The sequence below is a fragment of the Ruditapes philippinarum genome, unplaced genomic scaffold (genome assembly GCF_026571515.1).
Source record: "Ruditapes philippinarum isolate M1 unplaced genomic scaffold, ASM2657151v2 ctg679_1_1_1_1, whole genome shotgun sequence".
Lineage (NCBI taxonomy): Eukaryota > Metazoa > Mollusca > Bivalvia > Venerida > Veneridae > Ruditapes > Ruditapes philippinarum.
In genome coordinates, this window is record NW_026857639.1 from 98257 (window position 1) to 301617 (window position 203361).

General features: G+C 31.5%; 5 protein-coding genes and 2 long non-coding RNA genes across 7 annotated transcripts; all 7 read left to right on the top strand.

Annotated features, from left to right (window-relative positions):
* Positions 1–18051: 18051 nt before the first annotated feature.
* Positions 18052–19193, top strand: LOC132750455 (uncharacterized). Its single transcript, XR_009628549.1, has 3 exons — positions 18052–18183; positions 18632–18695; positions 19092–19193. It is a non-coding gene; the product is annotated as an uncharacterized LOC132750455 (long non-coding RNA).
* A 3443-nt stretch (positions 19194–22636) lies between these two features.
* Positions 22637–38208, top strand: LOC132750444 (uncharacterized). Its single transcript, XM_060740433.1, has 26 exons — positions 22637–22723; positions 22816–22909; positions 23267–23369; positions 23482–23647; positions 24126–24315; positions 26199–26407; positions 26617–26720; positions 26999–27129; positions 27439–27584; positions 27825–27995; positions 28349–28507; positions 30043–30185; positions 30471–30541; positions 30843–31003; positions 31248–31414; positions 31743–31929; positions 32553–32705; positions 32902–33084; positions 33747–33894; positions 35925–35993; positions 36144–36298; positions 36419–36560; positions 36730–36948; positions 37379–37445; positions 37690–37853; positions 38054–38208. The coding sequence occupies exons 1-26, from the start codon at positions 22637–22639 to the stop codon at positions 38206–38208; spliced, it is 3744 nt and encodes a 1247-aa protein (XP_060596416.1).
* Positions 38209–38553: 345 nt separating this feature from the next.
* LOC132750456 (uncharacterized) lies at positions 38554–39232 on the top strand. The gene is made up of 2 exons (XR_009628550.1): positions 38554–38682; positions 39002–39232. It is a non-coding gene; the product is annotated as an uncharacterized LOC132750456 (long non-coding RNA).
* Positions 39233–39521: 289 nt separating this feature from the next.
* LOC132750445 (uncharacterized) lies at positions 39522–69641 on the top strand. Its single transcript, XM_060740435.1, has 37 exons — positions 39522–39541; positions 39994–40136; positions 40354–40485; positions 40692–40940; positions 41113–41167; positions 41823–41986; positions 42452–42625; positions 42733–42948; positions 43316–43358; positions 43676–43833; positions 44123–44305; positions 44777–44989; positions 46688–46730; positions 46845–47002; positions 47455–47628; positions 57045–57254; positions 57648–57690; positions 58287–58447; positions 58883–59059; positions 59209–59461; positions 59924–60078; positions 60444–60614; positions 60867–61119; positions 61296–61456; positions 61960–62115; positions 62331–62540; positions 63326–63368; positions 63690–63853; positions 64259–64429; positions 65414–65623; positions 65887–65929; positions 66182–66342; positions 66620–66790; positions 67300–67509; positions 68331–68373; positions 68947–69107; positions 69463–69641. Exons 1-37 carry the CDS (start codon positions 39522–39524, stop codon positions 69639–69641), a joined length of 5631 nt encoding a protein of 1876 aa, XP_060596418.1.
* Positions 69642–69836: 195 nt separating this feature from the next.
* Positions 69837–82906, top strand: LOC132750447 (uncharacterized). The gene is made up of 18 exons (XM_060740436.1): positions 69837–70082; positions 70369–70532; positions 70963–71118; positions 71398–71650; positions 72185–72339; positions 72505–72672; positions 72826–73078; positions 73829–73989; positions 74988–75146; positions 75896–76151; positions 76434–76594; positions 78062–78226; positions 78538–78790; positions 79492–79658; positions 80296–80436; positions 80981–81239; positions 81585–81748; positions 82848–82906. Exons 1-18 carry the CDS (start codon positions 69904–69906, stop codon positions 82904–82906), a joined length of 3273 nt encoding a protein of 1090 aa, XP_060596419.1. The 5' UTR covers positions 69837–69903.
* Positions 82907–85868: 2962 nt separating this feature from the next.
* LOC132750448 (uncharacterized) lies at positions 85869–173422 on the top strand. Its single transcript, XM_060740437.1, has 125 exons — positions 85869–86026; positions 86342–86594; positions 86759–86922; positions 87398–87556; positions 87742–87991; positions 88280–88449; positions 88921–89085; positions 89883–90089; positions 90324–90366; positions 91190–91353; positions 91894–92052; positions 92570–92828; positions 93060–93223; positions 93333–93503; positions 93686–93938; positions 94148–94311; positions 94591–94746; positions 94930–95139; positions 95403–95445; positions 95774–95937; positions 96387–96560; positions 96737–96946; positions 97190–97232; positions 97593–97756; positions 98963–99136; positions 99405–99614; positions 101271–101313; positions 101633–101793; positions 102346–102516; positions 102725–102934; positions 103490–103532; positions 103804–103967; positions 104334–104498; positions 105103–105312; positions 105533–105575; positions 105867–106030; positions 106264–106404; positions 106582–106800; positions 107171–107213; positions 107939–108102; positions 108393–108563; positions 110522–110774; positions 111656–111816; positions 111973–112116; positions 112919–113113; positions 113592–113634; positions 113912–114078; positions 114595–114744; positions 115199–115417; positions 115682–115724; positions 116161–116321; positions 116591–116740; positions 117208–117408; positions 118650–118692; positions 118988–119157; positions 119364–119426; positions 119985–120179; positions 120916–121138; positions 121853–121952; positions 122085–122241; positions 122651–122877; positions 124316–124478; positions 128456–128681; positions 128922–129141; positions 129347–129556; positions 129713–130019; positions 132253–132464; positions 132722–132905; positions 133303–133426; positions 135511–135605; positions 135966–136154; positions 136572–136752; positions 137532–137698; positions 138524–138651; positions 138931–139177; positions 139416–139587; positions 139766–140006; positions 140495–140612; positions 140802–140977; positions 141208–141364; positions 141896–142096; positions 142802–143020; positions 143279–143438; positions 144604–144854; positions 145142–145272; positions 145729–145882; positions 145980–146195; positions 146469–146562; positions 146885–147002; positions 147300–147448; positions 147806–147939; positions 148109–148381; positions 148652–148848; positions 149806–149947; positions 150196–150299; positions 151069–151269; positions 151741–151915; positions 152095–152366; positions 152694–152843; positions 153890–154046; positions 154388–154533; positions 154971–155276; positions 155730–155877; positions 156307–156509; positions 156776–156962; positions 157678–157848; positions 158445–158864; positions 159645–159795; positions 160105–160247; positions 160494–160585; positions 161429–161582; positions 161774–161891; positions 162825–163035; positions 163318–163500; positions 163846–164047; positions 164427–164736; positions 165076–165106; positions 165407–165454; positions 165706–165756; positions 167867–167950; positions 169430–169660; positions 170572–170676; positions 170837–170926; positions 171649–171748; positions 172192–173422. Exons 1-125 carry the CDS (start codon positions 85876–85878, stop codon positions 172233–172235), a joined length of 20565 nt encoding a protein of 6854 aa, XP_060596420.1. The 5' UTR covers positions 85869–85875; the 3' UTR covers positions 172236–173422.
* Positions 173423–178784: 5362 nt separating this feature from the next.
* LOC132750449 (vacuolar protein sorting-associated protein 54-like) lies at positions 178785–202132 on the top strand (the record flags this gene model as incomplete). Its single annotated transcript, XM_060740438.1, has 13 exons — positions 178785–179189; positions 182567–182850; positions 185425–185512; positions 185735–185769; positions 188646–188777; positions 189746–189888; positions 190895–190994; positions 191479–191621; positions 194196–194322; positions 195126–195233; positions 200434–200547; positions 201283–201413; positions 202000–202132. Coding segments are annotated over exons 1-13 (1788 nt in total), but the record flags the coding sequence as incomplete, so codon positions are not given.
* Between the last annotated feature and the right edge of the window lie 1229 nt (positions 202133–203361).

A 203361-nucleotide genomic window follows, 5' to 3' on the forward strand; every position in this document is an offset into this window, starting at 1 on the left:
GCAGAATACAACATTATGCCAAACATCGAACTGTAAATGGACATTCAAGCAGGTATTTGCCATTTCCGACTGGCCCCTGTCAGATCAAGGCTCAACTCAACAGAACAAGATATGGTCGGATAGTAAGGCATTTTGACCGTGTGTCCGCTGAAATAGGTGTGTCCGTCTAAATACTCTGGTATTTTGCAGACATTAAGCCGAAAATCAGACTGTAAAAGGTCATATGAGCTCACATCTCGCCATTTCTGCTCTCTGTAAGGGCCGTTTCAAAGCCAAAGACCCCATATAGTATAGGCGTGTCCGATGGAAAACACTTGTATTTTGCCGACGTGTGGCCGAATATCAAACAATAAATTGTAATATCAGTTCATATCTCATCCTTTTCCGGCTGACCCCTATGAGCCCTATGCTCAATTCCCTAGGACCCACTGTGGTGGGATTGTTAGGGAGTCTGAGGGTATGTTTGCTGGTAAACGCGTATCCATATAAAATAATTTGATATTTGGCCATCATTTCGTCGAACTATAAATGGCTATTTCAGCTCATATCTCGCCTTTTCCGGCTAGACCCTATGAACCCATTTTAGAAAAGATGTTAAGTCGAATATAAATTGTTATAGGGAACGTGTTACAGTATCGCGTTTTTCGGTTACAGTATAGAATTTTCAAGATGGAGGATTATTTATGGGAAGAGAGGTAGGTGATTTTTATTCAGGTCCATACTACTAGTAGTTTAGTTTCTAAAACTTGTTTTTGTGCTTTGCTTGTAAGGAACAAAATCCGGTATCTAGTCATATATTTCTTCAGACCCTGCACCGCAGATTTATCTCTATATTGTCTCATAAATGTGCAGATTTGACGGGTTAAAAATTTGAATCGAGAGACCAATGCATTTTTCTCCAATTCCGATATTATTAAAGCATGCCTAGATAAAGTTAATCTACAAAACGTTAGTCATTTGTGTTGAGAAACGTTTATAAAAGTAAATGACCTGTTGAACCTATTTTCCTGTTGGTAAAATGTGTTTGAAAAAATAAACAATGTTACAGTATAGAGCGAGGTTAATTTTGAAGGGTTACAGCATAGACCTAGCGACTTTGATTCAATTTTGTTACAGTTTATACCCAGATTTCGGTTACAGTTTAGATACTTGCCAAATTCCAAACCCATTATTTTTATGAAATAACTCATACCTTTCTATTTAATACATTCTTGAAAGGTTGTATTACTTTTTTTCTTTAGCAGAAAAGTTATAGTTTGCTATTTTTCTTACTTTAAGTTTAAGATTGAGACTTTTTGCAAAATAAGTAATGTCCTAAGTAAGGACTGTTTTCACGACAACAACAGTAACTTTTATCGAATTGTATTGAGAAAAGAAAGATTATTGCTTGATTTCATTACACATTATAATAATGCCTATTAGTAATAAAATAGAGAAAAAAGAATCCTTAACAGAAGTCCAACACGGAAAACATGAAAATGTTGCAGGCTCAGTTTGATTAAACCTGTTCATGGACGATAGTGGTAACTGCAAGCTACCGTCCACGCCTCCTAGCACCGGCTTCAGCAGAATTCACATTAAACATGAACTGGTACACTTTAGATTTTTTAACATCTGTGGATGTGTTCATATGGCGGTTATCATGGAACCTTCAATGTGACACGTTATTGCCATTCTATGAAAAGCGGCATATTACCCCCAGGTTAAAATTTGCGTGTGCCCTAAACGAGAATACAATGAGTGAAACTAAATAAAATGAAATTTTGAGAGGGGATCGGAGGTTATGAAGCCTGCATATCATAGATAAGCTGTCAAAAGACACAATTAACAAGCAGGCAATACCCTAGCTAGGAATGATTAAACAGTATTTAAGTGAGCAATACTGCAATCTTAAATTTATTTTAAGTTTGAATTTCCATCTACCATTATGTATTTTGTAAGTATTTAAAAGGGTTTGTTACGTTTGGCTTTCTTGGATTTTAAGTTTCAACGACACTGAGGTCATGCAAAAACATTCCTGCTTTAGTGTAAAGAAAGACCCCAGATTTGTGAAACATTTCAAACACGAGCGGGCACCTGACTAGAACCACCGACCTTTCGAAAATGAGCTTGATTGATTCCTCACATACAAAGAATCAAAAGTCATGATTGAATTTCAACTAAAGCAGTAAATGAAAGATGACTTGAAGTCAGCGGCCTTATCCCGACTCTGCCACTATACTATTATGTACCTCCATCAGGCTCACTAGAGAAGATATTGTAATTGTCTGACCTTAATTTATACTCTATAACTTTCAATATTATTTTCTTTTTCAGAAACATGAAAACTGCTATACAGGATGTCTGAAATAAAAAAAAACGACTTTTAATTTAATAATGACAAAATAATCGTAACTTCAACAAAGAAGCATTCGAAATGACGCCATGATCATGATTTGATTTGAATGCTTTTAGTTCGAGATGAGAAGGGTCTTTAAACATTGCCTTTTTTCAAAATATATGTTTTCGGTTTTCGTATCACCGATTGCAACCGAAACCATTTGAATAACTTAATTGGTAGAAAGTCATGTAAATTTCATCACATTTAGTCAAGTAGTTACTGAGCGGATGAGATTGCACACACATGTGTAGGACAGACGGACGAATAGTCATCGGGCCAATAAGCTCAAAGAGATTTAAATGTCTATGTAACATTCATACATTTTACCTAGTATATATAGAAAATATCGAAGTCTAAACTGTAACCGGAACCTGGGTATAAACTGTAACAAAATCGGATCAAAGTCGCTAGGTCTATGCTGTAACCCTGCACAAATCACCTCGCTCTATACTGTAACATTGTTTATTTTTTCAAACGCATTTAACAAACAGGAAAATAGGTTCAACTGGTCATTTACTTTTATAAACGTTTCCTAACATAAAGGACTAACGTTCTGCAGATTTACTTTTTCTAGGCATGCATAAATAATGTCGAAATTGGAGAAAAATGCATTGGTCTCTCGATTCAAATTTTCAAACTGTCAAATCTGCACATTTATGAGACAATATAGAGATAAATCTGCGGTGCAGGGTCTGAAGAAATATATGACTAGATACCGGATTCTGTTCCTTACAAGCAAAGCACAAAATAAGTTTTAGAAACTAAACTACTAGTAGTATGGACCTGAATAAAAATCACTTACCTCTCTTCCCATAAATAATCCTCCATCTTGGAAATTCTATACTGTAACCGAAAAACGCGGTACTGTAACACGTTCCCTACGGTGTCTGATCCTGTGTCTGCTGATAAAATTTTTGGTTTAGAATAAATGTACTTATATTTTGAAAGTCAACTGCAATTGTAATTTATTTTTTCTTGTGAGCCTTTGGCTTCATTTCGCATTAATTGGTGTTAAAGTTATGACCTTTTTTGCTGCATGTACAAGTTAGACCGTTTGAAACTAGTCTGATATTTTTGTCGACCTTAAGATAAACTAAGAGTTCAGATGTCACTGTGTTGAATATTATCGAAATCTCACTCTTTTAATAAAATAATCTTTTTATTTATGTCAAAAGACATTTGCAAGACATTTGCCCAAATATTAACCAGCACAGTTAATTCCCCTATATATAGCTTGTTCAACTAACCTATTGTCTTTCATTATTTTGTCCATGTTTTTACTTTAAAAGACATTCAGCTGGAATTTCATATGGGCAATGTTTGAAAACAAATGAACCCCAACAAGAAGGTCCATAACCTTCTGAAAACCAGTTTATTTGTTATAAAGCATTCAATTTGATAAAAGTCGAACAGCATTTTTTACTTTAACGTTCATATACATGTTTTATTAAATTCAATTCAATTCTTTTATTCATTAAAGCACATTGTCATATGAATATATCAGCTTACAAAACTATCAGAACTTTGACACCAAACATATGTAATAAACAATTAGCATTTGGATGACAATACTAGTATTTCTTCAACATTTTTGTTTTAATCTCTTTAAAGCTTTCACATTCAAGCAAATAATGTAATCTTCACCAATTAAGTTTTTATTAAATGAGTACATGTTCAGTCACTTGTATAACATCGGACTTGAACCCATTATTTTAACCTATTTCACGATACACACGCCTTTTAACGCCTTTTTCATCCCTGTTTTTGTTGTCTCAAATGGTGAAAAAATGCCTTATTTAGGCCCCTTCTATTTTGGGCGTTTGAAGGGGAGCGACAGCCCCCCCCCTCATCGCCAAGAAAAGTTTAGCTTTGTGAGAGGCTAAAATTGACCCCAGATCGATCATAAGGTAACGTGTAACCAACGCTGAAAAGCCTTTGACTCTATCTCAATCCATAGATATGTTGTAGCACTTTGAAATCAAATTTGATGGTAAAAACCAACGCAAAATAGTGATTTTATGGCAATTTTGAGATGTCCCCTGGTTGCCATGATAACATGTTACAAAGTCATTGGTTCAGTCAACATTTGTGCCAAGTTTGATAAGTATTAAAGCAGTTTTTATAGTTTTATAGCAATTTGAACTTGCAACGGGAGACTTTTCAATAAAAACAGCATTTTTTCACAAAATTCTCCTGAAGTAACGGGTTAATGAAAAAAACAAATTCTACAAAACAACAATTTTTTTCTTCAAATCTATATGTTAGGCCATGTTTAAACATGGAGAAACGCGATTTGGGGTAATTTCTGGTATATTCATCATTTTCTGTTAATGAAAAAATAAAAAATTCTACAAAACAACACTTTTTCTTCAAATTTATATTTGGCACAAATGTTGATACATCAGGGGGTTGCCAGAAGGGGAATGTGCCCCCTTTTGTTTGGGAGGTTTGAATGGGGCGGTAGTCCCCCTCATCTCCAAGAAAATTTTGGACTTGTGAGAGGCTTAAAATGACCCCAGATCGATCATAAGGTAACGTGTAACCAACGATGAAAATCCTTTGACTCTATCTCAATCCATTAGAAGTTGCAGCACTTTGAGATCAAGTTTGATGGAAAAAATCAACGCAAAATAGCGATTTTTGGCAATTTCGAGATGTCCTCTTGTTGCCATGAAAATAGGAAATTTAAGATTGAGCACTTTGTTACAAAGTCATTGGTCCAGTCAACATCTGTGCCTTGTTTGATTAGTATTAAAGCAGTTTTTATAGTTTTATAGTAATTTGAACTTGTAACGGGAGACTTTTCAATGAAAACAGCCATTTTTCACAAAATGCTCATGAAGTAATGGGTTAAATCAAGCACATAGCACCTTCCACACAGCTGCTTCAATGTTGTTTATCAGGAAAAAAATCTTTATACTACAGTTAAACATAGTTTTTACGAATAAGAAATAAGTTTCAGTGGTTTGTATCGTCGTTCAAATAATTTGGAAAATATGGTGTTTATTCATATATTTTGAGAAAGACCTTGTCATCAATAAATTTGAACATGTCATATAACCATCAAACCTTGTAAAGTTCTGCGGAATTTAGACGAGGGCTCACAGGGACCAGTCTGAAATGGTGAGATATTAGCTGAGCTGAAACGACCATCTAAAGGAATAGCCGAAGGTGGAAATGATAAGTAATTTGAAACTAAATTATGGAATTAACAAATGGTCCTTTGCACAGGTTTAACTGTATCATCTCTGGCTAGTCGGAGCCGGATTCCGGCTAGCCGCGTTTGCCACATCAGCCTGACAAAAAGTGTCCCGGTTGCTGCGGCTGTTGTCCGACATGAAAACTGTGATTTTCTAAAGTAGTTTCGTAAGTTGCAACTGGATATCAGACTTTCAATCTCTACAATTTATCTCCCCTATACTAAGTTTGGGTTAAATCTGAGCAATACATTAAATTGAATAAATGCTAGAAATAAATATTCATTTTAAAAAGTAACTGCAAATTACGTTGTTCTGCAGCGACGAAAAAACCAACCACTGCATCGTCTTCTTCTCCATCGTTGAGAATAGTAACAATAACCAGATTCTGATCTGAAAATGAAATATTCCGTATCATTCAACAAGCAATACACAATGTAGTGGAAATTATATTAGACATACACATATCTAATTAATAGCACCCAAAAATATGATCAGTCCTAGGCTTAAACTAATAAAATTAGGTGTTGATTATTTTCTCTGATAATTGACAAAACATGTGCATAGAGATTAAAATATGAGTTTTTATCAAACTTAAATGTTTGTATAGCACTTATTTCGAATTGAATGTTACATGTAATTATACTTCTCAACTTTTGCTAAGCACCATAAATTAAGTTTTATATCATCTAAAGTATTTCTTTCTATTTTTTTAAAATTCTGATTCAGCAATGTTTGAGATAGTCCCCTGACATGAAACCGTGTTGACTAATCCGTCAAACTTGTCCAGGTAGCATAGCAAAATGCACCCCAATATTTTCATGTTACTGATGGGGGTGTACAATGACATGTACAATGACATGTATTGTGGCGACATTACTGGCTTATTGCTATTCAGTTGCTTACATTTCTTACATCTGTCACTTCGATATGGCGAATGCTAACATTAGGCAACATTTAAGAGAAGTAGAGTTATGGAGGACTAAAGGGATGGTGCAGCGGGGGGGGGCACCTTCCACTAGGTTGTTTCGGCGCTTGGTGTACACCACACTGTCATCACCAGAGCCTGGGAGAGATACCGGCTACATAGTAAACAAACCAGGAGGCATGCTGGATGTCAGCAAAGGGTCACAACACCAGCTCAGGATCAGTTTTTGGTCGTTCAGGCATGTGGTTCAAGCTTTTGACAGCAACTTCTCTTTGAAATGACCTTGCTAATGCTGCGGGGGTCCGGGTTTTGACGCAGACGGTACGTAGAAAGCTGCATTAAGGTACTATGAGTTCGAGAAGACCTAGGATACGTATCCCCTTAACGCGTCGACATCGCCACGCACGCCAGCATCCACGGTAGACAATCCAACACTGGAGTCACGTTCTGTTCATTGATGAGTCCAGGTTCTGCCTAGACTTCACAGATAGGCATGAAGACGAGGTTAACAAATACTGCTAAGCATGACCGTTACGGAGGTGGGTCAGTCATTATGTGGGGAGGCATCAGCTGGAATGGACGAACAGACCTGGTTGTGCTAAATAGAGTCACATTGACAGGTCAGCGATACATAGATGACATCTTAGGCAACCAGATTAGGATGCATTGAATGCTGGAGCAGTCGGCGATCAGTCCATTCTAATGGGCGATAATGCTTGCCCCCATAGGACCAGGGTGTTCCATGACTATCTAAGGAGGATGTCTTTTGAGCGCATGGACTGGCCAGCTCGCTCACCTGACTAATATCCAATAGGACACATGTGGAATGTGCTGCAGGTTAGAAATTCAGCTCGTTAGCTGCAACCCAGAAGCCTGGAGCCATGTTGGTCCACAAATGGGCGTCCATACCCGTTAGAACGATCAGAAACCTTAAATGGAGTATGAGAAGGCGCTGCCAAGCTCAAGCTGTTATTGATAGTCACGGTCATACACACGGAATTAAGTCTAAAACTGTAAACAAAAATCTAATTAAACAAATATGAAAAATACGCTGTCTATTATGAAATCTGCAAAGAGGGTGTTATCCTCGTCTCTAGCACAAAATCAGTGTTATAGGGTTTGATTCGTTTTTCAGTTGAATTGATAAAACTGTAAATCAACATTTAAAACCTTCCGCACGGCGTTAATAAATTAATCCAAAAAAATGTTCACACTGAAACATATGGTGCTTAGCAAAAAATGAGTAGTATTTTACGTTAGTTTTATGGTAACGCATACTGACAACATGGCGTCTAAATGTGTATATTTGGAGACTAATTTATTATCATATGACATTGAGGAGGGTATAAAATTATCATGTTGGCAAAACATTAAGTACTTATGTATGAATAAAGTGCTAGATCTGTTTATAAAGCTCATAGTATTTGACAGTTTTTGACAAATAAATATTAGACATAAAAACAGTGGTTTGTGCACACACTCAAAGACTATTTAACGATGATCGGTCCAACTTACGTTTGTGTCTTAAGTTTAGAGTTTTATCTAGCCTTAGGGATAGACACCCAAAAATAGAGAAAGAGAGGTATGATTACTACGATGTCGACCATATTAATTTGGTAGTTCTTCTCAACTTTATGGCCATTAGTATGTTTATAACGGCAGAACAAGTTAAGACATATATCTTCAAACAGTGTTTATCGTTATCGGTGCCACGTGGATTTGTATTTAGCCGAGCAAACTTTTATTTGAAAACATTAGACAAGTCGCATAACTCATACTAATTCTAGATAATCAAACTTGTCATTATCTATCGAACGTGTTCACTCCATTTTAAACATTGACTCATATTTCCCTTTCAAACCATGGTTTGTTAATTAATCTATTACATCAATTTGAATGCCAATGAGTCAAATCGTCTAACCTTTACTTGAGTACTATTCATGCGCTGAAAATGATAGGAGCTTTTGATCAGTACGTTGAATAACTACATCGTGCAATTAAGATATTTTAAGTAGTTATGTGATTCAACCTGTACATTCAACCTCTAAGTGTGACTATGGCCTTTAAGGAATTGACATGGACCTTAGAAGCGACAAGTCGTCTTGATGTGTTAGACATTTGTGTGATTTTAAAATTCTTCAATGCATGACAAATTAATAGTTCGAACACGAATGTGTAAACCTTTAAACACTAATTGTTAAGTGTAACTGTGACCTTGACCTTTGAGGTAGGAACATGGGTCCTAGACGCGACACATCATCATTATGTAGTAGACATTTGTGCCTAGTTTTTTTTAATTTTAAAAATCATCTAATGCATGATAAAGTTACAGTCCGGACACGAATGTTGTCGTGCGCACGAGATGATGAAGTCGTATGTTGTATGCACGAGATACTATGTCGTGAGCACGAGTTACTATGTCGTAAACACATTATGATTAAGTCGTAAGCACGAGTTACTATGTCGAAGCACGAGTTACTATGTCGTGAGCACGAATTACTATGTCGTAAGCACGAGTTACTTTGTCCTGAGCACGAGTTACTATGTCGTAAGCACGAGATACTATGTCATGAGTACGAGTTACTATGTTGTCGTAAGAACGAGTTACTATGTCCTGAGCACGAGTTACTATGTCGTAAGCACATGATGATTAAGTCGTGAGCACGAGTTAATATGTTGTAAGCACAAGTTACTATGTCGTGCACACGAGTTACTTTGTCGTGAGCACGAGTAATTATGTCGTGAGCACGAGTTACTATGTCGTGTACAAAAGTTAATAAATAGTGCGCACGATATAATTTTGTCATGGGCTCGAGTTAGTTTTTGGTGCAAACAAGATAATTAAGCCGTGCGCACAACATAATTGCACTTTACACTATACATAAATATTTAAAATTCCTGGTTAAAGGTTTACATGCAACATTAATTTTTGAATTTACTTAAAGTATTCTCTTGAAAAACATTGATACTTGTTTTGATGATCATATAAGGAAGTCACTATCCAATGTAAATATTAGTAAATCATACATTAATATTGACTAAGTTATGTTCCCTTTTAATGCCCACCAAATACAAAAGTGGGAAGCACCCTGTGATAGTGGTGATCAGTGCGTACGTACTAACGTTCTTTTATCCTTGTTCATATGATAACTTGCGAAGGAATAAGCCCTGCTTTATTTTATTTGGTAGGGGCATTCCCCATGGCCAGTAGATGACCTTTATTGATGTTTGGGGTCATATGATGAAAAGTCAAGGTAAAATCGTCTGATAAGTAACTTGAGAAGGAATAAGCCATGGTCAGTAGATGACACCTAAAGATTTTGAGGTCCTTTGGTCAAACATCAATGTCGTAATGACGCTTAATGTAAATTCCTTATACTAGTTGAAGTTTAGAGGTAAACAGAGTAACTAGTAGCAGACGATAGAAAACAAAACATTTGTAATAATTGAATGAACGAAGCGAAGTTTAGTATCAAGATGGAAATATGTTATCCCCCATCATTTATTTATCTTAACTATTAAATAAACGTCAGTCTTAATTATTTCTTCGTTTCCTGAATTAATATAATATAGTGCTCCCTAGTCCAATCGGACGAATCCATATGATTTATTGTATATACAATGTAAAGCATCGTTTAGTATACTTCAAGGATATAATTGTCCGATGAGTTAAAGCCTGTCATCCAACCTGCTGTTGGTAGTATTTCGAGTGTTAGTGAGCGAACATTTTTTTTCATTGTTCATGAAGCTTCACACCATTCATTTTTCGGTTACGACAAATAATCTCTCGCATCGCAAGTCATGTCTTTTAAGTAAAGACTCTAAATAAGAGTTTAAAACTCTTAGTAGGACTTAATAACTTCAATGTACGACTTTGAAAACTTCTACTTAGGAAATACAAAAGACAAAAATAATTACTAGAAGTTCCCATGTAGAAGTTTTCAAAGTGCAACATAAGTCCTACGAAGGATTTGAGAAAAAATGTTTTTGGAATAGATACTACAAGGAACTAACTTCCAGTTGACTGAAATTGTCAGTTAAACCGTCATTTTCTCAAATTCTGTAACATGCCTGGTGTACGCAATATCCAGAATCCAAATTGAATTCAACGCGAAATACTGAGGAGAGGAAATTCAAAGTTTTTTTAAGGCATTTGTTATAATTTAAACTAGATGTAAGGACATCATCTTTGCAAAAGAATTAAGTTGAATATTTTCCTCATTTCTTACGTAACCCGTCTTTCTTTAAAATACAGGTTAATAAAGTGTAAAAGCTATCGGAACTTTGTAGATGCGCGCATGGTATCACCTTTTGTATCACTCGTCATATTATACTGTGGCTTGGCTGATCTCAGTTGTTTCCAAATAGAAATGACACCAGGGCTGTTCACTAAATTATGTCTATTTTATGTTAATATTCGAATTTTCTTTTTTTAATTCAAATTTCATATTTTAAATTCATTACGACTAGTTTTAAATAATATGAAATCATTTTGCTATTTTTGTGACGAAAATGACGTTATAATTGATAAATCTAAAACATTCATCATCCCACCTAGCAGGTTGATTAGAACTAAATTTGAACTTCATTCTGATACTTTCGCAAGCTTCATGATAAATCTGAGTCAATAAATTTATATGCATTTTAATAACCTCATTAATCATTCGTGTTAAATACCATTTTTCTCATGTAAAAGGTTCCGTAAATTATTCACGAAAACTTCATTAAAGTTATTTTTCCAGCGAAAGTTTGTCGTATTAGTATACTTTTTGTTTGATAAAGTGAATCTTGAATAGTTGTTCTTATCTAAAATTCTAATTTACAGCAAATAGAGAAATTATCTGATTCATTTTTATCAAAGACTTTAAAATATTTAACATACTTAAAAATCTTTGTTGAAGCAATCATATAATCTAAAATACCGTCGTTAGAATAACACGTATATCACGTTAGCATCACGATGGCACCTGTCATTTAATAAATGTACATCAAATATGCAACACAAATATGCAACAAAAATTTACTAATTCTTTACTAAAATTATTCCCTCCGATACTATCTTTATTTTGACGTGCAATTTAAAAATTACTTCCTTTATAATCACCATTACCAAAAATATACCGAAGATCATCGTAAAGAAAGAAATCTAAACAATCGCGATTCCTGGAATTAAAATCACTGCCCAAATTTACTTCAACCTCCGGATAAGCAAGCTTATTTTTCTCCATATTATCATACATTTATAAAACGTCATTTTTCTCAACCATTCTGTCATAAAACACTGAATTCTCAGGTGATATGTATGCAAAATGCATATTGATATCGTTACAATGATAACATTTTGAAAAGTTAATCAACAACAAAATTCTCAAATTCTGAATAGATATGATGACCTATGTATTGCTTATGAGAAATCACACTCTGCTGTTATGCTTTGCATTCGGTAACACGTTTCTTACATGATCAAAATTTGTATGTGAGCTTAAGAACTTATCGTATTCCCCTTAAATATATATATACTCCAATTGCACATCAGCAAAAATGTTAAATGAACTGTGAAAACACTTAAAATCAATATTGTTAGTGTCTATTTAATCTGCCGGTATTGCACGATAATATTTTTGTTTTTATTCAATCCAATTAAAATACGCTTTTCATTTTCAATGCGGTACGCTACCCCGCGGAAGGGAATATGTGATTTACATGAGAATGTTTATTTGTTTTTCTACAAAAGAACACCTAACGAAATGAGCGCGTTCTTTGCGTCTAAGGTATTAATAATCTTCTCCAGACCTTACTAACCGTCAATACGTCAACAAAGATTACAGTATACCGATGAAAAACAATAATGTTGAAGCTATGATATGCTATGTTGAGGCATTCCCCATGGCCAGTAGATGACCTTTATTGATGTTTGGGGTCATATGATGAAAAGTCAAGGTAAAATCGTCTGATAAGTAACTTGAGAAGGAATAAGCCATGGTCAGTAGATGACACCTAAAGATTTTGAGGTCCTTTGGTCAAACATCAATGTCGTAATGACGCTTAATGTAAATTCCTTATACTAGTTGAAGTTTAGAGGTAAACAGAGTAACTAGTAGCAGACGATAGAAAACAAAACATTTGTAATAATTGAATGAACGAAGCGAAGTTTAGTATCAAGATGGAAATATGTTATCCCCCATCATTTATTTATCTTAACTATTAAATAAACGTCAGTCTTAATTATTTCTTCGTTTCCTGAATTAATATAATATAGTGCTCCCTAGTCCAATCGGACGAATCCATATGATTTATTGTATATACAATGTAAAGCATCGTTTAGTATACTTCAAGGATATAATTGTCCGATGAGTTAAAGCCTGTCATCCAACCTGCTGTTGGTAGTATTTCGAGTGTTAGTGAGCGAACATTTTTTTTCATTGTTCATGAAGCTTCACACCATTCATTTTTCGGTTACGACAAATAATCTCTCGCATCGCAAGTCATGTCTTTTAAGTAAAGACTCTAAATAAGAGTTTTAAAACTCTTAGTAGGACTTAATAACTTCAATGTACGACTTTGAAAACTTCTACTTAGGAAATACAAAAGACAAAAATAATTACTAGAAGTTCCCATGTAGAAGTTTTCAAAGTGCAACATAAGTCCTACGAAGGATTTGAGAAAAAATGTTTTTGGAATAGATACTACAAGGAACTAACTTCCAGTTGACTGAAATTGTCAGTTAAACCGTCATTTTCTCAAATTCTGTAACATGCCTGGTGTACGCAGTATCCAGAATCCAAATTGAATTCAACGCGAAATACTGAGGAGAGGAAATTCAAAGTTTTTTAAGGCATTTGTTATAATTTAAACTAGATGTAAGGACATCATCTTTGCAAAAGAATTAAGTTGAATATTTTCCTCATTTCTTACGTAACCCGTCTTTCTTTAAAATACAGGTTAATAAAGTGTAAAAGCTATCGGAACTTTGTAGATGCGCGCATGGTATCACCTTTTGTATCACTCGTCATATTATACTGTGGCTTGGCTGATTTCAGTTGTTTCCAAATAGAAATGGCACCAGGGCTGTTCACTAAATTATGTCTATTTTTATGTTAATATTCGAATTTTCTTTTTTTAATTCAAATTTCATATTTCAAATTCATTACGACTAGTTTTAAATAATACGAAATCATTTTGCTATTTTTGTGACAAAAATGACGTTATAATTGATAAATCTAAAACATTCATCATCCAACCTAGAAGGTTGATTAGAACTAAATTTGAACTTCATTCTGATACTTTCGCAAGCTTCATGATAAATCTGAGTCAATAAATTTATATGCTTATTAATAACCTCATTAATCATTGGTGTTAAATACCATTTTTCTCATGTAAAAGGTTCCGTAAATTATTCACGAAAACTTCATTATAGTTATTTTTCCAGCGAAAGTTTGTCGTATTAGTACTCTTTTTGTTTGATAAAGTGAATCTTGAATAGTTGTTCTTATCTAAAATTCTAATTTACAGCAAATAGATAAATTATCTGATTCATTTTTATCAAAGACTTTAAAATATTTAACATACTTAAAAATCTTTGTTGAAGCAATCATATAATCTAAACTACCGTCGTTAGAATAACACGTATATCACATTAGCATCACCATGGCACCTGTCATTTAATAAATGTACATCAAATATGCAACACAAATATGCAACAAAAATTTACTAATTCTTTACCAAAATTATTCCTTCCGATACTATATTTATTTTGACGTGGAATTTAAAAATTACTTCCTTCATAATCAACATAACCAAAAATATACTGAAGATCATCGTAAAGAAAGAAATCTAAACAATCGCGATTCCTGGAATTAAAATCACCGCCCAAATTTACTTCAACCTCAGGATAATCAAGCTTATTTTTCTCCATATTATCATACATTTGTAAAACGTCATTTTACTCAAGCATTCTGTCATAAAACACTGAATTCTCAGGTGATATGTATGCAAAATACATAAATATATCGTTACTACGATAAAATTTTGAAAAGTTAATCAACAACAAAGTTCTTAAATTCTGAAAAGATATGATGACCTATGCCCTTTTTATTAAGTATATTGCTTATGAGACACTCATACTCCGCTGTTATGCTTGGCATTCGCTAACACGTTTCTTACATGATCAAAATTTGTATGTGAGCTTAAGAACTCAACACTTTAAATCAATATTGCTAGTGTCTATTTAATCCGCCAGTACTGCACGATAATATTTTTGTTTTTATTCAATCCCATAAAATACGCTTTTCATTTTCAATGCGGTTACGCTACCCCGCGGCAGGGAATGTAGCGAAATATAGAAATATGTGATTTACATGAGAATTTTTGTTTGTTTTTCTACAAAAGAACACATAACGAAATGAGCGTGATTTTTGCGTCTAAGGTATTTATAATCTTCTCCAGACCTTACTAACCGTCAACACGTCAACAAAGTTTACAGTAAACCGATGAAAAACAATAATGTTGAAGCTATGATAACAACTTGCTATACGAATATGCTATGAAAATGCTACAAAGTAATTTCTCCAGAAAATTTTTTACAGGCTTGTTCAGAAAAGTACATAATTTTAACCAGTCAAACAGTAGGCAAGCCATTTTCAGGAAATAAATTATATTAAATCAACGTGAGTTAACACAAAAAAACGTGACGTTGAATAATCTTACCTCAAAGGTAAAAAGCTCAGAATGATAAGCAATTGTAGAAATGTGCTGGTCATCTTTTGATAATCGCCATTAACATCCGTGCTTAAACGCTCAAATCCATTATTTTTTTTAAGTATTTCAAGTTACAGTTTATTCACACTGAATGTCATTCAATTGCATAACAATGGCTTACCGATCTCAATTATTGACCATTTTGATTGGTTTAGTTTTTTTATCCAATAAAATGCAAGTATTCGACTTCCTTCATAAAGATATTTGATCGATGCATTTAGAAGGAAATGACGATGTTTTGGTAAGTCAAACTTTTATTTGATTATTTACATTTAATAACAAAACAAATAAAAATTACTTTACATAGCTTAAAAACATGATGAATAAGTATAGTTACTTTTATACAATTACGGTTGTCCATTAAGTATAAATAAATGATATATATATTAAAGTTTGTCAAGTTTATCTTGTTCATTTATTTCATTGGCTTGCCTTTTTGTGTATGAAAATGCACATATATTATGGACAATATCATAATTTTTATTATGCTATATAACCTTTACATCACACACATTAAAATCAGAGTATATAACTTAATTGTTTATCTATAAGGGTGTTAAGCTGTTAAATGGTGAAATATACTATAACATTTTCAAAAGCTGTGCAATCATTTTGGGTTTATACACTAATATGCATATACGAGAGCCTATCAAGATACGCGGACACATCCATATTTTATTTAAACATTGAAATAGTTTATATGTTGACATTAATTTTGGTTTATATAATACTGTGAATATACATGTATTGCAGACTCAATATTTGATTTAACTGAGTTAAACAACCCCATGTATGACTTCGGCAGCTTTTTATTTCTATAATCGTAATATAACGAATTTACATAAAATTGGGCTAAAATGTCACTATATGTTGAATAACGTTTCCGTATTGTCCATGCATATCTTTAATGTCTTATTATTACAGTTGATTAAAATATTTGTTTAAACCTTTGCAAAAATAGAAGACAAAAAACGGCAGCAAATAACGACCTACAATTTAACGGTTCTTAAAGTCGTTGTCAGATGACAATTTCTGCGCTTAGCGACGCGGTCAATCTTAACCAGGAAAACTTTAAATATATACAATTGTTGTATATATGTTTTCAAATTGAACATGACAAAATATTGTTGTTCGAGTAATATTTGATTGGCTCTTGTATGAAAATTATTTTTACAATAAGTATTTATTTCTTATCATTAAGGTACATAACTTTTTGTAAAACAAGATATTAAAATATTATTTCATTTGTTTATTAAAATATATTGTAGATCACAAAAAAACATGACATTGTTAGACAAAAGACCCGGCCGACTCTGGTTGTGTCTATTTGTCATCGCAGTCAGCCCTATAATTGTGACGTCATTCGTGAACTATGAACCTGGCTATGAATATGTTTATAACATTGACTCAGCTATAGAACTTTCAGGAGTACAATCATTTGTTTGTAAAGGAAAGGTAAATGTATTAAAACTACAAATTTCGTGAAAATAAATAGAGGGTAAGAATGTTTTAGTTAACAATAAACATAACTGAATGTTGAAATTTGCGTAAGTTTGCATAATTTGGCCGTTCTAAAATATTTGTTTTTACACTATTTTACTACTAAGAACACAATATATTTTACATAAATATAGTGTTTTCATGCGTTTTGTTTAAATAATGATCCTGCATCATTAATGAATATAATTATATATTTAAGTGATTTGAAATAAACAATGGCACGAAATTCATTTACGCATGCACTTTATTCATATATTTACATTTATAATATTTGTATTAATATTTGCCGATGTTGTCATTTACCTAGATTGGATTCACAAAAATAGCAGAAAATGAGGGATATCAAGAATTGTTACTGTCCGTGTACTTGCTGAAGTTTAGTCCAGACAGTCAACCAGGTTAAGTTTCATGTTTCAATAAAAAAAACTTTTACTGACCAATTTATCTCCTTATTTCAAAATGCTTGCTTGTACATATTGATTACTACTATCGAGCTGAACTGAAAGTAAGATTCTTTTAATTCACAGTATGTCTAAATGAATGATATTATTTGTTTTTAAAGCATATCCTGCATTTGATTTTTATAAATATACTTTCTTTTTTACAGAAAGTGACAGCCATCATCAAGATTTTTCCAAATGGTAATATGTTCATGTTTATAAACTAATTCGACTAAAATGTCCACATTTCATATAAGACAAGGATTATTTAGAGATATATCTTGAAGTTCATTTTTCAAAAAAAAAAACAACAAAAAACAAAAAAAACATAATAAAGTAAAAAAGAAAGAAAATTAATATCGCCATTGTCAAAAGAGTTAAAATGATTTTATCTGACTATATATCACTCTCATTATCAAACGTGATGTAAAACTACAACTTAAAGGTGTGATAGTCTTTTGAATAAAATAATAAAATTTAAACCAAAGTTCTGCATATTAATTTAAAAGAATAAAATTGTTACTACTCGACCGGAATTTCCTTGAATACATTTCTTCCATGTCAAGTGTTCAAAAAGAGGGAAAACGATTTGCTTGCTCATCGCAAAATTTGACTTGATTGAGCTTATTTACCGTTGAACTGTGCTATTTTATGAAATATTTGCATTATGGCAGGGTTCGGGCGCTGGTGGTCGAAGCTCTGCGCAAAGCCAGGTTCGTCGATCGTAAAAGCTTTAAGAATCATAGTAAATTCGTGACGTCACTATAGCTTTACCATTTTACGTTTTAGCGTTGTCTTGTTGAACTGCTGTGACCATAGTTAGTTGATCGTATCATTTCTAAATTCAGGTTTTCATTTGAAATAAACCAGAATGGGGAAATTCGGACAGTATATCATCCATCTAATGAAGATAGCCAAGTTCTGATGATGAAAAAAGGATATGCTAGCATGATTTCCGCAAAACTACACCATCGCCATGAGGTAAAATCATTCAAGTTTATAAATATATGCAGTTGGAAACGTAGGTTTTTCTTCTATGTGTGACTAGGCATGATAATACAATCTGAATATGTAATATCTTACAGGATGTACTGTTAGTAAAGATAATATGAATACAACAATGTATGTTGTTTGTTCGTCATGTGGGCTTCAAAAACATCCCATGGCAGAGGACATTTACCTTATCTTACTCATTCAAATGGTGTCTGTGCATGTCTACTAACTGTATCTGTTTTTATTTCTGTACAGGGATCTGGTGTTCCAGAATTTTGATAGAGCATTAGATATTGAAAACATTATTATCACACATTGTATAAAGTGTTTACAGTTTTGCTTTGTTTTCAATTTGTTTAGTTCATTTTGCCAAATAATTTTTATATTTGAAAAAGAACAGTCATGATATAAAACTATCCTTGAATGTCACTTGCAGGTTGAGCATCATCTTAACAAGGATGGCCATTGGGTATACGCAACTAATGAATTAGGCAGGGAAGGTAAATCCATTATTTATCATACAAATACCTACACTGCTTAAGTAAAATATATAACGTTAGATAAATTCATACTTTTTTATTGAAAAAAAAATCTATTTACATTAATTCATGTCTGCATAACACAACTTATTATTAAGATTTGCTACACGCAGGTCCTTTAAATCTTAAATTGAATGTTTGGCTGTTTTTTACTAACGAAAGAGTTATTATACAAAAAAGTATCTATTTCACAAAGTTTATCAACCTCCAATGTTTCGAGTTGTTACCCTTGGAAACGTTGCAGTTTGATAGACAAACTTTGTGAATAGTTTTTTATTAATTGTTACCAGAATAGTTTCTAAAGTAATTATACATTCAGTGACTTGCTTATACCTAAAATAATATGTTATTATTTAGGCAAACACAATGCTTCTTACACAGTGAAAGCAACACCAACAGGAATAATGTACATAAAAACCAGAAATTCCACAATAAAAGATGCATTAAATGGAAATGGAACGCATGTTAAGGTATGATAATTTCACCCTTCGATCATTTTCACTGATAACGGAAGGATGAATTATCTTTATATTCATTAGACTTCCATCTATGTAGTCATTTATCATTTCTACGTACAACTTATAACCGGTTGATTTGAGGTATTCATTTTGTTTGATTTTTTATCATATCAGATGACATTTTGTATGTTTTTCGTACAAATCTACCACTGGATAATTTTGCGACTTTCCATAGGATACATTGGTGGCTTTTTTTAAAATAAATTGAAATTTGAAGAAACAGTAAATGATGGAATGAATGGTTCGAATAGATAAGTGCTTGATAAAAACAAATATCATATTTGTAACATTTTGTGAAAATATTTTATTCATTCTTGTTTTTATCATTTATCAGTGACTTTGGACTGATGTGCATTTGTTTTACAGCTGTAAAATACTTTTTGGCATGCTTTCAGGAGTTACATTACAATGAAGATTTGCGTACCATCCATAGTGTAATGATAAAAGAAGAATTTCATTTAGACTTCTCTGCAAGGCCGGGGTAAGCATTTATTTTTTTTGATTGGGGTAGAGGGGGTCACTACTTTACTCTCACCATTGACGAAAACATATTTATAGCTATTCATAACATAGTTTTGTCTTTGTTCCAAGATTACGAATGTTCAATATAAAAGAGGTGAAGATCATTAAATAATTATGGATAGAAAGAACATCTTTAAAAAAAGAACACGAATACGTTATTATGATAATTACTTTTAACTTTTTATCGTTAACGTATAAGAAAAATCTGTAGTTTGTTATATTTTTCTTATTTCGTTGGCTTTTCAATTCACCGCATTATAAATGTATAGTAGTTTATGGCAAAAAAGTGTGTTTAATTCATACGGTACAGTAAAATATGTATAGAACTAAACACAAAACCCAACAAAATCATATTGCATATGTGATGCCAGTTTGATTTTTCTAGATACAAAAGTTAATTAAATGTGTGTGAATGTATTTAATTTAATGAACATAAACAGAATACGCAGAACGCCTTAAGTACAAAATTTACACTAATTTAATATTCTGTTGATCACATATCTAAACTAAATCGTATACCAAGATATTTTTCCACTAGGGAGCTCTTACTTTCTAGAGTTTTAATCAAAAGCATAATCAAATTATCATCACTATCACTATCGATATTTACCACTATTTTTTTCTTTCTTAACTTATTCTTTACAATATTAACTTGAATCACAGTTACATTCGTATCAGTTAACCCGAATAATAGCGTAGGTTAAACAGCGTGATTTTTTTTATTTAAATTATTTTAAAGCAAACAGTTTTTAAGGTAACCCTACTATTCTTTTTACTTTATTATAATCGGCAGTCAGGTTATGAAGTATAGCTTTATTTTATTATGTTGCAATTAACAAACACGTTTTCGTAATTATTTTAAAATCTTATTTATATTTCCTTTAGGTTTAACCCTCTCTACGGCATGAGACCGGTAAAAGCTGTTTCAGGTTTTTCTGAAATCGGTACGTATCTGTTATTCATAATATTTGTTAAATATCTTTTACTATATCTATTTAACAAATGTGCCAGTTAAACATAATCTTGTCCGCTTCAAAAGTCGCTTACTCACCAAATCGTATGGTCCGTTTTAATCCACATATTGCGCATTTGTTACAATGCCAACCAGGGTCTTTCATATAGATTATTTTTTTCTTTTTAAAGACCCTGTGCTAACATAAGATGGACAGGCTTGCGGAAATGACTGACTTTATCAATCAAATTTGACCTTATTATTTAAAATGGAACATGTTGTCACGCGATGTCTTTGTTGATTTGTTAGTAGTTATACAGGTAATTTTAAACTGTCTGTGGCGGCATGACACTTTCAATTTTTAGGTGAATTAGCCTGGTTTTTTTGGGACAAAATTGCCTGTGATTAACTGTTTAGTTATAATTACATGTTGAAACTTTTGTGTTAATTGTTCGGTGATTTGACGATACCATTTTAATTGTGTTCGCAAGTAAATAATGATCCTAATATGTAATACAAAGGTCATTAAGATAATTGAAGCAATCTTAAACCTTTTGGATCATCACAGAAAGAAAAACACTCAACAGTTATTCTAAATAGGATACAAATATTATTGTTGCAAATATGAAAAGAAAATTATCATAATATGTCTCGTACCATAACAAAATAAAACTTTATTTCTATATCTATATCGAGATTTATTGAATGTATTTATCTTAAATGTAGAAATATTTAGTTTAGCAAATGTTGAAGGAAAATGTACTTTTCATTGTAGAGAAAATATAGATAATAAAATATACGCAATTATCGGTAACCTTTACTACTTGTAAACCGGCAAACAATTGACCCTAAATGCAATATACCAGCGTTACATTTACAAAAATCATATACAGTAAAATTATACCAGTCAAATATACTTTTTTCATGATTGGCATGGGCGTGTTTTTATTTTACTTTCATCTTTTTTTGTACGATAAGTATGAAAGGTGTAATATATATTTTGAAACAATTTGCAATGATTATAGATCTAAAACCGATATTGTTTTCTATATTTTAAAGACTACATTATGAAACAATTACCTAATGATATCTTTTCTTTCCATAAACTAAGCATATATCCATATCACATTACAACCGTCAATTAAATATATCATGTTCCATTGAAGATAAAACCATTTTACTTAATCTTTCTCACATAATCAATAACAATTGATTATTATTGTGTATAAATCATCGGATTACCTTGTACGATATCTATGTTCTTTTTCTATCGACCATCAACTTTGCATCGCTTTTCGATGGATTAAATAAGGCTTCTGATACAGGAGTAATAAAAACATAAAACAGGTAATTTTAAGGATAAGATGTAACCAAATATCATAACTACAATGTAAGGGACGCCTGTGGCCGAGTGGTTAAGGTCACTCACCCCTCAACGCTGTGGGTTCGAATTCCGACAGAAACTTTGTATTTTTTATGTGAGGAAGCTATTCTTCTCAGGGGCGCGTTCGTGTCTGAGGTCTTTCTCCCCCAGTAAAGCTTGAGCGTCGCCATATATGGCCTATACTGTGTCGATGTGACGTAAAACACAATAAAACAAACAAACTGTAAAATACAAGTATTGTTAGTTTATTGATCAATTTATATTATTGTTGGATGATTATTTGAGTAGAACGATTATACAAGATAATTATTATTTTATTCGTAAACGTTAAAAAAAATTGCAAAATTAAATGTCATTGGTAAAATGTATTGATCAAGCAACTTCTAAATTTACGGATAATTCGGGTAGTTAAACGACTGGAAACTGTATATTTTTCTTGAAAAATATTTTATGAAAGAAAATGAAAATGTCGTTATTTGATATTTTTACAGAAATTCCACAAATTACTGCAAAATCAAACGACAATATGACGTTTGTGGGGAAAACTACATCCACACGCCATTTTGGAAGACCGAAGGGAATAAGAAACAGCAGCATTCATGATGTGCACAAGGTTGGTTGATAGAAATTAATTCTTTTGGCATTAAACTAGCAGACAGAATGTGTTAAAATTTTGTTTATTTTTACACAAAATGTCTTCTTCAGATAAAGAAACGAGCTGTGTACGGAGCAAGAAGTAAAGATGCGAGGACCTATATTGCAGGGAACATGACATGCATTAAAAATCAACCAGAAAAAGGTAACTATATGTTTAGATAATCTTATTAACAATAAGTAAGTCTGTGTTGTTAAAAGATATGAATATTCTTTTAGATAATCTGACATTAAAGAATTAATGCTTATAATTTAGTCGACAAGAAAAAAAAACACGAATGCAAACTATACGAAATATACTGGAAAAAAAAACAATTTTCAGTTTTGAGAGATGTATACTCAGTTCAAAGGTAAACATGAGTACTAGCTCGTTCGGGGTTTTCTCTTAAATGATTATAATAAGTGCATTGATATCATTCCGCACCTATGTCACATAAACAATTACATGCATGCAGACTTTTAAAGGAATTTTAGCATCAATGTATCTGATTCTTTATTTCAGGTTCCCCTGAACTGAGCAAATGTTTTCACGATTTGGTGACTACTTTTGAACACATGCACGACACAGATGTTGAGGATATAGCCAATACATACTTTCTACGAATGTGAGTATGCAAGGTTATAAAAACATAAGATATAATAAAGATATCTTAAATGTGTAAATAATTGTTGTTAACGGTAAACATCATGAGTTTTTTTTTGTCTTCTTTTTTTTAGTTCGAGGAAGAACAGACAAGATACGAATATAATGGTAGATGTACTTGTGGCATTGAATAAGCAAAGAACAATCGTTAACAAGATCTTAAACAATCTTCAAAGTGATGAGCATCTGATAATGAGGGTTTTAACATTACTAACGGCCCTTGACTGTGAGCCAGAAGCGGTGCGTATAAATTTCAAATATATGTTATTAACTTACACGAAACAATTAAAAGTGATAAAATGCAAATACAGAATGCATCACCTGCGAAAAAGCGTTATTCAAAATTTAAGCTGAAACCAATGTGTATAGATTTGAAATGCAATTTACATATATAACATTCAAGTGTCGGAAAGCAAGTGTTATATATTGAATTAAGCACGATCATCAACTATTTATCGTAAATTTAAATGGCTATTCGGACACAACTCGTTGACTTCAAGACATGTGACCTTCCTCTGATATTAGGGTCAGTCTCATTAAGTATAACATTAAATCACAAGATGTTAGTAAAGTAGCGCATTCCTTCATTGCATACCACCAAGAATGAAACATACTGTATGAATAAATTTCAAAATTTAGAAATCATAATCTAGTAATCCATTGTTTTCTTTTATCTTTTAAAAAGCTCTTTTACTTTTTAACGATAGTATATTTTCAGGAACTTCTAACAACGATCGAGAAGTTTTGTTTTAAAGGCAGGAGAACAGAGAATGTACATCTAAGAAAAGAAACAAGGCAGGTTTCCTGTTTGACGTTTGGAGGTTTAATTGGGAGTGTCAAGAAATACGGGAAAGAGGGACACGCGGAAAAACTTGTCGAGTACCTTCATAATGAACTTGGATTACATGGTATAGAAACTTTTTGTTAAATATATGTCTCAGTGAAAGGGACATAACTATTGCATATTTTATAAAATAAACATTGTCAGTGTTAAAAAAGAATGAGCCATTTGCAGGATAAAACAAAGATTACATTGATTACGAAATAAACGTTTATCTTTTTATAATGAAATTGATGTGACTTGTCTTTTTAAACGGTTAATTTGTCTTTAAGTTTTTCACCATTTATCTCAAATCTTACACATTTTCGATATTATTACGATGCAAATACTAGATAATAAGGTGGTACATGTATATTTACAATACCTCAATATCCTAAAGCACTGTTTACTGTTTTGCCAAACCCGTCTGATGATATATTAAAGAAAATAACAAAAGACATGTATAATTTTATATGGAATAACAAACTAGAAAAAAATAAAAGAGATACATTAGAATTAGAATACAAGAATGGGGGGGGGCTAAAATTAAATGATAAATATAAGCCGTTTTTTAAATTCAATCAAAGCATGATGGGCCAAAAGATTCCTTTAAAATGACGAGAGTGTGCTTTGGAATGTAAACATTGGAAAAAGTAAGAGGAAGCTTAATATTTGAATGTGAAATAAATAATCAAGATATCAAAAATGTTTGTAAGCACAATACTTTTCTTAAAGACATTCTTATTGCATGGCATAGCATCAAAAACGACAAATTAAATGAAACAGCTGGAAAACATGTAATATGGTATAATTCTAAGATAAGGAATGGAAGTAACCTTTTTATATGAAAGATTGGTATGACAAAGGTATTAAATATATAGAACATATGACTTCTACTCTTTTCAGAATTTTAAAGAATTATATAATTTAGGGAATAATGCATTTCTAAAGTTCTACCAAATCACCGCAAGCATAAATCCTAATATAAAACAAAATCTTAAAGAATAAAATATATTGTATACTCCGTTAAAGACCTTAGTTAATGAGATCAGAGATAGTAAAGCACCAAATAAATTACTATATACTAAGCAAATGAGGGTTAAACCAAAAGCAAAAATTAAATCAGCAAAAATGGGAAAATGTTTTAGAAAATAATGATATAAAATGGAAATCAGTATATAGCCAAATTTTTAAAGCTACTATTGATACCAAAATAAGAACATTTCAGTATAAATATTTAATGCGAATAATTCAAATAAATATCTATTAAAAGTGGAATTATCAAGTACAAATTTGTGTGATTTTTGTAATATGCAGCCTGAAAGTATGGAACATCTATTGTGGGAATGTCGTCATGTTAAAGTTATGAGGAATGGACTAGGAAATGTTTTTTAAATATATCACACCTTCCCTCATTCTTTTTCGTTTTTTACTTCAAATTTTCTGCTCTGTTTTTATTTAGGAAAGACTTAAAAACCTCATACTTCCTCCATCTTTTTTTATTACTTGGACTTTTCTACTCTTTTCTTTTTATGAAAAATTTTAAAAAAGCTATGACATAAGTAAAAATAGCTAGTCTAAGATAACATTCACTAAAAGCAAATTATGATATGATTTGATATTATAATGTAACTTTGTGAAATGAATGTACATAAAATTTATGTACATATATGTCATAAAGGTATAATAAATAAAAAATTTTCTAAAGCACTTCATAAAGAAAGTATAAGCAGTATAAATAAAGTCATATTTATAATTTCATCAGCTGATTCCAGAGTTTAATAACTGCGGCATAAATATATTCATTTTAAAAAGAATATTCTAAACTTGACCATGCTATTTGTATATTGAAATGCAAACAATGACAAAAATAGATTATCATTGTTTAATTCTTTTAAATAACAATGATTTTCATGTATCAATTCATGATAATTTAAAGTGTCATTACCGGGTTATTTTTTATGAGAATAGATCCATGGCAATACAAGAGGAAAAGGTCAACAATGACAGAGGTGGAATGTGTTGAATATGACCACAATAAAGTTGTTTTACTTGATGCCATAGGAAACGCTGGGTTACCTGTATCATATGATTACATCATATCGCATATAAATTCATCAAATTCCCAATGGATTAAACGTACAGGAGTACATGCTCTCAGAACTTTTCACGATACAAAGGTTGTTGCTTTTTATTATACCTGTCACCATGTCAGCCTGAATATAGTATTATAATGTTTTGATTTTTTTGATGTATTTTTATTTATTTATTTTTAAACTTTTTATTAGATATACCATGTAGAAGTCAAGTCAATAATTGAAAACAAAATTACATGAAAATAGGAAATATTACAATTGCTATATTGAAATGCGTACATTTATTAAAACAGACACTGCATGAGCTAGAGAAAGTTGCTCTTTACGATGATGATGAGAACGTTCGTTATGAAGCTCTTCTGCAATACAAAGCTCACCCTTTAGCTTCACAAGAAAGGTATCTATTTAAATATTCAATAATTTTAACATAATTGTTGTTGTTTTATATCGCAAAGGACAAGTTGCAAATATATTATTACACAAGGCCGATTTTATTCTCCTTTGCCGTGATTCATGTGTTAAGACATTAAAACAAACAATAATAGAACTGTTATTGTTCTGATTAATTCAAGTCTCTAACTAGTGTTGTGATGAAAGAAAGTAATTATCCCTCAGTAAATGATAATATGACTAATACTTCTTTCTTATCACCTTGTAAACTATGTTTCATTTTAGCTATGCCGATGAAGGAGGTTTTTCACACCAAGGAATTTCTAAAAGATCATTCTTTAACAACGGTCTTGCCTTTAAACTTGAAGCACCAGGTGTAGACTGGCGAAAAGAAGTAGGTTCGAGCGCTATTGGAGGTACCTTCGGAGTCATTATGGAAAATCTTCTTGATTTGCAAATGTGTACGTTTAATGTTATATATGTTGCTTTCTTATAAAAATTTAATAAACGTTTTGAAAAAAAAGTAGTATATTACAATCATTGTATTATTATTATCAACCTCGAAAAGTAAAAGCTTTTTAAATATTATAGTGCAGTTTTAATGATACTGCAGTTTTCTTTCTAAACATTAGGTTGGTCATTGTCAATTGCTGACGTACTTCTATTTATTTTATCAAGCAAAAACATTAAGTATTCTCAAGGTCGATTTCTTTTTGTAATTTCAGCATTGGTCAAAGGTCATATTGATGTTCGAGTACATGACGAAGCCTATGTTACGGTACATGTTGGATTTCTTGGTATAAAAGTTGACTTCTTCAGGGCACGAATATGTTTTAAAGGTGGTGCAAAGTATGAGCTCAATATATTAAAGGTATATCTTATGATTCTTTTATGATATCATTCAAGAAGAAGGAAGAAAAGGTTTTTTATATTCACATAATACCGTTATCAAACCAGTAATGTCTCTCCTTTAATGTATTGATATAAATGTTGTAATGACAGGAAGGCGATTAGCTGAATACATGCAAAAATAGTCTGTTGCCAGTTTTGCTCCCTGATCAATTTATTTCTTATATTATGCACTTTATTTTTTTCTGATTGTCTCTAAAAGGAACTAGATCCTGAGCTTGGGTTTAATCTCATCGCCCAATTCAAAAACATTGTAAACAAAGTTGTCGGTGCTGTGAAAAATGGAGTTGAAGCATTAAAAAATATAGTTTCTCATGGGCTCACAAGTATTGCAGATGACCTAGTCGAATCTTTGATTGATTTACCAGCAAAGGTATGTTTAAGCTATATCAATACAAACTGCTTATGAAACATTTGATTGTTGCTGCAAATAACTTATTACTAGTCATACAAAGTATTAAATAAACCTTTAATAAAATTTAATTTCCAAGACGACAGAAACATGTTCATTAGTGGTCTAAGAAATCGTTGACATGTCAGAATAATGAAATTATAAATAATCTTGATGACATATCGTGATTTAAAAAATTCAATATCGAAAAATTATAGAATTTACACATAAACCGTTTGGGCGGGAAAAAAAGGAATAATATTTTACTATACACATACTGTATTATATTGATATGCTTCATTCCTACACTGTAACTTAACACTTTACATTTATAGGTGACATATCTCTCTGAAGATATACAGAGAATCATGGGAAAGCTTGCAAGCTTTAAATTAGACAGCATGCCTCCATTTACAAAAATGGTGACGGATTTGGTTAACAGTGTTGTTAGTCTTTATGATAAAGTAAAAGAAGATGTCATGAAGTTTTACAATGTATGTAAATGAACTATTTCACCGTATTATAATCTCCTTCTATCCTTTTAAACATGTATCATGACTGTTTATTTCATGCTTTCCAGTATTTTACTGTAATATATCAGATGATTTTATTCTGATAAACGACTAGTGAAATTTATAAAGTATAATTTTCACTTTAGCCGAACAATATCTGAATTCGGATGGAAAGAAAATTATAACTAAATTTTGCTTCTTTAGGAAAAGAAAGTCGATGTCATCATACATCATGATAAACATGTATCAAAATAAGAGAAATTTAACAGAACAATATTTCGAAATTGATGATGCGACGTCATGATGTCATGACTTATATAATAACGTCAATACAATAACATATAAAAAGGCGCGTCATGCTAACGTGACGCTAAAATTGACGCAATATCTAAGAAATGCATATTTATCACACACCCATGCCGATTTTACGACTCCGTAAAAATGGTTTTGCACGACCGTACATATATTTTGACGTGACGTCACTTGCGTTATATTAACATACCGTTAAGCTGTGCATATTGTTTTATTCATTCTAAGGGCGCGTCAATGAAAAATGTTATTTTTTTCAAGTCAAATGGTTTTTATTTTTGGTATGTGATAAATAGAATATTAAATTCATTACTAAATTTATTGAACTCGCTGAACAAAAAAATATTATGCTCGCCAAGGGCTTGCATAATATGATTTTATTTTATTTACCTCGTTCAATAAAATCAGTTTTAAACTTACACTCATTCAATATCCTCTATTTACGTATGTTCATCTATTTCTTTAAGCTGCCGACAAGTCAGCTTATTTTGTAGAATGAAGCAACTTTTAGTGATTATCCTGTCCGTGCTATGTCTTGTGCCCTGTCCTGTTTTTGTCCTGGGCTCCTTGCCACTGACTTTTGTTGCTGGGTCGGATGGGGGCTGTGTTCATTGAACGCCGCCTTTCCTTGATGATCTTGTTTATCATATTTTTTTATTTGAATGTCGAGAAAAATTGTTTTTCCTTTATTTTTCTACAGTGTGGTCCACTTAATGGATTATTGTATGGCTGTAATTAAGAAATAATAGATCCCAAACTGTGATTTCAGCGCTTAATAAAGGCACTGTTTGGAGCTCGGATGCGAGGAATTATATAATATAATATTGCGCTTCCGAACGACAAACAGTGATTTGGATATATTATTTCTATTCTAACACGACATCAACAAATAAATGCTGTCGTACCTGATTCTTAAGCTAAATTTCGCCTGTTTTGTTTCGGTACATATTTTCAGCGCGTTGTAGTTTTAGTGGTTATGTTACGTGTATAATGATTACGTCACATATCTAAATATAGAACGTCAACAGTGATTTTGTTGCACTTTCGGTTCTTCTATTTCAATAGGGAAAAGTAAGGGTTGTTTTAGAATTCACTATAATATACACGTACAGTGTATTATACAACATACGCATTCATAAGAATTGTTGGATAAGTTTTACCATCTTTCGATGATGCAAAATGATTTGCAAATTTCCATTTCTTTTCAGTCCGTTGTCCAAAGCGTTAAAGTTATCATACCAAATACTGCACAGGAAATTGTTGGTGCAGTGAAAGACATAAATGACGGATTTATAAACATCTTTCAAGACCCTAAGACCTCTCTTTTCAAAATTGGATCAGCAGTCATACGGTACAAATCATAATGATAATTAAGCAGGGCGTGTATATCAAATAAAATCAGTATATTATTTTTTAGAAAAGATGAGATATTTTAACATTTAACGCAATAATGAATTCACATTTCTTAAGTCAATGTCTTTTATTGTCTAGAAATGGTAGATTTTATACAGTAATTAAACAAACTGTGATTGAGTAATTAAAGTTCCGAAGAAAACAAAATTTACCTATATAACAGCTTAAATATTTCTTTGTTTTATTAGTTTTAATATATGTTATATGTAAAAATTCATTCCAGTATCTACACGAATATCAAACTTCTAAATAGTACAATACAACAAATAAAGAATAACACATTCGTTAATGGAGGTAATTTATAAAACAATAACTTTGATTATAATTTAATAATTATATGACCTTTATCCTGTAAGTATGTATACGGATAGGTGGTGTTTCTTAAATGTAATTATTTTATTGAATTGAACCAAATAAAACATGTCATTGCTGTAAAGTTTATATTTCATGAAACATTCTTTAGGACAAATAGATCAAAACCAACACAAATTCAGATATAAATACATATTTCGCTTTATTAGCTTCATCAGTTGATACATGAAGTAAATATCCTTCATAGAAATAAATTAATCGTTTTGAACATATCTTTTTTTAGGCATAGGTCCATACTGGAGTGACCTGACTAATGAAGTACTGGAGGTTTTTAACCTCTATCGGCACACCCTCTCTGAAATTAAAGGACAGGGTGGTAAATGGATAATGGAAACTGTTGAAAACGACATAGCTAAAAGGATCACAAATGGAAAAACTTCGATTGTAAGTTGGTACTGACGTTCCTTGTCCGAAGGATTATGATGTGGCAATTCATACTGTGTACATCTTTTTTTCAGCCCTAATCATCTATTTAAGTACTTAACATTTTCTTAAGTTTGTATTTAAAAACGTGCTTTAAGAAAATTATACCAACAAATTTAAAACAGTGTTGAAAGCTTACTTGATATAAAATGTCATATTGATAAACAATTTATAATGTAATTAAAATAATTTGATTGTTTTTCAGAAATCTATTAAAGAAAGGATTGTAGCTGATTTAGAAAATGAAGTACAAACATTGATATCGTCTTTGGAGTTACTGACTAATATAGGTGGGGTCTATCTAGAAAAGTTTGATGTACTTGAAATCTCCTATAACAATATAAAAGAGGCCTTCGAGACTTTGAAAACAGGGTAAGAGATAAACAGCCGATAATTATTCTTCCATATACATTTTGATTCATAATTTAAGTATAACATGGAAGCAATCGTTACACTATAAACTTAAAACAAATAGTTTATATTTAAAGCTTTCCTGTATATTTTATTATATTGCATTTTAAGTAATAATTATTATCATGATGTTATCCCAGATGATATTTGTTTTCATTGACAAGAGTTTGAAATTTTGCTTATGATCGATTTTTCGGAAAACCAGGTGCAAATAACTTCTTGATACAATATACGTTTTCTTAATCAAATAACAAAGCAAAGAGTACAATAAAAATATTCAATTATCTAGATATGAGAATGCAAGATCAATCATCGATCGAATATTTGGACCTAAATTTCACAACGATTTCCCTCGGGAGAGACGTGTAAGTGGCGGTAGTTGCACCGGGAACGGGTTTTATCCCGCAAGTCTAGGTAGCAGAAATGCTGAATATGATTATGATGGGATCGATCTAGTAATCAAAGCTGGTGATCCGGTAATTTATTCACTTTCATTTAGAAAATGCATTATATACATGTGTAACCGTCTACGGACGAAATGATAAAATAATGAAATATGCTTAATCGTTCCGGTATTTTACATTAGCAAGCACTTGTAAGAAGATTGCATTTTTTTAATGTTGTTCAACTTAGCATTGGATAAATAAACAAGGAATGGTTCTAAGCCAGCTGCTTACGGCATAAGCTTTACAAAATAGCTTGACGACATATTTGTTTAAAGCACACATAAAATTCTTTGCATGAACAGAATATAATAAAAAAACAAGCATTATTATTACTGCCCCGTGTCAGTAAAATACGCGTGCTTGACGTAGTCATGTTTCGTGTTCAACAGTACTTTAAGACCTTTGATTAGTTCTTACAATACACATACTATTTCGACGACGTTTCACTTATCTTCAGTTTTGAAGCTTTAAGATGGTTAATGAAGTCATAGATTGTATGTTTTTAAGAAGGAAACTCACGAATTTCTTCACAAATACTTAACTTTACATTCTTCATTAACACTTGTAAATCTGCAAGTTTGCGGCTGACATAGCATTAATCTCACATTTGATACAATGATATAGTTTCATTTTCTATTTCATTCTAAATTTAGCTCGTCGCACCCCTTTCTGGTTTAATTATCCGTTCAGAAAATACAAATGAAATCGTTATGTTTGAATGCGGTGAGCTGCCGATCGGTTCCGAATTGGTGATAACAAATGTGGAGCCAGAAGAAGATATAATGTATCCCGGCGATATAAACAGGGTGAGAAAATAGTGTGTAGATTTTACATAACGAGATAACGCCTTTTTATTTATTGTGTCAACTCCACGGCAAACGTATGTAACTTAAAATGAAAAATACAATCTCGCACAAAATACACATTATACCAAGAAAAAGGAAATTGTCATACTATTTTTTTTCAATATCATGGTACTTTTTCATTTTTTCAACTTTTCAGATATCTGCCGGGGTGGTTATTGGTAAAGTAACGCAATCTCCTTGTGGTGGCGATTATAATCACATACATATTTCAATCAGACGAGAAGGTGGAGTTGTCGATCCTAGCAACTACATACCAGACAGACTAATCACATTACCAAAATGGGAACAGAAATGTGATGATTATTCTCTCGTTTTCAAGGTGCGTTTTATTGTGTTCGATGTACATATAAATTTTTCAATTTCAAAAATAATGTTATCCATGTTTTATTTATAATAATTTTATTAACTTTAAGCTAAAATGGGATTGGGGTAGTGTCCATGACCGAGTGACTAGTCCGTTACTGTTTACGTTCGAAACCCTCTATGCAGTCTTTGAATTCTTTCCTATGAAAAAACAATCCAGCTAAGTAATGGAACGTCGTGGTTCTACTCATGTGCCGTTCGTGTCTGAAATTTTACAGGAAGCGGTACCTGAGATCTTTCTCTACCAGTAACATTTAGAAAGGCCCGATATGACATAACTGTGTTTGTGGGACTTAAAACCCAAGTAAAATCAAGCTTAAATTGGACTATTGTTTAAATTCTATATTCTCTATATATCACTCCATGCATAGTTTAATATGAATGACATTGTTAATATGGATAAATAACATAACTGTGTATTGTTAGTGATTTATATTTTATTAATATTTTAAACAAATAGCAAAAGCTTATGAATAACGAAGCATACGAATAGCATACGTATAGCAAATTTACGAATGAACGTTTGCATAGATATATATTGTTTATAGATTGTAAAGAAATGATTGTGTAAAGAAAAATAAGTTGATGTATAACATACTGCTATTAATGTGTCCATAGGGGAAAACAATAGCAAATGGCGTAATAGTTGGTCCTTGGGGACGCAACAAAGATGATACGTCACAGAATGTCGAAGTCGAGGAGTCACTAAGATCAGACCCAATGAGTAATGATGACACACTTGATCAACGAGTACAGGACATCAAAGGTTGTTAAAAGCAATATGCATGCTATTAAGGAAAGCTGTTGTGTATTTTCAGAAAGAAAAAAGACCTATAATTAATTAATTTCATTTGCACATAAGAGAGTTGTCTTGCTATAATATTCAATAATGATTTTTTTACTTGAAATAAAAGAGAATAAACTTTGTTCGAGTACATTTTCCGAACCTAAGTTATTCCTTTTCTCTTATAATTGACATCGAAGGCATTGACGTTGACCGTTCTATTTTACTACGTTGACCGTTCTATTTTACTAAACGATATGGTAATTAAGTTTTCAATTTTTTGGAAATATAGGAGAATAAGAAATGAAATGATGATTTAGTTTTGTTACTTTTTATATGCCCGAAAGGGCATATTATGTTATACCCCCTGGCGTCCGTCTGTCCGTCCGTCCGTACGTCCGTCCGTCCGTCCGTTGGCAATTTGGTTTCCGGAGCATAACTTAAGTTCCATTTGGCCCACAATCTTCAAACTTCATAGGATGATTGTCCATATTGGGTAGAAGACCTCTATTGATTTTGGGGTCAAAAGGTCAAAGGTCAAGGTCACTATGACCTAAAAACTGTAAACAGTTTCCGGAGCATAACTTAAGTTTCAATTGACCCACAATGTTCAAACTTCATAGGATGATTGTCCATAGTGGATAGAAGACCCCTATTGATTTTGGGGTAAAAAGGTCAAAGGTCAAGGCCACTATGACATTAAAACTGAAAACAGTTTCCAGAGCATAACTTAAGTTCCATTCGACCCACAATGTTCAAACTTCATAGGATGATTGTTAATATTGGGTAGAAGACCCCTATTGATTTTGGAGTCACAAGGTCAAAGGTCAAGGTCACTATTACCTTGATACTGAAAACAGTTTCCGGAGCATAACTTAAGTTCCAATTGACCCACAATGTTCAAACTTCATAGGATGATTGACAATCCATAGTGGGTAGAAGACCCCTATTGATTTTGGGGTCATAAGGTCAAGGGTCAAGGTCACTATATCCATAAAACTGAAAACAGTTTCTGGAGCATAACTTAAGTTCCATTTGACCAACAATATTCAAACTTCATAGGATGATTGTCCATATTGGGCAAAAGACCCCTATTGATTTTAGGGTCACTAGGTCAAAGGTCAAGGTCACAATTACCTTAAAACTGAAAACAGTTTACGGAGCATAACCTAAGTTCCTTTTGGCCCACAATATTCAAACTTCATAGGATAATTGTTCATATTGGGTAGAAGACCCCTATTGATTTCGGGTGTCACAAGGTCAAAGGTCAAAGTCACTTTTACCTTAATACTGAAAACAGTTTCTAGAGCATAATTAAAGTTCCAATTGGTCCACAATATTCAAACTTCTTAGGATGATTGTCCATATAAGGTAGAAGACCCTATTTATTTTGGGGACATAAGGTCAAAGGTTAAGGTCATTATTAATTACTTAAGTAATAATCAACCTACAGCTGTAAAATTTTATAGGATGAACAGCGAATTTCCATGTCTTACAAATGCTTCATCCTTACTAAAAAAAAAACACTTTCGGGGCACATAATGCTCCGCCTAGCGGTGCTCATGTTTTATTATGAAATTGAATACTTTTGAATGAAACAGGACAACAAAGCAATAGCAACTCGACATTTTATCATATCTATGTAAACATGAATGAGTTCAAACCGGAGAAGAGAATACCAGTAATGACAAACTGATAGTCTCCATGTCAACTTTAATATCGTTATAAAACTCGAGTATAAGAATGTATTTGTAACCCTATCAAATGTTTGACATTGTTATATGAAGTCAAGTAAAATGCCTCTGAATTATTGAATGATAAACCATAACATGTATGTTGGCATCATTCGAGTATTGAAACTCAAAATTATAAATTCTAATGTGTGCTTTGCTTTTACGATTTTTATTGCATTTGTGTGTGTAAACCATGTTGTAAAAATTATAATTTTTGTACATGTATATGGGAACGGTTTTTGATATTTTTGTTAACTAAAATAAAAGTTGTCTCTGCAGATGACCTGAATGGCGTGTTTGGTTTTTTAAATAATCGACGGAGGAAAAGGGAAATATATCAGGAACCTGGTGAGTTTCTTAGTTTCGTAAGATACTTTACAATTTAAAAACGATTCGTAATAATCATTTGATTGGATGATATAAAATGATTAAAGTTGAGTACTATTATAATGAAGTGATGTTAATAGATCATTTTGTTTATATCACTTTCATTTTCAGAGGCAAACCTAGAAACCTTCACTAATGACATAAAAGGTTTTCTCAACCGTTTTGATATACACCGTGTAAAATTGGGGGATTTTGTGACCATTTTAGATGAAAAAGGAGGTACTGAGATGAAAGAAAAACTAGCACAGCTGGTAAAAACTATAAAGGTAACTTTCTCAGAATAAATTTACATTTTAATACTTCTCTACATATTTTCAATACATTACAATAAGAACCCTGATATTATAAATTGTTACTTGATCAGTCATGACGTGTTTTCCTTACAGGCAGCTATAGATCAGGAAACTTGTAGAAGTCCTTATCACATGACCGATCAAGAACTAGGAAACGCTCTGTTAAACAGGGGGAAACAAGCAAAGACCAGTAGCAGGGCGGATATGATAAAAGAACTTCTTAAAACTGACCATAGTAAGAAAGACTTAAACATACTTGAAAATTGCAAATAATAATGATAATTATACGTACATGTTATATAATACATTGATGCCTTTACTTTAATATTTACATGTATGTTAGCAACTGAAATTGCTATGGTTCATTAGTTTTGATGTTTTCTTTTAAATTTCTGTTTTTATAGGCTGTCCATTTATTTCTTTTACAATACCTACAACTGATACCTTGTATTGCACATTTGATGAAAAATGTCTTGGATTTGAATGCTGCATAACTATTGAAGCATTTGACATGATTCAGAAGACTTACAGAATGTTTATTAGACTTGATCCAAATCCATTGGCACTGTCTTTTGGTTTCGATTCATGGAGCTTTATGTTAGATTCAAGTTACCTTGTAAATGGTAATGTATCAATTTCTATTTGAAATTTTGTAAAATCAAAATAGGAGATATTAAGTGGACATAAAATTATTTAAATACTAAATACTGGCTATGATAATTCAATTCTTTGTTAAATATAATGCTTGTTTATAGAGAAAACATGACGTTCAAAGTCTAAAAGTTTCGAAATTGCACAGTTATTCTATATGTTTAAAATTTTACTTCAATTTTGGATTAATATGGACTTTGTCCGAACACATTTTGTCGTATATGATAATAATAATGACTGCTAAAATTGTGGTGCATTGACAAATATGAACATGTACATCATTTTTACACAAGTTTTCATACCATGTCACTATTATAGCAAAACATTGCGTTGTTGACACATTAATATATTTCAGTATTATCTTATTGTGAACCGAAAGTTATTACATTTTTTTCATTACAGATTTTGAAAGTGTTTTTACTACAAATGTAAAGTTCGACTTTCTAGAAGACCATGAAATCGTTATAAAGTACGATATAAGTATTTTGTACTATACTGCGACAAACAGTTTTAAGTTTCTTTTATGCAACATCTTAAGTACAACACGTTGATTGTTTTGATCTACATGTATTATGTTGTTTAAACCCTTTGTATTTAATAAAATTAACAAATAATTGAACCATTTAGAATTAAATGTCATTTAATAATGTTGTTTTACTGTTATTCGACTTTATTAATATGTTTATATATTTTTGTCCGTGTCAACTTACCAGGTGCAATTCCATATCATCGACAGACGAGTTAAAGCTGACAGTCGGCGTTGGTCTTTGTAATTCTGGAAATGTCGACGACTGTTTCACATTCTTTAACTTGCTAAATGATGCCGTTTTCCCAATTCCTACATTAAATGCGGACGGATATATATCTTATAAAACACGTAGGTGTCATACCTTGAAAAAATATTTTTAATTAGTTGCAAGCATAGAAGAATCAATTCCACATTGAAAAAGTATACCCTGTAAAAGATATTCTACTTTGCAAGTCTGTTCTTTTGTAAACAACATACAAAGATTAAGTCTTTAAAAGACATGTTAACAATGGTTACGGCGCATTTTGAAATTTTCCTTTTTCTTTCAGCAAATTATACAGACTTTATAGAAGACTTAAAAGAAAATTTAATTGAAGCTGGTGAAATTGTAGAAGAGAATGCCATTGACAAAACTGTCAGTCGTTTTCTAAAACAACTTGGTATTTCTAGAGTAAGTTTGTTACGACAAACGTTTGCTATATGATATTATTGAAAGAACAATCTTGAGCCATATTCAAATTTAAATTAATGTATAAATTATATTGCTTCTTATTCTGGAGCCTATTAAAAATAACATTATACGTAGTAAAAATTATCATCTATGTTATGCACTTTTACTTTTCATGTAGATTTTACAAAAAAAATAAAGTAAATTAAATGATTGATATTAAGTATAGTGTTATAGTTTATAGGTTGTATCTTAAGAGGTTTATTCAATTTGATTACTTGTTTAAAAATGTGATGACTTCCATGTTCAAAACTGCAAGTAAAACCTTCTATGGTCTAAACATAGTAAATTTCTATTTTTATGAAAAGGATTTGCTTCTTGACGTACCATCGTATCGCCCAACAGACACATTAGAAATAAATGAGCTTATAGAATTCGTCAAGAGCAAGAATCTATCAATTGAAGGTTCTATTGATGACTTGAAAACCAGATACTTGAATAGTGAAAGAAGTAATAATTATTTATAGTTTTCACTTTATATAAAAAATTGAAGCACTTGATACAAAAGAACAAACTCGCCATATCTTAATAGAGAAATATACATTTATAATTTTGTTCAATTAAATAAACAGTTATATTGAATTTGCAACATTGTCAATTTTGAGTAAATTTATGAATAGACAGTCATGCATTTGCAAAATGACAGAAACAAAACTTTAAATTAGATGTGTTATTGCAGTATTTAGAAAGTCTTAGTTAAGAACTCAAATACTTTCTTACTAATTGCTTTAAATATCATCTTGAGTAATTTTGTTGCAATGTTTAATAGGTTGCATCATGGATGGAATCGATATCAGACTACCAGACACGCCATTTGATTTTGTACATTATAACATCTCGGACAATTGTATGCGTGTCAACGTTTTTGTAGACATATCAGGAATAGATATCTTAAGAACATTTACTGCATATGTTGAGCTTGATCCATGTCACTATGTCATACAAGCGGCCTTTGAGAAGTTACACAAAACTGTGATTCTTTTCGAATATGATTGGGGTATGAACACAATTGTTACCTGCCTTAAATATATATTTAAGGATATATTTTAAGTTAAGCATGTGTTAGTATTTATTACCAAAGGGACACATGACAAGCTGTATGCATGTTATTGCCGAAATAACATTTGGAAATTTCTGTAAATAGAAAATAGAAAGCAAGCTTACAACACTATATTGGTATATAAGTGGAATATTTTAAATCAAAATGACATTTTGATAGTCTACAAGTTACTTCTAGTATAATGCAGGACGCAAGCCACTTTGCAGCTCAAATATATTTTATTATGAAAATGAGAATCCTGAAAAAAAGGTATCATTAAAGGTGATACGTTGTATATATCCTATATAGTGTTACACAGGCATGACATGAAATAAAAGGAGCAGTTAAAGTAACTGCAAAATGCTTTACTATAATCAAATATGTTTTACTCTTTTAAGGTAAAGAAGAAAAATTGACACTAACAGATGATGTGTTCCTCACGTTAGTAACTTTTAATACATGTATATCTTCTCACAAAAAAAAAATTTTTAGTTATCCATTACATAAACTTAAAGGAAGGAATGCATTTCATATTTTCTTTAAAAATTACTTCTTTAAAAACGAATACGGGATATGGTAGAATTAGTAATGTATGTAGTTTGAACTCATTCTGATCAAATGTCTTTTATTTATTAACAAATATCAATTTTAAAGTACAGTTCATACCGAGATATAAAGAATTAATTCTGTTTTACTTTTTGAGTTATTCATACTGTTTGCAGATTCAACATAAATAAAGTGGATGATAAAAAAGTTTTCCTTATGGATATTGGAATGGTTTTTCGTCCATTTGGTATCAATGAGAAACTCCTTGATGAATTTGAAATACCGATACCAATTTGCAACGGCAACTTTTCATTGCAAGGTATTATCTGTTTTCATATCATCTTAAATGAAAATTGAACTTTTGTTGCAAATGTTCAGTCAAATATTTATGATATTTAATGTGCCTAATTTTTAATAATTTTTTGTCCATAGACAACACGTACGAAATTGTACTAACAAAAATCAAGACATACTGAAATGTAATCCTTAGTTTCTTTGTTTTTTTATCTAATAGACAATTTATTATTACTTTTCAGGAAACTTAGCAAACATAGCGGAAATGCTCGGAGGGCAGATAAACAGAGAGATATTTGATCTCGTGTTAAAACAATTAGAGATTGATGATATCATTAAGGAAGGGACATGCACTTTACCTCCGCCACCTACAAGTACATTTCTTATGTCTAGTTCCAGTGGTACCCTATGTGTACTCTAAAGCTTAAGGCTTGTGAAATATTGAATATAATTTTATTTTAATTTACGGTTAAAGATTTATTTCTAACGTTTTAAACCGTAATTTGTTTTCATTTATCTATAAACTTTTTAGAATAAATGGTTATTTGTTATCTTATAATCTTAAGTCATTTTATTTCAGATTGCCCATCGGTCATGGACATTTCACAAATGATACCACAAGCCATTGAAAATAATTTACAATGTAATTTGGCTGAAAACTGTTACGGAATATCATGCTGCGTCAATATAAACTTTTCAATTCCGATGTCGAGTATTGAAATGAACATATCATTTCCGGTTTGGTTTCAACTAGATCCCTGCGATTTTCGAATCAACACGGGCATTGGCCCCTCTCAATTCGAGGAGCAACTTTTAAAATATGAGTGGGGTAAAAACAATATATACAATTCATTACTATGACGAATGATTGATTGATATAGAAAAGACTATACATTGTGTATTAAGTTATTCAAAATGTTTTTATTCGAAAATAATATTATTACAGTTTTTCTTTTGTCAAATTGGGAGTAACTTAATTTTATTTTAACTTACCATTCTAGGAAAGGAATCAACAATAGAACTTCTGTCCGGAGACAATGCGCCAATAAAGATAATGTAAGTACTTATCATTTTTATTTATAACGTTTGCTGCATTCTTATATATTGTCAGGGCTTGTATGTTTAATTTTTTAAGTAAAATTTACCGTTGATATTTGATTTGTCTCCCTTTTGTCGTTAAGGCAAAATATTTATATATGTATTGCTTTCATACCTATCAAAATTGTTTTAAATGAATGAAAAAAAATTTAAAGTGTTGATTTTATGACGAGTATTGGTTTGTTTATCGTGAAACTCGTATTATTCTCTAGTTTTTTTCAAAAAGCAATACATTATGTACTTATTTATATGTAAAATTATGACCATTTAAAAAACGAACTTAAATTTAATATTGGCCATTATAAAATAAGTATATAAATGACCAAAATTGAAATTGCTAATATAATGGTTACTAAATTATTCAACCCCTGTCACATTGATTGTCTTGAAATGTCCTTTAAATATATATAATGACTAAAACGACGATATTCGGTGTTCGTGAAAATAATCCGATAAAGGTATTCCATTTTCAAGTAAACATTCAAGACATTTAGAATATTATTTAATATCAACAATTGCACATTTAAAGTACACGACGCGTGTTAGGTTTTTAGACAAACATCACTATGACAAACTGTAAAACATTTTGATGAGAATTTTTCTCAACTTTTAGATATGCAATAGACAACTTCGGCGATGGATTCATAACAAATCTTCGTTTAGAGATATGTTTACCTATAGATGACACGAAATATTGCATTCTTCCTGACGGTTTTGTGCTTTTAGAGGACGAGCAAATACCGGCATGTTCACTGACTGCTTGGACTAATCTAACAGGTTCACTCAAATCTAAAACATATCGATATTAAAAGGAAATTATGACATTAGAAGTTTAATTCATTCATGCCTTTTTTTAAATTATTTATAACTCTTTACAGTGTGCTGCAACATCATGTCAAATTTATTCAATGTCTATACACCTGTCCCAATTGGTAGGTTTTATTTAAAGTTGGAACATCGGAGAGGTCATAAAAAAAGAAGAAAAAAAACATATTTGTTTTGACCCAGAACAGTAAATAGACATTTGCGTGTAAAATTCTATAATACCAAACGGAAAGCAAAACGATCAGGGTTTGATAATAAAAGAAATATTACCACGATCTTATTCCCCAAAACTCTTCGAGAAATACTTTAAAAATACATGCCAAGTTACACCCTTCACTTTTTCATTTGTTTTATAAATATGTAAAAAAAAATAATTGTATCTTAATCTAAACAAAATTTAATATTATTTCATTGCAGACTTCTCATTTGAAGAATGGGTGATTTCGAAAGGAGAGAGTATCGAAGAGCAACTATCAAATGCAGGGAAAGACGCACTCTTAGATCTTCTTGGCTTGAATGAATTTCTGCTTTCGCCGCCATGTGACCGCAAAAGAGGTCCATACAGTCCGTCTATGAGTGGATGGAATAATTGTAAGATTCTTATATCTGTTGCTAAATATTTCTGTTTACATCGAAAACAAAAATAATGATAAAATTTCTAATCATATTGATAATGTGCTTTTGTTTTTTATTCTCAGTATGTCCGAATAGTTTTGTCAACCTTCCCTCCAAGCTGCCGAGTTATTTTTCATGTAGTGTACCAGACTATTGTACAGGAATCAACTGCTGTCTGGAGGTTAAACAAATTGGACTTTCAATTAACGCATTTATAGACATAGACATGTGTAACTACACTATTTCCGGAGGAATTGAAACTCTGACATTCAACTTTTCTCTTTTCAACTACGATTGGGGTAGGTGTTTTATTGTGTTATGCGTGTGATGTTTTAGTAACACATTAGTTAAGACAATGAAAAATATCAACAATGGTTAAAAAAGCTTGACTGGAATTATTTCTTTTATATATTTCCCTTAGAACAGCTATTTATTGCTATGGTAAATAAACGTAGTTATGTTTATGAGAATAATACCTCTCCGAGTATAAAGGAAGTATTGCTTTAATTTATTCTAAAGAAATTTTTGCCGTTCTTGTTGACTGATAAGGGAGATACATTAATATTTTGATCCTAGTAATATTAACACGAACTTTCGGCAATGGTGAGAAAATGTAAAGCAATGTTTACGAGAAGACAATAATGTCTTGTTATGTTTTCATTTTAGGTAAGACAGAAACGGTTTCAGTAAAGGACATCTTTCGATTAAGGTAAGTGAATGCGAATTCAAGAGGCAAATTTAATACGGTTTCACCTAAACTTCAATAACTTTTGAAATAGCAAAACTAATTTTCTTTTTTCATTGCATTTATCATTAAATATGCAAAGGTAAACATTAGCAACAATATTTTGTGTTTTAATAAAATTGTCCACATATTTGCTAATGTGATTTATGAATTTGATAAACCGACACTTTGTTGTTCTGTAATGATTTTTGTATTTGATTTCAAAAATGGACTGACATTTTATCTCAATGAAATAACTCAAAAGTTATTTTCCGATTCAAGAAAAACATTGTTCATTTAAGGTTTTCAATTAAAAAGCCTACCAACGAAAATGTGTTCATCATAACAATGCGATTAGCCGTGTGTCTTGAACGAGATGGAAGATGCATTATTGATGAAAAAGTACTAGATGGCACAAAGGTTCCTCAACCAGGATGTGACATGTCCATAGATATATCAAGTAAAGTGATATATAACATGACAATAATATATTATATGAACATTACTTTTACAATAGCATCTTGACAAGTTCTGGTTGTAATCATTAAACAGTGTAAATAATTTGTAATGAAAAGAAAAGCAATCACTTTATCATTATTTTGGAGTTTCGTCGAAAAAACTGTACTTACAGTTGCTAACTTTGTCGTTAAATATTAATTAGTCCTACAAATCTAATTTTCAAAACTACAGTGTTTCTCATACATATGTTTCAACTTTAAAAAGGTTTTATTCAGTCTTCAATTTTCCAGATTTTTCAGCTGCAGTTTGGTTTGAAAATAATGGTCTTGGAAATCTAAGTATTACTGACGAGCTATGGGGTGATGCTATTACTTTTTTATCAGAAGTTGTTGGTCTAGATAAACACTTCTTAGATGAGCAATGTGACATACAAACAGATCCTTACAAAAATGCCACAATGAGCTGGTATAATGGTAAGCGGCATCTGTAATTGCATCGGGGTTTGCATAAATTTCTTTAGATATTTTAAAATAAGTAATTCCATTGGTCAATGTGAATGGTTTTGTATAAAAGATTTATGCTTTCATTGATTGAACATTTAAAGAAGTCGCTATTATTATGAGTGATTTCTTTACACTGTCATTTTTTAAACATTTTTCTATAAATAAAGCTACAAAATAAAACATACAAATACATGATTATATTATTTATTTAAATTTATTGAAACCTTTTCTTATCTCTAAAAATCAAACATTAAATAATACAGTAATCAAAAAGATCATTTTATGCTTCATGCTGTTCAAAAGTTAAGCATGTGATTATTCTACAATTTTACACTGATTCACGGAAAGTACATTGTTTAAATATGTACAAATTTCATTAAGATTAACGAATATGTTCTTTGATAAAATTGGTAATGAAAAGACTTAAACTTAATATTGTAGAGTGTCAATTTTTGAAAGCGGACCTCCCTGACTTGCCGGATCATTCAGTCTGTCACATCGGTACTTCATGCACATCACTTGCATGTTGTATAAATGTTAACTTTCTTCGACGATCTTTACAAGCGTCTTTTGAGATTGACTTTTGCAATTACACAATTAAAGGGAATTTAGAGAAGTCGAATTTTAAATTTGATCTAATCGACTTTAAATGGGGTAAGTCTTACTTTTTCATATTGATGTACGGTTATGTTAAAATGAATATGTACAGCGAAATTTTCGAGAGACATTCATTATATGTTTCCGGACTGGGTCGATATTTTTGAAATTTTGTCACTGTAATTTATCAAAGTACACATATGTAAACATATTTTCGTCAAATATATTTCAATTTGAGACAACATAACGTTAAAAATATCTCATAACAAACGCTACGGCATACATTGACGTCTACTAAAATGAAACCATATGTCATTTTCTTCTTACCAGTTTTTTTTTCTTTAAATAATTGCCGGAAAAAATCATCATAATACTAAATCTGACATGACCTGTACGATAACTGTGCGACGTATTAAAATTTAAATTTTGAGGTCATACGATACTAAACAAGCTATATATAAAAGATGGATGAGTTCGCGCCTCTTGAAAATAGCGGAAGGATAACGTTGACGTCAAATCGTAAGGAGCATCGCGCCATCATCAAACAGTGCGTGTTTGTAGGATTGACACCAACATATACATACAAGTTCTATAAATGAGTAAAGTGCAATCAGTATGCTGCACATACGTGTTTGATTGGCACAAACGCTACAGGGAAGTAACGGTGGCACTTACGACCATGAACGAACAGGAAGACCATCATAAAATGGTCGTCAGGATAGTGAAATTAGACAAAGTCGCAAAGAAAAATAGAAGAATACTTGTTTTTGAAACTTCCCGAAGTTACAGAATTAAGTGATGGTTGTGTCCACAATGTGTTCACAAACACTCTGAAGATGAACAAAGTGTGTGCTAGAAGGGATCCGAGGTTATAAACACAGGAGCAGAAAGCCGGTCGTGTACGTTGTTCCGAAGCATTGTCCGCCAATATGAGATAGAGCGCAAGCGATTTCCGGGCCGAATCATTACTACAGATATATGAATTGTGCTTTTCACGCTTTCAATTTCTTTCCATAAATATTGATCTTGAATTTTGACCGCCTTATTTTGAGTTCTCATTTCAGGTTATTTGATGTTACTTGATAATGCTTTCCATAGGATATAGGTGCAGATGAAGTTTATCTTATTTTTCATGAGGGCAATGCACCGATCCATCGTGCCGTAGGCACACTGATGACTATTGATTTTTTGGGATTTGAAAAACTAGAACATCCTGTCTATAACTCGTACTTAGCTTTTATGGATTTTGCAGTTTTCTGTGGTAAAATTCGGATTTACGCGGACGATTGCTCGACTCTGTGCTTGAAATTCTAATGGCGGTAAGAACATTACCGAAACAATATGAAAATGACTGATGCTCCACTATATTTTCCAATTGGATGAACCAACAAAAGAAATGCATAAAACGTTTGTGAAATTAATGACGTCGTTTTGTCGTTGTACAATGGTCCCTGAGTTTTTTATCGTGTTACACAGACTGTTTATATTTATACTGCACATGTGTGTTTACTATTTTTTATATTAAGTTATGGCCCTAGCCCGGGAACTTTATGAACGCCCCTCGTATATACAATAAACGGATCACATATTCACCTATTCAAATATTGCATTCATATTAAGAAATTTGTGTTCTTTCATAGAACAAATGCTACCCCAATATTATGCATTTTTTACTAATGAAATGAAACTATTTTGATCAGCTTGAAAATAGAAACACATATTTGATCATTGTATTACAATATAATTTACTTTCAGGATATGAGGCAAAAGAAAAAGTCTTAGATCTTCTTCAAATTAGGTACGGTATGTTGTACATATACATGTATTATACATGCTATTAAAACAATGAAACAATACAACTATATAAAGGAACATTCTAGTTGATGGTTAATAAAATGAAATGGTATTTCAGGTATAAGCTCGACAAAACTGACAAACACTTCATTTTCGATCTCTCTGTTGAAGTATGCATGGATTCTAGGACATCTTGCCAGCCGTCCATAGATATCTACAAGAAAGCTATGATACCCATTCCTGTGTGTAACTTAGATGCAGGATTTACTATTGGAAGTATGGTTTTATCAAGACTAAATATTTCATTATTCCATAATTTTTATAAGAAGAATAATTTAAACGAATTTTATACTACATGTGTTTTGCACTTTTAAATAAAAATCAGAGTCGATCTAATAATAATTGGCTGACCTTAAGAATTCACTTTGATATGAAGGAACTAAACAAAGCAAATTTTTAACGCATGCAAGAAAAGAGTTTTCAATGTAACACAAGTTTATACATAATTATGCTTTCAAACTTGGTGTTTATCTTCAAGTAGCAAGTCATGTATCTAGGTTGCTTATAACACAAATAAATACAATGTTCTATACAAATGATGAGTTTGTTGAAATACACCATTTTCTGTTAACTGTTTTTGCGTTTGATATAAGTACCTTAGTAAGTACGTTTATATATTTATTGGCATCCATTTCCAAATGATGTTCGTTCTTTTTAATGTTTGACAGGCTTTTCACTCAATGAATGGTTAAACAATGTTGGCAGTTCGATTGATGATAATCTTCCTACAGCAGTTGTTGCTTTACTTCTAAGCCAATTAAATATTGACAAATTTCAACAAGAAACACCCTGCTCTTCATCTGATGTAATGTTCATGAATACATCAAATGGATGGAATTCAGGTACATAGGGCATTTCATATGTAACACATGGTGTTTAAACGCAGTGTAGTTGTGGTAATATTTTATTATTTCCAATCTATGTACAATCAATGACTCAATCCTCAGAATACAGATTTACATTAGTTACAATCTCTATTGAAGTCAAGACACTGGAATGATAATAATTACAATGTTTGCACATATATATAAACAATTAATCAATGTAGCATTAAATGAACATCTATAGACATATTGGTCATTGAATGATTAAAACATGTTGTACTCTTTACATCTGTCTTACGTGATGGTTAACTGTGAACAAGATTAATACATATTAAACAGGCTGGAAATAAAAATAAAGAATACAAAAAGAAAGTATATGACCGCCATTTTAATCCATTCAAAGCGCTGTAAATAAAAAATTGCAAATTGTCACAATATGGACTACGGTGGAACACAGGCTGATCACAACTATCATACAAAACAAAGCACAACTCAGTACAAACTATTTAATGATATATTTATAAAAAATAAATGAATATTTATAAATGATAAGCAATGAATGAAAAGAGAAAAATAAAAGTTCCGTGTCCTGTCGAATAGCACTTTGTCTCTTTGTCCCGGTGGCTTAACTCAAAAACAAATATTCACTGATGCTCGAGATGTGACCCATCCAAAGCAAAAGATTGATTCTGTACTGTCTACAGAGTGAAGATCCAAGACTGCGTCGCTACGTCACAATATCCACTATCGTCGCTATGTTGAACACATGCGTGATACAAAATTGAAGGTGAATCCTCCGAGTAGAAGCTACAAAATATAAAACATGGTTAATGTCCATGGTACACAAATATAAGGGTATAAGTATGTCCCTTTAGAATAGCCGGACCTTTGTTGGATTCCTATAAACAAAGCTTTCAAAAAATAATGTCCCTTATGGAACGCCATACACACTGGTATAAGAAATTCAACGTTGATTATATATCGTAGCACGTTGATATAAAACATAAAGCCAGACCGGTTGCCACCTAAATATCGACGAAATGCTTCCTTGAATCGAATCCATATTATTTTCATACAAAAAATGATGATGATGTGATATGAACATTACTTAAAGAAATAAGAATTATATAAAAAGAACATATGCTGCAGACTTAATTATAAACGACTTACTGTATTAAACAAGAACATGAAAACTTAGTTTAGTAAATACACATGAACATATGCATAAAATACGTGTACTCAAGGCGTTGACGGCCTTCCATACATAACAACAACTATCAATGATAATAAACATATTACCAATATTCAAGACTAGAGTCATAAATCTACAGCAGACGAAAAATTACAGAACGAAAAATAACTGTAAAAAATACAAAATAAAATTTCTATAAAACGAATTTGTAATAACTAATTAAACTGAATTACGATCTTCTGAAATAACAAAAAATCACTAAAATAAAACAACAAGAAAAGAAAAATTTACCTTGCGCAAGCTTAAAAATTTACACAACAAAAATAAATGTGTCTGTCATAATGACCTTGTGCGTCTTTACAAGTCTAAATGTGAGTCCCCAAAGAAGATTTAAGGTGATTCCGCTTTGTCAGCCATGTTTGTTTTCACAAAGTCTGTCCAAAGTGAAAGTAGGCAGAAATTCTTATAACAAAAAAGCTCACATTGTTATATGATGAGCCATTTGCAAGTACACATCCAGTTCTATGTTTTAAAGACTATTTTAAACAAAAATAAAAGTGATAACAATAAGAAAATTTACCTTGAATGGGCTAAATTTCTGAAGACCAAAAACATTCTGTTGCAAATTTTTATGCACATTTCATGAATGGCAAAATGCTTTTTAAAGTATGTTTTAGTGCCTACAAAAGCTATTTTTGCAGAAAATACAAAAAACTTTAAAAAACATAAATCTTAGGAAAGTAGTTTATCTGACCTTGAAAAAACATGGCCACCATGACATGTGTAAAAAAAGTAGTATCATGAAAATAAACATAATTTATCTATTTCTTGTGTACATGACAAACAGACACACTTCACTGCTACACATAAAAAAGGTTAGATTTTAAAGTTCGATTGTGTTTTCATTTTAATTGAAGTTCATAAGGCTATAAATGATGATTGTTTTCTTGCACTACTTTTTTACAAAAAATAATGGAGGCCATGTGCTTAGAAGCACATGAGATAAAGATTTATTTGGAGTTAAGTTTTGAAAGATTTTTGTATTTGCTGCAAAAAATAGCTTTTGTAGGCACTAAAACAGATTTTAAAAAGGATTTTGCCATTCATGAAATGTGCTTAAAACTTTGCAACAGAATGTTTTTGGTCTTCAGAAATGTAGCACATTCAAGGTAAATATTCTTATTGTTATCATTTTTATTTTTGTTTATAATTGTCCTTAAAATATAAACCTGGAAGTGTACTTTCAAATGGTTCATCATTTTACAATAAGAGCTTTGTTGTTATATGAATTTTGGCCTACTTTCACTTTGAACAGACTTGAGTGAAAACAAACATGGCTGACAAAGCGGAATCTCCTTAAAATCGTTCAATATATAAGCATAATAACCCTAAGTCGAAAGCGTGAAACATAACTTTCACGATTATCTTGCATTCCAGAACGCATGTATAACAAAATATACAGGCCCGTAATATCAAATTTATAGACCATAAATAATTTGCACTTTACCACACAAATCTAACTTTCTTATTACTGGACCGAATTTTATGAAAAATATATCAAAATGCTTGGAATGATACCAAGAAATTTAAGCAATAAATGAATATACTAAAATAAGTAATTTCACTCGATAACTCTGAATTTTACAGAAGATGATACAATAATTTACATTGTATTTAGTATAAAACTGATGTTTGGCATGAAAATAGAATTTAAAAAATCAAAGTACTGAAAGCACTTCTGAACATTTACGAAATGGTTTACTTTGTGACACAAATAAACTGAAAAAAATCAATTATCATTTCGGTCATCACAAAATTACCTCAAATACTTCTCATGAATGTTCAGATACAGTAGGGTGAACGTGTCAGTTTACACGCAAAACGCACGTTACACGCTTTACGAACGCACGTTACACGCTATACGAACGCACGTTATACGCACGCAAAACGAAACGAAATACGCAGACGCACGCAAAACGATATACGCTAAACGAAATACGCTAAACGATATACGCACGCTAAAACGCACGCAAAATGAAAACGTTTCTAAACCTTTATTAAAACATCGTAATCATTTTAAGTTTTTAACAACTTTAGCTACATGTAGAACGTTTAAGCGTTAAATTTTGATCATCATATACATGTAGATCTATACTGTAAGGTAGCTAGAAATGTATTTTAAACGAGTTTATGTAAGAACTGAAATGCACTCAACCTAGCACCGAAATAAATTTTTGTCACAACCTCAACAAATGATTTTTAGATATATTTATAAGCTATCATGCGCTAATATCGAAAGTAAAAAAGTTAATGTAAAGTGTGTCCTTTTTATACGCAATTGGATAAAGAACTATCCCTTGCATTCACTACGTAATCTCTACGTAATAGTCCAAAATGGCCGACATTGAAAAATTCATTGCAAATTTTTATAAATATACAGTGGTAACAATTAAATTCAGATGGATTTATGTGGCAAATCTATATATTAAGTGAGGCTGCATCATAAATGTTACAATCGAAATATATAATCTTGAGTGTAAAATAAAGGAATTAACTATTTTGACAGAAGTCACGAAAACAGATTAAAAACACAGGATTCCACCACGGATAACATTGAGGGAAATGGATAACATTAAAGGAAAAGCTTCCAGAATCAAGAATGATTAAATTGCTGGCACAATACGTAGATTTAAGTTGATGTCCTGTATGTTTCTTTAGGACACCGCAATTGATTTACTGTCTTGTCGCCAGTAAAAGCTTCTCAAAACGAAAGTGAAAGTAGAAATAATCAGCGAAATCTCTAAAAAAAGGTAAAATTTCTAGGACATTACAATAAATTAGTATAGATCTATATAAATATTAAGAACGCAATTTTATTTTAGGTCTGAAACTGTAATCAAGAGGAAAAAAATGAGGAAAATTATTGGATTTTCAAAGACAGCACAACAGAAAATATTTTTCATGTCACTTAAAATTGAAACTTATTGATCTGCGCTTAATATGTAATATGAAATTAGGCAGAGCCTATGAACGGGGAAGTCATTAAAAAATTCCTTTCTTTCTTTCCGTTTTAAAATTGTCATTCGGTATTACATGCACCGCTTCCCTTTTCACTCAGAACACTGGACGTTTATTATTTATCCGAAAAGTTGAGATTTATTCCGTTATCAGAATACCCCGCCTTTTATCATTGAGTTACATTGTAAATGGTGGCCCCCGACTAGAACTGACACTGAAAATTTCATTGATAGGTATAGAATTCTATATATTTTTTAATTGTTTTTTATTTGATTTTCTTTTAAATATAAACATGTAGTCTATAGCCGGGCAAGTCAAAGCCCGGACCCGCGATTTTTGACTTCCCCGTATAAATATGGTTGATCACACACCAGTGCCGATTTTGCCACTCGGTAAATATGGTATTGCACATCCATGCATATAATTTGACATGACCTCATTAGCGTTATAAAAACATTATGTAAAGATGGCTAAATGGTAGCGTTATACTATAGGCGTAGAAATGAAAAACTCCTCTTATTTCACTTTAAACGGTCTTTATTTTGTGTATGTGATACAGTAGGGTGAACGATTCAGTTTACACGCAAAAACGCACGTTGCAGAAAAAACGCATGCACGTTACATGCTATACGATAACACACGTTACACGCACCCTTTATGAAACGAAATACGCAAACGCGTGCAAAACGAAATACGCTACACGATATACGCACGCTAAAACGCACGCAAAATAGAAATCGTTTCTAAACGTTAATAAAATATCCTTATCATATAAATTTTTAACAACTTCTAAGCTAGATCATTTAGTGATTTGATTAACCCTTTCACTGCCATAGGGACGGCTTAAACCGTCCCTGTTATTTTCGGCGTATTTGCCATATGGACGGCTTTAGCCGTTTCTATAACAATAATAGTTATAATAATAAATTAATAATAGTAATAATAAAAATAATAATAAATCTAAAGAAAATTATACCATCAACAATAATTATTATTATACTAACAGATTTGGAAACATATATAATTATTATAATACTAATAACAAATAATAATAATTATATTAATTAATAATATAGTAATTTCTTAGAAAATCCTCTGGCAAATAGGTGAACAATAAAACAATATTATAACCCTCTGGCAGGGAAAGGGTTAAATGAAAGCTAGCCATTCATGTATTTTAAACGGGTTTATGTTAACTAACTTATCTTATGTCCCCTCATTAGTGAATAGTTCAGAGCTGTAAAAATGAAAAAATCAGTTTTACAGTATTTTTTTTGTGATTCCATATACCATGCCAGTAATGGTCCCCTGACAGGGAAGGGAACACTTCCTTACTGATAGTGGATCTGAACACCTCTGTCTGCATTATAGGACATTTGCCATACCTTTTTTTTTTATTTTTCAATGAAATTTGGTGGATTTTTTCAATATCAATCAAACAGATGTAATTGTTACTCAATATTATAGTGATATGTTGCCTTACTAACTTGGTTTCATTTCCTAGGAGGTTATAATAAGGGAAAATTACCCCCATTTTTAAATATGTAATGTATTTGCTTGAACAAATAGGCATCATAGAAAATTTACCTTATCTCTCGTCATTGTCAATATAATTCAATGGGGTTTTCTTATTTTAGTCAATTAGATGTAGTAGTTACTTGATAGTATAACATTATTTGGCTTTACTTACTTTGTTTCAGTGACCAAAAGGTTATTACAATGTAAACTTACCCAAATTTTCAATGATTTAGTCTGGTAAAGTTATTAATAAGGCATTATAGAAAATAAGCCATTATTTCTTAATTTGCAATGAAATTTGTTGGGATTTTCTTATATAAGTCAAGTTGATGTAGGTTTAACTTAATATAATAATACTATGTTGCTTATATAACTTTGATTCATTTACCATGAGGTTATAATCAGGTAATATTACTCCCATTTTTAATGAATTAGTGTGTTAGCTTGTATAGTTATACATCATAGGAAATAAGCCATAATTTTTTGAATATTCAATGTAATTTATTGAGATATTCTTATTTTAATCAATTAGATATGCTTGTTAATTAATATAATAGATTTATGTTGCACTTATAATTCAGTTTCATTTCCTAGGCTGATATAATAAGGTAAAAATCCCCATTTTGTAGTGAATTGGTGTTCTATCTTAAGACAGTAAGGTATCTTAGGAAATTTACAATAACTCTTATATTTTGTAATGAAATTTGGTTGGACTTCCTTACTTTAGTCAATTAGATACCTTTGTTAATTAATATGATAGATAAATGTTCCTCTTGTAGCTTTGTTTAATTTCCAAGGCTCTTTTAATTAGGTAAAATTTTCATATTTTGTAGTGATTTAGTGCACTATTATCTTGGACATTTAGGCATCTTAGATTTGCCATAATTCTCATATTTTGTAATGAAATTTGTTAGGACTACCTTATTTTAGTCAATTACATATGTTTGTTAATTAATATAATAGATTTATGTTATATAAAAAATTCTGTATCATTTCCTAATAGGTTAAGTTTAAGGTAAAATTACCCGGTGTATCAACATTTTATGTGGCACTGCTTTCTTTAATAGTTGGGGTCCAGATAAAATTTACTATAAATTTTATATTTTTCCTGGACAATTATTGAAATCTTCTTTTTTAAGTCATCTAATGAAAGCTTTTAATTAATAAAGTTGATTTGGATTAAGTTATCAATTACATTACTTTTCATAGGGATCTTGTATTATATGCCTTTTTTAATGAACTGACCTACCTATGAAGCATAAAATTGATATTGTAGGAAAATTAAAATTACAATCAATTGAAATTGTACAGGTCCCAAAAGATATATTAGTATGCAAAATGGGAAACCGTTTATGTAAATTAATATAAATACATAGGTGATATTTAAGTATATTATAGTTAGAATTTTATCAGTTATGTCTAGGTTTATAACTTACTTGAGGGAAGTTAAACAAGTGTCTCGGGACTACAGCATACCTATCTTACTCAGCTGAGAAAAATCTTTAAAGAATTATAATTATGGTTATAATTATATGGAAAGGTTATATACTTTTAAGTTAGCAAAGGGCGACACAGGCTCATCTCGGGTATCTCAAAGGGGTATTATGTTAAGTAATGATTACGGATTGATAAACCTTAAAAGTGATTTTAGATAATATACAGAATAAAAATCAAGAAAGCTATATATATGTTTATCAAAGTGGGTTATATTATTGACCTCATATAAGATTAAGATATATTTGAGCCCCGTCACGATAAAAGCAACATAATGGGTTTGCGACCAGCAAGGATCCAGACCAGCCTGGGCATCTGTTCGCTATCAGTGTTATACGGTTTGTAAGTGACCAGTAAAAGCCCAGGCCACATACAAAAATAGTAGTCTATGGCTTGATTATGAGCTGACAGGTAGGGGAATTTTGTAAAGGGTGGCTTAGCCTGTCTGTTGTGATTACATGTCTAAAAAGTTCAACATGCTATATTTTAGCCACCACAGAATTTTTTATCTAGAAAAATATCTAGTTATTTTTATTTGTACAAAAATATAGAAATAGTACAATGTACAATGTATAATTAGTAAAATGTTCACTATACATGTACAAATAATGAAACTATCAACAAATGTCGGTACAGCTGCGGTACAGTATTTAGACGGTCACGGGTTCGAGTACATGTCAGGATGCACTTTTTTCTCACCCTGTGACTGACAAACATTTGTATAGCCCAGCTAGAAATTAATTCATAATGCTAAGTAAGCATTGGAAATTCGAAGAAATATTTGCATACACAGTAGGTTTATAACTATTTAGTATTTAAACAAGTAAAACGTGTAAGCGGCCGAATAGCTCAGAGGAACTCAAGAGCCGCGGAATCGTATTCCGAGTGTCAGGGGTTCGAGTGCCTGCCAGGCTGTTACATATCAATATAAATCCGTCAAGAAAAATAGGAAGGAACTGTCTAAAATAATTATCACCCTAAATAGTACTCGGATAGGATTCGGACAGTCTTTGATGAAAAGTCAGAAGATGAACTTGTAAAGGGGGTGGGGTGCTAGTCTGATCACATCATTTGATGTCTGACGAACCTCGTATCTAATATATATTGGCACGCATATAAACATCTGTTTGCTGAATTGAATATCAAAAATGTTGCAATTAATTAGTAATTATATCTTATGCGTATGTAAAATAGGATTAAAACTAATTGATCTTCGGCTTTAAGCATGTAGAAATCTGACCAGTATTCACCGCGAGGTCACAAACTTTAAAACTTTAATGTAAATATCACAATAATACTTCTTAATATAATATTTCTATTCTTTGACAGGGACACAGAACATCTCTTACATGTTTAAGAAACAACAAATTTACATAATACATCTATCTAAGAAATTCTTTTACTTCTCAATAGTAACAGACGCAAAACACGGTACTTAAGCGCTTAGACGAACGCAGACGCACGCTAAACGTTTCTGGGAATAAGAAACGCACGCTTTCAGACGCACGATAAACGAAAAACGATACACGGAAAACGATAAACGTTAAACGCTTGTAAACGATGCACGCTTGAGAAAGCGTTTCAGCAAACGCACGTTGCACGCTATACGCACGCACGTTACACGAAAAACGGACGCACGAAAAACGCTATTTTTGACAACCGAAACGTTCACCCTACTGTAGTCCAACCAAATGCATATTCCTGACAAGTTATCAAAAATCTGAATAATCAGTTCATCCGCAAAACTCTCGCGAGATGACAAGGAACACAAGAAACAAAAAAAATCTAAAGAGATAAAAAAAACGGAAAGAGCTGACAAGTTTCATAATAATATTAAACAAAACTATGACCCTGCTACAATAAGATGTATTTACAAAAAATACATTGATGCAGCTGCACAGGATCATATTTGCGCAAAAAATCTGAAAACTTTACAGTGTCATGTACACGAAATATTGATATGTTTATATTTATAAAAGTAAAGAAGTTTAATTAACCATCTATGAATGCAAACATAGTAAAAACAACGCTATCATAGACATCTGGTGCGCCATCTTTTGTAATTAAACGGATATTTTGACATTTTTGATTTTCAGATATAATTTGAAAAAATTCCATAAAATGTGTTTTAATTTTTATACCGAAACAATAACCTATCACTATTGCTTTATGTAAACATAGATTATAAAAAAGTATCATTTACCAATTACAGAATGTAACGCTTCCTTTACACTACCGTCACTGCCAGATGAAATGGTGTGCTACATGGGTGACACATGTACAAGTATTGAATGTTGTGTATCTGTTGATATACTAAGAACATCTATCCATGTGAAATTTCTCCTCGATACCTGTAGATACAAACTTACAATGGGAATTGAGCGTTTGGAGACGGAAGTAATCTTACTGGACTATCAATGGGGTACGATCCAATTAAGTTATTTCAGTTAATATCAGCTTTTCTCTGAAATAAAAAGTTTTGATTCTTATTGATAAAGTCGGTTGTTTAATTCATTTTGCCGGTAACATTGATCAACGGAATAAAAGATAAAATAAATGATTCCCTGAAAAACATCATACGCGTCCATATTGGAAATAGTGCATATCCGATCTGATTGATCCCGTTAAACGGTTTACATTTTCTTTTATATCATATAAAATTGTTCCAATGATGTTAAGGGAACAAACAAAGGGATTTCTAAACCCATGTTGGTAAAATTGTTATGATTATTAGACAAATTCATCATATTACTTATATCATATATAATATAGTATATTCATCCCCCGTTTTATAGTCCATTCCTTTAATTTTCAGGCAAAACAGGACATTTTACTCTCGGAGGAGTTTTTCAAATAGAGTATGTTTTTTCTTAAATTTACTTTTTATTTACAGGAATTATACTTACTTATTACCATCTTTTCAGTAGACAGCGAAATTATATTTTGTAATTTCACATTAAATTATTAAAGTATAAATTTCACGGTAGATACATAATATTTTATCATTTGTAAATGAAAACAATGTCATAAATCAGTGGAAATATCGTCATAAATACACTCTGTCGCACGTAAAAGGTGTTTGAATACAGGTAGCACATGTCATTTTTTGTGTGAAACTTTACATAAATATTTTTCAACAAGAACAATGTGTCGTGTAATGTTTGAGAGTGCATGCTACTCGGCAAAAAATTGTAAAAGTGACTGACAACCACTAAAACCATGAAATTCAGAGCTATTGTTAAAGCAAATTGTATATCACTCGTGAACACCAGGTCTTATATTTTTATTCGAGGTCACTCGCAAAAATGTTACATACGGTGCAGAACAAACAAATATCATATATAGTATGTTACAGCTTTGCTACTATTTCTGTCGCTTAACATTTTCTCATCATTTTCAATTATTAAAGCTTTAATTGTGATGACTTTACTTAAATACAAATAAATTTTTGCAGGTACAGAATCGATGACCTGCAAAGTCAGAAGAAGTTTATTGTAAATGCGAAGTTGAAGATTTGTTTTGAACAAGAGTATTGTCTCTATGAAATCGACATTCTATCAGACGCTTATATTCCAAAACCTCTTTGTGACTGGAATGTTCGAATCACGGCACCGGGTAATTGTCAAATATTTCACAATTGCTTACAGTATGGTATAATATTTTTAGTCTGTATCATACTAACTCGAAATGTTTTTTATGTTTTATGTCAGGTTATTTTTTTGTCAAAATTCTTTATTAGACGAAAAATGTTAATAAATAAGAATATTTGTGTTACTGCGTCATGAAGATGTGTTATGAATATAATATCAATTTTGGACAGCTCACACACTTTTGTGGTTAATATACTTTAATATTCATAATTATTCTATTTTGAAATGAACTCGTAGTTATTAACAATGTTTATACATCGGAATTTCAATTTTCTTCCATTTAACATTTGGAAAATAATTAAAAAATAATTGCAAGTAGAAATTTCATTTTTAATAAAATATATAAAGTGCACATTACGTTCGCGTAGATTAATTCATTGTTATTTATTGATGTGCACAGGTTTTTCACTAGATGACTGGATAAGCCAAGAGGGTTATGACTTTGAAAGCGGATCATTAAAGGAATACATGATAGAGAAATTGTTTGATACGCTTGGACTGTCCAAATATTTAGACGAAAATGAATGTAATAGAGAAATGCATCCGTTTACAAATGGTTCGAATGGCTGGACAACAGGTACGTTACCCGATCAATCTGTATAGATCAGAATATGATTATGTTGGAATCTTAATCTTAAATGATTAATAAGCAACGGCTTGAGAGTGTTACCTTTTGTGGCTTATCATTAATAATGTCAGATTCAATAAGATACTCTTCTATTTCAGACTGTCCTAGAACATTAGATACCATTGGACTTCCAGATGTGATATCATGCCATATTCCGACGTACTGCACAGGATTTGATTGTTGTGTTTACATGGATATAGTGAAGCGCTCTTTCAAACTGTATTTACATATTGACACTTGTAATAACATGTTTTCAATTGGGATTGAAAAGTTCGGATTGAACGTTTCTCTTCTTGAGTACGAGTGGGGAAAAGCAGAACAGTTCTCGTTATTTGGTGCATTGCGGATAAGGTATTTCTGAAACATGAAGTTTAAAATATATAAAACACTTATATTAAAACACATATATTAAAATATTTAAACACATGTTTGCATAAAATATGCGATTCCACTTTAGTTTTGGAATCATAATAATTAACTATGAAGAATTTATGAACAAAATGATACTTTTTTCGAGAATATGCAAAAACTTTGTTTATTGCTTACTAAATAGTTTGAGGTGACTATCATTTTTTATGAATTTTGTGGAAAAATCGCTGTTTCCATCACATGCTCCTTGTTTAGCTTTGATAATGTTTAAAAGCTATTCCTCCAATGCAATTATCAATTTGAATTCATTTTACAATGAGTTATTCTTTGACGTACATAAATACAACATAACATAGTATTGAAAGATTTTTGTGTTTGTCATTTGTATTCAAAGTGTCATTCAAGGCTTTTACAATTACAAAAAATATATTACGCATTTTGCAGTTACTCTGTATTAAACTTGGCTACAGAACACCAATATGTGATTAATCTGGACATGTCTTTATGTATCAAAGAATCGACTTGTGAAACTACCTTTTCACTTTTAAAAGATGCAAGAATTCCAAAAATAGGATGCGAAAGGAAAGAGTCTTTATCAGGTATAGATTAAGGCAATGTATCTTTACTGCTTGTGTAAAATGCAATGTTTCAGGCTTTAAATGTTAACTGCCTAACAGTAATTTTATATTTTCATGGTCGTTTGGGATAATTTATTCCACGATACAAAAGAGCTTAAACCAATACTATATGCTTTAACCAATACTATATGCAACTACATGCTTCATTATTATGCATAGTACGGCTCTTAATTGCCATGAATCGACTCAATAAAATGAGTCTGTTATATTTCTTGATGAAACTGATTCTACTGGTTTCAAGAATAGTTATATCCTGAAGGTAATATGTGCACTCACTAGAGATTTCATTTTAATGCTTTAATGACTGAAGTTATTTTTTCTTTAAGATTTCAAAATGGATCAGTATCTAGACAGTATCGGAGTTCGGCTTGGTGATATAGAGAATACTTTGTCTGGCATCGTAGCTGACAAACTGCTAGAAACACTTGGTGTCTCTATGTATATTCTTGAGGAGCAATGTGAACATACAGTTAGCAATGAACAATATATTACAAATGGTATTAAAAGTAACAAATATATTATAATGTTATTTGCTGTTGTTATATTTGATATTCATATATTGATTCCTTTTCGCTATCTGAGACATAAGGTCTATTCATGTAAGACCAAAGATTTATCACTTATATCTTAAGAACAATTGAAGAACAACTTACTGGAATGCTTGAATAGTAGAAGTAATGGCACACATAGATGTATCATTTAATGAGCTACTATAACCTATTAGATAAAATCATAAATGATATTTTCAGAATGTGACGCATTAGATATTGACTTGAAGACTCCTGATATAATGACATGTATCATACCTACACATTGTACCGGAATCACGTGCTGTATCAATATTCCACTGATTGGTAGATCAATAAGTGTTACAGTTGACCTCGATGCCTGCACATACCAACTTTCAATTACTATCGAAAAACTCAAACTGGACATACGACTTTTCGAATACGAATGGGGGACATGGCAGCAGTTTGACATTAAAGATGTTTTTAGATTGAAGTAAGTTTTTCATAAACTGCGAATTGAACAGCATCCATAAATTGCGACATTATTTATTGCAACTATATTTAAAAATCTCAGCGTGTATTTAACTTATTTACATGTTTCATGTTGTATCTTATAAGTTTGAATTTTAAATTTGCAATAAACACATATTTGTATTCTATCGTTTGTAGGTATCGCATCGATGATCTTGAATCAAGTAAACAGTTTGTTATATCCGTACGCTTCCTAGCTTGTTTTGACAGTGAAACATGCAGCGTTGATGAATCTATTGTCGATAACCTATTACTTCCCAAACCCCTGTGTAACTTCGAAGGATCATTCAATATTCCTGGTATATATTATATATTGTTATTGAGTGATGCAATAACTGAATATAAGTAGACTAATCAGTCAAATGTATGTTGACGGATAAAATACAGCGATGTATATCATATAAAGTATAGATTTAAATGACATTAAGCTGATATTTTAGCTGTCAAGTTGAGTACATTTGTTATAATTATAGTGATGGACCAAAGATTAATGGTGAAAAATGCTTAATCCAATTTAAAAACAACGTAAATTATAAAAAGACTGTCACACCCTTTTGTTAATAATTGAGCGCTACAGATACATCCTGAATTATTTTTATAGAAATGTACGTTGGTCATGTGGATATTTGTTCATTTTTTGTAGTAACATGTACAATTAAACATAATTATGACAAAATGTCAAGTTTCTTTTATTTTTACCAGTTTAGTGATCATTAATTCTGGGATGGGCAAAATTTCACTATAATTATATAAAAGAAATATTTACATTGATGACACTTAACTTATATGTTTTCTGTTTAAGACTTTAGTCTTCAGAAATGGATCGATGATAACGGAAACAAACAAACAGACTCACTTTCAGATATACTAAGATCAATATTATTTGAACAACTTGGTTTGACACCTTACTTACTCCAAGACGAATGCGATGTCGGGGTAGACCCCGGATGGACAAAAGGTATAATTTAAGTCAATTTAAGGTAAATTCAATCCTTTTAAAAGACTTTGCTCATTTAGATGGGCAAAAAAGTACAAGTGATTTCTAATTGTGATACAAAATGTAAAATTGATTTTAACTTCACTTTATTGTGATTTTTATTTCGTTGCATGAATTTAATTTGTGTAACATTTTATAAAGGTAGTAACTGACTTGTTATTTGTTGGGTTTTTCAGATTGCCCGCTTAATGCGTCTTTGCCGTCACTTCCGTCAAATATAAAGTGTGCCATAGGGGAACGATGTTCTGGATTTACATGCTGTGTAAATGTTCCATTGCTACAACGGTCGTTTTCGTTTTACTTTGATCTAAATACCTGCAATTTCTTACTATCAGCTAGAATAGAGAAGTTGGTGTACAATCAATCACTTGTCAACTATGAATTTGGTATGATGTCTCCTTTTGTTACAGGAAATGTTACGCTTGTTTAACAATTTGAAAGTCCAAAAAATAGCTTAGACTATATCAAATTCTTTACAAGACCGATGAAATTTTTCCAAAAATATATTATGTTTTTGAACTCGTTGAATTTTTCTCCGGAACATTGGCAGAGTTTAGATCTTGTTTTTTTATATCATAGATACAATTTCAAAAAAAATATCAAATGCTTTGAAACCCATTGACTATTTAAGCCATAGAATATAAAGCTTTACATTTGTTAAACTCCTTGAATATCCCAAACATGATAATCCTGATTATAATGGTTTGTATGATTATATATTAGACATGTTGTTATTCGTTTATTTCAATGTAAAAGATAATGCAAGTTTTATCTAAAATCGACGAAGTCCTTGCAATTTTGTTTGAAAATATTTGATTCACTGAATGGCTATGAAATAAGCTTAATATTTGCAAAATATTGTTTCCCTTTTGTTGTTATTTAAAAGAACTAGCGGCGGCAAAAATATCAGATGTTTGCCGAATGCTGCCAAGGACGAAAGTATAAAGCCCCGCCAGTGAATCATTTTTTAATCATCATTTTCTAACCTTAAAGTTAATTTGAAGGGTTTTAATTAAGTCATTAAGTAATAATATACAAACACATTCGGTAATATATAATTCACATTGTACGTGTATTTATTAAAATGATTTATTCTGGCATTTGAATTACAGAAATAATAAGATTTATTATTTGGGAATATATATAATGCCATTTTTTGTTCTTTAAATAGGTCATAAGAAAACAGTCGATTTATTTGGCGTTGTCAAGCTATCGTAAGTAAACATTTGATTCCTTGTGTCTTCATAACAATTTGAATGTCATGTGATCAGTGCATTATAGCCAGTTATGCAATTCGAAAATGATCAGAACTTTTTAAATGATAGCTTAAAGTTTTGTGTATGCTTATTTAGCATGATGATAACAAGCAATTAGCATAAATTGATCATTTCCATTTAACATTTTGGCGGCAATCATTTTATTTGTAACATTGTTGATATTTAATACCATGTTTTAAATTTGCATTTCGATTTATTAAAACATTTTTTTCATTATAACGATGTTCTTTATAAATTGAATATTATTATTTATTTCAGCTATACCATTTTTGATGACAATACTCTGTCTGTATTCAAACTTTCTGCGGAAGTAAGCATATGTTTAGACTCAAACAGTCCATGCAGTCCTGTTATTGCATTGATGGATAAAATACAGTTTCCAAAACCACTTTGTAATTGGGACATGCCTTTTAAAGTTCCAGGTATTATGCGAATTTAATTGCTAGCTATTTTGTTTTATAATTATAAAATAATGAACAGTTTCATATTTCCATATCTAGATATCTATTTTCAATAAAACAGTGATAAGAATGGCGTCATTTGGCAATTGGCTAACTTAAAGGTCGTTGACTTCAAACCACTTGCAACAACTTATTCTTTGTTGTACTTTTTGCTTACGATATTCCATCTTATCATGAAGTTTCATGACAATTGTTAACTTTTAAATTGTTCTTGTAATGATATTTGAATTTGAAACATGCTAACATTTTCGTATTAGTTAAGCGATGTTTTCTACCTTGATCTATCGAAGACATTTTCGCCGTATGAATACATGTATGGCTTTTGTTGATCTAAAAAGGTTTAATGTACGAAAACATGTTTATAAGGTTTCGACATTGACAATTGGCTTCAAGAACATGGCATAACAGAACAAGCTTTAAGAGACACGTTCCTTGCGCAATTAATAGACACACTCGGCTTGTCACATTATTTCAAAGATAATGAGTGTAGCCAACAAGAAACTCCATACAAATATAGTGTGAATGGCTGGAATACAGGTATTATCAATCTATATTCTGCAAGTAACGATAGATAACTGACCAAGTTCAGAATGTTTGCAATGTGTAGAATAAGATTTAGTTTGTATAAAATTCTAATGTTACACACAAAAGGGATGTGTTCTTTATACACGTTATTACTGTAGCTTGGTTATTTGAATAAAATGGAGAGTTATTGTATTTACACAAGCGTCTACGTTGACGTCACACTTCGTTAAGATTTTGCGTGCAAGTTATTATCTCTAAAACTAATGATGGGAGTGATGCTGGGGGCGTGACGGATCTTGCACTCTTTCGTTTTCCCTCACGAACAGACTGAAACCGAGTCTGCAATGTTCATGTAATTTTGTTGTGATTAATTCTTCCGAGGCATCGCCCTTTTTTAATTGAGGGACACTGTTCTAGGCACTAAACTCTGGTCAGCGTTTCCGTCAATACTGCGTGCAAGTTGGTATCTGAAAAGGTACTGAAGGGAATAGGCTTATTTCACACATTTATTTGAGATCATAATAGAAGGTCACTGTCCAAGGCCCATAACTCTTACTTGGATTGAATAGTCGAGTTCGCTGTCTAATTGAAAGCTCTAGTCTACATTATCCAAATGTGTTTTACCACCAAATCTCTTGTTATATTGACTGAAGGCAACGAAGCTAAATTCAAACATAAGTCTTTAATGGAAATTATATAGTATTGAATTTCATCATCAAGAAATTTATTGAATTCAATATTTGAATTTATTCGAATGCAACATCTAATTTATACGGTTCCTTTTTCAGCAGTACACCCATAATTAAAACATCGAGGTACAAAAAAATGATTTATAATGTTCGCAAAAGTTGTAAAATTCTCACACGTGGTCATATTGTTTGAATGTTTTGTCAAACCATGTATTACATGTCTAGAGTTGTATTTTCTTAAGTATGTATAATGCTTACATAAATAGATTTAGCGAATACAGCTATTTGTGAATGTTCTAACTTTCAGATTGCCCTTTGGCTATGATGTTGCCCCAATTGCCCGACGAATTACGATGTTATGTACCAGATTATTGTACAGCCGTTGAATGTTGCCTTGATGTTGGGTTACTTAAAAGAGGATTTAGCGTAATTCTGTCGATTGACGCATGTTCTAACAGACTTGTTGTCGGTATAGAGGACCTCCAATTGAATGTGTCCCTTAACGATTATAACTGGGGTATGTTTAAGGCTTATTCAATTTCTGTCTATTATCACATTAATAATTGATTAAATGTTGTGCTTGCTTCATATAGTCTTAATAATGAGTAGTTTTACGTGATGTACACGATTAATATTTGGTTTGAGTAAATCAAATATTCGAAAACAAATTAAACTTTATTTCAATTGTATTTAAATTAAGTAATATATTAAATTTTGGAAAATACTTAAGTTTCCAGTGTTCGTTTACTTATCATTTATATCTACACTTTATCAAACTAGGTTCTACAGAAGTGATTACTTTATTGGGTATTATTCAAATTACGTAAGTTGTATAACGTTCTTTGCTTTATATTATAAGTTAAAAAATTGGTGTCATTTATATAGCCTTCGGTATTTGAAAAACGTGAAAACGGCGTGATGATTTCCTTTATAAGTTTCAGAAAGATATCTGTTGCAAAAGTAATTAAATAAACTGTTTTTAAAAGTATATATTTAGTAATTAAACATTTAGTTTCACCTCTTACATTGTCTTTCTTTGATTGCCCCCCGTTACTTACTTTTTCAACAAATACAGATACAAAATAGAAAATTATGAGAAAAGCAGACAATATGTCGTAGATGCTGGATTAAAGGTATGCCTTAGCCATGACAATTGTGAATTTCAAACAACATTACTGGAAAATACTACATTTGCAAAACCACTTTGTCGCTGGGATTCAGACTTCTTGATACCAGGTTAGATTTAAAATTCAAACAATAATTTAAAAAAAAGAAATAATAATAATCGAATGGCATAGTGTGATAGCATTGTAGTATAATAATTAGTCATATATACATATTCACAACACAAAAACCAGTACACGATAAGTATAATAATTAAACATATATTTTATGTGAACACTTTACACTTACATTCTTTTATTTCCTTATAAAAATATCGATTATGCAATCATGAATAAAATATATTAACTTGTCAAATAAGCTAAGATTAATTTACCGACCATCTGTTTAGATTTTTCCCTTGATGCGTGGCTGGATGAGAATAACGTAATTGATATTACACATCTTCAAACGAATGTGATAGATAAACTTTTGAAGGAGATCGGTCTTAATCAATATCTGCAATTAGAACAATGCGACAGAGCAACACAACCATTCTCAAAATTAGCTAGGTTTCAGTCAGGTATGTTTTTTGTGAAGTGCCCTTTCTTATATATACTCCAACTATTTGTTTGGTCTGAGTTTTTCTTTGACATGAATAATGTAAAGGTGATTTAAAGATACTGTAGGATATCTTTTTTTGAATAGTTTGTGTAAAACTATATGAAAATCTGGGAAAGTGTGATCCTCGGAAGCATCACAACAAAATTACATGAAAATTGCAGACATGGTTTGATTGAGTCTGTTCATGAGGGATAATGAAAAGGTGCAACATCCCTCATGCCCCCTAACACCGGCTTGAGCAGGACTCAATTTGGAACACTTTAAAGTGCCGAAGTAAATGATCCCGAAGAACCAGAGAAATACGAGTATAACAACAACACGAAAGCTTTTACGAATATATTTAAACGTATCTTTGTTTAAGGTTAAAGTTTGAAAAATTTTTAACCACCTTTATATGTATCGTACTTTCTGAATTGGATTGTTTTATTTCTACGTTTATTATAATTATGAGTGTTTAATTATCAACAGAATGTCGTGAAGAAATACAGTTGCCTGATTTGCCTGAGACTATATCATGCTATCTGTCGGAAAGGTGCACCAGTATTCGCTGCTGTGTTGATGTCGATGTCATACAAAGGAGTTTTGACATAACTCTAAATTTGGACACATGCAACTATATTCTCGAAGCACAAATTGAAAACATGAAACTAGATGTACCTCTTGTTGATTATAAATTTGGTAAATATTTTGAGACAAAAAATAAAGTGATAAAATAATTACAATTATGGGAACATGTTAAGTTATTTTGACTTTTACATGTGCTCTCATCTCACCATTTACACTTGGGTGAGCATATTTGCCATAAGTACAATGCTCGACTTGTTTAAAACTCAATTTTGTTCAAATTAACTGAAGACAGACATCGAATATAGAATTTTTTTTTAACCATACGTTTGTCTTTTTGGCTGGGGTAAGGCTTGTTCCGTGGCTCTAATAAAGCGATTTGTAAGCTTTACTGGTGGAGGAAGACCTAAGATATACCCCTCTTAGGCCCTGATGAGCACCTGATATGCCGTATGCTACTTCACATGAAAGAATTCCTTTAGCGTTTAGTTGTTCCATGTCAACGATTTTAATGACTCATTGACGCCTATATGTCAATACTACTTACAACGGAAGTATATCAACTGTAAAAAGATAGTAATGGTTGGACAAATATGTGTAGATATTTGATATTGTTGAAAATTGTTCTGTACATTACTCATAATTGTAAATTTGAATTCCAAAGAACATGCGAATAATATGTACTTCCAAAGCTCTTTGTTATGTCATTTAAACGCCAATCATTTCGGCGTCAGCAGAATATTGTCTAACACTAATCAAAGAAATGTCTATAAAATCAAAATTCCTTCAGCTAAACCTAATTTCCTTCACATCGACAAACTGTATAATGCTGCCTTAATAAACACTTTATAATAATACGCAAGAAAATAATAATTGGTGAATCGGGATAATTATGATTCTTTTTTTAACATTGCCAAATATTTAATTGGTTGCAGGTGAAGAGAGTAAAGTGTATCTATTTGGTGTCATTAGGCTTCTGTAAGTAGTGATTGTTGCAATAACTGTGTTAAATGTGTTATCGTGTCTTTGAGTATTATTTTAGGACTTATATTATGTACTTGTATTATGTTTGTTGACAATTCATTTATCGAAATTAATATTTTAAATTGTGTTTGTTTTTTAAAATGATTGATATACGTATCACCTGTGACTGAAAAAAGCAGATGAATCGATATTCATAAGATTGTGATAAACTGTTGCCGTATAAAAATATGTTGATTGTATCGGTTACATATTATTCCACGACATTAAACTATATTAGTTTAAATTATTAATAAGTATATTCAATGATAAATCGGATAGATTTGACACTGTATGTTATTTATGATTATAACGAACGTGAGTTGTGTATGCTTAATGAATAATATGATGCATATGGTTTTGTGTATACCTTTTGAATACAAGAATTTCAGTGTTCATCTATATTTGAGGGTTACCCTTGCATGAAGAATTACATGTCAGTTATAAATTATATAATCATCAAAAGTGTGTACTAGAATCTTTTTAGTTGTATTTATGTTTAAACGAGTTATAAAAATGTTTTACAATCAGATTTAAAATAGAAAAGGTCGACGAAACTGCATTTATCATCGATGCAACGATTGATGTTTGTTTTGAAGCAAGTGGAGCTTGCATTTTCTCCTCCAAAATTCTGAATAATGCAAGAATACCTAACGTCTTCTGTTCTCATGGATTTGGATTCCAGATTCCCGGTAAATATGAAAAGATAATGGTATAAATTTCACTAGAAATGTTTTAGAAATATAATGAATTGTGTAATATACTCGTCTACGTTCAATGTCACAAACTGTTTTGCTACTTATTTAAATATGAAGATATTCAAAATCCTAAATAGTTTACAAACAAACTAATTTGATCATGGAAGCATATTATTGATTGATTTCAGTACTTATGTTTGGAAAGGAAAGTCTCCTTAATGTAAAAGCTTTTTCGCTTAACAACAACAAAAATGTATGAAAAATAGGTTAAGTCTTAGTTGTAAGACAAAATAATTTTCTTTCCAATATGTAATCATTTCTTATAGACGCTTTACAATTTATTTGGCAGGATTTTCTCTAGATGTGTGGTTAAAGAATAATGGAATACGAGCCGGTGAAACTATCGGTGGAGCACTTCTTAGTAACTTATTCAGTGCCTATGGTATTGATAACTACCTACAGAGTGATCAATGTGTATTGCAAGATTCGAGATTCGATGACAAGCAAGGTCATTATGAAAATATTTGAGAGTTAAAAACTGTATATATTGATATATTAATGATTATGAAGAGGTAATTTCATGCAATTAGAACTTTATGATTGAACTTGGTGTATTGCCTAATCGATGCTTAAAACAATTCTTTTGTGTCTTTGTATGTAAAATTTTAGATGGTAAGGCTGAATCAAGTTTAATACATTTATGTTTGAATTTTCAGGAAATTGTGCTTCAATTCTAGACATAAGTGACATACCAGGCGTGGCGTGTGCCCTGTCGGATACATGCCTTAGTATGTCTTGCTGCATATTTTCAAATATACTCAAACGTTCCTTTGAACTTAGTTTCGAAATAGATGTTTGCCGATATGTTCTTGAACTGCAGATTGAATCTTATAAATCTACCCTGTTGCTTGATACCTCGGAACTTGGTGATTGGAAGTTCTTTACTCTTCAGGGACTGCTAAAGATAAGGTTTGTATTACATTTTTCAATGTATCATATCACTGTACATGAAAGCAAATGTTATATTCGTTTTAAACTGTCATTCGTAAAATTACTAGTCTAAGACTTACATTTGTGGTTTGATAAATATCTAACCACATTAAACTTTCAAAATGTTTTAGTCATTTCAACAGTTTGTTTCACTTCCGATACAGTTATCGCATGATAGACTTATTTGAAGATAATATCTTTATCATCAATGAAACTGTCAAAACGTTTTTAGTCATTTCAACAGTTTGTTTCACTTCCGTTACAGTTATCGCATGATAGACGTATTTGAAGATAATATTTTTATCATCGATGCAACTGTGAAACTATGTCTCTCTGATAGCGAATCATGTGTGGTCGATATTCCAATTTTACAAAGAAAAGTGGTTACAAAACCGTTTTGTCAATCTGAGATAGGATTTCAAATACCAGGTAATCGTATAACATTTACAATTTTCACAGACATGAAAAAAACGAATAAGTAGCATTTACAGCGTTCCAAAAGTGACTGAACATTTATTAATCATACCGTCATATTGTTTACCCAATATGACAAAATGTATTGTTTTATTTGTAGCATTCAAAACCTTTTTGCCGTTTTCTCCATGTTTATGCAAGAATTATTGGAAGAAAGGTGTTAGCTTTTTGTATTATAATATTGACTTATCCCTCATGTACAGACTCAATCAAACCGAGTCTGCAAATCTCGTGTAATTTTGTTGTGATTAATGCTTCCGAGGGATCACTTTGTTTCCAGATTTTTTTTGATTTTTTTTTTACATTGTATATCAAATATATATGTTTTACTTTATTACAAAGAAATCCGATAGTTTCAATACTTCAAATTGCCTCATACTTTTAGATTTTTCACTTGCAAAATGGCTTGAAGATCAAGGTTCAAACAGCGCAGTATCAGTCCTGCCTAAGGATATCGTTAGCAAATTACTGGATGACTTACACATTTCAAAATTCCTGAGTCTGGGTAGATGTACGGCATCTAATCCTGCATGGAAATCCGGTAAAATTTTGTTAATTAAGCATTTGTAAACATTACTCCTATCAGTAGAACACAAACTTGAAAGATTTCTATAAAGAATGTTCTTGAATATTTCTGAATCTAATGTGCATGAATTTACCTCTGATGCAAAAAACAAACAAACATTTTTTAAACTTTAATAAATGAAAGGAAAATATGTTAAAAGTACTTAACACAAGTTTTTGCAAGGAAGATATATAGAACATATTTCAAAAAAAGAGATGATGATGTTTTACATGTAAAAACGCGCGTTTCTTGTAGATTGTGAATTTGTCAAAAGCGAAGTTGTGTTGCCACCTGGATTATCCTGTAGTCTGGACAATTCATGTAAAAATATTGCTTGCTGCGTAGAATTTGCTCAACTACAGTTAATGTTGGCGTTCAGCTTCAACTTTGATGTGTGCAACTTGGAATTTACCACACGTATAGAAGATATAACAAAAACTGAATCAATCCTAAAGTTTTCATTTAACACCGAACATATTATGGACCTATATGGAATCTTGAAATTAAAGTAAGTTAGAAAATTAGATATTACATAGATCTTAAAAAAGTTTATTTTCAAAATACCAGTTTAATATGCGTGGAAATTATTATGATGTTTCATACTTTGGTGAAATAGCACTAAGTCTTAAAGCAGCATGCCTTCAATATAATGCTTATCTTTATAAAAACTGTGAACATGTATTTAAAAGTAAAATATTGTAAAGTGAACAAAGAATGCAACTTACACATTTCATACTCTACTTTCAACCCCAAGTTAATAACCAAACAGAGGTCAAAAAATGTAAAAAATAGCCCTTATTTCGTTAGTCACGCAGTAGTTTTTTGGAAAATACTGCAAAATCAGTCATTAATCGCACAAAACATATAATTACTAAATAATTACTTAAATCTTTCATCATTTTGCTTCTCTAAAATCTCAGTAAATATTTCTCAAGTTTTATTTCTTGAAATATTTTTGCTCATCCAGAGGCGTGTCATATTCAAAACAGTTATGTGTCGAAATGTCTTGTATACGTGTTTTATCATTAAAATTATGATGCAGGTATAAGATATTCGAGTTGAAAGGAGCTGGACTATTCTCAATTGACGTAAACTATAGAATGTGTTTAGACGCCTTAAACTGTACCACAGAAACATCAGTGTTTAACAACCTTCAGATACCCAAATCTGCTTGTGACTGGAATTCCAGCATGATATGTAAGTATCAAAAGTGACTTTTGTTTACTAAGAATAACACGGTGAAAATGTTCGTGTAATTGTTAATCTTTTAAACGTATGCGTTTTGCCGTTTGTTTACTAATGAAATTTTTTTTTGCTTTTTATTCTCTTTCAGCTTAATGTTTAAAATTTATGTAATTGCAGACGAATCAGTTGAGGACTTCTTTCAGGTTATTGATATATCGACGGCAGATGTTTTACAGGGAGAAATTATTGATATGTTTCTGCATAAAACTGGACTCAACATTTTCATGTCAGACGAGCCCTGTGTTTTGTCATCGTTGGCCATTACAACTTTCGAGCATGAACAAAGTAAGGCTTTAATGTTCTGGTTATTACTCTGTACACTAGGCTTTAAAAAGTTACAAGATGACAAAGTTTGCATTACATGTGATGAAATTAGTCGCCACATTTACTTTTGTATAATCTTATAAAACTTTATTAAGTGGTAAATATGAATTTCAGAATGTTCTACAATACAAGTTCCTGTGGGTATGGAAAACAAAATGACATGTGTATATGACGAAAGCTGCACCTCGATGACGTGTTGCTTGAACGCTGAATTCATACAACGGACAATTTCATTCGGATTCAAAATTAATACATGTGCTAAGAAGTTAAATATCTATATTGAAAGCCTGCAGTACGATTATGAGTTTACCGACGATATGTATGGAAGGGAACATACAATAAGCCTTAAAGGCATTATTGATCTTAAGTATGTATCTTTTTCAAACAAGACAGGGTCCATGGAAAATGTACATCCTTTCCATACAACTTTCAATATCAAAGTTGTTACTTATTTTAACAGAAAGGAACATACAGGGTTTTCCGTGTCATTATATTCTATATATTCAATTACAAGCATCTTATTTACAACAAAATTTAATGTCAAAAGTACGACGGGTCAGTCAGATTCAATCTGACAAGTAATAATTTAGTTTGTTTTGTTTTTTAAATTATCAAACTGTTATTTAATAACTGTACAACATATGAGAAATGCATAAATGTTTCTTAGAAAGACTTGTGTATATGTATATGTGATTAGTCGTTTACATATTGTACTATTTTATTTGTATGGTATGTAAATAACAAAAACAATGTAAATAAATGTTAAATCAATTATCATAATGATGATTATGTACACTTGTAAAACATTTCAAGTAAAAATCTACAAAAAGGCTAACAAAAATATAATTTTGCATTGGTTCAGATACTATGTGCAGCATCTTATAGATACGCTTCAAAATTAGTTAAAATTAATTTACAAAATGATCATATGTTAACATAACGTTCAAGGGAGACAACATGAATGGTATTTTAATGTAAAATGGCAGTATAACACACATGCCTTACCTTTAAAGAAAACTGTTGATTTCGGAATTACTCAGCACCATTATTGCTATGATCACATTTCATTTTGGCAAATTGAATATTTTGCTCATCAATCATTTTTTTTTCTTTTCAGGACAAAGTTTGACTTTATTTCTGTAACTAATGTATTAGTTATAAACGTTGGTGTAAAATTATGTTGGGACAAAAGCTCGTGTGTCATTGATGCAATGTTATTAGATGGAGTAAAGTTATACGTACCATTGTGTGATTGGGACAGCAACATTCTTATTAACGGTAACATAAACTCTATTACTTTAAGTAATATTAAAGAAACTTTGTCACATTAAAGAGTCTTTATGTTTCTATTGCAGCTTCTACTTCTTTACAATCTTTAAATATGCCTGTTACAATATTTAAAAAGAAAGCCTATAGTTTTATTTTCATTTAAGCATCAATTTTTTTAATTAAAAGTGTGGCTATTTTTATGTTCTTGACAGACTATGCATCGGTGTTGCCGTTGTTTTACCTGTCCATTTCACAAAACATATTAAATTAAAAGCTACTGAATTTAAAGGTGTTATACTTGTAAAAAATATCAATGTAATTATGTTATAATTTCAAACGGGTAGATTATCTTAAAATTTACTTCTTTGTAACAATCTTTGTCGGGTTACGCCGATTTCGTGAATGAAGCCAAAGGTTATGCTGGTTACCTCATATATATTATCTTCTTTCTCAGTATTACCTGACATTTGTACTTCCCCAAATGTATCAGTCAGGTTTGCTGAACATTAAAAACAATAAAGTTTCATTTGTTTTATGTTAGTACTTTATATCAAAGAAACACTATCGCTAGCAAGGTGATGTTGAACAAACAAAGACTGTCCTGAAAATATTTGTAAAGAGAGTAAAGAAAAAAAATTACATTGCAGCCGTATGTGCTAAACTTTCAGTTCATTCAGTATTTGATTGTTTCGATCATAGATGTGCACACATTTGTAATTTATGCACAATTCCTGAGGTTATTTCACCCCCTTGTCCTATGGGATCTACATGTGTTTTTTTTTATATCATCAAACACCGAGAAAAGACCGCTTTAAATCTAAAACCAATAGAATTAATACAAAATAATATTTAAACTTATTAACGCATTGTTTACGCGTTTTATCCTGCAGCTTACATTATGCGATCCATCATTCGAGAGTATAACAATTAGCATAAGTGCCATGATTCTGTTTTATCATAATTATCTAAAAAGGCTTTTTGATAAAAACATTTATTTAAATATACAGGATTTTCGCTTTTAAACTGGAAGGCTGATAATGGTTTAGGCAGTGCTGACAACATAGACGGCTTATTGTCTGATCAGTTATTTGAACACCTACAACTTGCACAATACCTAGGGGCGCAGTGCGATACCGATGATTTTGGTAGTTCAATCACACCAACAGGTACGTGTACAAAATTGAAATCTTAACCAAACCGAGTCTGTTATTATTCATACAAAATTCAAAATAAATAGAAATAGTCTTGCTTAAATCTATTCTTTTGTTGTGCTAAAATGTGATTAATCGTTAGAAATGTGTAAATGATTTGATTAATATACTGTATTCCTAGAAAAGATTTCGCGCATTTTAACTTAGCGCTTTTCGCGGTAGGCATGATTTCGCAAATCTTTATAGCCGCGAATATGTCACTTATAACAAATCCGCGAACATTTCTAGCTTCAACCAAATAAAAACATAAACGAGCATAACATTTATTATAATCTACTTACACAAGACACTTATTAACACAGGTGCTATAAGATTCAAAGTTTTCAAAGTTTATTTCAGAACTCGATTCATGTATTTCGCTTGTAAAACTGGAAGGCTGATAATGGTTTAGGGCAGTGCTGACAACATAGACGGCTTATTGTCTGATCAGTTATTTGAACACCTACAACTTGCACAATACCTTGGGGCGCAGTGCGATACCGATGATTTTGGTAGTTCAATCATACCAACAGGTACGTGTACAAATTGAAATTGAAATCTTAACCAAACCGAGTCTGTATTATTCATACAATATTCAAAATAATTAGAAATAATCTTGCTTAAATCTATTCTTTTAGAGGTTGTGCTAAAATGTGATTAATCGTTAAAAAATGTGTAAATGATTTGATTAATATATGTGAAACGAAATGATTTAATCTGAACAGATTGTGCCCTTGGTTTACCAAGCTGGTTTGACGATAACGCTGAATTGCAGTGCGGGTTTCAAAACTCTTGTTCAAATATTTCCTGTTGTCTTATGATGAAGCCGCTTGGCCGTTCATTTACAATAAACGTTGACATTCAACCCTGCGAGTTCCAGATCTCGATTTCAATTGAAAAGTTTAAGAAGGTCGTTTCACTGAATGACTATCAATGGGATGCTAGCGAAAGAGTCACTTTAATCGGCATGTTATCTGTGACGTAAGATTTTTCGTTTATGATCTTCATTTAAATTTCATGTATTTCTTGTTTCATTAAATGGCATGACTTTGTTAAATTCAGTTAAATTCATTAAAAACAGTTTATACCAAGAACTTTTACCTGTGAAAGAGCTGTAATTTTCAAAATGCATATTATGCTAGCTTATTATTTATTTAGACACATATCTGTTATCCATGTAACATAATTTAACCGTCTGCATTTTTACTGTTTTTATCCATGTATATCCAAGAAATCTCAAATTATATCGTATCTGTTTTACAGATATGCTATAGTTGATGTTACTGCAGAAAATGCCTATGTGGTTACTTTGAAATTATCATTATGTCTTGACGAATCTGATTGCCTTTTCGATGATACTGTGTTAGATAATCAAATGATCAAAAAGGAAACCTGCCACTGGGAAGATTATTCACTACCATCAGGTACAGTCATGTGTATACAAAAGAAAATTGAACATTATTAAACTATTGGAAAGTTTACTAAACCTGTCATATTGTGTTTAAACAGACACATTAAATGTAATTATACCCCGACCTGATAATGTGGAGGGTGCTATACTGGTATCACTTTGTCACGTCTGTCAAACGGTCAGTCGCCTGTCTACTTTATTAATCATATTGAAGGATTTTCTTTAAACTTGGCTCACATATGCGTGTTGCCGACTTAAGGTCAAGTTTGCCCTTGAAGGTCAAAAGTCAAATCAGACAATACCGGGTCCACTCTACCATTTTTAAGCCCAAGAAGTATTTTCTTCGAACTTGGCTCACACGTTCGTAATAACGAAGGAGATGTGCATAACCCAAGCCATCGCGGTGCCGCTCAATGTCACAATCGCCCTAGAAAGTCAAATGTTAAATATCACACGACTTAGAGGCCGTTGTAAAAGGGATGGCATAAATATCTCGAAAATAGTGATCCCTCGGAAGCATTCAAAACAGCAAAATTACATGAAAATTGTAGACTTTGTTTGATTGAGTCGATACATGAGGGAAAATGAAAAAGTGCAACATCCCTCACGACTTTTAGCATCGGCTTGAGCGGTACACAACTCTCAACAATTAAAAGTGCTGGACCCAATGATACCGAAAGACAAGAAAAATATAAAAACACGGAAGTGAAGTACAAGGCAACTTTTAACGCATGCCACACAGCACTTGGCACCTGCTGTTGTGATGTATCAATGTCTGGAACAAAGCGATCTCTCGGAAGCATTAAAAACTGCAAAATTACATGGATGTTGCCGAATCGGTTTAGTTGAGTCTGTACATGGGGGATATTAAAAAACAACATGCCACCTCTGTACCAGCTTATCCTATTCCAATCATATACCCAATGTTGCATTTTCTTCTCACCTAGCTAATGTATTCAATGTTTATTTCAACAAAGCAATGTGCATAAACATTTTGTCATTGATTATATCCAATTTCTTGAAGGACAAGATTCGAACATTTTTTGTCTGCATCATAAAGTGTAAAATTTTGAAATATATGTTTTCAAACTTAACCAAATTGTGTCTTTAGAGAACAATTGCAAATTGCACTAAACAACACGCTGTGCCATATAATAAAGGTCGGGGTTGGTCAAGTTCTTTTTGACATTCTAGTTTCAAAATGTAAATTTTTTAATGCTTAATTAACAAGGTTTTAGAGAATGCATAATTTAGTCTGTGAATGCTTGAGCACTTGTGTGTTAAATAAAAAATACAAAATATTGTAACAACAAGAACGCTTGATTTTAATAAATAAAATTATTATGTAACCGTAGATCGTACTTTAAAAGTCCGGTATGAGTACCAATACATTGATTTATAAGTATTATGTTATTAACTAAAATTATTGAAAGTAACAATGATGTTAGCAATAACGTATTCATTTTTGTATTCTTTTCAGAGTTCAGTCTTTCTGAATGGGCAGAAAACAGAGGTTTAGACCCAAGCCAATTGTTTCAAGACGGAACACAATATCTTATGGAAAAACTCGCTATAGACAGATTTCTCCTGCAACCATCATGCAGTTTACGGGATAATATCTATTTGAACGACGTAGTCAGTTCAGGTGAATCTTAGTATTTATAATATGTTTTTTTTCTCCCGGATAATTCAATTATAACTCATGTATTCTATATGAATAAAAAATGTAGGCCATCTTTTCCAAAGAAAGCGTAATAATATAACTTGCATTTATTTTATTTCATCAAATAATTTAGACTTGTGTTATTTTATATGACCATTCGAACAGTTTTATATTTGATTAGACGTATAATTTATCAGTTATGCTTTACACCCCTTTCAGCCTTTTAAGATTGTTTTGAGTTTTAAGTGATGTATTTTACATATCTATATTACACAACACAACTTTTCTTACAGGTTGCTCACATGTAGATACATTTACATCGCTATTGCCTATAGCTGCCTGCCGATTGTCAGATGAGTGTTTAAATCTAGAATGTTGTATAGATCCACCAAACATCAATCGCCGTTTTAAAGTTCAATTTAAATTTGATCCATGTAACTACAAGTATGAAGTAAACATCGAAAAACTTACTTTTGAAAATAGTCTGTTTGATGTTGATCTTTCCACCGAGAAAACATTTTCGTTACATGGAGTTGTAACCATTAGGTAAAATTTTATATTTAATTTTTATTTAAAAAATCCAAACAATTTACATTTATTAGATTTCAATCAAGCCTTCACATTAGTTATCTACTTTATCATCAGGTTGATATAGATCAATATTAATGATTTATTTCTTAACTCAAGATATGGAAGTCTACACATGCTTGCTGCTTATAATGTATATCCAAAAATCAAGTTTACAGATGCTCATACCACGTGACTTCTTGTGCACTTTGTGGGAAGGGAAACTGATACAATAATGGTTAAGGTTGTATTTTCTACATGGAGTAAATTGTAGACCTGACCCATTTTATTTATTTGAAGGATTTCTTTCATAGTTCTTTCATATAAAGCGAATTTCTGAATATTCAAACATGTTGTTTCACTTTCAGAAGAAAAACCGAGTTTTTCTTATAAAATATAAAAATTAATATGTATTTATTATTTACTCGAACGAGTTGACTTTACACTTTAGACCATATCAAATTTTAAATTATTTCAAGTTATAGTCTTAAATGCTACCTGGACCGTTTATTGTTTTGGTTTTTTTCCCACTCAGACCACAAAAACCCATGTGGTTTAGACACCTTAGATTCACTTTCATTATTTTTATATTATATTGATATGAATATATGTGGAGTCGTTAAATATCAATAAATTCACATGAATTTATTTTGTGCTGATTTGACTTATTTTCTTTTCAGATACCAAGTAGAAGATTTCGCAGTCGATAATATTTACAAGGTCAATCTTGGAATAAAAATATGCCTTGATGTCGTCACATGCCCAGTTGACGAGCAGGTTTTAGACAATGCTCTGATAACAAAACCAACATGTTTCACAAAACTAAAACAAGACTACAAAATAAAAGGTAATTTTAAAGTTTCCTATCGATTGCGATAATTTCCTTACATTCTTGGAATTAATTTGAATATTGACGGTGTACAATATGAGTTCATAATTATGACAGCAGTCATGATCATTATGTTAATGTTGATCAAACAAGAACATCGTCTTAGGCTATATCAAAATCACTTCACTTGACTTTACCAATGGATTTCTCTTTTTAAATATCTGGGCTTTAGTTAAAGGTCGATTTAGGACAAGAATGCTATGATTTTCAGTTCTCAAAATCATTTTATTGTTTACTTAGTTTCCTGCTATAGTTTCCGAAAAAAATAATCTTATTGGCAATACAAATAAACAATTCTTTTGATGATTCTCCTCTATAAGTACAGTCATAGTGCTAAAGTAGTTGTTATGATTGTCAAAATTCCAATGTGTTACCACTAAGATATATAACTTCACATTTTGAACTACTTACTTACTTTAAATTTTTGTAAGCGTCTATTATTAATCTATTATAATAACATTACAAAACATATGTTTGTCTCTTTTTTCGGGGTGCCTTAAATGGCAATTAATGATAGATTTTGAAAACGACTTATAGGTTATTATCTGTCACCAATATGTTATGCACATTGTATAAGGATCAGAAATCATTTCAGAATTTTCGCTGAATAAATGGATGGATAGATATAACACAAGTTTCTCAAAGAACGTTCAGCTTATGCTAATGAGTGACCTCGGTATCACAGATTATCTTAATAACGACGAATGTACAATTGGTCAGGTCGGCTGGAATAAAGGTAAAAGATAATACAAAATATCTCCTCCGAAATAATGTTAATAAACCATTTTAACAATTAATGTTAATACTTTCGTTTATAATTTTTATGGCACAAATTTATCTAATCAATGTCTTTTTATTCAGTGATAACTTTATTATGAAGTATCCGTATTCCTATGTTCTATACTTACATTATTAGCTTATCAAGGATGTTTGGGTAAATGTTTGTAGCTTTAATTGTGCAACTATACAGTTATCATTGTACATGTCTTTGTATTTATCATGAATATCATTAATTACAAAAAAGAAATACGATAGTTTTTGTGATATATAACATGTGTCTGTGAAATACAAATCTTGTTTTTTTATTAATAATAAATAACGAAAAGGCCCCAAAAATAAAATATCATTTTGAGTAGGTTTAAATATTATATACATAATAATACAACTTTAATTAAGATTGAACTACCGATTCTCAATTGGCAAGTGTAAATACAATTGATGTTGACGTAATTAACAGGTCTGATTTTTAACATCGATTAGGACTAAATTTTGAATTTTAGATAAGTGTGCACTGAGTTTGTCTTTACTTGAGCAGCAGCTCTTCGACATGTCATGTTCGTTATCAGCGAAGTGTACAGAGTTTTCTTGTTGCGTACCAGTACCGTTTATCAACAGAAATGTTGGAATTGATGTAAATGTTGATCCATGTGCATTGACGATGGATATAAGCGTCGAAAGGCTTAGATACTCTTTCAGTTTGATTGACTATAATTTTGGAAGGCCAGAATACGTTTGGCTTTCGGGAGTTTTACGACTTACGTAAGTAATTTAACAAGTGATATTCTATCATCAGAAAGTTTAAAAACATGTATTACTTTTACATGTTAAAATTTTAAAGTGTGACTTTTTTAAAAAAAAGCTAAATACTTAAAAAATGAGATATGTTTTTTTTACTTCTGTCTTAATTTGATATTCAAAGAAATGAAACGTTTATAAAATGCAATTTAGAAATTTTAATAAATTAAATTGGCTTCTAATGTATTAATCAAGTCATATCGATTCATGTGATACTCGATACAGCAAAGTTTACATTTTATCATCTACTAAATAAAAGTATGCAGAATGGATTTATTTCTTACGCCAGCAAGCTTAATTTTTCTCTAGGTTCACAATCCATGACATTGCTCAGAAAAATGAATATTTATTGTCCGTGAACTTCGAAGAATGTTGGGAATATAACGACGTTTGCTCAAAAGAATACAGTATATTAACAAACCAACGTTTACCAAAGCAAATTTGCAACAGTACAAGCGGCTTTAATATTCCAGGTAGAAACATTTTGACATTTTATTGCATTTGAGAATGACATTATTTGTTCAGTAAGTTAAAGAAATAGTCACACTTAATATACGAGGTATGTTCAAAAAGTTCGTGGACTATTGCTGTCAATTTTTATATGGTTATATAAAATCAACTTGGTTGATATGTATTGAAAGTGTGTTTTTCTTTCTATAAGTTAGTTATAAATTTATTTTAAAATTTTATTTCTTCCACAATCTATGTGCATTTTAATAACCATAGCAACGCAACATCGGCGCAAGCCGAAATTTTCATACAACGTTTAACTTTAAACCCATACTGAATTAAATTTAGCGGTTACTTTCAAGTGAAAAAACGGGAAAACGTCAAATAACATTTATATGACGTCATATCAAAATGTGACGTAATTTCAACGTTCTAAACGGTTAGAACCAAATGTTGTTCATTAGATGAGAAATCAGAATATCATCAAAATGACGTCAAACGAAAAGTCTGAAGTACGCGCCGTAATAAAGTTTTGCTCAGATCTTGGTAAAAAACTCCAACACAAACCTACAAAATGATACCAAACAGCTAGAGGAAATAACTCTGTGCCACGTTTCATTAGTTTTAAGTGGCACAAACGCTTTTTTTGATGGGAGAGAAAGCACAGAAGATGATAATAGGTCCGGAAGACGGACGTCTATCGGCGCGTCAAAGCGTCGAATGTTGGATGACGCACTGAAAAAAGATCGGCGCCTAACGGTGCGGGAGTTGTGTGACATAACTGGGACTTAGTACAGGAAGTGCACACAACATACTCACTAAGCAAATGAATATGAGAAAGTAAGTTGTTATTGTTGTTGTTATTTTTGTCTTTTTTGTTCCTTTCTTTATTTAATGTTGATATAATTTAAATTATTTTCCAATTGATAATAAAAATTCCCGATGCAAAATGAATACTTATTAAATGTTAAAAACACGGAAAATTTTATGCATAATGCACACATCGCATATAAATTGAATCTTTATAATCGGTGTTTAACATGCATATTGAACATTTTGCCTTCATAGAACAATTACTAAAAACACCTGGCTATTAATTTATGTTATTATGTTTATTTTCAGGTTCACGCAAGATGGGTACCACGCTTATTGAAAGATCACGAGATGGAAAAGAAGAGTAATAGAGTCAAGAAAGTTTCTGAATGAGTATCAGCGTTTGGGTGACAGCTTTCTAGACTCAATCATCCACCACTGACGAGACCTGGCTTTTTCTACACGACCCAAAACGAAAACGCAGTCCGCAGTATGGCGTCGTTCAGGCTCTCCTCCACCCATGAAAGCCCGTGCGATTACGGTCTGCAGGCAAGCAAATGTATGTGATGTTTGCTGACAGGAAAGGAATGATCCTCTGCCATGCTGTTCCGACACACACGCACATCAATGCAGATTATTATTCAAAGGTATATATTATATTTTTTATTTTAGTGCCTTTATTTAATGTAACATGCTCAAGTTTAATATCACATGATGACAGTTTATGTTTTTATAATAATGTCAGGAAATTAACGTACGTAGTGTAGGAAAATAGATAGATATAAATATTTATATATAATATTTAAATCATCACAATAAATAATGTTTTATTTATAAACACGTGTTGTATTATTTTTAAGAAGAAAAACAATTTTTTTCACATTGATATCTGTAGCTGAAAAGTTGTGTATGCTTCTTTATTTCAACAGGTGCTACGCCGCGACTTAGTGTACGCACTTCAAAAAAAAGAGGACCGGGTGTTCCGCTTGAAAGTTTCAGGTTTTCATCAGGATAATGCTCCACCGCATACGGCTGCCACCACAAGACTGGAGCTCGATGTTCTAGGTTTTCAACAATTAACCCATGCTCCCATATTCACCTGACTTGGCTCCTTTCGACTATGCTATAATTCCCTCACATAAAGAACATGCTTAAGGGCCATCGATTTGAGAATTTGAAAGAATTAAATAAACAGACTGTATCAATCATACGACAGATAACAAAAGAGTGGTTTGATAGTGTTTTTAAAATGTTGATTCATCGGCATCAACGATGTATAGAGTGTAATGGACGGTACTTTAAAAAATTGTGAAAGAATGAACATGTATCGGTCTATATTTGTCGACGACGTCAACGACGTTATTTGTTGACGTGATAATTACACCGTATTGTGCGCCGGTAATATTATATGTATGTTAGTTCTGTTATCCTTGTTGATGTAGTTTTATTTTTGTAGTTCATATTGGTATGTATCTGTTGGGATGATAATGGTCTATCCAACAATGTATGTTTTATGTAATTTCAATAAACGAGTTAAAAGTTATACGGTTTGTCCACGAACTTTTTGAACACCCCTCGTAGTACTATACGTTTTTTTGTACTTAGAAATAATTCCAATATATCGCACTAAAAAAAACAAGAATCAATGCAGCACACATGAACTTATTGATAAGTTTATTATGTTTTATGCATCATATTTATGTGAGTTAAATAACAATAACATTCTGTCGTAAAATTCTTTCGAGAATATACCAGAAAAATATTGTTACAACATAATTTTACCGTTTTTAAATATGATAAAATATTTCATGAACCTTTAAAATGAATATAAGCTCTAGTTCAAAATCATGTAAAAGCCAATTCGGGAATACCCTGGAGAACAACGATAGTGCAGTTTAAACGGCATACTTTGAATTATTTTGTTGTTCATTGGAATGGTAAACACATACTTTCTTTATATGATGCAAACACACTTATTTTCAGAAATTTTCAGATATAACGTGAAACAAACCTTTAAAAGTCATGATGAATAATTTATTAAACACCTATTTCTTTGTCTTGTTTTCTTTATAATTCTAGAATTTTCTCTTCAATCGTGGATGTCTAATCATGGACATAATACAGGTGATGCACTCAATGAACAACTACGAAATCGTCTTCTAGAGGAATTAGGACTTGTTGCTTTCTTGAATGAAAATGAGTGTCATCTTGAACAAACTACGTCAGCGCAAAATGGTTGGATCAACGGTAAGTTAGTCCTGTTAACACGTACGGTATATGTAATTGATATTTAATGTTTTAAAGTGTTTTTACATTCAAAATTTATTGTATTGTCTGTGAATAACATTTATATTTCTTTACATTACAGAATGTTCTCATACCATTCAGTTGCCAGAATTACCCGGCGGAATAAAGTGTAAAGTCGCAAGTTATTGTACAGCTATCATTTGCTGTGTATCCATGGATCAGATAGGCTACACATTTAGTGTAGGTCTAAATATAGATCCATGCAGTCAAGAGTTGACAGTTCAAATTGAACGACTTCAGAAGGAAATAGCTTTAATCAATATGGAAGATGGATTATTTGATGAGTTATGGCTTTTTGGAATAGCAAATCTGAGGTATATTTTATAAAAGCTGTTGATGCAAAGTATAGAACATGTTTTATAAAAGTGTTCTAGAGAAAAGTATTCATTTGCAGCTGACGAACCAATGGTTTTCATTTTATCGGAAGAAAATTGGAAATATTTACACTGATTTACCGGATCCGAGTTGTTAGATTTTATTTTGAAACACTTACACATAATTCGTGACTTACAGTTTTTTATAGAGTCTGGACGTTTGTCCGTATCAACAACTTAACCATTTTGATGTTTGGTTTTATGTTAGATATCAAGTTTATGACTTGCACGAAGAACGGAAATACCTTCTGACATTGACTATCGGCATATGTTCTGACTACAACTCCTCTTGCGCTGACTATATGGTGTTTAACAATACCAAGATTCGTAAAATCCAATGCGACTGGGGGTTAAACACTGCTACAGAAAATGGTAACAGGCTCTATTGTTTCAGAGTTACAATGCTATTACCCAGTATTTTGAAATATAATAGAAATCACTGAAATGCTAAACCATGCATAACTGTTGACAAGTTAAGAAATTTGTTATGAGAAAGAAATAAAAACGCATGTTTTCATCATGTTAAACTACGTATTACTTTAATACTAAATATAAGTTTGCCATACAATTCAACTCAATACTTTGTTTAACTACAACTTTATTTTATATTTAAATTAAATTATCTGTTTATTTCAGTGTTTTCAATTTCTAACTGGATGGAATATTTCAATGTTGATGACACTAGAAATCTACCAGCTTATGCAGTTGACATACTTTTCAACGAAATGGGTGTTGCTGATTTCCTCTCGCAAAGCCAGTGCATAGTCAATCAATATCCTTTCAGTATAGAGGGTGGAATCGAGAACGGTGAAATTTATTAATTCATTTAATTCATTTGAAATAATAAATACAAATGTTTGCCTTTTTCAGACACTTAATTGTCTAAAATAAATTCTTGCATTCTTTTTTCGTATTTTAATCAAATGAAAGAATGTTAACGAATAATTTATTACATTTTAGGAAGAAATTGAAACCTTAACTGTAAGTAGACTTTTTTAAATATTCTTAACAGCTGTATGCAAAATATAGTAATATTTAGTTCTTTCATCTTAGTGTTGAATATGAATAATAAATAAATCAATTGTGAGATGCATTATTATTTTCCGTTGTACATGTTCACAGAATGTAGCGAGTATTTGCTGGTTGAAAGTGATCTTGGCCCTGTGTCCTGTCATCTGAGCTCTTCATGCATGTCATTAGAATGTTGCATCAACACTACAGCTCTTCCCCGAAGCATACACGCATTCTTCCAGATAAATGCTTGTGATGAAAAGCTTACAGTCGGAATAGAAAAGTTTACATTTGAAACGAGTCTTGTTGATTATGACTTTGGAACAAAGGAACACTTTTGGTTAAATGCTTTATTCCGTATCGAGTAAGTTCTTTGTTTGCATAGAACATAGCTTATGATCTCTTTTCTTAAAAAATATATATACATCTATAGACATGTTGTAAACAAATATTTGATTCTATTGAAGTAGATTGTTAATTTATAATGAAAATATGCGTTACCTTAAACAATTTTACTTTTTATTTCAGTTTCCGAATATTCGACCTAAAAGAAAAAGAAGGTTATGTCGTTGATCTTGAAGTCAGTGTTTGCCTTGAAAGTGGGTCAGAATGTATCGTGAAACAATCCATATTGTCTGATGCTGTACTTCGAAAACCTCAATGTTCATTTAAAGAAGGATTTAATATAAACAGTAAATACATTTTAACGTTTACCAGCCGATTACATTTAACGATATGCAGATGATAAATTGCTATGTTTATATAAGTGACAGAAAAAATGCATACATGTTAGACAAAATAATCTGTGTTCTTTTCATTATTTTATCTAGATTTTGCTTTTAAAATTTTAAGGTTGTATCAGTAAATCAAAAGTATTTTTGATTACAATTATATTATTCAGTACACAATATTTCTGTTTTAAGATACAAAATATGGTCTGATCTCCCTATTTTTGTTAACTGTCTTAATTTGTCTGAAAAAAATATTTGCGGAAGGTAAATAGTATTGTGATAGTGTAGTATTGTCGATAATCCTGTGTTAGATCCGCAAAGTTCTCCGATAAATAATTCCTTGTTCTACATGAATTGGAATATTAGTAAACTATCAGGCTGTTCATTCATGCTTTTATACTTTTCTAAGAGTTTTAATAAGTTTATTCATTTTAAGATTTTTCTATAACCGAATGGATGCATGTAAAAGGCTATGAGCTGCAAGAAGAATTGTCGGAATTGGATTTGTCATTTTTGATGGCTGATCTTGGCCTACCACGGTTTCTACAGAGCATTGAGTGTGAACCGTCAGACTTTGTCACGAATAACAAGACATGTGAGTAAATAATTATAAGATATTGGTCACAATTGATTATAAGTTGCCATTATTTCTTTTACTTAACCTCAATGTTGTTACTAATGGCAGTTTTAATATAATGGTAATACTAATAATTACAATCAGATAAAACTTATGATATTATAAACAAATAAATTTGATGAAGGAAATGTTTTTGTTTTCAGCATGTTCCTTAAATCAACTCTTGGTGAATCTTCCACAAGATCTAACATGTTACCTTCCGACGTGTAATGACGTGAAATGCTGTCTGTATGTAAAACCACTTAGGAGAAATTTTATGATTCTATTAAGTATTGACCCTTGTCTGCAAGTTCTGTCAATTGAGATAGAAAATATGAAAGTGCAACTTGCCTTCAATGACTTAAAATGGAATGAAGAGCAGTCGATATTTTTGAAGGGTGTCGTACGAATAGTGTAAGTATTAATGATATTTATTATTTTGTCGATATTGAATCAAATGTTTTAATGTATTGTTATTATTGTCTTATTTTGTCATCCATTAAATGATCTTTTAGTAAAAGTAGTTTCTACAAACTGTGATTAATAGGACTTTTTTAATTTCTTTACTAAGGGCACGTAGCATGGAAAACATGCTTCTCAATGACATTTAAAGCCATTGTTTTCAACAATTGTATCTTGGTTATATTTTTATGGACATGTGTTTTTAATATTTTTTTTCTTTTGTAATCTTATTTTTTATAGATTCACATTAGAAAACCTAGATGGACAAAATGCATTTGTGTTGTCACTTGCTGTAAATGCATGTTTTGAATTTAACACGGAGTGCTATTTCAAAAGCACTATATTCGACAAGGCAATATTTCATAAAAGATTTTGCGAATTTTCAACGTCGGAAACTTTCCCAATTAAAGGTACATTAATTTTGTCTTAAAGCTATATTTTAGAAACACCTTATATTAAAGTAATCCATGTCAATATAAGGGCATACTTTTTTACTATCCGGCAAGTGGATTAAATAATTTTATTTACTGGTTGAAATTGTGTACACTAGATCGAACTATTTATAATTGCTTATAATGAATTAAAGTTCTGAAATACATATTTTGTTATTCAAGAACATAACGTAACATTGATGTTAGGTACATTGTCGTTTTCATTTTTGCTGCAAAACATGATTTGATATCATTTTCAATAAGTCATTTGCAGTTAAATCTGCATTAAATATGTTATAGTATCACAGCTTTGTGTGTACAGTTTAGTTTTGGTCAGACACTCCGTTTATCGTACACAATTTTAGTTCGGAGGACCAATGCTATTGTTGTGCTGTTTTTTTGTGGATGTCCAAAGTACATTAAACTCGTGATTTATTTTTTGTTTTACAGACTTTTCTCTTTTGGAATGGAAGATGGATAATGATCTTCATACAGAATTGCCACTAGAAAATCTTTTTTCTGATTTATTGCTTGAGGAATTGGGCCTTTCCATTTACATAAATGATCCGCCATGTCAAATGAATCGGAACAAATCAAACTCCGGCTGGATAAACAGTACGTGAATGCTATTGAAATTATAGTTTTGATGTTCATTTAAAGCAATGGTTTGGAACTTTTCCTTTGTTCTTACTAACAAATTATACTCCGTTCACTTTTAATGAACATTTAAAAACATTATTGATATATAGTAGTACAGTTTTTTCATTGATTCATATGGGGAAAAAACTACCGGCTATAAATACTGGATGAGTTTTTTTTTTTTTTTTTTTGTTTGTTTTTTCACAGAGGGTCAAATTGGGCATCTGTAACGAACATTCGGAATAATTCAATGAAATACAAATTTTTTTCGCTAAAACCAAAAGGTACATCCGCTGAATGAATTACTTCCACTTGAAAAGTCCTTTAATCTTGAATCAATATTACTTTCGTCATAAGGTATCAGTTTACAATCCCTCTCTAAAATTTGACGCCTTTGAATTTTTTTGCTGAATTCTGTCACAAAACAATTTTTTGAAATTGTGATAAAACAATTACAGTATATGACACGCGTTAGTTACGGGGGTATAACACTGGCTGGGGCGACATCTCGGGATGTTTCTGCAAAAAAATCGTCTCGGACTAACGGCCTCTACCTTTTTTTTTTGCATAAATATCCCTTGATCTCGCCCCAGGCAGTGTTATGCCCCCGTAACTAACTCGTTTCATATACTTTAACTATAACTTATAAATGAAAGATTTTTGTTAATTTTAAGAATATATATTATTATCATATAATAAGATGCATCAACATATTTGTATATAATTCAAGTCTTACCTTCAAGAGCATTTATATAATCATGATTTGTTTCCAGGCTGCCCATACACATTAATGACAACATTACCAACAAACATGGTTTGCTCTTTAGACAACAGATGCCTGAAGCTAGAATGCTGTATATATGTCACTGCAATAAACAGAAATATAAAAGTCCAATACGACATCGATGTATGTGGGTCGACGGTTGAAGTCGGTGTAGAACAGCTTGTCATGAAAAGAAACTTTCTTGATTTTTCCTGGGGTAGTATCTGCTCTGAACCCCTTCACCTTTATTTAAAGGAATTTTGCTGATATTCTTCCATAATAACGCTTAGTTATTACTAACAATTTATTTGTGTTACAATTTATTTGTTAGATTTACACTTTTCAATGTTTTTTTTTTTTTAAATCATGGCTATAGAAACTCTTACATAAATAAGATGAATAAAATATGCATATTAAAACAATTGTTTAAGAGTCTACATTATTATTGCAGGTGAAACAAAGAGGATGAACTTCGGTGGCATTGTTCGTTTTGAGTAAGTATTTATTATGGAATCTTATCTTCTAGTCATAAAGTTTACCCTGTCGCTGCACTCTTTCGTCTATCCTACTGATGGTGAATCTGGGACAGTTACGATGAACTTAATTGGCACTTAGATAACAGTTAAAATACTGTGTATGTTAATGTAACTCTATCTCTACATGATATGTTACATACATAGTGGTATTTATGAGCCATTATAAATCGTATATATGGGTTAATACATTAAGGGTAAGGATGCGGCAATAACTTCCCCCTGCAAATAAGAGATACGGGAAAAATTGCAAATTTAGCCCCACCCAAAATGCTAAAAAAAAAAACTTGGGAAAATGAAATTGCTAAAGAATTTTTCAGACAAAAACCTACCTTTTTTAAAAATTGTTGTAACAAATTGTTTGGTTCTTTAAAGAAAAAAAATATTTTGGTTTTATATTTGTAAAAATGCAACTTTTCCTTTTTGAAAAAAAACTACGAGGGAAAAAATCCGTACTTTAGCAAAAGGTAAAATTTTTCGTACAAGAAATTAATTTGGCTGTTTTAAATGTCATTTTGTCTTTTGTAATAACGACGATCAATTATGCTCATAACAAGCAATTCTCTTTTTCTAACTACATTCTCTCGACTCTCTGCACAGAATATTCAAGGTACTTTTTCTGTATCTGCCGTAAATTTTGTCAATTCTAAGTCGTCAACGTAAGGGTAACTGTCCTAGAAAAGAAGAAAACGGACGAATAAGTGCAGCAATATAAAAAACTAAAAATGTTTAACGAATCTATACAGTTTTCTATTGTGATATATAAATGTCCTTATTTTTACAGTTTTTCATTTTCCAATCTTGAAAATGGTGATCAACTTATGACAAGTGCAACTATTAGCCTGTGTTTTGAATCGTCATCACCTTGCGATTTACAGACAACTTTACTTGATGGACTTATTTTTCCAGAACAAATATGTAGATGGGATAAAGGCTTTGCTTTAAATGGTATTCATTTTAATTGTTTACTTAGAAAAAAAGAAATTATTTAATTATTATAAACATTGGACAATTCCTTAAATATATGCATAATTCGATAAATAAAATCATTTGAAATGCATTAGAACTTGTCTATTTTATCAACTTATTAAGACCTATCATTACAATTACTAAATGAATTAAGATGATGAACATACTCTTTCAGTATGGTATTTTCCTATACTGAAAAGTAATATTTAATATATTGTTTAATATTATAATACCTCGTTAATACACAGAAACAAGAACGGAATTATCTAATACCTTGTAGCAGTTCATTTAATTCAGTTCATTAGTTTTTCTGGTTCCTTTGAACATTTGATTCAAGCTTATTTATTGTTGACAATTCTATACTCGTAAGCTGGTGCTAGGGGCGTGAGGGTGTTGCAATTTTTACCATTTTCTCATATAAAAAGACTCAATCAAACTGATTTGAATTTTTTTAAATATTTTTGTTTTTTTATTGCATAAAAGGGGTCGCTCGTTTTTCAGACAACATGCTACTTTCAGATTTCTCTTTGCAAAAATGGATGTCAGAGGAAGGGTTGATTCAAAGCATGCCGTGGACAGAATACTATACTGCTAAACTGTTAAACTTACTTAACATTTCCCCGTTCCTGCTTGAAGACACCTGCATCGACAACGAAGGAAATAATTCATGGGTGTCTGGTAATATGTCTATGCTTTAACTCTTATTGCAGTTGAATGGAATTCTTGTTATTACAGTATAAATAAATATAAAATATATACAATAATGAATTCTGCTTAAACCAGTGGTTGTGGGCATAGACAGTAGCTTGTTTTTACCAGTACTGTCCATGAATCCGAGCATGAAACATTTCAATTTTGCCGTTTTAGGGATTCAATGTACTCTCTCTATTTTATCGTCACATCGGCCTAAATGTCATCCCATACAATCAATCAGAGATGTTATATTTCCGATCCTCGGAGGACGTTTGGTTTGGCAGTGTTGTGTTTATTTAATTTTAGTTTATTCTAATTTTTCTTTTTCTGCTGATGTTCAAAATTTAAAAAAAATGTTCTCATTTCATGTTAAATGAGCCGGAGAGAGGTTGGACGGTAGCTAGAATTTACCAGTATTGTTTATGAACATACTCAACATGCAGAATGTTCCATTTTAGTGTTCTTGAGGGTTACCTTTTTGGATTATTTCGGAATATTCCAGGTTGTTCGAAAGAAATTGGAAATGGTCTTCTACAGCTACCAGAAAGTATACACTGCGCTATTGGACATAGCTGCACTGATGTTGAATGTTGTGTTTGGGTAGACCAATTTAACAGATCATTGAAATTACAAGCAAACATCGATACTTGTGCATATGAAATTACTCTTTCTATAGAAAGATATCAATATAGAAAACACCTGTTTAATTACACATGGGGAGATATTGAAAATATATGGCTTTTTGGTGTTGTTCGAATGAGGTAATGCCACCATTTTTACTGATATTTATATATAAATTTCATAGAATTTATAACATATCTTATTCAAATAATTTGAAGTATTTTAATTCCTTTTGTCTCAGTATTAATTACTTAAAAGAACATTTGAATGCGCCAGGAAAATGGACCAATCAATTTCGACTAAGTACATAGTATGTACCAGTAATTCGTAAGCTTAAACCTTATTTGACAAATTTATATTGTTTCTTTCAGTCTATCAGTATATAACTTGGACGGAGAGGGGAAATATATTCTCAACATGAATGTTAGTGTGTGCCTTGAATCAGATTCAATCTGTCAAACTGATGTACAAGTTCTAAGCGACGCAGTTCTCCCAAAACTTGAATGTGACTGGAATTCCGAGTTCGTTGATCCGAGTAAGTTTGTAACAGTTTGTTAAAGCTAATAACATAATGATTTATTGCTCTCCTTGAAAGGTGTTCATGAGAAAATGCACAACATACCTTTGTTGTTTTTCATTTACAGATTTTGACATGGGTGATTGGCTTGAAAAGCATGAAATATCATCAGGACATAGTCTTACACTAGCTGAAACCACAATACTTTACAACGACCTTAATTTATCTCCTTATATAGGAGATGAATGTTTGATCAGTGGAAAGGAATTAAACATTTCAGATATAGGCTGGGCTACAGGTACTGATATCATTTTTTCTGTTGTTTTCGTCTTTTATATAAACGTCCTTAATAAATTTATGTATGTTTCATGTAAATGTTATTTGTAATCACGTCTTTTGTAATCAGTGTTGCGAAAATGACTTCATGGCAAGATTTATTTTAAATGGCACCTTTATCCGTAAATTATGCTTTTTTTTCAGAATGTCCGTTTGAAACGGAATTACATAAGCTTCCGGGGTCTACAATCTGCAGCATCCCGTCGTTTTGCTCTGGTGTAGACTGTTGTACAAAAGTTGAGCTACTTGATCGAAATATACACTCGCATTTGTATATTTTTACATGCTTGAATCGGCTTGATATCGGCATTGAAAAAATGAAATACACCATTGATTTAAATGACTTTGAGTTTGGAACCGAAAAAACCGTCAGTCTTCAGGGTGTATTTAAACTAAGGTAAACATGGAAAAAGTACTAACAATGTAGCATTCCAATAAAAGGAATAAGATTTAATTAATTTGATTTTTGTTACCTTCTTAAAACAATATTGTTATGTGATTTCATAGCATGGATACTGGCGCCTACTCAAAGGTAAAAAATCATTGATAAAACATCGTAATGATACATATGCAATATATATAATATGCTATATAATATAACTACAGGTTTGTGATCGAAGATTTAAAGAATGAAGGTGTCTTACTTTTGACGTTAGACATACAAATTTGCTTCTCTACAAAGACAGCGTGTTCGGAAAATATTGAAATATTTAAAAATACAAAGCTTAGCAAACCGATTTGTGACATGAGCACAGGATTCAAAATTAAAGGTACTTATGCTTTATATTAGGTTGCTTTTTTTACCTTTCTTTTTAAGAAGTAATTTATGTTCTTAATATAATACTGATAAATTTTGGCACGATTAAATTTGCATTTTTATCATCCTCATTGAACAGACCCAGTCATGCCGAGTATGCCATTCAAATATTTTTTCTATGTCTCTATTACCATCTCTATGTTTAATTTCTATTATTGTCTTATATTCTATTTTAATAAGGTTTGTGTAGGATCAAAAATGTCTTGTAAACGTGAGATCCATAACATTTCAGATTTTTCCATGGACGGATGGCTAATGGAAAGAGGACTGGTAGCCGGAAATATTGGAACTCTTCCTCTTTCAATTTTATATGAGGAACTTGGAATTTCAACATATCTACAAGAAAATGTTTGCACTATTCCTAAAAGCAATGGAACATGGGAAAATGGTATTAACTTTTTAGCATATCTAGTCTAATTAAATCGTAATAGTGGCTTGAATGAAAGAAAAACATGAAAAAATATGATAAAACTTTGTGTTCTTGAAACAAGAATATCAACCGAAGCTAAGATTTAAGCACATACCGAAAACATATAGGCTTGATCATTTGTAAAAGTATTTCATTTTACAGAATGCCAACTAATTGATGATCTACCAGATCTGTCAGACAACGTGTTTTGCTCTCTTGAAAAATATTGCAATACTATAGACTGTTGTCTAAATTCTGAATTGCTGCAGAGAAACTTTGCTTTCAGCGTTAAAGTAGATCAATGTGAAATGAAACTTACATTGACTATAGAGAAACTGAAATTTGAACTTTCTCTTTTCGATTATGATTGGGGTAAGTGATTATTAAATTAAATATTTATTGTTTATTTCCATTTAATTTATTTCAACACAATAAGGATATTAACATCAAGCAATATTAGTAATACACAAAGTTTAGATAATTCTTAAAAATTGACATAATCTCAAAACATTAATAGAATAATATATTTTTATACACTATTGTATATAATTATAAATTATACCAGTTTAATATTTATTCAGCTACGTTTTTCATTAATGAGCTTGACATGTAACATCCATTATTTGTTGTTGTAGGATCAGAAAACATCATTGACCTGTTTGGAGTACTCAGAATCAGGTACTATTTCAGAATTATTCAAATGTTTAATTATCCTACTAACAAGTTATCCTCAGAAATTTACTAACGTATGTTGCAGGCGTTAAGCATTTATTTATCTTGAAAATAATATTTAGGTCGATTTATGTACTTTTAAAGTCATGAAACAATATTTGCGGGAACAATTTTGTTGGAGTTTATATAATAATTATTGCAATTCCTTTATCAGTTAAGAGAGTCCTGCAAACTTAAAAAATGCTATTTTATACAAACATTAAATGTCAATTATTGCAAAACAGTTATTCGTTTGTGTTTTAGTTAATCTTGTGTTATTTACATATTATTTCAGGCTTTCAGTTGAAAACTTATCAAACGCTAGAATGTACCTCTTAAATTTGGAAATAGCAGCATGTTTAGAATCAAATGACAAGTGTGAAACTGCTGTAATTGTTTTTAACAATACTCTTCTAAACAAACTACCTTGCCAACTAGATTCCGGATTTATTTTTCAAAGTAAGATATCTTTGTCTTATATATCTGAACTTCAGCACGCCCTAAAAACGAGTCATACTCCTTTAACATAAGTGTTGCTGTAATTTTATAACATTATGTTTAACTTATTAAAATTAAAGCTTTTGGTCAGTCAGGAGTAGCCACCTGCTGTTTTGCACGAACTTATACCTTAATTAGGCACAATCAGGCGCAATTGTTTATTCGGTTGTATACGGTGCCCTTTTATGTACCATTTTGATGTTTTTAAAGTCCTTATAAGCTTCAATGTCCTTACTTTATTGCGTTTGACTTATGGTCGTACAATACTTTTATGATGTGTTTAAAATCATTTCATTTAAAGTAATTGGAAAAGTCTTGACTGCATCTACATTGGCAAAGAGACAGATCAAAATATTATTGCTGAAAACTTTGTCACTTGTTATTCTCACCATTCCTTTTTCAAATTCCAGATTTCTCACTAACGTCCTGGCTTACCTCAAAAGGCTATGAATTCAACAGTTATTTAGGGTTTGATGTCACTTCTGAGTTACTTGAGGTTTTAGGTATCGTTGGATATCTTAAAGATGAACAATGCGATAGAAAATCTTCAGCATTTACCCCATCAGCGTATGGATGGAAGAAAAGTACGTTGCGCGTTATGTTTTTCATCAATGAGAAATTTGTAAATACAAATTGACGCCTGTAGAATAAACTTAGCTCTTACGCAATTTTTTGTAGGCAATTTTTATATTTAATAAAAAGATATTTTCCCTAATTGATAAAAATCAAAGTAAAGGTTGTAATTTGTTATATTATCAAGGTTGTCAGCTAAGTGTAGACGTAGATCCTCTATCAAATATCATGACATGCAACCTTGGAGAGTCTTGCTCATCAGTAGACTGTTGCATTGACGTGTACCTGTTGGAACGATCATTCAACGTTCAGTTTAATCTTGACCCTTGCACAAATATGCTCGAAGTAAGCATTGAAAAATTGACGTTTGATGTACCACTCTCCGATATCACGTACGGTAAGTAGAATATTTTAATACCATATGATCCATTCCGAAAACAGTTATGATAAGGAAAACATAACACTTTTTTAAGGTAACAGTTGTAATGTTAACTATGATTTGAGTTTGCATATGCAGTATTGTAAATAATGTTGATTTTTTAGTTAAGGCAGGTTCGGTTTTACTTTATATTGTAGATCGTATAGACGTTTTTTGATAATATTTTTTATGTACATAATCAATGAACGCTTGTTATTTTAGGAACTCCGTCAAGATTCTGCCTTTACGGAATGGTTTGCATAGAGTAAGTATTAGTTACCTTGTTTTTGTCAACATTCCTAGTTCATAGATATTATTGATATTTGACGTTTACGTTTGACTGAAATAGTTTGCTAATTTAGTATTATGATTTTAAGATGTTAATAATTTGATAACGATATTAGTCTTTTTTTCAACATTCAACTTAAATTGAAATTCTAATTCGATCATATAGAGCTGTTATATTTCTTTCCAAACAGTGTTAAATAACATAATAACTAAGCATGTTTGGAACTTGCTCTTTGTGGTTCAAAGCTGAAATAATGATTTTTTATAATCATGTGAAAGTTTGTAGGAAAGAAACATTCAAACAAAATACGATATGCGAGTGTTTTGTTTCTTTCAGGTATTCTATAAAGAACATGCTTTGGTCAGAAATCTACATTGTCGATCTTAACATCAGCATTTGTTTTGAATCCTCAAGTCCGTGTAACATTCAAAGCCAAATTTTCAAATCTACAATATTGCCTAAAAAGATATGTGGATGGGTGAATGACAACAATATACAAAGTAAAAGCTTATTTCATTAAAGTATTAATTCCTTTGTGTCAACATATTTTGTGAAGAAACAAATAGAATAAATAAAAATCCAATGCAATACCTAAAGAATGGTTCATTTCATACAAGTTCATTGATCGTAAACAATGCTTTATAAGTTAAGTTATTAATATTTCATGATTCATTTATATGTACATGATGTATACTGAATTTAAACACAATATATTAAGTGTCATTTTGGCCACACAAAGGTAGATATTGAGTGAACAGGTGAAAGTCAAAATAAGTTTACATTTTGCAATAATTCTTTCAATTTTATAATAAACTTCCAGTGAATGATAAATAACAGCCGAACCCATGGAAATTCTGTCATTATCCATCGGATTTTACATGTGACGTTCCATTTATAAAATGATTTGGGTAGTCTTTTATATTTAAGGCAGATTTTATGTTACCGTATAGTACTTTTTTTCTGCGGGAACTTTATTTCTGCTATTTCTGCGGTTTATAACGACACCGCAGATTTAAAAACTGCAGAAAATTAAGCCTTTTGCTATGTCTACATGTATGTCCGATTTGTCAACTACCTGTATTGCATAATTGCATTACCATGTACCGTATCAGCTTTTGTAGATGGGAATTTTTTTTATGTATCCGTCATGAATAAAATATTAGAAAAAAAGTTACTTTACTTGTTATAAAAAATATCATGTTTGTATGATTTTCGCTCACCTTAAGCTTGATTTATTTTTAAATAAAACTATTATAGTTTGACGGGTGCAATAAACGTACCATTTTGTATTTGTACAATATATTGTGTCTACGTGCGACTTTACCATAGTTTATTTTTCACACTTCATTTTTATACACATGCAGTATTACAATTAATTGTTGTCATTGCACGGTTAATTTTGTAAAAATATCTTTATTAAAACGCAGAAATAAAAAACATCAATTATATATGCGAGAATGATGACACCGCAGAAATAAGAAACGCAGAGATTTAAAACCCCTTATTTTAACCAAAATCGCAGAATATTAAGCCCGCAGAAATAAGTACTTATACGGTATCCTTAATATTTTCAAATATCAATTTTTGGTCAAGTACTACTTTGATAGTCAAACATTTGAAATATGTACTCATTTAAGTTCAACTTGACAAAAACAATAAGCAAAATGTCACTTTGCTTTCTCATGAAATTGCTCATTTTTATTCAGATTTCACGTTAGCCAGCTGGTTTAATAATCGGGGTATCCCGGACATGGCGAATCTTCCATCGTACTTGGCTAACACACTTGAAAATGATATTGGTCTCTCAATGTTTCTTAACAAAGAACAGTGCCAAAGAGGTGTAACTCCCTATCTGTCGAATTATTCCGGTTGTGCGTCAGGTAAATCAATGCGTATAAAGAATCAAGTCTTAAATATCACTTAAACATAAATTAATTTTTCGATTACGAGAAAAGTTTAATATAATTATCCTAAGATTAATATTTTATAAATAATAGTACGGTGGTTCTTTCCTTTACGGTTGTTTCTTTCCTTTTATGCATGGAAACATTTTTTATACATTATAATTATTTATATTATTAATACAACACCAAGACACATTTTTGTACCGTTTTTACAATTCATCATATTAATTATCTTCTCATACAGATTGCCCGATGGAAACACATGCTCCAGTAGGAGACGCAAATGTGTCATGTTATATCCCTGACTACTGTACTGCTGTTGATATTTGTGCATATATTCCGCTTATCAATCGAAATGTCCACGCTTTTCTTCGGCTGAGGCCTTGTGATTCTCTGCTTGAGATTGGAATTGAACAATATCAATTTACGGTTGGATTTAATGACTTCAAGTTCGGTAATGTTTGCATGAATATTAATTAACAACTTTCCTGTGTTAATATAAGCGATGAAATGCTATCAACATGTTTATATGGCAAAAATAAGTAATAAATGTTATAATGTATTCTCATGCACTTTTAGAAGTTATCTTAACTAGTATTTGTAATCATTGATAAAAGGATAATTTTATAGCTTTTGTACACTGCGACATTCTTATTTTGTCCCCTTCAAAGAAGTGAGGGTATATTGCTTTGCATTTGTCTGTCTGTCGGTCTGTCTGTAGACCAAATGGTTTCCGATCAATAATTAAAAAACGTTTAGGCCTAGGAACTTCAAACTTGGTATGGGGATTGTTCATGATCGAAAAATGACCCTCTTTTGATTTTTTGGATCAAGATGTCAACGGTCAAGGTCACATTGTGACCTTGTAGTTAAAAACGGTTTCCGATAAAGAATAAACTTAACAAGCCATGGTCCGTTGGCCCTCAAACTTCGTAGGTGCATTGCTCTTGGCCTGAAAATGACCCTTATTGATGTTGGGATCAAGGGGTCAAAGGTCAAGGTCACATTGACCTTGTAGGTCAAAACCGGCTTCCAATCAATAAATTGACAACCCATACGCCGTTGGCCCTCAGACTTCGTAGATGCATTGGTCTTTGCCAGTAGTTGACCGCTATTGATTTTTGAGTCCAGGGGTCAAAGGTAAAGGTCATATTTTACCTTGTAGGTAAAAACGGTTTCCAATCAATAACTTGACAACCCATAGACCGTTTGCCCTCACACTTTATAGGTGCATTGATATTTCCCAGTAAATGATCCCTTTTGATTTTTGGTCAAGGGATCAATGGTCAAGGTCTCATTGATATTTAAGGTAAAAACGGTTGCCGATCAATAACTTGACAACCCATTAGCTGTTGGCTCTCAAACTTCGAAGGTGCATTGGTCTTGGCCAGTAGATAACCGCTATTGATTTTGGCGTCAAGGGGTTAAAGGTCAGGGTCACTAATTCAAAACAGTTTCCTATTGATAACTGGACAACCCATGGACATTGACCTTCAAACTTCACAAATGCATTGCTTTGGTTGGAAGATGACGTCAATGGATTTTTGGGGTCAAGAGGTCAGAGGTCAATGTCACATTGGTCTTATAGATAAAGACGGTTTATGATCAATTTCTTAACAACGTATGGGCCCGTCAACCTAAAACTTCACATGTGCATTGGTCTTGTCCAGTAAATAACCGCTATTTATTTAAGATTAAACGGTCATAGTCAGTTAGTCACAATGACCTTGTACGTAAAAGCGGTTTACAACCAATAACTCAACACTTCAAGTTTCTTTGGTTTATATTTTTTATTTAATTCAAAATTCGTTTGGAATACACATTTCAAGGTTTAATTGTAATATAACAAAATGACTGTCATTAAGAAGACCTACATGATTCATAAAATGTATTCATATAACATTTGGTAAGATTTGTGATAACTTTGTCATAAAATTGCTGCACACAACCTTTATGGTCACAATGACCTAGTGACTAGTCATGATAAGTAGATAACCCCTATTGATTTTTTTGGTCACAAGGTCAAGTCAGTCACAATAACCTGGCCACATGACTATTTGCTGCCAATAGGGGGCATACGTGTTTTACAAACATATATTTTCTTTTTTAGGTGAACACAAGACACTGCTGCTAAAAGACGTTTTCAAATTGGAGTAAGTAAAATGTTTTGTTTTTATTTTTCTTTTAGATTACATTTAACTTTAATTGTATTATACTGAGTGGCAGCTGGTGCCGATTCCATCAGCTAAGTTTAGAAGTCGCCTTTTAGTTGATGCAACATAAAACCCGACAAAACACGAATATTAACAGTCCTTTATTCCTGTTAGTATGAATAACATTGATGCATATTTATGTTTCTTTTTTGATACTTAATTTGCTGACAACTGAGCTTTTCTGCAATTAAAAATACGTTACCATCTAAACTATTAATGTATATGTGGTAAATTATTAAATGATTTATTTTTATTTCAGTCTACGTATAGATGACTTAAATTTCCAGGACGTTTATGTTGTTGACTTTAAGTTCAGTACATGCTTTGTTGATTCAAGTTGTGAGAAATCTTACGCTATTTTCGATCGCACAGTATTGACAAAAATACCATGTTCATGGGACATGAGTTTTAAAAATGAAAGTAAGCAAGCATATTTTACTTAATGATTAAACAATTTTAGTGCTTTAATATTTAAAAATGTTGCCTTTCGTATTTTCGTAAATGAAATCAATGTTGACGAAATGGACGAAATAAAACACAAAACACTTAAACAGTGTTATCACATAAACCGCGACGCAGGAGTGTAATAAAGCTATTTAATAAAAACGATATTACACTAGTGTAATAACACGTGACGTCATTTGTGCTTTATATACATTACGTTAAGGCGTGCTAATGTAAGCGTTACACTATAGGCGTGTCATTGAAAAATTACTCATTTTAACAGTTTACTGTTCTTATTTTATATATGTGAATATATTAGAATATTATATTCGTGTAGATTTATTGAACTCGTTATAAATATTATTCTCCCCAGAGGCTCGCATAATATGATTTTATTCAGCTCGTTCAATACATTTAGTATTAAACTACACTCATTCAATATCCTCTATTTACGCCATGTTCATTGTGAAATAGTTTACGTAAATTTAGTTAATTTTGCAATTAATTATAACTTATTCTTCATATCAGATTTCTCCCTTAATGAATGGATGGTTGATCGAGGAATTGCAAGAGAACAATTTACAAATGTGCAGCGCAATGAATTGTTCGAAGTTCTTGGTCTGGCAGCATATTTGGACAACAGCAAATGCTATCTTACGGACGTACCATTCTCGCCGTCAAATGATGGTTGGAATTCGGGTATGATATATTAATCTATTGATATTTAGATCTATGTGTAATTTGTTGACACAGATGAAGTATGACGATAAATACCTTTTTTCTCTTGCATTTTAATCAATTAGTTTTGTGTTTCTGGATATTAACCTTATTCATTATTTTTTTTATGTTAAGTGTTATACAAAAAGACTGATTATCCTATTTTATACGATTCATTTTCAAATTTAAGACTGTCCTGTGGATATAACGTTACCGTCCCTTCCAAGTTATATCGGCTGTTATGTGTCTGATACTTGCACCTCCGTTCGATGTTGCCTGGAAATAGACATTATTTCAACGTCAATGTCCTTCTTCATAAGTATGGATGGGTGTGAAAAGCAAATGACAGTTGGAATAGAGCAACTGACATCAACAATAGATATTGATGAATATAAATTTGGTGAGATAAAGGGAATAATTTCCTGATTATTTTTTTGCATTGTTAAAGTAGCATTTTGAAACACACACATCTTTTATGAAACTTATCAAGTGATTTTATCAATTTCAACTTTAAAGAAGTAAAGAGAAATATACTTTATAGATATACTTTGCTCAAATCTGATATTACAACATATCGATAATTGCTACACATTAATTTCTTTAAGATAAACATGTTTTGACACTTAAACACTTAAAAAACAAGATATGTCATGTTTGAAATTCTAAACACTTAAGGTGAACACAATCTGACTATATAGTCACAGTGACAGTTTTTTTTCAGGAAAGACTGTCTTTATTTGACCTGTAATATGGACAACAGCTTCCCATACCTAGTTTATTCATTCTTTTATTCAAACTAGACATATTTAGTTAGAATTTCATAGATTTCAATCATTTTTTTGTATTTAAAATACTTTACTCAATGATGAGCATAGTATATGGTTAAAGAAACGGAAGCAGTAACGATACAAGCAACAGCAGTAATACTCACAATAATGTTGTTTTAATATTTAAGGTTCTTTTGATCGATTCTACTTGTTAGGAGTCTACAGAATAGAGTAAGTATCGATTACCAAGGAAATTTATTATTATTTAATGTCAATTGTCTAGTATCAAAAGACTAGTTTGCATAGTTTGGTTATGTTATTTTGCCGCCTTGAATGTCCATGTCCTATTTATCTTATTGCATTTATTGAACTACGCTTAATTCTTACACAATTTGGGTACCGTATGTGTTGCTTATATTTACATATATTTTTGACTTTTAGCTTGAAACTGCATTACATTGTTCACTTTAACCGTCACAATATACTTGTAATATCTTTAAAGCTACATGATCGAATACCTGTATGGAAGTCGTAAATTCGTAGTTGATATGAACGTCAGCGCCTGTTTTGAAAGTCACGGAGAATGTGAAATAACAATACCAGTTTTGCATAAAACAATCTTGCCTAAAGTAAATTGTGACTGGTACAACGGATTTAATAATGAAGGTAAGCATGCCAAGTTTGATTTTGTGGTGGAAGTATTGTGATTTTCCTTTAATCATTATATTTCAACCTGTTGAAAACTGAAGAATATTTGAATCATATCAATAAATTTTTAATTGCATTAAATTACAAACTGATCAGTAATCTGAATGCGAGAAGAGGCAGGCTAACTAACGAAATAAATATGAAATAATATAGGAAGGGTAACGTTTTGTCACCGTGGTTGCTCAGTTGTTTCTTAATGTTGAATATGGGACGATTTGTAAGCATCATTAAAAATGTACCTAGGCATTCTTATATTGTATCTTATATATAGCATGGACTTGACTATTATCAACATTTCGAGTGCTCATAATTTTATATCTGCAGACTTTGCGCTCGAAGAATGGAAACGCATAAACAATATCAGCCAGAGTTTACCTTTAAATCGGGACCAATTTGATTTACTTGCAAACAATCTAGGCATAAGCCAATATCTCCTTGAGAATGAGTGTGTCTTGCCTACAAACAAAACTACAAGTGGATGGGATAACTGTAAGTTTTTACCACTTTCTTCTTTCGCCGCTATCGCATATAATAAGATCTTAAGATTAGTTCTTTCTTGAAATTCCTGTCAGACAACACTTGAATACATGCCCTAAGAGAATGCGCCACTGATTAAAACTATTTCTCAGTATCAAAATTCATAAATGGAAGAACGAAAAGGAAATAATGCAGTTATAATGATAGATCTTTTCATTTAACAACATAATATTTAAGCTCGTCGAATCAAACAGTCAAGTGTATTATATGTTCAAGTAATGAAACAAAAAAGGCTTCACGTAAAATTAAATTCATTTGTACTTTAGCAATAGTTGCATTTAATTTGAAACAACAAATTATTCGAAAAGTTGTTTAAGAGTATATATCACAATTTATGTTGGTTTTATTGTTGTTTTCTTTGTCTTTATCTTATACGACCATGTATGGATCACTTTGACGATAACCCGTCTGTTTTGTGCCAGTGTCGGTGCAAAAAATATCGTTTATGCTCATTTCAATGTGGCTTTATTGCTTCTTTTCAACAAACATCTGCCTCACCCCTTTCATCTGAATTGGCTTGTTAAGATCATGTTTTGTTTTTATCTGTATCTTTCAGCGTGTCCCCTTGATATTTATTTACAACCACTACCAGATAATACAAGCTGTAAGATGAGTAGCGGATGTTTAAATGTTGACTGCTGCATGTTTGTTAGTGATCTCAATCGGAGTTTTAGCTTCTCTTTACACGTTGACGAATGTAACTTTCAAATATCAGCAAGTATCGAAGACCTGGAAATTACAAGAAAACTCTCGGCATTTGAATTCAGTACTGTTTTACCATATAACTTGAATAAGATTACATTACATAAAATATTGCATTGTTTGAGTTATTACTTAAACTTATATAACATCATACTTTAACATTAAAATTTATTTTAATGTTGAAAGACATGGGCTTGAGTAAACCTAATTTAACTTTGAACAATGTTAATTACATATTTTCATTAATCTAAAATTAAATGATCTATATTGTTAAATGATTGCAGACAAGGTGATAGAATTTGACATAGATGGACTTATTTCACTGCGGTAAGCCTTTTATATTTTATATTAAGATAAATTATGAAAAACAGAAAAGTCTATTAGGAACCACCTTATACAATGAAGTTAACAAATCTAGCTTGTTTTTATTGTTGTTCATGCATTAGTTGTTTTTGTACTCTAAGGATTCAAAGAGATAGATATTTTTTTCTGTTTCTTTAAGTCTACTTAGACAAATTATGTACATTTTAAATAATAAAAAATATGACATTTGCTGGTACAAATTCAATCTGAACGTCAAATATTTGCTAATATTTAGTAAATTAAATGTTTTGACAGGTTTGTAGTGTTGAATATGGAATACAGGAACACATACATGTTAGACCTTGATGTATCTGTACACTTGGAAGCTAAGGAGACAGCAGCAATGACCGTGAAAGTGCTTGATGATATATTGGTACCTCGCATTCAGTGTCAGCAAAACGCAGGATATGTTAATAAATGTAAAATATATTTGGTGCTTTGTCTCAGGTGTTTGGTTATGTAATTGTAAAAAATGTAGGGATAATTTGTTTTCAAGAACATATTGGAAATTAAAAATGCCAATTAAAATATTCACCACAAATTAAGACATGAATTATAACGTACTAATCAATATGTAGTCAGTACTTGATTACTTAAAATATAATTACGGTATTTATCAACATTGTTATGAGATGTGCTTTTTTGTATACAGCGTTTGCGTTGGACAAGTGGAAAGAAGACAACAATGTGACTGCTATAGATGAGTATCAGACAGTCAAACTGTTAGAAGATCTTGCTATTGCTCCGTTCATGTTAACCAACCAGTGTGACATTCGTGATGATTTTGTAATAGGTAAATTGAAAATCAATTGTTGAATGTAAAGTAACGTTTGAAAACGTTTGAATCAATTAACTTTTTTAACGTTTTATATATTTGTCTAATTTAACAGAACATCTTTTGGAAAAGTAAAAAAAAATGAAACAAATCTTATCTCATTTTTTTGCTTAAAGCATAGCATTCTTTTTACAGACACAACTGCTTGCCCAATCCAGGTGAATTCGTTAAATTTCTTCGGCCAAGGCTCGTGCTCACTAACTGAAATATGTTCCGGAATTCGCTGTTGCCTCAAATCGTTGGAAATATCGTCAAACTTTTTTATGGAAGTAGAAATTGATGCTTGTAAGGAGGAAGTCAAAGTTGCGATTGAAAAGCTTCAGTTCCTAATACCGTTTAGAAACTTTACGTGGGGTAGGTTGTCAAAACAATAAAAATAACACATTTGTTATCATAAAGATTGCATTAAGCTAGACGAAAATAATAATATTATTCACAAACTCAAGTTTGCATTTGTATTATAGATACGAATCAGCTAGTTTAATCTTTAATTTTTTTAGAGACACTTATGCCTCAGAAATGAATATTTTTACTTTTTGTAGAAATGGCAAAGATCTGTTTCATAATGTTTCAATAATGAATTAACAACATGTGATATGTTTATCACTTAAGGAAAATATAAGTTAATGTGAAAAAAAATTGTAATAAAGATAGAACGGTTAACGTTGACTGTATACAACAATTCGTGCACAACAATAACGATCATAATATACTTTATTTACAGGAGAAGTACAAAGATTTAGTTTATACGGCGTGTTCCAAATTGAGTAAGTGAATAAATAAAACAATACTTAACCTTCTACAATGAGCAAACATTCCATAAGTATTTTTATATATTAATGAAAGCAATAAACGTGTATCATTTGAACATTTTTAACGGATTTATAAGTTATTCAGTATGAACCTACAACATTCATATGGTATTCTGTTGTAGTAAGTTGTAAATGCTATAAACGTAATTATATCTTGTATAAAAGACCCTTAATTATGAAGCAATTTCATTTTAAATCTTTGAACACCATACAAAAAAAGCCTAATAGAATTTCAATGCATTTATATATAAATGTTTTATCTTATTTCAAACAAATTTTAAACCAAAACATATTGCATTTCAATTCAAACTTGAGAAAAACGCAAGATTTTAAGAAAAGTAAAAAGGCAAACAAGATTTAAGATTCAAGTAATAAAATGTACATGTTATGTGCGATTAAGGACTGATTTATAAATTATTTATCATAATTTCTACTGCCTGACTAACGCAGAAAAGAATATTGTTTCTTATTTTGACTTCTATTTGGTAATATACTCGGATTGCAATTGCTGTTTGCAATGTATACATTATTTACCTTGTTCATTTTACAATGTTTTACTTTTAAGTAATAAAAACATTTTTAAAATTTTTACGAAAATAAACATGAATCTAGTGGCACTGTGCATTAATTGCAGTATACATATTTACGTACTTTTTATAATAAACCTTTATGTATTTAAGGATTTCAATTGTGGAGCTCGTGAAGTCGCAGATTTATACACTTGACCTTCGTGCAAGTATATGTCTAGGACAAAACGAAACTTGTAATTATACAGATCATATTTTGCAAAATGAATATATGACCTCAATTCCATGCAGCTGGTCTTCAGAATTTATAGACGCAGGTAAGAATATATGATCTGCTTTTAAATATAATTTACGTACATCAAAATATCATAAAACGTACGAAATGTGCCTATAAATGCGATAGCTTATCTTTATGTCGAATGTTTTGAAGTACAAAAGGTACATAATCATGAATATGTCGATTTAAAATTATTTTTTTGTCAAACAGGTATGTGTAAAACTTTGCTATGAGTTGTGTTATATTACCTTCAAAATGAGTGATTGGTAAACATTCATTATTGGAACTATTACTTAACAAACCTTTTTATATTTTCCTGTGAACTGTCAGACTTTGATTTCGACCAATGGAAGACCAAATATGCATACAGTCTACAGGGACCTCTTCCAAAAACCGGTGTTGAGTTTTTCTTTACCGAAATTGGTGTTGATTCGTATTTAAATAAAAAAATGTGTGATAATTCAGCCGCACCTTACACAAGCGATACCAGCTGGACGTCAGGTATTAAAAAACTCTAAGACATAATATATGTACTCACTAAATAGTTTCGACATTAGTTTTGCTTTTCGTTTAAATTGTCATTTTGTAAGTATTCAAGACTTTTTAACCACATTTTTACTTGATTATAAAATAGTTTGGTTAATAGCAAGAACAATACTTTTTAGCTCACCTGAGCTTGCTCAGGGTGAGCTTTTAGGATCGTTGAATGTCCGTCGTCCGTCGTCCGTCCACACGTGTTTGTTAACACTCCAGCGGTCACATTTTTGCCTCAATCATCATCAAACTTGGTCAGGATGCTTATCTAGTTGATAGTTCGGATGAGTTTGAACATGGGTCATCTCGGCTGAAAAACTAGGTCACAAGAGCTAAAAATAGAAAAACCTTGTTAACACTCTAGAGGTCACATTTTTGCCTCATCATCAAAGTTGGTCAGGTTGCTTGTCTAGGTCATAGCTTGAATGAGTTCGAACATGGGTCATCTCGGATGAAAAACTAGGTCACCGAGCTAAAAATAGAAAAACCTTGTTAACACTCCAGCGGTCACATCTGTTACACAAGTGTCATCAAACTTGCTCAGGATGCTTGTCTAGGTACTTGCTCGGATGAGTTCGAACATGGGTCATCTCGAATGAAAAACTAGGTCACAGGAGCTAAAAATAGAAAAATCTTGTTAACACTCTAGTAGTCATATTTTTGACTCAATCGTCATCAAACTTGGTCAGGAAACTTGTCTAAGTAATTGCTCGGATTAGTTCTAACATGGGTCATCTCGAATGAAAAGCTAGCTTACCGGAGCTAAAAATAGAAAAACCTTGTTAACACTATAGCGGTCACATTTTTGCCTCAATCATCATCAAACTTGGTCAGGATGCTTGTCTAGGTGATAGCTTGGATGAGTTTGAACATGGGTCATCCTGGATGTAAAACTAGGTCACCGGAGCTAAAAATAGAAAAACCTTATTAACACTCCAGCGGTCACATTTTTGCCTCAATCATGATCAAACTTGGTCAGGATGCTTGTCTAGGTGATAGCTCGGATGAGTCCGAACATGGGTCATCTCGGATGAAAAACTAGGTCACCGGAGCTAAAAAAAGAAAAACCTTGTTAACACTCTAGCGGTCACATTTTTGTTGCCTCAATCATCATCAATCTTGGTCAGGATGCTTGTCAAGGTACTTGCTCGGATAAGACCGAACATGGGTCATCTCGGATAAAAAACTAGGTCACCGGAGCTAAAAATAGAAAAACCGTGTTAACACTCTAGTGGTCACATTTTTGACTCAATTGTCATCAAACTTGGTCAGGAAACTTGTCTAGGTAATTGTTCGGATTAGTTCGAACATGGGTCATCTCGAATGAAAAACTAGGTCACAGGAGCTAAAAATAGAAAAATCTTGTTAACACTCTAGTGGCTACTGTTTTGATCCAAATATCCTGTAAATTGGTCTGAAAATTTGTTTTGATGATTTCTAAGTCAAGTTCGAACATGGGTCATCTCAGATGAAAAACTAGGTAACGCCGCCCAAATATGGAAAAACCTTGTTAACACTCTAGTGGTCACATTTTTGACTCAATAATCATCAAACTTGGTCAGGATGCTTGTCTAGGTAATTGCTCGGATGAGTTCGAAATCGCATGTGAAACTAGGTCACCGGAGCTAAAAATAGAAAAATCTTGTTAACACTCTTATTGCTACTGTTTTGATTCAAGTATCCGGGAAATTGGTCTGAAAGTTTGTTTTGATTATTTCTAGGTCAAGTTTGAATATGGGTCATCTGGGTAAAAAAACTATGTCACACTGCTCAAATATGGATAATCCTTGTTAACACTGTAGTGGTCACATTTTTGACTCACCTGTCATGAAATTTGGTCTGAATGCTTGTCTAGGTAATTGTTCGGATGAGTTTAATGGGTCAGGCGAGCCCTCTTGTTTTATCTAATGCGTTTATTTTTGCAGACTGTGGTTTAAGTGTCAGCGTCACAGATTTGCCGAACAACACTAAATGTTTCATAGATGACAAATGTTCCGACTTTGAATGTTGCTCTTATGTGGACACATTGCAACGATCATTCAGCATTCAGTTTAAACTTGACACATGCTCTCAAACTTTATCAGTTGGAGTCGAAAGAATATTGCAGCACATACCTCTATCAGCTCTTGAATTGGATGTCGTTAACAAATTCTATCTGAACGGTTTTATACGATTGCAGTAAGTTACCATTGGTTATTAGTTTATATCTTCAGTATACTGTTTTGAATTAATTTAAAATTTCTTTAACGATGTCTTGCGAGAAAAAAATGATAGCAAAGAACGTTTGTATACCTTTAAATAAAATACAAATTATTATGATTACCAAAATGCATTTAGAATGATATTTTGTTTCGCGTGATACAAGGTAGCGACGGCATATAGGGATCACTTCTTATTCGTCTTTCTGTCCGTCAGTCCGTTCGTCTGGGCAAATAATTTGATTTAGGGGCTATCTAACGATAAACGGACAAAAAATGCAATAGACCTTATTCCGTAACAAAAGAATAAGGAGCCATTGCCTCCTGTTAAAACAAAAGGAAACAAAAAATAGCCCCTTGTCAATAAACGTGGCGCGTTCGTCTGCCCGTCCGTCACAATATATCCTTGACTAATCTTCAAAAAAAGTACAGGTGCAATTTTATCTACATTTTACGGAACGACCAGTACCAAGTGTAGTTGTGTAGATCGTCGGCATTTTTAGTTTTAATATTTTTTATGGTCCTTTAATGATTTTATTTTTTTATAAATTGTCACGTTTAGGTCTCTTGTACAATTAATGCAATTTGAAACTGTGATCGGTAACAAGTACTTGCGCATATTGAACGGCTTTTTGATTGAATGATTCTTTGGATGAGTTATGGCCCTTGAATGGCCTTTTAATGATGTTTGTGTCTCCTGCTACACATTAGCTACAGCATGCTACATATTTGCCGCGACATATAGAGAACCAACTGTCCAATAATCCTCAATTAAACTGCTTTATTGCTTATCATCAGCCGACACACTTGATTACGAATCGCTCATGTTCATGATTATATTTACTTCTTTATTCATTTTAGATATATGCTCACGAATTTACCAATTCAAAGGACTTACATTACAAATTTGAATTTAAGCATTTGTTTTGACGATAACAAATGTAACGTTAACTTAGAATTACTTAAGAATACGGTTGTGCCACATACAGTTTGTGAATTTAACCCAGGATACTCAATGGAAGGTAAATATGTAACTTAACGTATTTGTTCTTACTAAATCAATTAGCATAATTACTTTAAACAGAAATAGAAGTGTTAAAAAATTCAAACAGATAAAGCTAATCGATTGGTGCACAAATCATACATATAATGTATTTTAAAATCTCTGATTATTTCAGACTTTTCTCTTGCTCAGTGGAAAACGAGCAAACATTTACAATCACTGGATGATGTTCAACAGATTGAACTGATGACGGATTTAGGAATAAAACCTTTTATCAGAGAGGTAGAATGTAAAGCAGCAAACAATACTTACAATGGAGGTATGATATCATTTTGATTTAATTACATAGATTACTTTTTTTGAAATATCTGTAGCTGCGCTGCCGAATGGTTAACGCGATGGATTAGTAATCTAAAGATTGCAGGGCGTACTGGTAAAGAGCAGAAAATTTTGAATTTTTTTTTCGATTTAAGCGGAGAGACTATAAATAAAAACAAGCACACATTTAGACCTTTTGTAAAACTTCTTGTCAGCAATTATTATATATGATAATTCTTTGCACTCGCTACTCAACATCTTTAAAAATTATAAACAGAAACATTGAAAGGTCAATATGTCAGTCTAAAATCCATGAATTGATACGTAAAATCTATACCAAAGTAGCGACGACATATAGGGATCACTTCTGCGTCGTCTGTCCGTCCGTCATGAAACTTATTCATAAAAGTCAAAAACTACTAGTGCAATTGCATCCAATCTTAACAGGAATAGTCAGTACTAAGCCTAGTTATGCATATCGTCGGTATTTTTAGTTCAATTACTTTGCCAGATTATTTAGTTTGGTACTTATTTGTCAATTATTTTGACTTCAAGTACTTCAAGTGCATGCTCATATTTAACGGGGTTTTTTATGCTGAATGATTATTGCTGAGTTATAACCCTTAATGGGCGTTTTTGCCCGTTGATGATTTTTTGTGTTGTCTGCTACACAGTAACTGCTTTATGTTATAAAGTAGCCGCGACATATATGAAACAAATTGTCCAATCAGTTCTTAATCTATGTGCTTAATTGGCTATCATTAGACGACACATTTGATCACTGATCATTCGTTTGTTTACAGAATGTGGTGTATTAGAAGATTTTCCGTCATCATGCAGTTTGTCAAATTCCTGTACAAAAATAAGTTGTTGTCTGTTCTCCGAAGTCCTGCGTCGAAACATCTTCTATGAACTAGACTACGATAAATGTAACCATCTGATCAATATAACTATTGAGACTTACAGCCGATTGATGTCCTTGTATGATTATGAATACGGTAGGTAAATTTAGAGATATTGGTACAGTGTTTGCAAGTAAAACTTGTCCATATCTTAGGAAACCTATTCATTTCTTTAGAAAACGGAACATGTTTAAGATTTGCTTCAAATCTTGAACTGTAATATTTATATTGTTAAATAATAAATCAATTATGTTGAACATAAAGTAATAAGATTATATAAATGCCGTTATCAATTTTGTTAGATATCTTATGCAGTGTTTGTTCAAATATGATTCAAATAAAGAAATAAAACATATCATAGCCTTTGTAATACCAGGATTTCCAAGACAATAATGATAATAAGTAGTCCAAATGAGTGACTTGCTCGATTTGTTGTACATTTCAATTCTATTTAGAAATAGTACAGCTAAAAAGTTTGCATTGATATTAAAAACGAAATGCCATTCTTTTTAAAAACAGTACAGCAACATTTCTAAGACATAATGATACTATAATTATCTATTTTCATTGACAGGAAATAACACGGTCATGTCGCTGTATTCAACGTTACAGATTAAGTAAGTTGATTGTTTCAGACAATTGTGCATTTGTAGTTAAAACTACTTTCATCAGTCTGAGACCTAAGTATAATGTTATATATTGTTGTTTGTCGATATTTATGTTAACATTCAAAAGAAATGTTAAGATAAGGCACTTAACTAACATATACTATACAACTAGTTAGAATACAATTCACCTATCGTATTTATGATAGGAAAGAATGTTTCTTACCAGACAATTGACGAATATTTCTTTTGAATAAATTCAAAATTTGTGCTTTTTTCATCTGAACAGTTTCACAATAGACTACCTTGTCATGAGCGATTCTCACGTAATAAGTCTGAACATTAAAGAATGTTACGAGACTACTGGTTCGACATGTGCATCAGAAATAGAAGTTCTGACTGAAAACAAGTTTCCGTCGGTTGAATGTTCAATGTATAAAAATTACAAGATAGACGGTAGTTATCAAACATACTTTGGTTATTCTATACTATGCTATAAATTAAATAAACAAGATTTTCAGACCTTAAATTTTAATATTGCATCGATAAAAATATCCGTTTTATTACAGCATACTGGGACACTGTACTCGATGATAAATTTTAAACTTACAAATGAACAATTATTTACTTATCGTGTATCTTAAAGCAGAAGCAATTTTAATCACAGTTATATTTTGTTTTTGACAAACCATTTAAATTTTCCACATCTTAAACTCAACAGATGACTGATAATAGATACTTATATGTATGTATATATAAGTATATCACATTGCAATCTTACTAAGACGTTGTTTATGTAGTACAATGATCCAAAAATCACCGCTGTGATGATTTAAGAAAAATTAAAAATGTTGAATCATCTTTATGTACCACGTTAAATGTATATTTTAAGATCGTTTAATATTTTAATGTTGGCATCAAATCTCACGTCGTATTCATTTTGATATGTTTTTTATTTTTGCATGTGTTTAGCATTTTCCTACACTGAGTGGTTAGCTGAAATGAAAATAAATGCATCAAGCTTACCGATATATGCAAAGAAAATTCTCCATCGTGATTTAGGAACAAGCCAGTACCTTCTTCTGAATGAATGTAAAGTTGAACAAATAGGCTGGAATTCAGGTCTGTGTAACTCATATATATGCAAATAATATTTATATTTTTATGACTGCTATGATTTAACAAACATTTGTCTCTTTGAATTACGCTGATAAGTTATGAGTCTGAAATTTAAATAGCGTTTTTTTCCGGATCGTAAGTAGCTGTTCTGTCACTCAGTATCGCTTTGTATTTATACACCAATTAAGAAATAGTAATGAACATTAGAATGAGACAGTAATTTTTCTATTGACATTTTAACTAACTCGTATTTTTGAAGATTTGTAATCCTTTATTTATCAAATGTAATAACTGCTTGTCACTTTTGCCCTGCCTTTAATCATGTAAAGATTAGTAAACAACATTTCTATTATGTTTAAAAAAGGCTATGTAAAAACAAATTCAAATTACCGTTATGTTGTCATTGCGGGTCTTTTTATCATTTTAAGTTGACAAATTGTGTACATTTCATTCATAGATTGTGCTGAGAACATAACAATGCTAAACATTACTGACAACAATACAACAATAGCCTGCCATCTACATTCATCCTGCTTAGATCTTCAATGTTGTCTCTACGTTAGTGAAGTTCAAAGGTCATTTCAATTCCAAATACTGTTCGATCCGTGTGAGTTGAACTTTACAGTCGCAATAGAAAAGTTTCGGTATGAGTTATCACTAAAGGAAGTTCTTGTTGGTAAGATATTTCTAAAGCACGATTTTTTTAAAGGTATATTTTACAAAATGGATATTCGAAACTGTTGGGGTTTTTATGCATGTACCTTTCAAACACAATTTAAACACAAATTGAAAAATATGCTACGAAATATCTTTAAAATATAAGACATTTTAAAGTGAAAATGTTGTGTTTTAATAAAATGATTACTTTTCTTCTTTTTTAAAGTCGTACATATTTATTTTTTTTGTTTGAGACAGTCAAATAATTTTGATCCTTTTTCAGGACGATTTATTACAATGAGTCTGAATGGCATATTACAAATTGAGTAAGTAATTATTTTCAAATACTTTATCATAAAAAAAGAAACCATTTCGACCATAAAGACCATCATTTCTTTAAAATTTAACAAACAATTTTAAAGTATATACCAAAATCTTTTACAATAAGCTCTAAAAACTTTAACGTCTGAACCTGAAAAGCAGCACGTCTACAATGGCATGTATTTCTTCTAACTAAATAAAAATATAACACTTTGAAATTCAAAAGATTGACTTAGATATTTTTGCTGATGCGATATGTAAAAAGCATGTATAAATATGACACACATGTACGGTACAACAGTGTTAATGTGAATTGAAATGTTTATTATCATTTTTATTATTTGCAATAGATTGTCATGGCTATTTTTGAAAATTTGAGTTTCGACAAGTCAAAATTGAACTTCATTATAAAATATAATTTCATTTTATTGATTTATTTAGATTTATGTTAGAGGAAAATTCTGATGATGAATATGTCCTAAGTGCTCGACTAAAAGTGTGTTTGGAAAGTGTATCTGAATGCAATCATGACATAGAAATATTTAATTATCAACGTATTAAGAAGAAGGAATGTGATTTCGGACAAAGATTTCATGTTGCGGGTAAGTACTTTGATATATATCATACATGGAATTAAAATGTATATTTTCAATTGTTGTTTTCGATGTATCTGACCTTTTTACTTTTTAATCTAATTGTACAATAATCTTAATGTATTAAACATGAACATTAGATTATTATAAGCGGATTATGTAGTAAATCAAAAAACAAAAGAATGTGTTAGGATTATAGTTTGAATCTTACATTTCTTTGTCATCCATTATGTTATTGTTACAAATGATTGATAAACACTATTCTTTTTTACTTTTAGATTTTTCGCTGAAGGACTGGATGACCAAAAATGGCATTGCATCACATGATTTAATGTCTGAAAAAGAAAGGGATTTTCTAATGAAGTATTTAGGTCTAGAGCTGTTCCTATTAAAAGACATATGCACCACAAAACAAAATCTTATTGAAGGTATTGTGAAGACCATCTTGGATTTTGAAAAAGTTAATGTATATTTTTACGCAGTAATAAAGACAATCCAGTAGCAGTATTTAGATAAAAAATAGTAATATTCAATTTAAATCATACATATTTAAAAACATAGCATTTACAAATATTGTAAGCAACTTGAAAATGTTTGAAACAACGTAATGTGTATCTAAAAATAGACGTTAAGTTTATTAAAGTTTGATTAACTTGCTCTGAAATGTTTAATATTTTCATCATTTTTACTATACTACAGTTTTTCATATTTAAACTTCATACAAATATAAATAAAAGACTAAACTTATCATTAGAATGTAAAGTTGAGAGAAATGTCGGTTAATTTTTTTATTTATTTTGTTATGTGAATTATTTTAGATTTAATATGGATTTTAACTGCAAAAAAGCTGAAAAAATATCATATATATTTAGTTTTACTCTTATATAATTCTCAGATGGTTTTGTCAATATACCCAATGGATTGAATGAAACATGTATAAGAACTAAAAATGGATACAGCTTCGATTGTTGCGTTTATTCCGAAGTATTGGATAGAAATTTATGGATGAATTTCACGTTCGATGCATGTAATTATCGCATGGAAGTGAACCTGGAAAACTTGCAACAAAGTTTTCATTTACTAAATTACGAATGGGGTAAGCACATTTTGTCAATTGCTCATAATATGTTAACAAAGTATACCTGATGAAGACTTTTGAGTCGAAACGTTGTATGTTTTTCAAGTAAAATAATTACATTTTTAAATTGAAACTGGAGTTGATTTCTATATTCAAACTTACATCATAATATGTAACTAAGGTAAATGCCTTAGCTAATAAGTAACATATTATAACAATTTTAATCAGTTTAGACTTAAATTATCTAAGGAACACAAAGACCAAAGAAAAAAGTTTATTCTGGCTCATAAAACGGTACATGTAGAATATATTTTGATTAACAATGGGAAGCAAAATTCATTTAACGCTGGTCCTGCAGCAAACACAGACATTTTTATATGTGTAAAATAATAAACAAGTAAAATGGTTTCCTTCGGTGAACATTTTAATGAAATAAAGATATTTCATTTTACTATTTTCAACATTATTTGGGGGGGGGGGATAAATAAACGTTTGTAACAGGAATATGGTTGACAATAATCGAACAATATAGAAGAAGGTCTTTGGAAACGGCATGTGACCGTTAAAGACCGGAGAAGGTCGAACATAAAACAATTATTTCTTTTTAAGAAAATGATTAAATAGGCCTACCATTTTATAAATAATTCCGAGCAAAAAATAAATAAAGTAAACACACAAGTTAACTCAGAAAATATCTCTATTTATTATGGCAGATGCCACTACGAATATTTTAATTTTGTAGATTTTCAGTAAAAACAATTTATTGTTTGTAAAATTTGAGATAGATATTAAAGAAACATTGATAATTTTCAAACACATCATTCAAGTTTTTCCACCTTAAACGGTAAAATAATTATAGAAAATTAGAAATATCACGTAAAAGATTTTCGTTCTCAATTAGGTATAATTCGGACTAATTCCCTACAGGTAAATCCGTAACGTACCGGCAAACGGTATTTAGCTGGGTTTTCGAAAAGTTCAGTTAACCAATCATATACGGTTTACAGATCACATGCTCCTCCATGTACCGAAAACAGGTCACGTGCTCCTCCATGCCTCAAAAGTTAAACGCGTACCAATACCCTGCGGTCTCCAGACCGCAGGGAATAATGTATCATTTTAGTTTCACATATGTTAGATATAAGAAATTGATGTCAACCTCAAAAAAGAAGTAAAATAGATTTATTTTTATTTCAATGTATAAGCTAATACAAATTATAATTTTGGTGATAATGATTTTGGTAATGGTTACTTTGCAGGGAAGATCCAAAAATTTACTACAAAAGGTGTCTGGTGCATAACGTAAGTACCATAATATTACAACATATGTTTTATGTCATTCATTACTCGAACAAGAATTTAATAAAAAAAACTCAACGTTACTTATTGTTTTTTGCCTTACATTTGCAGTACGTGTTATATGAATCTTAAATTAACATTTTCAACGAATTTTTTTAACTTTGCGTGCAACCGTTTAATATGATAAGATAATTCAACTGATTATGTTTTTACACAAGCTACAGTTTAAGTGATATTAACAATAAAGGTTGCATAAAATTTCACATCAAAGCTCCAAATATTTTGATGAAAATTACAGGTTCATGGTGACAAACGTTCAAACGGAAGGCGTGTTTTCTTTAGACCTCACATTACAACAATGTTTTGAGTCAGGATGCAACTCAGATATTAAAGTAGCAAACGATTTTAGAATACCTTATCCATCATGCGAAAACGTTACAAACAATGACACAAGCCAACTTTATTATGGTATTCTTTTTTCATTAAACAATGGTCTTAGTAATTATGAATAATCATAATAATCAAGATAATCATTTCAAAAATTATCTTTTTTTTCTGCATATATCGAAACTCCTTGTATTTTTCAATTCACATGAATCATCTTTTAAATTTGAAATCACTCTTCAGATATTAAATGTTGTAATGATTTGATTAAACACGATTCTCTTTTACAGGGATATCTTTTGATTTTTGGAAGCAACCTGGGTGCACGGCGGAAAATTTGTCATCTTCAATAGGTATAGCATAACAAATTAAGTCGTAAAAGTCTATACCCTAATTTAAAGATTTACTACATAGCTGTTTATATTTTTAACAGAGGTGAGATGCTACGGAAATATAGATATAGCTAATTAAAATTTAATGAATAAGCAATAAACCAAGCTTTTAGAAAGGTTTAAAAAATTGTTTTACTAGAAACATTTGTACAGGTATAAAAGATACGCGACCAATCAATATTATACAAATATTAAAAGCTTTTATTCTTTTGCCACATTCTTATTTACTTGTTTCCGAGTGTTTTGTTGGATTCATTGTTTATTCTTAAAATGCCTTTGGTCTGATTATACTAATTTGAATCTATCAGCACGTCACATCCATTCTTATTGAAACGATATGCATAGGATTTTTCAACGACATAAGTAAAATGAATATTGATGTATAAGATATGTGTGAGTAGTTTTCAAAGTGTCACTCAAATATATGTTTTGTTTACTTAAGATTCAGATACGTATACGAGTATATATCTACTGTAAATTTAAATAAATCGGATACATTAATGTTCATATTTGTTTCAGAATGTGATGCTCTACATGATGATTTGATTAAAGTATGTAAATGGGCAAACGAATGTAGAGGAATACAATGTTGTACAGAATTTTACTATAGTGAGGATAAACGAAATGCAGAAATTAATTTCTCGATAGACTGTGACAAGAAGCAGTTGAAATATAGTATCGAAAACAAAATGTGGATTAAACCGATAATCAACGGTACATACTTTTTCAAAAATGGAAAATATTATTTGAAACGTATCGCAAACATCCATTTTATATGTTTATTTTAATGAGTTATGTTGATAATGTGTTCATTTAGGCTATACAGGCTTGTTATGCTCCCCGAAGGGAGAAAATATAGTCTCCACTTTTTCAGTCCGTCCATTGAGTAAAAGTGCAGTGCAAATATGCTTGTCTCTGGGAGAAATTGCCTTTTGCTCATTTTTACACTTTGAACATTGTCCGGGAAATAACTCTAAAACAACAAGAGATATAAACGAGACATTTTGCAGGTAGATAGATGTATTTGAATAAATATGCAGTGCAAAAGAACCATAACCCGGCCTAAACTTATTTTATAGTTATTACCCTTTGTTTATTTTACACTTTGAACTTTGTCCGGGACATAACTCCGAAACGGCAACAGATATCAACAAGAAACTTAGTAGGTAGATAAATCTTCTTACGCTGAAGTGCAGTGCATAATAACTGTAATTCAACCTTGCCTTATATTGCAGTTATTGCCATTTTTTAATTTTACACCTTGAACTTTGTCCGGGAAATAACTATGAAACTACAAAAGATATCAAATATCAAAAAGAAACTACTTCTCTGTGTCAAAACGCCTATTCGGGTTCGACCGACTTTTGACAATTCTTTAGATAAAAAGTACTTTTTAAAAGGGTGCAGTTAACAAATGAATTGCACATTTTACTTTTTCTATTTCACTTAGACATGAATATTATACATGAGGATATAGCTGAGACAATTTTACTTGACGTTAATGTTTCCTATTCGGTTGAATCAAAGTATAAGGTGATGGCTGATATACGGGTGTGTACAGGTACACGTAATGCGAATGACTGTCAAATGAATTTCCGCATGTCACAAACGTTTCAATGCCAAACCAGTAGAAGAAGACGGCGGCGACGACGACGAAGTACTACAGATTTATCGTAATAACGGTTTTCGTATTTGCTTCCAATAATTGCAATTGATTTCGTTCATACAAAAATATAAGTATTTTCGAATGTTATTTTAATTAAATGACATTATAATGTCATTATATATCACTTTTTACAGAAATATGAATGTCTCATTAAATTAAATTAATTGTAAGAATTGGTTTGTTAGTCAAGTATATGACTTCTTTATTGATAGTTATAACTTTTTTTTCGTAATTGGACTTGTTGTTAATTAAACGTGAAATATGTTTAACTCGTATAGAATGTCTTATAACAAAATATAAATATTTTCTCATTAACTAGTAAGCTTATTAGAAAAATAATAGTTGCACTTGTTTTGTTATACGTTGAAATGTGTCCATAAAAACCTTAACATTTTATATCCGACACAATAGATACGTTTTGACATTGTTAACTTATCTTTACGTATTAAACATGAACATAACTATTGGTATTATTTTACCATAAAACTTTCAAGCAGTCAATCGCTGACAAATACAGAATAACACATTTACAGCAAAATAGTTATGATGTAATATACTAGTTTGAACAAAGTTTTTTGCATCGTTTCTAAGGTTAATGTTTTTAAAACGGTTTCCTAATAATTTGAATATTATATATACGAAATGATGCATTGCAGTTTATTTAAATGAAAAATATTATTATACTTCTTCTATAAGTAATCATTTGCATTTCATATGGAAGGCCAGATATGGATATCAAAGAGCTTGTTATCGAATTGATCAACCAAGGAGAATCTTATACCGAAATACATAAATTCATAGACAATGCTTTACAGTATCAGGTATATAAATTAAATATCGTTATCTGTATATACTTAACTTATATTGTTTATGAGTGTTTTTTTTTTTATTTTCCTACCGTTATTTAAAAATATGATTGCGATTTATGTATTGTTTTGTTCTTTTGTGTTTAGAAAGATTTAAAATCCCAATTTTGGCAATCTGAAGCATTGAGCGATTCCGACTCCAGTACTGGGTATTCAGTAGCTGTTAAAGCATTGGGGGATAACAATCCGCAAATAATAAAACATGGTGGTCCTAGAGGTTCAGTAAATCTACACATAGAAGGTGGTAAGTACATATAATGCGTTTTTGAATTGTTTCCTCCGTTAAAAATAATTTAGTGTAATTATATACATGTACATGTATGTTTTATAACTAAACCGAGAAATCATTTTTTTCTTGAGTACACAGTTTGACCTAACGGATTAAATTATTCGTGGTAAATGTGTTTAAGCTACAAAGTTCATTTTACTGAATGATAGCATTTACATTGTAAGGCATCTTTGATTAAAAAAAACAGTTTCGCAAAATGTAATAAAAAACCTAAGTATGTTATTGTCATAAAAGAAATACTTGTTTGCCATTTGACCTGTGAGTTTAAAGAACTCTTACAAAGATTGCCTGTCGCTCATATAGAATTATATAGGAATGAAATTTACCAAGGTAGGTTAATTTTTAGTGATACTATGTTTTATAGCTGAACAGATCTTTGAAATGACGGGATATGTAAATGACATTGTGCAAAGAGCTGACCAGTTGTTCGTGGTCGGGAAAGGCCTTTCAGAACAAGGAACAAGACTCCTTGCAGCACAACTCGCAAACATGGCTATCGGTGATATTGAAGCACTTCTAGAAAGTAACAACGTTAATCCAACGCAAATAAGAAAAGTTGTTGAGAACTTCATAGATTTAGCTATTGCATTGGTAAAACTTTTAATATTGTTTAACATACTGAAGCATTAATAGACATTTTTTTACAATGAATGCGATATTGCCTAAGATATGGAATTAACATTTCACGCATGCGCAATTTGGGAAAGGGAAAAAGGTGTAATTTCGAATACCAGCAGTAGAATTGAATTAAAACCTCTCTTGTACTTGTGTGTAAATTGGATGTTACTTCCTATAAAATATACTTTGTAAAGGTGTATGAAGGTTGGCTAAGGTCATAAAGCATTTTGAAAAGTATATCATCAAGTATCTTTTAATTAAAACAGCGGGTCTTGAGGATGAAAAAATAATTATATCACCTGTGAATCATATAATATTACATAGTCTGGCACTATACACTTGTTTTATATTGATGATTGCCATGCGTGTTTACAAGTGTCATACAGGTTAGCAAATGGCCAGTTGTTTTAACAGCTATAGTATAATTATACAATTTCGTTCATCCATGGCGTTCTTGTATTATAGTAACTTTGAATGGAATTATCTTGGAATAAAATATGTGAAGTGACCACAATGTAGCCTGCATTTACCAATAATTTTCTTTTTGACTGTGTCAAATAGCCTGATTCAAAAGATTAAGTGTAAAATATTTGGTAAACTGCTAAAACCTACGACATATATTCAAAACAGATATAAACTATATAATGTAAATGCATTAGTATATGACATTAATAGAATAATAATTAACTGGTGGTTAATGTTTCATATTTTTGGTAAACTTTATACTTATTCATGGGCCTAGATTACATGATTTTATAGATATACTTTGTATTTAAAAAAATTAAAGAACAATATAATAGACCTATTTTCTTGATAATAGATAAATTTCGATCGTAAAAACGATTACAGCGCTCAAAATGATTCTCGAGTCCAATGTGGTCTCAAGTGGGAATTCAAAAAGGAATTTTTCCTCCTACCCATATGTTTTATGTCAGAGTTCTTCTGCTGCTTATTTGTAAAAAGATGCTTTTTGATACAATTTGAGACTTCGTATTTTGCTGTCACACCTTTGTTATGAAGATGAACTACACTTTTGTACAAGGCTCTACGCAGATTGCGCATTCGCGAGAAACTATTTCTTACGGTTAGATTTGCATAGCGTCGTGAAAAGGTATATAGTCGATAAAACGCGCAAATTAATATACAATATACTCGAATTTCCTGAAATGGCATGCTTTATGAAAATCATGGACGAATTCAAATACATACATCTATTTAGAGGTGAAATGTGGTGTACTTTTTAAAATTAGATTACAATGCACTGCCATTTAAATTAATTGCATCCATTTAAAAAATATTTAAGAAGCATTGTCCGAAAATGTTATTACTGAAACTAAAAGCATTTTTAATTATTTTTTTGATATTTTTATAATTGTCTCCACAATAATTCAAAATTTTCTTGATTTTCTAGTATTCAGATACAGCAGAAAACCTCTACTCAGGCGATGAAGGCAATCCATTCAGTTCGTTTGAATTTTCACTCCGTGGAGACTATTCACTCCCGAGAAGAAATATTGAATTTTTCGACCCCATATCGTTTGAAATTACATTAGGAATCATAAACCCTATATTCAGTATGTTTTTATCAATTTACTTATATATGCATGCTTCCCTGATATGATACTATTGTAGATGTTTATTTGTCATTATTGTTTTTGTTTATTGAATATGTTATACTTGTTTGTTATGCGTTCTTTCGAACAAAGGGAGATTATGGTTTTGTAAATGTATGTATGTCGGTAAGTCAGTCGGTATGTAACTTCTTAACGTTCATTAACTAGAAAAGAATTTGACTCGCAGTCTCCCATGATGATTACCCTCATTTAGTAAATTACCCGTATTGGTTTTGGGCGAAGATTTGTTAAGGTCCATATCACAGTGACATTGAATGTGAAAACCATTTTCGCTCAATAACTTAAGAACCATTTGAACCTTCATAGGGTTATCACCCTTTTCATTTCATTTGGGCACAAATTCACAGTAGCTTTACATGTGAAAACCATTTTCATTATATAACTAGAGACCCATTTGACCATCAGTATTCAAATTTTATTGGATGATTACCCTGTTTAAGTAGAAGATAATTGTGTTTTAGTGTCATTGCGTTCAGTTCTAAGCCACTGTTATCTTGAATGTGAAAACCTGTTTTGCACAATATTTAAAGCAATACTGCTCAGTATCTTGAAAACCACTTGACCAATAGCTTTCAAACTTCATAGGATCTTACGGTCGGTTAGTGAAAAACGTTTTGTTCTTACAAAGAAATACTTGAAGACACTTACGGTCACTGTTGACTTAACTGTAAAACGACTTTTCCCAACTGACCCATAGCCTTCAACATAGGATGATCACCCTTATTGATTACAAAAGTCATTTAGTTGAATTTCAAGGTCACAGTGACCCTAGCTGTTTATTCTCAACAATTTAAGTATTGACAACAATTTAAATCACTGTTTGTAAGTTATGAATAAAACTCAAGTATAACATTATATCTTTTTTTAACAATTTGTGAATTAATAAGATATAATTGAATTTAAATGTAAAATTAAAATGAATATGAAAACTTTTCATATATTTTGACTTGTACGACTTTACCCCCAGCAGATCTATTCAAAAAGTGTCTTTAGTACGTTTGTTAGAAAATACTTTTAAATAATTGTAATCTTCTACGTGGATTTATACGTTGTCTTGTTTATGCCAATTTAATGACAACTATTGACATGCAAGAATTTTTTCTAAAAATCGTGTGTCGCCTTTTTGTATTATATAGATAAAGTAGCGTGATTTTACATTCTTGCGTGAAACATTGAATTCTTTAATCCTAGCAAGTGTCAAAATGCAAAAAAAAAAAACAATTAACCTTTTTTCTCGTGTATTTGTTTCGAGACTAGCTTTTACAGAAGAAGTGACTGTAAACAATCTCTTCCAAAGAGAATGTTTAATATCGTTACTTATCTATTAACAAGAGCTGCCAGCGTGCTTGGCTATTCTCAGTGCTTGATAGTAAAACAAGAGCCTGGATAATGTAGTAGTTTAAAAAGGGACAGAGTTCAGACAAAATTCGTTTAAGAGTTATGGGCCTTGGGTATTATCTTTTTAAATCATGCTCTCAAATTAGTGTGCAAAGTGGCAACTTATTCCCTTCAGTAGTTTTGGGAATGCAAACAGACATTGACGCCTGGGTGACCCTATTCCGAAAAGTTGACCTAAAAAGTTATTTGGTCGATGTTAATCTAAACAAGCGACATTTTGCTTCCTCAACCAGGACACCATAGAAACGTACGGAAAGATGTAGCAAACTTGATTGCGTAACTCGGGGGTAAAAAACAGTTTTTCAAGGTCACAGACGCTGTATATCTACTTGTCTTCAGGATAAAATAAACCATTAACCTGAGATTCCCTGACCCCCACCCATACACAGAAATCAATATCAATTGGTATTTTTATCATTCATTAAACATACGTTAAAAAATGAAAACAAATGATTTGTTTGTTCGAACAGCTCTAGAATATAAACAAGCTACCATCTAAAATTATACTTGATATAAGTATTACATAAATATGTGTTAAAATTTGAATCGTTTAATGAATTCTAAACTCCCGGCAGTAAATCATACCTTTTTATCTGCAAGCTTTGCCTGCTACATCGTCAAAGCCCTTAACATTAAGTTACGCATGCAAGTAGGGAAACTTACCAAATGTGTGGTCCAAATCATTACCCATATAACATTGATACAATTCATGTTCAGAGTCGGTTTCAACGTTGAACGAGTTTGATCCGACGTAACATTTTTAATAAATATGACTATTAAAGGCAACATTTTAACATGTTTGTAATGAACGAAAGTGATTTCTGTCCGACTGAAGTAAGTGCACGAAAATTCCAGGCAAATGTATTTTGTCTATATCTTACATTTCCTTAACCTTTTACCCCATGAGCATATTGCGAAAAATGGCCGTTTTCATTGAAAAGCCTCCTGTAACAAGTTCAAACTTCTATGAAACTATGAAAAATGCTTCAATACTGATGAAACTTGGCACAAATGTTGACTACACCATAGCCTCTGTAACAACATGCTCAATCGTAAATTTTCTGTTACCATGGCAACGGGGGGACGTCTCAAAATTGCCAAAAATCACTATTTTACATTGTTTTTTTTTTCCCATCACAACTGATTTCAAAGCGCTGCAACTTCTCAATGAATTGAGATAGAGTAAAAGGCTTTTCAGCGTCGGTAACTTGTACCCTAAGATCGACCTGAGGCCATTTTTAGCCTGTCACATGTCCAAAATTTTCTTGGCGATGAGGGGGACTCCGCCCCCCCCCCTTCAAACTGAAGGGGGCACATCCCCCTTCTGGCAACCCCCTGATGTAACATTTGGATGGAGGACGGCGCCGAAAAAGTGGTCACTTTTTTAACAACATTTCTCAAACGAAAACCAGTGTTTGGGGCCTAAATATGGCATTTTTCACTGTTTGAGGCCTGAAAGGGGGGGGGGGCAAAAAGCCGTCGAAACATGCTTATATAAGGGAAAAGGTTAAGTAAATATTTTCTATAGGTTTATATTTTCAACAGGATTACATACGTTCATTTTCAATAAATTTATGTGTTATTACATGTGTTTATTTATGTTTCTGTTCTTTACTCTTATTTATCGTATAAGTCAGATATAATTACTCTATTTTTCTTCAAAAGTGTCTTCTTACAGATGTGGAAAGACCATCACTCTCGTCAATTTGTTGGGTAGCCTAGCAAACGTCTTTTATGTTTACACTTTTGGAGAAAAGCCTGTACTATATCAATTACATACATTGCTGGCATTCACAGTTTAACTGTCAATCATATTTAATGTGATTTATCGATTGTTTTCTTGATTGCATAACAAACTAGCTTCAAAAACATATTAAAATTATACAAAATATAGGTGTGAAAAACCTTTATCACCTTTTTCACAGTTAAGTTTTCACTTATATTTCTTCCTAACCTGTGGGTTCGAATCCCGAGAGGGACTTTGGATTAACTCATGTGAGGAAGCTATACAGCTAGAATACGGGAAGTCGTTGTTTCTACTCAAGTGCCTGTTCGTGCAAAAATATACACCGAAGGGTACCTGGGGCTTTCGTCACCAGTAAACCTAAACTGTGTTGTTGTGACGTAATACCCAAACAAACAGTAGAACAAAACTTATCATTTATTTTGTGTTTCATCAGTTTGCAATTTAGCATGATAAAATGATTGATACGATGTTACTCATGTGTGCTTTTCAATACATTTTTTGATATTACACTAGAAATGACTATGATTGTTAAAATAAATAACTTTTTGTACAATTACTTGTGTACTTTTTTCTATTGAATCATTATATAATCAGTTTTTCAGTGATAACGGTAATACACTTTTACTACTCATTAAAGGTAAGAAGGATTGGGCATATGCGCCATATTGACATTTTTTGTAATTGTTGTTGTTTTCACGTTTTGAAAATCTGGATTTATAAATGTACCGTTAAAGAATGTTTTTGTCAGTTTCAAAATCATTGATATTTAAAGCATTTGGAGCTGGTGGATATTATGGTCTTGACCTGGGCTTGGAGGGTAAACTTATAGCACAAACAGCTGGACTGACTGTCGTTCCTTATGGGGGTTTAATATGTTGGGGAGAACTTTCTGTTGGCTACGTGTTGTTTGTTGGACTACGTTTAGAAGGACGCATTCTTGATCTACGATTTCCTGCACGCGCCGAAATAGGGTTCTCGAAATTTCCATTGGATGTAACGTAAGCATTTACATATTTTTTATTTTCAATACATCATTGGCGAAGAAATTCATTAAGATTTTGTACCCAATATCATTATGAATAAACGCACTAATTGTATATTCATTTGTGTGAAATAACTGTTATAACATCTCAACTAATTAAAGAGATGAAAGATATGATTAACAAAGATATGCCTTTATTCCATATACATTATCAATAATGAAACAAGTATCATAAACATTATTTTATCATTTAAAGATTGCAGATGGACCTAGAGTTGACACCAGTTTCATTGAAGCTGTCAGCAATTGTCACTCTTGACATAGACTTAGCATTTTTCAAATTTAAGAAGGTCCTTTTTAATGCGGATCTATGGCGCTATTCTACACCAACCATCAAAACAAATATGATTGATGTTTCGACAAAAGAGGAAGATGAATCGCCCCCGCAATTCTCAGCTGTTATTGAGAATAAACATGTACGTTAACTTTCTTGAAAACTTTTTTGTTTGAACGCAACTTTAAAAACTTTTAATAATAAATTTAATCAAATTAAAGATTGAGGAACTAGGCAACTTAAAATGCAATGTACAGAATTCGAAACACATTGCATTACTGTATAGATTTTTGACGATTTTACTAAAAATTGAACTGAAAGTGAAAATTTATCTTTTCTGTATGAAGAGCAATCTCAAATCGTTTGGAACAAGAGCTGTGTGTGACATCAGTCAAATAAAAAATCGAGATTACACTGAGCCGGCATTTGAGATATCAGTAGCAGCGGCTGATGACAAGAGTAATCTAAAGTTTTTCCTCGATGTTGGGACATTTCCAGCAGGAAACAACGTAAAGAACAACCTACAACTCGGTGGCCCTTCCTCAGTTTTAGCAACGGTATATTGTATTACTTATTTTTTATTGAATTTCTAAACATAATGTGCTGAAACTTGAATGAATGCTTAAATGACATATAATTTCGTAAACTGTAATTACATTGCATTTTCAAGGAAGTGATCAATCTTTTAATGTATAACAACCTTTGAATTTTAGTCCGTAGACGAATACCCATCAGGATCCCCTTTATATTTCACCGTCTATGCAGAAAATAGTGCTGGTTCAAGAGCAAAAGTTGCATGCATGCTACCTACTTATGACACAACAGAGCCTACTGCTAGAATAACACCTGGATTTTTGTCAACAAGTAACCCAAATGTTATTAAAGCGTCTATATTAGTACACGATGACACAGAATTAACAAAAGCGTTCATCGGTGTTGGGTATGGCAAAGGCATTTACGGAGATCAACTGATATCATGGACAGTGCGGGATTTAAATGAAAGAACGCCTCTATCATCAAGTAAGTATTCTGTTTTAAATTAAGTTTTTACGTATTTAGTTAAGCAAGTAACTAAACAAAACAACTAAAAACACTTTTATAACAACACTAATCATCGTTAATATTTTAAGAAAGTTAATGTATTGTTGAAAAATAGATGTTGTGCATGATTTTTATTGCAGGTACTACTGCTTTGTTCTCATTATAACGCACTTTTGGATCCTGAAAATCAATATAAAAATCCAAAATCCTATATAACTTTAAACACAACTTTATTTTAAGCACGATGGATGATGAATGATCAATAACAGTACATTTATAATAACATATGCAAATTATAAAATAATTGCATAAGAAGGTATTTAATTAAAGCTTATATTGTAATATTGATGGTATGCATTGAAAATATTGCAGACTAGGTTTGATTGAGCTTGTTCGCGGACTGTTCTTAAATTGCAAGTTACCGTATACGCCCGTAAGCAGTATTCAACATTTAACATAAAATGGTAAAGTTATGAAATTTGAAACGTTCGCAGATGTGTTTATATGGCGGGTATCATAGAACCTATAATATGACACGTTCAAGCTATTCCATGAAAGCAGCGTAAAATCCTCAAGGAAAAAAATGCGTGTGCCTTAAACGAGAAGTTAATGGGCAGAATTAAATAAAATTGATTTTTGAAAGGTGGTTAGCGGTTGTGAAGTCTGAATATCACAGATAAACTTTCAAAAAGTAAATTTAAAAGTGGGCAAATATCCTTATGTTGATTCAATTACTGCAAAATCATCATTATTATTCGTGGGGCACGAATTTTCGTGGTTTTCGTGAGTAGGTCCACGAATTTAAGATACGACGAATTGTCATCCCACCAAAAACTTAACCAAGTCTGTATCCTATATATTACAAACATGTGTCAGGGTCTTTTCCGGGCGGTTATTATGCCATGTAGGTGTACATATAATCAGGTTAGTGACAGATTATATTTATAAATAGTTTGTTTTCAATATTTAGGAAAAGTCGATTTTTCAATTTTCTGTCACGAATCTCCATCGCATATACACACCACAGGGACTACTTGATCGTTATAGGTTACTTGTTTGATTCGCCTAAGTCGAGTAAATATTAGAATCCAGGTCATTAATTGGCACCGATAAAAATTGCCAGTTTGCACCAATTAATTGCCCGTCTTATTGACTTATTAAAAAAGTTTTTTTTTTTTTTTTTTTTTTTTCTTTTCTTGTTGTTGTTTTTTTTAATACTTATATAGATAAGAACTATATCATCAGATGAATAATGTGCTTATTAAATCTTTATTGATTGATTCCCCCAATATTAACATCTTTATCTATAAATGTTACTGAATCTTCATTCTATTTTGAATTAAAACACAATTCATCAGCTGATAAAGTACTATCGGAAGTTTGTTTATAATATTGTATCTGTTTATATAGTATATCCCCATGTTGTATTACCATATACCCTGGGAATGAAATAAAGAGATATGATGGAGATGAGTTTTGAAAATGTGAGTAAAGTACACAAAACAATAAAACAAATCTCGATCGCTACAATAAATGACTGTTTCATTCTTTTGTAGCATATAAACAAGTTTGTAAATGATATAGTTTACATGAATTTTAATCTGTATTTGTGTGACTGCTAATCCGTAAACATCAAAGATACCGCCGACTTTGTTTTCTACACCGCTACATACTCGTGACATTACTCGGTAAACTTTTATTTGAGTTACGCCCAGAGGCAATGATTAAATTTAATGACCAGCGTTGCGTGATACGTAAAGATATGTACACTGGGTTAGAAAAAATATCCCTGTTTGTTTTACAAGAAAATAAATATCCACGAATTTAAGATCTAACAAAAATGCCTGTTTTGATAAAACCACGAAATTTCATGCCCATGAATACAAGTGATTTCACAGTATTAAAGTTAGGAAAACTAGAACAACCAAACTTTTAAAAAAGCAAAATAGAAATAACTACCACAAACACAACAATAATGTCGTATTGAACGATCTTCAAAGAAGTTTAGAAATTTGTCTCTGATTAAATGTACGGAGCGACTTGCTACGGCCTCCACACTACACAAACAACGCTAATGTGACGATAAAATAGAGTGAAAAAAGATGCACAAATGTAATAAGATGCACTGAAATTATTTGTTCACATCATTTTTGTGTACCCCTTTAGATTTGTTATAATACTTGGCAGACGTGCATATATGTTCTATATTCAGGTAGCGACCCCTTAGCGCAATTTTCTGATCTAGAAGATGGCAAATTTGTGTCCACGCCATTTATAAAACAAACAGAAGTACATACAGCTACTGCATGTGCACAACTGTGTTTGAATCATGACCACTGTACAAGTTTTAATTATGATTATGGTCCCGGTGCAATATGTGAGCTTCTCCGATCGATTCGCCATTATGATGATGTTTTAGCCCAGGTACATTTTAATAATAAGAAATAATGTCGTTTATGATACACTTTGCATCTCTATCAGTAATTTGATCTGCTGTATATGCTCTGCTTTAAATATTTATACAATACACTTTTAATTATATTGGTTTGACCTATAAAAGAGCTTAAAAATAACCACAAAGTAGCATTTTGTATTATGTTTGACAATGTAATGTAACGAATTTACGTACACGACGTTTTAAGTTGTATTTTAATAAAAATCGTTACTTGCTCGTTTTCCAGACCGGTTTGTTTTGTCATTTCGAGAGATTATCTACGGGACATTCGATTGAGGTCAATCATAAGAACCTAAATTTGCAGCATAACAGATTACATTTTGTTAATATAGATCTAACAAACGACCTAGGCTACAGATCTATCGTTCCAAGCTTTGGAATATTGACTGATTATACCTGTCCAGAGCCTGGTAAGAGTTTCAATTCATTTTCATTGACAAATCTCTTTGAAGAAAAGAAATATAAATCAAATGAAAAATATGCTGACAGTTTCAGTGTTACCTTACTCCTTTAGGCAAATTACGCAACGAGATATTTTGATTTTTTAAATTGTTTTGTCCGGGTCTTATGTCGTTTTGTTTTGATTTTCGCTCTCGTTTTAATTAATACTTACTATTGCAAATGGTTCATGTAATATTGTTTTGAATAAATTTAGACCGTTGTTTCAAGTATTTATGATTAAATTTACATGCACATAATGCTACTTTTAGATATCTATAATTATGGATTCGAACATGCCAAAATTGGCATTTTGTCAAAAAGTATCATATGTGATATTGTTTTTTTAGTCCTGAACAATCATTTCAGGTCCGATTGTTAACTCATATAAGGATTATCTAAAGACAGACGATTGTATAATTTTAATTCCCCCTGATCGTCCAGATCTCAAACGATTCTGCACGGGAATACATTCCAAAAGGCGAAATCATAGGTATATTGTTATTGTCATTTTTTTGCCTCAGAAGGGCGGTATATTAAAATTGCACCGTCCGTCTGTCTGTCTGTATATCTGTCCGTCCGTCTGTACTTGGCATAACTTAACTTGGCATAAATGTCTGCCACATCAAGACGATGTGTCGCGTCTAATTACTAGGCCCCTACCTCAAAGTTCAAGGTCACACTAGCTTTTTTTTTTAAGTTTCACATAATCGCAATTAGAGTTAATAGCTGCACACATTCGTGTCCGGACTGTAACTTTGTTATGCATTGAGGGATTTTAGAATGAATAGGCATATATGTCTACCACATCAAGACGATGTGTTGCGTCCTACCACAAAGGTCAAGGTCACACTTACATTTTGAAGTTTCACATTATCACAATTAAAGTTGATAGGTTCACACATGTGTGTCCGGACTGTAACTTTATCATGCATGGAGGGATTTTAAAATAACTAGGCATAAAGGTCTACCACATCAAGATGATGTGTCGCGTCCAAGAATCCCTACCTGTAACGTCAAGGTCACACTAGTACTTTGAAGTTTCACTTCATCACAGTAAGAGTATATAGGTTCACACATTTGTGTCCGGACTGTAACTTTGTTATGCATCGAAGAAATTAGAATAACTTGGCATAAATGTCTATCACATCAAGTCAATGTCTTGCGTTCCAGATATACCTACCTTAAAGGTTACGGTCACGCTACCATCTGAAGTTCACTTTATCACAATTGGAGTTTATAGGTATACACATTCGTACCCGGACTGTAACTTTGTCATGCATGGAAGGATTTTTAAATAACTAAGAATAAAAGTCTACCACATCAAGACGGTGTTGCGTCTAATAACCATATCCCTACCTCTAAGGCCAAGATCACACTTATAGTTTTAAGGTACTCATTTTCTCGAGAGATTTTGAAGATGCACATTCATGTCCGACCGGTAACTTTGTCATGCATAGAAGGATTATTAAATGATTTGGCACAGCAAGACGATGTTTCGATTGCTAAGGTACATGTCCGTTTGTCGGTCCGTTCGTCCCCACTTACATAACAATCATGTCCAGACTATAACTTTGTCATGCATCGGGGGATTTTGAAATTACTTGGCACAAATGTCTTCCAAATCAAGATGATATATTGTTTGTAAGACCCATGTTCCTACCTCCAAGATCAATGTCACTCTAATACTTTGAAAGTGCTCATAAAAAGAAATTGAAGGTACACATTATTGTCTAAACTGTAACATTGTCACGCATTGATTTTAAAATAACTTCCACACTAAGATGATGTGTCGCATCCAAGACCCCTGTCCCAAGGTGTTAAGTTTGCTGTAAATAGATCTTCATTTCACAAGAACAATATTAAGCAAGTCATTCTCTTTTCTTTTCATAATATCTGCATGCTTAAGAAACCTTTTCTTTCGCATTCGTCATTGCGTGACAGCTCTTGTTCTTGTTCATTTTCATAATTATAGTATCATTACTTTAAAATGTTGTTTTAAATCAAACTATTTAAGCGACTCCAAACATCATGAAATAGTAAATTAATAATTTTTGTTTAACTAACTAATGACGACTTGAATGATTTTGTCTACGTATCATCTAATTTTGACAAGTGTTAAGTTGCTGGACTAACGTGTTTAGACGTTAAGTAATTGCATAATATCAGGTTAACACATACTATTTGGGATTATCTGGATATGTGTATTTATCGCATTTCCATATACATAGGTTCGTGGATTTTTATAAACATTCCTTTACACGAGTAAAAATATGAAAACAAATGTCAACAAGGCAATTCGACGTTTACTGAACGTATATACCGACAACCCGGTCAGAACCAAGCAGGTCACCGGAAAATGTAACAGAAAAGGACATAAGGGAGTTGTAAGGATTATAGTTATAAATGATTATAATTAACAAAAGAACGGTTCCAAGGCAAAGTAAAAATGATATTGTTTTTATCAATAATATATTATTTTCTGTATGATATCAATAAAGAGGACAAACGTTTGCTTTGGTACAGACGGTTAAAGAAAACGAATAGTATTAAGATTATGTATATTTCTATCATTAGGGTCATAATTGATGGACAAGGTTCTAAAACCGTTTTCAATGGTGACAAGCAGATGCTAGACCTCAAATATACAAGAGCTAATAATTTCATAGCTGGTATGCATTTTTATCACAACATAGTGCACAACAAAAGTGTCACGAAGTATAAGTAGTTTATGTTTTAAAGATGATCATTTGAATGATGCCTGCTAATGAATTTTACAAATCAATATTTGTATCAATTTCAACATTAAAACGTGCGGAAAATAATTTGATTCTGATCGTTTTGTCTTATGCAATGTATTTAATTAAAGAGAAAACATACGGTTTCATTACAAGTAATGTGGTAAATGTAAACACTGTTGTAAATTTACTTTGTTAAAATAATAATATCAGAGGGTGGTGTGATATTACATGTACTTATATATATTAAATTAATAAGGGAGAAATGTTCAAAATCTGTTATTTTTTTCTAAGGAAACTGGGATGGAATAATGGATAACGAAACAGACATCAGAGCATATGCTTTTGCAGTTGGAAGACAAATTTGTGAAGATATTATTCATCCGCACCATGATCCACACAAGCACCTTATGCATGAATCACAGTGGACACACATGTCAGTAATCACTGCCTCAGACAACTACAATTCCTTCCCGCTTCCTTGTAAGGAATAATATATGCATATACTTTAATAAACTTTAATACTTTAACATTTTATATCACCTACCAGTCATGTGTATAACATGTGACGAAAGTAAATGTATATTGAGTTTATTCCATTAAAAGCACGTGATCACAGCGATGTTATGATATCGATGAAGAAAAGCATAACATATATATCAAATATGATGTCTTAGATGATTATTAGTACGTATTAAGATGCACTCGGTTTGTTAATATGAGACGTAATAAGATTATGCAATAAAATATGAAATAATAAAAGAATTTAAATTTAAGCAAGAAAAGTCAATTTTCTATAAAATGGCAATTTTATTTTTTTTTGCGTTCGAATGACATAAATAACGTACGTTTGCGCGTTTATGCAACACTTAATTCATATGCAAATTTGATATCTTTCAGCTGGAAAATATTATCTCACTGTGAGAGCAATAAACAAAGTTGAATATGGAGGACCTCTTGCGCTAACCGTGTGCCATAGTACACCGTATATTATTGATATTACATATCCAATTGTGTACGAAGTATTTGATATCAAGTATGACGAAGAAAATTACGTTTTAACCTTTGAGCATAACTCAACGTAAGTAAACATATTCTCTAATATTTTAATCAATGCTCTTTATCTTTACCTTACCGTGTACTTATAGAGTGCTATATTTGTACGCACGTTCGTACAAATTTTCTGTTTTTTACCGATTGGTGAAATTAATCAGTCTTATACAAACCTTACAATTTAGTCAGCCTCGAAAAAAAAATAAACAATGCGTCAAGATTAAAGAAATATAGGTTCAATATACAGGCAAAATTATTTTTCTGAATTTTCCATTCAATATCCTTTTTTGTCCTCAAAATAAATACACTAAGCTATCCAAGGTACAAAAATATTTCCTTATAAAGAAAGAAAAACGGATTCACCGTTGTTTATAACTTGACCCATTTTAATTTCGTGTAACATTCGTATATCTTTACGTTCAAAACCGCATCATATATTGTTTATATAGACAAACAGTCTTAGAATTTTAAACATTTAATTAATGACATGATTTGAATAAATAAGATCAATTTGATTTTTGTCATTCATTTGTCTATGGATCCCCTAATATATAATGGTGAATAGGTATCTGATTAAAATGTAAAAACGACTTCATGGTTACATTTACATAAAACACGTTTTTAAATGATTGACAAGAAAAAAAAGAGAAAGAAATACCGAATACGAATAGTTGGAAGTTTTATCACATAATACACTTTAATAGACTATCATAGCTGTCATATATGTTATTATGCTGCAGGCTTCCTATATACGTTATAATTATTGTTTCATTGCAAATTTCGATTATTTTTACTTATCAATCTTAGTGACGTAGAGTCAGATATTGAATCTGTGGATTATTGTATTGGTAACAACCCGAGGAATTGTGACTTGCTGTCATGGACACGGAAACCAACGTCACAATATATCAATGATACACATCACATTCCAAATGGCGTCCCTGCATGGATACGCATACGTATAACTAATAATGGTATGTAATGCATTTTCATTTGATGCAGTGTTTTTATTACAGAACCTTTTTCGTTTAGTAAATAGAAAAATATCAAACCAGTTGAAAGCGCATGTCGAAGTTTTACTGTTTAGCTCACCTATCACAAAGTGACAAGGTGAGCTTTTGTGATCACTTTTTAAACGGCAAGTCCTTATAAACCGATAAGCCAATTTCATCCAAAATTCACAGGAATGTCCTTTGGAAGTCACCTTTGAAAATTGTTCAAAGACTTTAATAACATGCAAATCTTAAAAACAACAAAGAGCTAGAGCTTATATATTTGGCATGAAACATCTTCTAGATAGTGTCTACCAAGTTTGTTCAAATAAAAGCTCTGGAGTCAAAATTGATTTTCCTTATATGCACGCATCTTAAAGAACTGTTGATTTCCCTGAGCAATAGCAACCAGTATTGTTTATACACATGCACTTTTTTAGCTACAAATATGAACTTTGTGGTATCAGTTTAAGATTTCGATTTTATATCTACTTTTGTTAATAATTTACAATATGACTTGTTTCTTGTCATGGATTTTTTTATATTCAGACGAGCGATTTCAGGGCTATCATGACCCTTTTGTTTTCTCATCTGAAGTAAGCATCATCACTATTTAAGGTATATGAAAATAGGCACACAAGGCATGTTTAGAAGCAGATATCATTTATGGGCGCATATTATAAAAGTACCACCAAATTATAATTTTGATAACCGTGTTCGCTTTTTTAATATCAGATGTAACAGTATTTATGCAAGTTTATATCATTAAATTTGTCTTGTTAAGATCGTTTTTTGTTTTCATTGCAGTTGAGTTACACACTATTGAAAGAGCTAATCAAGCTATCATAATAGACGCGACTCCACCAGTACTGGGAACTGTTTATGATGGCCCCTTATTCAAAGAAGATCTGCAATATACAAAATATTCCCAACAGGTAAAACACCATTACGATAAAACTATGTCATGTAATGTTTATCATCTAAACAAATAAAAATACGTGTATTACACAATATAAATATTAATATTTGAAATATGTCATTAATAAATATGAATTAGTACTAAAAGAATACGGATTTGCATAGAGCAGACACTGTTAAGAATGTTTACAGCAATATGCATTTTTCTAGTCTTTATAGCACAGATTTCAATTTAACATGTTTGAAAGTATACAAGATAAGCGTTATCTTTTGTAATGTGTTTTTTATCATCTTAGATATGCTTGAATTGGTTCAACTTTTACGACCCAGAGTCTGGAATTGCCTCATATGAAATTGGAGTTGGCACATCGGCAGGATTAACAGATGTAGTGGAATTGAAAAAACTCAAGCATACTGAACATAACTATTGTTTGACATTAGATGAGAACTCCACATTGATTCATAACAATGTTTATTATCCAATTGTGTGGGCGCATAATGGAGCTATTAATCAGAAAAATGTTTCTGGTGTATCAGACGGAGGTAGGTTCTCTCAAAAAAAATTCTTAACCACTGATTACCTTATTATCATTATTATCATGTTGTGCAATTTCAAACAAAAAAGGTTTGCTGTTATTTGAGTCTACTTTTTTAAAAGAGAGATTTCAAGTTCATGTAATGCAAGTTTGATAAAGTTTTCTACATATTTATAATAATATAAATATTACGAAACGGTTTTTATAAACATTTTTATCTGAAAAGACTTTGTTCTTGTTTTAAGTCCGTGTTGATCTAACAAAACCAGAAAGAGGGATCTCTGTTGACGGAAATTTTGCAAATTTCTCAGACATGCAGTACAGTTCCTCAAAGTCTACGGTTCAATGTCAATGGGACCATTTTTATGATCCAGAGTCAGGTATACGAGAATACGACGTGCAAGTAGAGAGGAAAAGGTAATATAGCGCCATCTTTTTGCATAAATATGAACAATTGCTGAATTGCTGATATCCAAATAGTAGCAGTAGTAGGTCCATAAAGGATTATAATCTTTAACAAAAGTTCTTTATTTCTTTGTTTCATTGTAAAAATGACAATTAAATTATGATTACATTAATCTGGGTCTTTTTATAGACAAGGAAATGACTGGACTATCATAAAAGAATGGACAAAATTTGCAAAAGCAGAGAGGACAGCTGAATGGCGAAATTTCCATCTTGCCCACAATGACAAGATAAAGTCATCAATTAAAGCTACTAACGGTGCATTAAATGACATTGACACTGAAAGTGATGGTTTCCTTATTGACTTAACTTCACCATTGCTTGGATATTTGAATGATGGACCAGACAACCAAAAAGACATACAGTATCAGGTGTGATATTTTTAAATGTTGCCCGAATTCGTACTAGATAGATAGATGGTTAACTCATTTATAATTTGATATCGTTTGTCAGACACTATAAACTGTCCAAATATTTAGGTCTACTGTTAACAAGAATGATTTAAATACCATGTGTAATAATATATCATGGGATTGTTAAAATCAATCACACAATAAAGTTAGTTATTCTTTGTTGCAAGAATTAAAAACTATTTTGATTAGGATTGATAGCTCATCATCAATTTTATACAAAAGATAATAATATCGAACGTTAAGTACATAAGTATGTAGAAAAGCGTAGCCAATTTACTTAGTGATATGTCTTTGAAAAATATTTGAACATTCAAGTAAAGCATAGGCTGAAGATCTTGTAAATTAGTCATTTTCCTGTTGATACATCATAAATGTATTCAAATTAAAAGCTACTGTTATAGAAGAAATAAAATTGTCTGAAGTAAATTTATCATTTATTATTTTAGGTCAACACTGCAGAGGTCTTTGTGAACTTCAACTTCCATGATCCTGAGTCTGGGCTTAAGCAATTACGATATCAGTTATATGAACAAAGTCATGGGATGACACATCAATTTTATCCTGGTATTACTTTGATATTAAGCATACAGATTATCCCTTTATTTGACTTAAATGTTATGACGTTCAATCAAATATAAACCATTTCAAGATAGTTTGATCATCAGACAGGCAGCTTTTATTAAATCAAAAATTAAGTTTCTCAATTTTGGTATAAGTTGTAGTTAGAGTTAGAAAGATTATTTTGTTTTTTAGGAACGAAAGGAGAATGGGTTGAAGTAAAAAGTGTCAATGTAACAGATCATATGGAAACTGGTTTGAAGCTAACTGTTGGTCATAAATATATCTCACGGCTGATAGTAATCAATGGAGCTGGTCTTATATCTACATATGAAACTAACGGATTTAAAGTTGAAAATACACCACCAATGGTAAAAATAATTTTAAATTTACGTCTTTAATTGCGTTAGGATTATTACGTGCTAATCATTTATTAAAGGATTTCAAATTTATTATTTTCATTATTTGTAATTGTGTTATTTTATTAAATGAATCAAATTTCTTCCTAAAGACGCAATTCTACCTACGGCAAATAAATATTTTGTTTAACAATTTTATAGTTTCGTGTATGTTGATGTAATGGTTTTATTGTTATATTTAGATATATTGGATACATGTCGGTGTATTGAGTGGTTTAGAACATTTGATAGATGGATATGTGTATCAATCAGATCATAATGGAATCAAAGTTTCCTGGTCAGCAAGTGACCCTGAAAGCGGAATAACAGCCATTCAGTACAGTGTTGGAACAGATAAAGGTAAAGCCATTTAAAGAAATTAAAATTAGACAAATGGTCATTACTTTTTTCTGACAAAAAAGTGTTAATTTACAACATACACGCGAACTTTGTAATTAAAGAATTGTGAAAACATTTCTTTTATGTGCAATGAACAATTGAGCAAGATATGTGTTAACACGTATTGTTCAATCGGCAAATATCAAATTAGCACGAAAAGTTCGGTGTTAATTGATGCTATTTTTTAAAAATGATGGCTTTAGTATCTAAGTAATATATTCCATTTTAAAGATTATTTACAAACTGATAAATAAACAGTTTAAATCAAGTTTTTTAAGAAATAAATATATATGTATTGGTTTTCGATCAGAATCCTATACCTGATGAAAAGGATTGAACTTTAGCCTTATTTTAAATATCCATTCTTATATGAAATTGCAGGTTTGTTTTAAATTTACATATCGTAAATCATTCATACATCATTACCGTTGAATAAATAAATTCATACACTATTTGTTTGTATATTTTAAACGACAAAATTTTAATTTTTAGGTGCGGGGGACATTTTATCATGGATTGTAAAAGAGACGAAGTCAGACAATGCATACATATCTTGTTCACTGAATGACACAGATACTGACAATTCAAATAAACCTATATATTACGTATCTCTGAAGGCGAGAAACGGGGCAGGCCTCTGGAGCCCCATTATACATTCGTCACCGATAACAGTTGTTCCTGAAGACGTAACAGGTGCTCAGGTTTATATTTCAAATTTAAAACAAGAATTATTTTCCTTACTTCGAAAAATAACAATTATAGAAGAAAATGTCCAATTTAACGACATAAATATTTTGCTTGATATTGTGAAATTAACACAAATGTTTTGTGGTAACAGTTGAAACATCACCTCCAAGAAACCCTGTTACACGAGGCATCATTTCCCCCTATCAAATGCTGTAATAATCCAAAGTATCAAAACAGAATTAAAATTAACTCTCGAAATGCTTCTTTTAATAGTGTTTAAGATCTGTCTTTAAAACGTTAAGTGCTTAAAAACTGCACTGATTAAGATTAAATCTTGAAACCATCCTTTTTAAGCCTTTTATGCATTAATTTGTTACACGAGCTAAATTCTTTAGTGGTCAACGATTATTCTCTCGGGCGTATAAAAAAGTTACCGGGGGCATAACACACTGGTTATATCAATTACTAATAAAGTGATATCATTATATTTTAATTATTATATTATTTTTTATCCATTAAATAATATAGCCTTTGTCATAATGAAAGTTTCCTTATTTTCTGTATTTGAATATTGCTTAAACTGATACTTAAACCAAGAATATAGCAACTAAACTTTTTGACATATTGAGACAATTTAAAGGTTCATAACTCACTTTTATATCTTTATAACAAAGAAGCTTCTGTACTTTACTCGTTCAACTTTTTCAAAAGGCATAGTGCATGACGGTCCATATGAACACCTTGAAAACGATATAGATTATCAAGCTGACACGCATACTCTTACCATTCAATTTTCTGGATTCGAGAGCAGTTTACATGGCATTCTTGAATATGATTGGGCTATTGGTACAACACCCGGTAGTGAGGATGTACAGCCATATCTAGAGCAGGGAATTATTCACAACGAAGAGGAAAACGTCGTCGGCAATGGTATATTGTTTTAATTGTAAACGTGTCCGAACAAATTACCATGGATTAAAAGTGTTGGTACAATGTATAAGCTGAAATACAGTTTTTAGTATAAAAAACAAACATACTCTCGGTAACTCAGTAAAGGTAAGTTTTAAGTTTTCAAAATACGTAATATTTATTCCAATTTATAGATGCTTAAATAAATAAACTCATATATATATATTGTGTTTTTAAAAGCTTTTGTAAATATCTTTTGTTTCTTTTCTGCAATATAAGGATTAACAAGTTCAGGATTTGCTCATACATCTGTTAATCTGGATCACGGGGTAGCTTACTTTTCAACAATAAGAGCTAAGACAAACAAAGGCAATATACTTCAAGCTACTACAGACGGTTTTGAAGTTGATACAACTCCACCGGAAATCATGTTTAATACGTAAGACATTTCTGCACTGTCTAACCAACACATAACTTAATGATCCGTTCTTCAGCGGTGGACTAATGCGTGCTTTCTATTTGAACTGTTTGCATGTTACATTTCAGTTATATGTAACTATTATGTATTGTTCTCCGGCTTATAAAACTGGTCTTCATGATATCGTACATGTACTGGCAAAGGATTTATTTATTTATTGACACATTCTTGCCCTCCCCATTTTATTGTGTTTTTCATCTCGGGTACTTTTTTTGTTTTCCCAGTAAAATTTCTTTGTCAAAGATTCGTTAATTTGTATTTGTATATAAAAAAAAACATTCAGTGATACAAGCATATAATGTATCGGATTTAAGCACTTTTAGACTGATGTTTTTATGTAAAACAATGCAAATTGTAATTCTTATTTTGCTTTTAAGTCATATAGAAGGCGTTGACGTGTGAATCATATTGGTTGTTTATTTATCTGTTACTTATTTTACATAAAATATCTTTTGACTGTCTTTAAAAAGACGTATTTCATGAAATAACTAAATTTATTATATAATCTATAAATAGCTTTGAAATGCCTTTCCCTGATTGGCTAACAAGCAACTTTTTGTAAAAAATAACAAGTCAATATCAGAGTATATTCACTGTTTATTTCCTAAAAATAGATTTTCAGAGTATATTCACCGGTTTTTCTTCTAAAAATAGATATTCTGGAAATCCCTTTACGACGCAAGACTTTGACATTACGTCATGCCAAGTTTGTTGTTATTATTCTGAAAAAAACGTTGAGTGGGGTGTACATAAGAGTCAAATTAGTATATTTTAGTTACCGTTTAACATTTTTAAGAACCATAGGGATCAGCATGCCAATGGAAAGGGCCAAATTATGGAAACAGTAGACAAGCTGAAAAATAATGATTTCTGTCGTATGCAATGGCAGATGTTATAAGCCATTTAAAAGCTATTTATAAATTATATAATAAAACAGATATGTACTTTTTAGCTGTTGAATATGATGTGATATGTACTGAAAAATAAATATTGACCTCGGCTATCGCCTCGGTCAATATTAATTTTTTCAGTACATATCACATCATATTCAACAGTTAAAAAGTCCATATTTGTATAATATTTCCGGCTTTTCGTTCAAATAATGTACATTGATTATATTAAATAGGTTGACAGGTTCCCCTTTGATCGAGCCTGACACTGTTATATATCAAAGGGATCAGTCTGTTCTCGAAGCATCATGGAATTTCACAGATACAGAAAATATAAAACAGGAAGATTATAACAACATTGAACTATCTTGGTTTTCCGTTGGATCCGTACCATATTTTGAAAATATTGTTAACAAAACATATCAAGATATTTTCCAAGGCAATGAAGGCAGTCTATCAGCTGAACAAGTCAAGCCTGCGCTTGCCGGTATGTATGATTTGATGTCAGGCTTAAACAAAACATATAATAGATTAATTATAAATTAGTTTAATTTATCAAATAACAAAAGGCAAAATTAATAAAAGCTATGAGTTGTTTGTAGCAAGTCTGTTTTTGGGTTTTTGTTGTTGTTGGTGGTGGGTTTTTTTGTTTGTTTCTTTTGTTCACTTTAAATTAATTTTCTAATCGTGTATTTGTATTCAAACATTGGCATGAAATGTCTGCATATATATTTTATAACACGTATGAAACCTACATAATACGGCTTATTATAGGTATTTCAAATATTGTTACTGTTGGAGTACAAAACAAAGCAGGTTTAGAACACATGGCAGTTTCAAAGCCAGTTATACAAGATAATACGGCACCAGATTCAGGAACGGTCGAATGTCAGAAATTTGTTCAAGTACGTGAATTTATCAATGTTGTAATTAAAAAGAAAGACAGTCTTTTCCTGTTTCAATAACTTTCAAATATAGTATATGTCTTAACAATAACGAGTAGTTTTAAGCAGAACAATATGATGAATTAAAAATGCACATATATCTATCAGAATAACAATGTTTAATTAATAATTTCGTCTTATCTTATATATTGCTTTTGACACTTGCGGATCATCGTCTTAAATAATGCAAAGGGACTCTGTGATAACTGACTTAAAAATTTATATAATATTTTGATATTTAATGTAGTCGATGTTTACTATTTATTTTCAATGAACACTATGAGATTCCCCGTTAAATGATGTTGACGGGCCTGCGCATCCAAAATCAGTACCTTACAATGTCATTTCATTTAAAGATATGCATAATGGCTCATGAATTATAACAAAGTATAATAAAACAAATGTTTTACGTTACAGAGTCACTCAGATATCAAATGTACTTGGAAAGGTTTCGTAGATAAAGAAAGTAAGATAGCAAAATACTATATTATATTTGGTTCGAGACAAGGATATGATGACCTAAGATCATCTGAGGAAATATCTGGTGATACAACAGAGTTTTCTGCAAAAGGTGAGAAACTGCTCCTTATTTGATTTATTGATATTATAGTTTCGGACATTAGTAGGAATTGTATTTGAGAGTTTAATGATTATTCTACCTATTTTAGATGTGAAAAAGGATCATACAGATATTTTATATGCGACTGTAGCTGCTGAAAATCATGTTGGACTATCAGTGAGTGCATATTCAGAATCCATTACAGTTGATAACACACCACCTTTACCCGGAATTGTTGTTGAATTATCTAGTGTTGCAAATATTGTTCCCAACGATGTCGCAAAAACTGTAGAATTAAACAGAAAAGCATGCTTGACGGAAGAAGGTGAATATGAATACTTTATTTTACGACTGTTTGCTTTAAATTTGAAGTATGATACTTATTATGACTTTAAAGTGTTTCTATTAAAGTTGTATATTACATTTTTCAATACTTCAAACTAAGTTGAAACATAATACAAATATTTCAATATGAAATCAAATGTAAGTGTTTCTAGTAACTCTTAACAAATACCTTAACAGAAAATGATTATTTTAACGTTTATGTTTTGATTGAGTAAATGTATTACTATCAATTAATTTCTGAAAATTATTTTAGAATGTTTAAATATTGATGCGGTTTGCACAGAAGCGCTCACATATCTTGGCGTGGCATGGACACATTTTATTGAAGATGAATCAGAAATAACTGAGTATGATTTATTTCCATTTTGAAATTTATAGAAATCTTTATTACAATTTATTCTAATGTGTGTGTGTGTGACTAACGAGATTGTACGTATTCCTAATGTTTTCCTTGTTCTTATGAGGAATTGAATGATCTATGCCTGACAATGTTAACTACGTGATACAAAGATTTTATTCTTTTAATAACAGTTCATTTCTCAAAGTTCTACCCCGATTGTTTCATAACTATGCCATGACCATGATTACCTGTAGAAATATGTTTTGATCAAGCTATGATACAGTTTAAATAATGCAATACATGTAGTTCTTATATTCTTATTTTTGAAGATATCATTTGGCAATTGGTTCATTACCAGGAGGAACAGACATATCTCCTTTCATTTCAATATCGACTGACTTGAATCATTACGTCGTCAAGCACTTAGATCTGAAAGGCCAGCGACAGGTAAATGTAGGATAGTCCAAAAAATGTGAAAGTGGAAAAAGTCATTAAAATAAAACAATTGAAAGTATATTAAAATAATTATTCATGATGCATTGCAAAGTTTAAAATACGTAAAATTTTACCATGACCTGCTTTCTTTTAGCTTATTATATAATACATATAATTATATACTCGTCTTTCATGCATGCTAATTTTACCAATCTCTCATTTATTGAAAACATGTTTCAATTATTTCAATTTTAGAATTTGCGAATTAATATCTACAAATATTGTTATTTTTGGGGTTTTATTCTACAGGTTTTTGCGACAGTCAAAGCTACAAATTTTGCCGGACTGACGACAACCTCTCATTCAAATGGAATATACATGTCGTATTTGAGTCAAGGCTTAGACCCTTTGACACATGTCGGAATTTATGATTCCAACCAATTGTTTGTTGGTGACGTGTAAGTTTTCTAAAGTTGTTTACAACTATTTATTTCTGTTCTGAAGCCAAAATAAACATTTTCCAGGAAAAATAATTTACTCACCGCGCCGAAAGTCCAACTTTAATGTGTGCGTGTACTGCACATCATTGTTCAACCTTATTATACGACTTTAGCTGCTGAAAGGGACGCGAGACATTAGCATTTTCAATCATCCTTTACCAACAACTGTATAAGGTCAGGCACTACTCACGTTGAAATTTAAAATGCATTCAGGAACCAAACTTGGTGCAAAAAAAGCATCTCTGGCAGTATTTTTAAAACCTTTGTAACTATTTAGAATATTAAAATCTATCTGATATATTATTTTGTTTACAGAGATTTTCAATCGGAAACAAAATCAATCGAGGCAAGATGGGACGTTTCGGGAGACCCTTGTCCTGTTGAGAAATATGAATGGTCTATTGAAGAAACAGATGGAACTGTTCTCCAAAACTTCATTGACATGTATAGTAAGTGTTATATTTTAGTGTGGTGTATTATCATTTGCCTGTAGATTAACAGTTGATTATCTATTTTCTTTTCTTGTATTGTAGTGTCACACTGTCAATAATAATGAATAGATTAAATATCAGAGAAGGTTTTGAGAAGAAGCAATATTAAAAGTAATATCCATTTCAGCTAGTGAATTTGGAAAAGCGGACCAACTTGAGCTAAAGGAAGGTAGAAGATACTACAGCCTTCTAAAGGTCAGGAACGTACTTGGATATGTTTATACTTTACGGTCTGATGGAGTTACAATCAATTCAAACCCTATGCTACCTGGGTTTGTTTATGATGGCGATATCACAGGTCATGATCTAAAGGTTTTGTCATCACGAACTATGGTCAGCGCAAATTGGGAAGGATTCGGCGAATTGCATCAGCCTGGAAGCATAAGTGAAATACTAACAGGTAAGCATTGAAGTAAACACAACCATAATAATCTGATATCAAATATTGCTTGCACTTTAACTGTGCATAACACATTTGATATACTTGATATCAAAATTAAAATAAAGATTTAGAAGAAACTAATCAGAGAACTAATCCTAGAATTAATTCCTTTTTAGAATTACATAATAAAGAAATTTCACTGAATCTAATTCATCTTACAAAAGATAATTAAGATATCATTTTACATACGGAATTGAAAGCTTAATATATTTATAATATCTTTTAAAGGCAACAAGGGTGTCGATGAAGAAACCAAAGCTGATCCGAATCAGGAAGTAGCATATTACGAGGTCGCTCTGGGAACAGACAGACGATTCGAAAAAACAAGAGATAATGTTGTTCCATTTCTGAACGTAGGCCTAAATACCTCGGTCACATTCAAGGACTTAGATCTCGAACCAGGTTTTGCTGTTTATTTTTTCACGGTTCGGCAAAGCATATTTGCGTGCAAATCGTTTTGCGTCGGCCAACATATTTTACCAATTCAAATTGATTTTCTAACTCGTTAGTTTTAAACGGATGGGGATTTGTTAAAACGGGTAAAAAATGAAATAAAATTTTGTGGAAAATTACAATATCCAATTTTTCCATCGTTTAAATATTTTTAACTTCTCCTTTTGATATTTGTGGTTTAGAATTTTCAATATCAAAATTTTGTGAAATTTAAATATGTTATACGGTAACAATTAAGTGAGGTGATAATTTGGAAAAGAAATGGTTTGTTGTCCTAACTTGTGTGACATCAACCCTTTAATTGCTTCTTTCCAAGTTATTTTAAATTATGGGGAAGTATACAAATTTAGAATTATGGCCTTTTACATTATTATAGAAAATAAGTCTAACTAATTAATTTCGATAAAACTTTGTGTATTATAAAGAGGATTTTTTTAATTATTTTTATTTAAACTGACTGGTCCAAAAAATTTCCTCATTGACGGCTTGACTTTGTCAGACCCCGAAGAATGGAATATCAGGGGGTTTTCTCCCAATGTTGTTATATGACTTTTGAAATCCAAATTTATTTGTGTTATTTGCTGTGTTATTACTTTGTCATCAATGAATGATCTCAAGTTGACAAATCCTTGGATGATTGCCAAAAAAGATTAAATGGTTCAAAGTATGTAAGTACTTAAAAGTTAATTTCATTACTATTGTACTTTCTTCTAATGATTTGTTTTTTTTTAAATATTTGCTTATGTGATTTTGGAAGATAGTGTTTTTAAAACTGCCCTGTTCTTAGAGCTTATTTTTATCAAAACTAAGACGTAATTTAAATAACTTTGCAATTGTACAAAATATGTAGATGAAATTGCTTTTTTCATCTTATCAAACTCGTACATCATATCAAATCTCATTCAATGGAAATTTCTGATTTTTTTCAGGCGGACGGAGGGAAAGCAACTCCAGGCGAAATAAACGAGACATTCAATGTTTACCAAGTTACATCAGTTGGTGTCAGTACATTTGTTAGAATAGATGGGCTTGATCTTGTCCAGAACTCAACGTACTTTTTGTGGATTATGGGTTTGTTAACTTTTACACGAATGTGGTGTCTAAAGTATACTTTATAAGGGTTTCATTAAATATTTCTTCTGCCAGCTACGATATCCTGGGTTTCTTATTCTAAAATCCGTGTCAATGTTTGTGTCCTGTTTTTACAAATTTTAAATTGAAATTGCAAATTTATCTAATTTTTATCATATGTATGTGCTTCATTTCCCAAGTTATCGCCAATAATGATGTGTGTTTTTCCCCGAATCCAATGTTTATAGGTGTTGACAAAGCTGGCGAATGTAACATGACTTACCATAGATTCACAGTTGATGTAACACAACCCCTGTCTGGAATGATTACAGCTGGCCCGTACTTTAACATGGTATATTTTTAAAAGTGTTGTTTACAATACATAATATCATTTAGAAAATTAAGACATTTGTATGTAAATGGGTAGTGAAAATATTTATTTTTTTAATTGTTATGGTCTTACAAATGCAATTTATGTACATTTAATTACTTATGCCTGTAATCAACTGCTTTTAATACTACATAAGAACGTTTTCCGATGTTTTTAAAGATATACATAGGTACGTTGTTCTACAATCTGTCTTAAGTTCAGATCTACCTATTTCTGTTATGTAGATCTGATTACGACCATATATGTTTTGTCTTCTTTAAAATTCGGATTTCCCGAGAAAGCTATTTTAGCCATGCAATAAAACCGGTTTTTACATGGGCATTTAAAAAGTATCAAAATACCGTTATCCGTGGAAGTTAAATAAATTGTTGATTTTTGTTAGAAAAAAAATGTTTTTGAAGTAATTTTAACCAATTAACTTGAAATAATAGAGTCAATTTTTAAATTGGCTAGATTGTTTTGCCAGTTTGCCTGTCGGGTTTATGGACAACGGCAATATTGTTCTCGAAATCGTGACATTTTCCTACTCAGTATTGGTTTTCCAAGGCTTAAAATTAGAAACCGCATCGCTTTATGTGAAATATCACCAGAAATAACTTCGTTATAGTCACTGTTTGATCTAATAGCGGAGCTGTTATTAATTTTTAAGTACTAATTTTAAATCAGATTGGCTTGTCCTACATTATAGTTTTTTTTTTCCAAAAAGATATTTTCTGGTGTTTTCATTTAGATGTTGGCTTACACCACAAAAACAACTGAAATTCATGTAAAATGGGACGGATTTGAAGACTACGAGTCCGGCATTGATGTATTTAATCTCACTCTCTGGGAGAGCGGAACATGTTCAGAAGACGGGAATAAAAAGTTGATCTCAAAAGTTGAGATCTTAGGAAATTATACGGATTATTCATTTACCAATCTCAGCATTATAGTATGTTTATCCTAAAAAATTAAAGTAATATAGTTATGAAATGATAACTGATTTATTCTATTACGGTAATGAAAAATATGTAACTATTCAAAACACAATTAGTCTTGAAATATGTATTCAAAACACAATAAGTCTAAACATATTTCATTTAAAATGTGCATGTAGAAAACTTTCTTAATAATAAAGAAAATAATTGGAGCGTCTGTTGCGACTGCTTTTGGTAGTCCTCTTATCTAACAAAATATATTCTTACATATTATCCAAATTCAATTTAAGCTTTTAATATATATTTAAAGAATCATTGCTTGAAATCGCATATATAGAAAAATATAACATTCTATGAATATGCTATAAAGGGGGTGTCGGTAGGCTATTGCAATATTAGATTTTATCTTTTTATGATTGTACAGTCCAATTATCAACATTTCTAATTTTTAAACAATTAATTGGAATTGATATTTGAATTTGCAGCCTTCTAATGTGTACAGTGTACGAATAGAAGCCTACAATCGAGCAAAATTGAAAACAATGGCAGAAACATCTCGTATTGTTTTTGATGATTCAATACCAGCAGCAGGATTTGTCAGTGAAGGTTCAGTCTTCACGGACGACATTGTGTGGTGGGGTTTCTTAGATCATATTGACGGTAAGGTTTTCAAGTAAAGCTGGTATTTTAATACTCATTTAAGAAGATGTATAAATATTTGCCAACTTACCAATTGTAAGTGTAAAAATTATAATTATAAATTTTGAAATCTTTGTATGTTTCAACATATGATATTAAAAGAAGATCAGAAAATAGAAAACAAATCATTATTTTTACAGGTACGTTTTTACACAGCCCTGTTATTCTCGATGATATTTGCCCTTTAAGACATATTTCAATGACTGATGATAATTGGAAACCAATGGAAATTAAACGATTGAATGATCCAGATGCAATCAACTGGAATATAGAGCATCGATTAGAAAATATTCATCTTAATTCATATGATAATGAGGTCAGCATCAAGATATATAGAGATTCGAAGGAAGATCGGATTTATTCTGCGGCCTACATGCGGTACTCCGATATGAAAAATGGCGGAAGCTATCAGGCGAGTTAATGTGTTGATGTCATTTTTATCATACTAACACTTAATCACGCTAATTAAATAAACATGCCAAATTTTCGATCAATACATAACACGTATGTCACACTAAATAACAAACAATACAGTTCATGACCGTCAAACTGATCTTGGTCTGCACTGGTCGGAGAGCGACCAGTTGCCACCAGCGAGCATTTACATTTCAATAGAAAAGTACCTTAAGATTAATCATTGAAGTATTTCATTGCTGCACAATAAGTTTAAATTTGTCTTAAAGTTTTAAATATAGCATAAAAATGGTACTATATGAATGGAAAGGACTAAACATTTCAGATCTCTATTCGGGCTGCAGATGGGAATGGAATAGCGGTAACTGGTGTCACATTTTGGGACGGAGAGAAAGGGGATCTTCATATATTCAATCATCAAGCTAGAATTTGGCATGATATTGGCTTGTGTAGTTGTTGTCTTGAAACTAACATAGTAAGTTAGGTCATAAATTTTATCATTGTATTATAATGAAAACAGTGTTGCTAATAAAGATTTTAATACCTACTTTAAAGTACCATGTTTATAGATAATTTACAATAAATAAACAAAAAAAACATAATTTTTGTTCAAGGCATCTAGAAAAGACTCATTCATTAGGAATATATGTTTATATTCGATCTAGGCGGTTTAATTACTTTATTATTAGAAATAAATACCACACCGGTTTCCCAGAAACTTACTTTCACAGAAAACTGTTTTCTGCTATTTACAAACATGTTGTCACTTGATCATTTGTAAGTCAATATTCAAATTCAAAAATCATAGTTTTCTATTTCAAATTTCGGTATGCATACGCAATTCATACTAGTCTTATTAAGACTAGTCAATGTTGTTTTATAGACATTTGGCTTTCAAAGCACTTATTTAAAAAAAAATAATATTTGAAATGAGCGTTGGTCCATTGCTTCTAACATCGAAATGATTAATGCTATGACTATTACAAGTGAAGATTAAGATCACGGTTAGGAATACATGTCAATTTTAGCATTAGTTACAGTAATGGATATCATTTAACTTAAGCATTAAAATACAGTAAGGGATATCAATCAACTTTTTCATCAACTTACAGTAAGTATAGCATATCAGTCAACTTTAGCAGTGCATGTCATTCAACTTGACTTTTGCACGAAATAACAGTTGGGCATACCAGTCAACTTATAATAATCATTAAATTACAGTAGGTGATATCATTCAATTTAAGCTTTAAATTACAGTAAGGAATATCATTATTCGTTAGCATTGACTTAAAGTAAAACAGACCATTCAAGTTTAGCACAAAATCATATTTAGGCATACTATTAAAGATTTGCAAAGCACTACTTTTCCTTGAAAATCAATGAAAAAAGATACTCTTGTTAGTTTTAAAATGCGGTGCACATTACCTTAAAGCATTTTTTGCAATACTAATCAGTCTTATTTTGATATAGTGAAATGTTTACCATTTTTGTGATACGTGATGTTTATTTATTATTTTGCAGACAGAATGTCTTTGCAATTGTACCGAATACCTACATGATTTGGAAAAGAATAATGGTACGATAAATGAAAACGAAACAGTATTTAATTCGACGAAATACGATTTTGAAGGATTCGAAACTGTTTCTCAACATTCTTGTGGGCTTCAGATATATGCAGGTTACTTTGCTTTTTATATGCGTTAAATTGATATTTGATAGATTTTATCAAAAAAAATTACAACATAAGATTTTCGAATATTAATATTTCAAATTTCATTAGGAAAATCTTATTTGTTTACAATACATGTTTCAATACATTTTTCCCACCAAGTATCTATTTTTGTACTACAAATGTTTAGATGAAAATAAACCTAACAAACATAAGTATTAACAGACATAAGTATTGTATGTATGTAAAGAGAAAAAATAGCTTATATTTGCAGGGAATGTATTCATGGATTGTTGTTTTAAACCATAAATATTATAAAACATTACTTCTATACCTTGTCATCCTACCAGGTGCCGATCCATATACGGTGACGTGGTGTAGGTTTTTCAATAACACAGGTGAACGCATGTCTGTTACAACTGAATTGAACTTTGATCCGTCTGTCGATTTTCATCGATACAAAATAGATTTTCTTGAAATGAAAGACGATCTTTTGGTATTATAATTATAATTCTTTCTTTTTTATTCAAAAATTCAATGCTTCCATCTTATTTATCATCTTTTGTCTATCAATATCACTTTTGTAATTTCATATTAATCTTTTGTGCTTATAAACTCCAATTATAAATCAAATCACATATTTATCTAGTTTTTCTTATACGTTAGCAAAGGAATGTAAAATAAAAGAAACATAACTAGAAAAAAGAACAGTTATCACACGTTAAGTAAAAAAGCTTATTTCACAAGTCTTTGCACGTAATATCTTAACATTTGACTCCAAACATTCGTTTAATGGCATTTTCCTTACATTCATTTTCTTGTTTTTGATTTTTTTTCCCTTGTTTATGATTATTCATAGAAATAGTTTGTGCCTATCAATACTAGCTTCAAGTAATAAATGCAAATTAAAAAATGTTTCATATTTAATTTCAGATAACAACATGTATGAATGTGTTTATTGATGGTGACCAGGTATCGGAATTATGTGGTATCCCACATCTAAGCATTCGGACCAATCTTATTCTTCACGTTTGGAATAAAGATAATATGGTTCCTGTATTAGATGTCTTTAACCTCTGGCAAACAAGAGCAGCTTTCAGAGATCTGATAATGCCACCGGAAGTGAACGCTTTATGTCGCTATGGTGATCCTTTTCAAGGCGGAACAAATGCCATAGTCCAATACGAAGCTGGTGTAGGAACTTTACCGGGTTCTGTCGATATAGTTCCCTTTCAGAAGGTTTTATGAATTATTACAAACCTCTGAATTTAAAAGCATAATAAGTTTCAAGCAAATATATCTTCAAATTGTGTGACTAAAATATATTTTTGGAATATATTATTATGATATCAAACTTCCAGGTCATCATCTATTTTATATACAGATCTGCATGTGCATTTGTCTTATTTGTTAGTGTTCTATACAGAAAAACAAAAAACCAGTTAGTACCTTATATTCTTTTAAATTATATTTAATAAATACAGGACAATACATTTATTTAAAATTTAAATATGACATGACCACAATTGTTTTAAAAGTTATAGAAATTTCACGTATACATGTAAATTCATTTAAACAGTTTGAAAAAAAGCCATTTGCAATGAAATATTTTAACTAGTCCTGGCTCCAAATGAGTTGATATATGAAGATTTGTTCTGTGAAATTTCAATTGGTTCGGGATCTCTTTGTCAGGTGTACAAGCCATGCATACCGTGCACAGATGATTGCTCTAGATTTGTATGTGACACTAATTGCAAATTTGATGGCTATACATTGACCCATTTTACTATCAAAGACACCGCCTTCAATGCTTCATACGATGGACAGTTTTACATTTCAGGTAAACTTATTTTGAACATTGTACATAATTGATAGCTTATGTGACTGATATTTTTGTTTTTACGTCAGTTTTTTTCCATTTTGCATGATATTTAGATATGATTTGAAGAAATGTCCGGTTCATTAGTTATGTCTTCATGCATAAATTCAAAGACAGCAGCTAGTTTGTTTTAGATCTTTTTGTGTATTACTATGTAAACATAAAATCAGTTTATACACAATTTTTTTCTAAACGTCTATTTAAATGTGTATAAGTTTAATGTTTTAATCCTGGTATTTTAGTTAACCCCAAAAGTGATAGCGCTTAAATAATCAAAATGTGGTTCGTACCTTTTATTCAAAAGATCGTCTTGCAAAACAGATATAGTTACAGTAAAAGCTACTATTTTAACACCATCTTATTTTATATGTTTTATATCTCATATTTTAGTGAAGGCTGTTCTGGGATCCGGTAATGAAATTGTTTCGTCATCAAATGGATTCTATATTGACCTTACTCCACCTGAATTCGACGAGGAAGTAATGATGTATATAGATGTTCGGCAAGGAGAGTTTACGCCATCTGACTTTCAAGGATCAAACAATACAATAAAAGCAATCTGGTTGTGCAATGACGACAAAAATGAAATAAAGGTATTATGACAATGAAGAGTCAGTGTTTTGAGTTAAATAGAACTTATCATAATATCAATCTATAAGGTGTGTTTACAAAAGAATTATACACATGTTTTACAGTTTACATTAATTTTTTTGTGCTTTTTTGTTGTGTTCAATGTTCGTGTTTGTGTACAATTTGTTAAGCAGCAGACAAATTGTTCTTTTTTTTTTTCGATAAATCAAGAACATGTATATGAGTTTAAATTTCCTTCTTAACTTGCAAAATCATTTTTTATGACTAGGAATATGAGTGGGCTATCGGGTCAAACATCGGTTTTCAGGACCTTCAGCCGTTTACATCAACGGGAATATATTCAACCGGAATCAACGATACGCTTGAAGGTCTGTTAGAACACAACACAACTTACTACGTCAGTATCAAATGTACAAATATGGCAGGATTAACAACCTCATGGAATGATAGTAAAGGTATATCCATTATGTTTATACAGAATATATTTATTTTATCTTGATTGTGTTGGTAGCTATAAGTTTATAGACGTATTTTCAGTCCGTTCCTAAAACCATTCAGTACTGAGAAATGAGTGTGAAGATTCTTGATCAATGAAACAACGGCCTTTCCCTGATTGGGTTTAAACTTACGAAGCTACTGATTGTCAGATTACTAGTCCACGTGTTAAACTGAAGGCTATGCCGCCATTTCCATTTAAATATAACATTATGATGACACTTGTGTTGCAAATGAAAAAAGTGCATTGCTATTGTGCAATCTATGCACTGAACCATTGAACAAAATGCTCAGAATGAAATCATTTTGCAAAGTCAATAGAAGAGGGGTAAGTAATATTGTCAATTGCTCAAAAAATAGATAAATACAGAATCCCTAAAGAAAGCCCAACACGGCAAAATTGAAAATGTTGCAGGCTCGGTTTGATTGAGCCTGTTCATGGACGGTACTGGAAAGTGCAAGTTACCGTCCACGCCCCCTTGCACCGGCTTAAGCAGAATTCAACATTCAAGACAAGTTTGTTGATAACTACGGCATAACAATCATCTGATACACAATCGTTCCGATATAGGGAATTTTGAAAAAAACAAGATGTATAAGGTTAGGCTTTGAAATCATTTGAACAATAATTTCATTTAAACACACGTTATTCTAATCCAATACCTTTAATTACAGGTATAACAGTGCTTCTTGTTCCTCCCGATGCTGACATCGTTGATGCCGAAGCATTTGATGCTGAAAAGTTTGATGAACAGGTTTACCCTCCTACAGCAGTAAAATCTGAAGATCCAACTACCTGTGGGGAATCATGGACAGTCAGTACTGATCCAAATATAAGACGATATGGTAAACATTTTACGCTCGTATTTGGAAAGCATATGATTAATTTCCGAAAAGACTAATGTGAATTAATTATACTGTCAACGATTATTTTGACGACTAAAAATACTACACTTGATTGCTATGAATGTGAAAATTATTATGGAAATAGTGTTTAATATATTTAAATTAATGGAAAAATGGGCTCATGCCCCCGATTTAGATGTTATGTACGTGTCGAGAAAAAAACAATTTCATTAAAGAAAATTATCCTCTGATCACGCTCAAAATTCATTTTTTAGTTCTACCCATTATTTTGCTTTCTTTTACTTGAGGACCGTCTGTGGATGTTTTTAAATTCATTTTTTTGTGTTTAAATTTTAATTTTGCTTAAGCTGGTGCTTGGGGCGTGGACGATAACTTTCACTTTACAGTACCGCCCACGAGCAGGCTCAATCAAACCGAGTATGCAATAGTTTCATTGTTGTTGTTTTTGGCGTTCGTTCTTCAAGGATTCCGTTTTTCTCTATTTTATCGAATGATAACGATAGCAATTGTAATGCAGGGCGCATTTTGAAGCATTTAATTTCTTAATATTAAAATGTTTATTTTGAATATTGCAGACTTTTGTGTCGGAAGCTCCCTTGAAAACATAGATGATGTAGTACCGTGTGTTTGGGTTGGATACAACACATCGGGGATTGTTGAAATCAAACATGGTTATATTTATATTGATAACACACCATATCATAAGCTGTCTGAGCTCCGTGCTCTTAGCGAAGGCAATTACAATTTTGACACGGCTAATGAAGACGACAACACATTTCAAATGGAGAGCGGTAGAACTTTGTTTCTTTTTATGCGGTTATGTAACAAAGCTGAATTATGCACTGATAAATTTGTGAACTCTCTTCTTATAACGAATGAGAAAGCAGTTTTGTTCAGAAGTGAAACTGGAAAGAGGAACACTTTTCAGTTAAAAGATAAACAGACTGACAGAAGGAAAAGAAGTGTGACCGCACTCAGTATAGAAATGCCTAATGGTAAGTTATATCATCATATTAATATGTTTTATTTGCAAAAGCGCTTTAATATTTACAAGTTATATGTTCCTAAATCGCATGATTACTTTTGAAGGAAATGAAAATCTTACAAAGATTAATAGAGGCAATTTAAATGGAAACATATGTTAATGATAATATCAAAATATAGTCAGAATTAATTTGAAAATCGATATAAAGTGCAATTCATTGTGAGCATTGGGTAAAAAGCGATTAAAATGCTTTGTAATTGAATATCTTTTGGCACAATGAAATGATTATTCTGAAAACGGAGTGAAATGAGCAAATGATCGTATCTTATAATTTCAAAACAAGTTATTGTTGTAGGCCATTATCAAATGGTGTAAAATCTCGAAAGTATATTTTAAGTCCCGTCTTGTCAGAAAATCTCAATAGAGTCATTCTTCAATTTTGTAACTCACATGTAAATAATGCGCGCGCAAAATTAAATATTTGTTTGCCTTTAAAAAAATTTTGTTATGTGTATTTTTGTTTTCATGGTTTTAATATACATGTATAAGGCAAAATGAAAGGTTTCATAGAACTTATTTAAGCCTTGTATGATCATAGAGTTAGCTGCGCTTGAATTTGGATAGAAATTCAAATACAACTGAAGATTATTGAACAACGAAATTTGCGAAAATTCTTCGAAAAACTATTTTCAGGCTCCATAATTGCTTTTTATGAATACAATACGATATATGACGTACAGTTCTTAAAACGTGATACTAATTTTATATCATCTTTTGAATTCAATTCAAGGAACGGTAGAGGGTCAAAGTATTGTTTACAATGAGCTCGCTGAAGAGAACATGACAGCACGCTATGATTCTGTAGCATCAACTTTATTCAAACCTTATATTGTGAATCCTGAAACAACGTTTAACATGACGGAAAGATTGCTGTACCGGCGGTAACTTATTGTTATATTGATAAATTTACATTAATTAAGATAATTTCAAATTAGTATTTGATGTTGGGTTATCAGAATTGATTACATTAGGAAGTAATACTAGTTTCTATTCAGAATTGTTTTCAAGGGATAATGGATTTATTTCTCTAAATGATTTGGACAAATTAATTATAGACCGATTCTTCTTTCTGTGAACATCCGAAGACTATTGTTCAAAAGAAAATTAACAACTCAGCGTAATATAATTGTTTTGAATCAATGAAGTTGTTATAATGCCAGTCGACTTACATTTTCAATAAATCGTTTCAGACTATATTCATTTAATTTCGCTTTCACGTTGAGTCCTGTAGGACAGGCGCCCCTTCCTGGACCATTAAAACTAAACTATCCAATCACAAATGGTTCTAGCAGTGAAAATGGCACAATGACTATGGTGATACACTGGAATCCAGGTAACATTTCATGTAAAAATTTGAACTCTAAAAGCCCATCGTCTATCATCTCTTTTTATAATCTTTCTTATCAATTTTTTTTCTGTATACATCACTTCTATGGTTTCGGAATATCAATTAAGCATATATTTAGTTTTATGCCTTTAACCAAACATTTCATCATTTATTATATATGTACCTCAATGGACATACAACAAAAACATTGCTTTGATGATGTTAAACATTCTTTTTTGTTTTTTACTGCAGACAAGCAACAATGGCAGACAACAAATAGAACATGCGATTGGGAAAATATTACATTCAATCAAGAATACATTGACGGCGCAACATTCATTTTGGTAATTATATAAAAGTTTATGACCATTATTTAGTAATTCTTTGTTATTATATTTGATGGGTGCCGTTTGACAAAGTTAAAAATTTTACAAATTGTCAAACGAAGTAAATGAAAAAATAAACAGTTCTGAAATACTTGTGTCCTTTAAAAAAATTAATTTCGCAAAGTGCTAACATGCCTTGCTTATGATTTGTCTTTAAAATAGTTGTTCACATGTTCTATTGCCTAGTTTAAACAGTTGTTTATTTGAAAAGTCAAAACTGCAAGACGAGGTTTGTATTGCAAATGACCGTTATTTAACGGCATTATGCTTTATCAAATTTGAATACAGTACCAAAGATACCGTTGATCAACATGACAAGAAATTCATACAGCAACCACGTATATGTCACATAAACGCATTGATTGTTCAACGGAAATCATCAATAGCAGTTTTAATGAATCTCGTAAATATCCTAAGCTTTTTTCAGTCGACCGTCTTTATCCCATACGTAGGTATACATCTTGCCTAACAGCATGTTAATCATGGATTCATAAAGCATTCATTTTTTCGATTCTAATTATCACTAATGACAGAATATTTTATATTTTAATAATTGTTATATTTTAGTCCGGCTATATAAGAGAGCAATTGTTCCTAGAAATTTAATTATTTACGCAAATAATAACATTTGCATATCTGTAAGGAAAATTGATGAAATAAAAATATGTGCTGTATATCATTTTACCATATTAATGTTTCAAAATCTAAGCGTTAAACTAAGTAAGTATACTAAATTTGTGTTTCGTTTATTTTAATTTCAATGTAGACACGACATTAAAGTAAATTATTTTGTCATTTTAGATATGCGATACTCGCCTATCAGCAGAGTCAATAAAGGCAAACCAAACTTATTTTAGCAAGGAGACACAATTTGCCTTAGCAACTGTTGCAATAAACCTCATCAACAGTGCACCGGTTTTCGTAGAAACAATTATCCGAATGGACGAAAACTCTGGTAACAATATTTTGTTTCAATACATCTATGCTTAAAGTATGTGCTTTAAACAATTTATGATTTCTAGAAACATGAATCAAATTCCGGATAAAAGTTCTATTTTGTAGGTCTAAGAATGTGCATAGTTTTAATAGTAATACAACTTTCAAATTCTATTGATTACTCATTTTCTTTGGGTTTTTTTCCTTCAGAGGACACACAGTTTCAACTCATTGCAACTGACATGGAGAATGACCGGTTTATCTACAAACTTAAAGAAAAAGAAGTAAACTCATTGGTTGGAAGCATTACCTTGAGTAATGATGGAATGTAAGAAAAGTGATAAAAGTAACTAGAAAATGTTCATGTTAAAACGTACATGTCTCTTGTATTTACAATGTCGTGCCATGCTATTATATTTAGTTATGAAGATTACATCCTACTTATTCTAAGCTTTATCATATGGTTACAGGCTATTTGATTTCTAGTTTATTAGTATATCTCATGACGAAACTACAAGCAAATCTTCAATCATTTGTTACTTCATTATTTTAAGTTTTTCCTTCAGTGTAAAAACATATCTTATTATTCAGAGCCTATATACATGTTATAGTTTACAATATACATGTACATAAAGCATTTCAAATATGCTTACAGAATTAGTTTTCTCATAAAATCCTCCTCCTTATGGCATGTTTGTTTTGTTTGCAAACTTGGCAAAGAAAATATTTATTATTTTCGATTATAATTAGCTTTATCACATAAACCGCGGCGCAGGAGTGTAATTTTAATTTAAATTTAATAAAAATTATAGTACACTAGTGTAAAAACACTTATAGACGTGATGTCATTACCGTTATATTTTAACATAGCGTTAAAGTTCGTTAATATTAACGTTATACTATTGGCGTGCCAATGAAAAATGACTTTTTTATCAGTTTATCACTCTTATTTTATATATGTGATAAATGGAATACCGGTATATCAGTGTAGATTCAATGCTTAATTTATTGAACTCTTTGAATAAAAGAATATTATGCTCGCAAGAGGCTCGCATAATATGATTTTATTCAACTCGTTCAAAAAATTTAGTTTTAAATCTACACTCCTGTAATATCTCCTATAAAAGATTTTTCAGGGGTTAAAATCTAATATCAAATATGAACCAAAATATATCTGACCGGGACTGCAATTTTTTACCTTGGATGTTTTGGTCTCATCTCTCACTTGCTTTTAAACTGTCTTTTTTCTCTAACATTACAGTTTATCAATATCGCTTTGCGAAAACTGCTTTGGCAATTATACAGTAAAATTCACCATTGAAGACATACCTGAATGGGAAGAAATACCACCAGCACGAGAACATTATTCATTAAACATTGAAGTTGTTTCGGTAAACGACCCGCCAAATATAATGGTTCTCTCTCCAAATGGAACCGATATTTTACCGTTTGATCCTACTGAACGTATATTGGTAAGTATAAACAGTTTCAAAAGGGTCATCACGACAAGATTACAAATTTATTTTTGCAATTATTTACATCTGATTTTAAAGAGTCATGACTCGTATATATTTATGCTATAAAAACTTTTCAATCAAATTTATAACATCTTTACTAGTTAAGTCGGAAGGTTCATTACGTATAAATGCTTATCCATATCATACTCATAAGCATCAAAATAAGAAATGTATTTTAGGAAGTCACGCCTCAATGGATTATTTCCATGTTTAAAAGTCTTTTATATTTCTCGTAAGATATTCCGTGAACAAATCGGAGAAACAATTTCCGGAAAAGTTGCCGTTGTGATAGCTTATGATATCGACGGACCTCAACATCTTCAAATGATATCAAATACAAGCAACGCATCTGGTACCTTTATCCTACAAGATCTTGAATACACTGATATAATAAACTACGTTTCATGTAGCCATGGCAAGGTAAGTACAAAACCGTCTGATTCCTAAAGATACATAAAAATTATCAATGTTAAAGGGCAATTATAAATCGAAGATTGATTAATGTAAGGTAAACCTGATTTTTTTCGTATTGTATTCAAAACACATATTTCGCCAGAAAATGATAATATGTCTAAATACATTTGTCATCATTATATATGAGTTTTTGTTTCTTTAGTTTCAATCATTCGAATGTTTCCTTTTTGTCGTTGCTGTTATTGTTTCTGTTGTTTTTGTTATTCTTTACCTTGTTGCTGCCATCAAATCACTTGATTGATATATTTGATAAACGTTAACTGGAATATGTTCATATTTTTTATATTTCAGTGTGTTAGTCCCAGTGCCATTTTAAACCCTACAAATGTAGAATGGAAAGGTGTATACATCAATTATACGCAAGACAATACCTCTTTTATTGGTATAGACACAATAAAAATTGTTGCAATGGATGAGTCTGGGACGTATTCTGATGTTGTGTCTTTAACACTTGTAGTTATGGAAAATAATTGTCAACATGGCCATTGCAAAAGTAAGTAACTTGTTTTAATGCAGATGTCACTGTCAATTTTTTATGTCCACAAAAAGACGGCTATGTTATCTTTTAGATATATTCTTATAACACTGGTAGTAAATAATAAACTTATTTCATGCTGTATTTTTCTTAAATGCTAGCCTGCACTGATTGAGAACTCATATAAAGCTATTACAGAAACTGTGTAAATGCAAAACGAAATGGTCTGAAGTCGACCTTGCTGGTCTGGTTTATTTTATTTGAAGATCAATTATATTATTGTAACGGTGCGTAGATCTACTGTCATATTTATTCCGAATTGCCAATGGTTAACGTCAATATGCTAATTTACGATCATTTGTTCAAACATATAATTTAAAAGCATTTCTTGAAACAGGTTTAAATGAAAGACAATATTCTTGTGACGATACGAGAAGAACGGAAGGATTCGACAAATACTATACATGTGAATGTCCAACCTCTTGGGAAGGTCGTTATTGTGAACATGACGTTGACGAGTGCTCACGAGGTTTCTGTGAAGCTTGGAAAGTTTGTGATAATAAAATAGGAAGTTATGACTGCTACTGTAAAGCAACGGACATAATCTGCAAACTGTCTCTGGAGGTTTGGGAATTCGCTGTTATTGTTACCGCAATTGGTTTTGTACTTCTGGTCGTAGTTGGCATCTTAATTTACCGGAAATTGAAGTAAGATTCTGAACAATTACATTGGTCTATCTGTAATCTTATTTATGTGTACGACTTAAAATGATATTCACAATTTAGTCACATACTTCTTTTATCTATCTAACTGTTCAGCAGTGATCTGGATTTGTACCATACACAAAATAACAGTATATTTATTGCACTGTTTGCTTTTACTTTCACACTTGTTGATGCTGCTTTTATCGTTTTGTTGTTTTTTTTCTTTTCATTCCAGTTGCAAAAATAATCCCATTATCATGATTGACGTTATTCAAATATGTATTTGTATTTATTTTTTCTTTAAGAATTTAATATAATCAAAAAGTTTTGTTATTAATCTAGGTCTAACATAGAAGCTGTGGACAAGGAAAAGGTTTGTACAGACTCCTATTCACAAATTTACAAAAGATTCCTTTACGAAATATAATTGTGATTATTACATTGTAATGGTTTCAATAGAACTGGTATTGATATAACAAAAAGCTACAAGAAAGATTACAAAGAATAAAGTAATACAAATTTAATGCATTACCACTATCAAATATATAAAAGTTCTAACACATTTGCGTTTTGAATTTTAGTTGTTTTTGTTATTTGTTTTGTTTTATGAATTACTATTAATGCTACATTCTTAACGGTAACAAATGAAATTTCAAAACTAATATAATTGCAGATTCCAGAGTCAAATACATTTGCAGAATATATATTCGGAAAAGAAGGGGTAATATTTAAAATAACTTTCAAATATTTTTATTTCTTATATAATTCACATACCTTATGATTTGCAGTATTACTCCTGTCATTTTATTTAACTTTTTTATTCTTAGACTAGTCTAGGTAAACTAAGTAGAAATGTGTGAAATTGGGTTGAAACTATTTTTGTAATATTAAACTATTTTCAGATAATCTGAATATAGCTCATATTATTCTTTCTTATAATAGCATCGGTTCATGAATTGTTTTATTTTGCAGATCCTAGGTCCGTCACTTCGGCGTTTTGCAAAAGTTTCACCGATGGCATTGGTAAATATTATCCGACATAGTTTATTCTATAATATCATTTATCTGCTAAGCAAATTGATCAAACATTAAATCTAATTCTAAAAAGGTATCAGTGATGTACATAAATTAAATTTAGAATTACAAATGCATGACATTGTTTTTTAAGAAATGTTGTGAAATGGATAAAATACTCAAGCTTACAAACTAAAATTTGGTAGGCCCAGAGGGCACTGGACTGTTTATTTAAAAAACAAGAAAGAAAGGCATATAAAGCTTATATAAGTAAAAAACATGACATAAAGTTGGACAGCAATTGAAAATGCCCAGAGGGCACTGGACTGTTTATTTAAAAAACAAGAAAGAAAGGCATATAAAGCTTATATAAGTAAAAAACATGACATAAAGTTGGACAGCAATTCGTCCTGTACATATAAAAGTAACATGTAGTAAAACAAACAATATTAAAACTAGGCAAGGAGTTGTGGTGGGGTGGTGGCGGTACAGTGAAAAAAAATTTCAGATAAAAATTTTGCGTGCGACACCTAGTGGTGAAAATTTTTCTATGATCCGAAAGATTAGAATTTACACCGAAAAGTGTTTAAACACCAGAAATGCCTTAAATGTGCTAAGATGTAAAATAAGATGTAACTGTAAAAACATAAAATCACTTTATACTGTTCCACTATATAAAGTATAATTTTATGTTTGCACCTGGCAAGACTCAGCAGTTTATTTATGTCAAGATAAAGTAGAACAAATACCAATTTGGATGAAAATGTCCAGGCCCAGAGGGCACTGGACTGTTTATTTAAAAAACAAGAAAGAAAGGCATATAAAGCTTATATAAGTAAAAAACATGACATAAAGTTGGACAGCAATTCGTCCACCACTGGTCCAACCAAGGAGACTTGACAGGCGCAAATTTAGACGACAAAGAAATTTAAATTGTATAGATGCCTACCACTTTCCCAAACCACCAAAAGAAAACAAATATATGTTACAGCAAGTTCTAGAGAAAGTAATAACAATTCTACATGAGTATGATCAAGCAAATCATAGTAGAGAACACTAATGTGGAACAATTTGGAATTCCTATCAGGTTACATATATGTAGTCATAATGTGTAACTAATATATATATATAAGTAACATGAGAAAGAAAAATATTTACAGTTATAACAAAGCTATTTACAACATAATGGGTATTAACAATTGTATTATTTTTAAGGGTAAAACTTGTCACATGAGCAAGTGCTTGAAAGTAAAAAACTAACAATATAGAAGTTAACAGGGGTAGACCCTGCCGCTAGCAGGTCTACTATTAAAACACTTTCGACTAGATATATTATTATTAGGCTTATTAAAACGATGTTAGACAAAAATATGTGATTTTATTTACTGGAATAGTAGTGAGACAAATTGTCAGACTAGAATTATGTTGACTAGTTATGATAGTAAAAATTTACAATACATAAATATAAAAAGCAATAAAAGTAAATACAAAAGTACAGATAGATATGTTTTGAAAATTTATGTGACAAATCAATATCATAAATACTCAATGTTGTTGTAAGATATTTATGTGCCAAAGCAATGTCATGAGTAATGAATGGCCCCGTTGGCTATTTTTGTGACAAAGCATTGTCATTAGTTTAACTAGAGAACGCCGCTCATGAAATAGACATTGACGTCGTATGGCATTCATATAACAAATAAATGTCATAAATACTCAATGACGCCGTAGGATGTTTATGTGACAAAGCAATGTCGTGAATTCTACACGACCCAGTGCGATATTTATGTGATAAAGCAATGTCATGAAAACTCAATGACCCCGTTCGGTATTTATGTGACAAAGCAATCCCCTGAATTTAAGTGTGACAAGACAATGCCATGAATACGAAATGACGCCGTTTGATATTGGTGTGACAAAAGCAATATTATCAACACTTCATGAAGCCTTCGGGTAGTCATGTGACAAAATAATGTCATCAACACTTCATTTTTCCATTGGATATTTATATGACAAAGCAATGCGATATGGTAGCGCTAAATAGCCACATGCAACATACTCAAACCTTCATTACCCATTTTCTTAACCGCGCACTGTTACACTGAATTATTCATTATAGGGTGAAGATGGTGCGGATCATTTTCCCAATGCTCCTCCAATGTCAGCATTTATTTCACATACCTTACATGCTGATGTACACAGAGTAAGTTGTAATTTATTCTTATTGAAACCAAATCTAATTAAAATATGTTTATAGTAATTGTATGATGGTTAGTCTAAGAATTGGTATATTTTTATCTGATATATGCGTTTATTTTATCTCTTAATGTATGTCAATACATGGTTATCTTATATTAAAAAAATGGGGAAACGTTAAAAAAATAAAACAATATATTAAAGATAACCTCTATAATAATGTTTAAGATACATGAAACGGGCGAAAGTTGTTAAATGGTGAAATTGCATGTAATAATCGAAAGTTAATTTATTGAGTAGATAGTAGTGACAGATGAGATTAAATACAACAACAACAACAACAACAATTTATTTCAGCATTAAGTAATATACATTTACTTTTAGCCTACAATAATATAATAATGTGTAGTGATAGGTCATATAAAGATTACAGTAAGTGTTATTATTTAAACAAAGGAGCTTTTAATAAGTAACACGAAATTGTTGGTTCATTTTAAATAGCTGATTACTACTGTTCTAATTCTGTTCTCCGTTTGTTAGCAAAATATAGATATTTTGATAAATTGATAATTTCTTTCTTGTTTTGAGACATCATTGACTTATCAATTTTTTGCAATGTTGGCCATGTAAAATAATAATAAGGCTTCAAAAATTTGTGTCTTTAATCTATATATATCGGGCAAGTAAGTAGAAAATGGTACTCATTTTCAATAAAATTTGCAAGTTCTTTCTAATCTTGGAATATTATAGTATCTTCCCCTCTCATTTTCAAGATTGTGTGATGATAGACGAAATCTACTAAGAGCAATTTTGAAACGTCTTTCTAAACTGTAATAATCAAGATAAGGTTCGATCGAAAATGAATATTTTGTCCTACAATATGTTAAAAGTCTTTGAGAGTTATTTATTTCTGAAAACCAGGTTTGATGATATTGGTCTAATATTCTTTGTTTTATAAATTCAAAAACAGGAATATGTTGATATTTATGTAAATCGTTCCATATATCTGAAAGACCCAGTTTGTTTAATATTGTTTTAATTTGATATGCCCAGTTTTGGTCATAATAAGTTATATTGTTATCTGCATCGAGTTTTAGCATATTATACATTTGTTTTATTAGTTTGTTGTCTTTTTTTTTTTTTTTTTTTTGAATTTTTAACCAATTCCTAATCATGTTTATTTGTCTTACAATTTTCATTGGTTCTCTACCAAGTTCTCTATAAACTAAATAAATGTCGTAAATGTGTATGATTGACAAAAGTTGTTACATGGTGGTGATACATATTGCTTTTGGAAGTTGGTAAATGAAGTGGATATATCTGTCTGTATAAAGTAATTAAAATCTATCTATTTTGTATAAATTGTTAAATTAAGAGTCACATTCATTTTTGTGATAATGAGACCTGTTGTGAATGACACAAACACTTTTCATATATCTTGACATTGCATAATCTTGATAAGTAAGTGTTTGTATTCTTTTCTCAGGAAAACGATGACGACACTGACACTGAAGATGATTCGACAAAGGACACATATGTGACAGATGCAGACTTGTGTATCCAAGAAACTATTTCACTACCGATATCAGTGGACAATTTCGATATTCCTGGAATGTCAAAACCGCCTGCGTCTGCGGAAGACTTGGATATTGAAAGAACATCATCACCATCGATATCGGCAGAAGACGTAATAAATCGACCGCCTACACCAACAAATGTAAATTCTATTTGTTGTTATTTTATTAATGAGTTCAAAGTAAAAAACTCTCAAACAATACATCATCAGTTTAAATCAATATTTTCTTTTGCGGAAAAACTAAAAATTTGAAAATTATAAAAAAGTATCCGCTTTCTTATGACACAAGACGGATCATATACATGTCACAGATAGAACTTATTGGATGTAAAAGATATATATATGAGATACAAGTTGTATATTAGAGGAAATTCAAAATATTGCGTAGATGCATGCGACTTTAAAAAGTTGATAAACTGTTGAGCAGAGTTGGTATCTGTTGAGCAATATATATGAAAAGGACAAAAATTTATACTAACTAGTACATAGTATATATTTTACCTTTGGTCCCGCTGTACTTATTTTTTCCGACAAATTGTTATATTTATGAATCCTTTTTAATTGTATATTTACTTTAAAGAATGCCCTTTATGAAGTTTTTATTAATTCGGGTGTAAATTAGTATTTGCCAATTGGATATACCTTGATATAAAGGTTTTATTGTCAAGTCCGATTGTGAAAAACGTTTGTCTAGCATTTACCTTTGACTGTCCTTGTCTAGCATTGTTCTTCCGATGTGCTTACATTAGACGTTTGTACTACAAAAACAAATTAGTTTAACCACTTCGTTTTATCATTAAAATTAACTTAAAGTGGTATTTTAGGACACAAACATTTGAAAGTATACGAAATCTTTTCAATGTACCTTCGTTTTTTTGTTGTTGTTTTTTTATATATTTTCTTTCATTGCGCTCATTGAACGGGGTAGCCATGGACACATATATTCAAACATTGAGTTAGGTAATTTTATTCAACAATACTCACTTATACAAATTATCAATGTTCTACTAAAATTTATATAATTCTATTTGCAATTAATGCTCTATATTTAGACTGCATTAAAACAACAAAGTGACACAGATTTCGTACACCCTGCACCGAAATTCAACATTGTGGAACTTGCAGCAGAATTGAAGCGCAAGAGGGAGGAAATGGAGGTAACAACACATGAATGTTTGGAACTTTAACGCTATGTTTAAACTGTTATTAAACTTTTATTATAATTTATTATAAATATTAGTAATGAAATAATAATTAAAAATGATGATTATATAATTACTACCATTATGATAATGATGATTTATTTTAATGATTTAGGAGATTCCAGACATAGTTGACCATCCTCCGCCGGAGTTAAACCAAACACATGCAATTACAAAATTCCGAAGGCGTAAAGGAGAACCAAAGGTAGACTTTTAAATGCACTGATTGATAGACATAATTAAAGTCGTTCTTTGTGGTAAAATATCATGAATAAAAAATAATACAAAATACGTCTCATTTCAATTTTTGAACAGCCTGTTTACATTCCTCCTACCAACCAACCAGCCTGCCTGCCTACTTACATGCCTGTCTGTTTGGCTGACTGGGTGGTTGATCGGTTGGCTGGGTTGGTGCCTGCCTGCCTGCCTGCCTGTCTGCCTGATAACGTATATATCTTTTTATTTCGAGAACACTCTACGTTTTGTAACGCTAGTCTCATAATGTTACAAGCCTTATGGTATACATGTAATAAAAAAAATTAATTTATCATTGAACGGTTTTGTTTAAAGTATGTTTAAATCACTTGAGGCCCGAATTAGTTCTTAACTTATTAAGCCTCAAAGTGAATATCTATTCCTGTTACATAAATGTTATTTTGTTTTAAGAAGTACTCTTAAAAAATTAAACAACTAAAATACACATTTTGAATCCGAGCTTAGATTAAAACATTTATCATTTTCATGTTAAATGATTTAGCCCTTGCAAGGGGTAGTGGATGGTAGTTTGCATTTACCACTACTGTTCATGTACAGGCTCAGTCAAACTAAGCCTGCCACATTTTCAATTGTTGCCGTTTTTGCGTTCTTTAAAGTTTCCATTTATGACCATTTTACTCTGATTCATTCATTATTGTTTCCTTTTCACAGTCGATGCTAAGCGTTGCTGACACACAGCAACTTGATCAGCTAAAACAACTTGAGCATACGAATCCACAACAGGAAGCTAATGATGACACACGCTTTCTATGTATTTAACAAGCTTTTTTTAAAATATAAACATGTGTTAATTATTGATAAATCTAAAATATATTAAAATTCAATGTCAGTGCGAAGAGTTTGGAAGCAGGCTTGACAGTGCTAGGGATTGTATTAAAAATAAACATTGATCTGAGACATGTAGATTTAATATTTATTGGAGTGTATAGTAAAGAAATTATAAAGTATCTCTTAGCATTCTTGTAAAGTTTAGCAAGTGTTACACATGGCCAATTCGTTTATTTCAATTCTTGTTTTATATTATACATACTCGTCTGGTTTTTTTTAGTTTCACTTTTGTGTTGATGTCACCTTTTCCTCAATCATTTCATTGACAAATTAAATTTATGACGAACTCAAATACAAGTATAAACAAATGCAATGCTAACATAAACATTTCATATATCAATATATCAATGTATCTTTTAATTGTAGGTGGCGAAGCGGAGAGAAACACTCCCGAGAAACATACAGACTAAAAGATGGACTTCAATATATTAAAGCAATTTTCAGTGTCTTTATAATACTCATATTTGCAGTGTTTTAATCTTTTTCTATTTCGTAGTATATCAAAAGATCATACATGAGATTTTGTTGACAATAATGAAGTTGAAAACTACACACATAGCGTAAACTATACATTTTATATATATCAGAATTTTCCTGTCTATTTTTGTCTTTTTATACATTAAAACTCTTATGAAAGTTTCTGTGAGTGTTATCGCACAGGTTAAAATTTCTGTAGCCTTGTATTATAAAAAAAAACTTTAAACTGTTAATGGCTTTTTGCTGATATGATATAGTTTAAAGTATGAATTCATTGGTATAGAGGTGTTGTTTTTTTTCTTATAAATTTATGAAATTGTACATACAATCTATTGCTACGCCATGAAACATTATTTTGTACATCTTTTTATTTAACTTTCATATTACCTACTTGTCTCATTTTATTGGTGGTAGTTCAGTTAATGTATTTTGCTAACATGAACATTCATTAAAAGCAAAAACGTGTGTTGTGTAATGATGTGGTTTAAGAAATGCAATAATAGTAAATTTTAATTTAAGTTGTGATGATTGGTGTAAACATGTTAAACTTTGTACTTTCTGCGAGTCATCTGGCGGTTATCTTCTGAAATTATTTTTTAATGTTGAAATAATGTCTGTGACAGTAACAACCCACAAATCAACAAATTTTCAAAAAACACTATGATATTAACATCAGACAAGAGATTCTCCGGATGAGGTCCACACAAACCAATACCGTAAGCAACTAAAAATCTCTCGTACGATTCTATTTTTGTGCATGAGATAATCTACCTTTTTCTATTTTAATTTTTATCTTTTTTTTCACTAAATGTACAATTAATGACTAACTAAATGTTTATCTTCATTTCACCTTTTGATTATTCTTTTGTACTTCGATAGCATAGGTTTGTTATTAATAATAATGATTATTTCATTCCATGGAGTGTTTTTAAAAAATATTATAACTTTCTACTCAATCCTTTTTTGCATGTGATTGTACTTATAGTGTGTATATACGTTTGGCTGAAATAAAATATCGCTTGAATTTATGTTGGAAAAAAAGATATTAAGTGAAACAGTCTTCCTTGATAAAGCCATGTATCGAACATGTATCGAACTTATTTGCATTACTCTAGTTTTCTTTTTTCAGATTTCTTTTACTTTTTTTTCTTGTTTAATTTAAAAAATAAATGCTTGTAAAAGCAAATCTTCATTTGTTGTACTTCATTCCAGTTGCGCGGACATCCGTGATCGAGTTACTGACTTTGAATCACTTTCCCCTGTGTACTCGAATATAGCAAGAGACCTTCAATGTCTTTTGCTGTTGCTTTTTTTAACAAAAATGCCATCAAAGCAATGAAAGGCAAATCGAGTTCTATCTCCGTGTGTAAAGCTGAAATATCGCCATGTACCCTTGATAATGTTTCTAAACCCAATCAAAATAAATATTATTATAGTCACGGTCATATAACACCTTTCATTATTAATATGTTAAAATGCATAAAAATTAATTTCCTTTTCAAGCTATTCAATTATTTTAGGTTGGAAAAATAGAATGAGTGTTAAAAAGTTTTAATTATCAATTCTATCAACAATCATCACACTTTAACCAAAACAAGCAGAAAGTGAATTAACCATTAACTCAGTGCAAACAAAACATAAAGAAATGAACAATTTATCTAATAAAATATCACCTGGTTGTAGAATATGTTTTCCCAATATCTAAAATGTATGAGATACATAGAATTTCTTAAAGAAAGGTCAAAATTCACCCAATGAAAAATGTTCTAGTGATAGTATAAAGGGTAACACTTTGTGACATAAACAGTTAAAACATGTTCATAACATTCAAACTGAGACAAAACTCACTAACATTCTTTAAATAAGAGATATAATATGTTACATAGAATGGTAACCTCATATACTGTGATTCCATTTGAATGCCAATAACCTTTCTCCTCTGTATCAATAAATGATACCAAATTTCCTAACTCTGATGTTGATGTCTGAAATAACAAAATATAAATCTGTCTCTATAATAACAAACTATAGATCTGTCTCTGAAATAAAAAATATAAAGCTGTCTCTGAAATAACAAAATAGAAATATGTCGCTAAAATAACAAATTTTATATCTTTCTCAGAAATAAAATATAAATTTGCCCCTGACAAACAAATTATAAAGCTGTTTCTAAAATAACAAAATATAAATCTGTCTCTGAAATAACAAAATATAGATCTGTCTCTGAAATAAAAAATATAAAGCTGTCTCTGAAATAACAAAATAGAAATATGTCGCTAAAATAACAAATTTTATATCTTTCTCTGAAATAAAATATAAATTTGTCCCTGACAAACAAATTATAAAGCTGTTTCTAAAATAACAAAATATAAATCTGTCTCTGAAATAACAAATAATAAATCTATCTCTGAAATAACAAAATATAAATCCGTCTCTGAAATAACAAAATAGAAATCTGTCGCTAAAATAACAAATTTTATATCTTTCTCTGAAATAAAATATAAATTTGTCTCTGACAAACAAATTATAAAGCTGTTTCTAAAATAACAAAATACAAATCCGTCTCTGATATAACAATATAAATCTGTCTCGGAGATAACAAAATATAAATCTGTCTCGGAGATAACAAAATATAAATCTGTCTCTGAAATAACAAAATATAAATCTGTCTCGGAGATAACAAAATATAAATCTGTCTCGGAGATAACAAAATATAAATCTGTCTCTGAAATAACAAAATATAAATCTGTCTCTGAAATAACAAAATATAAATCTGTCTCGGAGATAACAAAATATAAATCTGTCTCGGAGATAACAAAATATAAATCTGTCTCTGAAATAACAAAATAGAAATATGTCGCTAAAATAACAAATTTTATATCTTTCTCTGAAATAAAATATAAATTTGTCTCTGACAAACAAATTATAAAGCTGTTTCTAAAATAACAAAATACAAATCCGTCTCTGATATAACAAAATATAAATCTGTCTCGGAGATAACAAAATATAAATCTGTCTCAAAGATAACAAAATATAAATCTGTCTCGGAGATAACAAAATATAAATCTGTCTCGGAGATAACAAAATATAAATCTGTCTCGGAGATAACAAAATATAAATCTGTCTCGGAGATAACAAAATATAAATCTGTCTCTGAAATAACAAAATATAAATCTGTCTCGGAGATAACAAAATATAAATCTGTCTCGGAGATAACAAAATATAAATCTGTCTCTGAAATAACAAAATATAAATCTGTCTCGGAGATAACAAAATATAAATCTGTCTCGGAGATAACAAAATATAAATCTGTCTCGAAGATAACAAAATATAAATCTGTCTCGGAGATAACAAAATATAAATCTGTCTCTGAAATAACAAAATATAAATCCGTCTCTGAAATAACAAAATATAAATCTGTCTCGGAGATAACAAAATACAAATCCGTCTCTGATATAACAATATAAATCCGTCTCGGAGATAACAAAATATAAATCCGTCTCGGAGATAACAAAATATAAATCTGTCTCGGAGATAACAAAATATAAATCTGTCTCGGAGATAACAAAATATAAATCTGTCTCGGAGATAACAAAATATAAATCTGTCTCGGAGATAACAAAATATAAATCTGTCTCTGAAATAACAAAATATAAATCTGTCTCTGAAATAACAAAATATAAATCTGTCTCGGAGATAACAAAATATAAATCTGTCTCGGAGATAACAAAATATAAATCTGTCTCTGAAATAACAAAATAGAAATATGTCGCTAAAATAACAAATTTTATATCTTTCTCTGAAATAAAATATAAATTTGTCTCTGACAAACAAATTATAAAGCTGTTTCTAAAATAACAAAATACAAATCCGTCTCTGATATAACAAAATATAAATCTGTCTCGGAGATAACAAAATATAAATCTGTCTCGAAGATAACAAAATATAAATCTGTCTCGGAAATAACAAAATATAAATCCGTCTCTGAAATAACAAAATATAAATCTGTCTCGGAGATAACAAAATATAAATCTGTCTCTGAAATAACAAAATATAAATCCGTCTCTGAAATAACAAAATATAAATCTGTCTCTGATATAACAATATAAATCTGTCTCGGAGATAACAAAATATAAATCTGTCTCTGAAATAACAAAATATAAATCCGTCTCTGAAATAACAAAATACAAATCCGTCTCTGATATAACAATATAAATCTGTCTCGGAGATAACAAAATATAAATCTGTCTCTGAAATAACAAAATATAAATTCGTCTCTGAGATAACAAAATATAAATCTGTCTCTGAAATAACAAAATATAAATCTGTCTCGGAAATAACAAAATACAAATCCGTCTCTGATATAACAATATAAATCCGTCTCGGAGATAACAAAATATAAATCCGTCTCGGAGATAACAAAATATAAATCTGTCTCGGAGATAACAAAATATAAATCTGTCTCTGAAATAACAAAATATAAATTCGTCTCGGAGATAACAAAATATAAATCTGTCTCTGAAATAACAAAATATAAATCCGTCTCGGAAATAACAAAATATATAAATCCGTCTCGGAAATAACAAAATATAAATCTGTTGCTGAAATAACAAAACATTAATCTGTCTCTAAAATAACAAATAATAAATCTTTCTCTGAAATAATATATAATTATGTCTTTGACAAACAAATAATAAAGCTGTTTCTGAAATGACAAAATATAAATATGTCTCTGAGATAACAAAACATTAATCTTCTCTGAAATAACAAATTGTAAATCAGTCTCTCTGAAATAACAAATTATAAAGCTTAAATTAAAATGCTTAAAGTCGCGAATCATGATTACCTGTGGATAATATAAAGATGTCTGAAATACATGTACATTTGTATAAGCGACAACAATTCTTCATTCTGCGTGGTCTGCAACAGGTCTCGTATGTAAATATAAGTGATATTATCAGGTCACTGTGAAGTTAACAAAGTGCATTATCAACCCCTTCCTAAGTCATCCACATTGGATCGCAGAGACCATATTTTTCTAACAGGGGCATTGCCCTAGGTAGCACCATCTGTGTACAAAATTTATTGTTTTATCTTAAAGGGTAGGTTTAATACTTGAACAGAATTGGTTCAGAAAGAGGTCGGAGTACGACAGACCAAGTTCTTTGCTCAACCAATTTGATTAAAACTTGGAAACATGTGCAGAACTTTACGTGAATCTATATAACTAAAAGCATCTTCATGGCGCCTGAGTATATAAGCTAAACATGTGTGTACTTTCGGTCTTGACAAAAAAGTATTTAACTTGTGACAAATACCATGACACTGATTGTCTTATAATTATGTAGTCGCCAACAGGTCTGTATTTACTGCCAACCCCACCCACACTTCCTTCCTATATATACGGGTTCATATGGGTGACCTAGTTAGGTCACTTAGCTGGTGTGACCTAACCAACGGCGAAGGGCATGGCCCTAAAGAGAGCTGCTGCTCCCGGAAGATGTGCCTTTCCTCTATTGTCTACCGCGTTCAGGAAGCGAGGAACTGGTCCTAGAGAAGATCTACGGCGAAAGACGGCATGAGAAGACCTCCGCTGCGATCGGCCACATTGCAGGCTCTACGACCAGCCACGTAACAGAGGCCGGACAAATGGGAAACCGGCGCCCAGTATAAATAAAACTAAAAACACACACAATATAGCCTAGGTGTAATCCGATAGGTAGTTTGGTTGGTTGAAAGAAAGATAGATTAGATGGGCGAACGGACGGACGCACGGGTGGATGAATATTAGCCGTAATAAATTACATATAGTGCCATTATTTTTTGCACATCAATAAACATGTTTTAAGCTACCTGACGGATGATTTATAATTTAGAAGTTATTTCTTTTTTTTTTCTTTTTTTTAAACTAACATATTCTTTACAATATCAAGTCCATGAAAGTTTAAATTAGAAAAAAAGAAAAATTAATTATACGATACATGCATATGAGATTTGTGTTTGTTTATTTAATTAATGGTACTTTGAGTTTAACACATTTTCAGTCATTTTCAATAACCAACAAATAACTTTAGGCCGATTTGACTAGTTTTGAGGCCCATTTGACTAATTTCGGGGACGATTTGACTAGTTTTGGGGCCGATTTGACTTTTTAAAATTGTTGTGTGGCAGATTTGACTAATTTGGCGCCGATTTGACTTGGGGCCGATCTGACTTGGGCCGATTTGACTAGTTTGCTACTTTTTTGGCAAAAAGTGTTCAGTTTGTGACCTATTAAATAATAAATTATACGCCTAATGTACTTAAGTGAATTAACATAAAATGATAATCTACATAAATTTATTTTAAAAAAGTATTTATTAGCATTTTTACATTTCTTTTTTATCATTTGTTAATTAATTAATTTATTTTTAAAGTTCTATACTGTATCAATAAGCCCAGAAATTACCCGGGATCATTTTACAATGAAATTTTGAACTGTTACACCGTCGGCATAACCTTCACATTGCCGCGATGGCTACGTTTCCGGGGAATTGTCAGTTTGAGAAATGAAATAATATTTGCTTGTTTTTAAGTCAAAGTTTGAATAAAATACTTGATGACATTTGAGGATAATTTTCTATGAATGTGAATTATTATGATTAGACCGCAGACGAAGGTACCAGCTGGTCACTGGACTCGATGTGATTTTTGTAGAGAAAAAATCAATTTCAAGTCGCCGCGAGAGTTTTGCCGTCATTTAAGAGACTTTCATTGCACTAAAGAAGGTGGTTCTTATGTATGTAAATATGGGAAAAACAATGTTTGTTTGTCACTACCTGTTGATGGAGTAAGTGACTTGGACTACGAGGAACACATCATGAGGGAACATGTCAATCAAAGTGCAGGTATGTTCATAAGCACAGGGGGCCCACACAGTGTTTGGATGGTATATACTGCTTGATCACTGTTGATAGTGACCTTAAAATGAGATTTTAGTCATAACCTTATAATATGTATATAAATATAGACAAGGGGCATTACTCGCTAAATAGAGAATTTTCGATCACCCTCAAATTCATGCGAGATTTTCCACTAATTAAATAAAAAAAATTCCAAAAAAACTAAACTGCGTTGCATAGCTTATATAATCCACAATTGATAAACACTAACTCTTTTCTGATTCCCTTAGCCCATTTTAAGAAATTTATTCAAAAACCGTTCACTTCTGTCACAAAAATTGCTTAGTCGTACGAGATGTCGCAACACCAAATTCCACGGGTAAAATATCAATTTTAAAAAGGGGTAGGTGCAAATAAACGCATGCAAACAATAACACAACATAGTTTCTATTACCTACCTGCGCAAATAGTCGTGAAGCGCTCTATATTCGTCTGTTTCGAACGAAATCTTCAAATCAGAGCAGAAATCTGCTTCGACGTAGACATCTTGGGGAAACCCCGGTCACGTGACCAGTCGGTGTATCGAGACCTTTCATTGGTTCGGTAGGAACTTTGTTTATAACGACAACCAATGAAAGGTTTCCATACACCATGACCAGAATTTCCAACATGTATCCGCCGAAGCAGATTTCTGCACTGATTTGAAGATTTCGTTCGAAACAGACGAATATAGAGAGCTTCACGACTATTTGCGCAGGTAGGTAATAGAAACTATGTTGTGTTATTGTTTGCATGCGTTTATTTGCACCTACCCCTTTTAAAATTGATATTTTACCCGTGGAATTTGGTGTTGCGACATCTCGTACGACTAAGCAATTTTGTGACAGAAGTGAACGGTTTTGAATAAATTTCTTTAAAATGGGCTAAGGGAATCAGAAAGAGTTAGTGTTTATCAATTGTGGATTATATAAGCTATGCAACGCAGTTTAGTTTTTGGAATTTTTTTATTTAATTAGTGGAAAATCTCGCATGAATTTGAGGGTGATCGAAAATTCTCTATTTAGCGAGTAATGCCCCTTGTCTATATTTATATACATAGTATAAGGTTATGACTAAAATTTCATTTTAAGGTCACTATCAAGCAGTATATACCATCCAAACACTGTGTGGGCCCCCTGTGTTCATAAGAAGGTAACAGTTATCAATTCAGCTGAACCAGTGTTGCATCTAGGCCGCGCGATTGCGCCAATTGCGCGATTTATGAAGTCAGTGCGCGCCAAGTCGCGCATCTGACAATCTTTTCAACTTAATTCAGTTTATCTTCATCGTATCTTAAACGCTTCAGCCATGTTTGGTTATGACTAAAGTACGTACTTAATAGCATGTAGCAGCCGACTGAGTCATTTCGCGTGTGTTTTGTAGTATTCGTCAATATTTTATTTTTTCTACTTCCGTTTTTGAGCGGACTTTAGCTGTCAAAAATGCCTGAACTAAAAATAAATGAATTCTATTCGGTATGTCATATTGTAAGGTAAATGTATGTCCCCCACATATTTTTCAATTGAGTGGGGGGCAATCCCGCATAATTTTGAAATTCTAGATGCAACACTGTGAACATGTTATAATGGGACAAGCTACTAAGGATGAGGGCAGTGTTATCTTTTTGTCCAATCAGGTGTACTTACCGTTTGTCCAATCAGGTGTACTTACTGCCATTTAGCATGCTGATGATTGACCAGTTTGAAAGTGTGACTTCAGGCGTCAAATTTTTCGAATCCGGGTCAGCTCAGCCCTAAAACATACTCGGCCCGGAGTCAGCTCGGCCCTATTCCAACTCGGCACGGGTCAACTCGGCCCACTTTTTAATTATTAAAATTTAGGTTTGTGTTATCACTTTTTATTGTTATTATTGTAATTATTTAATTTTATAAAACACGGATTGACAGTTTCAGAACTAGCAGCAGACAGGCTTTTCTTATCAGTAGAATTGCAAGTAAAGATAACCGCGATTGCGTATATCACTGTATTTCTGACTTGTGGTAGGTTTAAAGTTTAAATACCTTCAGTGTCAAACAATGTGTTGAATCAGAAATATTTACTGAGAGGAAGCTAAGATCACCAGCTTTTAATTGGTGTAACATATTTTAAAATCGGACATTTAATCGCCCCAAACTAGCGATTTAAACACAGCTAAATTTGCATTCTTTTGCAAGCGAAGGGAAACTAAGGGAAACAAGTCTTGCTTTTTCACCCAATATACCTCGGTTATTCACGTAGTTCGACAGAGAGAGTTCATAAATATAAGACAAATAACTAACATTTTTTTTCTAAATATACTTTATTTCGGCAGAAGTACAATGTATAATTATATAATAATAAGATATTTCTTATTATTCATTAACCTTAACAACATGCAAAGCAAAGTTAATACGTTATATATATTTTTGTAAAGTGGGCCAAGTTGACCCGTGCCGAGTTGACCCGTGCCGAGTTGGTATAGGGCCAAGTTGACTCTTTTCCAAATTTTTCTAGGGTTACTCGGCCTGCCAGGCGTAACCCTTCAGTTTACATGCCCTTCATAAAATGTACTCGTCCTGCATTTTAACGGACAAAATTTATAAAAATCAAACGTAAAACTCAAATTTACTATTTATCGAACTATATCAGTATAATTGCCTTTTTCATTTACATATTGTTAAATAATGTTTATAACACTTTTCATTCTTTTGATAGATCTATTTAATCTTCAACATAACCTGAATACTTATTTAACACATGGGTGCACTCAGCTAAAATTTCGACCCTTTGGCCAAGTATAAAACATTACCCAATGTATATGTATAAAACATTGACGAATGCTAAGCACTCATTTACTCATTACAAAATCAATTCATCATATGCATTTGGTAAAGTTTAAACCTGGTCATAAGGTCAATGCTCAGTTTTAATTTGACAGTATTACGATTGAAATGGCGTCTGCTGTTTGATTTTTTACAGAAAAACTTCATTTACATTAAATCTCCCTCCTATTGCATTTTTCCCCCTCCAAAGGGCACTGACCCCCTTCCCCCGAAAGTAAAAAAAAAAACTGATGGTAAACGGTGTAAATAAGAGAAAATTAAGTTGACTTGCGTAAGATTTTAAGGATCCTTTTGTATCTTGAATTCATATGTGTACATGTACCATTAGTTTGTCATACATTGTTTTCAGCTGATTGTTTGATAATGTACTTGATGCCTGATAAGTAATGGTTTGCCAAAGTAAATGTTATTATCAAAACAGATTGAAATAAATCTTGTTCCTGAACATTAAAATCTATTGAAGATTTGAAGTTTCAGTATTTCCTTTTGTAACCACACATTGACTTTCATTTTTAATTTCAGAGGGAACAAACTCGGCATTGCAGAGATTACATGCAAGCGCCCAGCGACCAATGCCAAACCCAGAACCCTCTGTCGTGCAGGATCAGCACAAATGGACAGTTTATAATTCAAAAGTCAATTTACCAGCTGCGTTAAATGACCCACGTTTGGTTAAAAGAGAAACAGACTTTTTTACAAAGACATGGGGAGTTGATTTCTATGAAAAATCTTACCTGCCATCTTCACCTTACGTCCAGGAGATCAATAGAGGGCATTTCCAAACTTATATCAATAGAACTTCTGAGGTAAAATCATACTGTTAAGTTGTTACTTTAAGGTGACAACGGAGTCAATTATCACTGAAAATACCTAAAATGAGATTTTTTGCTAAGAAGATTTATCAACCTTTTCTGAACACATTCGTGATTTAATTTTGGAAGCAGTTAGTCCAAAAAATGTGTTTTTTAAACGTTTTAAAAACGGTACCTATACTAATTGTATCTGCTATTCGCCTAACCTGTCGATTATCGATAACGCTCCGCCCCCTGTTGAGGCATCAATGAGGGAAATCGGTAGTTCCATATATCCGTGAATTACAGGTCCATACTGGTCCATACTTCTCGTAATACATGTATCGTACAACTACCGTAACATCTTTTATGAATATCTAAACATTTAGCCTTTTTTATAAATTAAGAAAGTGTCGGCCAATGTACGTAACATAATGTATTGAACATAAATAATTAAGCATAGCGGCAAATCGCACGACCACGGGGTCGATTAAAAATTTAGTTGCTAAAATATCCATAATGTGTGAAAATAATTTGTCTGTCCCGTTAATCTGATATATATTACATTGAGTTTGATAGACTTTTGGACAGATTCAAGGGCTTACTTTACATTCAACCTCGTTTTCTAACAATGTGAAGTAAAACAACAACAAAAACAGACAACATTTTTTATGTGAACGCCTATATATGACTTGTGGTAAGGTGTCCCTGACAAATTTCTAAACCATTTTAGATTGTCTAAGGATGATTATTTCTCTATAAAAAAAGATGTTAAAATATATTCTCAGTGAAAATAAATTGTTCGCCAGTAAATCGGACACAGTACTAATAAATCTGGGACAAAGTATGATATTTATTGTCTATCCCGGTAGAAACTGGATCTCTATGCCGTGCATAGATGATATTCAAAATAGAAGTCAAGAAGGCCAGATCATAATGATCGAGTAATACCTTTATTTCTATTAAAATATGTGAAGCATCATCAATTTGGTGGAAAAAAATATATAATATCCCGTTCTTATTTGTAACATTTACCATGGACTTTTAATAGACTGTCAGAAGCTCAGTTTTTTTTGTTATTTTATTTTATATTTTAACGGAATTTCATACACGAATACACAGGCAGAGTGACACTGGTATAATACAATAATAATGCTGATGATAATAATAATAAACTTCAAAAAGGAAACAATTTAATTAATACCCCGCTAGCGGTGCGCAAAATGCGTTCCATTCCCCCCCCCCCCACTGAGTGCCTCAAATTTTACCGATAGTCACGTGACATGTGCGACAGATACCAGACGGATCGTAAATCACGTTAAGAATTGAAGAAATTTCGGCTATAAACTGATATTAATCAGCAGCTTTTTAATTGGTCAGATGTCACTGGGTCATAAAATGTTGTTAGAGTATGTTACCACAACTTGTGACCCTCTCTGGTGCGATATTTGTGTATTATGCAATTATTTAGCGTGAAACGTAGGGGTCCGAGAGAGAACAGCCGATTTATGACACTTCGTTTGATGCGGGTCGGACTAATTTTGAATCAGCATAACTTTTTTAATAATCAAGCAATTAACATGCGGTTTAAAGCACATGAAAGGAAATTCATTTACGGAGGGAACCGTGTCAGGGATTTTTGTTTGCTTAATCAGCGACTTAATTATCTTTAATTACGTAATATGTATGGTGAAAAAAGCCGCATAAAATGTTTGACGTTACGTAATATTTTTTTGAGAAAAGATAGAAAAAATTTGAGACACGGTTCCCCAGATAATATAAGTATGGTTATTTTCCAAAAGTTTGATGACAAAAAAATAAAAAATGACTTTGATATGACGTTTTAAAATTTTAGGATTTTTATTCAAAATCAATCATTTACAAAGGCATTTTTTTCAAATATGTTATTTTTTATGATGATCAACGACATTTAATGCACAAAGATTAAATAAATAACAATTATTACTAAAATAACTTGGTTTAAATGACATTTATGTGAGTACCACGGAAAGTGTCTGTTGTCACCTTAATGTGTAAAAGTGTGATTTTCTGAAATCTTTATGTGGATAATTTTAACCCTTAGCCAGTTGGCGGCAACTGTTTGTACTCATGCGACCAGTGCAGACAAAGGTCAATGGACACATCAGTACCATCTGATCATGGTCTACACTGTTCACTATTCAGTCAGTACCTTTAATGAAAGTTTTCTGTAAAAGTTAGGAATGATTTTGTCCATATTAAAAGATGGACAAGTTCATAAGAGATATTTTGTGTGGTAATAGTTAACATGAATTGTATGCAAAGAACGAAAGTATTTGCTTGCAAGTTGGTGAATGGTCCATTGCCTTTTTATGTAAAAGGCAATGAAATACATGTACTGAGAATCCCAAATTAAAAAACAAGACATATTCTTGCAAACAACATTTTTAAAAAAATTATAACTTTATTTTTATTAAATTTTTCATTAAATTGGGAAAAAAAAATAAAACTTTTTAAAAAAAAAAAATATTAAATTTTTATTTTTTAAACAATATTTTAAAAAAAAAATAAAATTTCAAATTTTTTCATTTATATTTTAATTTTTTGCAGAGATTTAAAAAGCACAGTAGAGAATTACAGGCAGTGGTTGAAGGGAGAGGACCGGAAACACACCTTACTAAAATGGTCAGACAAGCAGGTACACATTTTCAGATATTTCAAATATTCCATGCATAACTTTCTGTATGTATTGTTAACCCAAGGCCACGAAATAGTCCTGTGAAAGTTTAAATTTAAGATATTGTAAAATAAAAGGTTGTTCTGAATCGCATTAAGATAATTATTATTATTGTGTATATTTTCAGTATGCAGATGTTTTTGTAAATTAATTCCTTGTCTTTTATATTCATTTTTTTTTTAGAGAAAAACAGAACGGAGCTTGAACAGATCCCAAAAGTAAGACTTCATTTGTGTTTAATATGGTATAAATAAAATGAAAAGGAAATAGAATTTTCATTTATTGGAGAAAATAGTAATTTTGACACGCTAAGTCATTCAGCTTGTAGCACTAGCCAAATTAATTAAGCGTGAAAGGTTTTGACTCATTTAACAGACTGTTTTTCCATACGGTCCAACCATAAATGCCCATCCAAAAATGTGTTTTTGACAAGTCTTATTAGTTGGACAATGTGTACAGGGATAGTGTTGTCATGTTTGGTTCCAGGTCATGTTTTCTAAAATGATATGGTTGTTAGAGTTTACATTAAATGCTTCCATGTTTAATTGATTAACTGTAATCTTCTAAAGCACTTGAGACGATAGTAATTTATTTTGAGCAGAGGGGTATACATGTATTGAGTCAAAAGTTAAGTATTGTGGTATAACCAGAATCTGACCTACATATACTGAATAGATGTAATTAAGTTTATTAAAAGCTGACAGTTTGTGAAAAAAGTAAACTGGGCAGTCAAACTCTAAACAAAATAAACTGGGCACCAAAAACTAAATAAGCAAGGCACCACAAACAAAATAAATGGAACACCCAAAACAAAATGCACTGACTGCATTTACCCCAAAACTAAATAAATAGGGCACCTAAAACACTGTAAACAGGGCACCTTAAAACATGTCACCCAAACCCAATTAACAACATCAAGTCTATTTAACCCAAAACATTAAACCAATCACTCATATCCAAACACAATAAACAGGGCACCTTGAGCCAAAATGAAATATATGGGGCATTCATACCCAAAACAAAATAAACAGGTCACCTTAAGTCAAAATAAAATAAACAGGGCAACTAAATCCAGAACAAAATTAATAGGGCAACTTAAGCCAAAATAAAATATACAGGGCACACAAACTCAAAACAAAGTAAACAGGTCACCTTAAGCCAAAAATAAAATATTTAGGGCATCCAATTCCAAAACAAAATAAGCAGGGCACCCAAAACAAAAAGAGCACCCAAACCCAAATATCCTTTTGAATAATTAAATGAACGCAGTTTTGACAATCAAGTATCTGTGAATGTGACATGCTGCATATTATTTTACTAGATAAATCCACATGGTGATTGTGATACATACATATATACTGTTTATATGTTTGTATAGTTGTAATTATTGAAGATGAGTCATCAACATCGGGAGACGGATATTGATGTCTATGTGCAACAGCTGACAGGCTGATACATTTATTTATATACTGTTTTAATGATTTATAATAAGTGAAGTCAAGATGAACAAAGCATTAGTACTGCTTAACGTTTGTATATTAAGTGCTGTATGTTTGCTTGCATTCTATATTGTTTTTATTAATTGGGATACCAGTCAATACAATGATGTCTATAATATATAATAGCGATAATTTTGCAAACAATTATTAACCAGGTTTTCAACGAAAACCGGGTTATTGTAATGCCGAAGTCGGCGGGCGGGCGTCAACTTTTGGTTTTCGCTCAATAACTTTAGTTTGCTTTGGCCTATTGACACCAAACTTGGTGTGTAGGTAGCTTATATCAAGAGGCAGCTTGGGATTGCTACCCAGGTGTCTGTGATCAAGGTCAAGGTCACTGTTACTAAAAAAAGAAATTCAGTTTCTGCTCAATAACTTGAGTTTTCTTTGGCCTATTGACACCAAACTTGGTGTATGGATAGCTTATATCAAGAGGCAGCTTGGGATTGCTACCTTTGTGTCTGTGATCAAGGTCAATGTCACTGTTACAAAAAAATAGAAATTAAGTTTCTGCTCAATATTTTGAGTTTGCTGTGGCCTATTAACAACAATCATGGTATATGTATAGCTTATATTTAGAGGCAGCTTGGGATTGTTTCCTAGGTGTCTGTGATCAAGTTTAAAGCCACTGTCACTAAAAAAGAAATTCAGTTTCCCCTCAATAACTTGAGTTTGCTTTAGCTTATTGACACCAAACTTTGTGTATGGATAGGTAATATCAAGAGGCAGCTTGGGATTGCTACCCAGGTGTCTGTGATCAAGGTCAAGGTCACTGTTACTAAAAATAGAAATTCAGTTTCTGCTCAATAACTTGAGTTTGCTTTGGCCTATTCACACCAAACTTGGTGTATGGATAGCTTATATCAAGAGGCAGCTTGGGATTGCTACCCAGGTGTCTGTGATCTAGGTCAAGGTCACTGTTACTAAAAAATAGAAATTCAGTTTCCGCTCAATAACTTGAGTTTGCTTTGGCCTATTGACACAAAACTTGGTGTATGGATAGCTTATATCAAGAAGCAGCTTGGGATTGCTACCCAGGTGTCTGTGATCAAGGTCAAGGTCACTGTTACTAAAAATAGAAATTCAGTTTCCGCTCAATAACTTGAGTTTGCTTTGGCGTATTGACTCCAAACTTGGTGTATGGATAGCTTATATCAAGAGGCAGCTTGGGATTGCTACCCAGGTGTCTGTGATCAAGGTTTATGCATTTAGTTTTCATGTTATAACTTTAGTTTGCTTTGACCTTTTGTCACCGAACTTGCTGAGTGGCAGCTTTGGATTGCCACTTAGATATCTGGGAGCAAGGTCAAGTTAGTTTGCTTACAATAGAATATTCAGTATCTACTCAATAACTTCAGTGCACTTTGACCTATTGATTGCTGTCACATCAAAACTTGGTCGTTGAAAACCTGGTTTTCGTCGCATTGCGGCGCTTCTTGTTGATTCATATGAACATGTACTCATTTCCATTGATCCATATGTATTCATTTTCATTGATCCATATGTACTCATTTCCATTAATTAAATTATAAAACTATCTGAGAGAAAAAAAGAGAAGAAAATTGATATTTACATTTGAACATCTTCTTTTCCAGTTATTTTTATTACCAAATTTCAATTTGGAAAATCCTGATACATTTAATGCTGTGTTTCCATGGACACAAGTTGAGGAGTCGAAGGTGAATCAGGCTGGTAGCCGACATTCTTCCAAGTTGTTACAGGAAAAAGTAAGTATTTCCTAGAGCTCTATATTGCCCTGTGAGCATAATATAGCTATTATAATTATCCGGACCGCACTTGATTATTTGGATCGTCCTTTCTCCTATGCCCGAGGTATTACGGTTGTTGATTTTAAACCACTTGCCCCTCACCTTTTTAGGTTCGAATACTTCCAGGGACTTGGGGATTATATCCTGGTAACTTAAAATTCAGTTTGCTTATAGTATGTCAGTGGTTCTACTCCGGTAATGACTTGAGTATGAAGTATGGAGTATGAAGGAGCACCTGCAGTCTCACTCAATCGATTACACAAAAAGTCACCATATGACCTTAAAAGTGTCGATGTTACTTAAAATCTAACAAACAAAAAAAGGACGTTTAAAAAAAAAATGTTGCAACTATTAATCTAGCTCAGTTTCTATGAAAACAGCCTATGACATCTGGAGTATATAATCTTTGACTTATCTAATGATATAGATCATTGTGTTTATAACTGTTTATTCCCTGGAGGACAGGACGTTTTTTTTTGATGAATTTGCACTTTTCTGTTGCAAACCAATGTGCTTGTTGGACTCAAGTACGACAAGACATTTAAGATGACTTTTCTTACATTCCATGTTTTCTATCTAAGATGTGACTTAAAATGTGTTAAAAATCACCTGAAAAACCAAACAACCAAACAAACGTTGAAATATTTAATGACAAAACTGTTCAGCTAGCAATTGTTTAGTCAGTGATTCTATCCAGTTGCTTGTTCGTGTGTGCGTACTTTGTAAGAGCCTTCTTGCATCTTACTCAGCCATTGAAGCTGAAATAATTGTAATATAACTTACAATATTTACAATATTGTCTGTGTGACTTATAACAAAACTTATAAACAGGTATGCTGTCAAAAATCACATAGTCTGAGGTTGTAATTATGTGTAATGAGGTCAAAGTATGCTATTATTGTAAACAATATTTTTATGCATTTCAGCTGAGTCATTATCTAGACATAGTCGAAGTACAGATAGCCCAGCAAATCTCGCGGAGATCCGAGGCTTTCTTTCATGCAATGACGTCACACGATGAACTGCAGGAGAAAATGAAAGTCACATGTGCAAGGATCAAGTATCTCAGGTTGGCTAATGTTTGAAAAAAATCACAAAAAGTCTATTCTTGAAACTTTTTACTTTATTGTTTAATTTCTTAATTTTTGAAGTGTCATTAAGATACCCTTACACTGATGGAATCAAAATGGATTAATCTGTCACCAGTACAGAGCCAGGCCAGTCTGTACTTCTGTCCAATTTGACAGGCTCTACTTTTGTATTTTAATATTATAATCCCTTACACTTTGAGTTGCACTTTGAGTTGACTGTTCCAAAATTTAAAACAAATTAATTTACACAAATTCTGCTGATTAAGGATAAATGGCATTTTATTGCTTATATTTTGAACTATTTATTGAATAGACATAAACATTTACCCAAGACCAAATTTTCAAAGTTCAGTCATGCAAACACACAACCTTTTTACTGCAGGTTTAAATTTTGTCAGGAACATTGATTTTTGTTTGCATTTGAGGAAGATACCCAGCTAGCTTGCTCAAGGTTCATGACTCTGTTGAGAAATTAAAATGTGTTTGAAATAGATATACAGATGTGTATATTTCACTATTTGAAGTCAGTCAGTGTAAAAAGCTGGATGTTTAAAGCAGCACGCCTCCAGATTCATGCTAATTTTCTTGAAAATTTTGAAAATGTATTTGAATGTGTAATATTGTGAAGTAACCAAAAGGAAGCAATTTAAACATTATCAATGGCACTTAAAAACCACGTAAATAACCGAAAAGTGGTCAATTGTTTTGCCAGGTTATATGGTTTTGCCAGGTTAGATAGTACTAATCATATATAACTCAAGTTTTATGGGGAGGATTTTATTTAAAAATAGTGTAAAACTCAACCATATAACCTGTCAACAATCTTCATAACAAAATTCTCTTACTGTAAATGTCCTGTCTCTGGTTAAAAAAGAAATTGATTGATAAAATTGCAGCATCTGTTTATTTTGATAATATCAACCTTGTGATTATCCAATGAAAATCAATTTTACAAATGTGAAGTATTATATTTATATTTGACAGGGATAAAATCAACAATATGGATACAATGATGGCCAAGGAATCATTAAAAGTGCTGAAACTAACAAAGTCACGGTCAAGTTATGTTCACCTGCATAATAAGGTACATAATGTTTAGATATTATTTAATAATAAAGTTTATTCGCTACATTTTCATGATTGGTTTGTCCTTTTAGTTTTAAACTGTTCATTGTTAATGTGAAGAAATTCAAAATATTAATGGAGCTCCACTGAGGTCCAAGAATTCCTACGTAGATCAAGTGGTGCCATTATATTGGAAGAATATGTAAAAGATAATAAAGGATAATAGAATTAAATTAAAAATCATTTTTTTTGAGTTGAGGAATGATTTGAAATTTGCAAACCATTTTTTTTTTGTCCAGACTACATTAGATGGTACACAAATTTTGAAAATTATGTTTTGATTGCCTTCATATCGAAAAAACTCAATGCAGTCCCTATAAACTTGAGCAACTCAAGAAAAGGGATTCGAAAATCTAGCATATATAATAATATTTAATTGTTGAAGATTATTTAATATGCTACTTATTTTAATTTCAATGATGTTGGGTTTTGTATTTCTTCAGTTAAAATTAATGGCAACTGTTCACCAGACTCAGCCTACTATACAAACTTTGTTGTCTACCAATGAGTTTGTTGGTGCATTAGATCTCATCTCAACTACACAAGAAGTTCTCTCTCAGGAGCTGGCAGGGGTTCATAGTCTTAGGTAACACTGTTGTTTGTTTATTATACCCCCAAAAACGAAGTTTGGGGGGGTATATAGGAGTCACCCGGTGGTCGGTCGGTTGGTCGGTCGGTCGGTCCAGACGTCCGTTGCATTTTCCTTGTCCGGAGCATAACTTGAAGACTAATGATTGGAATTCAATATAACTGCACACAATGGTCAAGCACATTGAGAGGAAGTGCAGTGCACAAGAACTATAACTTTATCTTGACTAATTACAGAGTTATTGCCCTTTGTTACTTTTCCTTGTCCAGGGCATAACTTGAAAACTACTGGTTGGAATTCAAAACATCTTCATACAATTGTCAAACACAATAAGGGGAAGTGCAGTGCACAAGAACCATAACTCTATCTAAAGTAATTACAGAGTTATTGCCCTTTGTTATTTTTCCATTCCTTTCTTTTGTCCAGACCATAACTTGAAGAATTCAATATAACTACATACAATGGTCAAGCACATTGAGAGGAAGTGCAGTGCACAAGAACCATAACTCTATCTTGACTAATTACAGAGTTATTGCCCTTTGTTTCTTTTCCTTGTCGGGGGCATAACTTGAAAACTACTAGATGGAATTCAAAACAACTTCATACAATTGTCAAACACAATAAGGGGAAGTGCAGTGCACAAAAACCATAACTCTATCTAAAGTAATTACAGAGTTATTGCCCTTTGTTACTTTTCCATTGCTTTCTTTTGTCTGGACCATAACTTGAAGACTAATTGTTGGAATTCATTATAACTTAATACAATGGTCAAGCACATTGAGAGGAAGTGCAGTGCACAAGAACCATAACTCCATCTTGACTTATTACAGAGTTATTGCCCTTTGTTACTTTTCTGTGTCCAGGGCATAACTTGAAAACTACTGGTTGGAATTCAAAACAACTTCATACTTTTGTCAAACACAATAAGGGGAAGTGCAGTGCACAAGAACCATAACTCTATCTAAAGTAATTACAGAGTTATTGCCCTTTGTTACTTTTCCTTGTCCGGGGCATAACTTGAAAACTACTGGATGGAATTCAAAACAACTTCATGCAATTGTCAAACACAATAAGGGGAAGTGCAGCACACAAGAACCATAACTCTATCTAAAGTAATTACAGAGTTATTGCCCTTTGTTATTTTTCCATTCCTTTCTTTTGTCCGGACCATAACTTGAAGACTAATTGTTGGAATTCATTATAACTTAATACAATGGTCAAGCACATTGAGAGGAAGTGCAGTGCACAAGAACCATAACTCCATCTTGACTTATTACAGAGTTACTGCCCTTTGTTACTTTTCCTTGTCCAGAGCATAATTTGAAAACTGCTGTTTGAAATTCAATACAACTTCATACAGTTGTCATGGACATTGAAAGGAAGTGCAGTGCACAAGAGCCATAACTCCATTTTGACAAAATACAGAGATACTGCCGTTTGATACTTTTCCTTGTCCGGAGCATAACTTCAAACATACTGGTTGGAATTCAAAACAACTTCATACAATGGTCAAGCACAATAAGAGGAAGTGCAGTGCACAAGAACTATAACTCCATCTTCAGTATCTAAAGAGTTATTGCCCTTTGTTTCTTTTCCTTGTCTTTCTGGACTTATTACAGAGTAATTCAATAAAACTTCATCAATGGCCAACCACATTGAAAGGAAATGCAACATACAAGAATCACAACTATCTTTAATTGCCCATAACCATAACTCTATATTTCAATTCTTTTACAAGGTATTCTGTTACTAGTAACATCCTCATTTCTGAAGCAGTTTTGTAGGGGTATTAATCACATTTAGTGATAGTTCTAGTTTATTATATACTATGAATGAAATATTGAGAAATAAAATGTGTATTTTCATTTTCTGTATTTTCACTGTATACATTTATTTTTCACTGCAGTGAAACATATTTTCCATATTTTCACTGGTGTCTTGCCATACTACTTTCTTATACTAAATTCAGGAAAATAAATCCTGTATTTATAGAAAAAAACTTGAATATCCTCTATTGACATGAATTATGAATGTGTAAAAAATGCATTATAAAATTTATATGTATTAGTGGATATTTATGGGTCAGAAATTTTTTTCTCAAATGTCAAAAAGCTGACTTTTAAGATGTTTTAAGATTATTATAATTGCAATAATGTCAAATATAGTAATCACATGGTACTGTAACAATGCAGCGATGTGAATAATCAGCATAAAATAGATACAAATATTTACCTTTCTTACTGGATATTACATTTTATAAAACTGCACATTTGCAACATCGCTTTTCAATGGATAATCATGACGTTCATATAGTTTTGTTTGACGGCTGCTGTAAATCATTGAAGAAATCTCACTTTTTTCTCTAAAAAATGATGCTTGCTGTATTATAAATTTGTTATAAATATTTCCAAAAGGTTAATTGGTGGTATATAAATGGTTTGTTTGTAATATATTTCCAAACAGCCATTTATATAGAACCATATAGCCTATCAAAATTTTTATAACTAATAATATAATGGTATATTTTCAGTGATCAACATATAATTAACAAATTTATCATCTGCCTATCAGGCATTTAGGTTCCCAACTGGCAGAGTTACAGAAGCTGATAGATATAATGATACAAGAAGAATTCCATAAGCACGTCACGTCGGAGCTGAACCGACCCATGTCAGATTCTACACCACTGCTTGATGAGGTAATAATCCTGGTATTTTATAAGTTATAAAGATGCTAGAATTATATTGCAAATAATCTGATTCGCAGCCATATAAGATGTCAAATATCTTGATGAATTTGTAATACATCAAAATTATCTATTTTTTAGTTTCACCTATTGCTTTATCATTTAGGCCACAAACATAATTTATTCGAGGGACCATATGCTTTTTCTTATAAAAAAAACACAAAATAGTCACATGGATGGTTCAATGATCACTGCCATATTGATATGGACACATCTGCATGTGTATTTAAATTAGACACCATTTTCATATTTCTATGTAAAATCCTGCTTTATCTGGTACAAGTGTGTACGGATGATAGCTTGCACTTACCACTATTGCCCACAGGACAGCTCTCCATTTTGTGTGACTTGCAATGAATATTTCACTGTCAAACATTTTATCTTCTTGAAAGCCATGATCTTATACTGGTTCCTGTTAGATCTTATGGAGTAAATTCACTTACAGAACTTTTTGTCTTAGTTCCATCAAAAATGCTGATTAATAACTTAAACGAAGTAAACTTGTATTTTATGGTTTAACTTCATCACTCATCTAACTTTTACAACTCATTTTAGGCCCTTATTATAAGTGGCCAAATATGGCCAAAAACTTATCAGTGTTGCCGTTAAATACAAACAAAACAATCATCCACGTAGAGGCTCAATCAAACTGAGTCTGAAAAGTTTTCAGTTTTGCTGTGTTGGCAGACCATATAAAATTATGGTATTATATAATTATTGTAATAAGGAAATTATTTTGCCTTTTTATCTTACAGGAAAAACTTGTGGCAACATTATTTGGGATGTTAAGACTTCAGAAATTTCAGTTTCTTGATGTATATAGAGATGAAACCTTCACTGGTATGAAGGCAGTGGTAAAACAAGTAAGTTGTTGTGTTCTGTTGAGATGTTGACATTTTCTTGCATCTTATATCATACATTTGCAAGAGAAGAGATGTTCATGGCTGAGTGGTTATGGTCGTTGACTTCTAACTACTTGCCTCTCAGAGCGGTGCCAGCGTCTTCAGAGTCTCCATGTGAGAAAGCTATCCAGCGAGCTTACAGAACGTTGTTGGTTCTACTGAGGTGCCCTTTTATGCCTGAAATAATGCACAAATGGGCACCTAAGGTCTGCCTTCACCAGTAAAGCTGAAAAGGTGCCATATGACCTATACTGTGTTGGTGCCCTGTAAATCCCAACCAAAAACAAAACCAAGAAGAAAAGAAGAAATTTGTCATCTTTCATATAGTAAGTAAACGTTCTGATCTTAATGTCCAGACCTCCACCCAAAAAATTTATCCGCCAGTTAAACATATACAGTGCTCCTTAGGTGAAAATCTATGATTGCTGAAATGTATTGAAATTTTTGAATTTTTTACTATATACATCAGGCCCCGTGTTCACAAAGAAAAGATCAGGATCAAGATCAAGTGATCCTGATTTTATTTTCATTGTTTTATGTTACTAAAATTGACTGTGTTTAGCTTGAATTAAATAGTAAATATTCAAAATGTAAAAAATTGCTGATTTGCAAAGAAATCAAACTATTTTGGGATAAAATTAACAAATAACAAAACAAATACATAAATATTTGGATCAAAATAAGGATCAATTTTAGGATCAGGATCAATATTTGGATCAACTGTGAAATGCCCGTATCTTGTAAAAATAACAATAAATTTATTCTAAAATTTCATTAATTTGCTATTGCAAGTCCAGTTTTATCAAATTGATATTAAATATTTAATCTATGAGGATAAAAATGAAGAATATTAGAGTTTTTCAATTTGATCCTGATCTTGATCCTGATCTTTAAATCTTTGTGAACACGGGGCCAGGGTGTCAGTTTGACCCCTGAAATGACTCTTTGACCCTTCAAATTCCCAAAAGGCCTTATTTGACCTGCAGGTCTTTAACTAGAGGGTCAAATTTTGTTAAAATCATGGGGACTTGACCTTGTAGTCGGTAAAACTTAGTCAAAATGACCCTCAGGATTTCATGGCTAGTGAATTTTTTACTATATACATGTATGTCTAATTTGAATAGAATAATGCTATGTTTGGGATGCTGCATTCCCTATAATTGGTCAGGACTGAGGTTAATTTTGTTCTTTCTTCAATGATACTATGTATTCATACTATGTTTACCTATAATATGTACAGTACGCTCAGCGCGGCTTTTGCAAAACCCACGTGTCCCCGCGGATGCGACTCATCGCGGACGAAAATTTGCTCAAATATTGTCCGCGTAACCCCGCCAGAAAATTTTCACCACCGCGGACATAAATCTACAACCAGAGCATTTTCCCCGCGGAACACTGTGGTTAATTGCGGAGGAACGCAGTGGTCAATCTCCGCGGACCGCGGTGGTATTCATCTTGAAAACGATTGAATTTTACAAGTATTTTATGGAACTTGTAAACCTTATGAAAAACATGTAATAGTACAGTTAAGAATTTATATTAGAGTCTACTAAAATAATTTATTTGCCTTTATTTTCCATTTCAGAATGTTTTTGGACGTCAATTTCAGAAGTTGCAATGTAGGCCTACAGCTAGCGTCCGGGGCCGTACCGCTAGTCAAAAGTTATTGCAACCTGTATTTTTTCCCTGACCCCGATTTTTTAAGTTAACGTAATAATGCATTTATTTCCGTGTGAATAGACATAAGTTTTGAAATGACAAGCTGTTCGGGCCCGTTTTGCTACCAAAAAAAGTTATTTCACCAAGTATTTTCCGTATTTTTCCAGTAAATCCGATCGTTCAATCAGTTACCGGTGTAAACATATTTTTTTATACAAATGAGTATCCCTATTTACCGACAAGAACAGTCAAGGACCGACAAGAACCCATATGTTGTTAATAAACATGTACTCGTACATATTTAATACATGCAAGGCTTATTTATTTTCTTTTAATCTGAGTGTTTGTTTTTTGTTTCGTTTTTTATATATAGAAAATTAAAAATATAGTGACTGACAAGAAAAAAAATCTGATGCAAAGCGTGTACTGTAACGTTCATACCGACAAGAAACCTTTTGTAACTTAATATAATCAGTTGCAAAATTTGTGTTGAAAGTATTTTATGAACATGTTTCCACTTTTTGTGTCGCCTTGAAAAGGTGACATATAGGGGTTACTTTTGTCGGCGGCGTCTGTGTCGTTGTCGGCTTCGTTGTCGGTGTCCCCTAAAGCTTTTCCGGAGCATAACTCAGTCACTATAAGTCTGATTGACTTCAAACTTGGTATGCATGCTTCTTTCAATAACCCAATGCAGTGCACAAGGACCAGTACTCTGCAGTTCTTATTTTTTGAGTTATTGCCCTTTGTTAATTTTCATACTTTAATTTGTCCAGGCCATTTCTCTTCAACTAAAAAAGCTATGGACTTGAAACTTCATAGGATGATAGATCTCATTAAGAAGAAGAAGTGCAGTGCACAAGAACCGGTACTCTGCACTTCCTAATTTTTGAGTTTTTTGCCCTTTGTTTATTTTCAATACTTTAATTTTGTCCGGGCCATTTCTCCTGAAGTATAAAAGCTATGGACTTGAAACTTCATAGGATGATAGATTTCATTAAGAAGAAGTGCAGTGCACAAGAATTGGTACTCTGCATTTCTTAATTTTTGAGTTATGGCCCTTTGTTAATTTTCATACTTAATTTTTGTCCAGGCCATTTCTCCGAAAGTATAAAAGTTATGGACTTGAAACTTCATAGGATGATAGATCTCATTAAGAAAAAGTGCAGTGCATAAGAACTGATACACTGCATTTCTTATTCTTTGAGTTATTGCCCTTTGTTGATTTTGGTACTTTATTTTTGTCCCAAGTATGAAAGGTATGGACTTGAAACATCATAGAATGATAGATCTTATTGATAAGAAGTGCAGTGCACAGAAACTGCTGCTCTGCACTTATTATTTTTTAGTTATTGCCCTTTGTTATTTTTCATATTTCATTTTTGTCCTGGCCATTTCTCCTAAACTACATTGTTCACAAGGCGACACATCCGACTCGCGGAGTTCTAGTTCATTAAAGACATTGCATGAATATCTATGACTACCGACAGGAAAAAAAATAATCAGACATTCTGCGTAGTGAAGATTACCGGCAAGACATTTTATTAATTAACATGTATTTTATTTCATTTCTAGATATATTTTAAACTTTACAATGGAATATGTAGGGACTACGACAAGAAAAACGGATGTATTAAAAATTTCTTTCTTTTGTTTTAATTTTTATCGTGATAATAAGCATGTCACGCACGTGGCTAAAAGTTTCATTTTTGTTGCAAGACATGAAATAAGCATGGGGATGTAATGAAAAATGTACTGTTTAAAATTCAGAACTGTATCAAAACATTGTAAAATTGAGGGAACACTGTTTTTTGTAGGAAAGATGTGTTTTCCGTTGACTAATACATTCGGAGATTGGCGAGTAAAATTTTTCTAAACTCTATTCTAAATTTCATCGTAGAATTGTAAAAATTTGGGGGTGCTGTTTTTTTTGTTGCAGGACATTGAAATAAACATGGGGGGATGCAGTAAGAAATGTACTGTTAAAATTCAGAATTGTATCAAACATTGTAAAATTGAGGGAACACTTTTTTTTTTTTTTTGTAGAAAGATGTGTTTTCCGTTGACTAATACATCGGAGATTGGCGTGTAAAATTTTTCTAAACTCTATTCTAATATTTCATAGGTAGATTGTAAAAATTTTGGGTGCTGTTAATTTTTGCTGCAAGACATAAAAATAAACATGTGGTTGTAGTAAGAAATGTACTTTTAAAATTAGAACTGTATCATACCAAAGAAATATCTTTATATATCAAAGAAAAGGCACATCCTCAAGTAACCCAGGCCGTATACCGGTATCGGTAATTAAAAAAGCAAGTATTTATGAATAGTGTACCGTGGGTTTCTGGCGATAGAAAATAAACAATTAATATTAATTTTAAAAATGGCAGAAGGGGGACTGCGTATAAATTACTTATTCTTGCATGTTTTAAAAATAAAAGCACATCCACGGTCATTAGACTTATGTAAGTTTTTTTTTGTTTGTTTATTTTTTTAATTTTTCTTAGATTTTTCTTATCCTGACCCCCCGCGTTACTCCGCAAAACACGGAATGACTTGATTTTAACGATAATATGAACTGCCCAATCGTCAGGATTTTGGTCCGCGGTGGAAAACAACAAAGACACCGTGGATCGCGGGGGAAAAATGGATTGGGTTTTTTATCGAGCGGACCTCCCCGCAGTTTGGGGTCCGCGGTAGAAAAAAAAATCGTCCGCGGTGGTATCACGGAAAAGGAAAAGCCGCGGTGAGCGTACTGTAGAGTTTTAAGTGTAACATATCTTTTCTGTGTGTACTAAAAACGTTTGTTTACATTTTTAGGAAAAGGAACAATTACCTGTATTTTTCAAATAATCTGAAATAATGGAATTCCACATGTCAGGTCTAGAACATTTATTTTGTGCAGCAAAAGAGATTTCAGATAGTAAAGGAGGTCTGAACAATTTTCTTGTGATCATTTTCTACTTTTCCACTATTCAAAATTTTTGTGATCAGATTTTTATTTTGAACAAATTTCTTGTGATCATTTTCTACTTTTCCAAAATTTTTGTTTTTATTTTGAAAAATGACATGAAAAATGAAAAGTATGTTTTTCAATTTAATTCTGAGTATATTTCTTTTTTTTTTTTTTTTTTTGCCTATCTTACCGTTTTTAGTGCCCCAGTTGATCTGTGTATGAAATTCAATTTTTATGTATTATGGCTTTTGGACCTCAGTGGAGTTTCTCTGATTGTTGATATGGTGGAGAAAATGTCTGAGGGTCAGAATATATATAAGCTTTATAGCATTTAGTCCTGTCCTTTTTTGCATTTTTGCATTTTTATCCATCTCTGGATCCAGTATAGGGGGCTGTATAATAAGTGTTATTCAAAACATATATGAAAGATTACAAAGTACCTTTACATTGTTATTTTGTAACTCACATGAGACATTTCTAGTGTATCAAGAATGATGTCATGTCAACTTGATATATATTTTGCCATATTAGATTTTAATAATTTTTTAGATAAATTTGAATTTCAGTTTAGCGGACCAGATGAGATTATTAAATTATACACAATGGATGGAGCTGATGAAAAATATATTCCACAATTTATTGATTGTTCTTGAAAGAGCAAAGGTATGATTAATTCATTTATCAATATATGAATTGTTCATTTTCTATACATAACCAATTTAACCATATGAAAGTTCACTTTGCTTTTAACTATGTTGAAACATTTCTGGCAACAGAGTGAAACAATTGATAGATCCTTACTCTGACCTTTCATTTGAATAACTTTAAATTTACCCACCAACATTGACATGTGCTCTTTTGTTAACAAACATGTTGTGGTGAAATTCATGTTGTATCCACTCATCTGATAATTAGAATTGGACAGGTCTGGGATCTATGCATTAGAATAATTTGACAACTTAGAAGCTTATTTTTAAGAGTAACAATGTTTAAGCAATTTCCTTGAAACAAAAAATAAATGCATTGCAGGGCAATAGCATTTAATAGAAATATATAGTCTACAAATTAATAAGTTATTTTTTGAGACCTGTCTCTTTGTTTTATTAAAATGATCTGCCATCATGCCTTTTGACTTTGAGAATGGGGTAGTATTGTGATCCCAAAACTGGAAAAACAATGCAAAAAAATATCTGACTGACATCCCTATTGTGTGATTAGCTGCTGCACTAGTAGTTGCCAAATTTTAGTATTTTGATGCTAATGTTAAATGTCATAATAATGACCTGTTCCAAATTCGAAATGTCCATTTTACATGATCAGTAGGATAATGGATGATATCATAATAGTTACAATATAAAAATGTGATTCATCTGTAATAAGGATTAATTCTCATTTCAGTCATTCCATGGAATTGTTGTAGATGTACTGGGTATAGCTGCTGGTAAAACCAAGGTTCCTACACCGTTACATTCACCTATAGAGGATAGAAATGGCCCTCTAGAGGAACCTTTACATTTACATGTCTCTGTGTAAGTTACCTTATTATGTAGAGGCTTATTAATGTGTCATTACATCATAAAAGCTTCTGTAAAAAAGTCCAGGGGTAGATTATTTTGTAAGCCTCTTACGAGCTTGTTAAAAAATTTGTTCTCTCCCTTTTGAAAATAAAAATGGAAGAAAGCTATTAAGTTGGCATTTTACCTCTGTTTGCTGTTTGTACATCATTCTGTCCAGATTGGTGGGTCCAATTTAAATGAAACTTTACATGAATTGGGAGAGGAAGCTCACCAAAAACCATTTAGATCTACCTAAATTTGGGTTCTGAGTTTGGTCTTTTTGGACTTACAAAGGCACTTTTAACGGAAAAATTTTCATTTTAAGCCCTGTTTGACAACAAGTGGTTGGTTACATTGTATGGAAACTATTTGCATGTATACAGTAAAAAAAGAAATAATTCTCATGAAATCTTATTGTGCAGCATGATTTACGACCCTTTTGAACATTAAAATAGGACATAAATAGGATATACACTTACTAAATAGGACAGTGGCATTTGAATGTTTTTTTATACATATAAAACATAGGATAATATCAATGTTATATTTGCTATTGTAGAAGTGATGATGTTGATGTGATGATCACAATGGAGGAATACCACAAGACGATAGGTGGTTTACGAGAACTTCTTAACTCTGTATGTGATCACGCCCATGATAGATGTGTTAAAGTTGTTACTGCAAGAGCCAGGGTAAAACTTTCATTTGTTTTATAAAGTGGAACACCTTCAGGTGTAATGAGTAAAATAAAATTACAAGCAATCAATGTAAAGAAAAGTTAAATTATACTTTATGAATAATTCAACTGTTAAGCTGATTTATGGTTCTACCTAGTCATTGTTTAGTTGCACCTGTAAAATAATACATATTAGGGCCTATTGTTACCAATAAGGATATCATTATATTTATAATCCAGAGTCCCTGTGTTTAATCATAAACATTGAGTCTAATGGTCATTTGTCTCTCACCACTGATTAAGAAATCATTTGGGATAAGTAGTTGGTCACTTGCAGAGAAATTGGTAATTACTGGTTAAAGCATGTAAATTGGACTGACGGCTGGTATATGACCACAGGCTGTCCAGCGTCCCTAAAATTCCTAAAAAATCCTAATTTTTTTCAGTTTGGCTAAAATTCCTAAAAAAATGTAAAATTCAAAGGGAATTCCTAAAAATGCCCTATTTTTTCACTGAAATTCCTATTTTTTTATCTTTTGTTATAACATATCCCGTAACAACCTTTTTTCAATAAAAACCTGAATTTTAACACAGTCAGGAGCAGTTGTCATGTTATCAAACATGTTTGTTTTAAATTGAACAATAAAAATTGTCCGACTTTGACTATATCAAAATAGTCACTTGTTTAAAATGGTGATAAAAAATTTCCAAGCAAGTTATATTTTTTTTATTTGCTACAGAGTTTTACCATTTACCTCAGTATTTAAAGGTTCCACTAAATTTCATCAGACTTTATGTAGGGGACCTTTTTAATAAAATCTTAATTTGTTATCAAGTTCTTTTCAAGTGATGACTGTAGAATAGATCTTTTTTAAGTGATACAAGCTTGCAGATCTAGACAAGTTTTTATATTTGGTAATATTATAAAGTGGGTAAGGTAAACTAGCTGTAATGATTGGATGCTTTTACCATACTAAGAAGTGACACCTTCAGCTGCCCTTTTTGTACACATTAACATTTAAGTCATACCAATGCAATCATGAATGTACAGTATATATGTTATAACATTTAGTGTATGTTTTTTTTTTTAATCTGGAAAATAACTGTTAAAAATCATTGAATAGATTGACACTGTTGTGAAATGTTCTAGCAATTGTTAGTAGCCCTGATTTATCTTTAACAAATTCTTCAGTGGTGAATACCCTGCTGTTTGAATATAGGTTAAAATATTCCGGAAAAATTTTT

Bases quoted from the DNA above. Each gene is read 5' to 3' on its own strand.
- LOC132750444 (XM_060740433.1), top strand. From the start codon at position 22,637: ATGACGTTTGTGGGGAAAACTACATCCACACGCCATTTTGGAAGACCG. The intron at 31,415-31,742 runs GTAAGAGATAAA...TCAATTATCTAG, and splicing joins TTCGAGACTTTGAAAACAGG to ATATGAGAATGCAAGATCAA. The intron at 35,994-36,143 runs GTGAGTTTCTTA...TTTCATTTTCAG, and splicing joins GGAAATATATCAGGAACCTG to AGGCAAACCTAGAAACCTTC.
- LOC132750445 (XM_060740435.1), top strand. From the start codon at position 39,522: ATGAGAATCCTGAAAAAAAG. The intron at 65,624-65,886 runs GTATGTTTAAGG...TTATCAAACTAG, and splicing joins CCTTAACGATTATAACTGGG to GTTCTACAGAAGTGATTACT. The intron at 65,930-66,181 runs GTAAGTTGTATA...CAACAAATACAG, and splicing joins TTGGGTATTATTCAAATTAC to ATACAAAATAGAAAATTATG.
- LOC132750447 (XM_060740436.1), top strand. From the start codon at position 69,904: ATGTCTTGCTGCATATTTTCAAATATACTCAAACGTTCCTTTGAACTT. The intron at 70,083-70,368 runs GTTTGTATTACA...CTTCCGTTACAG, and splicing joins CAGGGACTGCTAAAGATAAG to TTATCGCATGATAGACGTAT. The intron at 79,659-80,295 runs GTAATTTTAAAG...AAATCATTTCAG, and splicing joins ACAAGACTACAAAATAAAAG to AATTTTCGCTGAATAAATGG.
- LOC132750448 (XM_060740437.1), top strand. From the start codon at position 85,876: ATGGAATATTTCAATGTTGATGACACTAGAAATCTACCAGCTTATGCA. The intron at 101,794-102,345 runs GTAAGCAAGCAT...TCTTCATATCAG, and splicing joins CATGAGTTTTAAAAATGAAA to ATTTCTCCCTTAATGAATGG. The intron at 155,878-156,306 runs GTAAACTTATTT...CTCATATTTTAG, and splicing joins TGGACAGTTTTACATTTCAG to TGAAGGCTGTTCTGGGATCC.